This window comes from Athene noctua, chromosome 12, assembly GCF_965140245.1.
Source record: "Athene noctua chromosome 12, bAthNoc1.hap1.1, whole genome shotgun sequence".
In the NCBI taxonomy this organism is placed as follows: Eukaryota; Metazoa; Chordata; class Aves; order Strigiformes; family Strigidae; genus Athene; species Athene noctua.
The window spans coordinates 6,789,778-7,042,245 of record NC_134048.1 but is presented as its reverse complement, the minus strand read 5'-3'; the positions used below and the strand labels follow the sequence as shown (position 1 = coordinate 7,042,245).

General features: G+C 36.8%; 4 protein-coding genes across 12 annotated transcripts in view; 3 read left to right on the top strand and 1 right to left on the bottom strand.

Moving 5' to 3' along the window:
* Positions 1-8,882: 8,882 nt before the first annotated feature.
* Positions 8,883-33,835, top strand: SPDL1 (spindle apparatus coiled-coil protein 1). Of its 8 annotated transcripts, XM_074915972.1 has the most exons (13): positions 8,883-8,935; positions 10,851-10,898; positions 12,630-12,805; positions 15,006-15,182; positions 15,471-15,665; positions 15,959-16,108; positions 16,743-16,841; positions 17,705-17,815; positions 20,410-20,550; positions 22,060-22,172; positions 23,356-23,543; positions 24,447-24,792; positions 30,546-33,835. In XM_074915972.1, exons 3-13 carry the CDS (start codon positions 12,647-12,649, stop codon positions 30,694-30,696), a joined length of 1,830 nt encoding a protein of 609 aa, XP_074772073.1. In that variant the 5' UTR covers positions 8,883-8,935; positions 10,851-10,898; positions 12,630-12,646; the 3' UTR covers positions 30,697-33,835. The 8 variants fall into 8 exon arrangements, with proteins under 8 accessions (XP_074772073.1, XP_074772066.1, XP_074772070.1 ...); XM_074915965.1 differs by lacking the exon at positions 30,546-33,835 and having other exon boundaries at positions 24,447-25,330; XM_074915969.1 differs by lacking the exons at positions 8,883-8,935; positions 30,546-33,835 and adding an exon at positions 9,165-9,572 and having other exon boundaries at positions 24,447-25,330.
* A 7,610-nt stretch (positions 33,836-41,445) lies between these two features.
* Positions 41,446-238,945, top strand: DOCK2 (dedicator of cytokinesis 2). The gene is made up of 52 exons (XM_074916479.1): positions 41,446-41,449; positions 46,912-46,995; positions 49,860-49,900; positions 52,612-52,667; positions 52,828-52,924; positions 53,323-53,471; positions 55,466-55,601; positions 57,780-57,934; positions 58,583-58,664; positions 59,129-59,264; positions 59,682-59,757; positions 60,720-60,796; positions 61,149-61,274; positions 62,113-62,237; positions 63,569-63,667; positions 65,128-65,200; positions 65,276-65,379; positions 68,392-68,575; positions 68,678-68,775; positions 70,069-70,158; positions 70,405-70,505; positions 74,056-74,190; positions 78,106-78,214; positions 85,769-85,839; positions 86,495-86,601; positions 103,119-103,267; positions 112,529-112,624; positions 156,079-156,177; positions 157,871-157,965; positions 175,283-175,361; positions 187,070-187,170; positions 187,256-187,314; positions 192,732-192,880; positions 201,048-201,133; positions 206,605-206,761; positions 207,913-207,953; positions 209,397-209,487; positions 210,974-211,093; positions 212,837-212,926; positions 214,266-214,370; positions 216,452-216,593; positions 218,271-218,352; positions 221,990-222,074; positions 223,874-223,960; positions 224,219-224,395; positions 225,727-225,810; positions 230,276-230,413; positions 232,610-232,737; positions 234,545-234,725; positions 236,222-236,342; positions 237,370-237,512; positions 238,871-238,945. Exons 1-52 carry the CDS (start codon positions 41,446-41,448, stop codon positions 238,943-238,945), a joined length of 5,475 nt encoding a protein of 1,824 aa, XP_074772580.1.
* On the bottom strand, positions 119,607-128,732 carry INSYN2B (inhibitory synaptic factor family member 2B). The gene is made up of 3 exons (XM_074915777.1): positions 127,399-128,732; positions 124,212-124,286; positions 119,607-120,440 (listed from the first exon to the last, which is right to left on the bottom strand). The coding sequence occupies exons 1-3, from the start codon at positions 128,715-128,717 to the stop codon at positions 120,254-120,256; spliced, it is 1,581 nt and encodes a 526-aa protein (XP_074771878.1). The 5' UTR covers positions 128,718-128,732; the 3' UTR covers positions 119,607-120,253.
* A 12,968-nt stretch (positions 238,946-251,913) lies between the features above and the next one.
* The window catches only part of FOXI1 (forkhead box I1), a 2,137-nt gene continuing 1,582 nt past the window's right edge, over positions 251,914-252,468 (top strand). For both annotated transcript variants that reach the window (XM_074916191.1, XM_074916190.1), the window contains exon 1: positions 251,914-252,468. This exon is cut by the window's right edge. In XM_074916191.1, the coding sequence (XP_074772292.1) occupies positions 251,914-252,468 (555 nt within the window).

The window sequence follows — 252,468 nt, the reverse complement described above, 5'->3', positions numbered from 1 at the left end:
AAGCCAGAGTCCAGCTGCTCAGATCTGCACACAATTTAAAACAGATCCTGAGACATTACAAAGACATTCTGCATACCACAGGAAGAAACGTAGGCTTATTGCAATCTTAATATTGCTATTCTTTGATATGATCAGTGTGAAAAAAATCTGTTAACACTTAAAGAGAATTTGACCTCAAATGCCTAACAGAAGTTAGCTATGTTCTCATTGCTATGATCAAGAATAAATGGTTATTTAGCAAACACAGGCATAAAAGTTTTGGCTACTTTGTAGTCCAAGTTTTATATGTGTATATATTATAGGAATAATATATGAATATATTGTCGCTAAAGGAAAAGACCACATAACCAAAAGCTTTCACTGTGCTGCTTAATTATATTCAAAAAGGCAACTTCAGCTCTTTATTTTGACCAGATGAGAAAGGGTGCAATACCTCTGTCACAGGGCTGTTACTGTGTTTGTAAGGTTTACCAAGATCATAAAAAAGTTTAACAAGTAGCTTCAGAACATATAAATATGAATTTTAGGGATCTGGTAGTACACAAAATGAAAATACAAGAAAAGCAATAAGCAAGTATTTCAAAAGCAATACAAACTCAAGGAAATAATTTGGAAATCAACATTTTGATAATACTATTTCCCAGCTACACAAAGTACACTATCATGATAGGGGGTAGAGGAGAACTCAGGTAAATCACTGAATTTTAACTTTAATCAGTTTTTTTTCTATTGCACTTGTTTATGTTTTAGCTTGTCTTCCCCCTTATTCTTCAGCAGTGACAATCTTTCAAGTAGAATTACTTCCCTTAACACTGAAATAATTAACAGAAAATAGCATCACCCAGGACTCCGTGTTAAGTAGGTATGTCTTAAAATAATCTATAATGGGGCAGACTCAGGCCACCAAAATTAGTCCCAAGTGCTGAACAATACAACCACCTTGCTGCTTTTCTAATTCTGAGTTAACCTCTAGAGAAGGAAGCTTATATGTTTTAAGAGTGTTTCATCCTCAGAACTTCTTGCATTTCTACTTTAACTGAAGAAAGCATTTAGGTGTCATTGCTACTGGGATACTCTATGGCAATTTGCCCAAATTCATGCTGGCATTTTCTAGTAAACATTGCCCAGATTAAGACTTCAGTAAGAAAATACATGTATCTTGACAATTTAGCATGACATCACAACTGGAATAGAGTGCTACTGGTTTTCCAAAGAGGTACATTTGAACCTAAAAAACCCAAGATGAATCCACCTAAATCTGAGTAGATTATTTAGGCTAAGTTTGGCTAAAGTAAGACTTTTTAAAGGCTAATATGCTTCTTCACACTAAATTATGTAGTTAGATTCACGGTTGGAAATCTTTGTATACCACACATTTCAGGCCATTCAGTTATGTAATTTGTCTGTGGAAAAAGACTAATTGCATTACTAAAGACACTACAATCATAAACACAAAGCAACAAATATGGTTACAGGTCATCTTCACTAAAGCATTTTGTGAGATCTTGCACTCAAGATTAAATTTGCAAGATTAAATGGTTTTGTATTTTGAGATACAGCTTGAATATTTAACAATTAAATAAAACTCAGTTGTGTTTAGAATTTTAAAATTAAAACTAGGCTTCAAGCTGTTGATCTGACAGTAAAGCTATTAATTAGTCTAATTATGTATCAAATGAAGTTGTGGCTAAAAGTGCTAGAATGTCTTACTGGGCTAGGCAAATACACAAAGAACATATTCAAGTGATTAGACCCTTCTGTTTCATCTTTCCAAATTGTCCCATTTCACTTGGTACTGGCTCACTTCATACGTTTTATTTCTCATTCTGCTTTCAAAAGTAAGTATAAGGAGAAAACAATTACACTAGGGGAACAAAAAATTCACAGAAAGGGTGTTGTGGTTTTGTTTTGGTTTTTGTTGTTGTTTGGGGTTTTCCAGAAGTTTTAGAAAACGTATCTGCTGGCTGGCAAGACTTCAACAGGTCAAGTAATTTTCAGCCTGTCAGTCCCAGATTGAAGCTATCATCAAGCAAGCAGGCAGCTGAAAAAAAATCTAGTTAGTATGTAAGGTACCCAAACCCCCTCAGCACCAGCAAATACAGTCTGCTAACATGTGAGTGGGCAGGTATCAGATACTGCTGACTTGGTTAACTTTTAAAACATTGATTTTTGTCTCATGCGGTTTCATGTCATGTTCTACATCCCAAACAGTATCATGTAAGTTTTCTTAAGAATAAGAAAGCATTCATTAATCTTACTTAATAAAGTGTTAGAGTTCACTTTTGAAGGGGGATGGAGGAGACAGGGATTGGCATTAAAAGTAAAACCACAAGTATATACTCTGACAAAGTAAAAAACTGGTTAAAAGCAGTCTTAAAAATGGAAAACCTAGAACAGAAACAAAACTAAACAACTACAGCTCAATTCCTTACTCTTTCCTATTACAGTCTGGGATAAATATATTCAACTAATCTTAAAAAACAAAAACAAAAAAAACCCCAAGAGAGTAATGCTTCACAGTCCTGATCCCAACTGAGTATTCTACAGTTTAAACTTTTAGTTAGATAGAGAGCAATAAACCTCGGTCAATGAAAAACATGACATATTGTTTCATGCATTCCCATACAAGATTGCTACAAGTTATCCACGTCTCATACAGTTTATAGCACAAGCTTTATACATCATATGGGTTGACATTTATAGCTTGATTTAGAACCTTTAGGAACAATGTTAGCTTGAACATTTCATGATACTGTCTTTAAGTAATAGCAGGACTTAAAAGTAAAATACACTCCTTGAACCATCAAATATTTGCATACTGAAATACAGCTCTTACAATTTAACACACTTTTTCTTTTTCTGTTCTTTAAGTGTCAGAGATATATAATCTAACTAAATGAGCATTTTCAAAATTACTAATAAATTGCTAAAATGTAGGTTAACAAGAAATCCAATGCAATTGTAACATCCAACATTTTGAAACACTGTAAGAATAGCTGAAATTAAAAAAAGTCTACAGCTTAACACATTTTACATAAATAAACACTACGTAGCGTTAACAACGAAAAGTTGTGGCTTGGTTTGTTTTGTTTTTTAAATTTCCTTTGGTTTATGTTCACTTGCACAGAACACCTAAATTACCCAATCTTTGGGGAAAAAGATGTTTTATAGTAGGCCTGAAAGGAGGTACAGTTGAAAGCTAAATTGGTTTTGATGGTGAAAAAGCTAATGACCTTCAACTTGCAAAGCTGATTAAACTTTTTTCTCCATTTGATTAAAAATTCATGGTAACAGTGCTAAAATTATTGTCCAGAATGTAGCTGATGAATTGTATAAGATTAAATTAAATCAAAATTAAAGATAATTACCCTGTCCAACTGCTTATTGAAAAAAAAAAAAAAAGTTATGTAACCTAATTTGAAACATACCTTTTATCAAAATGAAGCTATGTTACTTCATCAAGTAACATTTTCTCATTAATATTTAGTAGCTGTTACCTGCTTCTCATAATACTTTGACTATCACGAAGAAAACTTTTATAATGGCAGTAGACTGCAGGCTATGGAAGGAACGAGTAATTAAGCGAGATACCCACAAGGTGGTGCTGGTGATTTACCACAGTTAGGTAGCAAGCCAGGAGAGTATACAGATCACCACATGATTTCTCATTAATTTTGAAGGACTAAGAATTTGGATTGCAAAAGGCTAGGAGAACATCAGGTATATTAACTGTCATGATGATAAGGATGTTCAAAGGGAGATGACTGTATTAGGGAAATTTTGCTGTTAATGAGTATATCAAAAAAACGAAAATGATAAGTAGTTTTGGAGAATAGTAAGCTGTTTGGGTTAGTTAATGCTTATACAGTTAGAACTGTTCACGGTGATGTCTATATGTATATTTCTCTATTACAAAATGTCACTTTTAAATACTGATTTGATGCTGTTACCAAAATGCTTTCCCATTAAAGAGGAGACTAGAATTTAAATACTGGATTAACTATATATGAGTGCAAAAGGTTGAATGAAAATTGGTCTCAACTAGTTAAATTCATAATGTATGAAAAAAACAGTGGGGGTTCTGAACCACCATTAAATTAAAGATTGATAAAAATGTATATCTGAATTTATACTGGATGTGAAAGTAAAGTGATTAGTCTAGATACTGCTTAAAGAAGGAAAAAATTAGAGTTACAGTATAGCTGAGGTTCTATTACATGCTGATGTGATAAACTTGTTATGGGATTGACCGATGTCTTGAGCTGCTAAGTATAAACAAACAAGAAAAGCCAGGTCCCTGAAATGAATACTCTAAAACTTGTATTGTTATCTTGGTTTTTTAGCAAAATCTTGCAGTTGTGACTTTAACCATGAATATTTGGAAAATTTGAAAGACACATGCCCTTTGAGCTGATATTTAAAAAAAAAAAAAAAAGAAAATCAGGAAAAAGGAAAACAGTCTATAAGATGCTATTTCGACCATAGCTTGCTTCTGATTTTATACAGTGAAGAAGATATATTTCATAATTGGACCCCTTGATTACATAAATCCAGGGATCTTATTGTGAGGCTCTTGACCTATTCAAGCAAGTAGTAAAAAATGTAACAAATCAAAATAAAAGTGATGGAAAGTCTTCATAAAGGACTACCTGAATGTTTGTATACGAAAGGGACACTCACCCCTACTTGATAGATTTTGCCAAGTAATCACGTGAACCTGCAGAAGGCTAGTTAAGGTTAGTCTGGTAACAAAAATATAAAACATGTCTTTGTTTAGCTAAGATGCCTGAAATGGCGAGATCAAGTGATTTGGATGAGGTCAGTCACTAATAGTTTAGAGAGGATTAGAAACTGTAGGTTACTGGCCCTCAATCTGTTGCTGTAATTATTGAGCTACTCGAGTTTCTGCAAAAGAATTTAGGCATTAGTACTGTTCTTGGAATTCACAGTAATAAATTAAAACAGACTTGCAAACTCTATTTAAATGAAGGTGGAAGTGTCTCATCTTTAAAAAAAAAAAAAAAAGCATAACTTTAATGTTTGCCAATTGAAAAATGTGGAAGGGGTTAAACCTAGGCTTTTATGAAGTTGCACTAACAAATAAAATAACATGGCTTTAAACTGTGCAAAATTGTGTTCTTAAATAATGAAGAGCAAGAACATGCCAAAAAAAATCCAACCAACCCCAAACCACCACCACAATACCCAAACAAAACCCCTCCTAATGTTTCTCAAGTTTCAATGAACTCGGAATCTGTTATGCCAAAATGACTTGTGTAGCTACTATTTGGTTGCTTCTCAATAAGATGCTGTTGGTCTCTTGCTGCATACAGCATTTGGGATCTAAAGCACAGCTAGTAAAACATTTGTCAGCTCATACGTTACACTGAGCAATTAGCAGGGAAAGACTAAGAGGGCTTGTTAATGTCATTTGGTTTTATGTAGATAAAGGCAACAAGCTTCCTCTTCAGGGGAAAAAAAAAGACCCAACACATTTATTTGCTGTAATTACTCTATTACTGATACCTAATTCTTGCGTGCTAGCATAAATAAATTTACAAAACACGCATTGACATTTTACACAGGGTCAGCAGAGCACAGATTTAATTTAGTGATCTAAAGTGTCAATAAACAAAAGTATACAAACTATACGCTTAGGAAACATTTGTGCTTCAGTAACTACTGGATTTGTAGAATCTCTAGAGGGAAATCGCTGTTATGAGGTCATAAGCAGGAGACAAATTTCTAAGAACAAATATATAGTTAGAGTGGCAATCTAGGGACTAAATACAACCTGAGCTGAAAAGAAACATGAGAAGTGAGTCTTCTCACAGCGAAGTGGGACAAAAGTATTTGTCTCCATTGTTGCAGATGAAAGTACTGACACGGTAATGATTGAGTAAAAATAATTTAGATTTATTAATAACTAAGACCAATTTGTCAATACAAAATAACTCAGAAAGAAAAGCAACTTATTCAGATTCTAAAATGACAGGATTCACTCTAACTTACTTAACGGTACCTTAATTTATACACATATGTACATGCGCATACACAAACCAGACTTATATATACAGAAACAAAGGTATTTGGATTCAGTAAAATGAACATAAAAGGGACAAACACACACAGGAACAAGGGCAAGGGTACGTACACACACACCAATAAACAGGGAAAGAACGGGTGAAATAGTAGCTCAAAGAAAATTTTCCTCTTGCTGAGAGCAAAACGGGTGATAACTGAGACTCGAGCAGGTGGACTTGGCCCTGGCCTTCCGTCTGGAGCAGACGACACCTTAAGGGTTTTGGTACCTGAGAGGCTCCCAGCTCAGGGGAGATGCTGGTCACAGGCCGCTGCCATCCCGGAGAGCTCAAAGGGTCTCTCTGGTGGTCGCAGTTTATGGGGTCCAAGACAACTGACTTTTGTCAAATACTATCTGGTGCCTCCCGGCAGTTGCACAAGAATTCGATGAACATGCAACCCTGTTATTGTTGCCTATGAGCACATCCCAGGCACAGGTGTGCCAGGCCATCAGGCGATGATGGGCCATTATAACATTTCCCGGCAATCAGAAGGGGGGCAGGAGCCAGGCTCCTTAACGTTATCAGTCCTTATCTCCATCGATTGGTGTATGGCTCGGGGGAATGTGGGTGGCATCACACCTAGCACCAAGCAGCCCAACAAGGAGGGCAGGGAGGGATAAGAATTGCACCACCACATCCATAAAGCCAAATTTACTACAAACGATGGACTTAATGATCTTGTCAACTCTATGCTCTTCTACAACCTCTTAAAGTAACATCTAGCTTCAAAGCTAAGTACAACTCAAGAAATCCTGGTATATAGCCAAACTGTAAATAGTGGAATTTTGTAGCTACTGAATATTGTAACACCAGTGACTAATTTTCTAACATTATGACAAAATGGTCACTCAACAAATCGGTATCACTAATAAGTTATTAGTAAGTGATGTGTGTATTTTATATTCACAAGTAGATGTGATCTGTAAAACAGTATCCTGACCATAATGGCATGTTTTAAATAATGAACTGGTTACACTGTATCTAAGCTCCTAACCCCGTTTTAAAGGTATAAATGGAAACTCTAAACTGAGGAAAAAATCTTATGGAGTTTGCTAACCTATTTCATATATTCAACATCAGCTGCTATACATGGCTGTGGAACTGAAGGCAAGGGGAAGCAGCAGCTATTTTAACTTTTGATTTAGCATGCTACAGCAGATAACTGATCTGGTGGAGGAATTATGTTAATACCTAGTATTTACAATGTATGTTATATTTTCCCAAGATGTACTCAACTAAATATCAGGAGAATTATAAGAGTTGTTAGTTAAGTGACTGTTATCCTTGTTTTAAAACAAGGGGGTTTAAGCTGTGGGTATTTGGAGTGGTTAATCACACAGTGAATGCAGCAGAATCAGGATTAGAACAGGATTCTCTTGTTTCCAGTCCCTGTTTTAATCAACTTGGCATTCTTGCCAGTCGAGACCATTCTGTATTTAATATTTAATCTCGTTTCTATTGACAAAAGCTAGATTAACATTTCAATAGAAGAGTAGAAGTAGTATCATTTTGATAGAAGTAGTAGTAGTTTTATTGGCTTCCTCTGTAGTATTTTACACTATGTGCTTATTTTCCAAGCCCCTTTTATCTTAAGACATCTATTTCTGTCTTGGTTGCTCCAAATAGGATTGCTATCCTTGCATCTACTTACAGCCTGTTGCTTGAATTTAACCTTGCATTACTTGAAGCATGTTTCTCTAAAGGCAGAATTTGCTTTTGTATATTTCTATGCAGTGGCTTTTGTTAGGTATGTCACACTAAATATAAGAATAAACCTTCCAGAGTCACTGATGTGGTTAGACAAAGTGCAAAAATATATGAATCCTGCAGAACAAATTACAAATTTAACGACTGCTTAAAAGTTTAAAATTACTTAGGTTTTCTTTTGGGGCAGAAAAAATGGTACATAGATAATTGTGCTTTGATTCTCAAAGTAACCATCAGAACTGCATGGTGAAACACTCCAGTTGATGATTTTTGCTCTTCTTTGTGGGTATTATTCAGATCTCCACTGGCTTAGGAAATCTATGAATTTTGGCCAGTCTGACACTATGAAATCCCTCCTTGGTGCAGTGAGTGAGGATGAGTAGAAACTAGAGCAAGCTAAGGAGGGAAACAGGGAGTTCGTTCAGTTGACAGCTATGCTACAAGCACTATAACTTGCTGTGTAGCTCTTAAAGTTTGTACAGTAAGCTTCAGAGGATCTAAAGAAAGGTTTGGTTGAGTAAGAAGCTGGTGACATTTCCTTCAGGGCCAGACAGCCTCACAAGTCCCTGTTGAAGAAGGGGATTTCTTCGATGGGGAAAGTGGGTAGTGAGATGAAGCACACTTAGGGCACTGTACTGTCAAAGCCAAAAGCCCTCCTGCACAATCCTGCGTGGAGGAGCGGATCGCCCCTCTACGGGGCAGGTTTCCTAGACAATACGTAGCACCCTGAAGTTACTCTGGGAGCTTTGAGGAGGTGGCACTGCCTGTGGCTCTGGAGCCAAGCACATCCCTCGCACCTCCGGTGTCTGCTGCGGCCGGGTATGGCCGGAAAACTAGAGCTGAGCTGCTGACGTTACCGCTTCTCGGAAAATTTCCTGTAGTCTCTGCGAACCCCCTTCCAGGGTGGAACCACCGGCACACCCGCTCCGCACCAGGCCGCGGGGTGACGGCCCCGCACGCGCGCGGGGAGTCCCGCCGCTGGCACAGGCGGCCCCGCGCATGCGCGGAGCGGGGCCGCGCGCCGGGGCGCCGCTGAGCGGAAAGGAGCGGGCGGGGCGGGGCGGGGCGGGGCGCGGCTCTCGCGAGACTTGGGGCGACGGCGCGGAGGCGAGTTTGAACGGCGGGAGCGGCGGCCGCGGGCCCAGGTATCGCGGGCGGGGGCGCGGCCGCGGCAGGGCTTGGGGAGCGCGCTCCGAGCCGCCTTCCCTCCCTGCCGGCCCTTCGCTGTTCCTTGCCTGTAGAAGGGCGGCCCTGAGCGGCGGGGCTGCGGGGTCGAGGGGCTCGGGGCGGGTGGAGAGGGGCTCCTGCCCGTCTCCCCCCCCCCCCCCCCCCCTTCTCCTTTCGTGCCGTGGTCGCTGCGGCCTCCGGGCCCTTCCCCTTACCGAGGTGGCGCTGCCGTCGCCTTTTCCTGTTGCCTCGAGTGGAAAGGCTACTTTCGCTCCTGCGGCCCCCGGAGATGATGCGACAGTGGGAGGCCTCTCCCGCTCCCCTCCCGCCTTCTCTGCCCGTTGGCGTTACGATAGGGGCCGGGGGCGTTTTCGCGCGGCAGAGAAATCCGCCTGTTAGCGCCGGTCGGTTACCCCTGCGCCACCGGCCGCCGACGTCCCGTGAGGGGCCTGGGGCCAGTCGTCGGTTGTGGGGGTCTGCAGGGGGTGGGGCAGGGCGCGGGCAGTACGCGGGGAATTCCCGGAGGGACCGGCCTCAGCTCCAACGGACGCGCCCTGAAGGGGAGGGCAGATAAAACTGCGCCGCGCTGCTGAAGCAAACTGCCGGCAGAGCCAGGTGCCGGTTTGCCCAGTGCTTTGTAGTGACTGAAAGGTCAGGCTGGAGTCTGGTTTTTTTTTCCGTTCTCTGTAATACTTACCCAGCCAAGAATGTGTTTTGTGGAAGGCGATTAGCCCTGAAAATATTTCAGCTTGAGTGTGCAACTTGGTAGGTGAAGAAACGGACCTGTTTAAGTAAGTGAATTGAATTGTAAGGGTTTAAGTGAGAGAGACTATCTTGTCAATTATGTTAGTGACCAGAAAGCTGTGTAGGTACTTCTGAACAGATCAACAGAGATGCCTTTTGCATACGGCCCTTGGAAATAGCAGTTTTAACTTGAAGAGCAGTTATAGAGTGGCAGAAGGAAGTTTGTATGCCAGGAGAGTACCTTTTTATTTCCTGTCCTATTTTTTTCATCAAGGAGTACTTGAATGGTTGAATAATCAGCGTCTGGAGCCCTCAGTATAGAATCCATCACAAAACGTTTGAAGATAATTAACCAAAAGTAACTATCTTGCAACTCTTGGTAGAATAAATGGAGACTGATTTCTGTTATTTCCCCTCCTACCTGCTTACCTTACAACCTATTTATCTTAAAACATTATTTTCAGTGGAGGTTAGTTCATCTCACATAAAATACTAAATTGTTGGCAATTACTTCCCAGCTTTATGAACAAAGCTACCTGGACTTGTCTGACTAACTTAGTATAAAATTGACAATGGAAAGTTGAGGATGTCTGTACTCTGAAAAGCAGGCTTGCTGCTTTCCCTAATAGCAAGGAATGTGTGGATAGGAAAATTGTTTCTCGTTTCTTCCATACTTCAACTATAAAACTAAAGAAAAGCCTAAGATCCTTTTTTCTATTATCCAGTAAATGATTTATTAAGAGCTCAAAGGTCTTGTAGGTGAAACCAGTGGACAGCAGGCAAAAGAGAGTAAGTAGGAGGGAGAAAGACAAAAATCCTCAAACTATTCTTAAAAATTGTATGTGTGCTAGAAGATGATCCTGGGGGTAGCCTGTTTACTTGCCCCACAGGCCAATTGCAGAGCATTTATCCTTTAGCAGCATTGCCTGATCTGGCTGTTTCTAAACTATCTGACAGCTGCCTCAGCTGAGATTTGAATAAGATTTGCATTTCTGTGGGATTTTTAGCTTGTGATCTGCATTTTCATGAGACAGCCACAGGCGTTAAGCCTTTTCAATAAAGGACTGCTACGAAGGACTGTGCTATAATAGAAGTTTATACTCATCCAGACCAGACAACTGTTGCTTTTTTTTTTTTTTTCTTTTAAAGGTGGAGTGCAAGAATAAGGTTAAGAAAGACTTCAGTGGACTTCTGAAGGTGGGTTAAAAATGTTGCTCAAATATAATTTGGTAAACTGGAAACAAATTGCTGTGTTGCCTCTATTCTGCTGTTTGATCAGAAAATAAAGCTATATTAAAAATTCTATTTATGAAGTAAATAAGGATTAATTCATCCCCTTTACTAATGCAAATGCATGCCAGGAGTGGTTGCCTATATGCTTGTAGTGATACATCCTACTGTTAAACGTTTTGTTATTAAATTATACACAGTGTATGTGTCTTTGCACTAGTAATACTTACAGCTATGCAAAATTCCTGTCTTTCACTGGCTTATTTTAGCATGATTCTACAAAACTAGTATTTCCAACATTGCAGTGGTTAGATGTCAAAAACTGACATTTCAGAGCCTGACCAGACAGTCTTTTTAATGTTAAATTTGAATAACAAGTGGTGGAAAACTTGAAAAACAGAATTGATAATTTCTATCTTGTACCTCTGAAAGGCATTAGTGCAGTTTTGACATGATGTACTTCTGTGTGTTATAGGAAGCTAGTTAGGGGAAAAAAAGTGAAGGTTGGATATTACAATAATGACTTAAAAATAATTACTCCTGTATTGAGCTTTGAAATTTGCTCTTGATTAAGTCTAGCATCTTGGTAACATTCATAAGAATAATATACGTTCCAGTAAGAAATGGCAACAACTAACTTTGTTAAAAGAAAAAGCACAGAATAAGGTCTTCAATGAAGAACTACATTAATCTTGAAATTACATAAAAATTATGAACCCTGGCTTTGAAAAATCAACTGCTGGCTTTTTTTGTATTTGTATATCATTGTTACTGCTTACTTTTTGAGAGAACTCTTGGCTTACGTTGTTTGGAAGCCTGAGTTGCTTAGCATTTTTGGTCTTAATAGGATGTTTTTTCAGTGTGCTGATCTAGTAGATTTGGGAGCAGGCAGTCATTCAAACTTATGGTGTTAGTTTGACTTGATTTTTTTTTTTTTAATATTTTGTTTAGATTTATTTTGACTAACTTTTTGCAAAATTCACCTTGCGTCTTCTGTTATGATATGAAGATAGAAATGGATGAATTTTCTGGAACATGACAAAGAGATAGTTATTAACAGCTTACCTGCAGTGACTTAAGGTGGAAAACAGTCATGAAAGACGCCATTAAGCCCAATAAATGAATAATTCCATATATTTTAACGGGATTTCGATTTCTGACTCTTGCATTCAGTGACCTTTAGCAGTTTCTGTATCCCACATAATGTTATTAGGAGTAAACTATGCTGCTAATACAGCTGCCTACATGAATCTGAAATGTTATTTGTGTGCACAAGAAATGCTACAGTCAGTGTGGCTTTACTTATAATACCATAGAAAATACTGTCAGCCATAGGCATAAAAGTGTTTTTACAAGGTTTCCTAGCCTTCCCTTGCATATGGTGAGATAGTTATATACTAGATTAACTCTGGTTCTAAGTGTGCTAGGAAACAGGGCTGGGTACGCTGGACTTGTATTGCTGTGTGCTCTTACTTAAGCCATAGTCATGAATAAGATGTTAACTAAATTTATGGAGAAATAGCTATTATTTTACTGTTCACAGGACTGTTTGCTCATGAGCTATTCTCTTTGTGTCTTGTTTTAATGCAAGAGTATATCCTTGTATCCTGGTTAAGAAATACAGTAACTTCTTTCAGATTAACCACTGTAATTTATTGCAGTAGATTTTTAAATCATTTTGTGTTTGCAATATTGAAGTAACAAAAGGAAGAAAAATGGAGTCGGAGACCATTTTGCGTCTTAGACATCAACTCAAGGAAGCAGAAAATGAGCGAAGAAAGGCAGCACAGTATGGCTTGCATTTATTGGAGTCCCAAAGTGAAGTTCAAAATCAGTTGGATCAAACACGCCTTGAATTGACCGAGAAAACTGAGGTGATGTTTTAAACGTTGAGTAAAAAACTGACCAGTCAAGAACTTTGTTTTATTTTAACTGTTTGAATGTCACAGGTATTTTAAATGCCTTTTAGAGTCTAGATTAATTTTAATAAGCCTTTTTTAGTTTAAGTGTTTGTAGAGAGGGCTTTTTATCTCTGCTGTAAGATATTGAACATAATTTTATCTAACCTGGGACAGGGTTTCGTAGCTAATGATGCATCCAGTATTAAATACTGTATAGGATTAACGGCCTTTAATGTCAAATTAATACTAAGTGCTAAAGTAAATCTGTTTAAAGCATGTATTTTGGGTATGTTTAGAAATTCATTCACGTTATGCTGTACCTGCAAGCTTTGTGTTGCTCACTGCTGTAAAAAGAATGCTAGCCACAAGACTGCAAAATTGATTTCTTCTGTAGTGAAGTTTTCACATTTTCTAAATACCATGGGATTCTGAATTTATTAGTACGTTTCTTTACAGCTCAGAAAAGACAATGCTGGAGGTTGAAATATAGAGGTATTATTTAGTTGACCAGTTTTCTTAGTAATTGTGCAAGAAAAATCCAATCAGGAAAATCTCTTCCACTGTTCATTAACACTTTTAATTTTGATTTTTTTGGGGGGTTGCCCATGCTTTGTATATACTATTTCTCTTCATTTAGTCTGTTTCTGTCTGTAAATCCATCCATTCTCTTGTGATAGAGCTAAAATGTTTGTGGTTTTGTTTTGTGTGGGTGTTGTTTTGTTTTGAGTTTTTTTTTTTTACCAGCTGGGGAGCTGTAGTGCCCTGCTATTCTGAATGAACCCTAATGACTTTGGTCACTTTGCTGTTGGTAAGCTTAGTGCAAGAGAGGCACCTGGAAAGCACAAGTGATTAGGAAGGCAGGGCAAGATCCATCCTTCTCTGCAGACAACCTGAGATGGTGGCTACTATGTTTTGAAGTTGCACCCATAAATTGTAATCCTGTGTTACAGGCTGGAGCGAAGTTATGAGCTTGTGTGAACTAGCTCAATTAGTAACTTAGATTCCAAGGGCAGAGGGAAGAAATTGTGTGCTTCCATACAGTTGAATAACATCTTGTGTGGGAACTGAGGTTATCCAACAGATTCTTTTGAACTTTTGAATATGTGGATCTCTGGAATTTGAGAGCCAAAGCAATTACCATGAACACAAGTGTGAATTTTAATGGTAGGTGCTGATCTAGTAGATTTGGGAGCAAGCAGTCATACAAACTTATGGTGTTAGTTTGATTTCTTCTTTCAGGAGAATCAGTGTGTGCTTCTGTAAGTCTGTGTAGACGTAGGCTAGATTTTTGCCTTTTATGGATCTGGTCAGCAGTGCACTCCCAAACCTTTTCCATGCAGTGTCTTTATCTTTGCGTTACAACTCTTGTCCTGCGTATTTGAGAGCTAAGCCTGTCCTTGATAAGGTGGTGTCTAGACCACAGAGGTCAATTTCACACCTGACAGCTTTTAGTTTTATGTTAGTTTTTTTTTTTTAATACTGGTTTGTGTATTAAGAGTTATTTTATCAAAAAAAAAATAAATCTGCATCTTAAGACTGATATGGTTTTGGTATTTACCTTTTCTGCTTTCAAGACTCTCCTTTTAAATTTTTTTCTTAATTGCTAGCTTAATGGAAGAGTAAAATGAAGCTGCCCTTTATAATTAGCGAACATATACAATTAGGCATAGAGGGAAGCTGATTACAAAGTTATTCTCCACTCTGGAAGGGTTGATGGGATTTATTACAAAACAGCAGACAATTTAGATGTCTTTTACCAGACATTGAACCTGGCTGTTCCACAGCCCAGGAACACTTGATGGAATTGGATTACCCCTTTACAATATAATCAGGTCGCATGGTGGTAGAAAGGTGTGTAAGCTCTTGCTAAATTTCCCACATCCTTCATGTTGGGTGCAAAGAAATACAGTTTCCATGAAGAAAAGAGTATTATGCAACCAAATAAGTCATAAAATTTCAGTGCAGTTGGGGGGGGTGGGGATGAGGTTGGTTGTCATACCCATGTTTTAACAAATAATTAAAAAACAATTTCATAACTGAGACTAATAAAAAGTTAAATGAGCGACACGTTTTAGGCGTTTAGTGTCTTGGTTCTGAGCCTGTATTTAGTGCATTGTTCCCCAAGCATTTATAAATATTACATCTAGATTTATTAGTATGTTATTTCTTGCAGAAATTTGAACAAGAGAAATACTCTCTTCAGAGAGAAATTGAACTCAAGAATCGAATGTTGGAAAGCTTGAGTTTTGAATGTGATTCCCTTAAGCAGCAGCAAAACATGCAACTGGATAAACAGAAAGAACAGCTTGACCGAGTCTATGGACAAGAAATCAGTGACCTTAAAAACAAGGTTTGGCAACTAATATACAGCTAAAATGTAGCATTTTAAAGAATGTGTATTTAACTTGTAATTGCACACTTACTACCAAAACACATCTAGTAAATAGTTATAGTGTGTAGGAGCTTTTTTGGTTGTTTTTTGTAACATCTGCATAGTTACATTGTGAATTGCATTAAATTTCAAAGTTTGCTTTTGTGTTTCTAAGAAATTTTCTGTAATTAGAACAAAGACAAAAGTATCATTGTTTTCAAGAATTTACTGTGAAATGGTGCTACTTAGTTGTCAACTGTCTTTAAGTTGGAGAACCTGAAAGCAGAACTAGATGAAACCCGACTGTCTGAGAAACAACTGAGACACAAAGTGGATCATCAGAAGGAAATAATTTCTGCCAAATCAGAAGAAATACATATGATGTCTGAACGTGTACATGAGACCATGTCTTCAGAAATGCTGAATCTTCAGATAGAACTCACTGAACTTGAAAGTGTTAAGGTCTGTGATTAGTACTGAATCCTTAGAAATGTAGGCTAGTTGAAGATAAAATTCTGCACTTTTGCTCATTTAATTTTAAAATATTTTGTGTATATTGTTACCTAATGATTGGCTTACTATTAAAACAATATGCACAGAAGAAAATAGTAGCCTTAACTAGACTTTAATACGATCTCTTCGTGAAGATAATTTGTGTTAAAAATAATTACTACCAACAAACCAGTTCATTTGGGCCTGCTTTTCTTCAAATTGTTTTAATTTTTTTTTTCCTACTTGATTTTATTTTCCTTTAGGCCAATATTGAAGAAAAGCTGAACGAAGTGCAGTACAGCAAAGAACAATTAGAACTCATAAACAGTAACTTACGTAATCAGCTGGAGCGTCTGCAGGAAGAAAAAGAAGAGAGGGAAAAAGAAGTTGTTTCTTACTGTAATGCATTAGAGGTATTCTGTTAATTTTATTCAGTAGTGGTAGATAATCCTTGAATTCCACAAGTTGTGATGCTAGCTTTTCAGTGAAATATGAGGAGTTTTGAGAGAGGAGTTCTGAGGAAGGAGGGGAAAAGAGAAGGCAGAGATAAAAAAAAGGGTATTGGCTAGTCATCTTGGGTATAGCCTGTTGCTAAATACTCTCTCTATTGGCATCCTGTGGAAGGCTGTGTGTGGAGATCCTTCGAGGCAGTGTGCTGCAGTGCATAACAGGGCGTTCTCACTTCTCATTTTTATTTAAAGTTCCTACTGAACTCCTTGGAAAGTTTTGTACTGGAGAGTAGAGTGTGACTAAATAGCACAGCTAAGCTAATAGTCTCAATACCATTAATCCATCTGATAAACTTAAAAGTTTTCCTTTACAGGTTTTAGTTGTGCTCTTGTCCTGAAGAACAAGTGGAATATTAGGCCTTTTAGTGAAACAAAATTGTCTCTTACTGACTAGAACTTATGCTTAGTTAAGTACTGCGGTACAATATAATCTGTGCTAAAGGCACAGGAAATTAAAAGGGGGTAAAACTATCTGATAAAATTCATGTGCGGTACATCAGATGCTTAAGTGACTAACATCCTCTTTGCTTTAACCTAGAAAGCTCGTGAAGCTAATCAGGAGCTTCAGGTTCAGCTGGATCATGCAGTGCAACAATCTTTGGACCCTACAAGTAAAGGCAATTCGCTCTTTGCTGAGGTACAGTTATGCCACAGATACCTGAGAATATACAGAGAAGAAATACTTCCTAAGTTTTATTTCTTATTGCATTGAAAAAATTAGAGTATCTGTGCCTGATGTGGCCAGCATGAATTTTTTCCTCAAATACTACTTCAGTGTTGAACTGCATAGGAACTGACCTGTGGAAAATGGTTTTCATGCATGCTCTGAAGTTGAGGAGCTAGTAAATTTAATGGAATCACTTAAGTTACCTGGCTATCAAGATAAAAGATGGGACTGAGGGTTCATGACAGTTCTGTCTGCAGCTCTTAGTTCTTAAGTAGTTTTGTTCAGCTGGTAAGTCTTCTTCAATGCAGAAGATAGCATGTGAAATATTAAAAGATGCTGATAAGAGCTGTCTTTTAAAAACATGCTGAAAATGACTGGGTGTTTGAGCATTTGGGAGGGTCTTTGAATTAGTTTTTGAATCAAGAGTTCAGCTGCTGCTAAATGCATAGGAAGTTTATTTTGTTTTCTGACAACACCCAGGGAATGGGTTCAATTGGTACACAGTTCATATTTTTTAAAATATTTGTTCTGATGCCAATGGACAACATAATTCTACAGCAATACTGAAGCATATGGAATGTTACTTAATTTTTCTATCAAAAGAATAAAAGAAAAATCTGTTGTACTTTACTGATTGGACTTCAGCTGCTACAGCACTGTACTCACTTTTATCTCAGAGGTAGTGACAGTGGCACATATTTTCAAGTACTGTTGCTGGAAAAACTATTTGTAGAACCAAGGTCAGTTGCTAGGCAACATCTTGTAAAACTCATCATCCAAGTGACACAAATGTTATAATTGTCATAGTAATAATTGTTAACAATGTTCTGTAGGTGGAGGACCGTAGGGCAGAAATGGAACGACAGCTGATCAGTGTGAAAATAAAATATCAGTCACTACAAAAACAACATGCATTCACTAGAGAACAATTGCAAAGAATGAAGGTATGACCATTACTGTAATACTGCAGGATTTCCTTGGGGTCTGATAAGGCAATTCTTGAGTACACAGGCTAGGAGATTTGATTATCTTTTGAAATATGATACAGTAGTCTGGGGGGAGGGAAATGGGAGGAAAAAAAACCAAGTGAGATGTCATTGTGCTATTTGACTTCTATGGTACATCAGCATTTTTTTTATTGCTACTAGTGCTACTACTTTATCCTAGAACTCCAAGTTACACTGAAAGCACTATGTTTGCTTACTTTGGCAGTAGTTGTTAAATGGGTAAAACACAACTCCTGTCAGTCAAACTAGCATTAGATTTGTCTTGACAATTGCTTTTCTTATCTAATTCTCATACTACATGAATCATTTATTTGTGTATTAACTGTGGTTGTCAGGAATGAATGTGAAGAAAAGGGCAGGCTTGTATGCTGTCCTCTGACTGCACTTTCTGTTTTTTGGTTTTTTTTTTCCCCTCTGTGTTGCTTTCATGTTTTTGTTTGTCAGTGTTTTTCTTGCTTTTCCCTCTTTAGGGCAAGAATAAGTCATAACTTCTGTCATAACTGTTAGATTTAGACTACACTTCTGTAGGATGGGAACCACTTCATACTGCTGAGAACTAGTTAGCAAAAGCTGATTTACAAGATAACATAAAGGGGTTGCAGCAAAACTGCCCCTGTTTTCAAGTTGGTCATATTTTCCAACACAAGAATGGATCCTTAACATTTTGATTAAATATTTGATTATGCAGTTTGAGAGTGTTCAAACATCAAGTGATGATAATACGTAACACTGAAGATAGAAGTTTGTGTTACTGAGCTTTTGTGGAGAAGCAGGTTGAAAATAATTCTTAAAGGACAAGAAAATAACTTTTGATGCAGCGAAGGAATTATCCTTTACTAAAATCTGACCTTGAGAGGTAAAGATTTGAGTGAGTAAAATGATTGAATAGGATCAGTTTCTTCAGGAACTTTCTCCTTGTAATGTGGGGGTCAGTCATACTGATTGGTATAAGAAACATTCCTAGTCCTGAAGGTTTTCACCAAGAACTGAGGCAAATTGGTATCCGTTCTACTACTTAAGTATTTACTCATATGTTCCCATAAAATTTCTTCCAGTATCAATATTGGAGATAGATATTTTCTTAGGACAGCTGTTGTGCTTAAGCTGCCATCTTAGATCTCTGTTAGGATCCTCTCTGCTTTGTGTTGTATTGTGATGCCCTGTGTTAAAGCTCAATCTATGGTTAACTGAGCTCTTCGTTTGGCAGCTGATTGCCACAGTATAGTTAACTGTTGTTGCGGCTTTAGTTGTCAGAATGTCTGAACGTGGTATTTACTGATGACTTCTGAAGTTCTGACTCCTGAACAGAATGTAAGCAGTACTCCTGTGAAAGCTTTATCATGTCTAGTGTATTTTCCCTAGCCCACAGTATCCCTTCCAGTTTCTTAATGTTTCTGTACTTTGTTTTTATGTAGATCAACTTCAATTTGCAATTCTGACAGTTAGCAATCAGGCTTTTAAGTGAAAGGGGAAAAGGTTAGATGTCTACATGCTTGGGAAATGTAAGGATAGTTCTAGTCAGCCAGTGGGGTTAAAATTGTCCTGTAGAAGCTATGAAGAGGAGATGATTGACTCTTCCTTTAGCTCTAGTTTTTGTACAGAATCATCAATATCCTTTACTTGACATAGGAGATCCCGTAGGGTAAATGCTCTTCTCTTGCTTTCTCTGTTAATCTGTGGTCTAGTTTGTTTCAGCTGATCCTTTCCCTGTGATTTCTCCAAGTGTCCTACAGTGTTACATTATCCATACTGACTAGACTGGTAAAAATGCTACAGTTATCACTAACACCCTGCTAAGTCTTTATGTTATTGCATTTCATATTATTTCTCTAGTTGTTTAGAGGTCTGATGTGTCACTTTTAACTGAATGTGCTAAGGCCTTCATGCTATGATATTATGTTAACAGCATCAGGAAAATCTGCATAAGTGCGACTTTCCTTCGATAAACTTTTTCTTTTGTACTGACAAAAGGTGTTCCTTTGTTTGAAAGGATGCATTCCACTGAAGGACTACAAGAAGCTGAAGTTCTTGGATTAATATTACAGAAGGCAGACTTAGTTGTTGATTATAACTCAGAATCAGAACTGCAAGACAGGAATTGTAAAATCATTAATGAACTAGCGTGCTTTTTGCCAAGTTCTTTATAGATGCAGTTTAGCTCTGATAAACAAGCCTGAACTGTAGCTTGGTTTTAGCTGATTAACTTGGTGTTTATTGTTTGTGAAATGTTGTGTGTGTCCTTGACAGCGTGTTTTTATAGGTTCCTTAGTTAATATGGAGAAAGATATGACACCTTAGGACCCTTCTGTTCACTAAGTTTTCGGCTGTCCTAAAGATTTTTACTGTCAACCTATGGTGATAATTGTGAAGACTATGTTGTGAAGACTACTGAGTTAATGCATCCAGTGTCCTTCTATATTCAGGATTAGAATTACAAGGCTTGAGAACCCTAACTGTTCTGGGTAAGAGGCTGAGATTTTCAGTCACTTAACCTAGTATTTGTTGTAAAGATTATTTCCTCCCCCCCACAGCTGCAGATGGCTACGCTGCTACAGATGAAAGGCTCTCAGGCTGAGTTTGAGCAGCTGGAACGCTTACAGTCGATGTTAGAGCAAAAGAATGGTGAGATAGAAGATCTTCTTATCAAAGTGAGGCAGCTAGAAAAATTTAAGGTATGTAGTCTGTAATTAAGTGGAAAAGTCATAATCAGAAGGTAAACCATGAGAATATGAATTAACGAAAACTACCTGAATTCCATGCTCAGGTTTGAAAAAGGATCCAAAGGCTACTCATACTTTTATTTGACCAAAGTTCCATTTTACAGCTGGAGGACAGATGTTCAGAGAAGCAGAAAATTCTATAGAATGCAATGCCCAGTTTGGAGAAACAGTATTTTCTGGGTTCCTCTGTGCAGCACATTCATATTTTACATAATTATCTGTAGTGTTTAAATCCATTTATTTGGTCAGAGTTACTGAGCTGTGACATCTGATTTGTCTCTTGGAAGATATAACCATTTCACATTTTTACCGCATGTACTTAGGCTTTATCACTTCTTAGTCTCAGCTATATGGGATTTCTTGGATATTTATTTCCTTAATGTGTCCTAACTTAGCAGTTGAAGCATGCTCTTCTAGGAAAACTGAAATGCTTAATCATCCTTGTAAAGCTTTTTCTTTAGTCCACTTATGCAACTTGATAGCAGTCTGTCAATATTTTGGAAGTTGAGAAGTATGTGAGAACACCTGTATGCACTATGTTAATATTACTGATGTTTGTGTGTATACAGTGTGAAAAACTCTAGCCTTTCTTACATACTTACGGACTTGTTTGGCCCTTTCTTATCAGAGCTTTGGAATGTAAACTTAGGTGTATTAGCTTATGCATTAGGATTATGCTTTCCAGGATGGCATCCTCTATTCTGCATTTAACCAGAGTGGCATAAAGCTAGGCTTAACCCAGTTTAGCTTGATTGCTTTACCAGTTTTGTCATGTATAAGCTTGGTCAGTATTTAGTTTTGTTTCTATGCCATAAATAAACAGTGTCAGGAAGTTAAATGATTGATTTGAGTAACCATCAAAAGTATCTGTAGTCAGTGACTGACAGAAGCCTGAGAGATCTGTGGGACAGTAATAAATCTGAGAACTGCTTGTTCAGAAAAAAACACAAGACAAAAACCCCAGAATGTCATATCTTACTGATGTATTCTATAGAAAGTTTATTACATTCATGGCATCTTTACTGTGAACTAACTTTCTCATCTAAAAGAGGTAATTGATTTTGAGATTTTGACTATGATTAACATGGCATGTACTCTTTTGGGGTCTAGCTGATTAAGCCTAGAAGTAAAGGCTGAAACAAATTCCCTGTGGGTTAATTAAAATATCTATATTGTCAAGTAAAAAGGAAGATAACTGTTCTGTAGTGCTATTTGAAAAACTTGTGGAGTTAAGATAACTTTTTTCGTTCTTTCAGTGAATGAGAGAGAACTATCAGTTTCAGTGCTATTTGACATTTGTAACAAATGAGGAAGTACTCAGAGCAAATGAGCTCTTATATGTTTGAAAGCCTCTATGATGAGGCTTCTCAGTAGAAATGCATGGAAAACTTAATTTAAGAACTAAGTTAACGTGCTTCCGAACAGTCACTATTTGACAGCCTGACATTTTTTCTTTATCAGACTTTATATGGGAATATGGAAGAATCCAGAGCTACTAGTAGTAGCTCAAAAGGAGGAGAATCTGAAGATGGTTACTATGCAGATTTACTGCTAATGAAACTTGACAACGCAAAGTAGGTACTCAACAGTCTGCGGCCTAGAAATTGGTTGTAATCTGTTTATCTTCTAGCTACTTGTTTTTATTCTCCTTTTTTGTTAATGTTTGTACGTAGCCCACTGACTGTATGTGCAGATAGGCTCATGGTCTCATTTTGTAATGCTGTAGAACCATCCTATCTTTGTTACAGCACTGAGAGTTGTGTTGTTTGTTGTTTTACTTATTGTTGCAAAAGACAGCAGCAGAACTATTTTATATTATTGTTGCTTTCTTCTAGAAATGGTGTTAATACACCTAGATACAAGGTAACTGAGAAATTTAAAAATATATATTAAAAATTAACCTGTAAGGGAACTGTATGTATCTTCTTAAAGTCTATAGGCTGTATATACTTGTTTCCTTTCTAAAAAGGGCCAGATGATAACACTGAAATGTTGTAGTGGACTACTTAGTTGAGATGTGTTCTTCAGCTAGTGAATTCCATATCTATTAATTAGAGAGCCCATAGTGTTTGGGGCTCAGGACTGTTTTTAAGCCCTTGGATAAAGTAATTGCACTTCCTCCAGGAGGCAATGGTCTGCTGTGAAGTCTGTCACCTCACCATTGTTGCTGTTACAAGAAACTGGCATGATGAAAGTGTACATTAGGATTGCTGAGGAGTGGGGATTCAGTGCTTATGATATGGAAGTTAATGGTCTCTGAAACAGAGGCAAGGACGTGCACTGAGTATTAACATCATTATTTTTGTGTTGGTTACTTAAAGTAACACTTATGTGTAAAGCTTGTTTTGTCAGTTATAGAAGTAGTTATATTAACTTATACACAGGCTAGAAAAACCTGAATAAAATAGTGAATTTGTAGGTTAGGGAAAGTTTCTAAAACCAGTTATGTATGCATGTGTGTGTTCAACATACAGCTTTATTTTTATTTATTTTTTTAACAAGCATTTTGTGTCTGGTAATTAAACTTGCTGTTCTAAGCCAAGTTCAAGTGAAAGCTTTCATTGTACTGGAGGAGGTCCCTTTCATTTCTTAGCAGAGATAAATATGAATTTTATGGGAAGTTGCTGAATGCCTAGATGACTTTATCTGCTGCTTTACTAAAAAACAAACACCCCCCCCCCCCCCAAAAAAAAAAAACAAACCCAAACACAAAAGAAACCAAATCTGAGTGACTGTATAATTTTCCTTCTACCCCAGCAAGGAAGCTGAAACCTTGAAAAACGAACTATCCTTGCAGAGGATGAAAGCTCTGTATGAGAGCCAAAGGGTTCTGGAAGTTGAAAGGAAGCTCTTCGCAAATGAGAGGCATTTGCAAGCTTGTCAGAGTGAGAATATGAACTTGCGAGTGATGCTGGATGAGCTAAAAATGAAATATGAACCTGAAGGTAAATACTGCTTTTCCATATGGAAAAAAAGAAGTATCTGGTCATCGGGTTAGTTCCAGATGTAAACTGATGTTTAAATGGCTGCTTTTTTGATAATAACTTGGTCCAAAAACTGCCAAACTGAAATAGTTAAAGCCCTATCTTACTTCACTGTGTATACTAACACTGATTTCAGAAGACTAAAGAATACAAATTACAGTGTTCAGAGGCTTTATAGTGTATAGCTAGATCACCATAGTGAAGTAGGTGGGAACAAATTCTCAGGAGGTGCTTCTCATAATGGTAGCAGGATCTCTCAGTTGATGAGAGGTACCAGCTTTCTGAATGTAGGCAGCTGATGCAAGCTTTGTAATGAGTGCAGAGCATTTACAGGAAAAACTGTTCAGTAGCTCAGATTAATATGGATTAAGTTTTGACAGCCAAGGCCCACCTGAAAAACAGCTGATTGCTGCGTATGCGCAGAAACAAGGGAGATGGAGGCTGTGGAGGAAGGTGAATGGGGAACCATATGGGCAAATTGGGTTGCTATTTGTCTGTACGCCAAGGATTTAATTTTAAAATCTTAGTTGTGGAAGCTTACCTCAGCAGGCTCCAAGATGGAAATAAAATAATTGAGCATATTTTTGTAGTTCAGAGCATCTAATTAAAAGCCTCGGTAAAAATGTAGAGTGCATGGGGAGAAAGGCTTTGTCTCTTTTCAAGCTAACTTATATTGGGATGCTTACTGGCTGATAACAGGTTATATGAAGAGACTTTCTTTAAAAGACACAAGTTGTCAATTAAGAATTATTCCAAGGTCTTTAGTCATGTGAAATGTTCTTTATTAGTTTTATTGCAAACATGTTGGTGGATAAGTTAATTCCAGCTTCACTGTGTACAGAAAGTATATTCCTTTTTTCTTAGAATTACTGAAAGGCATTAAAAAAAAAAAGAGGAGGGAGAAGATTCCAGTGGATGCTACTTGTGAATACTTGGACAGCAAAAATACTTCAGTAAAAGAAGCTGCTCTCACTCAATCGCTGAGTAAGGAAGAAACAAAGATGACTTCCAAGAACGTGGAGCAAAGTGATGTTTCTCCAAAAAAACATGCTCTTGAAGTACCACCGATAAATACAGCTCTTCAAGCAATGCAAAAAGTAGTTGAACCTGAAAGAGAGAGAAAAAGAGTTAAAATTCAAGATGAGAACCATGATGCCTTTACTTCGTATAGCAGAAGTGGAAGTAATTCCTTGATTTCAGCTTCCCCCAGGTCAGTGTCAGCGTCTGTCTGTGGCCAAGGCAATCAGCACAGACCTGCATCTCTTTTCTTTCGCTGCATGAACTGTGCTATCCACTTCTTTATCTATTTCCTCAGTGTTGCATGCAGTGTAATTCCTCAGCTCCGGCTGCCTACATTGAACCTATCAATACCTTTTAGAAAGACTAAAATGATGACTAATGAAAAAGACTCTTGAAGCTGTAACAATCTTTGAAATAACTTTGCCATTACGTGGAAATGTTTGTGGTGTGCAGATAGCATGACAGCTCACTCGGTTTGCTCTAACTTCACAAACAGGACTTCTCTTGGTCCTTTCAAAACTGCCACACGCCTGTGTAACGTGTCAAAGTAACAAAGGCACCTAGGTATCATGCTTCAGTTTCATACTGAACTTCAGCCCTCATCAACTCTCAGATTTAGCTAAAAACCTAGAAATAATTTCAATTAAGTAATTCTTAACCTGCATTGGGTTAACAGACCTGAATTGTCTATTACCTCATACAATGCAATTATGCTGTTTGTGTTGTCAGACATTTGACTTCCATAATCTGGATGCATGATAACTAGAAACACAACTGCTAAATTAAGATCAAGTTTTTTCCCTTCAATTGAGAACTTAAGTTACTTTTTGATACATGGTAAAGTAACTTTAAACAGTAATTAACTCCAACCTTTTTATCTTGGGAAGAGGAATTCTGTTTTTTTTTTTTTCCAGCTGATGCTTTTTCATTCTGTTCGTATTCATAATCTTCGTAAGCACATGTTTGAGTGTTTGGGGGGGAGAAAATACTTGTAGTCTAGATGTTTTTTGCTTACAGATTGCTAATGTCTGCTAGTAAAAATAGTTTCTTGATTCTAGAATGATAGGAGCTTCACACATGGAGGAAGGCCTAACACAGGGAAGTCTGTGCAGTATGTCCAAAGTTAATGGCATTCAGAAGTAATGGCATTGGTGTTTTGAACCTTGCATCAAATATTCAAGGTTACATTGGATACAATTAACAGATTTAAAGTAACCAAACAGTACGGTTTTCTGAGAGTCTGGAAAGAATATGGCAGAAATAGTTCAAGTAGCAATGTCAAAATATGCAGGGAGTCTTACTGAGCAGGAAAGATCAGGGAGGTCAAACGTGGATGGTGAAAGTTGAAAGATTGGATAATTTAGTGATGGTGTGGTGTTTTGACAGTGTTCTGTACACATAAAGGAACAGATAGCATGTAACCTGGGTGTGAAAAGTTTAACTTATTTCCTCATATTTCTTTTGGAAAGGAAGATACAGTGTCTGCCAAAAAAGAAGTTGTTGGAAACGGTTTGTGTGAACTGAAGGGTTAAACCTACTGGAGAGAGGGTGAGGAGAGGAAATTATTGTGTGGAGTTTATGTTTGAAAGCAGAGTGAGTGGAAAAAGTGGAAGAGGTTGATGAAGTTGTAGTTCAGAGGGAGGGTTCTAGTCTTGCACCCATTGCTGTTGGTTCAAATAAGGATCAAAATATAAATCTGTAGACGTTAAAAAATGAAAATCTCCAACACAACAACAAAAAAATCACCACAAAACTCCATATAAGCTTTTAAGTTGTTCTCAGTGGTGGTATGACCCTCTAAAAGGCAAATCCAGGCAGAAAGTTTTATTCACATTTCTGATTGCATTAATGAACTGCTAAATCTCCAATTAATGAGGGTATTAAGAAAACATGAGGCTTTCCTTAACCCTGATCTATTATGATTTCTTATGAAATACGAAGTTGTGATAAAATCTGAGTATTTGAGAAGTTGGGTTTTTAAACACCCAAAGAATCTCTGGACTGTTCTGTGACAGATGTGGCCACTTTGTGGGAATAGACGTAAATGCAAAGGCAGAAAAAAATATTGGCAACCGGAGCAGGAATGTGGACCTGAAAATGGAGAGTTTGGGGGAGGGTGCATGGTGGGTAACTTTCAGTGTTTCATCTTGTGTTAAGCAAAATGCGATGCTCTGGATGAAAAGGCTCTTTGTGGTCGTTGGGGTTATTTTTGTAATTGGTGTAATTTTTGTGCAATAATTAGTCTAGCTCTGTCATCATTGGTCCATGAAATGTGGCTGTGAAAAGAGTAACTGAAAGGATTGCAAACTTCATTTCTAGAAAATGATTGAAAAGCTTTGTTGTCTCGGTTTAGGAGGCGATGAGGAGGTGGTCAAAGTGATCTGTATGTACTTGTATGGGTGACAGATTTGCTTATTTGAAGAGTCTTAGTGGTTAGCAAGGTAAAGCTAGATAACAGAACTAATAACATGTACATATCTTCAGTGTGTCTATGTAGAAAAGTTTAAAGAAAGTAAACATAGGAATACTTTATTAGGTGATGGTACTGATTAGATTATGGTCTGTGATGTTGAGAGCATACTAGTTGAGACTAAAGATTTAAATATTTAAGTTACTAATATTACTTGTGAATTGCTATGGTAATTGAGGCAACACAGGTTATGGGTAGTGATATCTTTTGTTAGGCCAAGCAGTCAGTAGAAAGATACACTTCTGTATTGAAGTGCTGTTCTTCACTTCTGAAACTGAAGTAGCAAAATCCAGCCCTTGCTGTCCAACTTAATTTGCCTATAGATTTGACATTGTTTTCTTTAGTTTGATCTAAAGAAGGGCTTGTGTACCTAAGAGCTTATTTGTTCTTTAAAATTATTTATTTGGATTACATACACCAAACCTGCCTCATTTGGACTTTGTTCAAGTGCCTATAGCCATTTGGCTCAGCAGGAGATTCAGATAACTAATACTCTCTTTGGGGTTTTAGGCATGGCATTCCTTCTCAAGAAGTAAAGCTCCATCTGATAAGACTAGTTGATCTTCCTTAAATGGGTAGAAGGAAGCCCCATTACATCTAGTTTTAGGAGTTTACAGAGTAAAAGCTTGATGGAATCATGTCAGAGTTTCACAAGCATTTTTTTTTTTAAGTGCAAGTGATTAACTGTCATCTTCTTTCTGATCAGTCCATTTCCCTGTGCTAACACTTTATGGCAATGCTCCAAGGACAGGGTGGAGCTGCCTTGGTGTGAGGGCTGTGGTGGATCACTTCTGGCTTGCTGCCAGGTGCCCACTCAACGGGTCTTGCTCCCCCTCTCCAAGAGGATGGGGGAGAAAAAGATGGAAAAAGCTTGTGAGTTGAGATAAACACAGGGATTAATTAGTCACAGGCAAAACAGATTTGACTTGGGGAAGATGAACTCATTGCCAATTAAAAATAGTGGGACAGTGAGAAAGAAAACCACCTTTCCTCCACCCCCAACCCTTCTTCCCAGGCTCAACTTCACTCCTTCATTTCCCACTTCTACCTCCTCCTCACCAAGTGGCACAGGGGACATGGGGAAAGGGGGTTGCAGTTACTTCATAACACCTTGTCTCTGCTGCTTCTTCATTATCACAAAGGTTGGTAGAAAAGAATTTTAAAAGGGGCTGGCTGATTTTTGAACTCCATGAGACTTAACGAGAATCATGTTTTGAAATTAACTTTGGAATCTGTTAACTTGTCCCTTTTGTTGTATGCAGCAGCCTGCAGACATGATCCACTACACAGTAGTAAAATGTGGTTGTTTTTTTTTTAAATTAATTCAGTAGGGTAGTAAAAGTATGGTACAACAACTAACAGACTGTAGAATAATCAGTCCTGAAGTATTTGCAGGCCAACTGTAAGATACTAAGAATGAAAGAGGAAAAAAAATGAGTTGCTTGAATTGTCTGTTCATTGTCACATTAAAGCTCAATTATTTGAATCTTCAGGCATTTCTGAATACCTCACTGCTGTAAACTAAGGTATTTTGTAAGTGAAATTAATTATAGCAGTGTATTGCTGATCCAGATAAAAGCTGTAACTACCTTAAATGTAGCGTACTAACATGAAATGGATTATTCATTTCATCTTCATAACTCAATGTCAGTCCTTGGATAAATTACTTGAGGTATTTATTAACATAGTTCTAGTCTGAGGAATTTTTCTTTATGCTGAATTGCACAAACATTTTGGTGTGCATTCAAAGCATAAAAATGGTGGGTTTTTTAAATAACTAATTCTAATAGCTATTTACTCTTATGAAACAATGTGATGTTTCTGATGTGAATTTGATTTCCAGAGTTTTTACACTATATACTAACAAAGTTACCTAATACTGTAAAGGGGGAGTGTTTTGTATAAATCCAGATGTGCTGCTTTGGAACATAATTTAAGTCAAATTAATTTTTATTTGATGTTTTGGTTTGAGTTGTTGCTTTGTTCTGTATCTTTACAGGAAATTCTTATTGGAAACTTTGGCCTCTAGAGTACTGATTTTTTTGGCCTTGGGCAGAGGTTGTTTTAAGGCGGAAGAGTGGAGGGACAAATGAAGAGATTCTACCCTAGGAACAGTTGCACAGGCACAAGCTATCCATCCCCAGTGACAGCTGCTAGGGAAGCATAGACTGAACTGCAGACTGAACACTAACCATAAGATGATTACTATTAATATACTTTTCAATCCTTCCATGAATAATTGCTTCTTGTTGTAACCACTTAATTATTTGGCTGCTTGCAAGTAGCAGCACATCTAAAATGGAGGGCAGTTGGGGGGAAGCTGGCTGGACAAAAAATGGTTAGCCATCAGTTACAGGTGTGCACTTGCTACAAAGCAAATGGTCGAGCAAACACTGGACCTAGGGGAGATGCACAGCAAAGCATATTTCTCCATAGTCTATTGAGACAGTGCTTAGAGGAAATAATGTGCAGATGGCTTGTAAAGATAGTGGGGGGTGGGGCTGGGTAGCAGCTATTCTTGTTTGGAAAACCATCATTGAAAGCAGCTGTAGATTGTGGTAGGTTGGTCACTGGAGGCTCTTGAGACCCCTAGAAATTCACAAGGTCACTAGAGAGTTGTTTTAACAGATGTGATGAATCAGCACAGACTTTGTGTTGGTATGTAAAGTGATGTTCAATTTGAAGCTTAATTTTCCATAATTTGTTTTGCTGTGGAAATAATCATGTGTAACAGTCAATTGGTCGTGGGTGATTTGGTTGAGTAAATACCACTATTTATCCATTTGTTCTAATGACATGTTTAAGTACCTTTTAAGTAAATCTTGTTTTTACCTTACCTCTTTAACAGCAGTGTGGCAGTTTTATCCCCATTTACATTCATAGCAGAATTAAAACATGTCAGTAGACAAATGATGTAGTTCAGAGCCTGAAAATATTTCTTTTTTCTCCAGCAACATCTTTTCAGGTATTCAGACATTAAGATAAAGGCAATAGTAGTGCAGAACTAGGTTGGAAATTAGTATATTGCTTTAAGTGTAGTCCCTTTTTTTTTTTTTTGGTGGTGGTGTTAAAGCAAAATGCTTCACTTCATCATGTTTGTATTATGTTGCTGGGACTCTTCATCTGGACTTGATCTCCTTGTTTTTGTGGACTTGATCTCCTTTATGTGCATGGCACAGCGAATGTTTTTATTCAAAGGCTGATCCCAACCAAACCCATTCAGTAACCTTTTTTACCAAATGTTTCAGCAGATAAAGGGGGGCGGAAAGGCTGTACTTTATCATGAAATGTGAATAGGGCAGATATAAAAATGCTTTATTTTGTCTCATTTTATTTTTAAACTCTGCTTGCTTTGTCTTTGCATATGGATGGTGTTGTATGCCAGTTGGCTTTTTGATTTTGCTTAAAACTCTTATTTAAGCCCTGTTCTTTATTAACTAAATATGTATTTAGAATGGTTGCTTTGCCTGTAGGTTAACAGCTGAATCCAGATTTGAAACTACGGAAAAAGAAGATAAGAAAGAAAATAAAATCATGACTGAGAAGAAAACACAAAAGAAAAAATATACAACGTTGTATGTATCTTCTAAGCCAACTTCTGAAACACAGTGTGCTCAGCAATAAAACTTGCATTTCTGGAAGCAGCCTGAACAATTTGGAATCCTGCTTCAGCAGGAAATACTGAGTAAACTTATGTCACACGTAAATGTCCTAACTTAGGCATTGGTCTGCCTTGTTTTATGAAGAGTATTAATGAGTTGCACTTTTGATAACTTCCCAGAGTGCTCCTGTGAAGTGCCCTGGCAATGTGACCTGGAGTGTTGCCTTGTCTTGAGTTTTGGCTAAGTCTCTAAATGTGTTAATTGTTATTTGTTTGAAGCACAGTGCAATTCTGAAAGATAAGTACTCGTACAGAAGTTTTATTATACGATAAGACAGGGGTCAACCCTGAGCAAGACAGAATAGCCAATGTTCATGCACAGCTCAACTAAGTCATGTGCTCCTGAATTTCTTCCAGTTCCTGGATTCAGATTTCTTAACATATTTTTCTCTCCTAATGTGCAATTGTTCAACTTGCAGACTGACCTGATTGCAAAGGTGCATGTGAATCTTTTTATGCATTTTGCAGGATAGTATTCTTTTGAAACTCTACACATTCTTGTATTTATACTAATAATTAAAGTAAATCTTTTTCTTCCTTTCAAAATGTAGTCTATATTGCATTTGGGACATAACATACCTCTAAAGCTGTCCGTATTTTGATTAAGAGGTGCAGTATTTTGTAGAAAGGTTTTGTTTAAAAAAAAAAGGTACCACTCAATAAAAGCTAAGAAACTGTAATGCATGTGCTCTGTGTTGTCATGTTCTTCTGAGACATATCTTAAGTACCTGTAACTTTCTGGTGACACTTTATCCAGAATAATTCTGAGGAGAATATTTAAGCTAGTTCCATTGTTTTTTCAGCATTTATATGGAAGTTTAAGATTATTTCATTTGACTCTATACTACAGTTCAAGCTCCCTCTAGTGAATGGGTTAGCCACTTCCTAAGTAAAGGTAGTTACAGTGAAAGCTCTTTAAGACTTCTCCTTTTAAATCCATTATGAAAAAATATCTTGGGGGAGAATGTTACAACCCATTGGGTTTTAGATGTGATAACTTGATCTGCTGTATGTTAACTTCTGTTGGTGCCTTGGACTCCAGGACTCCTGACATGCCTTGCTATGTGAAGAGATGCCACTTCCAACTGATGTCAGATAGTGCTCCTCAGCTAAAGACAGTAAATGTAAAGGTGCTATATAAACTTTTGTATTTGGTGTGCTCTAGCTTTATCCCAATCACCGTTTCCTTTGGTAGCTTGCAGTGTAGTAGTGATGCTGACTGCAATTCTCCACCACCACTATCAGAAGGCTTCCAGATATTGTACAAAGATACCTTACAAATACAGTGTCTCAAGTCGTCACCTGTAGAAACATGGTGGTGTTTGTTACAGGTGTGTGGTGGGGGGCAGGGCCATCTCTTGCATAAAATTTTGTAGGTAGCTTTTGGAGCAATTGCTACCTGTGTGTGTCTTTATGAATCTGTTGAATGTACTTAGGTGTCTAAGACAACTGTTTGGATATGCTTGTTTACAGTGGTGCCAGTTCAGAAGTAATGCCTGGAATTTTGCTACCTACGGCTGCATGTGAGTGGCTTTAGCTCATCACTCAGTTGAAAAAACATTGAGTGTAACATTTTGAGTGACAGCAGAAGTGACTAAAGATGCGGCAAAGTAAACTTAAAAGAACAGATATGGCTTGTCACTTTCCAATGCAGTTTGAACTTGTTATCAGCCCGTTTCTCCATAGTTAAATTTAGGCCCAGCCTGGTGGCTGTTGCTGCTATTGTGGAACATAATAATCATAAATCCATACATCATTTACATGATACAACCAGAATCTAGTTGTATCACTTCATCTAAGAAATTTACTATCCAAATCCTTAAGTGTCTTATTAATGAAGTCTACACAAACTGAGAATCATTTCTTGTGAAGATATTTCATGGTACTAGAGGAAGTGAACATATATCCACGAAATAGTTCTTACTCTTGATGTTGACTACACATGTGACCTTAAATAATACTACAGGGAAGAAATCATGCTTTTAATGCTATGGAATGTTAGAAGAAAACCTTTTTTTAATCAAATGGTTTAGATTTTGCTGTCACTCTACACTGAGATTGAAACAGCATAAGATGACTAATGTACATAACTGAGAACATTTGGTACTTGACGTTGGGTGCATGTACTTTAAATGGGACTACTGAACTGTTGATTGCTGAGACAATTACATGTTGAGCTACTTGGCATGACACAAGAATTTTTTGTTTAAATGGAAATATTAATGCTACAAACGAAAACAGGATGTCATTTCAATAAATGAATAAAACTGATTAGGGTTAACTAGTTACTGCCAAATACTACTGCTTTACCTGTACTGCTGTAATTTATTTTGAGTATGTAGTTATTAGCGTCTTAGGTAACATTTGCATGCTTACAGATATTTGCAGAATTATAACTAGCAGGTGGGGAGGATGTCTGGAATTGAGGCTTTCTTGTGCCATAACATACTTTAAGTATTGCCTTTTAAGTACATGAAAATATTTTGCATATTTTTTCCTTCTATTTTGTTGCATCTGTTGCTTTCTTGCAACTGTGCTCACAGATCTTGGCATATGATAAAGTTAAAGCCAGTCAAATGTAACTGCTGTGTTCTGCTTAAATTCTTCCATATAATGGAAATCAGCATAGCTAAAAATTGGTCATTAGGTAGTCAGCATTGTACAAGATCTTGTTTTCTAGAATTGATAGCAATATGTGCTGGTTTTGGCTGGGCTAGAGTTAATTTTCTTTGCAGTAGCTACTGTGTTTTGAATTTGTGCTGAGAACAGTGTTGGTGTAACACAGGGACATTTTAGTTGCTGCTGAGCAGCACTTACACAGAGCCGAGGCCTTCCCTGCCTCTCACCCCAGCCCACCCGCGAGCAGGCTGGGGGGCACAGGGAGCTGGGAGGGGACACAGCCGGGACAGCTGACCCCAACTGGGGTGTCCCAGACCATACGGCGTCGTGCCCAGCGTGTAAAGCTGGGGGAAGGAAGAAGGGGGGATGTTCACAGCGTTTGTCTTCCCAAGTCCCCGTAACACGTGATGGAGCCCGGCTCTCCTGGAGATGGCTGAACACCTGCCTGCCATGGGAGCTGGTGAACGAATTCCTTGGTTTGCTTTGCTTGTGTTTGCGGCATTCGCTTTACTTATTAAACTGTCTTTAGCTCAACCCATGAGTTTTCTCTTTTTTACTCTTCCGATTCTCTCCCCAATCCCACCGGAGGGGAGTGAGCAAGTGGCTGTGCGAGGCTTAGCTGCCAACTGAGGTTAAACTGTGACACAATATTAAAGGAACCAAGAATCTTGTCCCTTCTGCCGCTGCTGCTCCTCAACCCCCAAAAAGGTAAGTTCTGCCTGTGAATTCCCTAAGCAGAAAGGTTTTTATCTTTTGTGGAAGCAAGGGATCTTCTGCTTGCCTGTAAAAGACCTTCTGCCTAGAAAACAACTTTAGGAAAAGATGGTAAGGCACATGAGTGATGAATTCTGTCTGTTTTCTGTGGAATAGTAATGTGGAATGGCAATTACACTAATAAACCAACAAATATTTGGAATAAAAACCTCCACTGACAAAGAGCATAACTACTATTAGTCTTAATTGTGTAGACCCATGTTGGGGTTTGTCCTCTGCTGTAGAAACACAGTATTTTTGGGTTACCCTGTGTGCTTGATTCTGGATGCATTTTCCTCTTAAAGCTAAAGAAAGATGTTGCTCAGGCAATTTATTAGAAGTTATAGCTACGACTTTTTCAGTCAGACGTGGCCATTGCCCTAGCAAACTTATGGGAGAAGTTGTAGGTGCTAGTAGCTAATGAGTTGCAAAAGCATCATCATGAAAGTATGCCAGGAGGAAGCAACAGCAGATGTGTGCAGGGCAGAGAGCAGCTGTGGGGGAAGAGGGGGCAGGTGGAGCAGCAGTGAGGGTTGGGTTGAGAGCCGGGGCACTGGTGGTGAGCTGGGCTGAGCTGGGGACAGAGCGGTGTCCAGACAGGGTGGGGTTTAGATGTCTTGGACTCTTTGCAGAACCAGGTCTCTGAGACAAAGAGATTCAGGGCATCAGAAAAGTATTGCAAATTGGATCCCAGTTCACCCACCCAGAGGTGAAATTTCTGTATATCATTTCTTTAGATATTTCTTTTCAAAATATAGTAGTACTGTGTTATTTAGACTTCTCCCTACATGATGAAGCATGTTTTTAAATGAGTGCTAGAAAGGAACAGTTTTCATCTGGACTTTTGTATTATAGGGAAACATAATGAGGAAGAGCAATGTAGAACAAGTAAATAAATGCAAGTCATGATCTTTAGACCAAATAGTATATGGGAAGGGGTGATTTGCTGTGGCAGGGGTTCAAACAAGTAAGGAATATGCTGCTGGTTAGGAAGTTATTACTCAAAATACATAGTAAACTGAAAGATTAAATGGTTCAGCCTCAATCTTTTTCTATAGATAAACAATATAAAGTGGATGTTCTATGGAAAAGAAAGGTTTAGGACTTTTAGGTGAAGCTGACTGTCTGTAGATGGAGATAATCTGAGTTCCTCAGAATCTAGCTTGCTTTAATAAACATAACATTAATGTCAATCTTATTTTAGGGGGGAAAATAGCCAGCTAAAAAAAAAAACAAACCCTAGCTAAAGCCTGTTGCTAAACTAGTATGTAGACATGGTTAAGATTAAGGCAGTTCAAGGAAAGCTGAGACTGAGTTGAAGGTGGTTTTTCTCCAGAAATAGATTTCAGAATTCCATGTGCAACAAGACAGACTGGCAGACTGTGCTTCTCATGGTTCCTGGTTAAAATGAAGAACTGACACGTCATGTGTTATCAAAAATATCCTGACGGATGCAGCACAGCACTGTTAAACAATTTTGGTAAACGATGGCAAAGTTGCAGTGTAAAGTCCGGGGGACGGGATTGTCACATGAAGTTGTTCTACTGAGCAGGAGATACAAAAAACCCTCAGTAAATCTTCTAAAGCATTGTCTGTTTGTGTTTGGTTTTGTTTTTAAATTCCAAACTGTAAGAACTTGAATGAAGGTGACATACTTGTTTTCAATTCGGTATGTTGTCCTTAATCCAAGTTACAAACGACTTGCCTTGATCTTTGCCCATCCAAAATGTCATTATGTAGGTTAGCTCACACAGAAGCCTGTGAAAGTAAAGGCTGTACATACACAATAATCGCTTTTTGAAGTTTTGTCTTGACAGTAAGTCTAAGAAAGTGCTGCTTTGTTTAGAGAATAAAGAGAAACTCCTACTTTTTCTTCCAAGGGTGAAATGACAAATAAAAAGGAATGGGTGTGGTTTGAAATACTGTGGCTTTGTCTTCATTTCATTTCTCTTGTGAGGGGTAGTCTATCATGAAAAACAAATCCCCATTCCAGGACAGGTTAGAAGAAAGCAGCTTTTAAGACGTAGTGTCTTGTGGAGTCAAATCTTGAGAATCTGGTTTTGGTGTCATTTAAGAAATAAGGCCCCTTTGGTGTTTCAGAAGGGAACTAATCAATGTTTAGAGATGGTTACTGTAGCTGGGCTTTGCTCACAGAAGCCTTCCAGCTCAGCTCTTAAGTTTAGGGGTGGTGCAGAAGAGGACTGGGGTGGTTTCACTCCTTTTTGCCTGCTGATGAGTTACAGCCAGTATCGTGCAACATGAGCACCCGCTTTGGGATTCCCCTCCCCCATGACACTGGGTACAGTATCTTGAGCTGAGAAAAGAGGAAGGAAGCTCAGACCAGCAGCAAATCTCACAACCCTCGCAGCTGCCTCAGCCTGCCCGCTCGTCCTCTGTGACAGCAGCTGGGAGACAGATCTAGCTTCCAGTGCCTTTGTTTGTCACCCATCTTGAAGTCTGTGTCCTATAAATCTTGGTTTCCTCGGTGGTGGGCGTCCTTCGGAGCCTCACGGATTCATGTGTGATGGCGAGATGGCACAAGACAGACCAGAAGAGTGGCGTGGGTATGTAACTTCATAGACTGCCATTTGACTTTTGTCTTCGTAACTTCTGAACAGGATGTGGGCAGGTGTTTTCTCTAGTGTGATAAGTTAACACCCTCCACTTTACCATGGTGGCTTAATTGAGATGATCAGTTTTGTACAAAGTTTTAATCTTCTAAACAAAATAACAAGAAGTACAAGAGTATCAGCTTGGGAGATGTAACCCTTCCACCGCATCCACCCACCTCTCTCAGATCTCGAATTCTCACAGTAATGCAGCTTTTCCCACCTTGATGTTTTAGAAAGAGATTGAGTAAGTAGCATGGTGCATAGTAAGTTGTTAGTAGTTAGTATGTTGTATAATCAAAAGGTATAGGAAACAAATGTAGGGGAAGGTGCATCCTACAGTTGCTTCTGAGCGACTGTAACGAGGTTAGTGTTACAGAAAAATCTGCATATGAGTTAGTAAGTCATACTTTTTGGAAGGAAAGTCATCCTCTAACTTCAACTTCTCTTAAAATTAATGATGTTGACTTGTGCAGAGGGCTTAATTTGCACAGAGGGCTGAATTGCTGTTTTAAAAAAAAGTCTTAAAATTAGGAATCAAAGCTGAAGCACTTGAAAAAAATGTCCCGTTGAAGTTAACTGCAGGTTCTTGGTACCGAAGACAATCTTGTAGTTAGATTTTATTTTACTTAGTAGTGCATAGTTATTAATCTGGAATCCCCAAATTCTTCTAAAAGACATTATTTATTTTAAGAAAGCCATAGCATTTTGTGATAAGCATTAAAAACAAAAACCCAATCCAACTGGCTTCATGAAATAAAACAAATCATCAAGGAATTAATAAGAGGAAAAGAATGTCTTCCTGTTCAACTTCCATGTGCAGCAGTAGCAGAATTGTGAAATGCAAGTAGCCCGTTCTGGTGGCAGTTTATATTACAAAATAAAGGGTGTAAATATTTTTCTGTTTCAATTTTACAAATAGTAGAATGTACTTAATTTTTGCAGATGTTTTTCTGATTTGGGAGAATATGACTGGATTTGTTGGATGTGGTCTCTGTATCCCTGTACTAGTAACAGATGTTATCTTGCATGTGGATAAAAATACTAGATACTAATCAGTTATTCACAGCAATAATATAAACGAAGCTTTGCTTGTAGCAGCTTTTTATAAGGAGCATTTTGGGTCCCGTTGAGTTTTGTGTCATTACAAGAAAGGCTTACCCTTCTTGCAATATAATTTTTAACATTATGGGGCCAAATAACCTGACTCGGTTAAGTGTGATATAGGCTAGTGATTGTTTTTATACACGTACCTACTGGGTTTGAATGCCTGTCTTCTGAAAAGGCCCCTAGTTGCAATCTGTCTGTCATTTGTTCAAGAACCAGTTGGCCATGCTTTCTTTACACTTTTGCCTGTTTGTAACTTCATAGCCAATATGATGACCAAGAATACAAAAGCTAGTATAATATAGTAGTGTCTGTGGTATTTGAGAGGTGCAGCAAACCACACATAGTAAAAATAATCTTGTGAAATATGTATTACTTTATTAAGTAATGACAATCCAGTGAAGTTTGTTTTCATGAATACTACAATGCATTTTGATTGAACAATTCACTGCACTATTTGACTTAAAATACAATATTCAGGATATGCAATTTTTTATAGCAGTAGTCTTTTCTACCTCTTATATAAGAATATTTATTTCAAGATTGTAAGCTTTTAACTGAATCACTTATGAACACTTTTATCTTAGTGCATAAAATTAAATCATATTATATAAAAAAAATAATGGCACTATTTTGATACTGTTAAGTTTGAACTGCCATAGAGATAACACAAATTTCTGAGTTTTAAAAAACTCAGGACTAGATTTTATTTGGTCTGGTAGTGGACCAGTGCTCTTTTCAAATATTGTCAGCTCTAACAACTGTGGCACTCACTTGAGAGTACGTACCATGTGTAGGGCGATATCAGTGCCACCGCTACTATGGACAGGTACCACTTTCTGAGATGGCTGCTACAAATATTGCTTCTCCTGCTCTCGCCCATCTCCCTGATAAGAGTGTTTCCTCCTGCAGTCTGTTCTGGGGGTTTAAAACAGAGACTGGAGTTATAAGAAGTCTGATTGCTCATGTTAGACACCACGGAATCCTCTGCATTCTGTTGTATCATGTGGATGAGGAGTCCTGAGACTTGGGAAGTTTCCAGGTGCCAACACAGTGACCTGTAACTCGTGGGCTAGGGGTTAGAACTCACTAAAAGACTAACTTGCTGTCATATAAGGACATCAGTGGTAATTTTGTGTCAGGAAGAGTGAAGACAAAGGCAAAATAACACTCTGTCCTTTTTTTTATTTGTAAGTTTTTAAAATTCACTGCTTGCCACAAATTAAGAAAATGACCTACTGCTGAGATGATCTCAAAGAAGCAAACAGCCACTGCTTGACTAAAAGAAATCTGCAGAGAGGGTCAGTAATGAGAAGGGATTATCAAATGCACCAAGTAAGAAATAGTGCAGTTGATTATCTGTATCTTTAAGGAATTTGCTAGTGTTTAAAAGCAGACAACAAATTTATCAAGGCTTTGATAAATTTTTTTTAAATAGGTAAAGGAAGTGATATGTCCAGTTTGTGAAGCAGCAGGTGGGCTTTGCTTTACGCTCAGATAATTCTCAGAGACGATACCTTTTCCTTTCTATGCATGGAATATAAAGCAAACCTGGTTAGCCATGAAGTAATCTGCTCAAGAACAAAGAGCATACAGCCTTGTCTGTGCGGGACTAATAATGGGCAAATGAGATTAGGCCTACTGTTTATGGAAATGACTACTTAAATTTTAGGGCTGTGAGGCTTAGGGTAAATGTATTTAGGTTTTTAAGTCTGTGGCTGGCAGATATCGGATCTTAAGGAATCCACGATACAAAGCATATCAGAGCTCAAAAATAACAGTAGCTCTTTGTCAAGCGTATTTTGAACATACATTCCCTCTCCTGTAGCTATCATAGCCATAACCAATTATTGCACTGCTCTAAATATAGTTTTAGATATGTCCTGCATGCGTGTTAAACTGCTCCTTGAAGACAGGTAGGTCTGATGGTGCTTTCCAGTGGGAAGTCCAAAACGGAGTATCACAACTGAAGATCTAGAGCAGGTCAGTGAGGAGAACTGACACTGCAGACCTTGGGGTATTTCAGTTACCCTGTGCCTGCTCCCCTGCTGTTCTCAGCCACAAGCACATGGGTGATTTTGATGTAAAAGGGTCTGTGCAGGCTGTGCCAGCATGTGTGGTAGTAGTGCTATCGCTTGCTGTTTCTCTGCTCACCCAAAGCTTGTTTCCTGGGTTAAAGAAGCTTTTTTCTGTTAAACATTGTTATTATAAGACTTTTTATACTTGTATCTAAAATAATTGTAGCAATGTCTGTGGTTTACTCTGCTGCAAAACAGAATAGGGAAAATGAGAACAATCGTCTGGACTTTCCAACAGTAATAGAATCCTAGTTATATAGGTACTCACACATGTAACTTGTTCTTGTAGGTTGTCTGTGGTAGGGAGCATTCCATTTCTGCTTTTGCATAATTGCTTTAAGTTAATAGATAACTACAAATTCAGTCATCTATCGCTTATACCTAGGAGTTCCTTTTCTTAGCCAAGCTGTTGGCTCACAGTTTGTTTTATTTTCCTTTATTTATCTTGGAAACTAAATGTATTAGTTCTTTCATCATGTCAATTGTAATAGTGGGACAGTCTCTCACCCAGAATAATCTAAAAAAAACCCCAAACCAACAAAACAAAAAACCCCAAGCTAACACACACACACCACCCCAACCAGTTGTCCTGTCCCATACTGCCCATCCCCACCATCAATCAGGGAAATGGTCACACTGAAGATACAGTTTTGCAAGAGTGTTCAAAGAAGATTTTTGATGTTTAATAACCTTATGCACTTAAAAATTGGAATACAAATTGTATAATTCCTACATTTTAACTGTAGGAAACCCATGGAGCATTGAGGTCTGGAAGATGGGGTGTTGACAACTATAGTTATAAATAAAGTGCTTTTTGAGCTTAAGGTCTGCTGTAAGCATGCCTCCTGTGTCTCAGCAAAACCAAGAAATATGGGCAAAACGAGTCTGCTGAGACAAAGTCTGTGGAAGTTGACAAGCTTTTGGAATAATACAGACGGGAAGATTTTTGATATAGGGCTATTTTGTCCTCTATGTTTTGGAAATCTTCGTTTTCAAGTCTCCGATGAACAAATCTCATACTGAATTTTTAAGGCTTTTATTAGAAATGTGCTTTGTGGCCTCAGTTTCTAATGATGAGCAGAGTTTCAGCTTGAGAGTGTTTGGCCTGACCTCTGGGTGAGCAGCACTATGCTGAGTAGGTCTGGAAGAGCAGAGCCCCAGCTGGGATTCCTGGTTATGCCAGAATGCAGCCCCTGTGCCCGCTTTGGTGTTTTACTTAATTAAACAGGATACTCCAGATAGCTGATATTCAGCTTCACCCTTGAAAACCTTACTGCTGTTTTCACACATGAAGCTTGTTCTTAGTGCTGAAGCATTCCTAGCATAAATGTATGCTACTCTTACCGACAGTACAAGACAGAAGAGTTATGGTAGGGCTAGTGGGTTTGGATGACAATTTCCTAGTAATGTGTAAGATGAAAAGTGTTTGAAATCTGCTCAGGCCTTGAAACTATCACATTTGTGAAAAAGCTATGAGCTGGTGAAATATTATGTTGGAATGCTAAATTTAAGTGTCAGATTTACTCCTCTACTGCTGAATCTGAGAATGGGTATTTGTCAGTCTGAAGCGTAAGTTGGAGGGAGGAGAGGACTGGGTGAGTCTGAAATTGTAAAAAAGCACGTGCTCAACCTGAGTGCGGAGGGCTGTGACTGGCTTGTCTGATCTCATCTACTGAACAGCTCTGAAAAATTATTTCACATCTATGTGAAATCTATGTAGCTTGAGCTACATGTAAAGGCAGCAGAGCTTTGTGGGGGTAGGTTGCCTACTGCATGAAGTGCAGCCCCCGAACCCAATGGACTGTTCTGTCTGCTTGGGAAGCAACAGCAGTTTTGTGAGGTATAGCTCACGGTAAGAGACAAACCGAAGTAAGATGAAGACAGAGCTGGGGAAGTCACCTCTTTATCCACAGTCTTTCATTGTGCATAGAAAGAAAGAAAAAGCCTAGTTAAATACTCTGTTCTTTATAAAGACTGCTAAGAAAAATGACTGTGCTACTATTTTCTACAAAGAGGTAAAGAGTCAGAAACAATACCTTCATGTAACTAGTCGGGTATGTTAGAACTTCCTGGTTCTTATACTGGCTTTATTGTGTTTAAGAATGAAAAGAAGTAGCTCAGGTCAGCTAAACCTTTCAGCTGGCTCCAAGGTTAAGCATGTGAAGAAATCTGTATTCAATTGTTATGTGAGATAACAGTTGTCTGAGAACTGAAGGGCTACCCTTTGAGCTTGATTGGCAATAAATTAAACTAGTCTCTAACCCACCTTGAGCTTTGGTACATGTCTCTGACCTGTGAAATGCTCATTAGAAACGTGTACATGTCATGTTCCTTATAGCACAACTGCTCTGTGAGATTTAAGGGGAGATACTTAACTCAGAATACTGGAACAGAAATTTTATAGGTATATATTTCTTTCCAGCACTCAAGAAATTCCTGTTAGGTCTGCATAACATTTTCACATGAGGTTTGTCAGTGTCCTCGCTGAGTAATTTCACCCTGTTTCATAAGTGAATGGTAACTGAACACAAAGAATTGATCTGTAAGGAAAGAAGGTACTATTATTTTGTGGCTCATAAAAGTAAAGCTGTAATATTTTAAAAGTAAATGGAATAGGATTCTTGCTGAGGCTATTCATTAGAAATTGTTTGAATATGCAAAATGCTTCATGAGTTACTACATAGGAAACATTCCAGATTGTCTTCCTCTTATGGTAAAGTGAAATTAAGAGCTGGTTCAACAAAGCTATACCTTGGAAATTTTTTTCAAATTTTGTTTAAGTGGAAGGGTGGAAAGTAGCCAAGAAAACCAGCTTGAAATGTGGCTTATTATTAAAAGGTGAGTTTCAAAAATGAAACTATGTAATGCTTGTGTTGTTATAAAGAACAGGGCAGGTACTTCACATGAAGGAAAACAGGCAGGAAAGGCAGGTGGGAAGATTAGGATAATAAGTGGCTTCAGTGTTGCAGGTCTGGGGTTTTCCTCGCTCACCATTCCCATCTTGCATTAATTTACAGTCTAATCATGTGAATAACAAGATTCTGTGCTTTTAAAGTACATGAACACTGAGAAAATCTAGCTTTTTGAGAAAGGGATTCTGTTACCTGGCTTACTGTGAGTTTTCTAGAGTGGTTTGTGTGTGAATATTCCCAAATGAGATACAGTGTTTGGTTTTTTTTTTTTTTTTTGGTCATCTTCTAAATAGAGGACATATAATTTAAATGATAACTGTGTTTCTGTCTCAGTCTGTGGTTGGTTGAATTTATATTTTAAGAGGAATCCTACTTGGAACAAAGAGTGTTTCATTTACCTTGTGTCTTGGAATGTCAAGAGAAATGTTCTCTACAGATTTTCATTACCTTGAAAAACATGTATATCCCTATGTGACTCAATGAGACAGGGTTCATAGCCATGCATATATATATATTCAACAGCATACACACATATGATCTAGTGGGGGGAATATGCATATCATATCCGACAGCTCTGGCTTTAATAGAGCTATAGGAATTAAATGGAAACAGGAATTTTCTTCAGCATTCATACTCATTTTTTTGCTACTGGGATGGCTACTGGTGGATGTCTTCACTTACGCTCTGGGTGGCTGCATGTGTAAGGAGTGATAGCAGAATTAGACACACAAGTTTCTTAGAGTTAACTGTATTTACAGCATGCATTGTGTGGCTGAACAAGAATGGATTTTCTGGGCATACTTCAGGGGAACGCTGGGAGTCACTTCCATCTTTCTGAGGTACAATTCAAAGTCCACTTGTGCTTGAGCAGAGTTCAGTGTGGAAATCTTTCATATTAGCAGTTTGACCTGGTATTTTTTAGGCTTGCTTTCTGAAACACTGTTGTTGTGGTGTGCTGGCTTTTAGCTCATCTCCTGAGGGAACTAAAACAAACACCTGAAATCTAAGGGGCTTTTCCATTGGGTTTTTATTTGTTTATTGTCTGTGTGTCCTGCTATAAAATTACCACTGACGTTACAATGAGTTCTAAGAAGAAAGTTTCTATTCTTTGCTGATCTGGGGGAGGGGATTTGCTAACTGTATTCTCAAGGAACTGTTAAGTCCATATGTAGGAACCCTGCCTTAAGGCTGGAGCTCCTGGGCAGGCTCCGCCGTTCTCTGAGAATCCAACAGCGTCTGTGTACAGATACACTACTGATGGCAGCGCCTTAGCCTGGTGCTGCTGGGGAGGGCAAATGCCATCCAAATCTCTCCCACTAATCTTATTGTCATGACATTAGCTGCTCCTGAGGTCAGTAATTGCGACTGGGATTTAGAATGAATGCTGGGGTCTTTAAACAAGCTAACTTCCATGCCTTGAGGATACTGTCTCTCTTTGCATTTATGGCTGGGATAGAGGATGCCAGGGAGGGGAGTGGTAGAAAGTTCTTCAGGCTGATTTGAAGGGGCCTTTATTTCTACTGCCTGGAGAGTTTATTTGTTTTTTAAAAAACCCAATCTGCAATGAGTATCCTACCAAAAAAATGTTAAGTCCATAAAATTTTTATATACAGGTCCATGCAGGTTTTTCATATACTGTTTTGGAAGAGCAAAATAAATTAAATACGTATTTGTGCACACAAAACCACACACATACAACCCTGAAGATCTCAACAGATCTGGGCAGGAGGAAAAGGAACCCTCCTCTTGGCTGGTGAAGTCTGAGGTCATACTCACAATGGAAGAGGGTCACAGTTTAATGTAAGGGGAATTATATTAGTTACAGTTGACAGGAGATATAATTGAACACAATAGTCAAACTTTCATTCACAGTTAATAATTCAAAAATCAGCAGAGGTAATAGTTAAGCTGTCGGGTGTTTAAATAATACATCTGGATGTAGCTGATGGTATTAGGTTTGTTTATAGAGTTTTTTGCAATGATATATAGGACATAATTATTATCATAAAATGTCTGGATAGGCCTATAGGTTAAAACATTGTAAAGGAACTTGTTAAACCCATCCTACCAGACAATCCAAATTCTACAGTAAAATCTCTCACATTGTTTCCACTTACTCATTTAGAAAAGTCTTAGTTCAGATAGCCACTTCCTTTGTCAGTTTGTTACTGCACTTTTCAATCTATTAATTGCTCTTAAATGAAGAGTTTGAGAACAAAACCAATATGCAATGTGAACATATGACTCAGTAATTTGTGTCTGTATTTTGAGACAAATACAGCTGCAAGTAAAGCAGTGTGTATTTTGAAATATAATGTATATGCTAATTAACAATAATCTTAATATGTATAGACATTTCAGGAAAAGTGAGAGAACACCCCCACTCTTCTCCCCACCAAACACTCTGGTGGAAAACTCTCTTTAAACATCACAATAACTCAGGATGGTTGTTTGCCATCTTCCACTTCTGACATCTGTGTCCAGACTAATGAAATGAAGCCAGTCAGAACATAACTACACATCTACTATACACATCTACTCCTTAAATTTGATTCTGTTTGAGCTAAGGCAGTTCTCTCAGCATCACTGAGGAAGTGTCTTCAAGATTCTCTTGAAAAAATCACTAAATCTGGACAGCAGAGCCTCACATCAAAGATTTTTTTTGTTATTTTTTTCTCCCTCCTTATGTTTAATGATTCAAGCCCTGCTCTACCCAATCAGGAAGAACTGGTGGGAAGGACTCTTCATGACAACAAAAATAAGAACTTAATTTTAGTCCAACAAGGCTTTTAATTAAACCTGAAATTTCTCCTAATTTCTATTCCAGAAATACAATGAATACAGTGATGTCAAAAGAAAACAAGAAACACAATTTCTGGAACACTTAAAGTGAAGAGGATGAATCTATTTTGGGCTACATTCCTACCTTAAACATTTTCATGAAAGGTGCTTTCATCTGAGATTGTAAACATAATTTTAAGTAAAATTTATAAGTAAAACATGTCATTAACATATATTTTGGCCTAGCAGAGATGAATATCCTGCTTTAAAGCCTGGAGTGGGGAGCAAAAGGGGTGCAGGAATATACTAAAGGTAGGCTCAGCTTTCCAGATCACTTTCCCTCTAGTCCAAAATACTGCAAGTTTGGATGCTCTGTATGTGTGCTTGGATTGGCACACTGTCATGAGAAAAGGAAGAAGACTGCTGACTAAAATCTTTACTGCACAACAGAGGTCATGTTTAGTAGTTAGTGTCCTGTTCCTACTTGTACAGTTTAATTGTGGTTTCAGGCTTACATATTTTAATCAGTTTCCCTGTGTGATACTAGTTTCAATAGCCTCTTCTACTCTGTAATGCTGTTGTAAAATTCTATAACTAAGCTCAAGAAGAAAAAAAATATACAGAAACAAATGCTTATTGTAGCAGCCCACATCCTGTAGCCCTAGAACTTAAAAACTAGTAAAGAAGCTGGTTTTCTTGAATTCTCTCTGAAACTTAGCTGTTTCTTAACCACATATAGATAAGCACCTGATTAGAAGACTTAAAGAACACAGGAGCAGTGGAATTTTCGGAGTGATTAAATACAGAAAATTATGAAACTTTCTACTTTTTCCATATGAAACACAGTTTCATGTTAAGATGAAGCATCTAAACCCAGGAAAGACTTCAGTAAATTTGGTTTTCGTATGAATCTCTGTGCCCCTTCTCGACAGTGTAGCCATATATTTCTGTAAACTGTCTCTAGACCAGTAGACTAACAATTCTCCAGCACAATGAGCGTGTGTATATTGAAGATCTGCATTTAATAAATGCTCTTAAATCTTGTGCAGAGCAGTTGTTATGAATAGCTTGTTTTCATGCATAGGCTGTGTTTTTTTAAATTTATTTTCAGCACTGGCCATTTTCAACACCTTTGCATTTTCACAAGAAAAGAGATTATGTAATGGGAACAGATGAAGCTTAACAGAATTATGGTTCTGTTTGTTTATTCTAATGTATTTATCCTAGTACCAGAAGCTTAATAGCCGTGTGTGTTTTTCAGTTTAACTGTAGTGTACGGCAGTATTGAAAAATAGTATTTTCATCCTTTAATTTTTCAGCTATCTACAATTTCAAAGGCACGGGAATATCACAATTACCTCTACAGATTGGTGATGTGGTCCATATCTTGGAGTCCTGTGAAGGTAAGTTGATTGCCTTCAGGCTATAGGTTTCTCTGTGTGAATAAATCAATCCTTTTACTTCACAGAGATTCTTTGTGTTATGATAGTTGTCTAATGCTCTGATTTGTATTGGTGGTAGTGTTCTATTTTTGAGGAGGAACCTGTTCATTTTTAGACAGCCAAAATCAGAACAGTCACAGTACATGTGGGTTTTTTGGGAAGTTATTACCAAATGAGGAAGTCATCAAGGTGAATGCAGAATTTGTGAAATTCATGCCAGCCTGTAATATACCTGATGGAAGTTATGTTAGATTTGATTGAAGTTTTATGGTTTTGCCTCTAAATTAAATATATGTTGCTAGGAGATATTCAGCACGCTAATCACCCTACAGTGTAAGATGGAAATCTAGTATGTTAAAGTAGTCTGTAGGGGGGCATGACAGTTTTCAGAAATGTTTCTATCTAACTTGCTGAACATGCTAAACAGCACAAGTTCAAGACGAGTTATACATGAGATAGATGATATGCTGATCCAAACTTATGTAGTTGGTATGTGGAGATCTGTGACCAACTCAAATCAATACAAGCAGTGGAACAATATGTGAACATGAAATTCTGTGCATTTGTGAAGCTGAATTCATTGTTGATACTGTAGTGAATGTATTCCACCATACTGATTTGATCTGCATCTTCACAATCTTACTGAGTTCTCTCCCAAGTCTGCCAGAGCTACTTGACTTTTTATTAGTATAAAGCATCAAGGGTGCAATTATTACTACTACTTCAACAGTTACATATCTCCAAATGTCATTTAATAGCTCTTTATTTTCAATCTGCAGTGATGTTCTTGACTAGGTAAGAGTTTAAAAAAATATATCAAGTGCTTCACCTTTACAAAATGTTTTGTAAAATTATCTTCTTCAACCTACTTCCACTGTCTGTCAGTTGTAGCTTATTAACAGTACTTATGTTAAAGAGAAAGGCCAACTGCTGCATTATGCAGTTACAGAGACAGCTCAGTGTTGAAAGACACTTCGGATGTTGTGGTCATAAGGCTGCGAAGAATCTGAAGCTGTTTGAGTCCAGCCCATTCTGTAGAGGTCTAGCTTGTTTTGCATAGAAACAACAAAGTATTTGAGAGAAGAGCATCTGACAAACCACTCAGTAACTTGCAGTGTTTAGTATTTTTTTTCTTCTTCTATTTGTAAGATAAATTCAGTATCTCTAAACATCAGTGAAAATATCACTGTTACTCATTAGACTATTTGGCAACAGATGCACCTCTCAAAAGTCGTAAGTAATGATTTGTGTCCTCTCCTAAAAAATGAAAGGTCTGCATAATTCTTCAAGCCTCCACTCTAAATATTTTGCATAAGAAAAATTACACTGGCAAACCAGAAACCTCCTCATCCCATCTCTGTTAAATGCAGAAACAGCATTTCAGGTTTCTGACTCCTGTGGTACATCGGTTGTCATGTTGTCAGCCCAGCCTAGCAAGTTGAATGGTGATCTTATGGGGGTTATTTTTTCTCTAAAAGTATTTTCTGAATCCTCTGCCCTTAACACACCAGCTCATAGCTTGCTTTATGAAACAAGTTTGTCAGTGAAGAAGTGGAATCTTTTGTATTGTGCAAGTGAGGAAGTTCATCTTTTATCAGATACCGTAAAAATATACTGCCAGCTGCAGCTGAAGAGTAACAAACAGTAACAGGTTTTTTTCTGTGTGCGTTTTTTATGTGCTATTTTAGTTTGTTTTGCGTGCACAAAATATATGCACAGAACATACATGTGCATTCATAGCAAATGGGATGAAATAGTTTTACACACTTGGTTGTAAACTGGAGACTATGTGCAAATAATTCAGTTTTAGAAGTAAGTTGGAATTTCATTGTTATGAAGATACTGGGAAAAAATCCCAGTGTTGAAAAACCTGAAAAACATCTGTCCTGAGTCTTTTTTTGAGGTCAGCGATTCTCCTGTGACTTTTCACATTGCCTTTCTGACAGTATTGTTTGGGGTTTGGGATTGGGGTTTTTTAATGTTTTGGTTGGCTGAAATACCTGTGCTGTTTTAGAAAGGGTGAGAGAGAAAAGGTGGTAGGGAAGAGATAATAGCTGTTCATGAAATTATAGTCAGAAATAAAATGCTTTCTTTGGGGTGAAATAAAAGAAATATTCAGCAGAGCTGACTACTGTTGCTATGCACGTAATGTTTCATGATGGAATGTGTGCGCAGTGAACATGGCTTTTGCTGTAATTAGCAAGGTTGAACTCTTCCTTTTAAGTTCTAAGTAGAAGTTTCTGGTAACTTAACTGAGACATAGATGGAAAGAAAGCTGAATTAGTATTTTAATTGCCACTACTGCCATACTGCACTCCCTTCTTTCAGACAGGGTTTCTAGTTATGAATGGAGCAGGAGCCCCATAATAGCCCTTTGTTTTCTTGAGGTTCTAACTTGAACTTTACAGTAGGAAGCTGCTTATTAGAGTTGAGTCCAAAAGCTATAATTCCTCCTGGAAGAAAGACGGCTTACTCCTCTGACATTCAAGGAAGTTGGAAATAACATGTACTGTATTGGATTGATACAACATCTAGAACACAGTCAGAAGTGCTTCATGAGCTGTCCAGTATCATGAGTGATCTTGGTTGAGAGACACATATGTGTGTGTGTGTGTGTGTGTTATATATTACATTACAGAACAGATCCTAACTTTTTTATGTGAGTATATTCACATAAGTGATATTCGCTTTCAGCTATGTATTTTTGAAGTAACTATTAACCTTATGCTAGATAGTTCTTATATGAAGCGAAACCCGTTATTTTATGATATCCTTTTTTTACATATATGTTCTGTCATACTAAGTGCACTCTTTCTTCCTTTTAGATTGGTACAAGGGTTATCTACTAAGACATAAAGGATTAGAGGTAAGATCACACCATTCCTCTAAGATAGTTTTTAAGATATCAAACCAATATGTGGGGTTTTCAGTATCTCTTATCATATAGTCCTACTCCAATCTCTGAAGTCAGTGATCTCCATTCTCTTTCCTTTCAAGATGAATAAAATGATCAGCATTTGTCCTGGACAATGTTGGTAAATATTAGAAGTGAGGGCTGGGAGAAGCAGACCAATGAAGAAAAAAATTGCTGTGTCTTCAGGTTAATTGATTGATGAAGACACTATTTGAAACAACTTTTCGAGTTAATTTACAGCTAGATGTGTCTGGTTCTTCACTTTTTTCCTAAAGATTTTAAAGGCTACATTCAATGTGAACAACTCCCATGAGGCTTAAATATATTGCTAATGTACAAAAATCATATTAATAAAAAAAAAAGTCATTGTTCTTATACCTAAAGAAGGAAAGCCACATATGATTTTTTTTTTTTTTTTCATCGTGGGTATGATGACTCCTGAGTCAGATAGCAAGAAAATTACTTTTTAGTTTCAAATGTACTTTTCTAGAAGAAAAGCATTTTTTTTTGAAACTTGCTCTTAGTATCAGATTCTTTAGGGATCAGTAATGCAAAGGCATTTGAAGTTAGAGACTCACGCCTATATTACAGTAAAAATGTTTGGTGGAAGTTGCTTCTCTGTAGCCTGGAAAACAAATGTGTAAAACCTTCACAGTCACTTAAAAAGGGATATCTGGGGAGCAGAGGGACAGTTGTTGGCAGAGAATATGCCATCAGAAAAAAATCAAAACAGTCTTAAGTTGTCTATTTCTCCGTCTTATTTTGTGTTCAGTGGATTGTAGGTATTAGCAATAACTTGCATTATCTTAGAGCAACTAATTTGTGTCTAGTTTCAAACTGTATGTAATAGTAAGACATTTTAGTTTCCTTTTGGAATTATTAGATGCTTGATTTACTATTTCACTTCATTGCTCAATGACCACACATCCTAAAAGACAGAGGAATTAATAATTATTTGTGATAATTATGGATAATTGTTTTCTACAGGCTTCTACCTGTTGTTTCTCATGTTTTATGAGCTCCAATACAACTGTGTAGTACATCTTATTTGCTTGCTTCCATTTCTAGCTCATCACAGATAAGGTGGAAGCCAGGCTAGTGACAAGGCAGTTCACCATAAGTTCTTGATACAGCATAGTATTTCAGTGGAAGCTACCCGAAGTAGTTACTATCAGCGCTGATCTGCAGTAATTGAGGGTGGATATGAGAGAACAGCTAACTATCCTCCCATCCTGTCCAGTACTATAACTGTGTTTTAAATACTCATTTGGCAACTCTTTTGGCTCAAAATGCTATTGTTGTTTATTCTTTAAAATTTCAATTTTAATTTCTTAAAATACAGTCCAAAATTAAAGGGGAAAATATTTACCAGAACTAACTACTTTCTTTTAACTAATTCTTAGTATTGGTAAAGGTTACATCAAGATCAATGTGCATAACATGTTTTAAGTAGTATTAATTTCATATACTAAGTTTTCGCTAATTTTACTTTATTAATTGGACCTTCTTCTTTGCTTTTTCATGGACTCTTCTGAACTTAAATCTTAATGAAAAACTGGGGAAGTGATAAGGCATGATTGTATTTTAAGATCCAGAAAATGGTTATAAAAGCTGAAATCTAATTGAGGGAAAGATTTTGTAAAGTACCACATATGGATTTCAGTTATTGAACAGAGAAGAATCCAAGAAGAACCTAGCTTTATTACCAAGACTAGATTTGCTAGTTAATGTGAGGATTGTCATGGATAGGTTGAAAGTCAAACATTCCATTAGGATGACTTAAAACATTTCAGCTGCTGTAGAGCAAGAACACATCACATTAGATCATTTTGTTTGGTGACCATTTGTTTTCTACACAGGTCAATTAAAAATAAATGTTGAGAATGTAATGAAATCTGGTGCCTCCTTTGATACACCTACATCTTGCTGGGCATCTTGCTGCACGGCCCTAGGTAGTACAAAATGAGACCAGAACCTCAATTGCAATGGTGCCACAAATACCTAGGAGGCCTTTACTAAGTGTTTTTATGGCTTTACTAAGCATCTCCCTACTTTGTGCATTATGACAGATCATTCTTTTTTCTTAAAGCAATTCTAGTTTATGCACAGTGTTCTCTGCTTCTATGCCTCCAAGTAAACTTTGAGTTTACTATCCATGTCAGTAACCATTTTGCTATTCATCCTGAGTGATTTCCTTTCACTAGATGCAGTGATCCTGTATCAGCATTTCTCCTTTGATAATCAAGCTGATCTCTAAATTAGACTGCATTCTTTTTCCGAAAATGAGAAATGTATGGGCTCATGCAGAGAGAAAATATTTCTTTAATGTATTTACACTGTGTGTACATTTTTCTGTGGGAGTAGACGGGGGACAGGGGTGTAAGATGGTGTTTCTTATAAAAAAGTATAATTCTATGTATTTTATGTTTGCAGAAAAGGATATGACTAAACTTCTATAGTTTGTCTGGCAAACAAATGCATCTAGCTGAACAGAAAACTAGATAGGTAGTAGATAATTTGGAGATTATGGTTTATGTTCATAGTCATAGTTCTATGAAGAAAATTTAGAAGTGGGTTTTGGAAAGCTCTCGTTTGTTACTTTAATGTTCTTGGAGAATAAAAGTGGATTGTGTTGCTTTGTCTTTTTTTTTTTTCTTCAACAGGGAATCTTTCCTAAATCTTTCATCCACATCAAGGAAGTTACTATTGAAAAGAAAAGGTATTGAATTTAACTGTTTCATTACATCAAGGATCTTGACTGCTAAAGAATGAGTTTTAAGGCATTTATATGCCTTAAACACAGTAGCTATAATATAAACCCATGAAACTCAGATAATTTTTTTCATTTTCATTGTGTTAAATTTTCTTCTCTTTCCTAGACATTTGGAAAATATAATACCTGCTGAAATTCCTTTAGTTCAAGAAGTTACAACTACCCTCTGGGAATGGGGAAGCATATGGAAACAGCTCTATGTGGTATGACATATTCGGATGCTGGATGTGACCTGTTAGTCCTACTTATGAATATTGAGGCCTTGCTCAAATTAGTGTATTTTTTTAGGTGCAAGGCAGAATCTTGGAGGATTTAAGAATTACTTCTTGTCATCACTTCTTAGTTGATTATCATTTTCTTCAATGCCTTTAAATTAAAAGGCTGACTTACTGCTAAGGAGTGGTATAGTGTCATGCCTTTAGTTTGAGTATCCCGTACATGATAAACTTGTGGGATGAGGAAGGAAGCCAGGCTCAGTACTTTGCCTTATTCTTGCTCCTACAAGCATTTAGCATTAAATATGACACATCCTTTAATTGTCAAGACCAATGTTACACTTCAACTTGAAGTGTGAAACCTATTGCTTTTTTTCATACCTTAGACAAATAAGAAAGAGCAGTTCCAGCAGGTGCAGTCTATGATGTATGACTTAATGGAGTGGCGGTCACAGCTTCTGTCCGGGACTTTGCCAAAAGATGAGCTCAAAGAACTCAAACAGAAAGTCACTTCCAGAATTGATTATGGTAACAAGTAAGTGGCCTCTTTTGCTTCTGAGAAACATGATTTATTGTAAAGCACCTAGCTAGAACAGAGAGGATGATAGTTACTCTGTTTGCAGTTTGTAACTCATTAAGGTGAGATTAGACATATTGAATCTTCCTTTTCAAAATTCTCCCTGTTATTCCTAGGGTAGTAGTAGATACCATGTTGAGGCTTTTCATAGCAAATCAGTTTTTCAAAATATTAATTAATTATAGATATACGAACTTGTCAATTGTACAGATTTGAGGTCAGATAACTGGCCTTTATATACATACAACATCAGTTTACTTGGACCCAGAACTTGTTCATCCTTCACAAACACAGCCACCTCTACCAGTGTTATGCTACCACTTCAGAAGTAGTCCTGAGGCAGCTTAGTGTGGTGGATGAATAGCAAAAGTCTGACGTGTGAAGAGCTTTTGCTAAGGGCACCACACCACCACCCTACCCCCTCTAACTTATTAGGGAATTTCCAGGCAGAACTCTGGTTCTAGTAATAGAAGTGAAACTACCAGGGATAGAATAGCTATTTGACAAAATGCCTTGTTTGCTTGTTGCTAGTGAAAAGTCAGTGCAACACAATACCTTTTTGGTAATGTGGTGTTCCACTATCTGAGAAAGGGGGAGAGAGAGCTTGTTAAAGAAATCCTGACAGTATTGGCTTTACAGGCATTGGAACCTGCTCATAAACTATACTTAGCTATTGCAAGTGACTGTGGTTATTGTGGCCTGAAAGCCAATATGCAACTGAAAGTCTTCAGTTTACCTGTGGCTAGACATAAACACTGACCATGGGATGTTATAAAACTCTTGTTCACTGTGATTTGGATGCACAGATTTCTGGTAAATTGTGTTCTTACAGAACACGCTATGGGAATACACATATCCTTCTACACTGTGTGGAGCTGAGTGGTCACTCCAAGACAGATGCTACTTTGAAATGCTCCAGTCAAAGCAGCCTAGCTGTGATTGAGGCAACACTAACATTTCTTTGCTTTCAGACTTCTGTTTTCACAGTCTTTTCTTCTTTCCAAAGTATGAGACAGTAAGCTCCTTCCTTTAGAGGAGCAGGGGTGGAGGGGATGTTTAAAATGGTTTGGGATTGTATAGAGAAGTGCAAGATGGATAGTATTTGCAAGTGCCTGAAAGTGTGGGGTTGAGTTGTTATGTGTGAAGGAAACTTGCCAAACTGTGGAGAAGAAATAAAGGGGGGTGACAATGGAGACTGAGTGGGTCATTGTTGGAGAGGAGATTGAACATCAAATGAGGAGAGGTTGTGGATAACCATGTAAGATGATGACAGCTTGCAGTCTGATACAGATTGCTTCAAACAACATTAACAGGGCCATAAAAGCAGCCAGTACATATTAGAAATTGTGAAAGGTGCAGTCTGGCATGCAGTAGACCAATTTTAGAGGGGGAAGGAGGAGTGAGATACTGGATAGGCAAGAAAGGGTATCTCTTGGCTGAGGTGACACCATGACACCGTGGGCAAGAATATGTAGGATGTATGGAGGTGAGACTCAAGTTTTGAACACTGAGGAAAAATAAAAAGAGTGGAAGGAAAAAAGGCATGATTTGTATGAGAGTTAAGTAACAGGACTAGGAGAATAAGAAAGCAACATAAAAGCAGAAGGTAACAGGAAAAACCTACGCATCTTGATTGCAAAGGTTATATGTTAAAAAGCAAGAGATGAATACTGCTTGAAGTCATTGAACATGGTGGATTTATTTTATTATAGACATTTAAATGCTTTGGTGACATTACTATAAATTCCTAAAATGGATAATTTTACCATACAACAGCTTGAAAAGAAAATCGTGCAGATTAGTTAAATATTTCTTCAATAAAATACTGTTACATGTATTTAAACTTACTTTATTGCTTTAAAACTTGAAGCAGCTCCTTGTGCATTAGATTTCTCAGTTTTATTTTTATAGAATGAAATAAACCTGCTGTTATGCTCTTTGTATGTTCACAGGATACTTGAGCTAGATCTAATAGTTAGAGATGAAGATGGAAATATCTTGGATCCAGATAAAACCAGTGTAATCAGCCTATTTCACGCACATGAAGAAGCAACTAATAAAATCACTGAGCGAATTAAGGAGGAAATGGTAGGAATAACTGGTCGAACTTAATGCTCCCTTTGCTAAAATCAAAATGAAAAACCAGTACAAGGATTGCAGGATGTAACCTTCTGCCATAAAAGTCAGTGGAAACTTTTGTCTCTGAACTAAGAGTAGATTCACATTCATGTGTTATAAATACAGTTAAGCCTCAAATTGATTTAGGTGCATCTGTGCACTGGATTCAGGCTGTGGGCTAGGCTGAAAGCCTGTGTTTAAAGCTAGTTCTAAATCCGTTCTTGGCTTTCTAAATAGAAACATGTCTCTTCATTCCATCTGTGAGCCACTCAATAGGCTGATTCATATAGTGAATACTTAAATACTTGGAGTTCAGGCTGCAGGCTATGACTAACCGAAGCTCTTTTTTGGAAGATCTTGTGACATTAGTTGTTTGCGATGTGTTGCTTCTTGTCAGTCTGATGAAGTTGAAGAATTTAAGCTCACTAAAGAGCAACTCAGCATAATCTTGTGGACACTAGAAGTTAGCATGCATAAGCAAAGCTGATGAGTGCATAACTTTCATCTTTTAAAATGCACAGCAGGTGATTACACTTCCTTGACCTTTTTCTATATTAAGTCTGTTCAGGGACTGGTTAAGATACATGGGTTCTTTTCTTCATTCATAAGAAAATAAACAGTAATAAAGCAAGTAAAACACTTGACAAAAAAAATTTGGGCTGTCATGACATTTCAGTAATGCCTGTGACAAATTACTGGAAAACACATTAAGAGTTGGTCTCATCAGTGTCACTAAATGAATCTTGCTTCCCATTAACTGACAAGATAAGGAAAGTTAAACTTGAGAGTCTGCAACAGGCTGCTGGTTTGTTTTAAAACCCGAGGCAAACAGTGGGTAAAAAGAGCTTTAAGGCCATCAAATATTAAGTAGCTGTTTCCAGGTGGTTAAAATGGGATGTAGCTAGAAATTAGGATCCTGTTTTTGAGTTGGTGAACGTGCTCAGCTGTGTCCTAATCTCAGTATGTTATTTGTCTCCTTCAGAGAGGTGTATTTTGTTTTGCTAGTGTTCCTAGCACACTGAAACCCAGTTACAATGCAGATAGTAAGACTTCTGCTATATCCTACTGGGTTCAAAAATCATCTCTTTCAGACTTGTAGGCTTGCCTCTGTAGTGACAGATTGATACTTTCTATTCTCTTTAAAAATGTGACAAAGTTTCACCCCTTATATAACTGCCCAGTGGCTGATGAAGTGGTCTAAAATATGGAAGTCACAGAATCATAGAATATCTCGGATTGGAAGGTACCCATAAGGATCACTGAGTCCAACTCCTTGCTCTCTTCTCCTAAAGGGGTTTAAGCTCTTACATCATAGCAAAACCAGTCAAATCTTTTAGGCACATTTTTTAACCAAAATCTTAGTAAAGGACTTAAGAATAGTTCTGCTAAAAGCAACCTGGTTTTCTTGGGAGTTAAGGTTTTGAAGACATCCATATACAGTAGGGAAACAACCTGGCTTTCTTTTCCTGAATGAAAAGAAATGTAAGGTTTTCAAGAAAGTCACATTTCTGAAGGTGAAGGAGAAGGAAGAGAAACAGCTTAACTATTGTGTTCCTTGGAAATATTAATAAAACAAAGCAATTCCTGTTCCATTTCTAAAAGGACATGCCTACTTGGAAAGTATAGTGTGCTTAGAAACCCAGGCCAAGGAAGTTCTTACTCAGTATAAATTTGCTAAGTACTACAAAAGATGTTTAAGGTCTCTGTCATCAGCTTTTTTTATTATTTGCGCATGGAAGTAGCTCCCTAATCTGGGTGCACTGTTACGATGAACCCAGTCCGAGCTTTTCATCTCCTTGCATACAGTGAAGGCTCTGGAGAGGAAGGTGGGATCTTCCATATCTATGTCACTTCTGCACCTTCTAACCTGCTAACTTTCTAGCTTCATAGTAGAAAAGGAAGCTGATAAACTGGTGAAGTGTTGAGGAGGGTCAGAAACTTATTTGCTAGTCATGTTTGCATTATTAAGCAATGTCTTTCAGAGGAATATACAGGGCAATGCTTATTTGCTGGAAACAAGTATTTTTATCCAAATTTTCTACAATTTTTCAAGATTAACTGTTACATATGAGAAAAAATGAAACTGCTTATAGTATTTCACCACTCTAATTCATCGATGTAGCTAATGGTTTTCCTTCTTTTGAGTAGTCAAAGGATCAACCAGATTATGCATCATACTCCAGAATGTCTTCATCCCCCACCCACAGCCTATATGTCTTTGTGAGGAATTTTGTTTGCCGAATTGGAGAGGATGCAGAACTCTTTATGTCACTATATGATCCACAGAAATTAACAGTTATAAGGTAAGCATTCTCTTCTTTTTATTGCAAAAGAGTAGCGAAAGGAGCTAGCCAAAATTAACTAAAATAGTTGCCAACATGCTAATTAATGCAGAGAAGATATAAACAAAAGGAAGAAAACAAAAAGGGAAGCAAAGTGTGCATGAATCTAGTTGTTGGTAGCTACAAAAGAATTCTAGGGTAAGGGATTCCAAATATTTTGATAGGTAATTCTTGAATTGAACATTTCAGAGTTCTGAAGAAGCCTGAGACCACTTCAAAGTTAAGAGATTATTATTGATGGGGAATGGTGCGGTGTCTGGAGTAAAGTGCTGAAATGGGGAAGGGGACAAAATGGGGATAACTTATAAATTCAAAGACAGATTAAGATTCTCTTGAGTATTCCTGTCAGACTGATGAAGAAGCTTCCCCCCTGAAAAGTGCCATTCTGTCTTCTGTTCAAGTTATTTTTCAAAACTTACTGATGGTATTTTGTATTTCATTCTTCTTGGCCTTTTAATCTGGTATTGGAGTTAAACAATCACCACAGACTATTGTGACAATCATCGCAGTCTGTGATGCAAGCTTTGTTATGTACTGTGGTTTTCAATGTACTGTGGAAGGGAAGAATTTTAAAATCACATGACAATAAGATATTTATCTTCAAAACAGTGAGAACTACTTGGTGAGATGGGGGAGTAGAGGCTTTCCAAAGGAAATTGATATGCTCAACAATCTTAAAGTAGTGTTCACAGTAAGTGTTTTCCAGTTTATTTTACTTTGTATTTGCAAATTAGATTGTCTCTTCTCTGTGGTCACTACCAGAACTCTTGAAGGTTGAGCAAGATGAAGGAGGAAGCAGAAGTAATCATAGAAAGAGAAGAAGCTGACCAGTCATTAAGTGCTTTAAGGCAGTGACAGTGCTTCAATGTCCTTTCTTCAAGTCAATTGGTTGCCTCATAAATTTACTGATGAGTTGATATTTTTTTACCTGCTGTACCTCTTGATTGCTACTATTCTCTCTATTTATCTCACCTTATATTCAAACATTGAACTGTCAGGTTTTTCCTCCTTTCTGTGGGCTCAGTTGGGGGTTTTGTTTGGGTTTTTTTCCCCATTGATTACTGAGGCTAAATTTATTACTGGAGGTCCTGTTTAAATTTCACAACTTGGTTCTTCCCCAAGTAATATTTCAATTATTTGTTGTTTGTATCTTAGGATCTTGGAAACAAAGACCTTAGCAGAGACAAAATTTATTTAGTTTGTCAAATAGTCCGAGTTGGAAGGATGGATCTCAAAGACAGTAACTCAAAGAAATACACACAAGGGCTAAGGCGTCCTTTTGGAGTGGCAGGTAACTGACGTCTCCTGTGCTATATCTGAAGCAGGGCCCCGGTGATAATTGCCAACCCTGGACTGTAGAATTTCTACCAAGACATGTCAGGATACAAAATAGCTATATCAAGCATCTTCCATATTTAATTTTTTTAAGTCCATAAAGACTGCTCCTACATTAGGATTTTAGTTCTGCAGGATTAGACCCAAACTAATTTGAAGTAATTCTCCCTTTACACAACATCATGTTTGTAATGTGGACTTTGCACTAAGTGTTCTGCCCCACAACTCTACCCCTGTAGGCTACACTGCTGGCTAGTGAGGAGTCTATACTTACCTTGAGGCACAAGAATATAGATGCACAGTATTCATAGATAAGAAGAAATATTTTGCAGTTCTGCTATATGTTTTGATGATTTTTCTTTTACTCTTCTAGTTATGGACATTACAGATATCATAAAAGGAAAAGCTGAAAGTGATGAAGAAAAGCAGCATTTCATTCCCTTTCACCCGTAAGATAGTCATAGATTATCTTTTTTTGTATGCAAAAAAGTATTTCTGCATCTCTTTGGCTGTAACAAGCTGTGAAATGTGTCAAGAAAAAGTAATTCTTCCTTTGAATAATTTTACATTGCAATGGTGCTAATTATTTAAATATCACTTTAAAAGGCATTTAAGACTTGATAGGGGTTACATAGCATGTTAAATGAATGTACATTTCTATGAATGTGCTCCTTCAGACAGTTGATACCATGTCCCATTGAACAAAACCCCAAGTCTAAAAAGTTATATGATCGATTCTGTTTTGAATTTGAGAAAAATCTGAGTGAAAACTGGGTTTCAGTTAAGAAGTAGTTCAGTTGTCACACATTAACTATCTTCAAAAGAAATGTCAGACCGGTTGCCTAAAAATTTGATACTCGCAGTTCAAGTGCGGAGATGCAAGTATTCACTGGAAACATGTTTGTGTATTCTACATAGCACTGCTGTTATGTACTATGGAGAATGAATTTAATTCTGAAGGACACAGGTATCACACACTAGTTTATTATTTCACTTGTTTACAATATGATTCAACATGTTATGTGAGAATTCATTTCTAATTTCAAAAGTAGCTGAAAGCTTTGAAGTTCATTCATTTGTCAGGCTGTTTAGCAGGGAAAGTGGACTGGACTGGCATGCCGGTTAATGCATTCATGGTGTGCATTCCTACAAAATTATAAGCTTTCAATTTGTTGGTCTGTCACAAAACGCCATTTCTAACGTTGTTAACTGATTTTTTTCACTTCGTTGTACACATAAGCTTAATGTGAGTGGTCTGTAATTTGGAGTGAGAGGTAATGAAATTACTGAACGTATCATAATAAGGTCAAGTACTGCAAAGAGGGCTGAGGCTGTTTGTCATCTGTGTTCTGAGTGGTGTTTGATATATTTAGCACTTAATTCCTAGTAGACATTGTTGTTTCTCCCGCAGGGTAGTGGCAGAGAATGACTTTTTACACAGTCTCCTAAGCAAAGTCACTGCATCAAAAGGAGACAGTGGTGGACAAGGTAGAGTTTTAAGTTGTTCTTATTGTTTTTAAAAGTAACAAGGTATTTTTGTGGAACTTCATTTTATATTGTTTACATTTAAGAGAAAGGCTTTTACATTAGAGCTGTAGAACCACCATGGAGGTGGGTCAGCTTTTGAAGCTGGAAGTGAAGAATCATGAGTTTGTTGCAGAATCTTAGAGGCTAATTAGTAGCTACAGTTTTTGATTATAGAGCTTTTAGTTTCAGCTGAGGGAAGTGGGGGAAGTGAATTCTTATTGCTGTTTTGGTGGGTAGAAGAGGCAATCATTTAAAGAGGTTGGGGTTTTTTTTCGTTAGCATAAATCTAATTTTTTTTTTCCCCTCTTAATAGGTGTCTGGGTAACTGTGAAAATGCTTGTTGGAGATGTGATTCAAACTAGAAAGGACTATCCACATCTTGTAGACAGAACCACTGTTGTTGCTAGAAAACTAGGATTTCCTGAAATAATCATGCCAGGTAGGAGGTGCTTTGTTCTGTGATAGGAATGGATTTTTTTTCATTCCCTAGGTTAATGAGCATCAGCTGCAGCCTTATTTACTTAATTCTGTAATGGGTAACTCAGAGGCTCTTTAGAATTCACTCTTCACGGTAAGTTTTGCTCCAATATTAGAGATTTATATAAAATAGCTAAATCCTTGGAAAGTATTTTCTAGTACTTAAACAGAAAAAATAAAATCAAGACACTGTGGGATAATCCCAGCTCCTTGTACATAGTCTTCTTGTCTTCGAAGTAGATTATGGTGGATGCTTACTTGAATTTTAAAATAACTTTATTCTTATTGTAACATCACTGTCCTTTATTAATAATAAATGTATGCATTTACAATCACTTGATTTTTTTTTTTTTACTTATAATATTTTCCAAGTAAAGTTACTCACTGTCTGCAGTGCTCCTTTTTGAAAAAAGAAATGTAATCCCCCGTCCCCCCCGCCTTCAAGTCCAATTTCGATATTAATTTGTTCGCAGGAGCATATTAAAACATGAAGCTCCCTCTAGAAAGAGCTGTGTACTTGGGTAAAACGCAGTAGAGGCATCACCTGTCACCTCACCAGCAGGTGTCAGTGCTGGACGAGAATTGCTTCAAGTCACACTGAGGACTCCTATTTGGTTCGTTTCACATCACATCGTAGTATCAGTTTAGCTGAGAAGAGCAGACCTGAAAACTTAAGTTTGGATAGAAAATATGTTTTTATCTGTTTCACTGCACAAAAAGAGGCACTCTTGTGAAGTTCAGCTGACCCTATGCTCTCACAGCATTTTGATTGTGTTCTGACCTTTCGATTTCTTTTTTAGGAGATATAAGAAATGACATTTATATTACATTGCTGTATGGAGATTTCGACAAATACAATAAAACAACTCAGAGAAATGTGGAAGTGATAATGTGTGTCTGTGATGAAGAAGGAAAAGTGATGGCAGTAAGTTTTCTTTTTTTTCCGTATGATGGAGGTAGAAACATGAGTTTCATTTTAGAAGTAAGCCTTAAACATACAAATTTTTATAAAATACCGTTGTATAAAAACTTGCAGTTGGGAACTTGTGTCATCATATGACAGCTTGTGACTGGTAAGTTTTATGTTTAAAGTGACATATCTAATAAAGTCCTATAAATGTCTTGCAAAAAACTGTAACAAGAAATAACATTGAACGACCTATTTTAGCTGTGCCAGGGAAAAAATGCTGTTTCTGACAATTACTGTGTTCTTACTCTAGGGTTTCTCTTGCGGAAATTCCCATAGGAATGCAATTTGCACATTAGAAGTACATTTCTACTACATAACAAACCCTCAGTTTGTGCCAGGAAAACAGTGTCATTTTCCCTTGAATGAAGTACATAGCAAATAACCAAATTAGTGGCAAGAGGAGCGTGGATGCTGTACATATGCACCATAAATATTTGCGGCATCTTTTTGTTATTCTATTTCTCCTTTAAGGCGGTTTTGTCTTTCCTGTAGGGCTTTTTAACACCAGTTCAGTCTTCAGGGGTGATTTTTGGCCTTTGATTTTCTGAGCTTTACAGTGCTCACTAAATCAGTACAGTGGTTATGAGGGTGATGAACGACGACAGTTCTGGAGATAAAGATGGAGTAACTCACTGTGGTTCTTGACTTGCTGAAATGGGCTTCCGAACTAGAATCAAATGCTTGACCTAAACCATCACTTTAAAGCTCCACTGTTCAGAAGCTTGGGAAGCGCAGTATCTTGATATTAACACCTCCTCTCGCTGGTGCTTTCATTGTTGGTTGGTTTTGAATGACACCATATCCAAATTCAAAACTGCTTGTTAAGGGCCGGTCTCGGCGCTGCGCTGGTCCCGACCCTGTCTCTTTGGCGGCGTGTCTCCGGCCCCCGAGGCCGCAGGCAGGCGCTGCGCAGGGCCCTGGGGCGGCCGGGCGCAAGCGGCGGGGCCTGTGCCCCGCGGACGGGCTCGCCTCAGCTCCGCCATGGCCCCGCAGGCCGCAGCGGCGCCCTCCCCGCTGCTCCCGGCCGCCACGGCGGGTTTAGGAGGGCGCGGAGGAGCGCGCTGGCCCGGCCCGGCCCCGCCTGCCGCTCTGCAGGCGCCGGGGCTGCGCGGCCGAGGGCGGGAAGCGGAGCCCGGGCCGGGCGGGGAGCGGCGGCAGCCACGGCCGCGTCCCGCAGCGAGCGCCGCCGGGCGGGGCCCGGCCTGGCCGCCTGGGTCTGCCGGAGCCGTGAAAACGTACTGAAGTTAATGAGCCACTGAGCACTGTTTCTCCCCCTCTTTTTTAAGAATGCCGTTTGTTTGGGAGCGGGGGACAAACCCGTGAGTGAATACAGATCAGTTGTTTACTATCAGGTCAAGCAGCCACGTTGGATGGAAACGTTAAAGGTATGGCGTAGGGACTTCTCACCTGCTTTTTGCTCTTCATTTCTTAGTACCTTACACAGACAAGCTTCACAGCATCAGTTTTTTTCTAGAAAATAACTTGTTCCTCATACAGCTGGAAGGATGGAGCCATGGTCATGCATCAGTTAGTAGAGATACATGATTACTGAGGCTTAAAATTTGGCCTAGAAAACGTTAAGTTTTTTTTTTTAGCAAAACAGATGAGGTCATCATTGATAACCTTACTCATAACGTGGCTCATCAAAAATGAAATGTTGCATTTGTTCTATTGAGGTGAAACAATGGCGATGAGCTTCAATTACATGATGGGGGAAAAAAAAAAGCCCCCAAATGAAAACAACCCACCCCAAATATGATTTCAGAGAAAAAAACTGTCTTGGATTTCTTTAGAGACACACCAATAACTATCTAATCTAGCGTTAATGTCTGATTGGAAAATGCCCAGAAGCTTCCAGGAATCATTCTTCTAAAGCATGTCTCAGGCTTGCTAGCAAGCATGATTTTTTTGAAAGACAATGATTGAAGATGTTATTGCCATGTATGACAAGCCAGCACTTACTACACTAAGGTGTGTTGGTGATACTGGGCAAGACACGGAGGCAATAAAAATGTAATATGAAGCAGAAACTTATTTGTTGAAGACATTGACCCATTCATTTTTTGCTTACTGTACTAGTTATTTTTAAAAATTATTCTGTAATTCAAACTTTTATATAGAATCATTAGCAGTAGATCCTTTTGAAAGGTGTAGTTAATGTGAAGGAGTGTTATGCAGTAAGATTTGTAAAGGGAAGTTATGAATGAACACAAAGGAGTACAGATCTTTAAAGTTTTAGAACTATGAACTTGATAATATAAAAATTTGTGCTTTTTCTTATGCAGTTAGCCTTTTTTGTTGCATATTTGTTATAAGCAAGTATGCTACTTTAAGAATAAACTCAGCTTCAGTGGTTCTGCTCAAGTCTTTAAAACTGCACTTAATCACAAAAATACGCTGAATTTATTTTATTAGAATTTTCATACTATTTTCACATTTTTATTAAATTGGTCATCAATTTCCGTATATGAAATGTGGAAGTTTCAGATTGCAGAGATGTTGCATAATTCTATGTGGTTAACAGGGTAAGTAATAAGACTACAGTGTACTTCGTTTCTAGTGTACAAACACCTCTGTGCTTTAACTCATCGGGTTCAGTGCTTCATTCCTTTGGTGGTGCTAGACTTTGAGCAAACTCTAACAGATTATTGCTTATCAGCCACCACTTCGGCTACTGGGATCAGGCTCAATAGTTCAAAACGGTCTGTGAAAGCCATTATGGGGCCAGCAGAAGTGGTGCTTACTTATTCTAAAATAGGAGCTTATTACATAATAAAGCACCTTCTGCCCCACCCCACCCCCCACCCCCCCCAACTCTATTGATTACTTTCTGATTTTACACAAGGTTGCAGTCCCTATTGAAGACATGCAAAGGATACATCTGCGCTTCATGTTCCGACACAGGTCATCTCAAGAGTGTAAGTAAAAAATTCTTACTTTAGTGACTTTCAATTCATTGATGGATAGTCAACTGAAAATATTTTGCTTTGCAGCTAAAGATAAAGGAGAAAAGAATTTTGCAATGGCCTACATAAGACTAATGAAGGAGGATGGAACAACTCTTCAAGATGGCATCCATGATTTGTTAGTCCTAAAGGTATTGAGTCAATTTTTTTTCCATTTTTTTCCTCCCACAAATATCCCAAAGAAGGGTTCTTTCACCCAGTATGCAAGCCAATACACACTGGGTTGAAGTATTTATTTTCTTTCATGTCTGCACAGAGATGGCTGCTAGGTGGTAATTCCACAAAGGTAGCACACCACACAAAGGAACTACAGCCTATTTATCTTGCTACATGATTCGTAAAAATCTATCTAGATTTCCACTCATTGGTCTGTAATTACCATTACATCTGCTATTGCTTAGTTGTATTTCAATTTGCCTCTCTTTCTATGTAAATTGGCATGCATGCTCTTTACAGGCATGGGGGGACAAGTCTTTTTAGTCTTGAATTGAGCTGGTGGTTGTGTTCTCTGGCTGCCACCTTTACTTTTCCCCCAGTTACCACAGATTTTTGCTGACTTTGTGCTTCTTGGGCAATCATCCAGCCTTTGGCTCCTTCTGGGGCAAGATCTTGCCCTCATCAAACTTTTAGCTCCTCTTCAAGGGTGTAGTCATTAGCAAGGCCTGCACCGTTTATACAAAGTGTCAGGCTTACACAACCGTTTAGTGGTCCTCCTTAGATCAGTGCAGTACATTCAATCTGAAATTGAACTGACACTATAGCTTAGGCATCAACCTGAACATATGGTTTTACTAAGTCTATACACAAGACACGTTTATGTTCACACTGATGTCTTTGCATTGTTTGTTTTCTTAGTGCTAGATTAATTTTATTATTCTATCAAAGACAAATATGGGTTTTGTCTGAACAAAATAATTGGATGTAACTTGTTCCATGGTCAGTAAATGTTGCTTTAAATTTTAGACACACACATTATGTAAGCACAATGAAAAGTGGTTACTCTTCAGTTAAAATAGTATTTTTACTGAAGTTTGTGCTTTTGACCTTCTATAGTATAGAGGAAGTTATGCTAAAGCTCAGTACTTGGATGTGTACCATTATTCTTGCCGAAGGGGGAAAAGGTGTTGCTTTGATTCATTTAGAAATTTTGTCATGTGAATAATCAGGGAATGTAATCTTAGGGAATTGGTTGATTGAAACTGTGCTATGTAGTTACTCAGGTAGAAAAGTGAAAGTTTCAGGAACTTGATTTTGTCTGTAAATAATAGTTTTGACTAGCCCTGATTGGAAATAGGTAGCATTTTTGACTTTGTGAACTGAAGCAGGGAACAGATCTTTCAAGATTTACTTTTTGTTGCCTTTTTTTTTTTTTTCCCTTGGAGAATAGTGTTTAGCAAGAACTAAGAACCAGAAATCACTGCCAGTACAGAAGAATTTTTACCTCAGATATTTCTTAGTGCTCTTTTCCGTAAACTAGTTTGCCATAACATTAATGGCAAGTGAGATGCGTGCAACTAAATCAAGTTATTTAGTCCAAAAAGATTAATGGCAGTGTATAGTTAATTATCTTCTCTTCACTGATACCAACTTAGACCATAAGGAAAATAATGACCATGTCATATGACTGTCTGGTTAATGTTGGTTATGAAATTCCATCTGCATCAACTGGGTAATTTTTCCTTAAGTGACAGTGTAGATGGGAAATGCTGAACACAGTTGACCTAATTTATGTTTAGGAGAAACAGACAGATTTTCTGACATATGTTTGCCTATTCTAGTATTTAAAACAGTAATTGTAAGCTGTAAGTGTTTTAAACAGTCGTACATCTGGCCTCTCAAAATAAGTAATTTGAAAACTGCAAAGTTTAAACAGTGTATTTTCACTGCCTTCAGGCAATAAATCTTTCTGAGATGCTTCTGGATCAAAATTTCAAGTCTTTCTCCCATTGTCTAACTTGTCTCAAAAAGTGGAAGTTGTTTCTTTTCTGGTTCCAGAAATTCTGTGAAGTAATTACTTGGCAAGCTTAGTAACAAGCATAAAAGTTAATAAGGCTGTCTGTTTTGCTGCATAAAGATTTTGGCTTTTGTCTGTCTAGGTCTCTTTATAATCCATTTTTAACCTTCTGGTTTGACAGGAAGTAGAGACTGCACACCAACAGTTACTGAATCAGATACAAACACAAAACTTCAGAAAATCATTCTAGATTATGTTTTTTGTAACTCATTGTTTATGGACAATTGTAGACTGAGGGTCTGCAGTTGAGTCAGATCTGTCATGATGTAGCTTTAAGTGACAGTCTCATAAAGTCATTGGGGAAATTTTCTAGAGTAGTTTTGTTAAATAAAAATTACATTCTCTAAACAGTGAGGAGTATGATTTTTATTGCCTTTGTCTAAGAATTGCTTTTTTTGTCTGGAGTATGAATCAAAAGTTGAGACTAAAAAAAATCTCTGAGGGTTGTGGCATGCAACTTGATGAAATAGAGGAGGAAAAAATATCTGTTGGCACTCTAGTTTTGTACTGTTCATTCTACTGAAAAGCATAAGTTCTGTGATATCTGTGTCACTTAATTACTGCAGCATATTGTCTAATTTAAAATATAGCCTTACCATGCCCAGATCTTTCATGTTAAAAGTCCAGTTGTTAAGTTATAATGAACATACTGAAATAGTGCTGCTGTTTTTTAACCTGTCCAGTCCCATTTTCTATTTTAAATTGTGTGCAGGCATGGTAACTGTGTTTTCTGTATCCCGTGTCTATATCCTACAATCTTCAAGGTGATGGTCAATAGTCTATTGTGTTCTGTAGCTATTGACGGTTCAATGAGAAATTGTCTCTTGCTCTTACTCTGCCAGGGATGTCACCTGTCATAGTTCCTTACTACACCTTAAAATACATACCTTTATAATTTCAGTGTAGTATTTTTCCTGCATGTTCATTGCAGCTTTTCTTGCTGACTAACATCAACTCTTGGTTTACCTTTATGAGCCATGCTGGGACTGGAGTATTCTTTCTCCTTTAGTGCATGCATTTAACTCCATAGAAACATAGCTTTTTGTTTACTTCTGTAGAAAGTACAAAATTAGTCTAATTTGAAACCCAGCGGTATGAAATATGTAATAAATGGTATATTGTTTTTCAGGGGGACAGTAAAAAGATGGAGGATGCTAATGCTTATTTGACGTTACCTTCTACACGTCAGCATGTAGAAAATAAAGGAGCAACCATAGTCAGGAACTCAAGTATTGTAGGGGGGCTTTCAGTAAGCTCACGTGATGCATTTTATATTTCAACTCTTGTTTGTTCTACAAAGTTAACTCAGAATGGTATGTATCTTCTAAACAGGCAGAAGTTTTAGAAAGAAGACATTCTCACAAATGATAAATCACGTTTTAAATTTTAATATCTGTCCATTTATTTTCTATTAGTGGGCTTACTAGGTCTCTTAAAGTGGCGTATGAAGCCAGAGCTGCTTCAGGAGAACCTGGAAAAACTGAAGATTGTGGATGGAGAGGAAGTTGTGAAGGTATGTCTTCAGATAGTTATTTTTCAAGTCCCTTCATACCATGGCAGAAAAAATGCTACAGAGTTTCAAAAATAAGAGGAAACTGGAGTGTTGGTTACAGTAAACATAGTGTAACTGACAGGCTTCTTTATGTTCCTTTATTTTATGAGTGTCATTCAGTGTAATGCCTTTGCTAGGGAGCGTTTGCAGAAGACATGAGCAAAGCTCTTCATTAGAGGGAGCAAGGAAGCAAGCACCTAGACAGGTTTCCTCAGAGTGTTAGCCATCTGTTTCCTACTTGTTGCTCCCAGAGATTTCTGATATTGGCTACTGTAGAGATGACGAGATTACTAGTCAAATCTACCTGCTTTCACTGGTAATTAATTTATTAGGATCCTTTTCTGCTTTCTGTTGGTTTATTTGATTGGAAATTTTGTGCATGAATGGAGAATTCAATATTAAGAATATTATTTGGAGTTATTGCTATTTTGGTCAGGTGCTTATGTATATGCCACGGGTAAACTTTAATTTTGAGCATGCACAGAAAAATTAATTTAAAAACTTGATAGGATATGAAGGCAGTGATTGTATTTTCCACAGTGTCTATTCAACTGTTTGCTTTTGTCTATCTGAAACATCACAAACAATTCCTACTGCTTTCTTTACAGTTCTTAATATTAATTTCCACGTTGATATTAAAAAAGTATTATGTATCCAATGAAGTGCTTTGTTAATTTAATGAGTATAATATAAATAAGTACTTATTAATATTTTGGAAAGTGGCAGACACTATTACATTTGTGTTACTCTTTAAATAAAAGCATAAGATACCCCTCTAGAGAGAAGGAGGAAGGATAACTTTAAAAAAAGAAAGAGAAATTATTTTTAACCAAAGATTTGGGTCCCAAGTCACTGGGGTGCTTTCCTTTGATTTAAATTGTGCTTTGTATCAGACCACAGAAATATGAAATGTGTTTTTAATCATCATGTATATGTGAAAATAGCAACTATTAATCTGCATCTCTAAGGAACTAGGAATGCAGTTTTAGGTAGTTATATTGTTTATATCATATTTTTAACTTTTCCATAAGCTTTGAGTTAAACATGTGTTATTGATTGCTAATGTCTCTGAGGATGTAGGTTCTTAAAGAAACTAGAGCCTAAATCCCCAGAAATGTTTTCTGAATTTAAGTCATGTTTCAATATAGACCTTTAAAATTCTGACTTGGGAGAATCTAGGTCTACTATCTGAGATCTGACTTGTGAGATTTTAAAGTTGCATTGGTTACCAGTTTGTCATTTCATGTTCTATAGTTTCTCCAAGATACACTGGATGCACTGTTTAACATCATGATGGAACATTCCCACAGTAATGAGTATGACATCCTTGTCTTTGATGCACTGGTAAGAGTCAGCACTGAAGGATTTTATTTTTTGAAGAACATTATAATTTTGAATGAGCTATGAAGTTGTTTCTTTCATGGAATTAGTCTTAAAATGTCTACAGAACAGATGGAATATTACTGTTTGAAAAGCAAGTTTCTTTAAAAACTCTTACGTAGTGGGTTATCAAAAATATTTCAGAAGACTAATACTTAAATTTTAAATGTGACTTGATGAAAAATACTAATTATGTTCATGTCTGTTTAGATATACATCATAGGACTTATTGCAGACCGTAAGTTTCAACATTTTAACGCTGTTTTGGAAGCGTATATCCAACAGCATTTTAGTGCGACATTGGCATACAAGTAAGTTTGTTTTCTCCTCTTCTTTCTCTTTTTTCCTAAACCTTCACCATCACATTAGAATCACAGAATCATCTAGGTTGGAAAGGACCCTGGAGATCATCTAGTCCAACCATTCTCCTAGCACAGTTCCCACCTACACCATATCCTTAAGCTCTAGATTGATCCTACTCTTGAACACCTCCAGGGATGGGGACTCCACCCCCTCCCTGGGCAGCCCATTCCAACGCCCAACAACCCCTTCTGTGAAGAAATGCTTCCTAATATCTAGTCTGAACTTTCCCTGGCGCAACTTGAGGCCATTCCCTCTTGTCCTGTCGCTTTCTACCAGGCTAAAGAGGCTCATCCCCAGCTCTCTGCAGCTTCCTTTCAGGTAGATGTAGAGGGTGATAAGGTCTCCCCTCAGCCTCCTCTTCTCCAGACTAAACAATCCCAGTTCCCTCAGCCGCTCCTCACAGGACATGTGTTCCAGACCCTTGACCAGCTTTGTAGCCCTTCTCTGGACATGTTCGAGTAACTCTGTGTCCTTTTTGTAGTGAGGGGCCCAAAACTGAACACAGGAATCAAGGTGCGGCCTCACCAGCACCAAGTACAGGGGCAAGATCCCTTCCCTGTCCCTGCTGGCCACGCTATTGCTGACACAAGCCAGGATGCCATTGGCCTTCTTGGCCCCCTGGGCACACTGCTGGCTCCTGTTCAGGCGGCTGTCAATGAACCCCCCCAGGTCCCTCTCTGACTGGCAGCTCTCCAGCCACTCCTCCCCAAGCCTGTAGCGCTGCTGGGGGTTGTTGTGGCCCAAGGGCAGCCCCCGGCATTTGCCCTTATTGAAGCTCTGGGAGTGTTGACCTGCTCGAGGGTAGGGAGGCTCTGCAGAGAGATCTGGATAGACTGGAGCGATGGGCTGCGGCCAACTGCATGAGCTTCAGTAAGGCCAAATGCTGGGGGCTTCACTTGGGCCACATTAAAGAAAGTAAATCCTGTTTGTGACTTTTCTGATGTAATTAATGATGACTGTTGTTTTGATGCTGCACACACGCATATCATTATAAGTAGAGTTATTTGAGAAATAATAATTGATTTGGAGTTAAATGATTCTTTGGCATTCATTTTCTTGTCTGGATTTTGCTGTGTCTGAGCACTTCACCTGTATCCTGTCAAATCTGTCAAAAGATACTTTGCTGTAAAGCCTTTCCCTTTACGTTCCTCGCCTTAACATGAAATGCCTTAAGTGAAGGGTTGAGGCTGTCCTCAACCCATTTATATAGGTTTTCACATATCGTTTTACAGCAAACTCACTCATGGGGAAAAACATCGTTGGGGAACTGTCAGGTCGTCTTATGCAGTTCAGTCTGATGTTGCACCAGGAGGGTTTCAGTGTAGCAAACTGAAATTTTGGTATTTGTTACATGGTTTGCTGTGTGATGGAGTCTTAGTATTTGTTACGTAGTCATGCCATTGGACAGGTGAGCAGACTTTTGGTGGTTTTGTTTAGTTTTTTTGAAATTTATTTTTGGAGCTTTCAGATAATGCCCAGATGGGAAGACATGGATTCCTAGAAGAGAATAAAAACTGTGGAGACAGTAAACTTAATACTGTATTTCTATTTTATTTTAAAAAAGCTTTATGCAGATGATGGTGGGATAAAATCACTTTCAATTATGAAGAAAAATGACATCTTCAGTTAGTGCTGATCTCAGGGAAGTGCTGTAACAGGGTAGATCTATTTTTTTCCTTTACCTTAAGTCTTGTTCTGGCAGCTTAACGGGGTGTCAGATTGAAGGAGAACTTTAATTTGGGATGTGAATAATATATGGAAGACCTTAGCTGAAGGTTTGGAACAGTTGAGGATATCTTGTAGTGTCCTGTGCCAAATTTGTATCAGTTCCAACTCAATACAAAACATCACACAGATCATATATTAGAACATGAGTTTTCTAGAATTGAAAGGCAGTAGTGCACAATCAATCCTTTCTCACATTCCAGGAAAGCTGAAATTAGTATTATTTGCCTCAGAAAGTGCAAGCACAAGCTATAGGGTCGTCTTTAATCCTCCTTTACTCCATAAGTCATAAGCATATGTAATTTAATGCTTTATATTATTGCGGATGAAGAGAAGTTTGGGTACAGAACCTCTCAGAACAGCCGGATTTGCTTAAAATATTTCCAAGACTTGCCTGAATGGAAGTTTCTGATGATTTAATTGATGTGGCAGAGGCAAAATAATGTTTATGATCATTCCCCAAATCATGAGTTTTCTTGGCATCATTGGTTCCATGCACATCATGGAAGATTTACTTGGTTTCAAGAATCAATTACAAAATAAATAACTCACAGCTAGGAAGGAGACAGACATATTATGGCCATATTATGAAACAGTATTTTTGCCAAAATGTTAAGTATTTATTCAATTCCTACATAGTCTTCCATTTATACCTATCTTCTATAGAGTTCTGAGAGGACTTAATGTTGACACTGAGGGACCTTGAGTGGACTGCCCTTGTGTAAAAGTTGGATAAATTTTGTCCCAACTCAGTATAAAGCTGTGAATACCTAGAAGTTGTAAAAAGGAGTAAATGGAAACACACAATGAATGGAGTGCCCAGGAGACTGAGAGGCTGAAAGCATGATATTTTGATCCTGAAATGTGAGTTAGGATAGTGCAGTTGGGCTGAGGATGTGTCTATCAGTTCCACAGATAGATATACACACACACACACACATATATGTATACACACATGTATGTATATATATATTCTGTGCAGTAGCAAGCAGTTCTTGGAGCTATCATTTGCATACAAGTGTGTTCTGAATACCAGTGATCACTTACTAATGTTTCATCAGTCTGGGTGGTGAACTGTTAAGTTTCATCAACATGCAAGTGCTAGTTTGGTTTTTATTGTTTTGTTTGGATTGGTTGGTTTAATTTGTTTAGGGAAGAGGATAGTAGGTTTCTGTTTTTGTAGTGATGCAAGAAAAAAACCCCAACTACCTTCATTTTAGTAGGTCTTATGTCTAATTTAATCATTTAAGATGAAACTATATATAAAAATAAATCCCTTAATTTTTAGTTAAGCTTTTGAAGTTTTTTAGCAGGTTGCGTGTTTAGCAAAAAAATTGCCTTTGGATACAAAGCAAGGAAGTGTTTAAATAAAATAAGTAACTTCAAACAGATATTGCTGCATACGAGAATATTTTACTGTTGACATGCAGTTAATTTAGAGCATCTATTGGTGTTTAGTCACCACTTAAGGTAAGTAGGCAGAACTAACGTTTTGTTACCTTGTGTGTATATTTTATAAACTTCTGTAGTAGAGCTTCCAGGATTGTGTAATGTTATGCTAGTGTTCTGAGATACTAGATTGCTTTCTTGCTTGTGCAGTTAAGAATTTGCTCCTCATTTGTTTATAATGATAGAATTTGTGCAACAAATGCAAAAATACATGTAGTACATTTTGGTGTGTGTGCTTGAGTAAGCATAAGTATTTATTTAGAGTAGCCAAACAAGTTCGAAAAGTTAATTAAAAAAACCATTTAAAATGTTTTTTATCTTCAGGAAATTAATGACTGTTTTGAAGACTTACTTGGATACCTCCAGCCGAGGGGAGCAATGCGAGCCTATCCTAAGAACTCTGAAAGCACTGGAATATGTTTTCAAGTTCATTGTTAGATCAAGGACATTATTTTCACAGTAAGTACCCAAGCTATTACCGTTGAACTAGCAGTCCAATATCGGAAATAGAACTAGACCTGAGAAACAGAAAAAATTGATTTCAGAACAGAACTGTATGTTTCCTTTTCACAGATAAAACATAAAAGCTGGCAAATAGCCTAAAATACACATATTGCTGAAATATTTTTTGGAGAGGGAGTTTTCAGAAATATGCTTTCTGATTCACAGTGTAAGTTCCAGAGACCTATTTAGTAGTAGCAGCTGATTTCAAAGGGTGATTATATTTTGTGTCAGGTGGCTTGGCCAAAGACCAGTGAATGGCCAAACGTTGTGACAGATGGTTTGAAGCTGGATGCATGTCCTTGAGATCATGGTGTTCAGCAGCTCAGACTGTGCATAGAATAATATAATTTTCAGTAATCGTTGTCCAGCACTCTCCATCTGAAACTGGAGAGTTTCAGATTTTCAGTTAAGGAATTTGTAGGGTAGAGACAATGGATCTGTACAGCTCAGCCAAACAGATGAGGTGTAATATTTACCAGTGGTATTCAGGTTTAGGGAAGAGGGAGATGGGTAGAATGAAGGAGATGAAGGCTGGAAGGAGAAAAACTCCACTATGGTAACTGTACCCCCCACTTCCTCCCCTAGCCCTTAAGGACTGTCACTGTATCCCACAGAGCCTATCCCCATCCTCTGTTTCCTCCCTTCTGCTTCATCTTTCTCCATTTATCCTTAGTTGATTTCCCTATAATACTTGTTCTGCTGTCCCTCTGCTACACAGCTGAAGGAATGCAGTGGCAGAAGATAGGCATTGGCAAACTTGGGACTATACACAGACCAAGTGATTGGCAGTCAGATAGAGAACAGCAGGGTGTTTTGTTTTATCTGTCTTTTGCTCAGTGGGAGCACTAATACAGTTTTTTTTCCTGTTATTCCACTGTCCATTTTTTCAAAAAATCCATGTAGGTGTATAGTTTTGTAAAATGAAGTATGCTTGATGAATTATGAAATTTTGCTTGAAGAAGATTCAGAAGTTACTTGCTTCTGGTAGATAGTCCCTTAGAAATATTCTTGTTTCTAGGAATTTACTATTTATAGATGGATGCAGATAAACAACGTAAAAAGCTGTAAAAGGAAGGAGATGGCGCTCATGAAAATAGAATATAGATTGTAGTTCAAAAGCTTGATTTTAAATTTTTTTAACAGATGTCACAGCAGAAGGGGCCATTTAGAGTTTTGGGGAAGGAGGCATTGTGTAGAGGATTATGGGAAATTTCTTGTATGGATGAAGGTCAGTAGGCAGGGTTTTGTTGCAGGGAGAACTTTGGTCTCTGTTTTAATCCCTAGTATTAGCTGGCAGCAAAAGTGTGCATTGTATGGTCGGGGGTAACTAGGTTATTGCAATGTGCAGGTGATTAGCTGTACATATCTACTGGTTTTCCTTATAAATGCCTTAACTGGAGGTCTGAAACTCTAAATTTGGCTGAACAATTATTATTATAGGCAGTAACAGCTTGTGCAAACAATAACCTCTGGCAAAAATAATCAAACAGTGAACAGTATCATCTGATACTGTATATCCATCTATTGCTGTTGTGATCTAACCTTTTGCAGTTAATTTCCTATTGTCAGACTGCTCATGAAAAACAAGAAGATATGGGGAAAAAAAATGGCTTAATGTATTTTCTTCCCATGAGAAAAGTTAGAATTTACTATTAAAATACTTCATTTTCAAGGGTTGAGATTAGCCTTCTTGGAAACAAATATTTTGAATCAATAGAGCTGAGATAGATCTTTAGATCATTCTCTCATTAATTTGATGGACTGCTTAAGAAACTAAGATGCCTTCATGAAAGGTATGAGACATTACAAAGTGAAAATTATGTAGGAAAGAGATGAATAATGGCTTCTAATGTTAGACATAAAATGGGAGGCATTTTTAATCTCATTGGCAGGCAGATACATTGAAGATAACCAAGTTCTACCTCAATTTGCATTCATTCAATTCTGTTGAAGTTATAGAGATGTAATGAAAGCAAAAATTTTTTTAGTCCAGTCAAGCTGAACTAAGATTATGTCCTGCAGCTGTTTGTTCAGTGACTATGTTTTGTAGAAAGGTCATACATATTAGCCAAAGTTTTACATAATACAGACTCTGAAAACATGAAATGGTTTCTTTCCTCCTTTCATTTGCCTAAGGTTGTTTTTGATGGTGAAATTCATGTACCCTGTTGTGATGAAGCTGTTTCCAAGCAAAATAATCTCTTGAAGTTTGCTTTCAGAACAAGTGATTTTAACTGAAATTTAACACAAGAAGTTGTGTCTGAAGGGAAGCTAGATGGAGAGTCAGGAAATAGAATTATCATTTTACCTGGCTTAAATTAGTCCTGGTATAAATTTAAAAAGCATGTTTAATATATGTTGTGTGATGCTTCTGCCTCCCTCCTTGCCCCACAGGTTTAGTCAAGAAAGCTTCAATTTTCAACTTGAATAAAAAAAATAGTTTTAAGAAGCTTAATTTTACTTTTGCAGCAGTGTTTTACAGTCAATAAAAGCTGTGTAAGCGCATTAGCCAAGTAACTTTAATAAACAGACTGAGACAGTCGCATTGTTACAATTTACATGTCATTAATTTCCATTGAAAAATAATTTAAAATAACCCCCATGTGCCACAATCGCTGGTATGTTTTAAAAAAAAACCAAACCAAAACCCATGGTCCTAAAATACCACTTGATAATAAATAACATGAACTTGCTGTGTAGTTGTGCTTGTACTAAAACTTACTTTTTCAAGATACCTTTCACATCTAATTTTTTCTGGTAGGCGTTATACAGTTCCCACACCTCAGTAGTGTGTGTCATGTATGTTGTATCCATATATATAACATTGTTTTCCTCTCCAGATACTGTTTTGGATCTTGGGGTTCCTTTCCCATAATTGACTTAAATCTCATTGACAAGTATTGACTGAAACAGCGTAGAGGCCATGGGCCCGAATCCTGTACCCCTCAGTGTTTTTCTTTCCTCAAAGCTTTTTGCCAGTTGCTGTACAAATAGCAGATTTTTTCCTTGCTGTAGATGAAATCTCTTGATTTGCCTTCAGTTATCTTAAGGATTTAAGTTTCAAGTTGAGAAGAGAAGCATGTGACCTTGAATACATGACTTAAAAAAGAGGGATTTTTCTCTATCAGAAGATAGAGAAGGCAGTACGTCGGAGGTACAGCATTTAGTTCACAGTATCCTGCACATCTTTTAGTTTTCTCTTGTTGCCTTGGCTTTTATCTTAGCTTGGTTTTCTTTACCTTTTGACAGCTGTTTCAGGTAACTAATATGTCACCAGTGTTTTTTACTGTTTATGTAAGCAGTATTTAGTATTAATAGCTAGTATGAACTATTCAGGAGAGATCATCTGAAAGATTCAAACTTTAGGACAGGGAATGAAGAAATAATGGAATGAGCTTAATCTAAATGTTCTTTTTAACTTTTAGGCATCAAGTAGAGACTTTTTTCAAAAAACAGACTGGCGAGTGGGGAGAGTAAAAATAGCTATTTGAAAATGTGGCAATAACAGCAGAAAAAAGAAACACTGATAATACATGAAAAATATAGAGTAGCTCAGTTGTAGTGGAAAAAATAAAATTTTTTTGTATGAAGGTCACTTTGGAAGTGAAATGACTTTTTTTATATGCTCAAGTCTGGGAAGTGTCATTCTTGAGAGGCTTTTAAAAAAATTGAAAATGCTCGTGTTGTGTTCAGGCTGAAGGATTTCTACACAATAGAGTGAATAGCAGATATAACCCACTGGTGAAATATCTAAGTACATAATATTGGATCAACTTATAAAACATATTTTTAAATAATGTTAAATCTGTTAGATTTAGGACTATGAAACTTTCTGATTCTGAAGGGATAACCCAATGCATCTCTCAACAGATTATATGAAGGAAAAGAACAAACAGAATTTGAAGAATCTATGAGGAGACTCTTTGAATCCATCAACAACCTGATGAAAAGCCAACATAAAACTGCCATTTTGTTGCAGGTTGGTGTGTGCTTGGAAACAAGTTGGTTCTGGTTTTTAAATGGTTTTGCTTCCTGGGCTTTTTGGTTTTGTTCTTTTTAAACTGAGGAAAAGATGTTCTTAGGAAATGTATCCCTTGTGTCTCTTTGAAATTCCCCTTTATTAGAAGACCAGGTTTGAAGCCAAGGTTGAAAAGGTCGGGCCAAGATACATTGGTATAATTTTATTAATGCAGTGTGTGAAAGAACTAAAACACAGATGCTGGAATTTTACAAGGAGTCTAATGAAGTGAAGCCTCCAGTGGGAGCTGAATGTTTAGTTCTTGAGTTTCTTCAGATAATGCTAAACAGGGATTCCACCATCTTAATTTGGAAAGTAAACTTTATAGTATCAGCCTTTAGGAGGTATGTTACTTAAACAGCTGAAAATAGGATCAAGGTTTCCTATTCATGTCAGTCTTCGTTATTCTAACACTTCAGAATCTGATGTTTTAAGAGAACTAGAAAAGAAGGAGCTATTGACATAATTTATAGTTGGTATGTAGTTCTGTATTAAAATAGAAAACTATCAAGGCTTCCTAGAAAGTAGGAAGCAGAAGATTTTATTGGACAACTGCCATATTGATGCTTCATACATTCTTTATTATGAACTCATTTTTTTTATTGGGCTTGGCTTTCCTCTTTTTGACTCCTTTTGCTATGACTTAAACTAGAAGTGGAAGCCAGTGAAAAAGTCTCGTCTCTGTGTTCTCAGGTGGCTGGTCTTGAGACATGTATTATCTGACATTTTTCATGGAGTGTTAATGTGCAACTGCACAAAAGCTAAAAATGTAAATACTACTTTAATTGTATAATACCATGATTATGGTAATGTTCTAAATGCATTTGAAAATCATCCAGATACTCTGTGTTGTTATTCAACAATTCTGTAGAGGCCTTGGGGGAATAGTTTATACATTTGAAAGACACTGCATCAGAAGCAGGAGAAACTTGGGAAAAAGATCTGTTACTATAAAGTAATACTGAAAGAGGTAGTTTATATAATAATGTTTTTTCTTGTGGTACTTGTACTGTATTAATATGTTAGTTAACAAATAGATCTTGCAGGCTGTCCTGCAGGAGATGTCCTGTCACTGCATGCCTCCCTGCCTTAATCTCAAAAGGTGGTGTGGTATTTTCCATGTATGCTTCCTCTAATGAGCAGAGTAGTTGCTTCTTGAGTGTGACAAGAAATAGTTGTGAAAGACAGTTTTACTTATTTAACTGTTGCTGGGACACATTAATGGGTTTGCAAGCGGCAGTGAAATGGCTGATTTGCCAGCGGACTGGTGAAATGGCTGATGGGTGGTGTTGTAACACTAATGACGGTATGGCATTGGATATACTGATGAATGTTGATCGTGCTTACTGTGATCCCCCTAATTCCATATTTAATGCTAGTTCTTAATATTATACCTGTTTAACAAAACCACACTGTATCTTTGCTGATGCTCTTAAGAAACAGGAGAACCTTGAAAACACAACTGAACATGTCTTAGAAGGGCTAAACAACAGAAGTCTATGCCAATTTTAATGAGCATGTAAACACATTTCAGACATAGACAAACTATTTAAGTTATGCTTTGCTCAATACCATCTTAAACATGAATATTTTGGTTTTCTAATGAGTGCTGTCAGTCATAAAAAATAGATCATATTTATTCATAACCATCAAGCACTAGTGGGCTTTTAAGTATCTAAATCTGCAACAGCTACTCGAAGTTTTCTTTTGAGCTGAAGCATTTCATGGCAATTTGAGATACTGGTTTATATCATAACTTTACTGTTCCCACTCCTGATAATTAATACAGACCTGTTCCTGAAAGAAACCTACAAAGAGGTTGTTTTACATAGTAAATAAAAATTACTGCGTTAATGTTATAAAATTCTAGTAGGAGAGGCATGGAATGAGAAATATCTCACCGTAGTTTAGTGCCAGCTGCTGGAAAGAAAAAATTTAAAAAACCCCACTCCATCATAAACTCCATAGGCATCTCAGTCATAGTAGCTTTCACAGCAGACAATACTTTTTTTTTTTTCTGTGCCTATTTGGAGGAGCCTTCTATTATGGTACTTGAGATTCCTGCTCTGGTAGGTAGATATGAGTTGTCCATAACAGGTCAAAAAAATGGAGACAGTTACTGCATTGGGTGAGATGGAGCAAAAAGGGGTAGAAATACATTCATAAGTGTCTCTCTCTGCCTAAAACCAACACTGATTTTCCTTCCTCCCAGCCCCCATATTAAGTTTGGGGGTGACAGTGATAGATATAGTAGTACAAAATTAACTTTGCATGGTAAGGGACAGGTGGTTATTCAGAGATACTACAAACACACGAGACTCCATAGGTGTTACACTTTGCATACCCAGAAATTTCACAATCTACTGGAAAAATAGACAAATAATAAGAATATCAAAACAGCCTTAATCTGTCAAATTTGAAATTATTGACATGAGATAAAGTGAAACATAGATTGGTAGAATCAGTTGAATGAGTTCAAGTGGTTTACACTCTGAAGATACAAGAGAATAAAGTTTTAGGAGCCCTGTAGAAAGTTAAAGTAATTGGGTTTCTAGGGATATTGAAACTTAAAATGAACTATGAACTAGTTTGCAGATCCTCAGAATGTGAATTCTTAACTCTTATTCCACCCTTGGTTGTCCAAATACCTATGAGGTTTAGCTTTAGAAGATTTAAAGAATTATTTTGAAACCTGAAAGGTCTGTTGGTCTCTGCTAATGATTTTTTTTTTTATTATTAAAACTTGGAACTGAGTATTTTAGTCCGTAGTAATTTCCCAGTCACTTGTTATCGATAGCAATCAGACTTGCATTGAATATTTATTCAGTCAGGAAAATATTGTTTATAAAATTGCATGTCATGTGAAACAGCCTAGTCAGTGCCAGAAGCACTTTATTGTTTCAATTTAACTTTTATCTTCTGAGTGATATCTTCCTAATCTGTTAAATGCTGTATAAGTTTACAAAAAGTGAAAAAATCTAGCTTTTCAGTCTCTTGTTTTAAAGCTGGCTGAAGTGGATAGATGCTTTGACTTACTTTACTGCCTGAGGTTTGAGAAGGGTAGATATCTGGTTTGTTTTGCAGTACTATTTATGTAAGCTTTGAAAAGCTGAAGACTGAAATGTTCGTTTATTGTTGGTAAACAGAATGTTTCTCAATTTCAGCACTGCATGAAGTAATTTTACTACAAGTAGGATTATAATTTCAATGTCCTAACTTTGCTGATTTTAAAAGGCAACCATATGAATTGGAGAGTGACCTGTTTTCAGGTCCTGGGGTGTTACTTTGTAAAGAGATTGTCCTTTGTAGTAGAGATTGGAATGTTATAAATTGACTAGTACAAGTATCAGTTTGCATGTGCAGGGTAAAGATTCCTCCTGTTAAGAGACTTTTCATAGTTTTTTCTTGTAATTATTTAAAACAGTAATTTCATAACTTATATTGACTTTCTGGTGGTGGCACTGATCTTCTTAGATACTAAACCTAAACTTTTTCAAAACTTATTTTGGCAGGGATGATGTTACAGCTGTATTTCATTTATCAGTTTTTTCTCTGTAGCCATTGCTGATGAATTTTTGTAGTACTTAGATATTTTTTTCCTAAAGTCTGTACTTCTGAAGATAGATTTCTTGGAATCTGGAAACTTGGAAATAAACTTCCACAACATGCCAGTAGTTTGGTCAAGAGATAATCTGGGGGTAAGGGGGAGTAGGGAAGTGTTAGTACCTTCTTTGTTTTCTCTGACCTCTCAGGGAAAGACCCATCATTTTCTGCAGATATGGTTTGTGTCTGTGTAAATCAGCCTCTATATCTGGGGAATAAAATTTGATTAATTATTTTAAAATTTCAGATTACATGTTTTTGTAAGGTCATACTGTTGCTGTCCATTTTGTAGTCTGTGGGTGTGCCCTTTCATTGACAAGCTTGTGCTCTTAACCTTAAATTACAAACCAAGTCCCATCTTTTTTTCCAAAAACTGTTCTGTCCTCCAACTGACACGTTATATTTGACCTACAGATGGTCTTGTCTGTTGCAAATGTCAGCTATACTCAGCTTACTCCTAGGCACTGATTTTAGAAAGTAGCACTCCTAATTCTTTGCATTCTTTCAGAAACTTCATATGAAATATTCTCAAGGTCATGGCAACACAGGAAGAAGAAAGTCTGTGGCATTGAAAAGTATGAAAATAATGTAATATGAAGATGCTACCTTTATCATCTCATTCTTTCCCAGATGTTTTTGACCTATCCACACTGCTGCAGTAGATTCAAAGAACTTAAAACTGTACAGAGGTGCACAGGTTAATTATGAGAGAATAAAGCTTGAAAGGTACTGACAGTGATGCTTTGACTAGGGTGTACAATAGAGGAGCTTGTTAAAGTTACTGTGATAGCAAATAAAATTAGGCTAAGAAACAGAGCATCGATGATTTCTTTGAATATTCTTTTCATCTCCTGAGTACTTCAGTTTCATGAATATGTATAATGTAATGTTGCAAAAGAGGGCAACTAAGAAAATAAGCTTGTTCAGGAGTAAAGGTTAAGATAAATTTAACAGTATATTGTGTATTTAAGAAATAATTTTCTACAGTGCTGTGGGTTTGCCTGTGTCCTGCTTAAAAAATTAATCTCTAAGGTCTGAAGAATGCAGAACATCTTGTACTGCTTACTAGGAGATTTTTATGACTTCATTAAGGGCAGTGCTCAATTGTGTCCATCGTGCATCATTTGAAGCAATTACTGCAAACGAAACTCGGGACTTTAAAATAATGCAGGGGATATACTTGCTATTGTACTGCAGATCTGTAAAGAAATGGTAGCTATATCCTTCCCATTTCCTTCCTCATATAAGTGTAGAAGAGGGGATGTGTGGGAAGGCAGACAGCACAATAGACCAAGTGTCAGTGGAGCACTGCTTGAAATATTTTGTGGCCACTGGTGGCCCTGTCCTTTATTAAACATCTTTCACAGTAGCTGTGAAGTGGTGTAAAATGAAATTCAGAGGCTGCTGTTGTATAGTATCTCCGTACAGTATTTGTGGCATGAAGACCAAGGACAACACATTGCTGAAGTAAAACTAGGGCTAGGATGAGTTTCAAGGCCACCACAGGCATGGGTGTTTTAAATCGCTCCAGTGTTTCACAGTGTTGTTTTTTTAAGAAAAATAACTTTTTTCCCCAGCCTGTTTCAAAGAGCTAATAAAGCCTAAGATCAGTAGAAGATAAAATCTTTTTATGGAAGTGACAACAGCTTTTAAACACTCCTTTGACCTTCCCAGGTTTGTGTATGAATGGGGGGATCAGGTCTGCAGAGGACTGACTTTATCTGAAGTCATCTTAAGCCGGCATTGAGCCAGTTTGAAATACTGTGTACACGCTTGCTGCAGACTAAATTAATTTTGAATGAAGACCTGAATAGTTCTCTCTTTTTTTAAAAGTTGACTACTACAGTGGAAGCTCATAGAAATGAAATCATAGCTTTATCGTCTTTAGAAGGTCTAAATGAGAACCAACAAAAGCTGTGCTCTGATTGTCTTCATTCTAACCTCACTACCCCCAAGAAAGAAGACATGAAGTTTTTAACAAGGAGTTTCCTGTGTAGAGATAGAGATGTATTGAGCCTAGCTGGGTTTCATTCTAAGCCTCTTCCTGAGTGGCTGTTCCATCTCTGTTGAAAGTTTCAGTGTAGAAGCACTGTGGTGTTAGGTACTGAGGAAATAATAGTTTTCTGAGTGAAAAGAAATTGTGCGATTTTGGCATGCATTTATTGGATAATCAGTCCTGTAGCATCCACCATATTATCTTGAAGAAAAGACGATAAGGGTCCATGTAATGCATAGTTTTGGGATTGGTTCTAATTTTTTTACTAACCCAGGATGCATCATGGGTAGAAGAGGCTTATTGTGAAAAATAGAGGTATGTGAGTGATAGAAGACTTCACATGCCTCTAACATAGTTTTCAACAAAATGTTAGTTGGAAATTACACCCTAAAATTGTAGTGTATTATTGCCTTTGTAATTCTCATAATCTAGACCAAGAAGAGGTTAGTCAAACTGAAAACATCATAAATTCTTTCTCTTTTCTATGATTGGTTTTATAGCAGCATGCAAATGTAATTGATATGATTCTTCAGTTGTAAGTTCCTAATGACAACAGAGATTAACTATAGCTTTTTGCTAAAGAATTTATGCACAATAACCAAAAATTGATGGTGTGGTCAAATTTTTAGATAGGTAAAAGTGGTTTTGGCAAAAAGACATTCTGGTTTTCATCTGAAATAAGAACAGAGGAAAGAGCTGATTTGTTTAAGGTAAATAACTATCCATAGATGTTATTTCTTTTGGCAATCAGTGATGACACAGCACATTTAGATTGGAACTTCCATGAAAAGGATCTACTGTAGGTGACCTATTGAAATAGGAAGATGGGAGGGAAGGAAGAGACTGATGCCCTGCTTCAGACCTATTTCAGTGTGGCTAGGTTCTCCTTTTTGACAAATTATGTGGCACTTTACCAAAAATACTTTTAAAACCACAGAGTCTATTTTTGCTTGCAATTTATTACAGCTGTCAGCTAAGAAGCACGTCATATCCTTTTGGATATGTACAGTATTTGAGAAATACAGGCTTGTTAGTGGGAAGATAAGTCACAGGTCACTTTGTGAACGTAAAAATCCTTGTGAGCATTTTTTAATATCTAAAGCATAGGCAGAACAAGTGAACAGTATCCTGGGAAGTGTTAAATATGTTTAATGTTTTCGCTTTTTATTGCTTTGTGTGCTTTCAAAAGGTATTAGAGAGGCTAAATGCTTTCAACTTGCAAAGGGATTTTATGACACAGAGTACTGCAAGTTAGTCTTTAAGGATGTTAACCTTAAATGTTACTGATTATTTTGAGCCTGAAAGTCACCTGCTTAAGTATTCTTGTCCATGTAAGAATAGAAGCATGTGTCTCTTTCTTACCCTTGTCATCTTTTAAGGTTTGATTGATCCACTACACTGTCAAAATGCACCACAGAAATCGATAGGGTAACATAAACCAGCAGATAGCTTAGCTGCAGATGGTTGGTTAGGGAGATGATGCTCCATTTCATCTCTTCTGGAAAGCATAGCTTTGAGGTGGACAGATGAGTGTTATCCTGACTTCTGCCTCCTGCATGGCACGTTTCTGGGATGGAATCAATACAAGGTGTGATCAAAAATCTCCTGCTTTGATTAGTACTTGGTTTACATATTTGCATCATAATGAGTCTTACTGGTCTATGAAGAGAATATGATCCACTTGTTGGTATTGTATTTATGTTCATCTTCATATCATCAGCATAGGAGCTCTTGTGTGACTAGTACTTTGTGGTGTAATTAATACTCAAATGTGATGTGAAATTTCATTCTGAGGAAAAAAATCCAAATTTATCATTGGTTTATGTGCATCTGTTTCAGTGGTGTGTTCTGTATTGTTTGTATGCTGTATATGCAGATAAACATACAAAATTAACACAGTCTATATATCAATTCAGGTTGCTGCCTTGAAGTACATACCCTCAGTTCTTCATGATGTTGAAATGGTCTTTGATGCCAAGTTACTGAGGTGAGCTGCTTTTGAACATTTAGTATCTGTGTCACAGTGTATGCAACGTATCATTGCTGTCAACCATGAAATCATACTGCTTGGTTTATGGCAACAAAGCTATGCCAGTTTCTACTGATCAAGACAGTGGTGGAACTCTGGGTGTATTTTTTTTAACAGGGAGATCTCATCTGACTTACGTAATGACAGAATTCATTACAAGGGCCCAATACTTAAGCAGTAACACAGTGAATAAAATGAGCAAGCAGAACAATCTTTTGTATTTTTCTCTTCTTCTCTCCCTGTCCCTCCCTTGAATGAGCCCTATTCCAGAAAACCAAAACTGGTTTTAGCAGTTAGAAATAAGGATCTATCTTTATTTGTCAAAGATAAATTGCCTCCACCACACACAAAAATATCTTTAGTCCATTGAAAAGAATGGAAAGTAACAAACATTTGTAAACATAGCCAAAATCTAGTTCATTCTCATCTTGTTTCTTTTGAAAGTTTCTTTCCAACCTGCTACTGATCTCTTGTCATTTTTTTGTGATATGGTAGATAAGTCTTAAAAATAAATGTTTAGAAATATATGATCTTTTGCTTTTTCTGTTTGTCTTTATTATCGCACAGATGAATTCATCATGTGTTATTTATGACAGTTTTCCTTTACTTGCAGCCAACTACTATATGAATTTTACACTTGCATTCCACCAGTGAAATTACAGAAGCAGAAAGTGCAGTCCATGAAGGAAATAGTACGCAGCAACCTTTTTAAGAAACAAGGTAAATATAAAATGTCTTTAAGGCTTAAAATACATAGGTGAGGTGTGAGAATGTTGACTGACTTATGGTTTGTGCAATTTGTGTTTGAAATGAGTAAAACTAATACTGAGAGGGTGTGAATACCAGAAGTCTGACCTCTGGAGAGGATTCACCTCTTTGTACAAGACAGCTATTGTGTAAGGTGTGATTGCTAGCCTAGAACAAGGACCAGGTGGGTCTTAGAGGACCAGTTTTGTCTGTTTTTCATATGATATAATGGTTGGATGGATGGACCTATATATATTCTTTCAACCCATTTGTAAGATCTATAGTGCAATAGGAACATGAGATGAAACCTTGTGAACACAGTTTATGTTATATAAGGCCTCTGCTTGAGCAGAGGAAAAAAGTCTGATTGTGCTGTAGCATAGCTCAGCTGCAACACAGCATCTCTGTTTATAGGAATTATGATGTTTCTTAATATTTATCAGAACTTAGTGTATTTCTCCACTCTCAGAAGAAGAGTGGTAAGTGATACTGTAATGTCTTTATCAGCCTTGTACGTAGTTTTTCTTCATACAATCACAGAAAGGGAATTTTTTCTGAAGGAGTCCTAGCAGAGAAGCCCAGTTTTACATGGTTGACTTCATCTTCTCTGTTAAGCAGTGTCTTCTCTCTTGTGGACCAGATGGCTTGCTTCTCCCTCAGCATCTTCCTGCTGTGTAAAAGACCTCTAGAACTTCGAAAAGCACACGAGCTACTCAGATGGCTATCTATTTTGTCAGAATTTCAGTTTCTGGCAACGTACGGGTGATTCTAGGAACTTGCTACCCCCTGCTGTACTGTCAAATAGTAATGACCATGAGTAGAGTGAGAGAGGATTTCTTTACTCATCTCATTGCTCTGTGTTGCCAGAAGAGTGATGCAGTTGTAACTAGCTAGGATGGATAAAAATTCAACTTTTTTTTAAGACCTGGTTTGGATTCTATTGAGATTGATATGTATATTGTGAGCTGTAACAATAATTAACTGTGTCTGTTGTGGTTTGAGACCACTCCAGATTTCCCAGACAAAATCAAGAAAATAATGTAGTTAGTTTTATTGTTTAGATAAAATTATTAAGGTTTTAATCTATATTTATGTTAATAATTTCATGGTCATCCACTGCAATTTTATTTTTTAAAACCATGTTTAAGACTCAAGGTTGCTTGTATCAGTGGAACTTAAGAAGCTGTAGCTTGTGTGTCTGCAGACACTGGTCCAGGCTATTAAGAGCACATGCAATGAGTTAATTTTCAAACAGATCTAATTCTGTATTCACAAATTTTTTCCAGTAGTTTACTGTATTTGTATTTTTTAAGTACAGTCTGATATATCATGCATTACCAGTTGCTTTTACTGCTGCTGCTTCTACGACCAGAATTTTCAGTCTTAGTTTTATTTCTGCATCTTGTGAGTAGCAGTTAGACCAGAAGGAAAAATAACCTCTTGCAAGACTGAAAGACTCTTGGAGTTAACGTAATGCACTGTCTTGAACTCTTGATCTTACTAGAATTCAGTCAATCACCTTGATTGTGTTTAATACTGAGAAATTAAGTGTGAGCTATAACCTTTTGGGGTTTGTTTTGGTGTATGTATGCATTAGTAACAATCTCCTGTGCAAACTGTAGGTATATAAGATACCAGCTTAAACTTTCAGGTTATGAAAGTTATGCTTCATCTCTGGTAAACCCACTGCTTTGCTATCTGCAAAAACAGTTAGAGACAAACCAGTTAATTCTAGTATTAGTTTTAATCTTCCTCTTTAACTTTTATGCTTTTATTGTGATACATGAGTCTCAAGTCAACTACATTTTTCTGCAAGAAAAACTCCTTATTGTTTTGCCTCAGATTTTTAGAAGACAGAGAATAAGAGCAGACACTGCTGTGGAATAACAATGGTTTGATAATTTTTCTTTAAAGGAACCTGTCTCATTGAAATACATTTGTTATAGGTTGGTGTATCAGGAGTGTTGGTCAGGACAGCAGATCCCATGCTGGTATATGAAGGAATAAAGCCCTAATAAAGATCCAGAGGGAAGAGAGTTGAGCATACAATAACCTGTGTGCTTCACAATTCTTTTGATTTGCATCTTAGTCCTTTTATTATATATACCACAGCTCCTTTCTTCCACATTTATGTATGCCCCAGGAGAGTGGGTTTTTGGATTCCAAAGAAGCTACTATTAGAGTCTGTTTACTGTGGTCCTCATTTCAGGTGTTTGCCTGAATGGACCAAAGTCAGCCTTTGCGTGAGCTATGGTCTATGCTGTAAAGCTTTTACTGCTTGCAGATAAATAATAATAATAATAGATTGCTGCTTGCTTGTAAATGCAGCTTGTCTGTGTCTTGAAATATATAGCTGGTATATCATGGATTTGTTGTAAATTATGAAAAGGGTGTATGATTTCTGTTTCTGTATTTTAAGGTTATAATGAATAAGAAATTTTGCTAAGAGGATTTCTAACTCTGAGGAGCTTTTATAAAAACAATGAATGGTGCTGTTTGTATACTGCTGACCAGATAATTGATACATTTTAATTTTTCCCAGACAGGTAGTCTTCATTTAGTCTTAAATTTATAAATCAAAAATATAAATAATATCCAAAATTTCTCTGTGCTATTTTCTTCTAACATCAAACACTTGCCAGCAAAACCAAGCTGCTAAGACCGTAAAGGCAGCATATAATACTTACACCATTTGCTAGCCCAGCTGCTTTGCACTGGATCTTTTATATCTGAATAGGTCATTGTGACCCAAACTTGCACTAGTAATTGACAGTTAGAGTGTGTGTGTTTGATAATATGTAGAAATCCACAACTTCAAATGCTTATGGTGATTACATATGCAAGACATGCCTTAAAATGTTTTTGCTGTAATACTTGGCATATAATTATATAATAATACTTAGATGCTGTTGTTTTTAGGGGAGCCTAGGGTAATAGATTGATTTTTTTTTTTTTAATTATTAGTTTAAACCAGGAGACTGTCCTGTGAAAAAGCAGTGACTAATGTTGTGATACTGCTAACCAGAGAATATTTTGTTAACTAGAGAATATTCATTTAAAGATTTCATACTTCAGTATTTTGATGACGTGACGGGGTAAAACTGCTTCTTGCTGTCATTATAGAGTTTAAAATTAATACATAACTGAACCTGACAATTTCCCTTTTTTTTTTTTTTTCTCTTTTTTTTTCCTCGGGGGGGCGGGCATGCAGGCAGGCATACCTTTTCACCATCCTCAGTGCAACACAGTCAGGGTCAAATAGAATCTTGAAAGTTTTATTTCCCTTTTTATGAGACCATTCCATGATGAAGTTGTCGTTCCTCTAACACTTAGCATGGCTACCTAACAGTGTTATGGTTGCCTCAGTGATGTTACCCGAGTATCTGTTAGGGCATTTAGTCATAAAGTTGGGTGATGATTTTCATAACTTGCCTTTCACCCAACCTACCCGTACATTACTAATGACAGAAAATCAGCTTTGGGATAATCACAGGGTGTTTTATAACTAACAGCTATTTTCTGATTATTTGCATTTATCTTTCGTTTTCATATTGCTTGGATTCAGGTTGTAATTACCATCGGGTAAAGTCCACAATGTCTTTAAGTGCAGGCACTGAAGAATGTGAAAAGACCAATACACAATTTAATTATCTCTGGTATAGTACTGTGAGAAAGTTTCTGTACTGTGCTATCTTAATATCATGCACAGTAAATAGCAAATGGCTTTTTTCTTGTACGTTGCTGTGGTTTAAAATAGAAAATTCCAAAAATGCTTTTTTTGCTCTACATTAAAATCAATTGATTCTAAAATTAATTGGGTAGAGAACAACTGTGTTTGTAGGCTGTAGATAATGCCTGATTCATTACTCGAAGCAATGAGGTGGAAGGTAATTTACAAGAATGAAAGCATATGTAGCGTATCGCAAAATAGGATGCAGCATGATAATTAAGGTAAGATTGCCAACAGTATCATTAACTAAAGTTCACATTTATCTAGAACAGGTAGTATTTTTTTTCTGCCATGAATATGGAATATATTTAACTATATTGCTAATTACAATGAAGTCTATTAATTTGCGTGTGTTTCAAATTATACATGTTTCCTCCAGGCTCTAATATTTAGTCTCTTTCCATGTAGTTCATTACAGTTACAGTTAAATTCAATTTCTTCCATTCCCAGTGGTATTGTCTTAATAATTTAATTGGATTTCATGTATCGGTATTTCCTTTTCTTTACCCATTGATGTTTACAGCATTTTCTAAGGAAGTAGAGTTGTGAAAACATTAAAAATGTGTTTTCAAAAATATATTTGTTTTCATTAACTAAGTTACACATGAACCTGAAGTTGGAAGCCTTGAGGTTAAGCTGAATTTATTGGTATGTATTCTCAGGCATTCAAAAGTTTTCACTGTAGAGTGCCATGGAATAGACTGCATTCATCAGATAGGATGCACAGTCCTGTTGACGGCTACTGTAATTGGTCTTCAAAAGCCCCACAGTACTACAACACTTTTACAAGCCTTTAAATTACATTGACAGATTTTTTTGTTAAGGCTTTGATTTCTTGTTCCCACTCTAACTAGAATACAGCTCAGAGAGGTTATGGTGGTTCAGGTGTTTGAGTGGCTGAATGTAGGAAGACTGATGATTTTCAACTGCTTGTGTATTTTCACCCTCATGTTTAGGAACATTCTAAGAGGATGTGTGAGCACATGCACACACGTTTATCCAGTGTGGTCTTCCAACAACATTATGTCCTTCCTGGTCAGAGGACAAGAAATCTTAAACTTAAGTTTTGACATTTTTCTTTTAGATCACTCAATAATTCATTATTTTAAAATATCAGAGGGAAACAAATGGTTGTCTTGTCCTGTATAAGCCCCCCTAATAGGATTGCAGAGTCTCATTTATGATGTAAGAAACTGTCTCCTGTCATATATCTTTCCCCTTGTATAGTGGGATGTAATGGATTATTCTCTCCCTCTTGTGAAATTCTCTATTGGACCTACCAAAGAAAAGTTTCGATAGAAATGCTTCATTGCTATGTAGAACTACTTTTGAGGCATCACATTTTTTTTTAATGCAACCTATTGCCAGAATTCCCTGACCATCTCTCCATTTTTGAGAGATCACCAAATTAAGATTTATCTTAATGTTCACAAATTACATGCAATTTTTATTGTAGTAAGTGTTTCTGAGCTTATAGTATTTGGAGCTAGACTTTTATTTTTAAGCTGATCATGGAATATTCACTGACATTATGCTGAAATTTGCAAATCACCCTTGGGAGAATTGGGTTATATTGGTGTGAAATGGATATAAAATGTGTATGTATTCACACTGCTGCTTTTGACTGTATCCTCTAGAGGTCTGCTCCCGATGGGGAGTTTGTGCTGTAGCAGAGATCTGCTCCAAAGAACATAAACTCTTAAGTAGGTCACACAGATGGTCACTGGCAAGGGTGGGAACAGAGTTTCAGTTTCTTGGCTCAAAATCCAGGTCCTCTACTCGCTGTGGCTGTAGACATAGCTACCGCATGTTCAGCATATGCAAACCACTTGCTGATTTTGGAAGAACCTCAGCAAGAGACATATGTTAGCAGTAGGGGTTAATGTGACAGATGCCAGAAGAAATGCTGAGACTAGTAATTTTTTTTTCTTAACTGAAGAAATCTTTCTATTGTACTATTGTTTAAACAGGAAAGGTACTTGCATGCACCCATAATTAATCTGATTTCCTAACATTCATGTGTGCACTACTGAGTTTTACCTGTGAAGTACTATGGTTCTTTGATTTCACTGCTTGAAAACTATTGGTAGTTCATGTGTTAGTGATCTAGAAGAGCAAAGATTTTGGCCAGATATTTATTCTTTAAGTAGTGTACATATAAATGTGTCCTAAATTTTTGAGGTGCAGCTGGGAAAAAACTATCAGTAGGTTGGTCCTGTGCTATGAATATTGTGTGTGTGTTCTTAAATATATACAGGTTAAACTATGGCATCTTTTCAATTAAATTATGATCTTAAATACCGTAATATTAAATTTAAGTGGAACCAATAAAATAGAATGCAATAGGTGAACTGTAAATAGCATCAAGGGAATGCAAGTGGGTTTGGTAATGTTCTGTTTTTATGCAGTAGAGCCTCAGCAATCTAAGATTGTCCTGCTAGACTAATGAACTTTTCTATCTGAAAAAGATAGTGACTTGTACTTTCATGTTCTTTGGAATTCTTCTTTCTAAAGGTTTGAATTCATTATGTAGCCAATGATTTGTCAGGAAATGCAAGCTTGTGTTGTACAGTGCCTGTGTTTCACAAGAAATATAATGTTTGATTTTGTTCTTTTTTTTAATATTTTAAAGATCCAGCTCTAGGTCCGTGTTGTGATTTCAGATATGTGCAAGTCAGGGTCAACTAAGAAAAATTTTAGAGTTAAAATAGTGGTGTGTACTCACCATCAAGTCTGTTTTCTCTTCTATGGGCTGTTCGGAAATTAATTGATGATTTCAACCTGTATGTTTGAAGTGGCATATCTCAGCTCAGAATAAAATTTATTAATCGAAATAAAACCCATAAGAATCAACACATTTTTGCCAACGAGAAACAAGCATATTTATTCTGGCTGCATAAAATTCTGGACTTCTGCAGGCAATGAAGTCATCGAAGGCAGTTTCAGCCTCCCCTTGGTTTCTGAAGCGTCTCCCGCACAGGAAGCTGTAGAGATGCTTGAAGAAGTGATAGTTGGTGGGCGAGAGGTCTGGTGAGTACAGTGGATGAGGCAGAGTTTCGTAGCCCAGCTCGTTCAACTGTTGCAGCGTTGAAAGTGCAACGTGTGGCCACATGTTATCGTGGAGAAGGATTGGACCCTTTATGTTGACCAGTGCTGGGCACAGCTGTTGAAGTTTCTGGTGCATTTCATTGATTTGCTGGACGTACTTCACCGCCGTGGTTTTTTCACCCGGATTCAGGAAGCTGTGATGGATTAAACCAGCAGCAGACCACCAGACAGTCAGCATGACCTTCTTTTGGTGCAGGTTCGGCTTTGGGAAGTGCTGCGGAGCTTCATCGCGGTTCAACCACTGAGCCGATCGTCGCCGGTTATCGTAGAGCATCCGTTTCTCGTCGCACGTCACAATACGGTCAAGAAACGGGTCGTTCTGGTTGCGAAAAAGAAGCGCCAATGACACTTAAAAACAGCTATTTCTGTGATTCTCATTCAGTTCGTGTGGCACCCATTTGTCAAGCTTCTTCGACTTTCCAATCTTCTTCAGATGCTCAGAAACAGTTGATATGCTTACCCCGAGTTCTTTTGCAAGTTCTCGAACAGTTGTGCGTGTATCTGCTTCCACCAGAGCCTTCAATTCCTCATCGTCAATAGCAGAAGGACATCTGCGACCTTCTTGATCTTCAAGGTTGAAATTGCCACGTCAAAATTTCTGGAACCAAAGTCGCACTGTCCTTTCGTTTACACTTCCCTGGCCATATACCTCATGGATGTTCCGAGCAGCTTGCGCTGCATTACGTCCAAGTTTGAACTCATAGAAGTAGATCTGTCGAAATTGCTGTTTTGTCATCTGAACTTCAAACCTCCAAAATTTGTCAAAAACACAGTTTATATTATAATTTAATTATACAGCATGAAAGTTCATAACATGAGCTTTTCAAAAATATATAAAAGTATGCCAGTCGAGAAGGTACTATTCCTGAAACATATACAATGAAAATCACATTACAAAATGGAAATTAATTTCCAAACATCCTATATGAAACCCAATTAAAGATTTAGAAAAAAGTGTATTGTTTTTACCTGTTATGAAAAGTGTTAAAAAAAGTAGAAGGACCACTAATTTCTGATTAAGCATCTTTCAGTTTAATTATTATTAATGAAATTGAGCTACAGATATTGATTTTAACTATTCTTGTAATCTTGGGTTATTTTCTTACTGATACAAGTTCTAAAGCCAAAATTTTATTTTTGATTTTCTGTAATTGTTTTCCTGCATTGTTTTCAACACTTCTAAACATTTTAAAATGTTTGAACGTAGGAGATTGTTAATGCATTTGACTCTCCTATTTTTAGCGATTGGGAAAAAATTGAAAATAGTCACAAATCCTTTAAAACTATTCTCTATTCAAACACAAAAATCTTTCCTGTGGATTCTTTCTTGAAGTTTGTACTTAGCTTTGAAAAGGTTCATTTAAGAAACATACTTCAGAGGGTAATTTTTTTTGTGTTTTGGTTTGGTTTGGTTTTTTTCCCCTTCCTCCTTTTATAATATGCAGTAGTGTTTTTAGGGGTACCTTTAAAGCATCACTTCACATCCTGTATGTATTTTTGCTAGCTCTATTCCTGCAGTATTTTGATATGGATAAGGATGGCATATGCATATCTGTAGGTATTTACCTGCATACATTTGTGACGAACACATGTAGATTAAAGCCATTACTTTCTTCTGTTTATGGAGGAGTAGGTGACATGCTACTGGTAACTTCTTGTTAGACGTGACCCATTGTGGCAGTTTTTTTAGTTATTATCAAGATTTTTCAAAATATATGTGGAGGGAAATATGAATCAAGTTAGGTGAACTAGTTTTGATAGTGAACTACTAAATGTATGTGTAAAACCCGTGTGTTTACAACTACTTTAAGTAGAAAAGAAAACAAAGACGTATTACAGAAGTTGAGATGAAGCTGTTAGTTTAGCAAAATTGTGTGTATCAGTGAAATGAATTGTGGAAACATGCAAGTTTGAATTCATTGATATTCCGTAATTCAAACACAAGGTAAATTTTTTAATCTGCCAGAGAGGATATGCTGACAAGTATTCATGGCAGGCTGACAGACTGTAATGATTGCAAACTGGAAAAGGCACTGAACACTTAAAGTGCTGTTTTGGCTACAGCAATGATAGTGTTAGATCTTGCTCTGGCTGCTTCAAATACGTGCCATTACTCAGCTCCTGTGAGGAGTGGAGGAACTTGAAGATATGCCTTGAATTTGGGACATAGATGTATTCTTCAGTGTCATGCTTGGTCACATTGGTGTGCTGTGGCTGTTAATGCTGTACCTATTCTGTATCTAACCTTACTTGCTTTGGATGATCAGCAGCAGTGTTGTGTGCGGGCTTCACCGGATTAACCACTGTGTTGCTCCTTCCAATGTTAGTAGTAGATTCCAGGAGACAAAAAGAATTTGCATCTTACAGTGCTGTTAGAGTCTGTAGGTGACCTGTGGTAACTTCCCTTTCTGTGGCTCTTATCTAAACTGTGGCATTTAAATTTAGATTTAGCAAAAAATAAAATATATGCAATCTTAAATTAATGACTTATGGGCTCCGAGCAAAAAGTTAAATAGCAAGTAACGAAGAAGAAATACTTTTGATAAAGGTGCCTGCAGTTGTGAACAGATGTCCTTTGTGAAGAAGCATGGTGCTTTAATTGAGCACTGACTGCCATCAGAAGTCTCTCCTTGTTGAAAGAATGTTGTTCACTGATTTTATTTTTAAGGCTTTGCTCTAAATCTGTATTCAGATGACACCTATGTCCTTACTAAATTGGCATGCCAGTTTTTAAGTGGGCATGAAGCCATCCTAACAGATGGATATGACTACAGGCATGCCAGGGAATTGAGAGTAGTGTTTCCTAAGGGAGACAAAAGTGGTGTTAAATCTTTATTACCATTTTGGCTGCACGTATGAGGCAGTCAGGAATGAAGCCCGTGTGTGATTTTTGCTGAAGGAGACCCAAATGTCTTTTTTAATGACATTATTGCATTAATGACTTAGCGTTTGAATTTCACTTACCTGGTACAGAGGAAATCATTAAATATCTTCTGAAGGAGAACAGGGTGAATAGAGGTGTTAAAAAACAAAACCAAAAACAACTAAAGCCAAAAGCAAAAACATGTAACTACTTAATGTTTTATGAAAATGCATCTACCTAATCTGTCCTTATTCAGGAAGGTGTTACCAAGGAACTTCTCTCTGAGAAGTGTGTTGGAATTTGGGGTTGGTTAAGTACATAGAACAATATGTATTTTGACAGACCTTGATGAAATAAATGCAAGATGCTTAAGCTGTATGCTGATGTTTTATGTGTTCAAATACAATTTGGAGAAGCACATGTTTTATTCTGGCTTCTAGAAAAAAAGCCAGTCAGAACAAGTTGTTTTTTTCATGGGTTTGAGCATTAAGAAGGAGGATATCTCTGTCTTTGGCAATGTTATCACATCATTTATCAAGCAAAAAAGCAGCTAGTACTTAAATAGACATCTACCCCCCCAACCTCTGCCATGTGTCTCCCCCAAATGTTGGGGGGGGGGGAGGATGGCGGGAGGGATGATGATGTGTGTTAGTGGATTGCTTAATCATAGAATTATAGAATCATCTAGGTTGGAAAAGACCCTTACGACTGAGTCCAACCATAAACCTAACACTGTCAAGTCCACTACTAAACCATGTCCCGAAGCACCACATCTCCCTGTCTTAGAATACCTTTGGGGATGGTGACTCAACAGCTTCCCTGGGCACCCTCTTCCAATGCATGATAGCCCTTAAGGCAGTTTGTTCTCCTTTCTTCACTTGCTACTTAGGAGAAGAGACGGACTGCTACCTCACTACAACCTCCTCCCAGGTAGCTGTAGAGAGCGATAAGATCTCCCCTCAGCTTCCTTTTCTCCAGGCTGAACACCCCCAGTTCCCTCAGCTGTTCCCTGTAAGACTTGTGCTCTAGACCCTTCACCAGCTTTGTTGCTCTTTGGACACGGTCCAGTTCCTCAATGTCTGTCTTGTAGTGAGGGGCCCAAAACCAAACACAGTATTCAAGGTGTGGCCACTCCAGTGCTGAGTACAGGGGTAAGATCCCTCCCCTGTCCCTGCTGGCCACGCCATTCTGACACAAGCCAGGATGCCATTGGCCTTCTTGGCCACCTGGGCACACTGGTGGCTCATATTCACCCAGCTGTTGACCAACACCCCCAGGTCCTTTTACCCGTGCAGCTCTCCAACCGCTCCTTCCCAAAGCTGTAGCATTGCATGGGGTCGTTGTGACCCAAGTGCAGGACCCAGCACTGAGCCTTGTTGAACCTCATACAGTTGGCTTTGGTCTGTTGATCCAGCCTGTCCAGATTCCTCTGTAGAGCCTTCCCTTAAGCAGATCAACACTCTGCCCAGCTTGGTGTCATCTGCAGACTTACTGAGGATGCACTCAGTAATGAGTCCAGATCATCATATACTACAAATGAAAATTTTACTTTGGATATTTTTTTTTCTCAATTACTGTCTTGCATGATTTTCTTAATTTTTTTTTTCTCCTTTTCCCTAGCCAATGAGTTGTTGATGCCTAAATGAGCACTTTGCTCATTACTTAACTTATGCAATGATACCTTAATATTATAATCTGGAATTTATGCAACCGTTCAATAAAGTTTTATTTGTCCCAGGATAATAGAAGGATTTTATATTTTGTATAATATTCAAGTGAAATGGTTTTAACAAGGTTTTTAAAGATGAGAAGGCATGACTACAGTTTTATGTTAATACTAGTCCAGCTGCAGGCTCACACTGAGACCAGCGCTTGTTTACTATAAATGCTATTTTTTTTTCGGTTACTTTGATTGTATGTGGTTCATCAGAACATCTTGGAATTGTGTTACATGGGATGACTTTAACTGGTAGGGATCTTGTAAAACCTAGTTAATTTTCCTTTTGTAAGACTATTGTCTTTTGTTTATGAATAATGTCATAGAAGTACATTACTTGAGTTGTTTACTGCACACAAAATAAATTTTCCTGTATTGCCTTAACAAGCTGAGTTTAGCAGCAGATCGTAAAATACAGTCATATAGTCCTAATGTAAACCAATTTAATTAACACCAAAACCCAAAATTTGCTTATAAAATTACATTGAACAATTTTTCCATTAATCACAGTTGCAGGTTTGTTTTGTTTGGTAGGATTTTTTTTTTAAAGGAAATACTATAGCTATGGCTAGTTAAATGGCCCCTGAATTTCTCTGTAGCTTGACACTTCAACATTGTTCACATCTGCAAATGCACTGTAAATAATTGATCAGTTGCATATCCTTTTAATAGATTCTGTATGTATCAAGTATGGATCAAATTTTAATTTATAATGCAAAGTACAACTGGGAGTAATGAAGCCTATAGACTAATTAACTCTTAAAACTGGAGGAAGTCAATTGTACCTTCTACCTCAGCTGTCTCAGTACAAGAGGAAGATTTTGTCTGTGCAAAAAGCCCTGCTTTCTTAATGTTTCAGAAGTATGGAATGGCTTTATGCAGAAGATGAATGATGTCAAAGACTTAATTTTTTTTAACGAAAGACATGTGTATGTGGTTTTTAAATGAGTTATAGACAATAGTGGGCATTTTAAATGGCCTCTGAAACCCTGGTGTGGAGGAGTTTTAAATTCAATGAAGTTTACTTGCTCTCCTCTTTAAGGTGTCCAGTGGAACTTATGATGATCTCTACACTTCATGATAATTGGTCAAATGGCTATCACTAGCATGAGAAGTCAAAAATAATTTAGCGATTGACATACCTACTTCGAAATCCTAGCTTTTTTCTGTAGGAGTACAAATTAAAAATGTACTTTAGCTAAAATACAGGATTCCCCTTGATCAATGAATTTGTTCAGTCTAGTCTCTTACTTTACTTGAGAAATAAAAATAATTAAGTATAGTTCTTTATTAGTATTCATTATCCAGTAACTTTAAAAGCTATCAAAAGAGAATTTTTATATTTGCTCACTGTCAGACATTTCAAGGAAGATCTTAATGGCTTAAAAATTGAGCTGGATATTATTTTGGAGGAGTGGAGTCAATAAGTATGTTTATCCTGGCAGTTGTGAAACTGATATGTGCATATAACATTGCATCCTCTTCGAGTGGTGAAAAGTGGCTGAGATGTCATGTAATTTGATATGGCTTTGGATTTTGCTGTTATGAACAGGCTTGCTAGTATAGCAGTCGCTGCTGGTTTTTTTTGAAGTGGGAATATTTTTAAGTCACCATTTTTAGGAATGGTAGCTAGGAGAAGACAGTTGCCAGCTTAATTTCTTACATGTTGTTTATTTGGAATCTGTATTCCTGTGACATGATTGCAGATTAGTTAAAGGTTGGATGTGTTCATTTAAATACATCCATCTTCACGTTGTATTAATTGTAGCTGTTACTGCGTCTATTGCAGAATAGTTATAGTAGTTATGCATCCATATAAAAAGTAGAGTTTGTACACAGCAGATTTAGAGCAGAGGACTTGTGACATAAAATGCTGCCAAGTGTAGAAATAGATACAGTTGCAGACAAGTATGTACAGAGATACTGTATGCAGATGAGGTTTATCGCCTCTCATTTGGGTTAGTGTATTAGACCCACAATGCTATAGGAAAGGTGGGGCATTTAGCTTGTGATGAATCATTCCTTCAGCATACCTTGCATGCAGTTAGAGAATCTGAAGAGGAAGCCAGGGATGAGGCAGAGTGGGTATCAGAAAAGAAAAATCAAATTTTTGGTGTCCCTCAGTGCTTGCTGCTTGTGTATTTTCATAAAGGTTAAATATATGTGAAGCAATATTTTTTTGCAACTTAACAGATGCTGTGCAAGTGCTATGGACAGAATTGACAAGAAATAGGTTTCTCTCATCTGTCTTTAGAGTAATGATTTTGATGTCATCTCTTCTGGTATAGAAAACCTTTTTGTTTCAGTTTGTGGATAAAAAAATCACAAGCTGTAATAATGTCATGATTTACATATATAAGTATATATGTAGAGATCTGTCTTTGTTCCTAATTTTCTGAGAGTCTCCATTGATTTTCCAAAGATTCCAGATCTAGCAATCTCCTGTAAGTTTCTTGCTGTGTGCTGATGCTTGTCATCAGAAATTGGCTACTATCTTCTGTTTCTGAGAAACAGCAAGAGGTCATTTGCAGTCCACCAAGTTTCTGCTGTGGTACCATTAATCAGCAGTTTTTGCAATAACGGCTCATAGTTGAAGTTGGAAAGAACCTGAGAATGTGTCTGGTCCAGCCTCCCACTCAAAATAGTCAACCGTGAGGTCAGACTAGGTTGTTCTGGGCTTGTTCTGTTTAGGTATTGAAAACCTCCAAAGCCAGAAACTGGATAACTTGTTCATTCCACTGGTTGACTGTCTTCATAAGGAAGAAGTTTTTCCTTTTATCCAGTCTGAACTGTTTGTTTCAGTTGTAGGTCCATTTAATTCTTTTTTTTTATTGTCTGATCCACTCAAAAAAATCTGTTAAATGCATGCCAACTTTCAGTAACAGACTGAAAATCCACTGCAGTCCCATCTGAATTTTTCTTTTGCAACTTTCTAAGAAAGTTCCTTGCATGTATGTCGCTGAGTTGACATGCAGTTTCTATCTCAGCAGCATATGGGCTGTATAGGGAAGTTAAAAGTCGAGCAAATAACTCATCCCAACTCTGCAGTGGGAATGTAACAGTCATTGCTGTTTTAGAGAAGTGGATGTTTATACTAGTAGGTTTAGCAGGTGTTTACACTAATATGCTTATGGTCTTTTTCATAACCATCATGAAATGGAACTTGGTTAGCAAGAAATGTTATGTCCAAAAGAAAAAAATATCTTAAATATTTTTTGAGTGATCAGTTCAAGATTCATTTGTCAAGGTTCTGATCATACTGTGAACTATTTTCCCCCAGAATAACCCTAGACTGTTGAAGAAAACTGTTTCTACAGATTGCAATGAAAAAAGTTAGTTTTCTAGATTTTTCAAAAGTAGGTAGGTAATAATCTAATTTACAACTTGTGCTTATTTGTTGACTGAATAAAACCAAACAAACCCTTATTTGTAAAAAAAACCCAAATTATCACATTTCAGCAAGTTTTAAACATTGCATATAACTTTTAATTTTGCTACTAATGTTTCTTTGGTTTAGTTTTTGGTCAAGAAGCTAATGGCACTGTATTTGTTGTGTTTATAATTAGTTATTAGAAGTGGTTCCTATGAGCCAATCAAGAAAGAATTTGAAAATTATTAAATTACATTTCAGTTTGAGAAAACTATAATGTTTGATGTCTACAGCTGGTGACTACAGATCTATCAGTATTGATGACTTTTGGAGGAGAGTTTTCCTATGTCTCCATGGACACAAATCAACACTGGTGTTTTAGGTGTGTTAATATGCCCTGCTACTATGCTCTAAGCACTTTAAGCTTTATAAGTGCAGCTATTTGCTTTCTGAATCAGAGGGATAGTCTGTGACCTGCCTTAAGTGCAGGAAGCTTGTCTATGTGCAGAATTGGTCACATAAATGAACTGTAAGCTGTGTGAAATTACCTTAAAAAAGTAAAGGTGTTCTAAATAAATCTTAAAAGAAAAAATAAAAAAAAACACATTTTGTTTGCAGTATTTAAGTTTCTAGTTTTGTTCTAGTATTTTTTTCAGAAACTGTGCTATGTGATATTGATAGAAAATAATATCCAATAAATGTTTTCAAATAGTTAAGAATTTTAAGCGGTAAGAAATCAGTTGAGTGGAAATGAATAAGAAATTCAGCTCGCTATCTGTGATGAGAATCGTTCTGTTTTTCTATACAAATTTTGTTCAGAGGTGGAACCTTTGAAGCTACATCTAGCTCTGTTGTCTTCCCAGGTTATTTTCATAAATATAATAAATCTTTGAAGCATCTGCTCAGTGTTATTCACGCAGTTGTGCTGTACTCACTTTAATTGCATAGCACTGTACAAGTAAGTTGCTACTTAAATCACTCAGTGGCATGTATCAATTAAATGAGGGAAAAAAAATCTTCTGTATCTTTTTTTCCTAGATAGATAGTGCCTTCATTGAAGTTATTTCCAATTAGTTTATGTTGCCATTCCAGCACTTCCTATAAGCACCTCTCTTAAAAAGTCAATGCATAAGTGAGATCAAAATATAACTTATTTGTGTCAGCTTCCTTAGATTTAAGTAAGGATGAATGTATGCACAGATCTTGCTCTCATGGGCTTGATAGGCCTTTCATTAGTCTTTTCCTTGACTGCATTCGTTTGTTAGGTTCTTAGAGGTGTGTTCCAAAATGGTGGCCGTAGAACAATTCTATTGCTGTTTGTATCTTATTTTCAGAAAGAATGATTTAATGAGTATAGTATTTTTCTAACATTAAAATTCTATACTACTTAAACATAGCTTATTTCTAGGTGCTTTGTATGTAAAGTGAGTAATTTGTCCAAAAGTGAGTCAAACTAAATGGCCTTCAGAGTTTAATTGAGACAAACTATTTTTATCAGAAGTTATGTTTTTCATATGAGAAATACTGTTGATATAGAGAAATATCACACAGATTTGAGTATCCCTGAGGCATGATTGGAAAATCAACAGCTCCACATTGGACGGGGCTGTAGCTGCTAAAGCATGTGGTGTTTCACTGTTTGAAGGAGGGTTTATTTGCACTTGGTTTATATTTGTTCTTAAGATAATTTGCTTTCTTTCAGAATGCAGGGACATTCTGCTTCCTGTGATTACAAAAGAGCTGAAGGAATTACTGGAACAGAAGGAAGATCAGCAGCTCCAGGTCCAAGAGAAGAAGTACTGTGTTGAATTACTCAATAGCATCCTGGAGGTTCTGAGCTGTCAAGACCCTGTAAGTACTGATGATGTAGATGGCCCAAGTCTGTAGTAAGCCTGAGCTGATTAGGTAGTAAATTATTTATGTTAATGAACCTCATTTAAATTTTTAATACAAGTCAGTGGGAAATTGAACTTTTCTCCTATTTTTCATAAACTTAAGTTAAAGGGCAGTTGAGGTATTAAAGACGAAGTACTAAAATCTATGCTATCTTGTTTTATTACTGAATTTTATGTTCTTTAGTCAGCTGCTGTAAATCACCATAGTATTATTAAAAGCAGGGAGGCTGTAGTGTTTTTTCCTAGCAGAGGTTTAGGCATTTTATTTTTCACTGACAGAGATCAATGGATTATATACTGAAATGAATTAGAATATTATGTCACCAAGCTTAGTATCGATGGTATTGGTGACACCAAGCTGAGTGGTGTCATTGACATGCCTGGGGGACTGGATGCCATACAGAGGGATCTGGACAAGCTCAAGAGGTGGGCCTATGTGAACATCATCAGGTTCAACAAGTCCAAGTGCGAGGTCCTGAGCCTGGGTCAGGGCAATCCCCAGTATCAATACAGGCTGGGGGATAAAGGGGTTGAGAACAGCCTTGTGGAGAATGACTTGGGGTTACTGGTGGGTGAAAAGCTGGGCATGAACTGACAATGTGCACTCACAGCCCAGAAATCCAACGGTGTGCTGGGCTGCATCCAGAGCAGTGTGGGCAGCAGGGCGAGGGAGGGGATTCTCCCCCTTTGCTCCGCTCTCGTGAGACCCCCCTGCAGTGCTGGGTCCAGCTCTGGGGCACCAACAGCAGAAGCACACGGACCTGCTCGAGCGGGGCCAGAGGAGGCCACGAGGATGCTCAGGGGCTGGAGCACCCCCTGTGAGGACAGGCTGAGAGAGTTGGGGGGTTCAGCTGGAGAAGAGAAGGCTCCGGGGAGACCTTAGAGCGGCCTCCCAGGGCTGAAAGGGGCTGCAGGAAAGGGGGGAGGGATCAGGGATGTGGGGACAGGATGAGGGGTAACTGTTTTAAACTGAAAGAGGGCAGATTTAGGTTAGAGAGAAGGAAGAAATTCTTTCCTGTGAGGGTGGTGAGGCCCTGGCACAGGCTGCCCAGAGAAGCTGTGGCTGCCCCCTCCCTGGCAGGGTTCAAGGCCAGGTTGGACGGGGCTGTGAGCAACCTGGGCTGGTGGAAGGTGTCCCTGCCCGTGGCAGGGGGTGGGACTAGGTGATCTTTAAGGTCCCTTGCAACCCAAACCATTCTGTGATTCTATGATTATTCCAAGTATTCAGATAATCTTCATATTTAATTTTCTAACTTTTATAAAAACCTTTGTGGTTTCTGAAATAAATGTTTTTTCAGTGTACAGATGTTGTGATTTATGGTTTCTGCTTTCAGCAATGTGTGTAAAATAGGTTACTCTCAACTATACTTAATTTTGAGTCTGTTGTTTCTTTCTTGTGCTCCTGAAGTTTTTGAGCACAGTAGATATCGTGATCTGGGTGGTTGCTGTTCTCATTTGAGAGAGTACTGAATTGACTTTTTAGTCTCGCTTTTTAATGAGCAGTAGGTTATTCAATGAAGTTTCACAATAATTTGAGGAATTTATTCTGAGAAAACCTCATAATAAATTAGATTAGGAAAGTTGTAATTTCTCCTGTGAGCATGTGCTTATTTCTCCAGAGCTATAGTTTTCTGATACAGGTGTTCAAACTTTGCAGGCTTTGCATGAAGGCAAGTTGTTATTTTAGTAACTTTTCATTATGGATTCTTGGATTATTTTCTAGTAATGAAATCATTACTAGCATGTTGCTTGGTTTCATAAAAATCTTTGAGTGTGAAACTGAAGAGGCTTGACTGCACAGGGCAATGTTTTAATGTGTATTATGAGCTATTTTTCTCATTGTTTTAGACATAGGAGCGTTGATACAAGGTGATACTTAATAGGTACTGAACATTTGAATTTCAAATGTAATTTGTAAGAGAAATGGTGAAAGCATGATAGGGCAAAGAGTGAAGTTCTAAGTTTATAGGGCAATAATGTAAGGTAAACCAATTTAATTACTGTATACTTAAAAAGGTGAAATGCAGTGCTAAAACAAGATGGATTCATAGTTTCTGCATGTGGGCCACGTAATTTAACTGTTAGAATAAACTTACTGTCTGTAGCAACAGTAGCAAACACATCAAAGACTTGTCAGTGCCTACTGAAAATACAGGTTTGTAACCCATGTTTGCATGAGTGAGAACATATGCAGAAGGGCATGAAGAAGTCAGATTCTCGTTGCTTGGTATACTCATATGTGGCCCCATGCAGTCTGATGACTATTGTGTAGATTGTAACTTGTTCAGTTTCCAAGAGTAGGAACTGACATATCCAGAAGGATGTAGAAACATGATGGGCTGTTTTCCAGCGAAGAAACATTTGTAAATGTAGGATTTTTCAGAAGGCATCTCATTTTATTTATTTCTCAAATTATTGTTTCTAAAAAGAAACACCCTTTTAACCTTATTCATATTTAAAGGGTGACTGTTGGCACAGAAGTAGAATTCTTGCTAATAAATATTGTTGTTCCCTTTTGGAAACACTTGCAGGTTTCCATCTGGGGGGAAAAAACATTTTAACATACAGATAGATTATTCCTTTCTTTATTATTCCTCAATATTAGTAAAAACATAAAGCTTAAGGGATGGAAGATGACCTATATCTGAACTGATGCATGTTATCTAGAAGTGTCTACAGAAATAAGGTGTAAATGAAGGGCAAAGATGATTGAAAAAAAGCAAGTGTTTCAATAAATTCCATGTTTGAGAGGTTTGTAACTCCTGGTTTTGCACATTTCTGGGAATGCATTAATGTATATATGCCTTAAGGACTTAAAAAAAAAAATAGACAAATACTTTAGATCTCATTTGGGAGCATTTTAGTTGAAAACTACTTGGTTACTGTAGTGCTGCTGAGAGCTTTTCAAAAGCTCTTAATTTTTTTCCTTCAGATGTTCTCCCTGGATATTAGGCAAATGTTTAGCTGTGTTTAAAAACAAATGCTCTTTATCATTGTGGAGAACATTATCTTCAATAACAAGAGTTTTCTTGTTAGTTCTTTTTTTCCCTGAGTATGATGTGTATGTTTAAACACAGCTGGAGACCAGAGGTTTGGTGGGTGATTGTACTCTTCACAGGTTTGGACTTCAGTCTTTCAACAGTCCAATTAAATTTATGTAATTTGTATAGAATGATGTTGATTGAAAGCATGTCATGCATTTTGTGCTTTTATTCCTGTTGAAGGAGGTAGCTGGGCAAACTTTTTTTCATTATGATAAACAATGGCTTTTTAGGCAACATGAAGCCCATTATGTAATGAAAATTGCTGAGAACTTAAAACACATGCATTTGAAACCCCCCCTGGTGCGCCATTCCTACCACCACCACCCCCTCATTCACATTTGTTTGAAGCAAGGGGCATTTCTTCAATAGCTTTTTTTAAGGAAGGTAACCTGTAAACTGGAGATTATCTGTGAGGTGTTTGGGTGGCAATTATCTACAGATTGCATTTGCAATAAATACTCATGAATTTCTAATATAAGGAGAAATGTCCTTTGGAGTAAGTAGGTTTAATTTCAATAGTACTATCAGCGTAATACAACCCCTCTGGAGGCATCATTTTCATGAGTATAAGAAACATTGTAGAGTAGTTGGGATATCAACAGAAGAAACAGATGCTTCTGTTGAGAAAAATACATACCCTGGCATGCCTTCTGGCGATACAATTGCTGATCAGAGACAATATGGATGTTAGAATATGTTAAGGTATATGTCATTAAATATAAGACTGGATTTTTTTAACTACAACAGCAAATGCGTGACTAGCATGAGTAATTTCTTTTTGACAGAATCCATGGGTCATGGTCTCATTTTTTTAGCTGTGCTGAACACTGGTCCTGGCTTAGTACTAAAAATCAGTTTTTGAGATGACTTATCTGCAGGAGAAAAAAAGACCAAAGTAAGGTAACACCTTCAATACAGCAGTATCTAAGGCATCCGACAGTAATTTGTCTTTAAGAGACAGTGCGGATTTCTCTTGAGTGCAACATAGATGTTTACTTTCCAGCTGAAGTGAGAAATCTTGTTTCAAGGATATACAGTTTTGACTTGCAGTGGAAATACTTCGTATCCCATACTTGTACAGGCAAATGGAAAAGGTTCACTAGATTATTATGATACTACTATTGAGGTGGTCTCATTCAGAATGCGGTGGGATCTAGATATAGAGAATTGTTTTGGTAATTAACCAAATCAGTTCTTATGGGATTACATTTGGGCCTTAAGATGAATACAATTTTGTGTTGAACAATTCCTTTCCTGTATCTCTTAGTATCTTTCTAAGAAAACTGATGATTTGGTGTGCTGGGGGAGAAAACTTCAGGTGTTTGTGGGAGACTCACTTTACAACATTAATTGTAAGCTTTGCCCTGAAAACACCTACATCTTGTCCATATTTCTTCTGGTTTTCCATTTCTATAGAGATGTCTGGTTTTGGATTAGTATTTTAAACTTTTTGTAAACTTAACTTTGATATTTTTGCACTGAATTTATTTTGTGAAAACCACCAGAAGTAGAATTTACACAAAGGTCAGAAAAGAAGCAGCAGTAGTTGTTCTGTGTTTTGTGCGGTCAAAATTTATATTATGAGGTGATCATTGAAGTTGTTACAGAATTTTTGAAGAATGTATTTTCTTTGTCAAAGGAAAAGTTATTGTGACATTAGCAGCTCCGCTCTACTGTTTTGTCCTATGTTGTTTGGCCAGTGGGAACATGTGAATCATGAGATCCTTGTGTTGAAACACTATTCCCTTCAGCTGCTGTCTAGCTGCTGTGTTCTGCAGGTAGCAAGTACCTTGTTAAGAACGGTGGTTTAAAGACTTTATTTTTAATGAATAGGCAGTCAGTGTTATGCATCTGGATGAGATGCTTATGTTTTGTTTTAAATTGCATCTACAGACAAACAACTTTTGGACATAGATGGCATTATTTTGAGTGAATCATGTCTAAAATTAGCTTCACAGCTTCAGACCGTGTGCTTTCAACACCTGTGAAATACAGTTAGAGCTCAGAACTGCAAGTTGTGGACAAAGGTCATGATGAAATCTGTGACTTTTTGTTTCTGTTTTAATTAAAAATACTTCCCTTTTCTCCCTTTACAACTTTGACACATGCAATCTGATGGCCCTTCCTAAAATGACTTTGTCTTTAATCTGATATATGTCCTATAGTTTAACATTTACTGTATCAGAACAAGTTTTTGTTTGTAGTGCTGAAACAATTAAATGTAATGGTAAACTCTTTCTTTTAGAATCTAAAATAACAACTTGGTTGAGGCTACAAGTGGAAGTGAGATGTATAATCTTTTCCTGTTCTGTGCACAAAGTCAGTAATTGGCAGCAGCTGCATTTTAAGCTGCTGATTATATTAGCAAACAAGTCTGGAAGCATTTTAGAGTTGTACAGAAATTTGTAAAGCATTTGCCTAACTTACGGCAGATCTTAAGACTTTAGCAAACTAGAATTTCAAAGTAATTTAGGCGGGGAACCTGCATGTTATTTTAGGGCCAGTTACCTTTTTCTTCTACAGTCAGTTTTCAGTCAGAACAATGATTATGAGCTGCATGATTTAAAAAAAAAACCAAAACAACAAAATCTTGCACCTTTTATGTGTACTCTTTTTTTGTGTGTCTGTCAGAGGGGGAACACAAAGTTCAAGAACTGGATGCATAACAGAGTGAGCATACTGGATCTGGTTGGTATAGAGTTCATTTTCTTCATGGCAGCACATATGGTGCTGTTTTAGGTCTGTGACCAAAACAATGCTGATAACACGCCAATGAAAATTTTAGTTATTGCTGTACAGTGCTTGCACAGTGTCGAGGAGTTCTCCATTTCTCACTCTGCCCCCTGCCAGGAAGTAGACTAGAGTTGGGCAAGAGTTTGAGAAGGGGCACAGCTGGGACAGCTGAAATGAATTGTCCGAAAAAGTATCTCTAAGTGGATATCTCAAGTACAGGTTATGTAAAATTATAGTTCTGAAGGAGCCATTCAGTTAGTCCAAGTTTGTCACTATCCAAATAAATGAGCACTCTCGTATTCTGAAGTGCATGGTTGCCTCCAAGACAAGACTCTTAATTTTTATCCCAACCCTCTAGAAGCTTAAATAGAATATGAAGGCTAAATCAAACACTAACTGCTATTACCCTGCACAGATATTTTAAAAGAGAATGAAATTTTCTTTTGTTTGGATTTTCTATTAATTAATTTATATGTACCGATGTGTGCCATCCATCCTATCAATGACTCTGAAGGCATCTGAGTTCTGTGAGAAAACTTCCTACCGCTGACCTGTATACCACCTGCGAGCTCTGATTGTTTCATGGCTTGGTCACCTAGCAAATCCCTTTCAACAGTGAAGACAAGCATACGTTTTTGATGACCACAATCCATGAAATGGAATAATACAATTCATGTTTTCCAAGGGAGCATTTATATATAGTACAAGCTGTTAATTTAGCTTCTGAAGAGTCTTGTGTTTAACCAAATGGACTACAGCCAAATTGTGGGTTTTCCAGGTTTCACTAAAAAAACATATGTAATCCTTGTGAAATATGATCTAAGAAAATGCTTGTTACTGTGGGTTGCTAGACTGCCTTCTGAAGCTAGAAACTGTTAGTTAAAATAAAAGCTGAAATCTAGTGTATAGGCAATGTGTGAAAACACTATTTTTAAGTTAGCTGTGTCAGTGTTGAATGCCTGATTGTTTCATATATTATCAAGAAGAAAGGCAGTCTTAGTTTCATAAAAGAAACCATTTAAATCATTTGCTAACTTTTTTCTGAAAATTCAGAGGCTTAGCAGAGAATAATCTTTGCATGCCTGAGCATAATTTTTTTTTTTTTTCAGGAAAAAGTGTGTGATGTGCTACTTGTGAAATTAGGATAGAGCTCATCTTTAATGATGGAGTTATGACTAAATGTTAAAATCATTATGTAATCTTCTGAACTGTTGCTAATAATGGTATAGCACATGCTGAAATGTGGAAGGAAATGAAGTTAGGTTATGAGCCCTTATCTTTAAATTTAAAAAAAAAAACCCTCAAACTAATAAAGAAGTGACTTCCATGTGCCCAAGAAAAGTGTGTAAAAGTGCTACTATGTAGTTTACAACTTTTGGTTGCTGATTTTTATTTTTTTTTAATTATAGTGGTAATGAATATTGTAAGAGCAGCTATGATTAAGAACTATATCCTGAATTTCAATAGAGGCCAAATCATAGAGTCATATGGTATTTCTTGCAGCACAGCAGATAACAATTCCACCTGAGATACCGGTTTTGATCTTGATATTTCGTATGGTGGCTGCATGGACAGAGTTCTAACCAGGGAGCTATTGAAGTGTTACAGTCCTTGCAGTGAGACATAGAATCTTTCCTGGGTGAAAATACTGGCTGCAAAGTGCATGCTGTGAGTTTTAGTGCTTTTGGAGGCTATTGTTAGAAGGGAGCCACTGTTATAGCAGGTAGCTTTGCATACCTTCAAATGAATATTAAGAAGTATCAGAAAAAAAATCTGTCTAGTTCATTTGTTTAATGTGGCTTCCCCTTTATTGGTTCTTTCTTTGCCTTGGCTGTGTAGGATGTTTTGCAAATGTCTGCATTTGCAAGGAATGTGTCACAGCAGGAGTGTACCACTAGGTTATATGGTTCGTTGTGGGGCTACTGATGAATCTCTAGCCCCACAACAATGCACTATAGGTTTTTATTTTTAATTTCACTGTTATTTGCTGTGAAGTTAAAATAGAAAGAGGCAATGCACTGTATCATTTATATAATTTTAATATTGTTTGATTGGCATAAACCTTAAAGTTTGCATATTGGGAAGCGGAGGAGATGGAAGAGAAAGTGGTTTTGTGAAAGCACTCCAACAAATGTGTCTTCCCTGCAGCAACTGTCAGGTGTAGTCTTTTTATAAATACGGGACCATGCCAGAGAAATTTAAATTAAAAAGGAAAACACCAACCACAAATAAATTATTCTGTGAACACATTGTTCATTTACAGAATATAGTAATTTTTGAAATGCTGTGACAGGTGAGAAGATCATTTAAGCTTGCATGTGTCATAGTTGAAGGACACAATAGAACTAAATGGTAATAGTAAATAAATGGCTAGATATGAGGAAGGTCTGTATTCAAGGGATGCTGGCCTGATCCAGGTTAATCAAAACAGGAGAAAGAAAGGAGACACTTTTTTTTTCCCTCTGACACATCTTACATTCAGAAGCACTTTTCCTGGGGTGATGCTGGGGCTCAGCCACCTAAAATATTGTTAAGAAATCACCATGGCTTCTGTGATTGTGGTGTTCTTTCCATACTACATGTGGTGTTAAAGAGGTGCCTTGTTTTGTGTAATGCAATATTTTTTTTATTTCCATCAGAAATTTGTTTATACTTTTTCTTTCCTTGATTGTTGCAGGCTACTTTCCAAAGTTGTCTAGTGATCAGAGTAAGGTCAGTGAAATTGTTGAATATAAGGTTATACCCCTCTGCTCAGTGTTTTTCAAATAAATAATCAAATGTCCTTTTACAGGCCACATGCCAGAGGTACTTGTCATTTGATGTGAGTTAGTGAATATTAACTGTTGGGCTGCAAAGATCACTCAGCACTTGGTGCTGACAGGCGTGGGTCTCTAGTGTGCTCTCAGCCAGCCAAATCGACCAATACTTTGGCAATAGGGCCAAAGAACAGTCCGACTTCAGTTTGTGCCCTCAGAGAACTGTGAAGTGAAATGAAGATAACTTTCTCCTTTAATAATTATATACTTTGTGACTGCAAGCTAAGAATATTACTGAGCTCCAGGCCATCCTGAGGGCCATTGACAGATGTAGAGAACTATGATACAATTCTCCTCAGTTATGTATTACCAGGGTGTTGCTATTATGTTATAGGCTGCTCAGTTATTGGGATAACATGAGCCCCTCGAGTGAGGGATGGGGAGTGAGTATTTGAAACAAAAAGCAGTTGTGGGATAGATAGGGCTGAAATTGGACAGTGCCACTTGAAATTATTGTTCCACTGAAACTGATGAAACTAAGGAGCAGTGTGAGCAAGAGTTAGTGTTCTTTCAATAGTATGGCTATATTATACAACTTGAACTGTCAATATGGAAATAACTGGGTTTTTTCTCTTTTGCAAGAGATATGGATTTAATACCAAAACCATTTTTTTTTGTTTACAGGCATCAACTTATCATCATACTCAAGAAATAATGGTACAGTTACTACGCATAGTGAACAGAACTGTTATTACAATGGGACGAGAAGATCCTTTAATTGTGAGTCATGTTCTAATGAATTTTTAATGCCTTGAAAGTAATTTTATAGTTATCCTGAAAAAAATGCAAATACAGTATGTGTGGACTCCTTGTTTCTGGACTTTTTTAAATTAAGAGGTCTAAAGCTTTACTCTTTTAACTGTGTCACTGTAGTGTCTTCTGAAGTGTAGTTGAATACTGCGAGATTTGTGCATTCTTTAAAAAAACAGATGCTAAATCTAAATTTAATTGCTGTTTGCAAAAAGAAGGTTTTACAAACCTGCATAAAGGGCATACTTTAACACATTGAAAATACTGTATCTACTAATCTAAAGTGGAAGTGTCTGTAAAATTAGGGGAAAAGAAGGTGTTCTGAATAGCTTATATAAAGAATTGGTAGGTGCTGTGTTTCTCCCAGTTTTTCCACATGATTTACTTTTTGGTGAGTTAGAGTTGCTATGGCGCAGGTGCCATTCCTGGCTCTGTTTCTGGAGGAGGAAGATAACCTACGTGCACAGGGAAAATACCTGGGGGTGCACTGGCACAGGGCACTCACTGGAGATTTTTGTGGATATTCCATGGTTTGAGGGTTATATTCAAGGACAGATTCTGCAGTGTATTCAGGTTTAAGTAATAAATTATGAGTACTCCTCTTGATTTATACTATTTCTGAGAATGCAAGCCAGTTGTGTTCAGCAGGAGTTCCAGAATTTTGCCCTTCAGATTAAGCATTTAAGAGAAGATGTATATTAATTGTTAGTCTTCATAGATGTACATTATTCTGCAGAATCATGAGCAGCATTTACTTGATTGTTTTGGCCACAAGAGGTACTTGAATGTCTTTTAAAATATACTTCGTTTCCTTGTTCATTTCTGTTGGAAAAACAAAGTAACAGTTGTAGATCATTGCCAGTTAGAGCATGTGTGTCTCCTAATGATTAATCTCCTAATTGAGTTCTTTAGAGAAGAAATTTGCCACGGTTACTTACAACTTCCTGGTGGTAGATCTGAAAGTTTCAAAAATCGTATCATTAACTGTTTATCAGAACTCCAGTGTGTTGTCTGTGTGTAACCCACTGGTGTGTATGCATGGTCATAAGAGGAAGAGATTTTGAATAAAGACCCAGTGAACCTTTCAGTGTTTGAAAATGTTTTACGTACTTGTGAAGAAAGCATCATATGAGTGTCATGGATTATGTAATCAATATGTTAAGGTGCATTTCTGGATGCTCTAAACAGTAAATGAGGAAGCAAAATGAAACTGTAGGAAACATTAGGAAACAAGCTGGTTACAGTCAATTGAAATGGCTTGGGAAATCTGTTTGGTTTGTGGTTTTGTTTTGGTTGTTGTTTTTTTTTTTTTTAAACTCTCATCTACTGTAATTTATTCAGCTGTTTTTACCAAAAAGATCAAATCCAGTGTGAATTTTGAAATGCAGATGTCTGCTGATAATGCTCATAAGCACCTGTGCATATGTGTTTATTGGTAATTTTAGAGATTTTTCAACGCAGAATTAAAATCAATTACAAAGTTTTCTAGAGCTGAGGCAAGATCTGTTAACGGTCTTTTACATTTGACATGAAGAAATTGTTGCTAATGAACAAAATAGTCTTTTGCATTCTGAAAGAACTGGTGAAATAAGGTGGTGTCATGCTGTGTGCACTACCTTCACTACACTCAGTTAATTTGCAGGTTTGCTTTAAAACTTCTTAAGAAGGCCCAACTGGTTGAAAGCATGAATGCTTTATCTTTTAAAAATGAAGCAGATAGTCAGGCATGATGGCCTTCTGCAGAGTGCTTAGGTGAGCTAAAGTTGCTAAAAGTGTGGTGAACTCTGCAAGTACGGGTGGGACATATGGAATAGCTGCAGGCAGACTGTGTAGCTGGTGTTATTTGGATATGAGTGACATTTCAAATTGGACTACATCTGTTATTTACTTCCAGGAGAACAGAAGGTTACTCTGTAGTATCTTAAATCTGTTACTATATTTCTGACTATTGCAAGTATTTCTATTATCTTTTACTGTGTAATTTTCTAGAATTTGAAAATGGTATGAAGAACAATACTACTATGTTATACTAATAAAAACAATGGTTACAGTTTAGAAGACCCTAATTGCTTGCAAGTTTAAATGTCTTGCACCTGGTAGAGTACTGAATTTTATTTACCTGAGTGTTTCTGCCTTCTGGCAGGGATAAGCAGGTGAATTTTCATATTCAGGTGTTCTTTTCACAATCTTCTAGTTTATTGGTGGAGGAAGAGTTAAAAGGATCTTGGGTTACAGTTGCCTTGATCTTTTCTTGCTACAATGCAAGTTGAATCTAAGGGGAGGTGTTGCCTTGTGCTCAGCTGGTAACAGCATGCTGTGGGCTTTGTTCATTTAATTACTGGAAAGAGTCAGGCTAAGGATATAATCCCTTCAGGAGAAGGTGTTGGTGATGGAAAAGTAATTTGGCTCTCTGCAACTACTGCAGAGAAGACTTAAATAACACTCTAGCCTTACTTGTGATGCTTTAGCAGTTGAAGGCTTTAACACCTGCTTTGTTATTTTCACTATTGAAAAAAAAACCCCACCCAAACCCAAGAAAAGCCCTGACTGTTTGTAGTAGAAGTGCTGCTAAACTTGTAATAAAGGGGACAAGTTTATTGTCTGAAAACGGGTACCCAAGCTTTATCTTGAAATTTAGAGTTTTAGTTAAAGGGCATTGTGATACAGTGAAGTCCTACTACAGTCATTGTGGAAGTAAAATGTGTAGAAGCATGTAGAATACAGAAGTACTTGGTTTTGGTATTGGCTTGATTAGGTGAACAAAAATATCATAAATCCACCATATACATTTTAAAGCTTTCCTTTGGCACTCCCAAACTTGATTTTGTTCACAATATCAGCTTAGCATGATGAAAAGAGTGTAGTTATGCTATACAGAAAAGTTTTTAGACTATTTATATAAGATATTGTACAAAGAAAGAATTTACTGAAAACAATGCGGTCTGTTAACCAAAGCTCCTCTAGATAGCATACACCCACGAAAAAAACCAAAAAACTCTTTGGGAAATAATAACCAGAGAAACCATTTTGCAGAGCTGCCATGGTTGGAGAACGATATATTTAAATATACACATGGACAAGCTAAAAGTTACAGCTTTTTTTTTTTAGTATTCAAATTCAAATTGAAATCCTTTCTCTACCTAGAAAAGCTGCAGAATGATTCCATAAAAGACCTATTTATTAATTTCCCATTCATTTTTATTTTCCAAAGAACAATCATTAATTTCCTTTGTAATCTAAATGTTGTTATTAGTTGACTCCTGAAACCTAAGAAAAATATCTCATTTTATTGCAAAAGATAATATCACATTTAAAGAACCTAGAAATTTACAAAACATACATTAGATAATACAGTTCATTAGGAAGATGTTCTGTATCTAAGCTAGCATAAATACTAAGTATTGTGACTTTTTTAAGAGCTATAGTGCACAAAACTGTAAAAAGCCCTACATGAACTGCTGTTACACGATGGAGAGAAATCAATTATTTTATTCTTACATTCTGAATTTTTAAAGAAAGTTGAGTCCATAAAACAGCAATTTCAGATACAGTGATTTTGGAATATGCCATGTTCTGTGCAATGTTGTATAAATACCATATTGTAGTTGTCATTTAAATGTCTTTCAGAGAAGCTTACAATATTTTGTATGCAAATGCTGTGAAGTAGCTGTGGTTTGGGGTTTTTTTTGTTGGTTTGTGTCTTCGGTGATTATTTTTTTAAAAAAATTTATTTAAGAGTGTGTTTCTATTTCTAACCTTTATTTCCTACTCTGGGAGCTGGTTTTAGGCATTACAACATAATTTTCTAAATCAGAGAAATTTTTATAGCCAATACTATTACCTTCTAGCAATACCAATTTCTATTGCTTTTTCAGTCATGACATCATCAATTGCATAGTGTGTATCTGGTAATTTTCTATACGAAATAGTAATGAATTACTAAAATATTTTAAAAATATTAAATAATAGAAGAAAAAAAATGTTTACATATTAGATTTTCACATAGGTTAGATTGTCCAGTTATGCATTACAAAGCTATTACATTTTAAGTACTTTGTGTTGCTAGTATATACAAATTTCTGTTAAATCTAAATAAAACATATATCAACTAAACAATCTTACCCTCTTGCTGTGGCTGATGCATACCATGACTGACTCTTTCCCTCTGTTACCTTTTAATGTAACAGATTACCTTTGATCCAATGTTGTCTTTAAAATTTTATGTAGAAAGCCTATTGTGTGTGACGTACTGTAGAGAAGACTGGGTATAATAACGTCTTGCATTTAGTGAGTGTGGTTTTATTGTGAAATTTTGATGCTTATTCTTTCATAGGAATAATTTACTTCTGTCCTACTTCTACTTTGTTTTCAGTTGAACGATTGCATGGTTTTGGTCATGGTAGTCAGAGCGTGCTACAAAAAAAGGAGAGAGTTCTGTCTTTTTTTCAGATGTCTTTTGTTTGGATTTTAAATATCTATTTTAGAACTTGGCTGACTGTTGCTACTACTGCTGACTCAAAAAAAAACCCATTTCTTCTGTTCTACTGAAGTCCTGAAGTAGAGAACTCTAGCAGCAACCTTTCTGAAGGACGGTGCTTTAGCAGCACTGTAATTTCGTGTTTTCTTTCAAGGTAAAACAGATGTTTTGAAGGGCCTGAATGGGAAAACACTGAACAGAGGGTAGGCTGAAAGAATGTTCTTAAATTGCAGCAATGGGAGCTGAGGGTCAGCTGGCCTAGATACCTGAAGTGTTTCCCTATTGCTAAGTGTGCATGTGTTAAAAAGAGAATTTCATATCCATATATGGATAATCCGTACTTTACTGATTGAGACACAGTTGGAAAACACTGACTGAGAAATATGGAAAACAAAGGCTATTTTTGATTGGGATATTAAGTATTAAAAATTGTGTACAGTTCTGAATTCCATCAAGATCAGACATGAAAATGTAAAACCTATAAATGTTTAAATCAGTGTTGGATTTTCAGAAGCATTGGTGTTTCTTCAGATCATAAGAAAGACTTAGAGTCTTACTTATAACTGTCTTTGGTTGGCCTCTTAAACTAGAGTATTTCTGTTCTTGCATAGTTTTACTGTCCCCAGGAATTGATTGGTGCAGTGTGATGAACCAAAATACTGTGTTTCGTTTAAATTGAATAATCTGGATTCTTTGAAAATATATTGAAGGCATCATACTCATTATGTATGCAGAACCAAGATCAGACAGGTTAAAATGAGGGTTTTTGTGCTTATTAACAAAAAGAAACACAAAAAGATTGCTTTCATATAATAACAAATTGCTGAAAATGAGTTTACTACAGGAAAAAAAAAACTTACTGGTTTTGCTAGTGTTATGCCTATTAGTATTGCTTATTATTATACCTTTACCACAGAGGATATTAATCTTAAAATGTTATTTTAATACACAAGAAACATTTACACACTAATAAAACTTCCATTATATCAGAGACAAATGCAAAATAGGAATGCGGTTGTCATACCAGCATAAGCAGTACATGTATTTCAGTGTAATATAATGATGTGTTCTGATATAATAATTTAATTCTTACCTTTGTTATACCCACAAATTATTATTGAAGAGCTTTTCTATTCCACTAATGGCATCTTTTTTGCTAGTAAAAATTATATAAGGCTTTTCCTCTGAAAAGCCTCTAAAATAATGATAATTTTGTGCTTGTCATTTCTACACTGATTGAATTTAACATGGAAATATTTTTTTAAAGTGTTAGTCCTTTGGAATTTTGATAAATTAAGCCATGTCACATAGCATACTCCGTTTGAAATGAAGACAAGTTTTGTAAAAAACCTTAGTTCTTCCAGACAAAATTCTTCTGTGAAAAATTGTTTTTAATGTGTTTTTAAATGTGTAGTTAACCCTAAGAATTTAAGGAACACAGAAGCGTATAGAAAATGTACAGATATTTTTAACTAACATTGCACAATTAATACAATATGATTTAGAAAAATAGGATCCAGTGGTTAATCCCTGGATTACCCTGGCACCATTGGAACTAATTAACCAGAGTCACTTCTAAGAAAAGTCAGCAGTACATTCCACTAAACATAAAATACATTATTTGGGCTTTACAGTGTGCCATTTAAACTTGCTTTGCAAAACCTTTTCCCCTCTGCCCCCCATCTGAAAGGTGATTGTGTTTTCATGAGCGAAGTAATAATATCATCGACCCTAAACTGGGTTACATGGGCATACCCTGTGCTAGCTGGTTATTCAGCTATTTTGAAGAAAGGAACTACCTGCATTGACACAGGATAAAATCTTTTCAGCAAGTAAATTTTTTTTATATAATACAGATAAGTTCATTAAATATTGGGTTTATGATCAATTTTGTTTCATGTATCAACTTATATCTTAAGGTCAAAAAAAACGCATCTTGGGATATTTTGGTATAGTGATTCAGATCTTAAATGGACAAAATGGGCAAGTGGTTTAGAAGGACAGTAGCTGAAGTGGTTATTCCCCCCTATTCAGTAATTACATGATGATATCTGAGGCATTGTGTCCAGTTTTAGGCTTCCAGGTAGATGAAAGATGCCAGTTTACTGGAGAGTGACCATCAAGATGACTGTGGGCTGCAGCACATGACATGTAAAGAGAAGCAGTGAAAATTGGGTTTGTTGTCTTCAAGAAGTGAAGGCTTTGGAGAGAGGTCTTACTGTCTGTCTAATTCTTCCTGAAGGTGTATTTGGATAAGGCAAGATGTAATGGACACAAGTTACAACATAGGAAATTCAGGCTAGATGTTAAGAAAAAATTTGGAAAATTTGGGGGAAAAGCTTGCCCCAAGTAGTTATGGATTCTTGTATTTGGAGATACTTGAAACTCAGATTCACCTATTGGACCTTGCTTGACTAGGGGCTTAAAACTAGAATTACTGAGATATTCTCTTGTTTTATGATTCTGTGATTCTTTCCAGAGAAGTCTGTTAAATGGCTGAAACTGCTAAATGGTTGCTTTTTAAATTGAACCGATAAAAGGACAAAGTTAAAACTTACCCTGAAATTCTTTTTTGTTGTTGTTGTTAAATGTTAGATGACAGCAACAAAAATATTTTGGTAGAGAATGTGTAATAGTTGTAGTTGCCTCCTTTGAGGAGAGATTTGTTTGAACAACGTAGATGCCCCTGAATTTGTTCTTGATTATGTGGTTTGTTTAAACATCAGTGAAGTTCTTTCCTTTGTCCATGGTGCTTATAAATAGGAAATGAAGACTCTATGACACTCCTAGCTTTGTCTACCATTGTTTTTTAAGGTAGAGATTTAAACCTCATTATTTTTGGTAAGTTGAAAAAAAAGTCTTTACAAAGCATATGAAAGTATCCTCGGAAAAAAATGAGAAAGCTTCCGTTTGAAAGTAACATTTTCTTTTTGAAAAAAGTATCTCCATGCACCTTTATTCAGTGAGATGATTTAAGTAAATTCAATTCTTTTGATTTTTCAGATACTCTAATTAAACATTCTTTAGCTTTGTGGTTTTGTAATAGCACACTTTCAGGTGTGTGCTTTCAAATGTCTTAATGTTCTAGAGTCTTTTAAAATGTAAAAGGATCCATAAGGAAGTCAAATCCACCAGAAGCATTTTCTTTTCACCTTTTTTGTTTTTCTCCTTAACTCCTTTTTTTCGGGAGCTGGATGATCAGATGGTTGCTTCTGAGGTGAACCTGAAGCTGGATTTTGCTCTGCATGATCCAGTGTTTTCAAAATCTGATGAAATCTTCCTTCTTGTTGTCTGAAGTCATATTCTACACTATGGAAAAATGAAGACATTTAAGCTAGTAAGTGAGAAGTTCCTGCTTGTAGAAAGGATGCTTACATCATTAGAATAATTTGGCAACATTCAGTATTAGAGCCTGGTTAAAACACAAGTGTGTATAGGTTGTTACTTTGAAAATAAATTAATCCCTTAATATTTTCTGAGAGAAACCTTTTTCTTTATCTGAGTTAAGATCTCCAGCATTTTTCCCAAAACAATGGAACAAAAATTGAGGGAGGAAAAAATGAAAAAGTACTAGGGTGACCTTTCAGTGCATTTCATTCATGTTAGTTAGATACTGTAATCTAACTCGGTTGTATCCTTGGCGTGGATTCAGAACTCTCACATGCTTAACTTGGTTAAATGTGACTGTCTCCCACTACAGACCTGCTAGGACCAAAAATATATGAAATTAAGCAAATATGTAAGACTTTGACATAAGTGGTATTAGTTGACAGGAAAGTAGAATATAACTAATTTTCTCCATTGAAACTAATAATTATTATTGATGTCAAATGAGAGCTGAGATGTTAATTACATAAGAGTCGGTATGTGCATGGAAATAAATGTAAGAATCAACGTGGACAAAGATTAAGTAGTCTTATGCAACCAGGAGAGTTTAATAAAAACAAAAAAAAAAGCAACAAATAAAAAAAATGCAGTGCTGTATGGTTTTTCTTTATTTCAACCATCGTTTCTGGGCAGGAGAGTAGGTGTTGTATCAGCTATATCTGCTGTGGAGGTTTTAGCAGGTGGAGGGGAGAGTGGAAAGGAGCTGCTTGTATCTTCCTTAGTGCAGGCTCTTGGGGAGGAAAAGGCTTAAGAGAGGGATATTGAGATGTCACATCAAAGCCCTTAACCTGATTTGGGCACTGAGTAGAAGAAATCTGTAAAATTAGTAAATATGAATATCTTTAAACACTATTAATTGTGAGTATTTGTATGTACATAGAAATCCATAAACATTGTTGAATAGGATGTTAAAATTAACTAGAAGGTTTTTCCCTTTTTAATTAATATGTTTGGGGGTTTTCACTGAAATAAACTAACTCAGCTGGCAAAAAGAAAAAGCCATATGATTATTCTAATTTAGAACTGAAGAGGGATCTCTGGACAAGGAGCAAAACATAATAGATACAAAAAGTAGAAAAAAATTATATAAATTACAAATTTGGTCAGTGTCTCTTCAGTTTTATCAGTCTGTTGCTAAAACTGCAATGTAATGCCTTTCAGCAGTCACAGATCACAATGCTGAAGAATGAAATGTTTGGTTTATAGCATATTTATACCCTTATATAACATATATAAGGATAGCATCTGCTCATGTTCATTTTTTCTTCCCTTCAAAGTTTCTAATTTCATGTTGAAGACATCATCTCTAGAGGCAGGAGGTCATTTAATACTGTCCCTTATCTGCTGAGATAACTGTTTTCAGTTGCTGCTTGCATTTGTTTATTATAATAAAAACATTTATCTTACAGGATCTAGACTGAAAGTTCCAAGTCAGCTAACATAAACCACCTGGATAGTTAATGAAGCTAAATTTACAGCCACTATATACCTGGTCACTGTTAGACTGAAAAGCTATTAAATACTAATCAGTGTAATCTACACTTGGATTCATAGGAAATTAGTATATTGTTTGACTCAGGAACTGCTTAAAAAGTTCAAGATAAAGATGGTTCAGTGACAGTAATCCAGTTCTGCTTGTACAGTGTTTGAATCACTGATGAGTTAGGTTCTTTAAGAGCAAGAAAATGGGGAGCAAGACAAAACACTTAATTCTATAATTAGTGACAACAGTGATGCTACAATAGCGGAAAAAATACTTGCACGGATTTTTAGGCTGCATAAAACCCAGAAATTGATGGGTTTGTCTAGAGCAAAACAGGTAACAATTACTTCTTTCAGAATGTTGTCTAATGAATATGTTATGAACTTCAAAGACTCATTACTCAGAATGCTTTAATCATAACCATGTCTTGTGGAACATCACTGTAAAGTGGAAACTATTGTTCCCTTGCTGTCTCATGTTTTGTCTCTTAAAACTAGAAACTCTTTAGAGGCACTGTGTTCTTTCATATGTATTCTAATAATCATTGCACCATAAGGCTCCAGGCACTGTTATCATTATAAACTACCTAGTAAATCAAAAAGGCACATCAGTGTTTTCTTACTTCCTCCATTCTTTTCTTAAGACACTTGTGCTTGTTGCTCAGGATCTTTCCTATATTTAAATTTGACTCGTAGAAAATGCAGTGTGAAAAACACTTCCTTGTGGATTCATTGTATCCATAAAAAAAATCTGAAGTCATAGTGCTTACAAACTGGCAAAGATAATAGTCTGTCATATTCTTTGAAATAAATGAAAAGTTTTCAACCTAAAAGAGAAATTATCTTACCCTTTATTTTTGTAAATGTAAACATGTTTAAATATACAAAACCTCTGGAATACTAATATATTTGAATATCTTTGAAGGGATAAAAAATTTCTAGGAGATGTTTCAAATCAACTTCTTAATTTTTCAGTGTCACGTTGAACTTCAGTACCTGATCTTCACAATATGTGACTGGCAAATTCATTTTCCACTGAGCTTCTTAATAAACTTGAAAACAGTACAGCACATCAGAAATGTGGTATGTATAGCAAAGAAAACAAGCATGCAGTTTCAATAATCAGCTCACCAACTGCAAAGTCCTTTAAGTAAAGTGTCCCTCACAAAAAGGAATCAAGAAACCCAGGATTAAACTAGCAGTATTATAATTTCTCCACTACCTTTGGTTTTAGTACACATTCTCTAACTCTCCAAATGAGGCCTGAGATATCATATGTAAATTTTGACTATGCATTCATCTTCCTATTCATTCTATTAAGTCTGCAGTGTACGGCAGTACTGGAAAGGATTTAAACTGGCAAGTGTGAGCTCCAGCTCTGATTATGCCGTGTTTGTTCAATACGTTACTTAATATCCTGTGAAGAGCCCAATGAATCTTACAGAATCACATAACTGAAGATGTGTTTTCTGCCTCATAACTGAGGTTGCAGAGATTACAGAATGTGTTTACAGGTTGGTGGACGCCCTGTCCCTTGCAGAGTGGACAAGCTACATGTGCAGTATAATCAAGACTTTGTACCTGCTAGCTTTGTGGTTAATGGCGGTGTGTATCCACATGGCATCTGAAACATGTATGGCTTCTGGAACACAGTACTAGAAAGCTTTTTGGTCATAACAGTTTAACAAACAACAGTTTAAATTTGGAGTAATTTACACTCACATTGCACTCTCTCAATAACAAATAAACATTTACTGAAGTGAGAAGTGTGGGAGTTTATTTTTTGGCACATAAACATGAACTGCAGCGATAGCTTACTGGCATTTTGGAGAATTGAGTGTTTATGTTTTCCAAGATCTAAACTTATTACAGAAACCCTAGCTTAAAAAACTGTAACACACAAATGGAATTTCAGAATCAGAAATGGCATCAAAGGTTTTCAGAGCATGCTAGTAGTAATAATACTGTGAAACATTAGTGGGAAAATTCTATTTAAATTCTCAGAAGTATAGTACCTCTTTCAGATAGCACCAATATTATTTGTTTTCTGCTTGAGAAAACAAACCAACCACCTCACACATAGTACTTGGTCTCTTGTTAAAAACTGAATTAATAATAAATGAGACCTTTTGTATAGCTGTCAATAAAACATTGTAGTGTACATTTGAGAGATAAACAGACAATGCAAAACTGGGTGAAGGAGTGAAGTACCTGTAAATGATACATGCGGTGTTCTGACAGGTGCTGCAGTTGTTGAGGTCTTGCCCAGTGTGATAGAAGTTACGCCTGTAATAGACAGTAGTTCATGTAATGTGTATTTACAGATACGTTAACAGATCTCTGAATCTTTCACGATAAAAGTAATTCTGTTTACCACTTCTATTATCCTTGCTAGAAGTTCTAGTGTGAAATTCTAAATTAGAAGTTTGCTTTAAAGAACTCAAACCCTATGTTGATGGTGCCGTTAAGATTCTGGTTGTTGTCTCTTGCATGAGTACTTGTTATGAATACACTTAGACATGTGACTGCTTCTTATAAACACACTTTAAAGTATTGGAATATCAATGTTCATGGTAAATCAATCTGATCTCTATCCTTATGCTTTCAATTCTTTCCCCTTTTCATGTTTCCTTACATAAACAAGTCAAATATTTACTGCTGATAGCTTACAAATTTGGAGTGTTGAGAAAACAAGAAAAGTGACTTTCATATTTAACATCAACTAGAGTTGAATTATTTTTATGATGGAGAGATCTAGAAACAGTTTGAAGTTAGTGGCTTATGACATCTGAAGGATACACAACATTTATATTTAAGGAGTTTTATTTGAATTAGGGGAGTTCGGTTGGTACCAAAATAATTTTCTGATTGCTTTTGGAATTAAAGTAGGGGTTTTCTATATGTGTTGTTGTGCTACTTCCACAAGTACTTGGAATCTTCAATTTTACTGCTAGATGATTCTAGCAAGATGGATTGAAACTCATCATTGAGTCTCAGTGTGAAACTGAAAGACATTTGGCAAAATTTTTGGTTTTGACCATGTGGTAACTGAACAGAAATGGACTGTAAACATTGCTGAATAATCAGACTGTGCTTCACTGCAAGTTAATCTTTGTAATGGCCAGATTTGCAGACATAATTGAAACTTGTCCCCTCTGTCATACATAAATGCACGCAGGGGAAAAGGAGTGGGTATTTTTTTCTGTAATTTTCTAAAAAAACATAGTCAGGTGGTACTGGTATGAAATATGACTTGGATTCCACCCTCCCACAACCCCCCATTTGCTTCCAAACAAAGTTTTTGTGTTTTGGTGTTTTATAAATATTTTTGCATTTTTGTTATCAGTATGTCTACATGGATTTTGTTTGTTGTGTCTAGGCTATTACAAAGTTGGTGCTAGAAAACGGCCTTTTCAGATAGAAAAAAATGATTAAGAGCAACCCTCAGAGTGCGTAGTTGGAGCTGAATTATATGGGAAAAATGTTACATGGAATAAAAATGTATGTGGGCACATAAATGTGGAAACTAACAGTATTTTCATGCTAACAGCCAGATGGACATTACTAGTTAATGTTTCGAGATAAAAAAAGTAATCTGTACAGCAGAAAATTACATGTTAACTTGATTTATATTATTTTTATTTTTAAATGAGCGTAAATCATACTTGGAGTGTGAGTTGGAGAATTATTCATCAGAAATGCAAGAACGTAATGTCAATTCTCAAAATACTTTGAGGAAGAAAGAATTCTTCAAAACAGACATATTTTTCTTCAGAAGTTCTAAGAAAACTGGGGCATAAAAAATTGTGGCTTCAGTTAGTTCTATCCTGACAGTTTTTGCACAGCCACACAAACCTTTTCTGTCCACATGGGAACAAGCGCAAAGACCCGGTGCTGAGTCATGTAAGCAAGTTGGTGTCATGTTCTGTGCTATTTCTATGCAATTGAACCTACACAAAAATCTCAATGCAGCTGTCTTTTTGTGATGTTTGCAGCATTTGTGGAAATGTGGAATATTATCAGTTTTATTCCTTAATTACAGTCAGTAAATACTATTAATACATGTGTCCTGATTTTAAAATTAAGGATGCAGTTTTATGCATAAACCAGTTGCACATAAATGATTATTCTAGATGCCTAAGATACCTGTGCTAAGTATAAAAGAAATTATAACATAGACTTCATGTTGGTTTATCTTTAAAAAATAAGAATAAAATGGAACCTTTATTCTCTTGATACTTTGAAAGATTTATCTGTGGGTTTTTTGAAGACAAAAATTAATTGATGGATATACTACATAATGAAAAACCAGAACTTTAAAATGTATCCTAGAAGCATTTACTGTAATTAGGAGCTGCTGTTAATGGTTTGGAAAGCATTATTAGGATATTCTAAAACCTGCTTTGAGCATAGAAATATTTAAAATTCTATTTGAACCTTGTCCTACAAAGGTGGCAAATCTTTAGGCAATAGTTGCATTTATAGTATTATTTTATAATGCACAATTGAGTTGCATGAATAAGCTACATAAATAATGCTTGCAGCCTCGGCTAATAGTCACTATGAGAGCATACTAAAAATAAATCCAGGTCATGCATTCTTGTGATAGTATAGAAAGCAGTCATTCTAAAATCTGAGATTCCAAAGTGAGTTCTTGCTAACAGTCTTCACATGCTGTATGTTCATAGTTTTAAGCCTTTTTAAGTACTCACCTCCCATGAAATCTTCCTGACATATTGAAGCTCTTGAAGTTTACCTGGCATTGTCCGTTTTGCTATTCTTAAGGCTTTCCCTTGAAGTGGCTGTGTTTTTGTTTGTGGTATTGTGAAATGTAACTAGCAGTGTGGTGCCCAAATGTCTGCAGATGCTATGCTTTAGCTACTAATCCTTTTGCTTACTTATGATGGCAGTAATAATTTATTGAAGAGAAGCATGTTTTTGCTGATATAAACTGTTTCAGCAATAGGACTGTTTTGGCCCTAAATGCATATCTGACCTTGCTAGTAAAAGATAGTTGGCTTGCCATAGGTTTCTGTTATACTGCATCAGTACCTTAGGCTTGGGTTTTGTTTTTCTACTGTGTAGAGATTTTAGCTAGATTAAGACTGCAACTCTCAGTGGTTTTGTACCTGACATCATAAATCTAAATTAAAAAAGAGAGGTAATAAACTATGTCTCACACTGGTTTTAAATAAAGGCTGTGTCAGCTAAAGCCAAACTATAGAGACTTACTTCTCTTCTGCCGAGGCCCAAATACCAGAAAAAGGGTATAAGATACCATTTTTGCAAACTCATCTTTAAATATCACAGGAAAGACTTTTTTGGTAGCAAAGGTTCAAAGAATGCTAACATCTACTTTACACTTCTGATAAATTACTAATATTAAAATGCACCGTACCCTTCACTGAGGGCTCTGGATTTTTCCAGGTCTTGGATTACATTCAAAAGGACTTTAATCTTCTCCTGGTTCGACTGCAAGGATTCCTCTACAGACTGCAGCCTGCCTTGTAGGGCACAGAGTTCTCCATGTGCCAAATGAATTTTATTTATTTCACTAATCTCTTTGTTGTTTTGTGGTTTTGTTTCATTCCTTGGCAGATAAGACTTTATGTGAAATCCTTCTAAACAGCTGTTACACTGGGAAACATCTGACTGGGTAGAATTTTTCTCCGTTTCAGTCTTACATGACAGAAAAGATTTTGATGCATTACTGCTGGTCAATGACATTATTGTGTGATCATCATTTGTTAATGTCACACAGCTGGAATCTGTTCTGTGCTCTCCTGCCTGTTGATAGTCTCTGAGGAAGCAAGGAGATGAGCTGTGATTTGATGGAGGTGATAATGGAGTAGTTTCTTTACTGCTTGCATCTTTGCTGGCTACGAGCAACTCAGAATCACTTTTATCTGCTTCACAAGAGTCAGAATGAGGATTACATTCACTGCAGTTAATAAAATTGCTTAGGCAAGGGTATGCTTTCTCAGAATTAGACGACAGTGTGCTGTTGTCATTATTTTCATTGCTATTTATGACAGTAGAAGAATGCAGTGAATTACTTAAATTCACGGTTGTGTCTGGTGCATCCATGGAAACATTGCTGTCCTGTGGAAAACTCACATGTATGTATTCAGGCACCTGTGTAGAAACAGTTGTCTTCTCTGATACTGAGAAATCATCTGAATGGATAGGTCCGTTGCTTTGTGTTTTTGATGGTCTTTGACTTAACTGACCATCCACGTCACTATTCCTAAATTCATCTTCCAAATGATTAGATATTCTTAAGTAACAGAGGTCTGAAGACATGTCTTGTTCAGAAAGATTGCCATTTACTTGGATAGAATTTGCAGGCTCCGCTGGCATTTCTGTTAATGATTTACTTACTGTCAACCTTTTCTTTTTAAAAACCGGGAAGTGTTTCCTGAGGCTAGGAGATGTTTGTATGGCAATATTCCGAAACCCTTTTTGAGCCCTTGGAAAAGATGGAGAGTGATGCAGCAAAAAGTTGTGATCCCAAAATATTTCTGTTTTTCCAGTTGTGGATGCTATATCTTGGGCAGGATTAGTATCCAGTTCTGACTTTGTGTTCACACCATCATCTTTGAATCGGACTTGCTGAGATTTGGTCCTGCGGTGGTGTGGCTCTTTCATAAAATCAGCAGAATCTAGACTATTCCTTTTCAATAGCACTGGACGCATTTTCATGTTTTGCTGGGCCATTGAATCGCAATTTAAAGTCTGTAAGTACCGTGTTTCTTTGCGGCCCATTTCATTTGTCATTTGAACTGTATATTAAGATTGTTCCTAAGTTGCAAATGAATACCTTACTCCTGAAGGAGCTAAACTTTTCATTCTTCTTGTTGTTACTCAGTATACTTTTAACTGACATGCTCTCTTTAGGGATGCTTTTTCAAATTTAATTGCCGATTAGACCAAACACTAAGATAAGGAAATTAAATATCAAATTTAAGGAAAGATTTCTTGTAGCTGGGGAATGCAGAACTCCTTGTGTTTGGAAGATAACATGATCATCTTATTGCAACAGGCTGTTAGGCTTACCGTTAACGAAGCTAAGTTTGAGTGTATGGCTTTCCTGATGGCTATTTGACAGTCAGCTCTCCATTTGTGTTGCAGCTTTTTTTATGATGGACCAGTCACATATGTTTTATTTGCATGTTGTCTAAACAACAAGCATAATAACTTTTAGGGGCATTTTCGTTTCTGTTGCATAGTTTTACTGCTGGAATATATACATAAATACCAAACTGAATTGCTTTCTTTAGAGAGAGTTTTTCTTCTTCAGCCATCTTTTCAATGAAACTAATCTTCCCAAACAGTTAAGCAAAATGTAACCACTTCTGACCAGGCAAAAAGACAGCATCCAGTGGCTTTCAGTGAGAGAAGTTATTGATGTGTTTCATTTGGGGAAGTTCTGTAAATACATTGGCATCAGAAGAGTGGTCCAGAGTGAATAACCAGCAAATGCAGAACAACAGAAAATGTTTCCTGAAAGTAAAAAGACAACAGTTGTAGATGAACGAACTGCCAAACACTAATCTTCTGCTGTCCCCTAACAACTTTTCATCTCCATTGGTTTTGTAGCTTTGGCAGTGAAATACTTGTATAGAAACTGAAAAATGTTTTATAATTTTCAAGTGCCTAAACTTTTCTTCACATGTAATACACAACACCAAAAATGGATAGAAAATATTCAGAGGAGTATTTTTTTCTTTCAGTACTCATGCAGGCCTGAATCTGGTCCCAAATATAAACCATAAAACTTAAATCTTCAGATTTGAAAATGGGTATTAAATCTTGTGGATGAAATAAAAAACTGAAGAATACAAATGTGAGTTCTTAATTCAGAGGCAAGTTGAGGTTTGAACCAAACTCAGAATTTTTATTTTTTTAGAGTTGCTCATTTGAAAGCATCCAGATTTGTGTACAACTCCTTGTTAAGGAGAAATAAATTTATTTTAAAATGTGATTAATGCAAATGGAACCATTTCTGGGAAGACAAAATCTCTTTCCCATGCAGTATCAATTATTTGGAAATCAAGACTGAAATTGTCTGCACGTACATGTGAAGTGTTCTACTTGGTTTGCATGCAGGAGACTGGCCTATAAAGCTGTGGTTTATCACATTAGTCCAGAGCTCATAATGAAAAAACAACATTAAACATTTTGAGTGACCGCTAAAACTTAGATTTCTGAAAAACAGTTAGGATAATAATATAGCCATAATGATTATTTATTAGGAAGACTGGAGAAGTAAGAGAGCATGTTTTATTACATAGCCAGCTGTTATCAAAAGTTTACTTGTAAGTATTTTAGGGTTTAAGTGTAATAAAACCACTAATTTTTTTAATATCCTCAAAAATAAAACTTTGACCCATTTGTCACAGCTGGCACTTTAATTGTGAGAATGTTTGCCTCGGAGACATTTTATTCACAGATTAAGATGCAATGAGCATTCGCCACTTTCAAGTTGTTTTTAGAAACAGTATTATTTGAAATTTGAAGTGTCAGTGAATTGTCCCTCCAAATGCGGATGATGGATGCATCCCCTGCATGGAATACCAGGATAGATCATTTGTAAATTTGTGCCCCAGTGTACACATGGATGATTCCTTTAAAAGAGGCAGCCACACCCATGATGTGTTGACTGGTGGCACAACAGGGTACGGGATGGACATGTCACAGTGCGTTGCTAATGAAAATGTGGTGTAGTGGAGCTGCAGTAAGAGAATATAAAGGCAGTAAAAGTGAAAACTTAAGTCTTCAACTTCACCCCTGTGAGTAAGGAGTTTCACACATGACTAGCAATCACATAGGCTAAGACTGATCTTATGTCAAAATGTAAGTTACTTTGATATAATTTTTTTGGTAACCTTTCTGTTACAAATTTAGGTTCTGTTATGGCTTCCTGAGATAGGACATATAGGTGAGTGTATACCATATATAGTTTGTTCAAATTATGTACATTTAACTTCTGTGTATTATATCCAGGACTTCTCACTCCATGTTTCTACAGTCTTAAGGATGGTTTTGCTGTTTCTTATCTAAATAACCTGTGTAATAGACTTCCTCACAAATGTGAATTCTCCTACTCAAATCATTCCAGAATAGTTTGAGCCAAAATTCAGTATAAGCAATGACTAGTGCTGGACTAGTAGAAGATTTTGAGTGCTGGATTTCAAAACTCATTCGTGAGATGTGCCTGTATGAAAATATTTTTTCTGTGTTTTTAGTAAGTTATGACAAATCTGAACCCAGCTGCTAGAATAGTGATAAAAGGAGAAATTTATGAAAAAAAATGGGAAATATTCTGTGGCATTTTTCATAATCCAGCATAGTTTGCTTTTAGGATTACAGTGATTTTTAGGACTGGGGCTAAATTCCCATCATAGTGTTTACTATTTACTATTAATTTACTATTAATCCTGTTCCCTGGTAATTCACTGGTGGTTTGATTAGCCTTACTACTTCCGTAGTGTACCTTTTATATAAGCATTGCACAAACGTTACCATATTTAATTTACAAAAATTGATGAGAACGGTGCAGTGGGAAAGATCTTGTTACAGAACATAGCAAACTGTTATGTAGCCTCAAGCAACATTTAGGAAATGTAATATAATTTAAGCAATGTAGTAATAGGATATTATTATATTATCAAGTTTTAGAAGAAAATGTGTTGGATGATTTCAGTGCAGAAAGGAATGTTGCATAAGATATTGAGGAAACAAATCTGTACATTAATACCAAATTTTACTTTCATGATATGCTAGCGTTATTTCACTTAAATCACTGTACTGCTTCTTCAGTGGAGACAAAGTATACACAATAAACTAGTCAAACAATTTCTCCAGATAAAGTTCCAATGCCAAGCTATGAATTCTCATATTATCCACTAATTACTGGAGGCTTTTTACAGTTTTGTTTGAGAATTTATCCAAATATTGCAGTAGCATTCTCCCCTTCACAGCTGCTCTGCTTCAGGCAGATAGACTACTTTAAAAGTTATACTTGCCCAATGAAGTTTGGAAAGAAGCTTTAGAAATATACTCCTTTGTGTCTTAAATGTGAATTAAAAACCCTTAAGGGTTTTAAAAGGGCTCTCTACTTTGGCTGTAGAGGCATGTAAGCTAGGTTCTTGCATTCTTCATTTGCAAATTGCTATTTTAATTCTGTGTGATTTTTAACTATCTTGGCATCCACTAGTTTGGGGGTCAGATGAATTGCTGTAATGAAAGTTTTGATGCTGTGATTTATATTAAATCAAGCTGAAATAAAAAAATATATAGGTAGGAATGCTCAAATATTTGGATTGAAAACCCAAACTAGCAAATTTCAGTGTTACAGGTGTCTGTGTGTACGTTAACAAATCAGTGTAACATTGTCAGTTACGAAGTTTAAATAACATTTCCCTTGTCCGGGATAAAATTTTTCATTCTTTTCTGGCACAGCAGCTTGCAGGTCTTGTTTTGCTTGTTATTTCACATTGACTGGACAAGTATGAAAAATTCTAAGGATCTGTTTTATAGAAATTCTTTCAATGTATTAATTCAACTTATGTCACTCATAACAAAAAACATATGTCAGTTTTAAATTTATGTCTTGTAATAATAGTAACAGTTTTGGTAGGAGAAATTTACTGGGGATTAATGTCTGCCAGGGTCCCATGACCTCACATCCAGCTATCCAGCCTCTTCCTCCTCATCTCTTCCCTGAGTAGCTGCTCGTCAGATCCCAGGAAATGACTTGTGCCTTGGTTGTTTTGTTTAATTAGCACGGTGGATTTGTTCCAATCTCTTTACTCACTGTTGAAACAAGTGGCCTACTAGGTTAATGTTATTTTTAAATGGTGCATATTTGATGCTCCTCTCTTCATTGGTGTGATTATGTGAATGACTGATAGATATCACTGTTTTTTTTTTTTTCTTTTATGCTTGGCTTATATTGGTAAAACCAATATAGATTTTTAAACTCTCTACAGGCTTTGCACATGTATTTTGTAATGGTGATAGTTACTTTCCAGTGTAAATTTATTCTAGCTCCAGTGTAATTGTATTCCAGGGTGTAATAAGTGAATTGCCTGCAAATGGCTAAGGTGCAAAGTCTGCCACCTCAAAACAGCAATGGAACTGGTTTTCCAACCAGTGGTGTTTCTGAGTTCTTAGAAATGCATGCACAGTTTAGTTAGCCAACCAAGCAGAGGAAATTTTACCACAAGAGAGATTTTATAATCATTATTCTTCCATATTTCCTTCCTCTGCCTTCCTGACTTCTTGAAGAGAGTCAAACATGTTTTTTGGTTCATATTTCAGTTTAATGACTGAAGCTGCTGTTGGTAGAGGAGAGCATCTGGTAAATGGAGATTATGAGATAATGGATGAAGTGAAAAAACATGTAGCAAAGGGCAGTGGGGATTCTGGAAGAGTGCAGATGTGCAAGTGTGGTGGTTCTGGTGGTTTTCTGCAGTTTGTGGAGAAAGTTAAATATTTGACATGGTTTTCAAATTAATTTAGTTGGAGTTTGACACGTTAATTCTCCATTTTACTAGTTTGGCCAAAAAAAGTACTGTTTTTCCTTGTAGTGAAAGTGTAACACATTTGTAGTAATTTGCTTTTCTTTTATGCATGTGTTAAAGCCAGTATTCCTTGAAAAACAAGTGTGGACAAACCTTTTTCAATAAATAAATAGTCAGTAGGCTAAAAGCATTTTGGAGGGCTTTCAACAGGAAGATGATTAATGTAATTTACTTTGTGCTTTTGAGCATCAGCACTTTAAACTTTCTGATGTACTCTAAATTTTTGCCACTTCCAGATGATCTATCTACCAAAGATTAAACAGCAAATGAATTCAAACATTAAAGGTACAATGATAGTTGACAGAGCTGTAATAACCGTAAGATAATATATTAGACTGAGTAGTTTTGTGTCATGTCTGCTTTGTCTTTTATCCTGTATAATACAGATTTTCTATGATATGCTGCTAGCTGGACATTTTCATTTTAAAGAGACATCTTGATTTATTTAATTATGGTTTGTGTTTGATAATAAGCTGTTTCCTACATCGGAGAATCATGATCCTCAGTTTAGAATAAATTCATGTGACTGTCACTTTCCTTTGATGTTGTAAGTCTTTCTGATATTCCTAAACTATTGGTGGAACAAGGGGCTGTGTGTGTTGTGGCCATTCTGAACTGTGTGCTTGTTGGAGGGCTGGATGACAGACTAAACACTGCAGAGGACGAGTTCCATATACAGGTTCACCCCTGACTTTCAAAAAGAAAATTCAGTGTCTGAAACGAAACTTTTTTGATTAACAAGTATAAATTTGTGCTTTAAGTGTGTTGGTTTGGATGTCAGTTGTTTTCATGTTCATTTGCTATCTCTGTCAGGAACTTTGAAAATAGATGTTAGCAAAGCTGTTTAATTTAGCTGTACCTCTACTTTTTATCAAGCTTGTGTTGGCTTTTTTCCTCAAAATAATGAGAGATGTTGAGGATGAGTTTAGATATGCTCTGAAATCCATGCAGACTAAAGTGAAACATACATCACCAGATAGTGTGAAGAGCTAGATATGGATTTAAAACCATTGGAAATGAATGATGATAGAAATTCTCTCTTTTCCCATTTTCCTGCCCTTTTGTCACAATAATGCAACCTTAGCTGAACTGCATTGGGTTCCCCAAGCCTAAATGTAAACAATAGTTTGAAGTTGACAGAGTTTGTTTTCCCTTCATCTGCAGACCTGAGTCAAGTTTAGATGCTTTGCCTTATTTCTCCTTTTCAGCACAGCACAAGTTTTAAAACATGCTTGTTGGCAAAAATATGTTGAGACCGATTGCTACGTAGGTTTCTTTTGAAATATAAGACTTAGAGCTGGGATGAAAATATTCTGTCCAATGTGGAAGCAATCTTTAAAAGTATAAAGTAATTTAGTAGTTTAGAGGTTCTGTAACGGTCAAAATTCTTAATATTGTCCAAATTTTTCTTTGTTCAGTATTCTCTCAAATGTAACCTCTAAAGCAACAATGACAGTCAGTCATTCTAGGATGGGTTATAATGAACATATTTCATTTTTATAACCTATGAAACCTCAGTGGATTTTACAGTCCTATCTTCTGTAAACTAAGTTGAGTAAAGCCAGAAAGGAATTCATCACAGTCTGATGGACTGCAGAATGGTTTTTAATAATTTCACCTTTAATATAAGGTAACCTTCGTGGTTATAGCAGGCTCTTTTATAGTAGCATCAGGTTTTGGGGGGATTTTGATAGTCTGGAGTAGAATGATAATAGACTAATAGAATACCATTGTATAAGCAACTTGTAGAATTCTCTTGATGTAAGTAACTTTAAAGATAAAATAAATAAGTCTCATACTTCATTGAAAACTTCCTACCCTTTTGCACCATAAAAGCATTCCAATGTTCTCGTTCTAAAATGTCTATTGAGTAATATTTAAACGTTATTCATTTTCACTATTGAATTAATCAGTGATTTTTTTTTTTTTTTTAATGCAGTTTATAACCTTGTCAGTGCATACTGCTAGGTTAATGTTTTGGGGAAAAATATAAGTTGTAATTGAAGTTTTCATCCGATGAGGGAAAAAAAGATCAAATTTATTCTGAATAGGTTTTTACTCTGCATATTTTCCTGCATTGTCTCAGGTTGCAGCGTGTTTTCTAATGTTATTGTAGATTATTTTGGGTTGGGGCTGGGTATATGGATATTTGTCAGGTTAAGTCAGAATAACATCTTAGCTATTCTTGCTGTCTGAACCATCCTACATCCAGCTACATGTTTTACAGCATCTGTAGCATGCTGGTACTCCATTCATCTCATCAGTGTCCAGAGAACTTCCTAGGCTTCCCCCTAGCTAGCTCTGTCTGAACTAGCGATGGAACATTTCCAGACTACGGAGTTAGTAAATTGCTGCTGTTAGTTTTGCCACAGATCTATCAGTTTGGAGTTAGTGCCATGTCTGCATTTGAAAAAGGTGGTATTTAATTCTGATGTTCAGTCTACAGCTGTAGCTGTAATATGGACACTCCAATTAGGTGCAATCTTTCATCTGGCACTTCCATCAATTAGTTTCACAGTATTACAGTTTTCAGATAGGAGGTAACTAAAGTGATTAATGTTTGTGGCAGTGCTTTAAGAGTCCAAGTCAGTCATAAAAGTACCCCCATGAAGTGCTGAACTGCACATTAGAAATGAAGCTGTGAACTATGATGATGATTATAGGTAATGACTGGATATCTTGGGCCCAGACCACTGAGTATCTCTTCAGATACGTTATTAGCCACTGGGGTCCATAGCATGCTGTTCAGGTCAGCATAACGATTCTTTTGGAAGGTTTTACTCCAAAATTTGTTGCGATGGTACTATTAGTTTCTGTCCTATCTGAGAACATTTTTATTGGTTGTCAAACGGGTTTGTGACAAAGTACAGACAAAAACATATCCTGCTTTGCAGTTACCTGATGTACAAGTTATATTCTAAGAACATAGACGTAATTAGAGGTTGAATTATTTTAATAGTCATTAATTGTAACAAACTGAACTTTGGCACCCAAATTTATTAATTTGGCCTCTGCGATCAAGGATAACAAGAAAAGTTTCTATAAGTATGTCAGTAGCAAAAGAAAGTCCAGGGAGAGTCTCCATTCCCTGCTAGATGCAGGAGGAAATTTGGTAACAAGTGATGAGGAGAAGGCTGAGGTGCTTAATGCCTTCTTTGCCTCAGTCTTCAATAACAAGATTAGTTGTATTGATGAAATCCAGCCTCCACAGCCAGAATACAGAGACTGGGAGAATGACCCCCCTGCAATCCAGGAGACAGTCAGCGACCTGCTGCATCACACAGACATACACAAGTCTATGGGACCAGATGGGATACACCCGAGGGTGCTGAAGGGGCTGGCTGGGGTGCTCGCCAGGCCACTCTCTATCATTTACGAGCAGTTCTGGCTGACCGGGGAGGTCCCAACTGATTGGAAATTGGCCAATGTGACGCCCATCTATAAGAAGGGTCGGAAGGATGATCCGGGAAATTACATGCCTGTCAGCTTGACTTCGGTGCCTGGGAAGCTGATGGAGCAGCTCATCCTAAACACCATCACACAACACATGAGGGACAACCAGATGCTCAGGCCCAGTCAGCGTGGGTTTATGAAAGGCAGGTCCTGCTTGACAAACCCGATCTCCTTCTATGACAGAGCGACCTGCTTATTGGATAAGGGAAAGGCTGTGGATGTAATTTACCTTGACTTTAGCAAGGCTTTTCACACTGTTTCCCAGAGCATTCTCCTGACAAAAATGGCTGCTCGCGGTTTGGACAATAGCACACTTTGCTGGGTTAAAAACTGGCTGGACAAGTGGGCCCAGAGAGTTGTGGTTAACAGAATTAAATCCAGTTGGCGGCTGGTCATGAGTGGTGTCCCCCAGGGCTCGGTTTTGGGGCCACTCCTGTTTAACATCTTTATTGATGATCTGGACTGGACGAGGGGATCGAGGGCACCCTCAGTCAGTTTGCAGACGACACCCAGTTGGGCGGGAGTGTTGATCTGCTCGAGGGCAGGGAGGCTCTGCAGAGAGACCTGGACAGGCTGGAGCCATGGGCTGAGGCCAACTGCATGGGCTTCAATAAGGGCAAATGCTGGGGGCTGCCCTTGGGCCACAACAACCCCCAGCAGCGCTACAGGCTTGGGGAGGAGTGGCTGGAGAGCTGCCAGTCAGAGAGGGACCTGGGGGTGTTGATTGACAGCCGCCTGAACAGGAGCCAGCAGTGTGCCCAGGTGGCCAAGAAGGCCAATGGCATCCTGGCTTGTGTCAGCAATAGCGTGGCCAGCAGGGACAGGGAAGGGATCTCGCCCCTGTACTTGGTGCTGGTGAAGCTGCACCTCGATTCCTGTGTTCAGTTTTGGGCCCCTCACTACAAAAAGGACACAGAGTTACTCGAACATGTCCAGAGAAGGGCTACAAAGCTGCTCAAGGGTCTGGAACACATATCCTGTGAGGAGCGGCTGAGGGAACTGGGATTGTTTAGTCTGGAGAAGAGGAGGCTGAGGGGAGACCTTATCACCCTCTACATCTACCTGAAAGGAAGCTGCAGAGAGCTGAGGATGAGCCTCTTTAGCCTGGTAGAAAGCGACAGGACAAGAGGGAATGGCCTCAAGTTGCACCAGGGAAAGATCAGACTAGATTTAGGAAGCATTTCTTTCCAGAAGGGGTTGCTGGGCGTTGGAATGGGCTGCCCAGGGAGGGGGTGGAGTCCCCATCCCTGGAGGTGTTCAAGAGTAGGATCAATCTAGAGCTTAAGGATATGGTGTAGGTGGGAACTGTGCTAGGAGAATGGTTGGACTAGATGATCTCCAGGGTCCTTTCCAACCTAGATGATTCTGTGATTCTGTGAAATTTTTATTAGGGTCTGCAAAGGACTGTCTTGAAAATTCCATAATGTCTCATTTATTTTCTCTTTCAGGATTTATTTTATTATTTTATTCATTATGATGTTACTGAAGTTTCTGTCATATGCTTTGGTTTGTTTCTTGGATTTAACTATTACAATTGACTTGTATAGTACTTGCCCCACTAATAATACTGTTGCTGTAAGAACAGATTCTGAAAGTTGTCAAATTCTTTGTTTTATTTCACTATTTGCAACTGTGTTGCCAGGTATCTTCTATGTTACTGGCCTACATTTGGCACAATCTTACTCCTCTGTTTCCATGTGTGTACCCTGCTTTTATGCCTAACACCTGGGCAAAGAGGTAACTGGTGAGCTCCCACTAGATTGTTGAGGGTCCAGTCAGGCACTACAGATGCAACCACAGATTTCTGCTGATTTAACTTTATTTATCCCTGGTCAGGACATATGGACTGGTAAAAAAAAAAAGTGTTGTCAGGAGTGAAAAAGCCTCTCTTGTCAGGAGAAATCTTTCTAACATAAGTAGAAACTGGGTAAGTTTCTTGGAACTTTTAAAAAAACAAGGAAGTGTGAAAAGGAATAAAAGGAAAAGTCAGAGCCCTTTTTTTGCTTCCTTTGTCTTGCTCTACATGGAAGCTTCACTTTTTAAAAATCCTGCATAAAAAGCCTGTACAACTCTAAAGTTGTTGGGTGAATATGAAAGGAATACTATGGGGGTAATACTGCTTTTGAACTTCCCTTTTGAACTACAGATACGTGGGACGTATCTAAGAGATGTGGATTCCAGGAAAAAAGACTATTTCTATCCTAAACCATTTAAAACCAGGATAAAGCACTTGCTGAAGACTGACTTCTACACTTGAGTTGTTTTCATCATCACAGTATTATTTATTCTCAGACAACAACTTCTGAGTGTATTTGCTGTAGCCCCTTTGCTTTTCAGTTGATTTTTTGTATTCTGTTTTTTCAACTGATTTATCATTTCACAGCATGAAGAATGATATGGCAAACCTGACTCTGAAAATATTCAGCAGTGTGTTGTGCTGCAGCTGTATGTAATGTCTTGTAAGCATCATGTTTTCAGTTGTGATTCTTCAGGATCTCCATAACTTTTTTTTTCGCCACTTCATTGTGTGGGAGTGTTCAGTACATATAAGGAGTCTTATGTTACTCTCACTTATATTACAAACCTTCTGGATATATTGGGAGACAGTGACAGAGGAAACCATGCCAGGTTCTCACTGAAATACATTCTCCCATGAATTCTGGGTTTCCTACAGAAATATTTAAACCTGTGTGGAAAGATTGTGCCAGATCTCATTATGGTAACAGGGCTGAAATTTAAAATCTGCATCTTGAGGCTTTCTTACCTGTATTCTTTCAGGCCAGTGAGTGACATCAGAAATGCAAGTGGCGGTATATTTTGTCCTCATGAGATGTATTTTGTTTGCCTAGCTGTATATACCTTGCTGTATCTTTTTCCAGCTGCTGGTTTTGAAAAACATTTTCAGTGTGAGGGAATTGAATTATGGCAGTTTAGAGACTGGTTTACCAGAAATTGGCTGACAGTAACCGCTGGAGAGACTGAAATTATGCTTATTGGCTTTGGCAGGATATACGCAGAGAATGACATTTCCCATAAGCTCCCTACTTCTGGTGCAAAAAGCTGCAGGTGTAGAAGGAATGTAGGTTGAGATATAATGAGCTGGGGGCTCCTCTGAGAAAATCTGGTATCAATTGTGATCACGGCTACTTTTCAGTATCAGAGGAATCTTTTTTCAGGTTTCATCTTTCTGCAGTGTAGTCTGCTAAGACAGTCTAGTCTGTTGCAATGTGTTTTCTTTGAATGTTTGCAAAATGAAGCAGTGATATAATTGTCGATAAGCTTGGTAGTTTGGGTTCTTGTATGAATTCTGTTTTATTCTGTCCTCAACCTGCCATGAGCCAGAATTATCCATTCCTGAGGGGAACTGGTGAGAAGAGTAGAGCAAGAGAGAAACCTCTGTTTATTATGATTTCCTGCTATAAGTAATTTTGTTTCAAAATACACCAACCTGATGATGTTGGAGAGTTCAGTGATGTGTGTTTTGGGGGATTGCAATTAAATACATGACAATTACATGATAGAAATGTCTTTGGGCATGCTTGTTCTCTTCCTTTGGTTTTGCATTTGCAAATTTTAGGCCTATTTCATATTAGCCCTAGTGTAGGCACTAGGGAAACTTGAAGTTCAGATTTATAAAACTTAGAAGAATTTGTTAAAAACACACTTAGTATCCTGACTGGCTATTTAACAACCCAACAGCTTGGAGTGGCTAATAAATAATGGGAAATGACAACACAGGTATATTTTGCTTTGTTTGCATCTGATCTGTCGTGCAATACTTCTCTTTCCATCTGGATGCAGGTTTATTTTTTCATGAGAATTCTGAAGGCAATTTTTTTCAGTCATGTTCAGTCTGTTAGACCAATTTAGCCATAATTCTCTATGACTTTATTTCATCATTTTATAGACCACTTCTGTCCTGTATATGTTAATGCTTTGCAATTCAGTGTTGCTTGTGAGGTGCACAGATTATTTATTATGCGCGGCAGGTGCCTTGAAAATTGAGTTGTGGCATCATTATTGCCTGACTACCTTTACTAAAGGTGGAGAGAAGTTGCTTTTTAAAAAACTTGCTGTTTGTGAGGAGAGGATTTGAAAAAATCTCACTTAAGTTAATTATTTGCACTCTCAAAAATAACATAGCCTTACAATTACTCTAAGCTTTGCATCGCTCCCAGTGTTAGGAGCCCTAGGCACTGAATGTAAGCTTATCCACAGCTCATTCTTTGACAGATACCAATTCTAAGTTATATCATTGTTGCCATGCGTAACATTATTTTAATATATTTATGGCTAAATATTGTTCTTGCTTCAAAGCAATAGAGTGACAAATCAGTCAAATCTGGTCCCACTGGGGTAAGACAAACAATTGGATGATTTGTTCTTCACACTTCATTCAAATACTATTATCTAGTTTTGATCATTATTGCTGTCTTAGGACAGGTTATGAGAGTTTAAAATTGGCTCAGTACTACAGGTACTGAGGAATGTAGAAATATGGAATGGTCAAACAAAAACCCCAAACCAAACTTTGTCCCTTGGTATTTAGAAAGCAAATGTCCTTATCTTCTTTATCAAAAGCTTGTTTGTGCAGTAAACTGGAAAAGGTCTGAGTTATATAGGGAGTGTATACTCAGCTGGAGCCCAAATGCCCTTGATGACTGAAATGTTGAGGGTGACATGTTAAAAACAAACAAAAGCTAGGAGGATAAATCCACAGGTTTTTTATCAACCTTGTACCTCTCTTTGTGAACTAATTGCTTTGGTATATTCAGCTCCTAATCTTGATAATACTTGTTATCACTTAATATTAGTTTTAAAACGCCTACATAAAGAAAATGAGACTCTGCAGTTAGAGGTTATTATCAAGATGTCACAATGTTCTAAAGTTAAGGGCTGAGATTCAGTAGCTGTGGGTCTTTTGGCACACTGCATAACTATGCATATAGAAACAGGATGAAGCAAATTCTGTGCAATTGCATAATCTTAGGAAGATAAAATACAGAAGGACCATGAAGTGGCTTTACTGCATGTAGTGGAATAATAAAATCAATATGATATTTTTAAAAAGCTAGTAAAATAGGAGAAAAAAGTGAGGTGACACTTTAGTATGTGTTGAGATTGGGGGAGAGAGATCTCAAGACATACTAAATTATCATATATCTATCTATCTGTCTTCTGCTGGAGGCACTTAGAATCAACTGGACCTTGTGCCTAGACTGTCCTGGAATGCTTCCAAAAAGCAGAGCTGCAATAATCTGGTAAAAATTTTTAAAAAAATAAAATTAAAAAAAAAAATCGCAAGCATTTCACTGTCCTCTTGGGAAAGGCAATGCTTAACTTATGTTGAGTTTCTAAGGTGACAGAACACAAATGATGGTAGGTCATCCTTTAATGATCTACTGATGTGGTCAGGAAAGGACAGATTAAGATTTGTGAACACACCAAGGGCTCTCAACCTTGCTGAAGAAACTACCACTATGTTACTTCCCTGGGCAACAGAAACAAATGTTGCAGTGATGTTAAGGGCAAAACAAAAGCCTGTTTCTTTGCCTTTTTTCATGTCAGACATTTCTTAATATCTGTACCTTGTAACTTATTTTATAATGTTTATAAATTCAAATTTTAGTTTTAACTAGCAAAGTTTTTATTAGATAGTCAGAGAAATTAATTGTTGATAGATATCTCTAATAAATCTCCACTGTCCTGAGCTGTGTGTCACTTGCTTGTTCTTCTGTGTTGGGTTTTTTATTATTCGGTCTTTTTCAGGCAGGTATTTTGAAGAAGTGCAGAAGTTATATGTGGGAATTGAAATAAGCATAACTCAAAAACTGCATGGGAATAAATATCCACAAAACCACTTGCATTCTGAAATTAGTTTTGCACAAATGAAGGCAGTAAACTTCAAAGGACAGAGGAAGACAGAATACATGTAGTAAGCTCTACAAATTAATTGAAATTTCTGTTCCTCATGTGTTGTGAAATACGTGAAATCCTTATAAAGTAGTCTGTAAGTTAATCACATGAGTAAATGCAGATTGCCTTAAAATCATTTTCCCTGTGCTTTCTGGTGCTCTTTTAAGCATAAGAATGAAGAATGGCCTGTGTAATTGAGTACTTTACATCAGTGTAGCATCTCTAGTAAACTGGAGAAGAAAACAGTGATCTGTGCTCTGGCTACATAGTATGTAATATGTCCTGCCCTGCTTCAGTGTCTCTGGAATAAAGAGCAGCTTGCTTTTTTGTATCCCTGAGATGTTCTCCTGGGGCCTGTTATTGTGTTGTCAGTAATTTGATAGAAATTATTTTCTTTCTTCATTATGCCATACAGAGTAATATGTTGCCTTAGTGGCTCTGCAGTGAGGTTATTGTCACAAATTGTACTTTTTTTATTTCAAACAATAATTTCATTCTAAAAGGTTTCCTTGGGAATAGCTGCAGGATTCACTTGAGTAAGAAGCAGGTTGATTCAGTGAAAATTTTGAATAGTATTCCTGCATTGTTAAGAAGACAGATAAAACATAAAGCATGTAGGTGTGATTTCTTTGTCTCATTTCAGACATGACTGGGCATGGAGTTTTTCTCCTTTCCAGAGAAAGTGGAATAAGAAATGAAATTACTACCTTGCCACAAAGTTGAGCGAGGCAGGCAACCTAGAATCTGTTAGAGAAGCTTGGGTTATCTTACATTGTGTTAGCAAAAATAATTAGAAATGCATTTCAGTTTCTTGTGGTTCATTTTTGTCTTGTAAAATTAAAAAAACCCCAACCAATCACAACAGTTAAAAAAAAAAAAAGATAGAACCCACAAAAATGTTGCTGTGTGTAATCTGTCCGTGTTGCTATGTTATTCTACTAACTATAAACCCAGAAAAAGCCTTACAGGGCAGGAATATAAGGCTGTCAAACCGACAGCCTAAAGGCATGTATATCCTTGTAACAGGAATGACCTAGTTGAATGGGAATACCTTTTTTTTTTTTTTTTTTAATTTCATATGTTGCTATAGATGTTTGTGTTCCTAGTATTATTTGTTTCATGAATAACTTCCAGAAAACCGTAGGATTCACATAGCTATCTGGTGCAAAAATAAAGATTTTTGTTAGCAGACCATGAAGACTTATTTTGATACACTTTACATGTCCCCATGATGCTACATACTACATAAGGTACTATCATACCCATGATAGTAGTACATTAGGTTGTTTCCTCCTTTAGCTTGTCTTGAAATGTTGATGTACCCCAAACCTGAGGGGCAGCACCGGTGATAAAGGTGGAAGAGCCAGCAACAGAGAAATGCATTTGAGCAAGGGCTACGTTTGGGGTTTTTTTCAGCTGCTAACAGTGACCAGTCTAAATTATTATACTATAACAGCCCACTGTCCATATCCTACGTGTTTATTTTCTTCAGTTTCTTTGCCACCAAAGAACCTCTTCCCTTACACTGGGATGTGCAATCCTGAATGACATGTTCTTGAATTCAGTGGAGTGCAAGTTCTTTTTCTCTCTCCTCCAAAATCCTGGTGACAGTATTACTGGTTTCATGCTTGATTACTCTGTTCTTGCAGAGCATCTGTGACTTGAGCTGTACAGCCTGCTAAGTCCAACCTAATGTCCTGGAACTCTCTAATTGCAGCACTGTCATTTAGAATTTTATGATAATCTGAAAGGGGTAAGGGAACTCCATTCCTGTTCCTGTATTTCAATTTGCTCCTCCTCTATTACCTTACTTATTTGGCATCGATGTATATATGATATTCTTTCTCCTCTTGTTTGGTTGTAAACTCCTTTTTGTCTTTGCATTTTATACAAATTATTTGTAATTAGTTTCTAAAAGTATTTAAATATTTAAATGTTTGCTGTATTTAGCAATGTCAGAGGTCCAGACATTGTACCAAGGAGAGATTAAATAAAAGTCACTTTTATCTTATGTGACTACAGTACCATTTAAAAAAGATAAATGGCCTTGGTATATTAGTAAAAGTTTTTTTGTGACATGTTTTCTAAAAATAAGAAATTCTGTGGGAAAGGCTGTGTAGCATCTTGTGCTCTCTTTCTTTTTTTTTTTTTTTTTTTTTTTAAGAAAAATACTCTACTGAATTCCTGGCACAAATCTCTGCAGTCTAGTAAATTCTAGTTTAAACTATAAAATATTAGCAGTATCTTTTAAAATAAAAACTGAGCAGAACGAGTTACTTCTTTTCTTCTTTATAAAACGTGCCTTGAAACCTGATAATGATCCAAATGGGAAATTTGCTTTCAGTCTCCTTTGAAGTTAAATAGGAGCATGAGATCACCTCCAGCTTTCCAAACTCTTTTCTTAATATTGTAAGGTTGCAATCATAGTTCTGAGAGGTTTTTGTCTGAATAGGAACCACACAATAGATCACAAGGTACAGGTTTAGGAATCTGTAATGTAACATTCAGCTCAATGGGTTTATGGTAACTTATAAGAGAAAATAATTTGTTTATAAAACATTCCTTAATGATGTCATCAACAGGTTAGTCCTCTTAAAATATCTTAATTCTTTTAAATATGTGATCCTATAGCATCTACCAAATGCTTGTTCTGTCTTTCAGTTCTATTGGGGTGATTGTATATATATTAATTTCTAAATAAAAATGACAAAAAAAATTACTTGATTCATAAACAGGTCCTTTTGTATAATTTCAGTGGAGTGGTATAATAAGGATGATTCTACATACCATGACCTAATAAGCTTTTACGAACAGTTTTAGTAGTATAGTTCTGAAACTGCTATTAAATCTAATAGCATTAATATAAAAATGTAATTAGTGGAGGTGTAGGTTGCAATAGTTCTAATCATAATCTTTTTTTCTGTATGTGTCATTAGATATATAGTGATGCTCCCACACATTCTGTATTGCAGCAACTAATCATAAAAATAAGAGACTTGTAAGGCTGTTTAGGAGATACACTAAATATCAGAGACATAACAAATTATATTTTTCATATATGCCATTTCTTTGGCACTCTCACTCATTGATCATGTCTGCTTATACATGAGTGTGATTTGGATTTTGTTTGTTTTCTGCTAGGAATGCAATTTCATTATATCTCTATTTGCTAGGTTCAGGAGAAGATGTTAGTACCTTGGTTTGTTAGCAAGACAATCTCTTTAGATGAAATCCCAGTTTAGTGATTAGGCAAATAAATTGCTGCAAATAGTCCTCAATATTTCAGCAGCAAAGAAATACAAAAAAGAAGTTGGGGGTTTTTTTGGTGTATAGTTATCATCATCTGAAGGAGTTCATATGGTCTGATGACATGGCACCACAAAATATTTTGATATTCATGTTTGCTAAAATTCTGGGACAAGTTTGAAAACCAGTGTGTATTTGGGAAGACCTGTTGTAACACAGTGCTGTTATACCTATACTCACCATTTATTCTCAGGATTCATGTTTGGGTTTGACTTTTTTTTTTTTTTTTGAGATGAATTTCAGTATGGGGATATCATTTGTTGTCAGAAGGATTTAATGCCAAGATAGCAGAGGTGTCAACTCTGAGGATGCTTATGTGTGTTAAAAAAATAATGGGAACAGGGGTTCAGTCTTACTGTGGTGCAGTTTTAGGATTTAGAGGGTCCTAGATGGCAGTCATTGAGCAACTAAGGGACAATCACACTACGGAGCTTCTGGGGCTTTCTGGAGTTCCACATGCTCTTTTCTTCATTACTTAAAAATAAATTCTGACTATTTCTTAAGTGTAGCATTTGTATTAAGAAAAATGTCCTGTTCAAATTCTCAGCAGTTTTCTTTATTAACTAGTACCTGTGAAACACAGTGAACGTTACATATTTTTTTCCTGTGTTTCTACGAGAGTGTTTTGTGTGTACGTATGGTTACGTATTTATCTTTAACTGTATAATCTTGTGATTGTTCATCTCCTGTACTAGTGTCATTACATTTAACAGGCTTTTGACTGATTTATCTTTTCCTCATTTAAAAAGTGGAAATAAAACCAAGAGCTAAAATATTCCCCAATTGTTATTCAAAGAAAATTATACTCCGTCTTCATCCGAGTTTTCTAGTGAGTACATAATAAATTCAGCTCTGATTGGGCTGGTGCAGAGTTATTAAAGGAGTATTCCTTATTCTGCCAGAGCCCAGGTATGATGTGTTAGTATGACACAGTCCTTTCAAAAGAGAGCAGCGTGTGCACAAGTTATTGTTGCAGACAATGCTATTTTGGTACATTTCTATACATATTATCAGTTTCAGGATTCTTTGTTTCTGTAATATTATAACTGAAACTAAATCAACTGGTACACTGAGAAGTGGCACTCCTTGAAAAGAGCCACACCTAATAAGGATGCATATTTGGCAGTAGTTTGCAGAATACCCACTAGCAGGTCATTTTGTAATTTTTGAAGCTTCATCCTTCCATGTTTATACACTTGTTCCCATGGGGTTTTATTTTTTCTATGCTTTCTATTAACCACTTTACCTAAGATTCAATATGAAAAGTGCTCTTAGAATTTTATATTTTTTTTGCTATTAACTTTCTTTTTTAGCCAGTTACTCTGCTAACCACACTCCAAGATCTTTCTCATGTTTAAAAGTGGAGTCCACTGTTACATAAAAATTAAAAACCTGATATAAACCCCTAGTGGGTATAATTTAAATATTTTTCATATTTCAGATACAAAATAAAACTGTTCTGATAGTTGTTAGTTACTCCTTTGGGTTTACTTTAAAATGAAAATTTTTCTGGGCACTTTGTCCCTGCTTTCATCTGTGGCAGAGAGTAGCAACTTGATAGAACAACACAAAGAAGTTCATATAGCATCTTTTCACAGCCTAAGTGGCTTTAAAAGACTTATAGTATTTTATCTTGTGTAAGAGTTATATAGTTAGAAAATTCTGTTAAATGTTCACATGCATGCTGTGTTATACTAATCAAGATTTATTTCAGTGCATCTTCCTTTCTTGGTGGAAAAATCCCCATTTATGCAGGCTGGATGCATTTTACATCATTGTCTGTTGATGTAGAATGAATTATTTTTTAAAGTCTTAGTATATTCATATATGTATTGAAATTCCTGTGTATATGCATGCTTGAATCTTTCTCAATTCTTTCATTTTCCCCTACTCTAGCTGTGAAAAGAGTGCACATTATTCTAGTGAGAGTCTCTTAGCCAGGGTAGTGTTGCTAAAGGACAGTTAACAGGGCAGCTTCAGGGCAATTACCTCTGCATCTCCATTTATTTCCAGTGTGTTGTTACAAGAATCTTGATGATCCTTGTGAAAGGTTCAGGAAGTTTGGGGATTTTTTTATGCCCCTTCTTATATTCATCCTCTAGGTCCTGGAAAAAAACCTCTTTATAAAGATTTGTGTAATTTCCTGACTAAAAATTCTTTTTTAAGGCCGGATGAATGTGAAAGACTGGTTTAAAGTAAAGCATTAAAAATTCTCCTGGCTGTAGTCAGTGTGTATTTGTATGGTATACTGAGTATGTCTTCTGTTTACCCTTCACCACCTCCACAGACCAGAATAGACCATAGTTAGACAACTTTCAACCCACGAGAACAGTAGTCAAAACAATTTTAAAATATGGAGGTAAAAAGAAATTAATATTATTTAAAGGAAGCTAGAAATGCAACAGTAGCTTATTAACTCTTATAATTTCCAGCCGAGTTTTACTGTTGTTTTTACAAAATTAACAAATGACCAGAGAACCAATACAATGCTCTTAATGTGGAAGGGGACAAATCACAATTGGAACTGCCAAATTAAAAGCACTTTGGCACTAGTGTACATTTAAAATATGAGGAAAAGCACCAGCCTCCTTGCATAAAGGTTTATCTGGTTGTTACAGGTGTTAAAAAAGAAATAGTGATTTTAAATAAATTTAATTTTATTTTCTCAGCAACTTGAAACTTATGACTTATTTAGCTATGCCTAAATATAAGGGCAGATTCTGACCTAGCAGAAGGGTTATCAACCAGGTAAGGCATTGCTGATTGCAATCTCTAGCATGAGATGACTGTATATTGGCATTTGCAAATGTTCCAATACTGGATTGCACATACTTTGACAAAACCAATATTTATTCTTCAACAAGAATGTCTGGTGCTAAAAAATTTAAACGTTTTTCCATTAATATCTTCAGGATTTCGTGAGATTTTGACTGCCTGGTGACAAAAAAAAACCATTGTGGTTTTGGAAGCTCAAGTGCAGCTGTGCACTGCTCAAAAAGAAATAATAAAGCCTTACATAATTTACAATAAAATGTATTGGTGGATTCATTAGAGATTGGTATTAATTAATCCTAAACACAGAGAACTGGTAGATTTGTTAGTGGAATGGATGTGAGCTGTTGGAAAAATATTTTTATTGGTCCTTATTTTCTTCGTAAAATCGTTTTGAAAGCAAGAGCAAAGTTTCTGGAGTAATATGACTTTCAGCAGTTTTAAGCAGAACTATTATGATAAAGCTTTGGCTTAAGTATTCACAAATATATTGTATTAGTTTGATCACGTAGTTGAAGTTTAATTTAATTTTTCTGTCTTCAGTGAGTGCACCTAAAAAGAACAAAATTAATTAGAGTGGCTTAGTTCTGGGAATACAGGAGGTGGCTCTGTTTAGTTTTAAGAAAGTGAGTTAGCATCCAAGACATTCATCTTCACAATATGTGTAAATTTAAAAGACATGGCTTAGAAATAAAAGGTGTTACTGCACTTTAATGAACTTAAGTTGCTCAGTTCTACCCTTTTTAACTCAATTGTTCATCTCCCTTGCAGCTTATGGGTTTTGCTTTGTAGTCCTATATAGTTGTCAATCCCATCTGGGGTTTTTTCTGCTGTTAAGTGTTATACCTCTGTGCAAGGGACTAGCTCCAGCTCATCCCAGCCACTGTATCACTTCCTTCAAGTTCCCAGTCCTTTTAAATACAGGAGACTGGCCAGGCTTCACTGCAATAAATAAACCAGGGATAATATTTTTAATCTTACTCTTCACTTGTATTTTGTTTGTGTACTTTTGTTGTTTCTGTGGAATACTGACTGCATCATCTTGAACATGGGAATGAGTGCACAGGGACACTTTGCCAACTTGACCGACCATCTGGTTTAGTGGCAAGAGGGAAACAGAATAGCACTTCTAATAAGAAATTAGTGAAGTAAGCAGCCTGACAGCATTGGGATACTTGGGATTCTCAGTGGATATTTTACATACCAGGGCAGGGAGTTTCTTTTGGCCTGTGAGACCAGTCTGGAAACTAGCTAAAGTAATTGTGGTGAAGCAATTAGTGGATTGCAGAGGAGGAGGGAAGAGATGCAGCATGAGGTGCATAGATCCCTGAAGGCAAGAATGGAGGATTTCACCTGATACAGCAGAGCTGAGATTGGGAGTGTGAACAGCAGTGGTTTAGTGAGGAGGTGCAACAGCTGATATTTTTGGTAACTGCCCTGGACAAGCTAGTTAAGTTTCTAAGCAATGATTGCTCATTCCAAATGATTGCCTTCTCACTTCATACTCAATACTGCTATCCATAATTTATTTGTACATAAACAACGTTGATATTCTGGGGAAAGTAGTAAATTACACAACGGTGTCTGAGCACAGACTTAAGCATGAGTTTAAATCAATTACAGCAGAATGTTCATCCTAGCCAGAGACTGTAGTAGAAGTTCTGGAGTGGATTTATGGCACAAACCCAACCAAAGAATAAAACCTGGCAGCAGCAAAAACATTGCAAAAAAAAGAAAAATCGTCGTCTTAGAATATTGCTGGGAGGAAATCAACACAAAGTTAAAAATAAGTAAATAAAAATAGATGGCAAAGGATATATTCTAAAAAATTGTGCTACTTTTCTCATACCATAAACCACTGTCTTACTGCTTTCATCTATGTCTGAAAAAGTCTGAAATGAAATAATTTTGGAATTGCCTTGATTGTCAAACTTGTAACATACCTTTAAATCTTAGAGCAGCTGCTATTACTATTTCATTGTGTTATAAAATTGTCCTATATTTTTCCATCTGGTGGTCTGCTGTTTTTATAGTTGTATATCCTTTTGGCTAAATCATATGAATGTAAAGAAAACAGCAGAACAAGCTAAAACAGCCCAGCATGTTTTCAGTCAGAGATCAAAAGCTGTCAACAGGATGCCTAAGCTTCTGTTCAGTCAGCTATAAAAGACAAGAAGACAGAACCAATGAACTATATGAATGTATAAATGGAAAATTAAAAACTCAGACCTACTTAAGAGTAGATGAATCTGTTACTGTAAATGAATTCTTAGTAAGGTGCGCTGGTTGGCAAGCTACAACATGTCTGTGGGGATTAGGAGCTATTTCCCATTTCAGATGTACATGCCGCATCTGATGAATACTCTAGGTTGTTGCATAGCAGCCTATTCTAATGTTTACATTTTTTTTGCTTTAACAGCTAGAACAGTACATTTTAGGACAACACATGCATTGGCAGTGACAGCCATTTCTGGAGAAGAAACAGAACTACTACATTAGCAATTCACTTAAAATTCTGCTTGTTTTTTTTAATTTCAGAGTGCTCTTATTTAGTGTTTGCATAGTATGATAAAGATGTTTGTGTTAACGTCTACATATGCCGCAGTTCTTGACATTTAATGTGGTTTTCTGAGCAACTGTGACTTCAAACCACTGTGGATCTTCATGACATCACTGAGCATCTTCCATACTTTACGTTCCTTGTAATTACGTTGCTCTTTAGCTCATGAGCTAAACAGGTGTGATGGCTCAATAATTCTGTGAAGACAGTATTTTTGGAGGCCTTCTCAATTATGTGCTTGTGCTACAATATAAATATTGATAATTTTTAGCATTAGATCAAAATAGTTGATTCATTAACTTTAATTAATGGTGACATATTTATCAGTTTTCCTGCAGAAAAAAATTTGCATTTGTTTCTGAACAAAGGAACTGTTTGACTTGTAGAGATTGTTGCTCACCCTTTTTCTGTGCACCATTTTTATAGTTATGGTCACTAACATGTGATGAGTTTTGAAACTTCTGTCTTAAATTGAAGGTGAGTTCAGAATTATATCTAATCTATGTAGTATGGTCACTTTGTACACCACAAAAATGTTGGATCTTCTGGATAAGATTCTTTGCCCAATACAGAAAGCTGTGCATTAATCAAATTTAAACCATCGTTAGTGAATATAGGGTTACAGATGGTGAGGATGGTGATATGTAAAGGAGTCCTCTTACCTTACATTAATTGTGAGAGTAAATAAAATAAGCATTTAAATCATCCAGTATTCTGATAAAAAGGGAGTACAAAAATAACTACATCATCTTTGGCCTTCAGAAGTCTTTGAATTATTACTAATTATTCATGCTTCAATTTTGCCTCTTTTTAATGATGTACATGTGGTTATGTAGTTACACTCTGGCTCTGTGATGGTAAAGCACTCTATTAATGAGGATAAATGTTATTTAAGTGCCTACATGAAATAAATGTCCTCCTAAGTCTTTCCAGAAGTACACCTGCATGAAGATTGCCCACTCTGCTGCTGCTGAAATACTTCTGCTAGAATAGAATCAAAGTGTAGCTTCAATCTATATTATTTCCACTGCTGTTTGCTTTTCCAGTGCATTTGCTTTATTCTTGTGGTGCTAGTATTATTTGAAGTTTCTACGGCAACCTGTCACCATCTGCTATTATAAAGTATGCTGGGATTTTGTTGCTAGGTGTTGAAGTTTGTCATCTTACTCATATGACCCTAATGTTTTTCAGATGTTTCTTTTCCTGTACATATTGCATCCACAGCTAATATGCACTTGAACAACAGTGGAAAAGATTCTGCTTTCTGGTTGACCTTAGAAAGCCCTGTTTGTTTTACAGGATACACCTATGATCCCTTCTGATGTACTTTGTATATACTCAACCAAAACAGCACTTCTTTTACCTTAGCCACTGTTTTGCAGTGTTTATACTAAAACCAGCAAGCATTATTGTTCATTTAAATTTTATATTAATTATGCTTTTTTTAAGTGGATGGGGAGTTTAAATACTTCCTGAGACATTCTCCTCTGTCTCGTTTTTGTTTGATTACCTACTTACTCATGGTACTGCTCCCAATAGAAAGGCAATGTTCATACTATTGATTTCGTTATTTCTTTACACCTTTTTTGAAAATCTGTCAGCCAATTGGTTAATTAAAAAAAAAAAATAGTTCAGTGCTGTGTCTGTCCTGTGTTCTTTTACATTCAAATGGAAATTAATGTTTTTAAGTTGGAAAACGTATATTTTATTAGATCTCTTCAGCATAGTGCAGTGTATTCAGAGTTATTTCTATTAATTTTTCTGTTAGTATTTTCTCATTAGTCAAGTGCTTATTAGATACATTTTTTAATACATTTGACCCAGTTCTAATTAATCTTTTCTGCTGTATTCACAGAATAAATCCTAACAAGCCTAAACACAACTGAAATTACTTGTTAGGATTCTGTCTGAAGAACTTCACCTTCTCTACCACAATCTTTTTATACTCTTCAATCTCTACATATAATGCGTGAATTAATGAAATACATTTTTGAATCATATGCATTAAAGTATTGTGTTCGTAGGTGGTGCTTGATTCTGAATTTCTTCTGTAATATATAGTGAGCATGCAGTCTGCATTCAAAGTGTAAGAGATCGTTCTTGTACAGAACTTACTGTATTTTCAAGCAAGTCCTGCTCTTTGCACATTCTAGTAAGAGATACTTAAACAACATAGGAGAACTTAAGTGAACACACAGGTATTTGCAGATTTGATCACAGCTCTTTATGGTCCTATATTACACTTAGGTTCTACCAGTGAGAATGGTAATGCTGAGTGCATGACTACTTCAAACATCTGAGGCTGCATCTGAGAAGCAAATCTTTATTGCTGGCATTTGGGGATTAGGAGGGAGGGGCAAGCTTTTAACCTATAAAGAAGCTAGCAGTTAAATTCTAATAGTTGAGATTGCTGGCAAGAAAATTATTAAAGATCAACAGTATTCACATATTTTCCTGCTTTACAGTTACATGGAAGTTTTTGTAGCAAACCAGCTTTACCGTCACCTTTTTTTTTATGTATCATTCAGTCCTGCTGATGTGAATTTGACAGGTTTGGTGTGAGGTACTGGCCAGCAATATGTGATCTTTACTAATGGCTCTTTTTTGTAATCAAGGCATATCATCTGTTAAATTTAAAATCACCTTACACAGTTACTAAGAATAGGCATTCATGCTGTACCATAATCACAGATATAGCTACACACATTTTAGAAGTTGGTTTGAACAAAAGAAATAACCTTCTTAAAGTCTTTATGCCTTTAAGCAACATACTAAATCTATTCGATGCTTGGGAAGAAATGCTGCTTATTTCAAGAAGTGATTATTTAACGTGAGTACAGAAAGGCATTCTGTGGTGAATGTTAAACTACTAAAAATACAGGCTGTTTTTCATGTACAATTCTCTAACTTCTGTCAGTAATCCTTTTTCAAAATCAAGACATCAGAATAAAAACCCCACACAATTTCATTACTGAATACTTTGCTGTTAATTATTACTTTCAGCTATGCATTTAACATCACAGGAAAGATGTGTTTGATCCGTAACTGTAACAGTGAACTACTACAGCAGGAAAACCAGCATTTCTTTTTAGAAGAGCATCAGTACCCGAGAACACACGATTACTTACCTGAAAGCTTTTGGTTTACCTGCAGAAAATGTGTCTTCTTAGCTTTAAAAAGTAGGGAAGCCTTTCACTAGCACTAATGTTACTCCAAAAGAAGGTATAATAGGTCCTTTATATTGTAATTTTCACTGTTTATATGCAAGAAGTGTGCGGGGTCTGCTCACGTAGGAATAAATAAATAAAAAAAAAAAAAAGGCAGTACAAACTGAACAGCGGCTAACATATGAAAGTAAAAGACCTCTAGTGGCCATAACCTGAAGTTAAAGAAAGCTTCCCTTCTCTGAGAGGTAGACAAAATGGTTGGGTACGACAAACTGCAGCTGATACTTCGGTAATGTGTGCCTTTGTTGCCTTTCTGATGTCACAGAAGTATAAAGTGAATCAGAGTTAAACATCGAATCTGATGAGTACTACATGGAAATTAAATTCTGGTCAGAGGGGCTAGTGAGTCCCTTATATCAATTCTAAACCAGTATGATGAAAAGATCTGAGTAAATCTAGAAAATTACTTTGCATGCTTATCTACTTCATAGTCTCTTATTTTAATAAAATCAAAGCATTTAAAGCAGGCTCACTTTAAATACAATTATTAGAACTTCAGCAAATTAAAAGTCATCAATCAATAAGGAGGACCCTTCACTGTCTTAAAGGAAAGCTGCAAATCATTAAGCTCGCTATTATTGCTTGAGAGAGAAATGTCTTTGTGACTTTCAGTAAATTACTGTGAAATCGTAGGATTATATATAACTTTATATCTTTTGGCATTTCTGCTTTAGGAATTGAGAATAATAAAAGTATTTCATTTTGAGGAAGTTTGAAAGCACTTTTGAGAGATGAAAGTAATAGCATTCTATAGAAGTTTTACAGAGTTCTGTAACAGCTACTTAAAGGCTTGCAGAACGTAAAAAATACCCTTTCTTGCCATATTTCTTCCTGTGAGCAGCCTGTGTTTGTAGAATTATTATAAAATTGCGATGCTAATATATTTCCTTCCTATGAATTGCTAATGGAAGAATCCTAGGCAGCATCACATGCCTTTTAGGAATCTTAAGGTAATATTGAGTTGTACTTTATATATAAAGTTTTTATATCACAGTGTGTGTTTCCATGCAGTGTTTCATAAATGATGCAACTTTCTCACCAGAGCCTACCCGTTGTCACAGTAGCTTTTGAATTATCCTTTTCAGGTTCTTAGTATGTTTCTTTCATCTGGGCTTGCAAAAGCTTGAAGTTTTATTTTATTTTTTACATACATAAAAGTACTTATCGGACATTTAGAGTAGTTCAACTTCAGAAAGAATACAATCTAGTATTTTAAGTAATCTTCATGTGTTGATTTTTGTCTGTTTTTCTTTCAGAGTCATTTTGTGGCATGCATGACAGCGATCTTAAACCAGATGAACAACCAGCATTATTCAGTTTACATTGAAACTTTTCAGACAAGTTCAGAACTGGTGGTGAGTACAAAATAGTCATGGAGGTGATAAGTAATTAGAAATATTTCCTGTGAAAAGTCAGTAGTATTGTTTTGGATTATCTTGTCTGATTTTTCCTAGAATTAGGTCCATTCCTCTATGTTTTCTGCTTCTATGTCATTGTGTTGCCATCCTCTTTGAATGGTAACCTTGGACAGTACTGTAATGAGAAATGTGGGAAGACATAAATATCACTGCTGTTGACCCTGACACCAAGTTGGTAATGTAATAATCAAGAATAAGTAATAGGATCTTTGTGTTAAACTGTTCTGAGGAGAAAAAAACCACAAAACAACAAAACCAACCTTCAGCTAATTAAATCCTCCCTCCCCACTTTGCACATGATGATCTATTTCCAGTTTTTATTCTCACTATTGAGTCTAGATAACGTTGCATGCTAAATGCAGTAAATGCCTTATTCTTGAAATGCATCATTTTATGCCAGTTGTTTTGGGCATAATTTAATGATGTTTGGGGTATATTCTAGTTTGTATCAGTGGTCGCTATATTCTAGAAGGTTTCAGTAGTCCTGTGTTTATCCTTTTATACTTCTGACATAACTCTGAAAGAATTCCGGCTTTTGACAAAGGTTTTGATTACACCATCTACAGTTTGTCTATGAAGGTAATATTTTCAGATGGCAAGATGTGTCCATTTTCCTTTCTTTCTTAAAATCGGAGTGGGGCTAGAACTGGAATGCTAACAGATCAAATCTTGAATAGCTTTTGCAATTCATCACATTTACTTGAAAATCTAACAGTATTTTAACATAATTTCATCTTCCAAGCAGATTGAGTACTTGGTTCTAGAAGTATTAGTAATCCTTAAACTACTTAAACAGTTATGCAGAGGAAAAAAAAAAAAAAAAAAAAAGACATCAATATATTGACTGGGTTTTGATGTTTTTAAATGCATTGGTTTGTTGTCTTCTTATTTTTTTCCATACCGTAAGTATATGTCAGTGAAGATGACAAAGATTTGTTTACAAAATAATGCTGTTGAGAGCTATTGTTCACTTGATTCTCTGTAAGTAATATGACAAGAGTACAAACTTCCCCGAGAGCTGCTTGTGAGATTTTGGTGATAGATGATGACAGCTAGCTAGTCTCACAAACTTCTAGGTGACTTGCTCAGAAGTTCAAGGGTAAAACTGCGTATATATGCTATACGTGAAATAGTCCTGAAATGATTATGTTAATTTTATTTAAGTTCGTTATACAGTGATCTCTAAATACTTCTAGGAAAAGAAGTAGTGTTTGTTTTGTTTAAAAACTTTCTGTCAATACTTTTAATTTTTAATTTAGAACACTAAATTTGGACTAAATAGAAAATCCTATATTTTTAAAATGTATTAATTCTTTATGCATAGTGAGACTGTTTTGTTAATTACTTAAAACATTCAACAGTTTTACTGCAAAGTACTATAACTTTTCCTTCCATTCATTTATGTCATCTTTTCTTAAGAGCCCAGTGTAATGACTTCTAGCTTTCGCCTGGAATCAGTGTGCTGTTTTACAGGACTTCAGTTTCTGTCTTGGGCTTACTGATATCACCAGGAATTTTTCCATTGGCTTCACTGGGAGCAAAGTGGAGCCCTCTTAGTTCTTTACTTACAGCAGGAGCACTTAAATTTTGTGTTATACAGACACAGACATACAGTATTTTCTTGTTCTAGGACTTCTTGATGGAAACATTCATAATGTTCAAAGATCTCATTGGAAAGAATGTTTACCCTTCTGACTGGATGGCAATGAGCATGGTGCAGAACAGGTAAAAAGGGCTGGAGGATCAGTGCTCATGTTCCACGTGCTTATGAAAAGTGAACTTGTTCCATGTCTTACAAAATGTTTTGCCATGCAGTCTGAGATAAATGTATCATTCCAATTTGGTAAATGCCAAGAAGGTCATAATGTGAAATAATCTTCTGACAATACATTAAATAGTTAATTGCCTGTGCTTTAAGTCTACTTACAATGGAAAGGAAAAAAAAAATCTTTAACATTAGAACAGAAGTACATAGTTGGTCTCCATGTTGACAATTAATAGAAACCAAACTGTAAAAGCCCTGTTGAATCTTAAATGTACAATTTCTGCACAGGGTTTGAATGTCCTCACTGATACGTCAGCAAGTTCATCGTGATGCAAAAGTTGTCAAACACAATTTTCTTTCTGAAGCAGTATGGTTGCTTGGATTGCTAAAAGGTCTGATGATAAAGAACAAATCTTTGAACACAAAACAGTATTTGGAGGAGGAGGTTGGATCCATGGTGCTTACCGTAGCTCACGTCATTGAGGAAATGTATTGCTCTACAATAGATCGTTTGGAGTTTCATCATGATTGATTAATTCAAAATCAAGTATATTGCCTCTGTAGATCGCGATGTCATTTAAGCGAAAGTCCGTATAATCAAATTTATCATGCTGCCTATTGTTTGCTCTATGAGACCTTGCTATTAATAAGAAATCTTTGAGTTACTTAGATTGCAAAATTGACTGAAGAAAATATCTCGTGGTCATAAACTGAGCAGATCATACAGCTTTTATCCACAGCAATAATCTGTCTGTTTTGGTGTCACCATAAATGATGGTGGGTTAAACGAAGTATTGCTTGAGCTCCTTTAAACCACAGGACCACTGTTGTCTTGGTGTTAGGATTACAGTAGCATAAGTGAAATTTCACGTCATAGAGCCACGTGAGCTCTTTTCAATTTGTCATTTCCATATAATGTGATACAGAATTGGGAAGGAGAGAGAAGAGATCTTTGTGCACCTCCAGCATTGATAATTGTTTTAGATGGCTGGGTTGGGCCAACATATCACAGATGGATTCCTTTAAAGTATCTTTGGAATACTGCTTGTTTGAAGAAAATGTTCTTCCCTTGAAGTGTGAGTTTTGTTGTTTATTATGGGCATCAGTTAGAAATGAATGTTTTTGGCAAGAAGGAAAGACTAGTATATAGGGGGCAGGATGGGCTATGTGAGGATTTATTTCCTAATAATTGTTCTTAGCCATTCTGAGGTATGACTTTTTTCTTTTTGTGTCTCTAGTCTATAACCGAGCAAAGAAAGGGAGAGCTGAACTAAGAATGCAAAGTAAAACACTGGCTAACAAATTTAGTTGGTGCAACTTGTTTATTTGTGGAACTCATAGGGGAGGAAGAGTTTCCTCAAAATTTGAACACTTACTGGTGTTACAAGGATCTGAATATACAGAAGAAACTGAACATAAAGTAACAATGAGCATGTGACCAACTTACCTTGTGGATATTTTTTTTTCTCAATTTCCTCCTCTCCATGCTTGGTGGAAATTGTAGCTAAAAATGTCACTGAAAGGGATCTTGGTTTTGGGAAAAAAAAAAAAATTACTTTTTTTATTTATTTGGATTTACCTTCAGGGCTGACTTAATTCTTTCTTCTTGTTCTCAAAGAAATACTTAGAGTTTATATGCTGGATTGGATTATGAAGTGAATATGCTTTCTTATTTTTTTTTTCTTTGAGCAAGACCTCTTGGCGAGGTTGATTTTGATCATCTGTACTATCATTATTTTAGTTTTGTAGAAATGGCAGTAACACTGAGTTTTCTAGAAGTCACAGAGACACTAGTCTCAAGAATTAAGTCTAAAATGCATAGGTTCCAATTTAGATGTCCACAGATGCTGTTTATTTGAAATGTCACAGTTATATAATTTTGCCCTTCCAGTTTTATAATATTGAAAAGGAGAGAACAGTGGATACTTAATAAAGTTGATAATCTCCTGGGAGTGTTTGAACTTGAGGAAAAGATTTGCTAAGAAAATTTACAGCATTATGATAGCAAATTTTGATATTGGATACATTTGCATCTAGGATTTGAACGGAATGATGTTAAATGAAAAGGTTTTCTTTTTTGTGTTTCATGATTCAAAGTGAGATTTATGGTTCTAGTGGATAGTGATGATGGCAGTGAGGCCTCAGGTGCCTAAACCTCACCTTCTGTCACTTATATACACTAATGTTCATGCAGAGAGATCAGTAACGCCTCACCTGAGGTGAGCAGATACCTATATGCTAGTGGATGTGTTCATTCCAGGTAAGATTTTGTAAATTATAAAAGTTTCATCCCACTTGTTTCTCTGAGTCAGTCATTGGCCTGTAAAGGTAAAATCTAATTCAGTGCACATTCTTATGTTGCTACTGCTGCAATGTGCAATTATTTGTAATGTAGCAAGGATTGCTCTTAAAAAGTATCAGCTTAGTACAAAAGTAACCTAACTGTTTCTTATTGTATGTAAGCATATCAAACGTTTCACATGTACAACTGTTTCTCCTATCTGGAAAATGCTGTTAACACCTGCATTATTCACGAGTATAGGATTTTTCTTATTCTATGGGGTCAGGGGAAGTGTAAATCCTTGTTCAGAGAATAGACCTTCAGGGCTTGGGGGTTCACCTGGGAGTATCTATATTGCCTCGGTTACTGACAGTAGAAGTTGTGTAACTGTACATTTGTTGATAATGCCTCCTAATGACTCTGAACTTTGTGGGTCAGCTTGGTTCAGGCAGGCTTTGTTGCTCTAAACCTTATCCTGCATTAGACAAGTCAAATAAAAATATTTGAAGAAAAATGTAAGCATTAAAAAAAAAAGTTTAGAAGCTATTTAACAGTGCTTCTGTAAACACATTGCTTACCTAAATTGACTTGGCACTGTTTATACTCTTTGATTATGTTGTTGTTCCCAAGATTACATAAGGAAATGAGTTATTGATCTTACTTTCATGTCTTAATTTTTTTATCAAGAACTGGGAGAGGGGGGATTTTTGTTATCAGTCTTTATAGAAATTTGGTTTGGATTGTTTTGTTAGTTTGGGGTTTTTTGAGGGGGTGGGTGTTCTGTGAAATAAGTTGAAGACTAATTTAAATTTCTAGATCTGTCTTATTAACATGCTTTACTCCAAACCAGAGAAGTAAAAAAATCACAAGGGATCAGGCTGGTTTCTCTTATAATAACGAGAACAAAATAAAATATAAACACAACCCCCCACCCTCCCAAAAAAAAGGTGTTAGCACAGCTAAGGTTTGGCATTCTTAATTCACCTGTTCTGAGCAGGAGGCTGCATGCAGGCCTTTTTATGCCTTAAAGGAGGTATTTTACCTTAAAAGTTTCTGCTTTCTGAACTTGCTAAAATATTAGTTAAGGCTGTAAGGCATTTCTATTTTATAACTTAGCCAATGGCAGAAGGTAGTTGGCACTTCTTCTCTAGGGGTATTCAACAAAGCCTGGTAGACTCTCCCAGATGATCTCTTCTATTTTGTACCTAGCAAGGAATGTGGGCATTTGAGGAATTTTGCTGTAGGATGTACTGCAGTACAGAAATGTAAAATCACAGTACATGTACTTAGAGGCAGAGGAAAGGGAAGAGCATAACTAGTACTGCAAGTTTAGTCCTGCTTGTGGGTAAAAGGTGTTCCTAATGAGCAGGACACTAATTACTCATACATAAATAAAGAGAGTTAATTTATGATACCAGGATATTTCTACTAAATGTTAGATGTCTGGCATAGATAAGGGGAAAGGAATGAGAGAATGACTTTTTATAAGGTTCAAAGGAAGGGAGAAACTGTGGTAGGCGAGTTGAAAGAATGGGAGTAGAAGCTTAACAAACTAAACTTACTTGGTCAAGGTTTGCCTCTATCAGGTTGGAAACTCAAATTACTTTAAATCACTATTATAAATGATGTGTGTTTGCTCTTAAAGCATGTTCTAATTCCCAAAGCCCACTAGAAGGAGGCAGAGGCTGCGTATAAAAGTCCCACTGGACTGGGAGTATTCTATTAGCAACTGAGAATCAAAAAGGGAAGAGAACTACTTCTTTTTCTCTTTTTTTTTTTTCTTTCTTCCCTTTTCTTAACAGCAAGATGGGAAGAACACTTTTTTTGTGGCATGCTAGGTGGGGCAGAACACTTAGGGAAATAATAAAATCCTCATCAAGGTCATGAGGATGTAATAACTGAGTTATTTTTGTGATCCTCCATGGTAGATTTAATTAACTTTTGTTCTGAGGAAGGTTGCTTACTGCACACTTCTTACTAGTTGCTACTGCTTGTATGTGCACTTTATTCCACTTACAGTACTCAGACTATTGGTTATTAGCTTAATAAAAGCAGTAATTCCTAGGTACATGGCATTTGTGGGGAAATGCTTTGCTGGTTTAGGTAATACCATATAGTCTGCTTATCTCTCAGCTGTTCATAATCTTAATTTAGAGGCACATAATTCCTCCCAGGAAATTCCCATACCTTATTGTCAACATGAAGCACATAGGGAGTCAGGTTCGCTGAATAAAAGAAATTATTAGGGGGGTTAGCAACTAAAGGGAACATATTCACATCTCCCTTCTGTTCCTCTGGGCTTTGAAATGGTAATTGCTTAGAAAGAGTTTGAAAGTACTTAATCTTTTCATAATTAGTACCTGGAATCAGTTTTGGTTGATGTCCACTCTAAAGTGGCTTTGTAAGCACTTTCATTGTTTGTGGGTCCATCTGAGTTCTTATTTGAACCTTGTTGACATTATATTTAGGTATTTAAAAATAAAAGGAAACACAGTTTTTCACCAGTCCATTTCAAGGTCAGATCCTATTTGCTGAAGAACGCATATGAGATAACACTGTAGGGTGTTTTTCTAACACCAGTAGTGAGGCTTTTTCTAAAATACGTTTTTATTACCTGTATATCTGAGTGTTTTCAGACATCTGTTGGAGTCAAGTGTTCCCCAGCCCTTTTTATGTCTAACTTGAAAGGTTTAGTGCTGCAGGTATTTGGCAAAAGAGCTGGAAATGTTGCCAATTTTCTTTCATTATACATACTAAAAATAGCTGCTTATTTGCTGATGAACTGCTTTGTAACACTCTCAAGACTTGGTTGTCATGTAGCTCACATGTTGGAGCAGCATTATTAATTCAGCAAAATCTCATTATGGTTTCACAGTGCCACCTGCATCCCCAAGTACCTCACCATTTCTCAGAGTGCCAGGATTTATAGATTCTTTTGGTATCATTAGGTCCTGGCCAGCCAGCAAAATGAGGCAGAATAAGTTCCTATTCATCAACTAGCAAGGGACTACAGGGATTTCTTTTTAAGAAAAGGACAGTAGGGATTCCAGACCTCGGGTTTTTTTTATTGATCATCTGTGAATGGCTCTGTTATGTGTTTTTCAGAAGTCATGTTTTTTCCACAGTATACTGCATGTTTCTGAACAACTCTACCTTTGACTAGAAAAATGCGGGAGAGCTGAGGACGCACACGACCAATGTGATCAGGCAATGCCCGTTTATTACAACTAAGAAAGCCCTTTTATAATGTTTTCCCGCACACGTGAGTAACATGCAGTACAAGTCCTCAAGATTGGACAGTTAACTTAGCCCGCGCTTTAAACCTTCTTATGACTGGATAAAAAGTGCCACATCAGCCTTGCCAGGCTCCCTGCCTTGTGGAACTTCCTCTTCCGTCCCAACCCCTTCCGGAGGTTGTTTGTCTTGTCAAGTTTCTCCCCCCTCATTCAGGGTCACATCCTTATCGCATTCTTGCTCGGCTGAGGCTCTTATCAGTCTTGTTCTCACGCAGGATTGCTCACATGTCCATTCTCTCGCAGAAAGTCCTCTTGAATCCCAACAGAAAAAGTCTTTTCAAAAGAAGTAGCTGCTTAGAGTGTTGTCCTGTGAAACTCCACAAAGTGTTGCTTTGTGCATTATGAAGAGCTGACATTTTTAAAGTTGTAGTCTCGATCTTTAAGTAACAAGCACACATAATGAGTTCAAGTGGCTGTTGGACTGCTTTTCTTTTCAATTTTCTGAAGAGAAAACCTGAACATCTGGTAGTCACAATTTAAGCATATTATCAAGAACGGTATTTATAGTAGAGTTTGGGGGAGAAGGGAAAGTGAACACAGTGGGCAGGAAGTAGGAAAATGTGCTTTTTCCAAGAAAGAAGCGTAAGTATTTATGGGAGAGATGCTACAAACTGTATTGCTCCTACCAACTCACTAGATTTCATAGATTCATGGAGTATCTCAAATTGGAAGGGAGAAAGCCCCCAGATTAGTCAAAATACTAGAACTGCTTCTTATCCTTCCATCTATCTGTTAGTGGAAATGAGAGCTTGTCATATTTTCATGTTTTTAGAAAGATTTGATACTGTGATATATGTATTGATATCAGTGGATATTGTGTCTGTTCAGACATTAATGGATCTGACTATACACAAGGTACACAGATTCACTTGTTAAGAGTACGCTTACTCAAGCTGGTGCTGTAATGTGGTGTTCAATTTGCAACAATTTTAAAATGGAGAATACCATTCTAATTATGAAATGATTATTAATATGTAATCTGCTCTCATAGGAAATGTAGCGGAAAACTCACATTTATTCTATCCAACTATGCTCTAACACTTTGCTGAAAACATTACCTGGCTTGTTATTTGTCCTGCAGAGAATGAAAAGGGGCATTTATTTATTCCTAAGAGAAAAAAAAAATAAAAGTAGTTTAGATTTACTCTTGTTTTTCAAAGATGCATTGGGAGTTAAGAATCATTTATGTAACTAAGGTTGGATGATGGTGTTGCAGTTTATTTTGCACAAATAAGACAGAATTTAGATGACTGATCTGTTGTATACAAGTAACTCCTTTCTTTGATCTTGTTTTCCTCTGGCAACTTTTGACTGGCCTAAGCATACTTGACAGGAATGCAGTTTTTCTTAAGGGCTTGAATTTTCAGGGGCACAGAATGCATTTACACATAGAGTTATGGCATATTGCAGAACTTCGTAACTTTAATACAAGAAAAAGTATTTTAAGCGACAAGTATAAATCTCTAATGAAAATATTATTTTATACACATGTGCATAAGAGGGTAAAGGAAGTATTATAACAAGTTCAAATAGTTTGTACTGTTTAGTCACTGCTTTCATCATGTATAGTAATAAGATGTGTCCTTGAACAGTTTATTTTTGCTATGAGACTAAAAATGTCCATGCTGATATTCAATTTCCCTGTTAATATAAAGTCCCTTTCAGAGGCAAGGGACATTTTATTTATTTATTTATTGTTTTACTTGCTGGGGTATTTGGTATATAGTGTCTCAGTATCCTCAGATTTGTACCTCCTTCCCCTTAAATCCAGGTAACTGTTTCCTAGTTGTCATTCCCAGTCCCTACAAAGTCAGTACTTGTAATAGGGCAAATGACATAAGGTTAGTCCTAGGATAATGGAATAAAGCAGATGAAGAGAAGAGGCAGTTGTTTCACTGTGGGTTGTAAATTTACTTCCATGGGGAGTTACACTTCCAGCTGTGGCTGATATGTCTGACTGAGTCATTTAATGCTTTGCTGCCAGTTATAAGCTTAGCAGAGAGGGCCTCTTCCATCTGTAGGTGTTTGAGTCTCATTGTGCCTGATGTAACCCTACTTTTCAATCACTTGCATCTTTCTAGCACCAAATACTACAAGATGCTTATTCTGCACTAACTCTGCATGCTGCTTGTTGTTACCCATGTTGTGGAATTATCTGCTTACCAAGAATCTAACCACTTAATGATGTAGTGACTGCAGCAGATCATCCGCTCAGCAAGATAGGCTATTGCATATCATGGTCATGGTACACAGTAGACACCTGTTACGTTTTGACTGCAGTCATTTAATCTTTTATCTAAAATGTAGAGAGAAAGCATACTGTGAGACATCCCTTTCCCACTCCCACTGCAGAGTATCAGAGTAAAAGATCTGGGACTTAAGACAATGAGTGTTTTACACTCTGTAGAACATAAGTGCACGAGTGAAAAAATAATGAAGAGATTACCCACATAAACTGTTCTAAATATGTCACTACAGAAAAGACTGATAATACAAATTCAGCATTCATAATTTTCACTAGGTGTTGTAAATGCTATTGAGCAATCTTTCTGTGTTCCCCTTTCTTATGAGTAGCTTTGGTTAGCACTTTGTACCTTGAGAGATTTTCAGGAAATTAAATGTATACCATTTTCTCATATTTAACATTATTTTGAACAGTTGTTTTCATATTTTTAAACAGCAACATCACAAAATAATCCTGCTGATGTATTATGCATTTTCTCCATAATGATCTTTTTTGAAAGTCATAATCTGCTGATTCAATGGAACTTTGTCTGTATCGATACAGTTTTGTCTGTAAAATAATAAGCTCAAGTGAGCAGCAGTTACACAAGAGGCAGATGCATAGTTGTCTGTACCTGTAATTACAGATCTCTTAACTTCAGAAAAAGCTAGGCTTCCCTAAAAGTAGATAAATTATGTATTATAAAGTATTCACTTGCTAAATATTTTCAGTAAGAACATCAGAAAAATCAAAAGTATGTGTACAATGTTAAAATATAATGCAGGTACAGAGAAGGGATTTCAAATACAGAAAGCTTATTTAATGGGGGGAGAGAAAAAGGAATGCTCAAATACTACACCTTATCTTTGAAGTTTTATGGTGATTATGAGTAAGACAGAGCCACTTAAAAAATGCAAAACAAACAACAACAACAAAGCCACACCCAAAGCCCCCAAAAGCCAACAACATAGTTATATTCATGCTCTTATACTTTGGTTTCATGTAATTCTCCAACTTTAATCCTTTGACATGTGCAATAATATAAGTATTTCTAGAAATAGGCCCTGGGAACATCCACAAAAATATATTTACCAAAGTATCACCTTTGCACCATTTTTAGATACATAAAAATGAAGATTAAATTATATGTCCAAATATTACAGTAAGGGTGAATTAGTGTCAACAGGTGAAAACCAAAAGTCAGTGGAAGAATGGGGAAGTAGTTGCACAACATCAGTTAAAACTTCCTTCAAAAGTGAAGGCCATGAGAGTTTTTATTACTGTGTGATATCTTGATATTACCATGTTAAGTCATTACATTTATGTATACTAATTGGTTTTCAACTTTGTATTTTATTCCCGACTTGATCTAGTACGAATCACACCATGTGACTTTTAATTATTGGGTTTTTAATTCAGAATAGTTCTACGTGCAAACAGTTACATGGAATGCACAAAAAGGAGAGTAAACTGAAGTGAGAAGATACTCACAATCCAAGGAAAATTACTGAAAATATTTTTCAGAAGTAGTTACTTATATCTGAGTCCATTATGGCAGCTTTTTGTACACTTAGTTTTCAAGATATTAAGTTTCTTAAAGCATGAAAACCTCATGAAATTCAGCAAGGCCAAGTTCAAGGACCTGCCCATGGGTCAGGGCAATCCCAAGAACAAATCCAGCCTGGGCGAGGAGTGGATTCTCCCCCTCTGCTCCGCTCTCGTGAGACCCCCCTGCAGTGCTGTGTCCAGCTCTGGGGGCACCAACAGCAGAAGCACACGGACCTGCTCGAGCGGGGCCAGAGGAGGCCACGAGGATGCTCAGGGGCTGGAGCACCCCCTGTGAGGACAGGCTGAGAGAGTTGGGGGGTTCAGCTGGAGAAGAGAAGGCTCCGGGGAGACCTTAGAGCGGCCTCCCAGGACTGAAAGGGGCTGAGGGAAAGGGGGGAGGGACTCTTGATCAGGGAAGGTAGGGACAGGATGAGGGGTAACGGTTTTAAACTGAAAGAGGGCAGATTTAGATTAGAGAGAAGGAAGAAATTCTTCCCTGTGAGGGGGGTGAGGCCCTGGCACAGGCTGCCCAGAGCAGCTGTGGCTGCCCCCTCCCTGGCAGGGTTCAAGGCCAGGTTGGACGGGGCTGTGAGCAACCTGGGCTGGTGGAAGGTGTCCCTGCCCGTGGCAGGGGGGTGGGACTAGATGATGGTTAAGGTCCCTTCCACCCCAAACCATTCTGTGATTCTGTGCAAAACTTGACATTTTTAAAAGAGTTTGTCATAAATGTATACCTGAAATGCAGGTATACAAGATGCATTTTGGAAATGTAGTTTGATTCCTAAATGGGAGATGAGCACTCTTTAAAGTATGTTTTAGGTAGATGCTGAAGGATAAGCTAGATACAAAGACACTTTTAGCAAAGTCAGGAGATTTCAAATGAAAACTTTGCTTGTATAGCATCAAAGTAATTGTTCATTCTTGTCTTTCTCTAGGTGTTGCTTTTGTCCTGATGTCAAATTAACTCTGATACATTATAGCATGTATTATTTCTGTATGCTAGGCATACAGAAAAGGTAAATTTTCAAATAATTCTAATAAAGAAAATGAATTGTACATAACAAACAATTTATAATTGAGACAAGAGAAGCTGGATAGCAGTTGTTTTTAAGCAGTTATTTTCTGACCATGCGATTTGGATAGACCAGCCATACATTGAAAAAGAATTTAGGAAAATGACAATTACTTTATCATTAGAATTCACTATGAACAGTACAAAAAAAGTTACTCTTCATTCTATAGCACTAGTGAATTGACACAAGGGAGAAATATGGTTAAATTATACTACCCTCTTTGCACCACTGGCCATATTTTTCCAGTTACTATGGAAGTGGATTGCTTCCTAAGTGTGGCCATTATTGTTCTCTTAATAACTAGGTTTCACATAGCTACAAGGTTTTAAAATAGTGTTTCCATCTTGCATTGTCCTTCATTTCTAAATCAATGATAGTGTGCCACATTATTAGGAGTTAATTTCTGCTGTTGCTTTGTAAAGATTTTTGTTATTATCTTTTCACCTGTTTTCTTAGGCTTTCTCCTGCTGCTTTGCTTTGGTCACTGAAATAGTAAAATGTGCATTTTTTTTTAATCTCTCTTGTCACACCGATTGCTTGTCTGATCTCTCTTCTGTGTATTTTATATCTTCCAGGTTTAGTTTGTTTGCTTATCACTGTTTCAGTCATTGACAATGATCAGCATTTAGGATTGGGTCTGAACCTCTTTGCTAGTCTCCTCTGTATTTAACATGCCTTCTTCTAGCTTTGCACACAAGAGAGAAGAGGAAAGATGACAGCGGCCTAGAGAATCAGTTGACTTCAGCTGCTTTTCATTGGCACTTGATTCATGTTGAAATACCGATCAGATGTCTTCTGTAAAGCATTTTAAGAATGCTACTACCAAGTCAAGATAAATTATGTGGGAGTTTTATTTCAGCTCTGCTGTCCCTACTCCACATTTCATGTAATCATCATACTGGAAAGACCATGTTTATCAGAATTCAGACAAGATCTTCAAAATAACAGTCAATGCATCACCTGGGCTTTGAATGAATTTCCCTCATACTCCTCACCTACTCAAGTAGAGGTTTCACTGATGAAAGTGCTGACTGGTCAGCCTTTGTGAATTACAAAAAAATACCTGCCAAACTGAAGTTAGTGTAACTCTTCTGACTTTAATTTCTGAACCAAATACTCTGAAGGAAGGTCACTTAGGGCTTGTGGGAAGAGGTTCTGAGTTTTAAAAACTGTCCATGTCTTCATTGGTTTATAGACCTGATTTTAAAAAACCCCAAACTATTCCAGCATTTAAATGGTTTCTTTCAGTAAGAGCTTTCACAACAACACAGGAAATAATATTCTTTTAAAGCTTATCTCTATTTTCCTGTGTCTGTTTATCTAGTAGAAGTTTGTACTTGATTCATTTTTTCCACCTGTCATTACATCAGTGTAATCACAGCTTTAGAAGGCATAGTAAACATGAGTTTGAGTTGATGTTCATAAATACCTAAGTAAATTAATTCAGCCTTCAACTCTGTATCTGGATTATTCATCTCAAAGTCGAAGCAGTGAACTCCCAAATTTTAGAGTCTTGTGAACTTGAAAAGACACTGAGGAGTGTCTCTTTGCTGTTGGACCTCTTCTTTAAAAGAATTCATGTGCAGGAGTCTGAGGAAAGGTCAATTCATGATTTTGGGAAGGTTTATAATTCTGTACCTGATTTAGGCACCTTTCCCCAAATTATTTTGTGGACGCATCTGTGTTCTGTGTCTGAAACAAGGTGCAGAAAAAGTTCAGCTTTTGCAAAGCCACCTAAGAACAGGCAATGCCAATTTAAGAGTTTTTTTGGTTTTTTGTTTGTGGTTTGTTTTGTGTTTTTGGGTTTTTTTACTGTACTCATCTCTTTGTTTTATGCTGCAAGGAGCTGATGCACTAATTCTAACTTGTTTGCTAAAAATAACTTGGAGTTCCAGATCTATATTTTAGGTTTATCACCTATTTGCACTTCAAAAGCAAGGACAATGTACAGACCTATTTTACTGTTAAACAGAGTCATCATCACCGAAGGAATAGCCTTGAAATCCTACTTTGATTAGCAACATGGTTTTTATTAATATAAAATTGTTTGCTGCATCTCAGCCCCTCTGTTTTATTTTGTTTGAGGGAGAATCAGGTTGAAATCAAATTTTTATCTTAGGATGACATAAATTTTCAGCTTTGTCTGTCATAAATTATCTATATACATTGCAGTACTGTTCTGTTCCTATTTAGAACGTACATCCAAGTATTTGAAACTAAGTGCAGGCAAATCTATTCATTTGGCTTGCTTTTGAGCCAAAATTTGGAAGAAATTTCTCTGACAATACAATAAAGTAAAGTAGAAGTAGCAGGAAATTTAGAAAGGTGAAGGAGATGTCATGGTTGAACAACTGCTGCTAATTCTGTTGCTGTCCTAAGACAAAATCTTGCCTTTTTATACCCAGATTAAGCCTGGAGACTTTGTTCTTTGAAGATCATCCATAAATCTTCAGGCCCAAGAGATTGGTATGAACTGTAGATTAGAAGCATCAGTACCTATAAACTCAGGAAATATCACAAAAATTATTGTGGGTAAAGGAATTTCAGTAATTTTAGATCACAATTATTTGATGAGAAATTAATTCCATATGAAGTAACTGAGGAAAAGTTATCATAATTAAACACCTGAAAAGAATATATTTGTAGACCTGTGGTGATGATTAAAATTAAGGGAAAATGTGACAAGGGGAGAATGTTGAACAGAAGAAACACCTAATGACATTATCTGTATGAGAAATCAAGATCCTGTCTTTTGGTTAGTCTAGATCAGTGTGAACTTGCAAAGCAAAACTGAGCAGGAATCCCCCAGTTCAGAGAAAAGGTAAGCACCAATGATCTGTTACAGAAGCAAGGGAAATTAAATTATATTACCCTGTGACAAGATAACACCTTTCAGTAATTTTTCTCAATAACTTACTCTGAAGTCAGTACATACTGTGTTTTTCTGAGCTGTTCTGGGACATGCTCTTTTACCATCTCTTTTCTAGCTATGTCTTATCCATTATATCAGTCATAACTGGTAACTGATGTTATGTACATCATGAACATGTAAGTAATGATTAATTCTCCAACCAAATGACTTCAACTCTCTCATCTAGGATCAATGTTTAGTTCCTAAAGTAGGAATATGCTGTCAGTAATAATTAAAATTATATTTGCTCTTGTTTTCATCAAAATCTTGAAGTGTTTTATAAATATCTTTTTAGCTTCGTACTTGTGGCTAGTTAATTAATGCCCTGTTTTGGTGAAAAGGGAGGCTGAGGCATATATAAGTGAAATCATTGAGGTAGGACAGCATGGAATTGGCAGGAGCCAGGAATAGAATTCAAACCTACTGCATAAGTGACTTCCAATGACAGAAATAGATACACCCTTTAGGCAAAATACAAATGCATGAAAATATTTGGAACTTGACAGCCTGGAAGTATTGCATGCTTCCTGCTAATATGTCATTCCAGTATATCAGATAAAAATATCTGTGAGAATGAAAGGGATATTTACAAAAGATAGCTTACATGTTATTATATTGGATAGAATCCTGTAAATATTTTTAGTATTTTCAGTAATTTTTACTGGACAATCAAGTACCTCAGTATTTCTCGGGTATCCTTGGGGCTTTTATGTATAGCTAACATCAAACCACAAGTTCTTCACAAAAAATTGTAAAATATGACACACAAGAAGTATGTCCATATTATGAAATAGATTCACACTTATAAATTTCATGTGTGTTTAAGTTACTATTATTTGTATTGTATCTTGCATGATATTTCTGTACTAAAAGACAACATACCTAGAAGTGTGGGGTTTTTTAATGTAACAGATTATCAGCACCATACCAGATTCTGCCCAAACAGGATAATTAGGTGACATGTTTTACCGCAGGTCCTGGAATAGTGTCTAAATACACATAAGTGAGGAAATTTAAAATGTTTCAGAAATGGAGGACACCCTCTTCTACTTCAACAAAAGACTTTGGGAGTGAAGGGAAATGCAGCTCTTTGAGCAGCTGGAGCTGAAGAACTTGATTATGTGAGCTGGCAAGAAATATACTTTGTAAATCAAAGGAGAATCTAGAGCAATATAGTTCTACAGAAAAGACATGACGCTAAAAAGGCCTTGACCCAAAACTCCTACTCAGAAGAGTAAATGGGGATGCTGACAGACAGAATAACATGTGGGTGTCTGTGATTCTGCCTAGCTGTGTAATTTTTTTGTGCTGTCTAAAGTAGACCATTCTTTTTAGAATCCCCCCTTTTTTTTTTTTCAAAATCTTGAACTGTGTGTCAAGCATCCGGCAGTTTTGTAGAGATAAATGTACCCATGCGAGTGAAGCATTAGAGAAGAATGTATTTACTTTCTTGTGGGTAGCATGGGGCAGCTTGCAGAGGAAATTGCATTTTCCAGAATAAGAGTTGATCACATAAAAGGCCAAAAAGAATGTACAATAGCCTGTTCAAACCAACATAGTCTAAAACTGTGGTGGACACACAGCACAATTCTGTGAATGTACAGAGATTGCTTCAGAGCGTGGTGATAACCTGCAAAACCAGTATTGAGCAAAATCAGGCTTCTTGAACTTGAGGTGATTTGGTGACACTCAGCATTTTACAGATCAGACCCTTAATTCAGCTGGCCAGATTAGCTGAGCTAGTGTTAGAAGATTAGGTCTAACGATGTCCTAGACCACTGGAAAGAAGTTCATCTGAATGTGTGGGATGATGCAGTAGAGCAACACATCACCCTTAGAAGTCTATTACCTTCCAGTGCCACAGTTACTGTAGCAGTTAAAATTGTAATGTCCCTCTGATCACATTAAAAAAAAAAAGGACTTGGCAGGATGTAACACCATGTATAAATTACTTTATTTCCTTGATCACATTAACATTACAGAGAAGCATTACATGGATGGAAAGAAAATATTCTGTAGGTTTTCACAAAGAATTTTTTTCCTCACGGAAAATCATAATGATAACAAAGGATGTCAGTCTAGCCAGTCAAGTTGTTGCCCTAGTGAAGCAGTGTGCTGCTTTGGACTATTGCTTGGTGGTTAAATAGGATTTGTTGTCATAAGCCTGCCAAAAGCTGAACTTTTGCTTTACCTCCCTCATTAAGAAACTGCATTTTGCCCTTACAAATTTTTTTATTTTTGGTGGTGAGACTAAAATTCATTTCACTGACTATTCTGTTTCTGGTAGTGGCTCATCAACGGCTGCCTAAGGAATAGTATAACAACAGAGCTGGGTAGAGGTAACACTATCTGCTGTGTTCTCCCAGCCACCAGTGCCCAATGACATTTACTAGTCCTCCTCTTCATTTTTATCTTTGATGTATCTAATCACTTTAAAGCCAGTACAAAATTCAGGCGTTCACAGCATCCTATAGAAATGAGTTGCATAGCTGAGCAAGACTAGTATAAAAACTGTCTGATTCTGCTTATTTTGAGGGCACATTCTGACTGTGTTCAGTGCTCTCCAATGCTTCTATGTGATAAACAGAACAGTACGTATCTCATCTCTATGGTACTTTCGATTTTATAGGTTCTACCATATCCCTCCTCAGACACATGGTGTCCCCTGACTAAAGAAACAAGGTCTTGGGAACAATCTATTAAATTGATTTGATAATTTCTTTGTCACATTTATTTGCTTGTTTTCTTCTCTCTTTTTGTATTTGTTTATCTTTTTGAGATGCAAGGCTAGAACACTACACAGAATCCAACACAAGGATACAGCATTCCTTTGACATTGACATGTGGATATCCTGTGGTCTTTTAGTCTTTTGCTAATACTTCTAATTATTGAATTACTGCTTTTTCTGATCCTACTAAACATTAAGATGGTGGGGGTTTTGTAGACCTGTCTGTTACAAGTATTAGATCTTTTTCTTGATTGGTAACATCTAGTTTACAGTCAGCAATTGTATTTGAACAGTTAGGATTGTTTCTTTCTTGTCTTCATCTCTTTCAGGCTGCAGTGTGTTGGCCCACACAGTGTTTGCCGTAGAAATATTTCAACTTTAAAACTTTTAAAAAATTTACCTATGAAGCAGAGGGAAATGTATCACTTGTTTTCAAAATTGTAAATTGAATGAAACTGAATTATTTAAATAAGCTTTATAAATATTTAGAGATGCAATCAATTTTTGATTTACAAATGTACTGTGCTGGAAAGTTAGACGAAGAAATTAGCTTTAGAAACATGACTTAATCTTGCTGCATTAATAATGAGCATAAATAGGTCTGCTTTTCAAGCTAGAAGGATAATGTTCACACTCTGGTAGAAATAACTGTATATTAACTCAGCTTTGAATGTGTTTTTATAATCAACCTGAGGAGGAACATGGGCAGAGGTGTCATCTTCCCCTCACCACCTCTGAGAAAACCAAAAAGCTGCACATAATCTTTTAATTGGGAAAATGCAGTGGCAGCTTCTAAAGAATAATGTAGGTACAGGAACTCTTTCAGCTGTCAAACCCATGAGGAGGCGGCAGTAACACTCTTATAATGATTTGGGTTTGTCACATAGCAGGTAAAATTGTGTTTGAAAGAATTGCTCTCTCTGTTTTCTCAAGAATAAAATTCAGTGTGCAGCAAAGGAAAAGAACTTGTCTGAATTTTTCAATGGAGATCAAGAAATTTTTTGACAAATGTGTGCTTAAATTTTTTTAACGTATAATAGACTATAAATAGCAGGCCATTGCACAGCATGTCATCTGGTGTGTACATGTACATGTGAACTTTGCTTCTTCTAGTGTGTTCTGTGTTTAAATGGGTTTTCATCAATATCATACGTGGTTGGAATAGATTCCCAGAGATTACATTCATTTATCTGTATCATTTCTTTTCTTTTTCAGGGTGTTCTTGAGAGCCATCAACAAATTTGCAGACACAATGAACCAGAAATTTTTAGAGAATATGAATTTTGAAGTCCAAGTAAGTACATTTTTTAGCTGAGCAGAGGTAGCTATGTGCAGATATGATCATTCTGGTCTGTCAGAGCCCCTTCTGGTACTTTATATCAGTATCAAAATGACTGTTCATTTGAGTATGGCAGGATTAGGCCATGTTTGATATGACATGAAAATCAAGCTTTGATTATTTATGGTAACGCACCCAAACAGAGAAGTTTTGTACTGTGATTCTCTCAGAATTGGCAAGCAGAAAACTTTTTTTTTTTTTCCCTTAACCAGCCAAGTGTATACTGGAAGGCAATCTCTGACATAATGTGTGTAGCCTTTACAATGTCAGCCCTATGTATGTAGGGCAGAAAGGGCTTTAACTTTGATTCTTAGGGTATTTAGCACTTAGAATTTATTTTTAATTTTAACTTGTAGTCTTCCTTGATAACTTTATTTATTATTTTCATTTTTTTTCTTTTAGTAGTTATTTCTGAAATAATTTTAAATTAGGGTTGATTTTTTTCTTTTAGTTTGCTTAATATCATTCTTAAAATTATTCCATTTCACTCTTTATGTTAACTATGGTTAAGACTGAATGTTTTAAATTCAAAAATGCTTCCTGATTACAAAAGCTAATCTGTTCATTAGATAATTTACTGACCCTAAACATGAACTTCAGAGAAAGTTCAGGGCTCTGCCGTCTTAATTTTCACAAGGAGTCTCAAAGAAAAGATGTGAAGGGTAATGAATGCAATTCCGATTGGACACAAGAGGAAAATTTTTTGCAATGAGAACAATCAGGCACGGGAATAATGTCCCCAGGGAAGTGGTGGATTCCCCAACATTGGACACTTGTAAGATTCAGCTAGACAGGATGCTGGGCCACCTTGTCTAGACCATGCTTTTGCTAAAGAACGTTGGACTAGATGATCCTTGAGGTCCCTTCCAACTTGATATTCTATGATCATTTGATTTCTTGGGGTTTATATTTTATGGTTAATCTTGCAACTTGCAGTCTGTTTCAAGTGATTCTGCTGTACTGCATGTGAATGTTAGGCTTACTGTGCTAAAAGCTGTTTGGGTATTGATGTCTCAGTCCTTGACATTCAGTATCTTGGCCACAAATAGCTACAGAGCAGTCATGTAACTGGTTCCACAGGAAGAGTTTAAAAGACAATAGTAAAAAGAAAGGCAAAACAGTCCATTCATACTTGGCTACAATAGTCTTCAGATATGAAATGTAGAGCTTGTTCCTCATTTAGTTCATTACCAATTTTGTACCTTCAAGAGACATGACTTTACAAATGTGTATATGTATAATGTTCGTTAGGATTTTTTAATCATAGGGAAAGATGTTTCTTCTGACAAACTTAACTTTTTTTTCAGTGAATATCCTTGCTGGAAACTCTCAAATCCTTGACATATTTATGAAATAATCTATTTCAGGCTATATCAATTTAACAACAACCAATTTGTAACCTGTCATTTCTGTGACACTTGATTATTTTTACTGCACGTTGCATCAGTAGTTTTTAAAAGTGAATAAAATAGGTCTAGTGGACATCAGTATGTGCAGGCTACCAAAAACATGGAGACTACTATAATGACTGTGTATTTCAAAACTCTATTAATGCGTACACTACCTCTTTCAGATGTTAAAGCAGCAGTCTACACCTGAACTTTCATTTCAGATAAGTTTCCTGTGGCAATTCTGTGTATTCCAGAATATTATCAAACAACCAGGGACATTGTAGTTCAACACTGAACCTTGTAGTTCAAGGAAATGTGTTAATGCTTGCTCTTTATTCATGACTTGTCAAATATCTGAAGGCTTTGAGTAAGCTAAACAACATTATAGTAAATAAGTAGTGCTATCTAAAGAATTGTAGTACCCTTATAGTCTTCACTGGGGACGTAAAAGTACAAGTCACCTTTTCTTCAGTGAATAAAAGCTCTGCAAACTCCTATTTTAAAAGCTGCTACTGGACTAAAGAAGGTCTGAATAGTGCAAAGCATAATTGTCTCAGGTTCTTAATTAAAAATTAACATTTTATTTCACACTATTACCATATATTCAGTCATTGTTAGCTGACGATTTTAATGTTTGAAAGGTTATTTTCCTGTGTTTCATATTTACATTTTTTGAAAAACTTCTTAAATCAGTGTCCTGCACCTACTCAGACTGAAAACTTTAATATAGAGAAGCAGTTAAAACTAAAAATGTTATTAATCAAAATTATAAACTTGAGAGGTCCTTTACTGCACCTTTTTAATGTTCTGAGGACCAACTTCATCCAAAAAATTTTGAACAAGAATTTTGCCTAACTATTCTAGAGACTTTTATGCTAAGAGTAGACTGTGTATTTCCTAACATTCAGTATTATCCTTAAAGTTACAAAACTTTCTTTAAATGCTCTGAAGTATTGGGCGTAATGGACAGGAACAAAGAGTGGAAGTGGTAAGGTGTGGAAAGAGGGATAACTTCAACTAATTTTTCTAGTAAAAAATTTTTGAGGTCATAGCTTAAATCTTCCTACTCTGCCGTATAAATCCGTTTCTCTTTGTCCTGCCCTTTTTGGTTGTGAAAAGTTTGCTCTCAGAGGAGTCATTTTTCCTGTAGATTGCACTTACTTGAATTGTTCTCCAGTTGTTTGAATACTGAAGTAATTTGCTATAGTCCAAGAAAATTTTCCTGCATCATTAGAAAATGAGCAAATAACAAAAATGAGAGAGACAGTGTATTTTTTTATATCAATATATCTTGGCTGTAAGCAAGCATGAGCAGTGGTTAACTCAAAGTAAATGATAAATCTCTGTACTTTATAAAATAGTTCACTTTACACTATAGCTGTGTAGCTATATTTCTGGTTTTATTTGAATGTATATAGAAAAATTATGAATTGGGACAAAAAAATATGCTTTTGCCATTTTGATCTGGGAGAAAATTCGGAAATAGCGTAACTTCCAGTTCTGTTAAGTGCTACAGCCTGATAACCACATGGCCTGTTGCCCTGTGGAGCAAGGGCAGCCCACCATGCACTCCTGCCTCGCGGGCGTTTTGGTCAGATCCCTGAGCCTACCACAGGAGGAACAGAGTATGCAGGAAAAAGAGCCTGCGCAGGTTCTCTTATGACTATAATGAGTGGCCAGATACCGATTACAGGAAATCTAGGATATGCTTCCTCAAACTAGAATTGAGGCGATCTCATACCATGGAGTGGAACTTAACCTCAGTTCTTTACGTTGGGCTCTTTTCTCAAATTCCAGAGAGAAAAATGTGATCTTGAAATGTGCTTCTGCTATTGTTGAACCTGGCAGAGATTTTAGTGACCTTGTTTGATGTGTTTTACAAATGATGTCCAGCTGTTTCCCTTGATATGAATTAAGTCATAGGAGTTGTGCATCTAAATTTAATCTAATAAGTAACTAATACAGATTTTAAAACTATATTACTGCATATACAGTTTCTGTGAAACAAATGGCTTTTCATCGCCCCCCCCCCTAAAAAAAAGCCCAGAACAAGAACTGATTATTCAAGGGTCAGTGATTTAGTATGCAGCACCCTTCAGGCAATCTACTCTCCTGTTAAGAGTATGTGTGCTGTTGATTTCTGGTTTCAGAGAAAAAGGGATGATTAAAGTTCAGCTTGCTACTGAGCATATGCATCAAGAACAATGTCTCAAGATTTTGGAAGCTAAACCAGAGTAAACTATTTTAATATTCCTGGTTAAGGGTAATTTAAACTGGAGAAATAGAATATATTGGAACAGGGGAAAATAAAGGTGCTTATCAGTGAAGATTTTTTTAAAAAAAAGAAGTTAACATCTTTAGATTCTTTGTAAACAAGTGAATAATTTATACTGTTTGTAGGATGGTGTTTTTGAATCTAATTATTAACAAATAGTTGAAGATAAATAGGAGGATTTTTTAAAAAAACAATTTAAAACACAGTGATATAGAGGTGAGGATTTTGCTATTGTCTGAGTGATTACACGACAATCTATAGCAGACAACTTAACCAAACAAAACAAGTTGACTGTGAAGTAATTGAGCAACTGGAAAAGGGTATTTTAAATCTAGACAAAAGCAATGAAGACTTTTTTGCTACTCTATTGAAGCTTGTTAAATGGAGGAAAAAAAGGTGCCTGGCCTTTTTCTTGTTTCCAAAGTAAAATTGCTTTTTTTGCTCATTATGTGATTCAGGCAGAAAGGACCTGTGAAAGGATGTGGTATATCTGATGAACAGTGGTTACAAACCTGAAGTTTAAAACTATGCATAAACTTAAGGCTATAGTGATGAAGCTGTTATATACTTGAGAGACAAGCACCACAATTACGCACAGCAAAGCAGTTATGTGCTGTTAAATGTTCTGCCGTAGTATGTAATAAGTTTGGTTCACTGAGTCCATTTATGTAGAGAGCATTTTTTTAAATTCCAGTGCATTGACACTGAGGTTGTGATTGCAGTGGCCAGGCAGGAGGTGCCAGAACTGCTGTTTGGGTTGAGAATCATTGTTCTTAGAGGTAATTAAATAGCCATCTGATGCCTGAGATTATATGCCTGCTGTGTGAGGGGTTTTTTTTGAGTTTTGCATGCAGAGTTTATACACTGGATGTATTCAGATTTATGTCAGTCACTCTCAAAAAAACAAGCTACAATTAGAGATTGCATACAGCAGGTATCCTCCAGTGTCAAAATCTAGAACAATAAAGAAGGGACTAGCTAAAAGGCATTTGTTATAGAACGTTTACTATTGTGCTGATAAAACAACATTGTAAGCTCCAGAGCAAACAATTTTACAGGAGAGAAGGGAGTGAATTTTCATTGATTGACCAAATATAAACCATGAAATTAGAATGAACAAGGGCTCACAATATTCATGGTACCTTAAGCTTGTGTATGCATACAGTACAAACAGGGAAAGAATCTTGCATAATACATTAATGTGTGTTCTTCAGTACTGAAGGTAAACTGGAACATGAAGATTTAATACACAGAATCTGGAGTTTCAGTAGGAAATATTGGAATAAGTAAAAAACTTCAATATTTAGCTGTTTATATTCTATTCCTGTCTCTGTATTTGAGATACGTTATTGACTTGTATTTATGGTAGCTATAAACACAATTGTGTATTGAAACAGATTACTAGAAAGGCTAGGAAATATTTCTCACTTAAAGATTCTAAAGAATGAATTCAACAGACATCTGTCTGAAGCAGTTTAGCAGATCTTGCCTTGGGATACGGAGCTGTATTAGCTGACCTCTCACGTTTCCTTCCAGATATATGTTCTGTGTTTACAACTAGAAAGTTCACTGAAGTGTAAATCATGTCACTGAAGGTTTGCAGCTATGGAAAGCAGAATAGTTTAAGAATCTTTATTGAAAATGAGCATACTAAGATAATGTAAGGAGATATATTGGTGGTATACAAGAATAATACAAAAAATGTTAGGAAAGCAGATCTGAGGTTAGGCATTTTTCTGAAGACCATGACTATGTATCTTAATGGTGCTTAGTTTTTTCTTTGAATTCTTTGTTGTATTTGTGCCAGTCCTATCTGTGTGGTTTTAAATTGTTTAGATTTTGTCTTTTTCCTCTTACTTTGTTAGTGTTTGATCTCAGCATTATACTTTTAGTATCCATAAGGATTCTCTTAATTGATTGCAGAGCTGTCTCATCAGCCAGGCAGTATCCACACTGCTTGCCACGTATTGGTGCTCACTAGTCAGGATCATGTTATGTGCTTGTAAGAGGATTTGTGTTGTGGGTTGGCTTTGGTGTTTTTTTGTGGGGCATGGTGGGGTGGGGTATGGAAGGGCTAGCTCTTTTTCATTACATTCATGGTATCCTCAATAAATATCTGAGAAGTATATTTCATATGTGTAAATCGGACTATTCTGGGAATTTTCAGTACACTTGCCTTTTACATTTTGTGGCAATTGTGCCATCTTGTTCAATCAAAAAATGCTAGTTTCATTTGACTGTGTTTCAAAACGAATATTATATGCATACTTCAAGGGTAGCCCCCAGGGTGTTGAATAAGAGTGAACAATCAGGGAATAACATGGCTTTCCAAAGAAAAAGTGTCTTTGTACGCCTGTTTCTATAATATTTTATACCAAAGAACATCCATCAAGTTGATTTGCCATTTATTTGATTCACAAGGATTTTTAAGGAAGCAAATATTGGACAGTAGTTCAATTTTGAAACCAAATACTCTCTGTCCATATGGATATAGATATGTCAGTATGAAATAAAAAGTATATTCAAAGGTGAATTAATATTTCCTTTGTTGGTATATAGAAATACAATGGTTAAATGACCTTTCTCTTTACCAGACTTCTTAGTTGTCAGCACTTTCCTTATTTTTGTGAAATCAGAACTAGGAAAGAAGATTTTATTACCTTTCTTTGTGCCAGCAGAAATCCCTGTTTCAACCTCCAAGTCAAGTTTTTTTCCTCTTAATTTTATTTAATTTGAATGAACTGTAAACCAGTCTTCCATCAACAGAAGAATGAAGATAACAATGCTGAATGCTTCACTTCAAAACTTCAGTTAAATTTTCCTATGTGCACATTTGCCTTCATAGAACCTATTTAGGTGTCCTATGACATTTTTTTGTTTCTGTTAATAGCTGATGTCATTAGCCAGGTGTTACTTTTGTCTAGGAGAACAGAGTATTTTCACTCTGTTGTCACAGTCAACTCATGGCTTCATCACCTTTGGTTTTAGAAGTCTTGCTCTGCATAGTAAGTATTTCTATTCAGCAGCTAAACACAACAGCACTGTAATGCAGTCAGCACATATTTCCACCCTTAATGCCACTCAATTTATCGAAATGACTTTTTTGTGCAAAGTGCCTTTTATAATGTTTCTGATTGGAGATGGCAGCTTCTGACATATTAGGGACAGGGAAGAGCGAACAAATAGAAACCATTTTGTTGTGGTCAGGCATAGCTATCACAGAGTTTCTATTTTGGAAAACACAGTGCTATTGATTCCTGTTCCTTCCTGCCCTTCCTCTCTGATAGCAGTATTTTTACAGGGCATTAGAAAGGATTATATTTGTAAATCCGTACTGTTATAGCAATTTTAACTTTGTATTCATCATCTATATTCATGCCACAGAATTTTACTATGAAAGGCATAGTCCACATTCCATTATAAATCAGTTTGACTCAAAAGAAAATGCTTATTCTTCATGTTATTCCTATCTTGCATGCACTAGGCACCATTAATAACTCAGCAGTAATGAAATGTATTTTACCATCACAGAATTACACAATTTTTATTTAAAATCTTTGGTTAGAAACCCCGAAATCAAAAGCTTCACTGCATTACAAATATACAAGGAAAAATACACACTATATTGTGCAAAAATGTATGTGAGAGAGTGATAGACATTGTAGAAAACCCTAGGAGATGGCTGATGCAGAAGTTATTAGATAACGCAACCTTTAGAAAACTTAGCTAGCTGTATTAACTATCCGAGTGATATTAGAACGGTTATATTTTTATATGTTGTATTTTGTATTGTGCATTTGAAAATTATCAATCTTCAAAGTTTAAAGTTCATCTTTGATGCTTCTACCAACATATAGCTGGGTCTTCCTAGAGTGATCTATGGTAAGTAATTGATTTTTTTGATCTTCATGTGCAAATTTCTTTGGACTTTGGACTTTTTGCTCAGAATGGAAAGAAATATGCAGGGTATAAATTGTGGATAAATTTGCATACATGAAACTAATTTTTACTGGATTTGGCAATGCCTTGTTTCAGAGGTTTGAGGTGTTTTCCAACATAGGAATGAGAAATGTCTGGAGTAGAAACTATGTGCAAGTATTTCTCTTAAATTGCATCATTAAGCAAGAAGGATATGACAAAAACAGGGAGAGAATGGGATTATGACGTGAAAATTTTTAAAGACTAAAAATGAATGAAATAAACTTTTGTTGTTTATATAATGTGCTATGTTTCTTCAAAACTTGTGTAAGCTTATTTTCATTAACTTGGAAATTTTAAACCTTTGTTCTCTCCTTTTGAATTACATAACTAATGCAAAAAAATTTTGGCAGAGGTCCCAGAGAATTTTCATAATTCTTTACTTCGAGATGCTTAATACTCACCTGAAAGAACACATTCACCTGTCATGAACCAGTCTACAAACCACAGGAATAAACCCTAAATATTGTGCTTGTAAATTCCAGAATTTATTAATGAGTTGTAACTCTGAAAATTTTATTTGCTAAGACCCCACTTAAGCAGAATGTAATGCTTACTTTATGTAATTTTTAATGTTTATCAGTTGGTGATTTATTCTGAATTTTAGCCCACTTTCTGCTTATGCTTCTGTATTTTTCTAGTATGATATTCTAAAAGACAATGCAGAATAATTTTCATGCATGTTGGTTCTGAATTTCAAGACTACATGATGCAGCCATGTGTGCTGTCTTGGTGACTGAAATCAGTATCTATGGTTGATCCAATTAAGCAATTTATTTAAAACACAAGTTGCTCTTCATTTGTTTAAAATTGTTCTGAAAAGTCTCACAAAAATAGTAAAAACTAAGTGTTTCTTTTAAATTATTTAGTTTTAAGCAATGAAGAAATTTTTTCCAGTATGAGAAAGAGAACATTACTGCAGTAAAGTCACCACATACTGAGAATGTCATATATTCTGAAAGCAGTGGAACATTTCTTAAAAATGTTATTCAGAGGTTCAAAAAGGTTATTTCTAGCTAACCTGGTTCAAAAGATGTGGTAACTACATGTAGTTTGCAATTATGCATACATGGAGAAAGTTTATAAATGTCGTTTTTCTACAAAATCAAAGTAATGAACCCAGTGTGTATCTGAAATGTATCATATCTGCTGGTCTCAAGTGGCTGAGCTTCCTTTCACCATGATACTACAAGAAAAATATGTAAACAAAACCGCCATCTTGTTTGTTTTACAAAATGTAGAGTACTTTTAGTATCTGCAAAAATTTATCAGAAATTCAGAAGTTTTCTAAAGGCTTCGTGTTTCTCCTACATTATCAAAAAGAACTGAGCAAAGATGTCTAGAGAAAGCAGTGGCTAAAAGGCATTAGTGCAGAAGAGCCATTTTTTTCAGAGGTGTGTATGAAGGAGGAGGCAGCAGTATCGATTTTTGGTAGTTATCCTGGAAAATCATCCCAATCTCCTGCTCTTTGTGAGATGGCTAAAGATTTCTTATTAAATTACTCCTGCATTTTCCAATGTGGTACCTGTCACATTTTCTAGGGGGATGGCACCATGTGTTTTCTGAAGAAAAAAAAAAAAAAAAAAAGAGAGAGATCCCCTTCTTTTAAGTTCCCTATAACCCTTAGAAGGGGTAGTGGCAGATCTGAAACCCCCGCAGCACGTGTGGTTAACACCATGCTCAGCCAGTTCAGTTGCTGTGTTTTGAAGTGTTACAACACAATAAGCCTGTGTTGTTACTGTCAGATGCTGCATCTCAGTAGGAGTTTGCAATGAATTTCTAAGGAATTACAGGGGAGGGTCACTTCTCCACTCTAGCTTTGTTTCCCAGTACTCTGTCCCTAGCCGACAGCTCAGCACTGGATTCATGTCAATGAGCAGCAAAGTGTGAGTCTCACACGGATCAGAGCATGAGAGCTCTGGTCTTCTCCTGTCACTGTGCTACTTCACTTCAGCCCTACCACATGCGAGATAACCAGATGCTCAAATGCAGGACATCTCAGAACGTTGTTGTGGGCCTAATAGCAAACAAAACAGGTCTCATAAGCTGCTTTTTTTTTTTTTTTTTTTTTTTAAAGATCTGCTTCTATCAGCTTTTGCCATTTTTTACTTTTCTGAGACTACTCTGTCTCACGTGGTACTTAAAAGCTTCCAAGTCCTTAACTAGAATATGCTGTTGAAATGCAAAGAATCATATTTTTTCAGCCATCATAGGGTACTCTGAGGGTGAAAGGAAACTGGATACTGAGAAAGGAAAGGATACTGAGTCTTTGGGGTGTGTCTCTAACAAAGGTGGCATTGGACTTGGAGCTATTAAGTGAATAAATAGACCATTAACTGTAGTAACAAGGTTTCATTTTTATCCTCATAATCTAGAACAATTTGAGAAATTTTCCATTTTACTAGTGTAATTGACATATGCAAAGTATATTCCCTATACATCAATAAATACAGATTCTCAAGGGAATAAAACCTCTTAAATTGGTCAAATTGATCTTTTTAAATCTCTGATAAGGGGGGAAAACAGGCCTTTCAGGGCATAAATAATATTTATCCTGAGGAAAAAGGCTCTGAATCAGTATGTCTATTAGTATACTCTGAAAAATTAGATATGAACATAATTCAAATTTTTGTGTTAAAAAAGCTGCTGCCTTACTAGTGCTCATATTCAAATGTAGTTTTAATAAGGCTGTGTTTGATTTGGGTGAATTCAGAGCATCTTTGAATGGTGTAATATGTAACAGATTAATGATTGTCTCCAGTGAAATGCTACTTGAGTCTGTGTATCTGCACCAGGGATAACTGTGCACTCTGGACTGTAAATACTTAAAGACAGAAACAGCCCTCCTAAGGGCTTTTAAATAAGCAAGTCTGCTAAGGAGAGCTTTAGCTGGGCCTCAAAGGGAGGAATAAATTAAATGCAGGATCTTCTTCACATTATAGAGGATGTTTGAGAATTTTACTTATTGTAGGAAATATCTATATTTTTGTGTGTGTTTTGGTGTGTTGGTATCTTTTGTTCCTGGTTATTTGTGCACAAGAGAGTTTTCTGGGTTTTAAAGGACAGACGTCACTTAAGATTTTGATGAAACATTATATTTCTAGGCTATTTAGAGTGGGTTCCCAACTCAGGGTTGTATTTCACCATACAAAATTATGAGCTACATGTTTTGCTTCCACCATTTAAATTACCACTGAATACATTTACCATTGCCTTTCTGCTCTCTCACTGATACCTATGCCATATAATTTTAGATGCAGCTATGTTTTTAAAAAGATGTGTCTAAAGCCATTGCTGAGCACTTAGAAGCTTCTGAAAATAATATTTACTTCCTTGAATTTGTGTTTCCTAGTGAAGTTCCTTTTTTTCTGTTTCCATCTCTAGCATGTGAGAGAAGTATTTCATTTTGTCTGGCTAGAGAACAAGTAATTTGCTTTCAGAAATGAAGGATTGTGCACTGGTAACATAAGGGGTTTTCTTCTAGTTCAAGTACATGACTCAGTACTATTAGTAGTTATTTAGGGATGTATTTTGCCCTTGTTTCATGTACAGGGCTCTTAACAAAATATATTGGAATTATGCACAATCCATTGTTGAATTAGAATCCAATGAGAAGACAGAAGATGCCTTTTGAAATAGTTCTCAAAACCAGTGGAATTACATTCGATGTCTTTAGCTCCAAGTTGTTAAATTTCACTGGCATGTAATGTATTTCACTAGTCCTGCTATGGTTCATGGTTTAATGTTGTTAGCGAATGAATCTCATATGAATCTTTTTTTAGCAATATTTATTCAGCTGCTGTGTTATTAAGAGCAAATGTGTAGTAGCGGTTATTAAAATTTATCCTTCTTGCTTTTCTGCTAATTGCATAATACTAATGATGTACATCTTTGCATAATATAAAAATCTCATATTACTTGCATCATTTGGTTTCATAAATTATTCAGCATTATGCATAGTTTAATAATATTCCTGCTTTTCTCAAAACTATTATAATTTCCTTATATTCAATTTACAGCTGTGGAACAACTATTTTCATTTGGCTGTGGCTTTTATTACCCAAGATTCACTACAACTAGAAAACTTCTCCCATGCAAAATACAATAAAATCCAGAACAAGTAAGCAAAAAATGTATATTTTAGCTTAAGTTTTAAATTTTGTAGTAAAATGTTGATAATGACAAAAATACCTTTTTTCCCCTAGATATGGAGATATGAGACGTTTAATTGGCTTTGCTATTCGTGACATGTGGTACAAACTTGGTGAGTAGGCAAATGAACTTAATTGCAGCTGAATCCATAGCATATTACTTGTTTCATTGGAAAAGATCTGACATCAAGTGCTTTTGTAAATATTTCTGCTGTTTGAACTTAAAATATGTTTTCATTCCTGTGATTAAGCTTGGAACTGACATGAGATACTGTTTGACTACTGCCTATTTTTTATTTCTGAGATAACTCACAGCCTTCTCAGAATTCAAAGATGGCTCAAATCAGAAGATATCAGAAACCTTATCTTGCTGAAATTGAGAGCCAGATAAATTTTCCCTGAGAAGGTTACTGTTCAGTCTGAATCTACAGTTCCAGAAATTAGTAGACTCAGATTTGGAATATATTTGGATTAAAATTCCAAAATGTTTTTACATTTGTTGTACAGCCATGTTCTGCTACTGCTCCTTTGAGAGTTCATTATAAAGGGAACAACAACGTATTTTTCTATGAAAATACATATTATAGAGATTTTTCGAAACAAACAGTGAAGACAGTTATGATGGTACCTATGATTATATTTAGAAATGCGAGCTGAATGCCAAATTTCAGTTAATCCTGAAAAGACTAGATTTCTCCAGTTTATTAACTGAGATAAGACAGAAAAAAAGGCTCTACAACCATTCTGTCAGATCTCTTGACCACAAGCTGGTTCTGGTCTTTTGTTCCTATGTGCCACTTCAGTGGAGTGCTGAGCATAAGGTAATAGCATTTTTCCCTTTTTCCTGAGGTCCTCATTGTTCTGACTCTAAAATACATCCAGGATAACCTGTGTAATCTCTATGTATCAGGAGTTTATGTTTTAAGAATGGTATGGAATCTTCTCAGTGCCTGCAATAAAATAAAATATTTTGCATGCTACTAAAATCTTAACCAAAATATACCCATACTATCCAAAATCCAAAGATACTTGAATAAAACTTAAATAAAAAGGGTCATCTCCATGAATACAAGCAAGATTTAAAGTGATTGGCTGGGAATGAATGGTAGGCAGAATTTATTCTGAACTAGGTACCAAGTAGTTGTCAAAAGAATATGAAGAATGTTAAGACATTCATAACTAATCAGTTTATTGACCTCAAGGAACTGCTAGGCAAACTAACTGTACAGATAAACCAAGTTTTTACATTGCATTCATTCTGTATGTGAGATGATCGAGGAATTTTCTGTTTAAATATTTAGGCAACTTTTAAAAAAGTTTTTAATTCAATTAGACTTTGCAGGAAAGTTCCTGTTGATAAAAGGATATTATTTTCTTTCCGTGGGCTGGTGAAGTCTCTGGTTTATGATTTGCACCAAATGGGCAGTAACCCAATAGTTAAGCTATTTTGTAAAATACTGAAGATTTTTTTTGTGATTGATTTTGAAGATAAACTTGAGCCTTAGCTTCTCTGAGGTGGGGAAGGAAGGATCCATCTTCCTTTTCCAATGAATGTTCCATTATTTATGCAAAAATTACAGCAAGGCATTGTCAAGATATATTGAGGGAAAAAAAAAAAAAAAGTCTTTTGAGGCCCTATTAGGTTAAAGAGTAAAAAATTATTCAGAAATTTATACCAGAATGGAATGTGGGCTAGTGTCAGTGTTATTGCTGAAGGACAGCTCTACAACTTTGAGCATGGAATAACCATACCGCTTATTCCGTACAAAAATCAACATACAGAATTAACATGGATAGCATGGTGTATGCTATCCTCTTCTGTACAATCTACTGTTTTTCTTATAAATAACAATGTAGTTAAGCACACATCCTGTCTCCCTGATACACCATATTTATTGCAAAGAAACATTATTTCAAAATGGGGACATTTTCTTCTCTTGGTGGGGTATCAATGCAAAAGTAGTTCCCTGTAAGTAAGATGCAAAAGTAATTCCCTGTTTCTCCTTTTAGTGTGTTCACATTCTAGTAGTTAACTTTCCTCTCACCCTTGTGTTGGTCAATTAAGTTTTGCAGTGTTTGAACCTCTGACACAACAGTGTTGCAAGGTAAAATAAGCCATGGAGAGGCCATAAGATTACCCTATATTACTACACAAGGAAGCCAACAATGATTTTCAAAATGCACGGAAGAGGATTGTTTCTTATTAATTGAGCTTATGTAAAATATTTATTTTACCTTGGAAAATTTTTGCAAAGTTCTTCTGTTAGGACATGTGAAATTTCTTTATGATCTCTATTGAACTTTCTAGTTCCTAGCTGTACCAGTGTATCCATGCTTGCCTGGAGATTTTAAATGGCATGTACTCCTGGTGATATATATACTTTTCAATCTTCCTTTTCTTAAATTTTTTCCTTTAGTATTTTTAGTAAAGATTTTTTAAAATGTATCTGTATAATCTGATGTATCAAAAAAATGTAGTCAAGATTTTAAAGGATGATACTTTTGCTGATTAATTGGTGAACTCTCAAAAATGTTTTTAGCATAGTCATTATTTTTCTAGTTTAACACCATTGTCATCCTTTTTAGTACTGGTAGGTGTAAATTTGAAAATACTCGTTTACAAATGAACTCTTAATTCTAGAACACATTAACATCTGTTTCTTAAAATGAACTTTCAGGTTTTCATTTTGCTATAAAGTACAGCAAATCTTGCATAAACACTATTCCACTTGTGCGTAATTGAGATTTGCTGTTTGCATCCTACTCAGACTGAATCATAGAATTACAGAATGGTTTGGGTTGGAAGGGACCTTAAAGATCACCCAGTCCCACCCCCTGCCATGGGCAGGGACACCTTCCACCAGCCCAGGTTGCTCACAGCCCCGTCCAACCTGGCCTTGAACCCTGCCAGGGAGGGGGCAGCCACAGCTTCTCTGGGCAACCTGTGCCAGGGCCTCACCACCCTCACAGGGAAGAATTTCTTCCTTCTGTCTAATCTAAATCTGCCCTCTTTCAGTTTAAAACAGTTACCCCTCATCCTATCCCTACACTCCCTGATCAAGAGTCCCTCCCCAGCTTTCCTGTAGCCACTTTAGGTACTGGAAGACTTAAAGTCTTAAGGTCTCCCCGGAGCCTTCTCTTCTCCAGCTGAACCCCCCAACTCTCTCAGCCTGTCCTCACAGGGGGGTGCTCCAGCCCCTGAGCATCCTCGTGGCCTCCTCTGGCCCCGCTCGAGCAGGTCCGTGTGCTTCTGCTGTTGGTGCCCCCAGAGCTGGACACAGCCCTGCAGGGGGGTCTCACAAGAGGGGAGCAGAGGGGGAGAATCCCCTCCCTCGCCCTGCTGCCCACACTGCTCTGGATGCAGCCCAGCACACCGTTGGCTTTCTGGGCTGTGAGTGCACGTTGCTGGCTCACAGTCAGTTTTCCACCCACTACTACCCCCAAGTCCTTCTCCTTGGGGCTGCTCTCCATCCACTTCTCACATAGCCTGGATTTGTGCTTGGAATTGCCCCAAATCAGAGGCAGGACCTTGTGCTTGACTTTGTTGAACTCCGTGAACAACTTTGCACATCCCACCTCTCCAGCCTGTCCAGGTCCCTCTGGATGGCACATCCCTGTCCTCCAGCGTGTTGACCCCATCACACAGCTCGATGTTATCTGTGAATTTACTGAGGGTGCCTCCATCCACTGTCCGTGTCACCAACAGAGATGTTAAACAGTGCTGGCCCCAACACCGACCCCTGAGGAACCCCACTCATAATCCAAGAGTCCATATTAAAATCAGCAAAGGCAATGGCTTTATAAAAATTTAAGAGCCTTTAACAGTTTTGTCTAGCGTAATGTGGAAGACCAAGGAATTGTTTTCTAATGTTCAAATCCATTATTTATTTAAATATTTTCTTACATACCCAATGGGAAAAGTGTGAGGCATACAGATTGAGAAATGTTTCAAACTAACGCACAGTAATTGTCACTTAATAAATACTCCTTCCATCTGTTTTCTATAATTTTCAGGCTTCTGTAGCTTTAACAAAAAGGAATCTGTACTCTGAAAAGCAGTAGAGCATCTTAAGTATAAAACACATTCGAGGGGTACATGTATGTCAAGACTGAAACAGGCAAATGCATGTTAAAGAATCTTGTACTGTGACCTCCAGAGTGCCTTTCAAATTGTAAACTGAATTGCCTTGGTCTCTGGGCAGATTATCTTTCTTTGTCCATTTCATTCATCCAGTTAGTGTGAAGTTTGAGGAGACATTACTCTTGATTTCTGGAATGGAAATAAGAGTTGCTGATGGCAGAATAGTCTTCAAAAAGTATTTTAAATTTTTTTTACTTTTTAAATTTTATTTATTTCAAGTTGTGTGCTAAGGCCTTTTGAATTTGAGTGTAAGATTAGTCTCTTGGTCTTGCTGTTGTTTAGCTAAAAGTTTCTTTGTTTTTGCTACTCATATAAGAGGATTGCTTGGGAGAGTGAAGATTTTGAGGCAAATGGATAGCTATGTAATACATGAATTCCTGTGGGTTTCAAAAATTACAGACCTGTAAGCTCTAATACATTTAGGTGTTGGAAGTTATTCAGTTGTCATAAGAATCTTTTCAGTCTTACTGACATTACTGATTTGTCTAGGATTAATAATGATTTTAATCGACATGAGTGGAAGAAAAAATAATGTTGCATAAAACTGTTGAAGTCATAATTCAGTTATGCTTAGAGTTACATTAGTATGGCACTCACATGAGAGGAAAATCAGAATACTTTTTGGCTATGGAACAAGTCTAGTCATCTTTGAGAATATTTTTATCTTTTTACAAGCTTTAGCAAGTATTGACATTCTCATCCAGGTAATTCGATTTTGCTTATGGTCAACTCCACATACGAAATGTTTTTGTTTTCCAAGAAACAAGCAACATTTGAATAACATCTTGGACCTGGTTGAGTTTTTGCAGATTTGGATGTTCATTGTCAGCTGATGTAACAGTTGCACTACAAGATAGTTTTGTGAGGTGTTAGGAGTTGAGTTGTGTAGACAGCGTCTCTATTACTGCTTGCAATGTTTGGTGCACTGGTTTGATTTATTGGTTGCAATGTTTGCTGTTATTCATAAATGGAAGCAAGTAACATTTTTCTCCTTCCTAAGCTAGAAATGTTACACCATGTGGCATTACCATGTGGCATGGCCACTCCCCTACTGATAGAATTTGGGGGATTCGTTATTACTTTCTAACCTGAGTATTTAAAAGGAGATATGAAAATCTGAAAAACTGAAATGCTCACTGAAAATGTAAACTCAGCTGGCATACATGCTTATTTCTGGCACTGAATTCTTGCATCTTATAACGAGACTATATCCATTAAGAATGATTTCAGCCTTTGAGAAGAAATAAAAGTGACTAAGTTGTAAGACTTTACCAACATAGATGGTTTAAAACAATGCTTTAAATGATTGCATGTCCTAAATGTTTTCCTGGGAGAAAAAAAAAAAAAATTCTCTCCTCTCAAATACCCAATTTGCATTTCTGTTTACAGGCCAGAATAAAATTTGCTTTATTCCGGGGATGGTTGGACCAATCTTGGAAATGACCCTTATTCCAGAAGTTGAGCTACGGAAAGCCACAATCCCAATTTTCTTTGACATGATGCTGTGTGAATATCAAAGGACAGGAGAATTCAAAAAGGTGATTAAAACTACTCTGTGTGAAAATTTAGACATACATAGGAAAATAAATATAAATATTTTGCTCCTATAACTAGCTATGTTTAATACTTAAAATCATGTGGGGCATTTCTGTATCAACTAAGTGTGGAACAAACGAGCAGATGGAATTTCCATTTTGGTCTGTATTCCACAGTGCAAAGCTTTTGGTTCAAGGCCAAGTTTAAAGCCCACTTTGCTTCTGTGCATCTGTTCCCTCCATGTCCTAATAGTCCTATATTTGCCTTCTTAAAAATGTTTTCCTGCTCTTGGCTTACACTTCATCTTTTGGGAGAGATGCACAGATCTGCACAGACCAAAAATCCTGAAAACTGACCGATTAACAAGAACAACAACTTAGGAGCCTAGAAGATGCCAGACACTTAGGTGACCCTTAAATCACTTCTTATGATAGTATGAATAAGTTTGGGGTGATATTTTTTTCAGTGCTGAGGAACAAGAATGTTCATTTTATTGCAGCTTAAAAATAAGAGGTAATTTTTATCAGATGGCACTAAAACTCTTCTATAATTGAGCAGTTGAGTCTCATTGGATTCTAATGTGTTGCTTTAGAAACTGCAATCATTTCCTGGTTAAGAATTGTGGTTTTTATTCTCTCCTTTCCTGTGGATGAGATAATTAAGATGAATTTCTTATGTGTGTATCTGTAGGTTGGGCAATTCTGGTAAGTTTTTAAAATATAATACATTTTAAAGGAAAGGCACATTAAGTTATGTTACTTGAAGTTGTTACCATCTTGATTAGAAAAGGCAAAGAAATAATATGAATGGAAACTTATTTGATAAACACTTATACTCTAACTTTGGCTGGTGGAAAATTTTCATATCCAAATTGGCATTTAGTATTATAAAGGATATTTTCTTAAAAGTTTAGTGTAAAATTTTGAGAATGATAACATGTTATTTCAAGACTGCCTTAGGCACTCATGAGTCTAGACTGACATTCATTTAAAACATAGTTTAGCTGAACGTTAAAAATAAGTAATTAATTTCTAATCTAATCCTCTCTAATGAGAGACAGGAAAGAAGCACAGGGACATCTTTAGTAGTTGAGTCTGTACTGGCACTGGAATTAGAGCTTGTCTGGTACCTGCCACATGATTTAATAAACCACCAAAAAAGATTGATTTCATTAACTTGATGTGACAATGCACTGAGACATCTGTGTGGCCATGTTCTGTGCAGGATGGACACATGTGCCAAAGAGGCTGTGTCCTGCTTTATGCATACAATGTATGTCCAGTAAGGATATACATTTATTTAAACTTATCAAGCAGGCATTTAATTTTACTTAGCTTTTTCCAGGAAACCAACTAATGCCAGAGAAAACAAAATTCCACCTCTGGTTATCTCAAAAATGACATACTATTAACATATGTTGAATGGCATGGAATATGTATGTAGGTGCATGGCATACTAAGGCATTTTCTTCACAATCCTTTGTTTTACTTTGCACGTGTGACTCCTACTCACTCAGAAGAAATGTAATATAAGCTTGCAATTTTAACTCTAATTGAAGCTGTATGGAGTAAGCCATTAATATCCACTAATTTTAGCCATCAAAACTCTGTCCATCGTTAGCACAGAGAACTAAGAATCTTGGAAAGACAATTTATCCAGCTTACGTTTAGCATCTGTGGATAGATTTAGTCCTGCAGATATATCCCCTTCTCCTTCAAATATAAAGGGAAGCTAGTTGCCTATGTGTTTGACATATGATGTTAAAAGAATCCCATCCTCCAAATCTTGATAGCGCCTCTTTCCTTGAAAGATCAAGTCATACATTTTAGTAATACTGCCCAAAGAAAGACACATCATCCAGCAACCTAGTACTGTTTGTTCTAATGGATAATGTGAAGCCAAAAGCTAGAAAAGACTGACTAAAACCAAAACGAAACGCAAGAAAACAAAAACCAAATCAAATTTAAACACATAATAGATTAGCTCTTTGCAGGGTAAATTAAAATGTCATTGAAATAAACATGGATTCAAGTTACATTAAGGATTTAGCTTGGTTTAGGAAAGATTAATTCATCTGTGTTTATATTTTTGTTCAAATAAGTTGTTCTGTTCATGCCTACTATTTTCAATTTAATGTCTCTCATTGGTTCCGCCAGTTGCTGATGCCATCTGGGGAAGTTTTCTGTATTTACTTTCAGACTGTTGTTGAACTGTATCAGAAAATAGTGCTGACTGATGGTGTGTTCTTGGGCTTACATGGCTACTGGTAGGGTTAGAGGGTAGATGTTTATTCTTGGTGAACCTGTTGGAGCCTCGTATCTTTCTGAGCTAACAGCTGTAAAAGGTTACTAAATGAGTGAGTACACGTGTTCTCAGCAAGCTCCTCTGACACATGTGATGTATAATTAAGTACCCATATTTCTTAATCTCAGTTCTTGAAATGTTATGCATGAGGATTTCAGAAGGATGTGACATCATCTCATTAGCAAAAACCAAGTTTGTATGCCTTTATGCTTCAAACAGATCCGTGTAGAAAAAATGGAGATGGTTTGTGCTTTGGTGCTGAAGTGTGTTCAGAGATGTGGAGATTTTTTTTTAATCTGTTAGATAGATAAGCAGGTGGTTTTAAAGCCAAATCGGTTCCATTGACAATTAGGCACACTCTGTTTAAGTTAGAGGAGAAATACCCTTTCCAGAGCTTAATTTTGGCACAGATACGTTAAAACTTTATATTTCTACCAGCTTTTTTATTTATTCTGGTTCAAGCAACTGGCTTTTATGCAGCTTGTTGAGAAACTGTAGGAAAGATGCTTAGGAAGAGTTTTCTTGTTCAGATCCAGCATCTGTGAAATTATTGCCTCTTAGAGAAGCAATCAATTCTCTACCTGCTGAGTAAGTACTAGGAAGGATTTAAGAGGTGGATGATTTTTAACTGGTGCTTGACTTGCACTGTATTCACAGATTTCTGTCTTACTGCAGTGAGTTCTCAGCCTTCAGCTCTGGAAAATGACCGGATTGGGTGCTTTTGCTTAATATTACCTTGTCCTGAAACTGCATTGTACCTATGTTACCCATGTTACTAATACACATGTATACACTAACACACATACTACTTACACACATAAATTAGTTCTGAGCCCTTTAAATTTCTTTTCAGTCTGGACCAACCAGAGTAATTTATTTTTTTTTTTCCATTTCTCTGTATTTCATTGATACCTCTTTATTATCTAGTATTGGTGTAGTATGTACTGTTCTGCTGGCAATCTTTAATTTGTATTCTAATTATGGAGAAAGAGCTAATATTAGAGCAGGAAAATCTGCAAGTAACGGGACAAAGAATTGCTCTAGATCACACATTATTGGTACTTTTAACAAACCAAAGTTCTTTGTGACCTCTACAGAAAAAATAAGGTTCCCTTTTATTTGACATTCCTATAAAAAAAGTAATTAAGGAATAGTTCTAATGTAGTAGTCCTTCTACTCAAACCAGAAAATGGGACTGCTGTTTCTACTGAAAAATTTATAATTTTCTCTGAGAGCATTATGGGAAGTGGTTCTTAAATGGAGACTCTGAGATCTGAAGTCATTAAGTATTTTGAGGAGCAGTATAGAGCCTATTCAGTACACCACAGAGATGAAACATTTACTGCCAACTTTGGTTGAAATACTGGATGACTGTGTGCTGCTCTGTTCTGCTGGAGTTAGTCCTATATTGCTATTAATGGTTCTCGTATGCGTACTGTACAGGTTTGCAAATTCACATTCAGCAATCACCTTTTCTGTGTAGGTATCTCACGAACAGTAAATAGCAAAGTATTTCCTCAATTTTCCCCTTCATCCAGGCAGCAGAATTTTTTAGCCATCCTGTGTTTGTTTACAACAGCGCTATTCATGTTTTCATCAGCATTACTTTCCTACCCAGTCATCTTAAAATATGCTATTATACCTGGTGTTGAGCTGGAGAAGTTCCCTGCCTGAGCCATTGCATCGTGTGTGCACAACTTGTATCCAAGTTGTTGTGTATTGTGTTGACCCCCTGTGGAGCGTTTAAATATTTCTATTTGAAGCATATCTGTTGCTGCATTATAATGATATGAACAATTTTGTTTTCATACATTTACAGCGGTGGTTTTGTTTTCACTTGGTCTGAGAAATACGAAGTGGTTGAAATCATTCCTTCCTCCCTGCCCCTTCTGGAGAAAAGAGGACTGTATTTTCTGCACCTAGTTTTCTGCTTTTTGTGTGTTGAGTGTTGGACTGCTCAAGGCACTGTTTCAAAGTTTATTGAAAGAAGCAATGTCCCACTTCAGTCTTCTGTCTAAAGAGCGTTTTGCAGCATCAGGTTGACCCAGTAGATCTGGGGTGGGATGCATGACTTCTTGCTGTCTTAGATGAACACTGATTGAGTAATCCTGTTAGTTCTTCTGTCTCAGTACGGAATTGTGCTCATTGCTGTGAGAAGGTGAAACCTGAGAAATTCTACAGTGAATGGGTAGCGAAAATGTAACATCTGTCAGTTATCTTAAAACTTTAAATTTGAATAGAATGTGAAATTTTTTTTTTTTTTTTTTAGGTTGCTCTTAGGGATAGGTCTAAGGATGTTTAAATAGAGATTTTCATGTAGCTTATATTACATAAACTTATGTAGCTTATAAATCTGTTTCCTTAAAAAGCCGTTTTAACATAATTGCACTTATTAATTTTAGGAACAAAACCATTTGGTTGATTTATATTCTGGAATGACTTTGATCTTTGACATTTGCTGGTCCTGTTTAGCTGAATCTGAGGATAAAAATGAAGGATATCAAATATTCTGGAGAAAAATAGGGAATGCTTGGCATTCATTCTTGAAAAATGCTGAGTAATTTTTCTCAGTGGAGAGTCTTAATCATGACCTACTTGAACAAAGTGCATGTAGTAACATGTTTTCAGGTAAAATGTCCTGTTCTCTACACCTGAAGGAATTATCCTTTCTATAACATAATTCTGAAGATATGCGTGACCTGCTTGGTGTTCTAAGGGGAAGATCTGTTTTCTTATATGTAGCCTTGGGCTTGGCAGCTTCTGCTCAGGGCTAAACTTTTTGGTGAGGATATATTTAAGTAAGAAAAAGTACCTTCCATTGCAATTGTCTGATAGTACCACATATAAAATACTACGGTAATTTTTTCTACCATGAAAGACTTCCAGTCCTCCGACGGGATGATCTGGATCCCAGTCTGCCAAAAATCAATTATTCATAGAATATTCAAACCAGAATTATTCATATACTGAAAATTGTGTGAAATTTTGTGTGGAAGAAAAACATGAAAATTTGCTGTGTTACTACAAAAGTGAATTTTGTCATTTTTACAGTGCTTCTAATAATTATGTAAAGCAACAGAGCTTTATTTCAGAGTAGATCTAGTTTTCTAATACTTTCTCTGTGCCTCTGTATGTGTTAATGACTTGTCTAGAACCTTGTGTTAGGTCTTTCCCACGTCTTCTTGAAAATACTATGCCAAGGTTTCTTTTATCTTAAGGTAGATCTTACCAGGACTCAAATTTTTCTTGAGCACCTGGAAAAGTCTCTTTTAGACTTGCTTCCCGCTTTTATCAAATGTTTTCTTATCTGAACTCTTCTACATGCTTCTCTCGCTAGTATGTGAGCTTACTCTCAGAGCATAAGCAATCTTTCATTTTTAGTATGTCTCTAGTTGATTCATAGGGCAATAGAACAGACAACATAAAAAAGCAGTCTTTCCTTTCTGCTCCTCACCACGCTGTATGTAACAATGGGAAACGTTCAGTATATATTAATATAAATTTATAGATAGATAGATAGATATGAATACAATTTTTTGCCACACCTGAGTAATTTATTCATATGATACTCAAAGATTTTAGGAGAAACCTTGGAGTGAGGGGATTGAGACATATTGTGACTGCATGAAGAGGACTGACAGCCGCATTATAAATTTTTTTTAAAAAGTCTTGGCATTAATAGCTTGTAATTCTCTAACTGCAGATTCTTTACAAATCTGTGTCAAGTTGCTTTCTCATATGGTGATAGCTGCACTTGATACAGTTAGTTGGATGACAACAAAGAATGACTGTAGCTGCACTAAGACTTTGAGATTCATGTGTCACACTTCCTTTCAGAGGGGGTACCCAAATGAAATGGAAGCTTAGTGAAAGTGTACGTCCAGGCTTTCAGCAGTGCTAAAAGCCCAGACTGTCAATCCAGTTGAAAAATCTTGGAATGCTTTTATAATTTCCAGAGTTTTCATATAACAAGCCAAAAAGTCTAAGAATGAAGACTCAAAGGAAATTATCAGGCAAGAGGCTTAGAAGCAATGAAGGTTTTCAGTAAAGGCTAGCACAAAACAAAGTCAAACTGTCTGAGGTAACCAGAGAATATAAAAAGTATTCCCTTTGTAGTTACAGCTAGAGACTGGTTAATAAGAGAATGGCTCTGCCTTGGAGGGGATTTTCGCTGGTGGTGTATTTGTGCTCAGTTTCTAACCTGCAGGTGCAAAAAGATACCTGTTTCTTCACAACATAATATTTGAAGCTTGGAAAAAATTATGCTAATGGGATGGCTGATTTTTATTTTTTTTAAAAACATGTTAAAACCTGCAGCATTTTAATATTAGTATTTATTTCTGCTAAGCCTATTGAATTAAATCATTTTCTGCCATACCATATTTTTACATTACATTAATTTAAATTATTTTTCTGTTTTCCAAGATTGATATACCAGTTAGTTTATTTTAAAACACTTAAGTTTTTGAAGACTTTGTTGGGTTTCAGATTATGTCTGAAGGACAACAATAGGCTAATACACTCAGTAATTGGGTTCAAAATGCCTGGGTCTGTACTGGATAATATTAATGGGAGTATATGGAACCCTCTCCTAGTAAATTTCCAACTGACTTAAGGGTGGTTTTCTTTAATTTCTTTCATACATTTTAAAGAGTCTTTATGTAAATAAGGTATGATACTGCAAAAATCTGGGTTAAAATATAATCCAACATGTACTTGCATTTCTTTAAGAGGTAATGGTAGATTACTGTGGTACATTGATGGTATATTACCTAGAAATTCTCCAGAGATGTTGCCAGAGTTCATTACAGTTTAAAGATGTCAAGCTATTGTGATTGACAATTTTCCTGCGTATTTGTAACAACAGTTTCACAAGTTAGCATTAGTTTCCCAGATACCTTTTTCTTTACCTGTGTGACAAACTTGGAAAACAGGCTTTCTCTTTTTCTGAATATTGTGAGATAGTGTTCCCTTGCTTAGTTATGTAAAACTGTATGAGGAGTATATGAGAGATTATTACAGGGTGTAACAGGATTGGTAAGTAAATAATATAGATAACAACTTTAGATACCCAGCTTCAAGAAATTTATTATAGCAATGACCAAGCCCAACAGGTAGGTTGAAGTTTCAAGCATGTCTCTGCAGACTGGGATGTAGTGCTTCTCTGTACCTAAGTTTGTAATAAAAGGAAACCTAAAGCCTTGTGAGTGTTGAGGGTTGACTGATCAGTGATAGCTAACAAGGTGTGACCAGAGGAGAAGTATTAGCAGTTTTCTCTTCATATGCACACAGGCTGCATAGATTCTTTTTCAGTTCAGGGAGGGGGGAAAAGGTACTTTTTGACCTTGGAAGTAAAGAAATAAAGCTGCTGATGGCTCCAAATGAAGAAGTGTCCTAAATATAAATTAAAATTGAGGAAATTATGCAGCAGAGGGGAAAAAATTGTGTTTAACTATGAAAATAGCTTTCTTTGTTTATATGGCACTGATTCCTAATTAGGGTCTAGATAGACCTAACAAATAGCAATTAAATAAGGTATTGCATGCTGTAGAAATGTTCGTATTTTATCTAGGTGAAAGTGATTCTACTTATTCTGAAATCGTCCATTTCAAATTAGAGATGTTCTATGAAAACCCATAATACAGACACTGTAAGCCCATTTCCTCAGATTATGTTTATTAGTTTGTACTAAGAAACAGGCATCTGGAGGTAGTCAATGTGCATTATCCAACTGAAATATATTCAAGCATTTAATCATTGGGAATATGTGATAAAACTCTACAAGCATATTCTTTTGATGCTGTACTGAAATGTGTTTGACCTCTGGATATCTACTCAGTGTTTTGATTTTTCTTGCTTTATTAGTTTGAAAATGAAATAATTTTGAAGTTGGACCATGAGGTGGAAGGAGGACGAGGGGATGAACACTACATGCAGTTGTTTGAGTCCATGTAAGTAGTGCATGAGAACAAATGCCTTCAGGATGTGTTTTTATCTTATTGTTCCCTTTTTTCAACCCCACTTAAAAATAAAATAGAATCTTAGCAGCTTTTTTTTATGAAGGGACTGGAAATAGCATACTGTTTCAGTAAACGTGGTTTGAACTGTATTGAAAATATTTTTCTGGTTGCTTTTCAGTATTTTGTGCTCCAGCTAAATTATAAAGAAATTATGCCTAACCTGCATTTCTCTGTCCAACTTTCAAGCAAAGATAATCAAATACCCCATTTTTCAGTCTTTCTCCATTTTTATTTATAACCTTGGCTTTATTTCACACTAATAATAAGAAGGTATTTTAAAATGTCTTACTTGCTGTTCTTGATGTCTAGACTGTACTCCAAGAGATTATTCTCTGAACTTGCATAAGGTGACTATTCTGCAATGAGAATATTGTGAACTGCTACAGTTTAAGAAAATATTTCTAAGTATCCCAAAGCCTGATGTAGCATCTCCATCTCTTCTTAGCTGCCCACATTCAGTTTTATTCTCAGACTTAATATCTGTGTCTCCACTTGTGGCAGGTTGCATGTGTGATGTATTGGACAGTGGTGGAATCCTTGTGCCTGCCTCTGAGAATTTGTTCCTGGCTTTGTGCCTTAGACTGTAACAGTGAGAAAGTACATGGCTTGTCATACACTTTCTCAAGCATTGATAACCGAATAATTATTAAGTATAAAAATGCTGTAGCACACTGGCTACCTGGCAAAATCGATATAGGCGTTGCGACATTGAGTATGTTTTTACTTTCTCAAAGCCTGCTACCTTGTATGTACTGTATTTGTGTGTAGGAGGTGGCAATCTTTGCAAAGTCACATTCCTCACCAGATGAAGCATGAAATCTTTGTGTACGCTACAATGGAAAAAAGTCTACTTCCATTGAAAACATAATTTTGTAAAAAAAATAATTATATAATCAAATAATAATATATAAAAGTTCTTATGTAAATAATGTGTAATTTTGTTCTATTAAATAGTAAAACTTAAAAGAAATGTCATTTAAATCAAACAAAATTTGAATGTTTGCTGTGTTAGTTTAACTTCTGTCCTATGAGAAAGCAGATAAAATATAGAGAGGAGACTTGAAAAAAGTAAAAGTACTGACATTTTTCACACAATATAAAGCTGTTCTTTGATACACTGGCAAGGACAGATGAAGTTTTTAAAATGTCTCTGTCACTTCCTAACATGTAATGACTACATAAAATGAGAACAATAAACTAATTTTTCAATTTTGAATGTTTACTGTTTGGTTTCAAGTCTTAGAATAATTAAGAGGTGATGCAGAGATGTTCTTGGTATGACCAAAACCAAGCCTATAACTTTCTTGTAATTCTCTTAATCACACTGCTGCAAAGCCTAAACTGTGATGCCTGCCTAAACTATCACTACAATTCATCATCTCTAATACTGGGGATTCAGCTTACAGTGGACATTTCTTGCAGTGCTAAACTTTCCTTGCTGCTATTAAGTTTTTTTCCACATATCTGTACAAAATCTTCCTTGCCTCAGATTAAGCCAATTATTTCTTGTTTTACCCACTGGGGACATAAAGAATCATTTATTCTGTTTCTCCTTGCAGCAGCTTTTAACAAATTTGAAAGTTCCTGTCAAGTTTTCTTTGGTTTTCTCTTTAGGGTAAACAACCCTGATATTTCAGTTTATCATATGGAATATTTTCTGGACAGTCCTACAATGTCTACATCTGATTTGAAATATTATATTGCCTGGAAGCTGGAGAGAGTATTCAAATGGAGACTTTGTCAATGCCAAGACAAAAGCTTCCTTCAGATCTTGTGAATGAGACTCTTTGAAGTTTACTTTTTCTGAGTCGTGTAACACTGGTTGCTTGTCTTGTTTGCAGTTTACTCTTACATTCATATATTTTTTTAGAAAACTGGTACCTATTCAATTAGGCCCTATCTTTTAGTAGTGCAGTTGAAGCAAAGGCTGGTGACCTATCTGTGGTAGGACCCTGTTCGCTTCTCTCTGTTGTTTGGGTGGTTGGGTTAAATCTTCCCACCTTCCCACCTTTCAAAGCAGGGATTTCAGGCCTCCATCCCCAGCTCACTGTTCCAACTGGACAGAGACCCAGTTAAATTGGACTCCAGGTTTATTCATTTGGTCTTACCTTCCTCAGCTAATTTCCAATAACTGCATTCCTGCACAGTTCCAGCTGCTGCCTGAATGCAGATATTTGGCAGTAATCAATGACTGTCTTGTGTGTTGATGCTCACCTCTGCATCCAACACCTACCCATACCGGTTGACTGCTGGGAACTGGCCCATGCCCAGTAAAGTAAATAGGTTCAGGAGAAGTTTAAGCATTGCCTTGCATTTGTCCATGGTCCAAAATGTTAGCATGCGCCATGGCAGGGTTATGACCTGTGCTGATAAATGCTGTGCTAGACAACACCAAGGAAGAGTTGGGATAATATGAATCAGATGAGAGGCTGTTCTCAATAGGCAGAATAGACAAGGCTACCAAGTTCTGGGAAATGGAGGAGAACATAACTATTTGAAAGCAAGTTGTGCTATGCCAGTTGTTCTCAAGCTCCGAAAATGAATTCTAGCATGTTTTAGTAAGAAATATAAGCACAACAGAAAATAACACTTGGAAACTTTCCCATTCCTCATCACTGTAGTGGCCCATGTTATGCAGTTGTTTTCTCAAACTTCATTGAAAATATTTTTTATTTCAAAACTTACAGATTTTTCAAGCTCTGTTTAAAAATACAAAGGTTTCTTTCTTCCTCCTGGGGAAAAAAAAAATAGATCTGAAGTTTTATGGGCCCTTTTTATTGGAATTATTGTATAAAGCTGAGCAAGACAACTCTTTAAATCTTCCCTCATGAGACAGGTATTCTTGCCTCCTGTTCATTTTGTAGTTCTCCTCAATGTGTACTCCAGTTCATCTTTCTGTAGTGACTGGAGTTATGTACTGTATCCTGGGTGAAATCTAGCAATAGCATGTGTTTTGTGTCAATGTTTTTCTACTTGTAAAGAAATGTGATGTCTTGGTGACTCATGTTCACTTCATAGTCAGGTAGTATTCATAGGTCTGCCTTGTTTGCAGTCACTCCAAGTGAACCAACCTGTGGCAAAAATTCATAATAGTCATTTAAATGGTGACTGTACTTTCCTGTTAGCGTCTTATCCTGTTTGTGATTCTTACATATGTAAATTAACCCCATTTTCCTATATAGTATTCCAGTCTCCTGTATCATTCTGAGGCTTTCTTACTTTCTTTTCCACAAATATCATTTAACATGTTCCAACCTTTTTTGTTGGTTGTCAACTCTTCAGACCCTTTAGTATTTAACGTTCCGTTTGGATTATGTTTACTGTCATAAGTCATGTTTCAGTAATTTGTTTAAATATTTCAGTTATTGTTTCAGACTAGTCAGACAACAGAAATTCAAGTTTTCTGTTGTTATTTTTTAGCCTCTGTCACATCTTGTGCAATATGTGCTTTCAGACATGCATGTACACACTCCCCCATCTCAGCAAAATAACTCGGTTGGAGCTGTCAAAGGAATAAATACTAGGTGCTGTTTTTACTTTGCTTGAGTTAGAACTTCAAGACTGGGTACTTTGCTGAGGTCTCGTTCTAGGCCAAAGATTTGAGGATTTTTTTTCAGTTGAAGCTAATATGAATATGTATTTTCTGAAGAAAGTTTAAATGGTTCTGAGCGGTAAAAGATTTTGCAATTAATTGAAACTTAATGTTTTCACGATAAAGTTTAAAAAGTAATAATAAATTATTACATTTATTTGTATAAAAATTGAGTGCTGTTAATGAAACATTAAGAAATCAGAAATTAAGATTAATGTGTCTTTGAGACTGGTCTGCTTAAGCACACAGCATAGTTTCAGGGATAATTTTGCAGTTGCTGATTTGTTTTTACTATTTTCCTCTGAACATACACAGTGGGTTTGATATGTTATTAATAGAATATGCCAAATATACATGTAATTGTGCATTGTGGTGGGTTGACCTCGGCTGGACACCAGGTGTCCACCAAGCTGCTCTATTACTCCACCTCCTCAGTAGGGTAGAGGGGAGGAGAAAATAAAATAAAAATGAACTCGTGGGTCAAGACAAAGGAAGTTTAATAAAGCAAGTGCCACATGCAGAAGCAAAAAAACCCAAAAGATTTATTCTCTACTACCCGTCAGCAGGCAATGTCCAGCTGCTTCCCGGGAAGCAGGGCTTCAGTGCATGTAGTGGTTGCTCCGGAAGACAAATGTCATAATACCAAATGCCCTGCCTCCTCCTTTCTCTTATCTTTCATTTCTGAGCAGGCATCATATGGTTTGTCATATCCCTTTGGTCAGTTTGGGTCAGCTGTCCTGACCGTGTCCCCTCCCAAGATCTTGCCCAGCCCAGCCTACTGGTCTTTGGGGCTGAGAGGGATGTTGGGCAGACAGCCTTGATGCTGTGCCAGCGCTGCTCGGCAGTAGCCAAAACACTGGCAGGTTATCAACACCTTTCCAGCCACCAATACACAGCACAGCACTAGGAGGGCCGCTGTGGGGAAGATTAACTCCATTGCAGCCAGACCCAGTATATGCATCTATATATATATATGTCAATATGTGCATAAAATATGTAGTTTGTCAGGGAGAATCCCAGCAGAAAACCAGAATGCTAAGTAGAGGAAAGAAGCTCTTAAGCAAAGAAAGAAAATTATTCGTAATGAGATCCTGGTATTGTTTCATAATGTTTGAATAGTTAAGCTTTGAAAACAAAGCTATGATAGTAATGTGAAATATCAACTCCTAAATCACTTCAATGCTTTATAGTAACAGCATATGCTAATATTTTGTTAATGTAAATTGGAATCTGCTGCTGATGTATGAAACTCACTTTTCTATAGTTTTATCAAAAGAGAACTAACTGCTTTTTTTAATCTGCAGAGTTTATTGTTTGGTTTTGCTTGTTTCTCAAGGGAAAATTGCTCTGGTGAGGTCTTGTTAGTGAATATATTTTTTGACTTAAAATTTCAATTTATGTTAGTTTGAGCTTTCTACTCACACATAACTACAAAGAGAAGGAAATAGTTGTTGCATTTTATGTTGCCTGATAACAGAGAAAAGGAAGATGTGTTTATTGCAATAGTGTGGCATTCCAGAGACTTGAATTTGTTATACCACAGATGCAGGTTACTCCATTCTGTAATTGTGGGTATACCCTTGAATTTGAAGTCATTTCAGACAGGAAAATAAATGTTTCATTTTTTTTCTTTCCATTTCTATCTCATCTGTCTTCTAGATATCTAAATTACCAACCCACAGAGAGAATTTCTAGTGCATTCTGAAGTTGCTTAGCCCTAATTCAATATTTACCTTCAGGTTCAAACAGTTTTGCAGCTGAAGGGCACTCATTTTCACAGTATTGTAAAAACATTTTTTTGTGTTTGCAGTCTTACAGAGTGTGCGTGTCAGTATCCTGGCATTTTTAACTTGGTTGAAAGTTTTGTCAGCCTAGTTAAAGGCCTGTTGGAGAAACTGCTGGATTACCGAACTGTGATGAATGATGAAAGCAAGGACAATCGCATGAGCTGCACTGTGAACTTACTGGTATGTTCTCTCCTCTAATTCTTGTGTGAGAAAGGGGAAGAGCTTTAGAATCCATTGAGTAAAGATGAAAGTAAGTCTTCCTTGGGGACAGGAGTGGTTGTCAATGCTCAATAGTGATTTAAACTCTGAGGCGATATTTTTATATCTATTTGCATGGATATGCATAAACCCAAAAGCAACACCCACTGTTTTTTGTTTTTTCTTGTATGTTTTATCCAGTTTGATTCTGTGGATAAATAAGGAAGTCTACTGCTCATATACCTTTACCTTTTGATAAGCTTAACATAACAGGGGGCTTTTGCCAGAGTCAGGTTTTGCAAAAGGAACTAACCCACTTGGTGCTTTAGCAACTCAACAATTACAGGTTTTAAATCTGGGGATGAGACCTGCAAGATGCACTTGCAGTAAACTGCAAGTCTCTCATCTGGTTCTAGGCCACCCAGTCTTTTTTTCTATTCCTGTGTTGTAATGAGGATATTGCATATAGAGATTCTTCCACCAGGAGATTCCTCTAAGCTGTAGAGAAATGTTCATCAACTTTAAAAGTTGGAAAGAGAACATGGTTAATATGTATTGCACTCACATACTCTGTCCCTCAGTAACTGTGGTGCAATGTGGTATCAATTTCTGCAGCTCCTTCAGGAGGCAATTCTTGTCAATATAGTTTGTACAGCCTTAGCAACTCATATACCTTCAGAAGTGTTCTGGTGACAAAAATGGGCTTATTCCTGGAATTAGCCCCTCTAGAGGTATTGCACAGCAGTGTTTCATATCAACAGTGTTACATATCAGCTTCAATAAATACCAGCTTCTTTTCTGGCCATCAGCTGTAGCCAGAGAATATAGTTTATTATGTTTAATGCATTTGGATAACCATATTTTCCCCTTCTCCAACAGAAAGTCTTTCACTAATATTTCATAAGTGAACTAAGAGAAGTATACATATGTATGTATAATAGTAACACATACTAATAACTAATTAAAATATTAATTGAAGTAGTAGTGCCAGGTTTAAATTTAAGGTAGTCTGTAAATAATGGGGTTTTTATGCTGTCCAACTAGCAAGAAAAGCAAAACTTCAGTGTATATATTTTTATCTTGTGTTTTATTAAAATACATTAGGCAATAACATTTCAATGTTGTGTCCCTAGAATTTCTACAAGGACATTAACCGTGAAGAGATGTATATCAGGTATGGCAGTTGTTTTATTTGATCTGTTTTGGAGAGGGCAATAATATTCTTTTATGAATTCCGTTTTTATCATTGTACTTGAATTTCTGTTACTTAATGTTAGTTTACCATCCACAATGACTCTGTTGTAGCTGTGGCCTCATTTATACTCTTACTCTGCTGTTTGCTTTAGCCTTCAGCATTTTGGAATCTATCATATGTATTCAGCAGCAGCATTTTTTTCTCCCAAGAATCAACTTTTAAATTGATCAAATCACTTAACATTCCTTGTATATTGTTTAAAATAAAGAAAATGCAGCTAAATTTGAGGTTTGATGGAGGATGCATCATACATTTAGAATGGCGGAAAAAACATTCAAGTTTTGTAACATTGTGCAGTCTGCCAAGTCTCTTTAAATATGCAACACTACGTGCAATGCAGAATTACTAGTAAAGCATTTTTCTGTAAGAGCTATAGCTGTACTGGTGAATTCTCTCAGATGAGACTCGGCCTCTTACTGTGTCCAAGAGTTTTGCATATGAGCGCAACAAATCTTGCCATTCCAAAGCTCACTGTTTCTGCCTCTCATTCTGCAAAATCTGCAGAACTACCTGCATGTCAGCCGCTGCAGCACAAAGCCCAGAATCTCAGCTGAAATGAGCACTGAAGGTGATTCGAAGCTGAGCCTGGAGCAATGAGCTGCAGTGGCCAGGGAAACAAGGCTCCCTCTGCAGGCATTGCTGAGAGGGCTGATTGCTGGGAATAGTAGTGCTGCAGCAGTGTCAAGGTTCCTGTGTCAAAACTTCTGTTGTGTGTAAGAGGATGGGATGCACTTTTTCTTTCCAGCTGCTGGAAAACGTGTGGCTTGAGTAACATGTTGGGCAATGGTTGTACTGGTAGCAGCAGCACTGCCTTAGAGGTCATGGAGAACACTGGCAACATGTAACTTAGAACAACTCTTCTGTCCCTACCACCTTCCAAGATGCACAGGGACTTGCTTTGTCTTTCTGGGCTGGTATTTTCCATTTTCTCCTTTACCTTCTGTTATCTGTTGTGCTTGCATCTATTTATATGGAAAGTGTTTACATGCAATCGAAAATTCTACAGGGGAAGGCAGCTATCTTTAGTAACAGTATTTAGAAATAATGGGTTTAGGGGTCCGACTTAGACCTTCAGTCTAGTAGTTCTTCCTCTCAGAAGTGGAGCTGACAGCAATTCACAAAAGGAGGTTAGCTCTTTCTCCTCCGTTTGTGCACAATGTTTCAGCATACAAAAAGAACACAGAGAAGACTGCAAAGACGCAGAGCGTTAACCCCTCTCCTTAAGGAGTTCTTAAAGACTCTGGGTAGCAACTGCATGACATCTATGAAGTATCCATTACAGCGCTTATCTAGAATTTTTCTGACACTTCGTATTGCAGTCATGTCAATATCTAATCTAATTCTTGTTCTCTCCTCTAACAGATACTTGTATAAATTGCGGGATCTTCATTTAGATTGTGAGAATTACACGGAAGCAGCATATACCCTTCTACTCCATACATGGCTCTTGAAGGTTAGATATTTTAAACTCAGTATATAAATACAATTTTGTAATATTCAAATCTATGAATTATAAAGTGTCTTAATCTCTGATTTACTGCATATTAGTTATTTTCTGTAGGGGTATTCAATTTTCTAGTTAAGACAAAATTAACATTAGTTGATGAAATTGTATTTTCAATAGGTGAGTAGAAGTCACATATCGGTAAAACTAAATATTGTAGCAAAACCAGTTTTACGTTATGGTGAGAACATAGTGTGCAAATTCTGAAGCTGTTTAACTGCCATGTGGTTTTCATTTTGCTAATTTCTTCCTATCCCAAACATAACAATGGTGAAAATTAAACCATTTTTTCCAGCTATCAGAGGGGGACATCTGACTTCTCACTTGAAATAATATGGATCACTGCCAAATTATGCTTGCTTTCTTTTGTACCTGGTAACTATCTTTTGCTACAACTCATGTTTATTCTCAATAACTGATATTATCAATAGAAATGGTCAGTAAGATGCATTTCCATTTTGAGGGAAATTCAAAATTTAAATGTTGTTTAGCAAAAATTTGAGATTTCTTATGGAATTTCTTTTAGTGTAGAACCATATAAATTTGGCTTTTCATAGTGCTATTTTTCTTAAACTTAGTTTTTACTTTTCTGATCATACAAAAAAATGAGGTATATTGTATGTATTGGTATAGACAAAGATAATATTATATGCAAATACTTTAATACAGAAAATCAAAACCAAATCAGTCAAGATGACACCACTGAAGTAAACTGAACAAATTTTCTCAGGTACATATTTATCCAAAATTTTTGGGTGAGGTGTTGTTGCAGGACGAGGTTGTGAGACAAGAGACACACCAATATAGTTAACAGTCAAGCTCCGAAGTTTATTAGAAAAACGTCCTTATATATTCTTGTACATTCTAAAAATAACAGCAGATCCATGTGTTGCTCTAGCACATGCTCATTTCAAAAACTAGTTCCTCTCAGCACTTTCGATAAGGACTACTAACCACGTGCAGCCGGTAGGTAAGTTTCTGCTTTGTTATTTTAAGGAATCCCTTCTTATCTGTTTCTTCCCTAACAAGCACAAATTCTTTTGCTTTTAGCCATCGTTAATCTAGACGCCATGAGTCTTCTAACACAAGTGCATCATTAATTTAGATGTCGTTGATCTTCTAACCCAAATGCTGATGATACTTTTACATTGTCAGTGATGCAAAAGGTTTGCGACCTGGCATACGCACCCACAAGGTGCAGGGAGGAAAACAGGTTTTTAAAATGTTATGTCTAGTCCTGGTTGTCCCATGAAATACAGCACTTGTTTGAAGAGGTAATGAAAACATTCCCAGTGTCTTTGTGGAAGGGTAAAAAAGAGTTGCGAAAAAAACACTTAGAAGAGCTCAGGGAACCAGACCTTGGGGGAAGGGGGATGTGTGTGTGAAATGTTGAACTCCAAAGCAGTATGTCTTTTTATTGTGTTTTTATTCTTAGTGGTCAGATGAACAGTGTGCACCCCAAGTCATGTCAACAGAGTTCCAGTGTTCACAGACCTATCGACACTTGAAAGAGAATTTGTATGAGAAGATCATAGAATACTTTGACAAAGGAAAGGTATGTCTGGAGAGCTTTTCCCCCTGCTAAATCTTTTTAGTGTGTTACTTCGTATAATAGTATTTAATGAATATTCTCTGTATAAAATGTTTATGTAGGAAATCCTCTTTGAAATGTGGGTCAAGTAAAAATTGTCCTGAAGGCTTATTCACAGAGTATATCTATTCTATATGAACATATTCTTTCAGTAGCCACATTCACAAAGAGGACTGATGTTTCTCCTGATCACAAGCATCTCTGTCGGGCAATAATAAGATAATAAAAAATGTTGAATATACTTTACTAGGAAAAGAAACCAGACTACATAGATTGCATTTCTTAACCAGTAGGTCATTATCTTCCAAAAACCCAGACAGTTAAAAATGGACATACTTGTTTCAGAGAAGTCTGGGAATTGCATCCCAAACTTGAAATATAGTAGTTTAATGTTCAGCACCTGGGTTTAGTTCAGCTTTTTTCAAAAAATTCTGTTAATCAAATTGCCTGTCAATACAATGACAGTAGTGCTGAGATTTTTGAAAATAAAGGACTACAAAGCAGGGGGAAATTCTGCAGTGCTGGATAATAAATCTTATGACCCAATAAGGCCTTTAAGTCATTGTCTTGTTCAGCTGTAGCCAAAGGTATGAAGGGGGCAGGCAATTCATTACTGCTTCATCAAAAATAAAGGCATAACTCCCTCACAGAAGTCCCTCCTATAATTCAGAAGGTAGAATGTGTTTGGTGCTTCAGCACTGTGCAGAAAAATGCAGTGCTATTTATAACTTCTTGGGGCTTTTTCATTGTCATCTGAAATAACTACAACATAGCAGTCCCTACCCACTGTATCCGGATAATCAAATCTTCATGATTTCTGATCTATCCGGCATTCAGGTTCTCCTCAGATACAGCAGAGGAGGCTTACAGGCAGCTGAAGGCAGCTATGAGGTCCAGAACTACCTAGCCTAGGAGTACTCGGCACCACATAAAAATGGTCATAATGAGTGTGACCATCAGTGTCCGTACATCGGTAGAGAATCATGCTCAGAAAACCCCTTTGTCTCCTTTATTCTGAATAGATAAGATGACTGACAGAATTTGAGAAATATTCTCAAGAGAGGAAGTTCCAGTCTGCACTTTTGTGCCTATAGCAGATGAGAAAATCTGTCCTATTCTTTCCAATGCAGCTCTATAATTCCTCATAGTAATTTTCAGAGATTGCTGTTAAATTATGTGGAAAGATATAAGCTGCTACTCTGGGCAAGTGGCAATTTAAGTCCAAACCTTGCAATTGTTTAGCTGACTAAGAGAGCTGTCATATGCAAGCCTAGTTATGACAATGTACTCCTCAGAATTTCTTGTAAAAGAAAAGAATGTGTTTGGTTTAGAGAGGCAGGTGTCAGTCCCCTCATACACTGCTCCTGCACTTGGGGTATATTCTGGATGTTAAACACCTTAGTGATTTAGGGTTTTTTAACATGTCTGAAAGTTTAAGTGATTTTTTTTTATTATCTTATTGTAAGAATAAAGTAGGCTTACTTGTTCCTTCCTACAATGAACCATAAAACACTTTTTTTTTTTTTTACATTAATCTGCTTTTCTAAAGTCTATGATTGCCTTGGGTCTTCCATTATGAATGTGTAGTTAATGAATGACTGCAGTTTAAAGATAGCATAATCAATAAAACTGCAGTTAAACAGTGATGCATTGAAAACTTACTTGTTGGTAAAGAATTTACTTTTTGAATATGTGGTTACATTGCAGATGTGGGAAGAAGCCATATCTTTATGCAAAGAACTTGCAGAGCAGTATGAGAAGGAGGTTTTTGACTATGAACTTCTAAGTCAAAACCTGGTAAGATTACATACAGATCTTCAAATTATTTCAGTCACAGAAATTAGCACTTCTGAGCTATCAAATGATAGCGCTCCTTATAAGCTTATTGTCTACAATTGATTTTTAATTCTTTTGTCAAGTTGCTGTGTTGTGTTGTAACATTCCAGTGGTAAAGATTTATAAAGAACTGTTCAGTAAAGTTGCACAAACATCTGCTTACTGAGATATTTTGAAACTTCTGTAGATGAGATAAATGTGTTCTGAGTTAGCACAATTTAAAGGCCATAAAAGAAATATAACAAGTTTTTAAGCACTTTGTGCTGCTTTAGGGTAGAAAAAGCATCTGGATGCATTTTTCCCTGAAATTTTTCCTTAAATTTTAGGGACTCGAATCTTGACAAGCCTAAAGAATTCTGTCCTAAGCGGGACTGGGGAAGTAATACATCACAAGGAATTAAAACTAGGTCCAAAGACTAGAAAGAAGATTTTAAAGGAAGATTATATAGTCAATTATCTGTTTTCATTTAAATTGAATTAATTTCAAAAGAACCTCCTCCCCCACATACCTACTTTTTTCCAACCCACAAGATTCCACACATGTATGTTCTTAAACAAATATTTAAGGCTCATTCAATAGATATCCCTGAATCTTCCACAAAGAAACCATGGGATTCAAACCACAATGTTCTTGAACAGTATTGTGTATGAAGAAATCTTTTCCTCCCAATAAATTCTGCTTTTATCATAAACTAAAAGATAAAGACAATATTTTTGCCAGTTCCATTTAAGTTGCAGTGTTGCATATCTCATAGGTTTAACATGGGAAATAAAAATAATAAACCTAAATGTCACTTAGTGTTTTATGTAAGACATTGTTATAAACCCTTTTTTTGTTTGTCTTTAGTATGATGCTAGTGCAGAAGTTTGAGTTGATCCATACCTCAGACAACATTGGAGGCAGGGAGTTTTTCCAAATATATTATTTCAGTAACATTATTGGTTAAGTGTTCAAAGTGTAAAGTGCCAAGTATGGCTTCAGTGTTTGCTTTTTTTTTTTTCACAGTAGTAAATCAAGGGTAAGCCTGATTCTGAAGTCAAATAATTGAAGTTGAAGCTGTACATGTTTATCTATGTGTTATATTGTCATATAAATGTAAAGAATATTTAATGTACCACAGCAGTGTCATGTGCATGCTAACTGATTATTGCTATGTTACCAACTGATAATTGATAGTTCTTGCATATCCAGTGATGTGTAGTACACAGTGTAGTACTACAGTAGAGGTTCAAAAATAAATGGAAAAAAAAAAAGAACAAACCAACAAACAGAAATAATTGCAGTTGATCTTGCTTTCAGATTCAACAAGCAAAGTTCTATGAAAACATCATGAAAATTCTGAGACCTAAACCAGACTATTTTGCTGTTGGATATTATGGCCAAGGATTCCCCACATTTCTAAGGGTAAACCTGTTTAAATACTTACTCTTTTCATCTATTTTCCTATGCTTCTAAAAATATGAGCGTACTCTATTAATGCAAGTGAGTTGGTGGGGATATTTGCCATGGATTTAGTTTTGCTTGGATACAGGACTGTAGTCAGAATCTGAATCTTTACGTGCAAGATTATGTATGAAATGTTTTCAGATCCATTTAAGTTGATTCCCTTGGTTTGATTGTGGAAACTAAAAGATGTGATATATGAGAGCCAAATGCAGCAATATGATGTAATTTGGTATGGGCAGCTCTTACAGTACATATTTCTCAGATGAGTCCCCACACAGATTATTGACAACCATTAGACTGTCATTAACTAACTTGTGTTTAGATTAAAGCTAAAATTCTGTTTCACATGAGCTTGGTATTTTTAGCAGACCACTGACGAGAGTTTCAGATTTATATTGCCTCTCAGCTACAATTGAAATACATCATGAATGTAAACAGCATATTTTTCAGACCAATGCACTCTATAGCCCAATATTTTGTTTTCACCAGTGGGAAATAGTAGATAGGTAGGGGAGGGAAGACTATTTTATAGAGCAGGTGTGTAGTGATATTGGCCTGGTATATATTCCCTACTTATACGATAAACTGCTTCCTGGGTTGGAGGTGACACTTCTGTTTTCTAGCCCTTCACTGATTGTTCTACAATGGATTTGTCCAGCTGCTTTCTGAACTGATGCCCTCCGGAACGTACTGGGGCCTCACAGTACGCAGCTCTGCGTGTTGGAGATTTACTGTTGCCTTTCTGTTGCCATCTGATAATTTCTCTACACTAGTTCTTACAGAGAGGCTGAACAATTCTTTCATCAGCTTCCTCATGCCATTCATGGCATATTGGTCTCTTATAGTCTTGATTTGTTTAAACATTGCTTCCACAGCAGCCATTCCATATGTTTTAACATCCTGGTTTTCTTGCTGTCCATTTTCTAGTTCATGAGATGGTAGGACAAGAAGTGTAATAGGATCTGAAATGTGGATACACTATGAATTTGTTCAGTGTGATAGTCATATTTCTTCTTCTGTTTTCCTCTTAAAGATTGAAGGTCAGATTGATTCTTTGATCTCTAATATGCATTGAGCTGATACTTTCATACCAGCTGTCTTGTATTATTCTTTTTCCTGAATGGTAATAGCCAGTTGATATCTTAGGACACTTACGGTAAACTTGAACTGTTTTCATTAAACAGACCTCTACACAGACCATCTACTCTCAGTTTTCTTTACTTTTCTCCATTTTTTATTACCATGTGAGAAATCAAGAATCCAAAGGGTCTGTTTTATCAAGAAACCTGCCAAACTTAGGAAGTCATGCACATCTGGCTTTTACTTCAGTTTTTTGAAAGATCTTTGCTTTCTTTTAACCACAGTAGTGCACCTCTTCAGAGCATAAAACTAACATGAATGTTTGATGTTTTCTTGTCGAAAAAAATACATTTTCTTACATACTACAACGAATATGGTAGCTTTTCTTACTTGAAAAGCAATGAGAGACCTGTCTTTCTGAGTTTAAAAGGCCAAATTTGCCTTGAAAGCATTGGAAAAAGTAGTGAAAAGATATGCTAACTTTAAAGGAAGGTTGCACCTTTTGTTTCTTGTATTATAGAAGTGTCCCGTTAAATGAAGCACATTTGGGGTTAGACTGTATTGTAAACGAGGACATTTCATAATGCCAAGGAGAAGGAGCCAGCAGAGGAAACATATATGTTGGTGTTAGAAAGCTGTGAAATCGGAACCCAGAATGTATTTGAAAGCAAATCCTTTTACTTGACAGATGAGAAGAAGATGAATTTCAGTATTTACCTCCCATTCTGATTTTATTCTGTTTTGCAGGAGCATCATCAGTGATGATGCCGGTTTATCTTCATTCTGTCTAACAGCATAAAGTATCATCTCTGGAGAGTCAGTTAATTACTGTTCAGAAAACAGTAACACTCGTTCCAAGATTTGGAGACCCTATTTTGTATTTGTGCTAATAAACATGCATCTCTAACTTCTGCCTCAGCATCATAAAGCCCAAGAAATCAGCTATTTATTCCTTGCAGAACAAAGTATTCATCTATCGTGGGAAGGAATATGAGAGGAGAGAGGATTTCCAGGCCCAGCTGATGAGTCAGTTCCCCAGTGCAGAGAAGATGAACACCACCTCAGCACCTGGAGAGGAGGTGAAAAACTCACCTGGTCAATGTATCCTTGAATACGTGGACGAGTACAGAGTGAACGTGGGTCGGGGAAGCCATGTTGTTAGCAAGACTTTGTGTGTGAAACAATAATTTCCTAAAAAGGATGCAAGTTTATTAACGTGGCAGCTCAGTTTACAGTTTTATATCTTTGGAACAAAACAAACCACATACAGAATATGTTTGCTCCTGTTTTTCTCACCGTTTTAAAGAGTTTGTCTCTTTCAGTCTTCATAGAATCATTTAGGTTGGAAAAGACCCTTAAGATAAGTTCAACCATAAACCAAGTCTGCCACTAAGCCATGTCCCTAAGTGCCACATCTACACATCTTTTAAATACCTCCAGGGGTGGTGACTCAACCACTTCCCCGGGCAGCCTGTTCCAGTGCTTGATAACCTTTGCAGTGAAGAAAATTCATTCAAGTTTATACATGGTTCACTTTTATTTTCTTCTAATGGCAAAACCAGTGATGAACACTTGAATTGGCCAAGTTTAAAGCAGCAAGTTGCTATTACTTCACATTTCTAGCTGTTGTGTCTTGATATTAAATTCATGTCTTCCTTGAACTTTGTTCAGAGTGGCACTGCATTTGAGTATCACCTGTATTTCTTGGGAAACATAAATATGCCTTATCACTCTCAGAACAGAAATTTTCCTAGGAAAATTAACTCATAAACATCGTTAGCCACCTTTTTGAATGCTCTAAATTATTCTTGTTTAGAAGTACTCTAGCAGTAGCTTGCACGCATTATCATTTTTCTTCATGTTAAGATTTAAATCATTACTGGATGAGCAGATATGAGATCACCTCATTATATCAGAGTTCTTTTCACATGTTTTCTCTGTATTCATTTTCAATGTAATATTGCAACAGTTCACATGCTCTCTTGAGTCTATTCTGATGAAACCTGCTGGAGGAGTAAAGGAATACTGCTTTCTTTTCATGCTGTTGGGACTGAAGGAGAGAGTATTACAGGCTTGTCTAAACTAGTACATTAAGCTTGGGAGCCAAGCTCTCATAAGTCTGTTTTGTGTCTTAACTAATTTATTTTTTTGAGATCATATGCTTCAGTCCTTTCTTAAAGTAGAATTTGCTCAAGTCTACTTGCAACTAACTGAGATGCACTACTTATGCACTTAAGAAAAAGCTACAGAAACTAACCAGAGGGCATGAGTTTCAAATATACAGAAATATTTAAGAATATATTTACTTACAAAAGAAGTATTCAGATTAAAAAGTAACACTTCCATAGAAAAAGGAAATCTCAGGCAAAAGGGTTGCTCAATTACAGATTTCAGAGATGAAATGCTAAACATCAAAACATTAAGCATGCCTAAAGCTGAATAGTGGAACTTAACATTAGATGTTGTTGATGTTATTTTTATAAGTTGGCTGGGCTTTAAAATTCAACAAATGATTCAGTGTGAAATACAGCTACAGATATTCAAGCTTAGCAAATAATAGAAATGTGCAGTTCAGACTTAATATCTATTCGCTGATTACTACTGGCAGATTATTCCTTTTTTGGCCCAGGAAAGTACAGAAATGAAACCCTGAACTTTGCAGGTTTTTTAATCAGGAAATGTCTTTCTTATGATTGTTACTTTTTTTAATATTTCCCCAAAGCCTACAGTATTTCATACTGTTAAGTAACAATATGTCCTTAACTTTCATGTTTTCAGATATTCAGTGTTTTACAGTGCAGCCAGTCCTGGAGGAGCAACCTAGATTCAAAAATAAGGCAGTACCTGATCAAATTATAAAGTAAGTGAATTTCTGTAATAGATAATATACTGAAAATCAGTCCATGTTCCTAAATTGACCACCATTATTTTGTGAACTCAATCATTTGCCAATAAATCTTAGAGCTTTTATTTTCTTAGTTTATTGATTTATGTATTCCATAGGAGTTTCACGAAAGAACACCTACCCATTTACCACTTAAGGAATAGCATATGGTTACAGGGTGGGGAGGTGAAATCCATGCTTTGGGTCCAAGTTACTGAGTTTTCAACACAGCTTCTTATACGAGTGATGGACAGAGGGTCTTAGAGGTGACTGGCACTATGAGAATCATTGAGTTGAAGGTTCTTGTACAACAGAATCTTGTTTATGACTTCTCTTGCCAAGTGCAAAACTGTTTTGCCAGTTATCAGGCCTAGCATAAAGGACACAGCCAGCATAAAGATAAACCAATAACCAAATTGTATGTGATACAAAAGGATCAGTACATGGGTGAGTGCTGAGGGTACAAACAAGTCAGTCAGATTATACATAATCGACATCAATCCCACTGACCCCAATAACAACACCGCACAACCAACAATGGGTGGAATAAATGGTGAAATGCAGTCTCCCATAATAGGGACGGGAGACAACTGAGTCAACAAACCAAACACATAAGACTAAGGAAGCCACATACTGAATCTCTACACAGCCCAGGTTTACAGAAGCCAGACCTGACTGGAGCCCAGTCCCAGGGAGGCGGGAGGTCCTTCCCCAACAGGGAACTCTGCACAGGGCATCCACCTCACACACAGACACTGCCCCTGCCTGCAAGGGGTCCCAGCTTTTATCCCTCAGTGGGACACCTGACCTTTGTTCACTTAATGCGGGACCCCTGGGGCTCCTTTACCCAATGGCTCTCCCTGCCAGGCCGCACCCTGGAGGGAAGCCTAAAGGGAAACTCACCCCCCTTTGTGAAGGGCTGTGGGAATCACCCATATGTCAGCCTTCATTTGGGGCTGGGGGTTGAAACCCCAGCATTTCAAAAACAAGTAGTGGAAAAATGGTTTTAATTTGTACATGCTCAAGATTTTGTAAAGGAATAAAGGAAATTAATTGTCCAAATTGTTCTGAGGACAGGCTAACATTTTCAAACTTCTAACCCAATGTAGAACAGGTTGAACTTACTACTTCTAATTAATTAAGTGTTCTGACTACATGTGTGGAAAGTGATGCTCCATTCTAATAGCTGATGCCAAAACTGCATGTACTGGAATATTGGTTGACTTCAGGCTTGTAAGATTTTTGGCTCCAAATCCATCGATATATAAAGGGGGATTATAAGAAAGTTGGAGGGAGACTTTTTACCAAGGTCTGTAGTGGCAGGATGGGGAGCAATGGTTTTAAAGTGAAAGAGGGTAGATTTAGATTGATACAAGGAAGAAATATTTTTCTGTGAGGGTGGTGAGGCCCTGGCAGAGGTTGCCCAGAGCAGCTGTGGCTGCCCCCTCCCTGGCAGGGTTCAAGGCCAGGTTGGACGGGGCTGTGAGCAACCTGGGCTGGTGGAAGGTGTCCCTGCCCATGGCAGGGGGTGGAACTAGGTGATCTTTAAGGTCCCTTCCAACCCAAACTGTTCTATAATTTACATGGTTGCAAACATGATCAGTAAAAGCTGTTGCTTATCACTAACACTGAATGAAAAATTTCAAGATAGTATTTGTTAGCTTGTAACTCAAGGACAGCAAAAGGTGCAAGCACCGTCAGTTCAGGCAGGCCATATTTCTCCCTATTCTTGTCATCGCTTTGTGAAAGAGCAAGATATGACTGTATTTCCTTAACTGAGGCTGGTTAAAACAGGCGTAAGATAAAATTTCTCCAGGTAAACGGAGGCACCTGCATTTGTAATGAAAGAGAGGCTTTGCAGTGTCTCCACACCGAAATGAACAAAAACTCAAACTAAACCCTTTAACACTTGTATTATGAGTTTGCAAAAAGAGACTGAATTTAGAAAGGCTTCTTTTTATCAGCTGAGATGAGTTTGTTCCGAACTGTTCCACAGCTAGATTCAAACCCCATGTCACCTTTGTCTGCAGCCTCTTCTATAGAATATTTACTGAAATTGCAATTGATTGAGTAGAAAAATAAGAATCACCTCCCCATATATACCAAAATAAAGCAATAAAGCAGACAGAAACATATCTTGTACGACAAGATTAAAAAAAACAAAAACAAAAACAAAAACAACTGTGGTCCCGGTTTCAACATGAATTTTAAAATTATTAACTGAAAGACAGCTTATAAATCTGGTCCTGGACTAGATTTCAGTGTCGTGTCAGCCACATTTTGAACTTGTAGTAGTTTTATTTAGTGAAGTGCTCCACGTGAAGTACAATCTTTTGTCATATGGGAGATTTTGGTTTGTTTATTTAAAAAAATAATAGTTTGTTTTGTTTATTTAAAAAAATAATTGTTTGTCTCAGCTGCAGAATTCAACCAAACTTTTAAATTCATCTGGTCTCAGAGATTTATTTTTATGGGTATAATTTATTGGGCATTTAATTGATAGTGACAGTAGTTGACAATGCATTTATTCTGTCAAAGAGCTTCAAAAATATCTGTCCTTTCAGAAGGAACTGTATAAAGTGATCTGACTCGATATGGCAGTATTTTCCACTTTCTTTATTGATGAACATAGTCTTATCAGAAATCATCAGTTCCTATGAAATAACATACCAGAAGTTTGCTTAGCTCAGCCGTTTGTGGTGTCCCCATTTGTTCATCTCTCTAGGCTTCCAAAACACATCTTGGTTTTACTGTAAGATATTTCTGAGATATTTTTTTTGCTCTGCAAAATTAGCTTTTACTTAACATGGATTTAAATTTAATACATCTTTAAAACAAAATCTGTGCTATGGACAGCAAAATACTTAGCGAAAACTGTACAATCTCTGTTCTTTCTAATTAGCCAGTGCTAAAACCCAAGTGGTTTAGTGGAAATATATGCTCACAGTGCTTGGGAATGATTCATTAGCTAAATAGAATAGACCATAACATGAATTTGCAATAGATTTCTTTACATTGATGCCTCCCTCTACAAATGTTTGTGTACATTTTCTGATCTATCACAAGAAATTAATGCCTTCAAATATTTAGTTTGTTGAATAACTGTGATTCTGCATTATGAGCAGAATTGTTAGACATGATTAAACTTACATGACATGCACTGTGGGTGAAAAAACACTTGTATTTCAGTCCGGGGGAATATATCTGCTCTGTGCAGTCAGTTATTTTTAATAAAATATACTCCTTTTGTATGCCATTGTAAACCAGGCAAGCAGTGTGCATGCCACAGAAAGAATACAGGAAAGTAAAAATCTTTTCTAGATCTTTTTCTGCAGGTTTTAACATTAATTTGGAAGTTCTGGAATGTCTATATGTGGAAATTACACCCCATCACAAGCTGAAGCTTAATACTTGTAAAAGTACTGTGTGTTGGCCCTGATTTACAGAAAAAGTAGTTGTCTCCTGAGTTTTTAGTAAAGTGCTTTTTCCCTGAGCAGTAAATTTGCTTTTAATTAAAAACTCCACTGACTCAAAATGAAAGATTTCACTATGATAACAAAATCCATAAATTTCTGAATTATATCTTTTACAATAGTCTTTTTTAATCTTTCAGTTTTTATAAGTCCAACAATGTGCACCGGTTCAACTATTCAAGACCAGTCAGAAAAGGATCTGTTGACCCTGAAAATGAATTTGCTGTAAGTAAATGATAGACAGGGTGATGGACGCAGTTCTGGTAGCTGTGACGCACTTGTGATCTAGATCCTTTCTTAGTCTTAGATTACTCATTACAGACACCCTAACTTTAGGATCTGGTTCAAAAAAATAAACACAAGATTTCTCTATTTCATCACTACTCCAGTGTACTTAGTGATACCTCACTGTTTCAATTGCAGGTAAACATTATGTACTTAAGTATGTTCAAGACATATGTGCTAAGCAGTAACATTTTCTGATAAAGAATTTCATTATAAACAAGATGACAAGTAAATAAATATCAAATGATTTGCCTGTTGTAGTTTATAACACTTTTGTCCACTTCCAGCTTGGCAAGGAGAGGTGTGTGTTGTCTGCTTTCATCAATCCTAGAGTACTACCTATGTCATTTTTATTCCCATACATAATGGTGTAATGCTGAGAAATAGTCTTTGTTGTTCAAATATTCTAGGAAATCTGCAACACCGTAAATTGTTTTTCAGTGCCATGTGTAAAAAAAGTCATAAGTTTCTATATTTTAGTTTTACAGATATATTTTATAGTTCATTGTGAAAACTGTACCATCTAATCTTTATGGCTAAAGGTGTGCTCTTGGGATGCTTAGAGCATCCCAAGATGGGATGGAAAAAGCCATTTATTTCAACAGTGTACAATTTCATTTATGTGCGTGCTGACGAGTAGTGTCAACAGTTTCATGGAAGGAGCTTCTTACCTGCTGTTAAATGCTTCAGATGCAAACTCTACCCTGACGTCCCAGCTTTGCACTGTATTACCAAGACTCGTTGATGTACATTGGCTTCCTTTGCAAGCTGGAGAGTTTTGAAACCATTTATGAATATACCTTGAAATGGTTTTGCAAAAATTTAATCGTTAGTGTTTTCACTTCTGATGACAATAGAAAATAGGCATACTTACTTCAGATAGGTGGAAATTGGAATAGTTGCAGTATGTCTTCATTGCATTCATTATGATGTTTCTCAGTTTAGATGAGCTGATATTGGTGAAACAAGGAGCAATAAGGTAAATAAACTAGTGGCATTTTAAAATACCAGCAGCTAGTCTTGCTCAGAAGAGGAAGATGAAAGGGGGGGGAAAAAAAAAAAGTATATCATAGGGTTATTACTGCTTTTAATTACAGAAAAGACTGTCAGGTAGTGTAGTGATAGGACGAGTGGTAACAGTTTTAAACTGAAAGAGGGCGGATTTAGATGAGGTATGAGGAAGAAATTTTTTGCTGTGAGGGTGGTGAGGCCCTGGCACAGGCTGCCCAGAGAAGCTGTGGCTGCCCCCTCCCTGGCAGGGTTCAAGGCCAGGTTGGACGGGGCTGTGAGCAACCTGGGCTGGTGGAAGGTGTCCCTGCCCGTGGCAGGGGGGTGGAACTAGATGATGGTTAAGGTCCCTTCCAACCCAAACCATACTACGATTCTCTGAAAGATGTTTTGAAATTGGAGTGAGGAAGCATAATCTAGGTAGAGGTGACAGTAGGTCATTTAGTCACAGTCAATCTGTAATGGCAAAAATAGGAATAGATACTAAAAGATTCAAGGGTAATTTTCTTTTTCCTCTGCTTTGTGTGGGCTTAGTGCCTGAAGAACTAATCGGAAATCAGAAAAATGATTTGTGCAAATTGCTGTGCTAGATTCATTTTGCAGTGTCCTTTTATGCAAAAATGTGCATATGTTTTCCATCTACATTCTTTTCACACTGACATTTCAGAAGGCAGAAAAGATTAAACCTTAAGTCCTGAAGTATCATTTTCTCTCTGCTATTTTTTTAATAGTCTATGTGGATTGAAAGAACATCATTTGTTACAGCATACAAACTTCCTGGAATTTTACGATGGTTTGAGGTTGTCTCCATGTCACAGGTGTGTATTAACATGCTAAGAACCCATAAAACATGTATCTGTATGAATCCTCATGTACAAAACTGTTACTGTTTATTTTATACTGCTGGGATCAATATATCTTACATCTTACAGTTTGAGGACCGAGTCCTAAGAGAATTGAACAAATCTCTGTACGTTTGCTGAATTGTAAGAATGTTGTTCATATACGTGTTTTATAAAACCCCAAATGCCTTTTTATCTCTGTATAAAGTTTAGAAATCTTTTGTTTCTTTATAGACTACAATTAGTCCTTTAGAAAATGCCATTGAGACTATGTCCACAACGAATGAAAAAATTTTGATGATGATTAACCAGTACCAGAGTGATGAGAACCTTCCTATTAATCCACTTTCTATGCTTCTGAATGGAATTGTTGATCCTGCTGTTATGGGTGGTTTTGCTAAATATGAGAAGGTGAGAGCTTTTAAGTCAATGCAAAGAACATATTCAGTTACAGTATTTCGTAATCCTCCTACATACTTTATTGAAAGAGACAGTGGAATGTGGGCTGGGAATATGAAAGCCGTAACTACACTGATTAAGAGAACCTCATATCCTGGTCACATCTCTCTTTGAAAGCAGAAACTAGCAAACTAGAGTAACTGAAGCTCAGTATTAGTTGCAGCTATGAGTGTTTTCATATATCTGTGAGACAAGATACCCCTTTTATAATGAAATAGGCTCTCACATCAAAGGATTTGGTCTGGAATAAATGAATTAAGTTTATCCTACAGTAGGTCTGGAGCATTTAGATGTGGGTTATTGATTCAACCATCATCAGATTTTCTCAGTAGCTGCAGCCATTCTACGTAGCAGGTTTTCTTGTTAAAAAATGAGAGTACAAATAAAAACTGTTCTGGCAATACATGGAAAATGGAATGTCATGAAGAACTGAACTGTAGAAAATTCGTCTGTAAGCTACCTTGTGAAAGCAGGATAGGAGAGAAAGCAGGAATATTAAAAAATCATAGAAATTTGAATTCTAAATAATTAATTGTTAAAGTTTTGGATGAACATGAATGTGGGGTTACCCCACAGCTGTAGAGCTCTATTATTTCTGGCTGCCATTTCCTGATGAAAAGCATGTGCCATGCTCAGTAGGCTCAGCATGTCAGATGGACTCAAATACTGCTGAAAAGATGCTGAATATTTACACACATAAATTATATGTAGTAAGCATTGACATATTCTGGAGTAGTATGACTCATGCTGTGTTAGTCCTAAAGTATCATATGTTTAGATATTTGGCAGTTATGGAAAATAGCTACATTCTTCTTTTGTACCTGACAGATAAAATCTTTGGGCAGCAAAAGGCAGTGTGTATGCAATATCTGGCTCTGTTTAGCTATGAAAGAGTTAATTTTCTGTATTGTATAACACTGGCTAATGTCAGTAAGTAGGGTACTTGAATACAATCATCATTTATCAATGTAAACAATAATACTCCAAATCTGTGCCTTTTTAGTTTCAGTGCAAGCTTAATAAAACAAACAATAATTGGGTTTTGTAGTGAGGGTCTCAAACTCAGAAGTGTTGGATAAAAACTGAAGACCTTTTAACAAAAAAAGCACTTCAGTTCTCAACTGATATAAGGAATTACCACTATCAGCATATGGTTAAGGAGCATGTGTATGTCTCTCTTATGTGATGACCAATATTATGGTCACCAGCTGGAGTAATCACTGATTTCTTTACCTGTTAAAATCATGGACTTAATTTTTTTTTTTTTTTTTTTTGGGTCTAAGGCTTTCTTTACAGAAGAATATATCAGAGACCATCCAGAGGATCAAGAAAAGCTGAACAGACTCAAAGATCTAATTGCTTGGCAGGTAATTTCTTACTGACAGCAGTCATCTGAGCTTTCAACAGATACTCCTTTTTTCTGTTCCATTTTAGTAGGAGAGCATAGCATTCAGATGATTGTGTTATTTTTACTGGGGTTTTTGGGGGTGCAATTTGGGTTTGGGATTTTTTTTTTACTGTTTCCCCAGAGCAGGGTAGGGTAGAAGAATGAGAAGATTCTTGTTACAAACTTCCTGCCTATTTCTGTGGTGAATTCATAGCACTTTTTTGAAAAGGGATACATAGTAAAATATTCTCTTTTAGTCTAAATATTGTTTTAGAGTCTGTATAGTTGTAAAAAGACTATCTATTTATTATCCTATTTAGGTATTAATAGTTTCCCTTAAGTAGGAAAAAGGACTTCAGGTCCTTCAATTTTAATGTTCCTAACGGGAAGCAGGTATTCTATTACTAACCCACTACTATCACTGACAAAACAGCATAGCATAGATAATTCCTTACCCTCTGGTGTGGCATGTGATTGATAAAACATTCTTGGGGATCGAAGTGATCCTGTCTGTCCTAGTTCAGCTAGGATAGGGTCAGGTTTCCCCAGCAGAGAGGGGGAAGGGATCTCCAGCCGGGTTATTCATACCATGCTGACCTCAGGTCCGGCGTGGCAGCGCGGGAACTTTTTCCTTTGTGGCTTTGGTCGCGGGAAGCACGGGGCTGTCTGTAACCATTGCGGTATTTCTCTGTATATCTTTTGTCTTGTTTACTGTTATTGCTGTTTATTGTTGTTACCATTGCTACTGTTGTTGTTCAGATTGCTTATTACACTGTTGTATTAAATTTCTTCTTATTTTAACCCAGGGTTTGTGCCCTACTTGTGTCTGAGGGTGGTGGAGGGGCAACGGTCTCCAGTCTCGGCAGGGCCTACACCACCACACTGTCCTTCAGGGTTTTTTAAATCTGTGCCTAAACTGGAGAAACTGCTTAATTACAAAAATCACATTGTATTTCCTGAGGAGTGTCGTCATTGCAGTGTCCTTTAAGAGTCAGGTGAAATGCTACCAGAATAAAGGGAATTACCCATATATCTCCTTATGTCCTAGGGAAAGCAATAGATCAGAAAAATACTTTGTAGAACACATCATTTGGAATGGTTTATCAAAACCCATATATAGTGGACTACATTTATGGTTAAAACTCAGGTTGTGTTCCTGGAGACAAAACTGAGAGCATGACAAAAGTCACAAGGACTTCATGAATTGCTGGGAAAACAAGCATTTGCAAATGTCAGAAATTCTCCTGGGATTAACTCTTTCCTAGAGGTGTGTGTTTGTCGTTGTTGTTTGTCAGTTGGGGGTTTTTTTGCCTTAGAAGCCTTAATGGAATGCTACTTGCTTACAGAAGTTATTTTCATGCTCAGTGACCCTTCAAGATTGCTGCTATATGTCATTTGTGTGACAAACAACATGGCAGACCATTAGTAAAGTTCTTTAAGCTAAATCTCCAGGGGAGAACTGAATATTCTCCCCATACTAGCAGCACTGAGGTTATTTGGGTTTTTTTGTATTTTCAATGTACATATGATAAGCCAACCAACCTGCAGAACCCTTTTGTCCTCAGAGAGGAAAACGCACCTACAGGAGGTAGTAGCATAAAAAAAATCTTGTCATTGACCTAAGCATTTGTTATGATAATGGGTGGAGGAAAAACATGACCTCAAAAATTATCAATTCTATTTGCATTATCTAGTCCTCTGAAATGTAGATGATTTAAGTGAGAAAGAACTGTTTAGTGTGCAAATGAATTGGCATAGTAATTGCTATATCAAGGCATAATATAGTGATGTCCCTTTCAAGAGGGGTGTTATGAAATAGTATGAGTTAATCTAGAATTTTATTATCAGAAGTGAATAACTCAAGATATTTCTCATCATGTTCCATGTCTCGATCTTTGTACTAACTCACTGAAAAATTCTTCCTCATTGATTTAATTTTATGCTATACTTGTGAGAGGGCTACAGTATCCTGGGCTGCATCCAGAGCAGTGTGGGCAGCAGGGCGAGGGAGGGGATTCTCCCCCTCTGCTCTGCTCTCGTGAGACCCCCCTGCAGTGCTGGGTCCAGCTCTGGGGGCACCAACAGCAGAAGCACACGGACCTGCTCGAGCGGGGCCAGAGGAGGCCACGAGGATGCTCAGGGGCTGGAGCACCCCCCTGTGAGGACAGGCTGAGAGAGTTGGGGGGTTCAGCTGGAGAAGAGAAGGCTCCGGGGAGACCTTAGAGCGGCCTCCCAGGACTGAAAGGGGCTACAGGAAAGCTGGGGAGGGAATCATTATCAGGGAGTGTGGGGATAGGACAAGGAATAACTGTTTTAAACTGAAAGAGGGCAGATTTAGATTAGGTAGAAGGAAGAAATTCTTCCCTGTGAGGGTGGTGAGGCCCTGGCACAGGCTGCCCAGAGAAGCTGTGGCTGCCCCCTCCCTGGCAGGGTTCAAGGCCAGGTTGGACGGGGCTGTGAGCAACCTGGGCTGGTGGAAGGTGTCCCTGCCCGTGGCAGGGGCGTTGGACTAGATGACCTATAAAGGTCCCTTCCAACCTAAATTATTTGATGATTCTATGATTCTGTCTCTGTTTTGTAGATGAGAAACAAGAAGAATGAACCATTTATTCCTCTCTCAGCCTTGAAATGAATATTCCAAGTAGTTTTAATGGATTTTTTTTTTCTGCTATTTCCTTAATGTTTTTGAACTTTCTACCTGTTTCATTTTGATTCATCTCAGTTTGGTTAGTAGTTTGAGTCACCAACCTTTACAGCTTTCTCCTGTATCGTTGCCCACCATGGGCTCTGTATAGGGTTGCTTTCTGGCTGTCGGAAGTACTCATTGGATGTAGTGGTATAAATTGACAGTAATACCATCAGGTGTTAGGAAATAAGTAGTAATTTATATCTATCCCTGTAAATCCCTCTATAGCGGACAAACAGTTTTGTCTTTAATAGATGATCTTTAATACCATGTTTTTAAAAACTATATTGAAATAGAACTTCCATAAAATATGATCAGGTCAATGGGGGACAGATGTATAGAATATTAATAATGTGTATACAATCAGAACACAAAGAGGAAGCAGGGAATCTAAGTGGATTTTACAGAAATTCTCCAAACATTGATGAAAAATAGCTAAAAGTCAATGGTAAGGCAGTTAGAAAAGGTTATTAGCAGAAGGGTAGCTAAAAGTATGTTGCACAAAACTCATAAATCACCATCTTCAAAGACTAAAGAGTAATGAAATGCCTTTATATTTTAAAAAGAAGCACTACAAAATTCCTCTTTGTGAATATGTTTATTATTAATTAAACAGCATGTCCAAGTGTGCTGTCCATTTTCTTTGAAGATTATTTGTTTTGTTTGCTTTTACACTGGATATTATTACACTAATGTAACAGCAAAGATGACAGCAGTCAATAACGAAAGCTCTGTAGAGAAAAGGGGTTAGAAAGTTAGCATTACTGTCATATGTTTTTTTTAATTTGGTAAGCAAGCCATTCCTTCTGACAAAAGAGAAGGATTTTCTAAGAAATTCAAGTGGAGGGAGGTGTTTAATGGTATTTTCTTAACCTTTTTATCAGGTGTTCTCAAGGGAATAGGTATCTACACTTTCTTTCTGCTTCCCTGTTGTTGTCGTCTTCCCACCTTTTTAAAAACTATATATATGTACTTTCTTTCAACTCTAGTAGGAAGGATCTTAACTCCTTTGGTTACTTGTCACTGACCCCAGTCTAACTGAGGAAAAGCAAAAATGAAAAGCAAAAAAGGGGTAGAATTGAGCAATGTCAGCCTGGTTCATTCAAGCTGCCTCTGTTCATGGCTTCAGTTGTTCATTTTTATATTGAAGCATTATCTTACTGAATTTTTCTTGATGTGGGGAATACAGAGACAGTCTACAGAGTGAAATCGAGGAGAAGGGAAGAGGTCACCTTCAGTAATCATGCATTAATACAGTAAATTGCTGCAATAATTGTGATCCCATGATTAAGCCCCCAGTAAATTGATTTAAACCTTTCCCAGTCACTTAATCCTCTTTTTGAAAGAGGAGTTTGAAACCACCTGCCTGGAATCCACTTGGGTATTTTTTCATCCATACCTTCTTTCTTGTAAACTATGGCAGGCACCTTTATAAGCAGGTGGACTACTAGTCTTAAGAATTTTTTAAACTCTCACATGGTGTGTTTAATCTCCTAAGGGATTAGCATTAAAATACATAGAAGAGAGAAAACAGTCACTATGAGGCAGCCAAGATTCTTCAAAAATTTACTGAGCAACTCATTTTTCAAGAGCACTTTCCATTTTGTACTTGCTTCTAAAAGCCGAGATCAGCTCACAAATCTATCTGCCAATCACAGTAAAAGTTTTGGAGTTGACTTAGCACTATACACGTGGAGTTAGAGGGGTTGTCAGATCCAGTTTAATATTCTCACTTTCTTCTTTTTTTCCCCTCTTCAAGATACCTTTCCTCGGGGCTGGAATTAAAATTCATGAAAGAAGAGTTTCTGATAATCTTCGTCCTTTTCATGACCGTATGGAGGAATGTTTCAAGCATTTAAAAGTTAAAGTGGAAAAACAATATGGAGCCAGAGAATTGGTATTGCTTTCCTTTTAAGCTCTCCTGCACTTTGTCTTTACTTAATACCCATGTTGTTCTTCTAAACAAAAGCACATACTAAACTTTTGTTGCTTGTGGGTTTTCTTGGCATCTGAAGGTGGGTAAGACCTGAGTTTTATCGTCAAGGTTTTGATTCAATTCTCTGACGTATCATATATTACTCATTCTGGAAGTTTTGGAATATTTTATTATGTCTATTAATACTACAATTCTTTTCTGCCTTATTGAGGAAGTAAAAGCAAATTTTCATGTTTCTCCTCTTTGTTACTTTCCTTAGTTGTTTAGGGCTTTGATCTGCAATTGATGTCTCCCTCTGCTAGCCACTTCCAGCTATGTTGTGAAGTAAAACCCGTCATGTGTATAATACTATTAAATATTAGTTGAAACCAAACTGAAATAAATGGGAATTGAAGGATAACTTCCAAACACAAACTCTCCAGACAATTCTTGAATAAAACAGTCTATCTAAGCTTGTGCAGGCTAGTAAGAATGATGTTGGCTCATTTTTGTGATTAAACAGCAGTTGCTTTGGAAATTATTTTATGTTGTTGCTTTCAGCATTGATGATTTTGTAAGAGGATTAATTTCTTCTGTTATAGGGGAAAAAGTATCAAGTTTCTAACCTAAATTTTGGATATTGTGCTGTGTATATTTATCTCAGTACCTTTTTCTTATTTTCAATCCTATGCCACCATCCTTTCAATAATAAAGAAGCTGTAATCCACAATTAACAATTTGCCTAACAGTTGAACCCTTCAACCCTACAGATCAGCACTTTAAAAAGCAACCTATTTAAAATTTTGCAAGAGCAGAGAATGTACTTTGTGAATGACACTACTGCCATTTTACCATGTCTGACTCACTCTGGTGGCTGGCCTGAGCTTTTTTTTATTAACAGAAAAGAAGAAAAAAAAAAAAAAGTTATGCAGTTATTGTGTCTTTATTACAAGATTCTGACCATTCAAGGAATAAACGACATGTAAACTTATTGCATGTCAACTCTGCAAAACACTTCAAAATAATTTTTGAAACTACAAATCAGTCTTAGTGAGAAATTACATAAGGAGCAAAGCATTTGGGAATTTGGCATATGAAATTATGCATAAATTTTTAATATTTTCTGGATAATCAGAACAAAACCTTGTGCTTTAGTATGAAATTATTTTAAAAACGTGTTCATATCCTGCTTATAGAATAGAAATTGAAGTAGGCTGGAAAACTAGTTTATGGCATGCACACACTGGGGAATTCTCAAAAACCTGACTCTCATCATGACATTGTGATGAGCTAACTAGTGGGAGGCATGCTTGTGCCAGGAAATACTTGAACAGGAAAAGAGAAAAGAGCTAACTGCACTCCACAGTTTTAGAACCCAGAAGTCACCCTAGAAGAAAGGAGACAGTTCTAGAGTTAGCCAAGAAATGCGATCCTTGTCCCTACCTTATTGACAAGAGTAGCAGGAAAGCATTTGGATGTAAGTCAGATTATTTCAGTTAACTTTGTACCAGGCTAAAATGCCTAAATAACCACCAGCATTAGACTGAATATTTCCATTATGATAACTAAATCTTCTTCAAGAAGATTTGGAGTGAAATCTCCTTCCGCTGTGGAATATACCCAATTCCAGGTTTGCAGAGGGAGATGGTGCAGCATGTATGAACTTTGCACCATATGGTTACGTGATGATCTGGGGTGTCTTCCTGTCTGACTGTTAGAGAAATATTAATTTTGTCCAACATTTGCAAGCACGTAATTAAAAAAGGCTATATTAATGTATAAAGATGGCAGAATCTGTTGTATTGAAGACAGAGCATGATTAGTGTGTCGGAGCAAGGACTAACTAAATCTATTTGCCTAAGCAAATATTTTCATGGCCTGCTGCAGGTCTGTACAAAATAAAATCACCAGACACTTTCTCTTAATTTTCTTTTTCAAACTTAGTGTTAGTTATGTCAATTGTAGTTTATTTATCTACTCACTGTATCACTGAGTTAGAGAGATCTTAGAGTAAGATCCAGACAGAAGAAACAATCATGGTAATTAATGCTATCAAATAACTTATTTCTTGCTAAATGTTAAAACATCTGTGCTGTCTTCAAGACCTAGTGTATGTGTGTGAAATGAGGTTCACACAAAGTTGTTTGATGGAAGGTGTTTCTCTTTTCCACCCTGTAGCCAGATTTTGATGACAAGAGAGTAGGACGGCCAAGATCAATGCTGAGATCCTATCGTCAGTTATCAGTTATTTCACTGACTTCAATGAATTCAGACTGCAGTACTCCAAACAAAATGGCTTCGGAAAGGTTGGTCATGAATACAATACAAGTCTTCTTTCAGTTTTGGTTTTTAACCTGTTTCATGGGATGAAACTAAAAGATTTAAAAAAAAAAAAAAAAAAAAAAAGACATTCAAGGATAAAGACCACTAGCAGTCTCATCAAACTATGCTAAAATTATTTCTGATTTTAACCTGTTTCATGGGATGAAACTAAAAGATTTAAAAAAAAAAAAAAAAAAAAAGACATTCAAGGATAAAGACCACTAGCAGTCTCATCAAATTATGCCAAAATTATTTCTGACTGTAACTATCACTTCCTCCAGGCTTAAAGCTACAGTATTTCAACCTTAATAGATGAAATATACTCAGCTGTCACTGAAAAAAGTGACATTTTATTTTCAGGAAATAAGTATTTTAAAATTTAAATGACATTTTTAAAAATGCAAAGATCTGGGGGTTTTGCAAGTGTCTCTTTATGCAGCTTTTCACTTAATTAACATCTTTCTGCTTGTAAAAATTGGAGAGGAAGAGGACCTTTACAAACTTACAAGTAAGGAGGTGGAATGTTTTAGTGAAGCCTGTAGTAATGTAAAATGCTTTGCCTAATACGCTTTCTTAACTGCAGCACTGGGAAACATGAAGACTTTTAAGTTTGAGAGAACAGTTATAAATGTATTGATTAGCTTTTTCATCCACAAATTGTTCTGATCACTTTATAAATGATCCCTTGGGCTCATAGAACTTCTTCCCAAACAAAGTACATATGAAACTGAGGTTGCTGAGCATGGTTCGTGATTTTTTTTTTTTAAACATCTGATCTCCCTTCTTCGGTAGTTCAGTTTTTAAAAGTAAGAAGTCCAAAGGTGTATAACCCTAACTTGCAAGTGGTTCTTCTTAAGATATCCCTCTATTCTTGCACATTTGACTTCCAGTTCATTGTTTAACACTACTTAAACTTTTTGAGTTGTCTAACAAAGATGTGTAGTATCACACATTTCGAGGTGCCCCAAGAAGGGTGTAGCACACAAACATGATTTGTGTTATATCTGCTAGTCCCATGTCTCTAATACAGCCGGACGCCTCCTATGGAACCAGACAACTACACTTAAGCAGCTGAATCATACACCTCTTTTTAATGCTTATGATGCCAATTTGGTTTTAGGAAGCACAGGTTAACAAATTCAACATACTACTTGATTTATCGTTTTTATGTTGTAAAATAAATTCAGCCCCATGTTCAATAGGCTAATTACATCAGCAAAAAGGGAGTAAAGCCATCACCAATTTCTTTTTTTTTTTTTAAATGAAAAATAGCCGAATTTTTAAAATATAAAAATTAGAGGAAGAGAGGGGGTTTTTTTAATCACTGGGCATGTACATTGTTGTCCAATATGGTGAAATGCAGAGAAGGATGCATTGAAAACATGACAATAAATATTAATACTGTGTTCCACTGTTTTCAACAACCATAACAGCATGTCTTGCTTTCAGTACCATCATCACTGCAGATTAACTTGCTGTATGAGGTCTAACTCTGTTCAGTTTAGGAGTTCTTCAGCAAATGCACAAATTTTTAAAAAGGTATTTGCACCCATGTTAATATTTTACAGTCTTCGCAACATTTTAAGATGATGTCATACCTTCTGAAAGGATCTTATTTGTATCTAGCTGAAGTACATCATATACTTTTATGCCAACAGTTTGCAAGGCTGCAGAGAAAGTCAAAGGAAAGGATGACCTGCATTTATATTTCATGGGGAAATGACATCAGAATACCAGTGGCTTTTAAAAATATCACTCAGCAACTTGTACTTTTTTCTTTTGCTCCTGCAGCTTTGATCTGGAAGTAGTGCTACCAAAGCCAGTAAAAGCAGAATCAGAGGAGACTGCTCTGCAAATTAATCCTCACCCTGAAGTAAAGATGAGAAGGTCCAAAAAAAAAACAAAAAGAAGCAGTGTGGTGTTTGCTGATGAGAAGACAGCACCTGATATTTCTATCTCTGACATGAAATGTGTATGTTACCAATTTAGAGTAATATTTTATAATCCATAAAAAATTGGACATTACTCCTTTGCTTAGCAAAAGAAAAATCTATCACATACAGCTCTAGCTGTTGTAAAAGGAAATAGGCAGGATGCAGAGACGATCTGCCCTGCCATGAATGAAACCTCCAAGATGCTGAGGAGGAAACAAATCAATGGAAACATCAGAACATCTCTGCTTGCTTATGATGACAGATAATATAGCCCTGAAGCTGCAATTTCTGAAGCTTGGTTACCTGAAAATGGAGTACTATACTGGGAGGGTTAAGCTAGCTTTCCCATGGAGAGGCAATTGACTGTGCTGACATTTCATGGCAGCTCCTTGCAGTCAGGGCTATTTCAAAAGTGATGAGCCCTGTACATTTTGTACCTTGTTACGGAACATGCAGCTGTTAGGAAATTGCAAGATTGCAAACAAAATTTGTTCCTAAAATGTGCCAGGCTGAAGTTCGGAAGCACTGGCATCTCTCACTCCATAGATCATCTGACTGCTTTCATTGCACTGCTAGATCATTAGAATGACTTACATAACTTATATTGTGCTTTTGAGGGAGGTGGGGAGGGTTGGTAGTTTAATTCTCATGAGAATTAATTAGACTTTTCTTCTTTTAGTATAAAAAGAAATAATAAAAAAATTTGAAAGATGTCCTTTGATACACAAGGCCTATCCAGATTGAAATGTCAGGCAATAACAGATTGTTGAATTACACAGAGCATAAGTCAGTTGATCAAAAATTTTTGGAAGAATCATCAAAGGCAAAGTGAATTCAGCAGACTCTTTTGGGAAACAGGGAGAAAATTATGGAGGATTATGATTTGTCTTATACTACATGTCCTCATACAAAATTGAGAAATATAGCACAGTCATGCTCCGAGGAGCATTAATATACAAAAACAAGCGGCACGTGTGTCTTTTGATTAAATTAGATAACATGTACACCTAAATGTGGGGATGTCACAACATACTGAGTTACAGGGTTTTCTTCCACTTCAGAAAAATAGTGACAAGCCTCACAGCAGCAGAACTGATATGTTAATGGGGAATAGGGAAAAAAGTTTTCATAACTTCATTTTACTTCGCAGAACACGGTCAGAGCTGCCTGATGGTATTTTTCCAAAGATATGGTAGGAATACCACCCCACAGTCCCACATTACAGAATCCCTTCTAGCTAGCTTTTTTAGACTAATGTTATTCCTGTGTGGAATAAGAGGTATTTATCTGACTATAAATCATCTGTAAAATTGTTACATGCTTTTAGCTAGTGTATAATATTATATGTGGACCCAATTCTACTGCTTCTAGTTACTTTTATTGTTTACTCAGCAAACAATCCCATAAAGATCTCTGGTTAGGCATGATAGTTTATTAATTATTTTCTTTTATGCTTTTCATAAATTATTATTTTGCTTAGATCTTTGTTGCTCATGTCTCAGTTCATCATTAATAGCTTTTTTTTATGAAACAGCTGTCAAGGAAATACGAGTTTATGAGTGACACCAACCTCTCAGAACATGTAGTGGCACCTCAGAAAACATCTGTCCTCAAGCAGATGAGTTCTGTCAGTCGTTCTATGCCAACTATCCCAGGTAAGCTGCTTACAATAAGATGAGAGGTCTGCACTTCTTTATTACTATGTTAAGAAAACATATCAGTAAAGGGTTTGCTCCAAGCAGAGCAAGTAGCTCTCTCTGTACAGCTCTGTGCCTCCAAGACAGAGATTACAATTTAAGTGTGTATTGTGCATGTGAGGCTGGGCTGCTACTACTGCTTGGTAACACTGTGTTGCATAGTGCTAACATGAAAATTCTAAAAGTGTTACTTCTGGAACTCTGTATTTTGCTTGCTTGTATAGTGTGGGTATTCCCCCTGCCTTGAAAGAGGCAAGGTTTACTCATCTTCCTTGCTTTGTAGTGTCTCTTGCAGAGCAGGAGCTTCTGCAGTCTGCCTTCACAGCTGAGGGCAGTGTTTGAAACAGGAAGCAATGCTCTGCTTTGGAAGATAAACATCCCCAAAGGTTGCCCCATAACAGGGTTTCCACTTGTGCTTTTGATGTTAGAGAGGAATCTCATAAGCCTCCCTCACCACAAGAGGAAGGGGAAAAAAGATAACCTAACTGCCCACTACAAAGACTGACGGTTACATGATAGAGAAAGGGAAACTAACTGGAGGTGGAATTAATTTCTAGGCCAGGGCATATAGAGAAAATGTACCTTATATCAATAACCTTTACTCCCTACTACTTCCATAGCACATCCCATTTCTTAATCTGCACTTCATCTATGCCCCTCATTGTCCCTGTCTTTCCAGATGCCTGTAACAGACATTTAGCACAACACAACAGATTCATAGCCCACTTTTTTTTCATGTATTTATCTGGTTTTTGTTCTTTGACCAGATCAGGTGTTGGGTTTTTTCACTATTCATTTTCAGTGCAATGAAGTTTAGTGTTTCCCCATTAACAATACTTATTTTTGTATTCTAAGGATATAGTTAGATTTAAAATGTCTCATTTCTTTCTAGTAATTGCAGTAGTTTATTATGTTGAATTTTGCTTTATCTTACACTCTGACTCCCCCTTTTTTTTTTCTGTGCAACCAATGTTTCTGTTCTAAGGATTAACTCTGTCCGTCAGCCCTGTGGTGCCTGATGAAACAATTGCATCACATAGGTTGAGTCAACCAGTGTTTCCTTCCACCTCAGATGTTGACAAGAAAACCTTCAAAAAAAAGAAAGTGAACCAGTTATTTAAAACAATGGTAAGTTCAGTGTGTTTATGGGGAAGAAAGTGGTAGCTCTTTAAAACTTCTCTGCTCTGCAAATTAAGTAATTTTAAATTTTTCTCTTACTTTGCTCATCAGAGAGAGGAGTGAAAGCTCTTTGGGGAAGCATATGGCTGTGCTTTCTGGAGTACAGATGTACATCTTTGTGTGTTTAAAAGGAAAGCTCAGATGGGCAGTGCTGCATCTGTACCACAAGAGGTCTCATTTGACCTACTGATTTTCTCTGATTTGCTTTTATTATATTTATTAGCAAAAAAAGGAAAGTAATTATTTCTTGTTCTATTTAATTACATTGAGCAGTCAGCACTATCATCAGAGTAAGGTAAGCACAGCATATATGGCAAAACATGCACAGTGTTGAGTCCATTTCTGATGTCAGAGATGCTTACTTGAAAGTAGAAATTGGCTTACACTGGAGTCATTACTGTCTTTAAAACAGGTTGCCTCCTCTAAAGTAGGAAAACTTTCACTGATTTATGTCGGAATTTCACAAAATTAAAACTATTGAATTTAATGCAGAAAGCAAAAGATATGTATTCAGTGCAGATATTAAAATTCTAAAGTTTTAAAGTTTTCCTATTTTTTTAGGTAGTTGGGTGACATTTATTGCAGATGCTGATAGCTACTGATATACATACTGCATAAGTATTCTGTGACACTTGTAATATTTTGCATGTCAACTCTGATAATCTTTCAAAGCGAAGGTTGATTTTATTTTTTTTGTTTAGTTGGTTTTGTTTGTTTTCTGGTGAATAGGTTTTATTTTCATCCATTAGTTTCTGCAGTCTCTTAAAAAATATAGATAGTGCCTTCAGGGACCATACAGCAACATTTAGGAAAATCTGCATTTAGGTGTGTTCATAATTGTATTTTTCTGTTGTTCATAATCGTATTTTTCCGTTAGGAGCAAGAATAACCTATTAACTTGAAGTCTGTGGGATTTCACTTATATTCAATTTGTCACGTACTTGTTCTTCTCAGACCCAGGAGTAACAGTTTTTCAGCATGGTTTCATCCACTCACACTTAAACCTAAATAGCATATAAAGGAGGATAAAATGTCCCATTTTGCAAGTCTGAAAAAGGACAGAATAAAGCTAAAAATTTATTTGTATAATGCTTCCAGAGCATGATTGGAATCGTGGACAGGTTTAAATACAGGTTTATGGTTTTGCAAAATAGAGAAATTAATTCAAAATATCCAGAATTTGGTCAATGTCTTTTTTTTTCTCTAGCCACAGCTTGAGGCCACAAGCTAGAAACTAATATATATATAACCCAATCCAATACAGTAGTCGTTTTAACATATGACACTCTGTTCCTCTTTTTTTGCAGCGCATATCCAAAGTTCTAGAAGATGGAAAGCAGTCTGTGGAGCACCATTTCAAATCTTCTTCTACAGATCTGTAATTCATTCTGTTACAAGACCACCTCTCAACCAAAAATAATATATATATAGACATATATCCTCTTTTAGACCACTGTCTACTCTAAAGAAAGGCACTGATAACATAGATGGCTAATAGAGAATATGAACAACAACATTTGTGGGCTCTGATAAGTTACCTGTGATATAGATATAGGAAATAGTACAGGATGTGCCCACCAGGATATGGAACAGAAGTTTACTGAGCCTCTGGTTATACAGGCTGAAGGGCATTGTGTGTTCCCTGGTGACAGAAATTGTTCCTGGGAGAAAAATGTATTAAAAAGCCATCTGCAATGCTTACTATGTAATGTAAGTCAGATCCTGGTCTTCTCGAAGAGCATAGAAGTTATGATTTCGTGTAGCTTGTATAGACACACTCCAGCTATCTTTAAGCTATTGCTGGCAGTGTAGTCAAGGCAACGGATGGCTCAGCACAAAATAGCCACTGACAATTTGCTCTGTGGCTGTAGCTGGATTTACAGTCCTCAGATCCCTCTGCTGCTCCCACCACACTGCTCAGTATCCTCAGCCTTTCTCAGAGTGATGTCCGTGACTGTGACACCATATGCCTGAGTTATTTTCAGAACAGTGACTACCATGTTGAAAACATGTGCTGAAGTTTATTTACACATGTACAAATTGATATTACGTCCAGCAGTGTGATAAACAAAAGCTGCTTTTTCTGCTGTTCATCAATAAAATGTTAAAAATTTATTTTATTTGCCTTGAAACTTTCTCTCTGAAATCTCTAGATATCATGGTATATAAGGTAATAGTTTCTCATGACAGTAAATGGAATTTGATAAGTCCAAGTCTTCTGCTTTCAAAATTGATTTTCTGTGTCTCTCCAACCCATGAGGCAGCGTTGGAAGATAATGTCTTATTGGCATGAAGCTAGACAGCACTGCAGGTCAGCATCTTCTGGGGGGGGGGGGTTTATCACCTGTCAGTTCTTTCTAAAGGCAAGTGTGTTATCCAAATATAAAGGTTTCCAAAAGGCAAATAATTTATTTCCTTCACTCATCCCTTTATGTTTCAGACACCTACATATGTTTATATTAATGAACTAAAATATGACCGTGTATAGTGTTGTGGATGGGAGAGACCAGCCTTGTTGCCATGTTCCCATGGATATGGAATAGACAAAGAGATTAAAATTATTCCTTGCTGAGTGGGTGAATCATTGGCAAGACATCTTCAGTTTATCTAAGCCTAACTATTTCTTATAAACACTTTTACGTTCAGCATGAATAATTTATTTAATGGATTCAGACTCTCTTTGCAAGTTGTCAGTGTGAAACTGTTTTCTACAGAAATAATTAGTAATTGTTTTCTGTGAGTAGTTTGAAATATTTGCCATTGAAACTAATAGTGCACCAAGAAATACTTTTCACTAGAATAACCACAGACAGCAAAACAAAATGTGTCCAGTTTTAACACTAACTACAGTGTTTGTTGGCATGGATACTGATAGACTTTCTGTTTCATTTGCTTTTCACAGCAACTTGATAGTGCTTCCGAGGAAGCACAGAGGAAGAGCAAGGCTTTTTTAGAAAAAAACCCTCAGTTTAATAGAGTAGGTTATCTGTGAGTCGGAGAAAGTGAAAGGTTGGTGCAGGTTTAACATCTTCCTAACCTGAGGGAAGAAGGGGGGGGGGGGGGGGGGGGGGGGGGGTGCCCAGGTTGTCCTTCAATGTTATTTGCAGATACATTGAAGAAATATTGATATCACAAAATAAAAAGTATTTTAACAGAAAAGGTTTGATTCTACTGGGAATGAGTAAAAAAAGGATGATTTAGAAACTGTTCTTTCTTTGTAAAGCTACCTGCTAAAGGTTATATTTTGCTTATTGTATCTTGCAGCTATGTTTTCCTGTGAGTGGAATAAAAGAGTTTTAGCTCAAGCTATTGTTATAAATTAGAATTGAAGTATTGTGATTAAAAATTAAAAAAAAAAAAAAAAATAATGGAAGGGAAGGAAGAGCCCAGAAACGATTACCAGGAAGGCAGGAGCACAGCATTCAAAGGAAGTTTGGTGTTAAGTGTTTAGCTAGTGGTTCCAAGACTCATGCTTGTGTTTAGCCCAGGTTTTAGTATATTTTTTGATGAAGAGTTTAGATTTGTGCTTAATTTACCAAATATCAGCAAAAATCTTAGTAGTTGTCCCACATCATAGATTGTCCTCTTCTTGCCGGCCCAGTTTTGGATCTGTTTCAAGCCTGAAACCATGCAAATAACTCTGAGCAGAAAAGCAAAATTAACTAAGAAAAAATGGCTGCCAGGAACAGGGCATACATGGAACTGGAATTTTAAGGATATTTGGACAGCAAGCTCCAGCCAGTCATGAGTTTCCAGAAACTCTGGATATTGACGTTTAGTTCAAATGAAAAACATGAAGAACGAGAGTGGTGCGCTGGGATAATAAAGTACAAGTATGGAAGTCTGGCAAAATCTCTTTAAAAATGTAGATCAGCACTGATTAATGTCATTTCTGTCACAAGCTAAACAGGCCTTCAGTCCACATAGGCAGAGGAAGATCTACTCAGACAGCACCGAACCTGTTTATTTGACATTGTTTGAGGTGAAGCACAGACAGCAGAAATTTACTCCAGGATAGGGTCAGGCTTTGGCTGCTGTCCCAGGGAATTAATGAAGCAGGGCTGGCTTCACCTGTAATCTGTCTAGCCCTCCCACCTCTCACTGTGCAAGGTCAGAAAAGCATTTCTGGACACAACAATGTTTTCATGTGCTTTGTGTATCAGAGGTTATTTCCCTTCTCTGAGATGTTTCAGCTAGTCCGGACAGTAACGGTCTGGCTTTCTGAATTGCATGGCACTAAGATAAGGATTGGGTAGTGTGAGTCTGTAATAAATAATTTGTTCAGCATGGGTAGGAGAGACTGCATGTGCAGCGCAGATTTTATGTGCTGACCTGTAGGAAGCTGTTACACTGCAATGATGTAAGATGCATTTAAGCGGCACACCGTGTGTGTTCAGTTAGCTGGATGTCTGAATGTTAGACTCAGGCGCCTGGGCTTTATCTCCTGGAGTGCAACACTCTGTTAGTGGTAATGGTCTAGCTCCAGAAGAGAGCTGCTCTGTCAGTGCAGCCTAAGGTCTGGTCACCCATGGCAAATGTTAGCATTCTGCTACACCAAGTTATTCTGCAGTATTCTTTAACTACCTTGGGTATCCAACCTGCCTTTGTTTGTGCCATGTAGGGATACTGCTTAAGTCCTTATTATGAAATTATGACTTAATTATTCATTTGGGGGGGGAATTTAGTGCTCTTAAAATTTCAGTAAAATTAGCTGGTGTGAGCTGTAGGAAGGTGTTCAGAGCGTAAATCCATAAGGATTAAATTTCAGAGCAGGAAGGAGAGCTTTATTAAAGATTTTGGAGACCTTAGGAACACATTGTGTTCTTCAGCTAAGAATTAATGTGTTCTAGACCTGTGTATTTGTTGTGGCTACTGCTTCACATTGAACTTTTTATTGGTATCACATGCAGCTGTAATCTTTGTTTATTAGACAATGGAAATTGTGGATGAGTAGAATCATAGAATGGTTTGGGTTGGAAAAGACCGTAAAGATCATCTAATTCCAACCCCCAGTGGGGGTAGTGGGTGTCATATTGGTTATTCTCTGTGGACTCCACAGACACGTTAGGCACAATTGCATCTCAGTTTTCATTTTCTTTGTTGCTATTGTTTGGTCTGACTTTTGCCTTATCTCTAGTTCCCAGATTTGTTTCATCAAGTCCCTGACCTTTCTTTAAAGACTCATCAGGGCAGGATTCTTACTCTGTCTTGGGATGCCACAGTCTTGTATGGGAGGGAAAGAGAATTAGATTTCTTCATAATTTCGGAAGTACAGAATTTTAAATTAGCAATTTTCTCCTCTTCTAGCTGGTCTGTAGTTGCAGAACATCACAACAAACAAGTTAAAGTAACTCAGACCAATATATTAAACTAAAGGCTGTACAACACTGTGTAAGTAGATTTTCCTGGGACTCATATAATGGACACAGTGGACTATTCTGCTTTCCATATGAGATTTGAGATGCAGAGGCAGTTTGCTTACATGATTACTAGTACAAGGAAGCTGTAATGGAATAACAGTGGAAAATTTTCCTCAATCTGGAGGACATCAAGTAACCAGAGTGGTGATGAGTTTTTAGCACCAGCTACAATGTTCTACTCAGTGTTTGCAGGCAGCAGCCATTTTGCTGTAAAAACTGGCTGAAGAGCAGTTCCTAACCTGAACTGGCAAAAAGCAATAAACCTGTGCCAAGCACTTCTTCACAGCTCTTAGAAAAGGAGGGAATGTGTCATGTTACTGATGTTACTGAAATTTTGATGACAACATGGATTCAGAGTTTGAGTTGCTCTCTTTAACCTATTTGATATTCATGGCTTTTGTTTGGCTGTTTTGCTACTTGCTTCTTTGCCAGTGGCCAATGATGGAGCAGACTCTTTCATTCAAAATGAGTTAAAGGTATGTCCAAGGAATCCTGCAAGAAAAAAATTTGGAATGATGATGGAAAACTGCTGAGAAAGTGGACTTAAGTGATTTGACTTGATCAGTTTGAATATGAAGCCTCTTAGCAATTCAACAACTGATGGTTGGTAAATCACACAGTACAATCTATACTCAGAGTCATAAAGAGATTTTTACATTGATTGCACTAATGAGCATGAATTTCTGCTTTGGACTAGGATAAATCCATAACTGTACAGACTCTGAATAAGAGCTGCTCACTAATGTCAGAGTATTGCAGCAGGTGTGTTGTATCTGGCTGATTATCAGCAGATTTTTATTTCAGCCTAAGTAAGAGCAATGGAAGCATCTTTGAAATAATGATGTAACCTAAACCAGTGAAAGCTTGTCAAGCTCACAGGTAGGTTTGTTCCACCCTGATGATGGGATGAGAGCACTTTTAAAAAAGAAAAGCTGTTAAACATGTTTTTAAAATAGCAAGGTAGGACAGAAGAAGATGGGTTTGTTTGTTTAAATCTCATTTCTGTTTGTCAGCTGAGGTGCAGGAGTTGTGTTTAAAGCCATCTAATCCCATCATTTTCTATGCTAACTTGCCTTCCCATTCTAAAGGAGTTTGGCTTATCATGAAGAGACCAAGAGTCCTTCTTTTGTTCCGGCTTCAATGCAATGCTATTTACCAGGTGAAACATTTATCCCAGAGACTGGTTCTGTATATGCTGATATCAATCAGAATCATCTAGAGCTAGGGCATTCTGTTTAAAACAATAACACACGTCAATTCTCTAGAGTGTAGGAAAATAAAAGGAGTAATTTAGCCAAACACAGGGTTCTTCTCATGTAGAAATCAAGAGAATTGAGCCAATTTAAAGCCAAATTGTATTTTGTGTCATCCCTTTTTTTAAAACCATTTCTGAGGAGGGAGGAAAAGTAAACACTTTGAGGATCCTTCCCCTCACTAATTTTTGGAGGTGGATATGTCCATCTTGTTACAGAAAACTTTTTTTTTTTTTTTTTCTGAGGAATATGGAAACCTCCATGGAAAAAGCTCGCAGCCATCTCCTGCCCTGGATGCCTTGGATTATTACAGTATTTACTTAGATTTCCCTCCCAGAGCTGAGTTCCTACTTGCTCTTAGGCATTCAAGGTCCTTTGGAGAGGGAACATTGAGCAACATTGCAGGAGCTGCCCTCAGTTGTAAGGACTTCAGCATTGGCAATATTTACTGCTGTGGGGTGAGAAGAGTGGTTGTTCTTTATTGACTCAGTCTGTAATTTTCTGTTCTGATTTGCTATCACGATGCAGTGTGTGCTAAAGATTAACACTGTAAACGAATAATTGCTCTGCAAACAAACCTCAGGTAGGCCATGGATTTCATAAACTTTAAAATGTTAGATAAATTCAGTCACGGTTTTAAAGTAAGGACAGTTTGATCTGATTGGGTTTTGAATACAATTAACCCTTTTCAGTTTAGTTTTTTGTCTTCCAGGATAGCAGAAATCTCCACTGCACCCTGCGTGATCTTTCATACAGCTGACCCTAGAATTAGACAGCCACTGTGAGTGTCTGTACTGTAACAAATACAGTTTCTGTGTTAATTTTTTTTTATGAGTGTTAGTGTGTGCTGCAGCTCAATATGCTCCATTTTGCATGTGATGTGCCTGCATTGGCTAACAGGCGAATGTGGGGCATGAAAGCTCTCTCATTCACAGTAAACACTTTACAGGCCTTCCCATTAACTTGAATTCGTTCAGCGGATGGTAGGTGACGGTTGCTGGTGTTAGAGTGGGTTTAAGTGGTGACTCAGTCAGAAGGCACAGGAAAGGTGATGGGGATCAGAAAGCAGTTGTTTAAGGTATCCAAGTCCTGAGTTGGCAGGCCAGCAGCCAGAAGAAGAGACTTCTCCAGGGAAGTAGTAGGACTGTCGATCTACTGTTGGAACTAGTCAAAAACAACTCCATGTTTGACAGATATTTTGAGGGAAGATTTCCCCCAGAATGTTTGCTCATACGTTTTCATACATAAGAAAACAGCCCTGGATAGAGTTGCTTTAGATGCAGCTCTTTTAGCTAGGAATATTGTATTTTATCACACAATAAAGCATGTTATGGTTGGATTCTACAAATACGGAGGAATGTGAAGTCTTTACTACAGGACTTCAGTTGCTTTGACACACTGAGCAATGCTTCGTGAGTGCTTTGGCACACTCAGTAGTACCAGTGCTGAATTTGTAGAATCTTAACTGCATTTAGACTTCTTTCACAAGACAAGAAAACAGTACTACTGGAGATCACTACTGGAAAACAAAAGAGCAAAGGAAACCTAAAAGAAAGACTCTAAACTTAGCAGAATTTCTGCACAGAAATTCAAAACAAACACAGGATTATTAATGAAAAAGGTAAAAATGTTTACATACACCATTGGTTATCTTTACAGATCCCAGAATTACCAATATAAATCTATGTAATATTACTGAGGGGACTGTGATCACACCAATATAAAACTTGTTACTAAGTTATCTCGAGGGCAGATTGGGACTAATTTGATATATTTTCGAAAAATGTCACTAGGGGGAGATAAGTAGTTGCAATACTTCATGTAATAGAACTCAAACTACTGATCTGTCTACCCAGATACCTGGAAAACCAAAGTGGAGCAACTGGAAGTGCAAGGATTATTAACACTGTAAATCATCCCATTCACAGGTTAGATTATTTTAGTTTACCCTGTTTAGTTTACCCAGTTAAACCCTGGCTACATTAAAACAACCTTAAATTTATCTAGGACTGGGTGTGTCCATAGAGTATTTCACTGCACTTGTAGCAATTCACTTATCAGTTTTAATTGCTAATTAATTTTCCCCAAGTGTTTGTGGTGTACAAGTACCAAAGGTTGTAGAACACTGTGAACAAAACAAACAAACAAACAAAAAAGAAAAGGAAGTTATGTATTCGGAAAAACCATTGGTTTTAAAATGTCTTTTCAATATGATCTCTATTTAAATTGTGGGGTGGGAGGAGCTGTTTCATCCATACAAGCAAATACCTTGATGCTGAAATCTAACTGAAACAGAAGCATTAGCATGTTACTGTTTTTCCTTTGTATAAGTCTTGTTGTGTGTCTCATTGAAATGCACAAGAATTTAAGCTTTGGAGAATTTTGGACAGGTGTACAGATTAATTTCCTTGGTAAACACAACTGATGTTCATACACCACCTCATTTGATTTTAGCACCGCTTATTCCTAGTATAAACAAATGTTTACTGGCAAGCCTGGAAGAATAAGCAGATGATCTGAAACAGGCAAGCACTTCAACTCTTTGGAAGCTGGTAGCAGGAGCAAGGTTGTCAGGGTATGATTGACTGAGTATCCATATTTGTACCAATTTCCCATAATTAAGAGGTGTCTTGGATTCTTATGTGAGGAGGAGTTTGTTACAGAATCTCTCCATGTCTTGTTTAGACTTGAGGTATCTCTGTTGCAGGGCTGAGCATGTCTGTATATCTAAATGCAGCAGATCCTATGGGAGCCATAGGCAGCCAAATGGAGGCTATAGATTTCTTGCCTGCCTACAGACAGTCATAACTAATACGTAAGTCAGGGGACATATAATCCCTTCTACCATATTATATGTTGGCAAAATGGTGGAAAGCCTTTGTTGAAGCAGGAGTTATGACTACTTTTACTGTCATCGTTCTCATGGTCAGAAAACAGCTAGTAGCCCTTATAAGGTTTTACAGTCTTCTAAAACCCCAGTTATAAAGTTGCTTTAAAAATCCGCAGTGGGCATTCTAGCATTGCAGCATTTATGGCACGGATCCAAATGTTATTGCCTTTTCCAGTAATTTAATGTTCAACCTGTGTTTCTAGAAATAAAGCTCAGTTCCCTTGTTTTGCAATACTCTATTTTACATCTCCTATGCTTTTGTAATGACCTTGAGATGACATTGTTTTACCTGCTACACCTTGTTTCTTCTGGTCATGTGTTTTATTTTGTGTGTATTCTGGGCAGATGGTTATTGGAATAAGATATGAAGACTTCTACAAGTAATCTATTAGACAACCAAGAATATAGATAATTTGTCATTATGTGGAAATGTCTTATTGCTGGATATTGAACTGTTTCTGAATTCAGTGTGTGAATTGTTTGAAACAAGGTGAGCTGCTTGGTATATTGCATTGTAGAGGAACTCTTTTCTTTTAAATTCAGTTTGTCCCTCCTCTTTGTGACCACATGAATAGCTTGTATGAACTTGTCTTCAGCAAGGTGTTAAACTGTGATAATACGGCATGCTTGGAGTTAGACACATTGTTAACAGTACAGCCTAAAGCTTCCTGTTCATTAAAAATAGATCTCTGCTCCATAGGATTATCTGGCAATGTTTATCATGATCTGGATCAAGTGTAAACAGTCGATTTAATTTCGGACTAATAAGCTAAAGTACATGACGCAGAGTGCTTTTGGGTTGCCTGTATAAGGGATTAATGATATGTGGTATGTTATAACAAAGTTACTGCTACAAAATTTTGAATCTGAGCCATTAATGTGGGTTTGCATGATGTACTTCGCATCATGCAGACATGACTGTCAATCTCTAAAACTGTCAGGTTGTGAAACAGCGTGATGACATAAAGGTGCTTGTGAGACTAGCAGGTATCGTGCTTTATTTTGCCTTATTGTTTTGAAAGATCCAGTTAAGAAGGTAGTTAGGAGTATCTCAGCCAAAACATTACAAAATGTTTTTAGAGAGTTTTTAGAATGTTTATGGAGAGTTCCTCATATTATTCTCTACTTTTTGACCCCTGTGGTTTTGCTTCATACCATGTGCTGGTGTGTACCACTTTTCCCAGGTCAATACATTTTAAAAACACTGAATGTATAGGTTACTTCGGAGTATAATTGAAAATGCTGAGTTTTAATGAAATTAATTTGAACTTTTCATAACCCAAGATTTCAGACAGTTTCCCTTGTAAAAGGCCAATCAATGTGAAGAAATATTACTGTTGGCTGGAGCAGAGGGGTACATAAAACCTGTGGAGAAAAAATGGTTCTGCAGGGGCGCAGCCTCAACCTTTTTGGATTTTGGAGCTTCTCTTAAGAAATCAAGAGGAGAAAATATTTGTATAACACAAGAGTTGGTGACAGTCTTTGGTTTGACAGCAGTCTGTGGTTGATGGAGCTCCCAACTGGTAGACACATGCACTCGAGGCTGTACAGTACTGCAGTAAAAAGAAATGTTAAAAACCTGCCTACAAAGACCTCACCAAACCCTATGCATTTGGGAGTAATGATCACTAAACTATGACTCCAGCATCAGCTTTATTCTAGAGTTTTTCAGCCCTAAACATGATCTGTTAGCATAGCTTGGTCAGCATATCACCTCTTCCCAGCCTCTTGATATGGAAGTCTCACCATTTTTCCTTCTCATTTCTCCAGTTTTGGGATCTCTACCTCCTCCTTCCAGCCCTGCCCAAAGCAGGAGTGGTGAGGACTCCAGGGCGGTATTCCTGGCTAGATTTAATTAACTCTTGTTCTGACCAGCCCTGCTCAGCTGCCACAGCTTGAGCAGTTTAGTCTTCCCTTGTTGCCTCTTGCCTGTGTATGAGCATCTGCACTGGAAGTGCTGTATGGGAACACGTGCTGCGGTGATTCTCAAGCAGAAGGTGTGCCCACAGGACTGCCAAAGCACCATTTTTACTGGCACTGTTTATATGCCAATCTGAGTAAATCCGGCCCAGTCAGTTGGAAGAAGAATGTTACTGATGGGATCGTGTCTCTGCTAGAGGCTGTGCCAGCACACATGTGCCAAGGAGGGATCAGACCTTTGCACTCTCTTTCAGAGCTCTGCAGACAGAAGCCTACAGGTATCTTCACTGCTCCAAAAGCAGTACTTGCCATTCTTCACCTTGCTTCTTGCTTTACTCAGTTCTCCGTGACACATGGCTCAGATGTCACATCAGGCTGGGTCTGGTGCTGACACACGTTCTCAGGCAGCCGCAGCGCACAGCCAGGGCTTGGCCTGGCTAAAATGCTCTGCCCCAGATCTTCATGGGGATGCATTTGCAGAGGATGTTCTACAACCTTCATCAGTGTCTGGCTGCAGAAGTAATATTTCTTCCCTTTGTAAAGCCTGGCATATTTTCAAAGCATGTATTCACTCAGCACCCACTTCAGTGTATTTTAAATGTAACTATGCATACAGAGCACCTCAGGGAATAAGGATTTAGATGCTGCTCATCAAAGTCCCTGGTGCAGTTGGCTGAATTTTTACTTCTTAGAATAAGCAAACCCTGAGCAGTAAGTTTTTCTTGTTTTCAAGGGTTTTTTTGGCAAAAATTGAATTTGTTGAGGAGATCAAAAATTTATTATATTTACTTTTCATACTATTTTCTTGGTCTTGTTCATTGTATAAGTGTTTTTACTCATTTGAGCATTTCTTAAATATTTTGTTCCACTGACTTCTGTAAATAATGGGGGATTTTATCAACAATATTTATAACAATATTTGCAGGACTACAGATATAATTTTAAAATATATATGTTGGTAAGTTAATCGGGAAGCTGGAAGCAATATTGCTCAAACAGCTTTTTGCATGTTTGTAACTCCGGTTCTTATGGAGAAAAAAATTATTTCAGATAGCTTTCTTGAGGAGGGATGTACTTGCATTATTATTTCCTGAAAAATGAATCCTCATTTGTTGGGTTTTTTTTTTGTCCCAAGTCACCTTTTGCATAGCAGTTGTCACTTAGAAGATAGGCCAGCCCCCCTGTGTTCCACTTAACTTTTGCCTGTTCAGTGTGTACCTCTGCATAGGCTAGCTAGCATTTACAAACTCTGACCTCTGTCATTCACATTAAAATAGCAACTCGTTTGTCCATAGTCACAGTAGAAATGATTTTATGTGCAGTGAAAGCATGTATTTTTTTAAAAAAACAGACGTGGAGATGCATTTCTGAGCTGGAAAATGGGCGAGATGTGTCATTCTGCACTCAATATTTCAGTTGTATTTGCAGTGAAATTTTTTTTGTACCTTTCAAAGCAACAACAATATGAACATGACATTGGGGAATCACTGATGCTTAAGGAGAGGGTAAATCTTGGTGGTGCTGCAGCACAGAAGAGTAAGTGAATTGATGAATGTGTGACAAAGTAAAATAGTCTTTGGTACAGCCAGGAATTCAAATCTACAGATCCAAACTCATGTTTCTGCAGAAATCACAGGACTAGAGCCATTTTAAAGGCCTCGGAATACCAGGAATTTCTTTAATTGCATGGGTTATTAAGGCTTAGTCAATCTCCAAATGTATGTATGTGCCTTAAACATAAAAAAAATATGCAAATATCACTTCTGAAGCGAACTGCAAATGTGTTTTTAACTACTGTGCAGTCTTTTCACGCAGTGGCACAGCTGTAAGAGCTGTCCTTGTTCTGAGACGGGTGTTGGGGAGATTGCAGCTCTGCTTTTTCCTCCTGCAGAAGTGCAGGGTGCCACGCAAAGCACTATTTTTCAAGTCATAAAAGGTCTAGAGATTTTCCTTATTACTTAATTTTAAGGAATCAACATCTGTCTGTATAGATACAAATGAAGATATTGGAACTTAGCTGAAAAGAACTGTGCTGAAGACTGCCTCTTTCCTGTTTGGGAATTCTGTGAAGAGGTTTTATGAGCTCTCTGCACCAATCCTGCAGCAAAGAGGAAGCAGCAAATAATGATTTCCCATCTCAGTTCACCAGTTTTAGCGCTAAAGAAATGTTTGATCATTAAGCTTGAAATTTTTTTCTCACAAGATTAATCCTTACTTTATGGAGTAATTCTGTTTATATCAGTCAGATTACTCACGTGAGTAACCAGCTACAGAATTTGCCTGTAGTACTGTGATTGCCTAGGGGGAAGTACAAGCAACTCTGCAATTAAAATTACTGAAAGAAAAGGAGGTCTGACCTTTTCATTTTTTCTTTTTTCTTTTTTTTTTTAAAGTATATATATGCCTACTGTTTCATTGATGAGTGACAATGGCTTTTGCATTCTGAGGTGTTACTAGCAGCAGCACAAAACAGCTTTTCTTGAAAAAGAAATACTAAATGCTAAGGCTTCATTGTGAAAGGCAGAAAGAGGAGGATCTCTGATGAGGCATTTTAACTTTGAGGCACCTTAGGCTTTCTTTATGTGCATCACATTAGTGGAAAATTCCTTCATTCATTTCAGAAGATAAACAGTTGTAACTCTCACGTTTGGTTGATGTGACATCAATGACTGGCTGGGACTGCTAGCATTCCAAAAAGGATATCGTCCTCATCTGCAGCCACTCAGGGCTGTGGGGTGGAGCCCGCAGCACCAGCTGAGCCCTTTGCAGGTGCATAAGTAGGTGGGGCAGGGCACAGGTGATGCACCTGTCTCAGCAAGGAGCACTCCCCAGCTCTGTCGGAACTTACCAGCTGCCTGGGCTAGAGCATGAGCTCCTTCGATCCACAAACGCACTCTCCACCACGCTGCAGCCCACAGTTTCCAAATATCGGTCAAGAACCTCCAGAGATGAGCATCTACTATGAGAACTTTTTCCACCCACAGAATATCCCTAGTCCACAGCGACCTAGTACCTTTGAGACAACGGATTACAACGCCGCTCCCAATCCTTACCTCTGGCTGAATGGACCTTCCATTACCCCACCACCATATCTCCCAGGATCCAATGCCAGTCCCTTCATTCCTCAGTCTTACGGGATGCAAAGGCAGCTCCTGCCTAACATGCACGGCTTAGGAGGAACTGACCTCGGCTGGCTTCCTCTCCCGTCCCAGGAAGAGCTGATGAAGTTGGTTAGACCACCTTACTCCTACTCTGCACTTATAGCTATGGCTATCCATGGAGCACCTGAAAAGAGGCTGACTCTCAGTCAGATCTACCAGTATGTAGCTGACAACTTCCCCTTTTATAACAAAAGCAAAGCTGGCTGGCAGAACTCCATACGGCACAACTTGTCTCTCAACGACTGCTTCAAGAAGGTGCCC

Bases quoted from the DNA above. Each gene is read 5' to 3' on its own strand.
- DOCK2 (XM_074916479.1), top strand. The intron at 63,668-65,127 runs GTATGGCGTAGG...ATTTTACACAAG, and splicing joins GTTGGATGGAAACGTTAAAG to GTTGCAGTCCCTATTGAAGA. The intron at 68,776-70,068 runs GTATGTCTTCAG...CATGTTCTATAG, and splicing joins ATGGAGAGGAAGTTGTGAAG to TTTCTCCAAGATACACTGGA.
- SPDL1 (XM_074915965.1), top strand. From the start codon at position 12,647: ATGGAGTCGGAGACCATTTTGCGTCTTAGACATCAACTCAAGGAAGCA. The intron at 15,666-15,958 runs GTCTGTGATTAG...ATTTTCCTTTAG, and splicing joins CTGAACTTGAAAGTGTTAAG to GCCAATATTGAAGAAAAGCT. The intron at 20,551-22,059 runs GTATGTAGTCTG...TTTCTTTATCAG, and splicing joins GGCAGCTAGAAAAATTTAAG to ACTTTATATGGGAATATGGA.
- INSYN2B (XM_074915777.1), bottom strand. From the start codon at position 128,717: ATGGCCCAGCAAAACATGAAAATGCGTCCAGTGCTATTGAAAAGGAAT. The intron at 124,287-127,398 runs GTACGGTGCATT...TGTCTATTACAG, and splicing joins TCCAGAGCCCTCAGTGAAGG to GCGTAACTTCTATCACACTG. The intron at 120,441-124,211 runs GTACTTCACTCC...ATTTTTCCATAG, and splicing joins ACCGCATGTATCATTTACAG to TGTAGAATATGACTTCAGAC.